The 288,358-nt window shown below is 46.5% G+C and overlaps 1 protein-coding gene and 2 long non-coding RNA genes across 3 annotated transcripts; 2 read left to right on the plus strand and 1 right to left on the minus strand.

The window, feature by feature from the left end:
* The first annotated feature begins 20,863 nt into the window (after nt 1-20,863).
* LOC138102711 (uncharacterized) lies at nt 20,864-35,509 on the plus strand. Its single transcript, XR_011147486.1, has 2 exons — nt 20,864-21,121; nt 34,593-35,509. It is a non-coding gene; the product is annotated as an uncharacterized lncRNA (long non-coding RNA).
* A 10,248-nt stretch (nt 35,510-45,757) lies between these two features.
* On the plus strand, nt 45,758-171,548 carry LOC138102747 (Golgi phosphoprotein 3). The gene is made up of 4 exons (XM_069000498.1): nt 45,758-46,233; nt 99,564-99,695; nt 129,813-129,927; nt 168,532-171,548. Exons 1-4 carry the CDS (start codon nt 46,021-46,023, stop codon nt 168,954-168,956), a joined length of 885 nt encoding a protein of 294 aa, XP_068856599.1. The 5' UTR covers nt 45,758-46,020; the 3' UTR covers nt 168,957-171,548.
* LOC138102755 (uncharacterized) lies at nt 87,684-96,845 on the minus strand. Its single transcript, XR_011147519.1, has 3 exons — nt 96,734-96,845; nt 88,106-88,214; nt 87,684-87,720 (listed from the first exon to the last, which is right to left on the minus strand). It is a non-coding gene; the product is annotated as an uncharacterized lncRNA (long non-coding RNA).
* Nucleotides 171,549-288,358: the final 116,810 nt, after the last annotated feature.

Below are 288,358 nucleotides of genomic sequence, written 5' to 3' on the forward strand. Positions count from 1 at the left end.
GCAGGAACACAGCCAAAGCAGACCTTTTCTAGTTCCCGGATCCCACCTTTGCGCAGGCTTCGACCATGTCTGTTATGTCAGGTTCCTCTGGTAAGGCATCTATGATTTTTCTGCACTCCTCGTTTGAGTTATCTCTCACTAACTGCCTTAACAACAACTGCCTTAACCCGTCATCTTCAACCTGCTTCTCGAGAGAAGCAGCGGCTTTCTCTACAAAGGAGAGGAATGACTCTGATTTCCCTTGAATTATTTCAGTATATCGCTTTCTAGGCGCAGACAACTCTATGGTTTTCAACAGGGCAGTCATGCCGACCTGTTGAGCTTGCTGCAGGACGCTAGAGGACAAAGTACCCTGTAGACTGGGGTCAGAGAAGGGACCAGTCCCCATAAGAGCATCCATTCCCGCTGTCCGTCTAGGATCGGCAGCAGGGAGCTGCATATTCCCTAATGCAGCCTTGTCGGCCAGCTTTCTCCAGGTTTTCTCAAAAACTGTAAATTGTACAGGTTGAAATAGAATTTGACCTAAGTGTCTGATATCAAATGGAGCAAGCAAATCTGTATTTATCACCCTTATCATTTGCATAACCTCAGCAGAACCTAGCCCATGTTGTGCCACCTTGGATTGCAGGTCCTGGGCAACCTTCCAAGCAATCACCTCATATTTGTGATGGTCCCCTGAATTTGGTAGAGCCTTATACACTGGGAAGGCTTGGATCTCCCCTTTTGGGGAGTCACTACCATCCTGAACTTCTGGCACAGCCTGCGGATGGAGTGTAACATCTTCCCAATTACCCCCAGAATTCTCAAATCTATTTGGCATTCCAAATGTTTCCAATAACCTCCAGTCACCCTCCTCCAATGCTCACATTTTAACTGACTCTAAGAAGCGATTGTAGTTGGTCGGACGCATTGTTACCATGCAGTCCTGAAAGGTCCAGGGGCGAGGCCGGCCCAGCCTTTTCCTTCACCGCCCGTCTAGAGCCACCTTATGACCTGGGGCCAGAACCTCATCTGCCTCACTTCCTGACGAGGAATTGTCAGGCAAAGGCAACTCTGAGATGCTGGGAGCGAACAGAGGTGGACGGAAAGGGGCACTTTGGCTAAGTTCGCTAGAGCCAGAACAGACAGCACAGACTGCAGTTAGCTGCGCTGCACTTTGAACAGCAGCCTCTTTACGGGATGCCATCTCGACTGGTCCTGACCGAACTGGTACTGGAGCTGCTGCAACCGTGTCTGGGGCTACAGCCGCTCCCAGTGCTGCGCTCGTCTTTTGTTCCACGGCAGCGTTTGGCGCCGTTGCTGGCCCCCGCGCTGCAGCCGCACCCGGCGCCATGCTCGTTGCTTGCTCCGCTGCAGCGCCTGTCCCCGACCTCTGCTCTGTAGCTGCGGCTGCTTCCAGGTTGTCGCGCGGCAGCGCTGCTTCTGGGTTCGCCGCTGGCTGCACCGCGTCCTGGGCGGTGCTGGCAGCACGGGCCCGGTGCACCCCCCGCTGCAGGGTGCCTCTGGCGTCTGCGGCAGCTGCTTTTGCAGGCTGAGCAATTCTCCCAGCTGCCGGGATATGTTCGGTTACTCTGTCAGCAAAGGCAGATGCTGTATTAAAAGGTCGATGGCTCAGTTCTGCAGCGGTGCAGAACAGTCGAGCGCCAACAAGGGCAGCGGACCACACCCAGGCAGTCTCGGTGCAGTCACGCCTGGCTCTACACTGGCTAAGAAGGGACATCCGGGCCACTTTTGCTCCACTGGTGCATACGCAAATGGGCTAGGAGCCGCTCTGGGGGTCCAATTCGCTAAACCACTAATTTGCATCCCTGGATAAGCCGTGGCCGCCACCGAGCTGAGCCGCAAGGCATACTGCGCGCCCTCCCGCTGCCCCGACACCCCCGCCTCTGCCGGCGCAGGGGCCCTGGGGGCCGCGGAATTCTGCGACTGTGCAGGGTGAGGCGGCGCAGGCTCTGCCTGTGGAGCCGGGGGGGTTTTTCCGGATCCACCATCACTTGCCCCCTCGGACGTTCCTCTGTAGCTCATCACTGAAATAGGCGAGCCAGCTCTGCTGCCACAGTCGAGGTCTGTCAGCAGAATAAATAACGAACGCCAGGTCTGGTATAATTCTAACACTGCTGGGTCCCCAAATGGGAGTTTGTGCTGGACAGCACAGACAAGTTCCTGCCATAAGGCAAAGTCCAGGGCAGTATCTCTGTCCATGGAAATCCCTTTTAACATAGCCCAATCTAATAATTCCTGAACTGAGTTCTCAGGAATGGATGTGTGCATTATACTAAACACACCTTTCCAGACCATTACCACAGCGTCAGTTTGTGAGCTGCTGTTCCCCATTTCTCAGTCTCGTCAGACCTCCCGGGGCGGGGGGGGGGGGGGGGGGGGGGGGGGGTAGGGGAACAGCGTACCGCTAGAGAAATTCGGCTAGGCTCGCAGCAGCAAGACACATCAGAGAGTGCAGATCACGTCGGGCAGCACCAAATATTACCGCAGGCCTAGGCCCTAGGGTATATCACCGTGTCCCACAGCCATAGGAAGGAGGAGGAGGAGAAGATCCAGCAGGCAGGAATTGTGCAGCAAGATTGATCTATTTAATTATTTTACAAACTCTTTTATAGACTTTTTTCTTCATAGTCTAATTGGACAAAGGACCAGCCACCCCTTGGGGGTGATTGGCTAAAATCCTAAAACATCCATTGTCAAAATATTTTTCTACTATACCATAAACAAGACTTTTCAAGGTTGCAGGTGGCTTGGTTGTTTACATACCCTGCTACCTCTTCTGTGAGAGAGAAAAGTCTCTCACGGACTTAGAAAATAGCAAGAAAATCCTTGCTAGCAGCATTTTTGTATCTACAGATGTTCATTTTGGACATTCCTCCGAATTTGTCTCAAACCGGGACACCAAGCAAGAGAAGTGGCCAACACTACCTCTACACTGACTCCTGGATGGTAGCAAGTGCTCTGTGGGGGTAGCTGGAAAGGTGGAAAAAGGCCAATTGGCAGCGGAGGGGAAAACCTGTTGGAAAAGGGTCCATGGACTCTGGCAGGGGGAGAAATTGCTGACCCAGCCAATATGGTTGATAAAAGCAAGCTCCGTTTATTAGCAATCCAGAGGCACTTTTATGGTATACCAGCTTGCTAACTCTTAAGTGGCTTAAAACCTATCAAAGCGCATTTCTGCTTCTACATAATGAGACTACATTGGCAAGCTTCTACTAGTTATGTTATGATTAAAAGAATTCAGAGTTCACCCTCCCTTCTCCGGGTCTTATCTGCACAGCTGCACATCCTCAAACTCCCTTCTTGTTCCCAGGCCTGTTTCTCACACAGGGATTTTTTCCTGCAGACAGTTTCTCACACTAACCTTTGCTTGCAGGCCTATTGCTTGTACAGTTCTTTTATTGATCCCATAATTCTATCAATGACCCATGCCCCTGATCCTCTAACCATTCTTCAATAAAAACCCATTTGGCTGCTGAAGAGTGGCAAGACATCGCTTCCCATGTTCAGAAGTTGACAGTGAACGTCTGTCATGTGGATGTGCATGTGCTTAAGAGTTGGGCTAATGAGGAGCAGCATAACAAGAAACAGGTGGATTGGGCTGCCAAAATTAAAGTGCCACAGGTAGATCTGGACTGGCAACATAAGGGAGAGTTATTTCTGGCTTGGTGGGCCCATGAAGCCTCAGGTCATCAGGGAAGAGATGCGACATACTGATGGGCTACCAGCAAATCAACCTCCTCTTCCTCTGTGGAAGCATACTTTATACAACTCTTCCCAATACTACAAACTGAGCAGCACTGCTTAGGCTTTTTCCTTGATCTTTTTCTAAAGCTAAAATCATAGGATCACTTGGTAACGTTACACTTTTTTTTTCTTTTCCTTTCTGGATGAATTCACAGTGTGAGAAACAAATCTACGTATGACATCTCATTCCATTTCTCTTACTGATGACAAAACAACATAAATTATAACATTGTATTATAACTTAAAGTTCCATTTTTTGGCCATTTTTCACCATCATCCAAAGAGTACAAATGTCACCAATTATTATAATATTCAGTTAACTGTTTTCTGCAGAGATAGCCTCCCATTGCACCTCCCATCTCCCTCCAATGTTTCAAAATACGTTCTAGGGGTGATTTCTTCCCTCTTGATGATTGAGAAGAACCTATCACAGAATATAATAAAACACAATTAAATTTCCCTTTGAGAGGGGTATGCAACACCTACTCCCACTTTTTTACCCTGAGTGGTGTGCAACACCTGCTCACACTTTTAAACCTTCCAAAGGGCTGGCACTTCAGGCGTCCCCAGTGTAATACACAAACTAGACCAAAACCTAGTTTTCAAGTTCCCTTGACTTTAATCCAGGGAGACTTTCCAGCCTTGTTGTACCTCCCCCCCTCCAGTAATGCCTTAATAAATCCCAGGGGCCGTGCCCTGAACTCACTGGATCAGGGGACCAGAGGATCTCCCCAAAAAACCGTATGTGCATGTTGGAGTCCTCTCAATCCTGTGAATCCATCAAGCATCAGATGCAGGGTCCCATCTGGGTCGCCAGAAGTTGTCACTGAAAATGTCAGGAAAATAAAACTCTCTAACAGCAGAAAGCAGGCATTACTTTATTTTGGCACAGGGTGTGGGAGGGAATTGATCCTCACATGCACACCAATTATCAAAACTTTTAACTATTTTATATGTAGATGCTGAGAAGGCTAGCAGAGAAAAATTTTCCACATTTTACTGTCTCATGTGAAAGTCTCTGTTCTCACACAAGCTATCTGTCTGATGGTTTGCTAGTTGGTAAACATTTTCAGGTGCAAGGCTGTTGTGAGAACATAGTGGAATTGTTTTAGTTTACTGGGAATAATATTTTGAAATGGGTGGTTATACCTCTTAGCCTATCACCTTGGTAGGTGGTTGACCGAGGGGCCAATCATGTAATTTCTCTTTTGCGATCCATGCTATAAAAAGATGGGTTTTTGGCATTAAAAGGTCGGCTTCGATCATCTTCTCTGACCTGAGTGCATGTCATTCTTCACCATCCCTGGTGCAACAGCGACATCTGGTGACCCCACGACGTTTACTGCAACTGCAACCTGACCAGGTTAGTCGGACTGCGGCCGACTCCCCCCCCCCCCCCCCCCCCGCCCCCTCCCCGGGCCGTGGGGCACTTTGAACTGGGCAAAATGGAACAGAAATCCTCAAAAGACAGCACTCTTCTTTCTGCATTCGAGTCTGTGATATAGACCGCAGGAGCTAATATAAGCGATGGGGATTTTTCGGCTCAAGGGGGGGTGCAGCAGCGGCCATACTCGCTGTTCTTGGACTCTCTTGGGGAACAGATCTTGGCAGTTTTGCACAAGATATTGCAGCAACTCGATGTACAGCAGGCAGTGCCGCAACAGCTTGCAGTGTCTGGGTCCCTACTAGAGCCGGTGGCGGGGTCCACGGAGCTACGGGCAGCACCAGCCTTTCTGGTCGCGCAGTTAACTGCAGGGCCGGCGGGCGCGCCACCGGTCATTCCGGCCGCATGGCCACTGCCAGAGCCGAGCACGCCCTTGCAGGCAGATCCGGCTGTCCCGGCTGTGAGCCTGGGCGTGGGGCTGGTGGCCCCGCAGACCGCGCCTGGGCCAGAGCTGGGCACGCTGCCAGAGCGCAAGCTGCCAGCCCCCGAGCCTGACCAGGAGCCAGCGCCCGTGCCCAAGCCCGTGCTCGAGAGGAAACTGGCGCTAATTCGACCCGCCAAGTTCCAGGCACCAGGAGCGTCCGCCACTGCTTCAGCCGTAGCGCCTACGGTGGCCGCCGCTATTTCAACCTCCGAAACTACACCCCCTGCCACTCCAGCTGCTGCCAGAGTCCCAGCCTCCTTCAATACCCTGCCCGCTGGCTCAGACACGGTATGTCCATCTCCTGGGAGACTATCCAGCCCACCCTCGGACGAGATAAGCTCTGTTGTTATGGAGATGCCTGTCCCGCATCTAGACTCCGTGAAGGCCCTCGAGAGACACCAGCGTGCAGCGAGGCAAGCCCGCCGTTACCCTTTGACCCTCCTGGATGGTGAAGTGACTGTCTGTCCTATAAATCCAAGACAGTTCTGGGAACAGGTTAAAAGGGGTGTGTGGGATATGCCCAGCCCTTGCCCTGGAGGGATCTCTGCTGAGACAAGAGATTTCGCAATCGCCCAGCAGGACTCCCTGAAAAGGCAACCACTTCTTGGGTCATGGTGAGGAAAGGTGGACCCACAATCCTTTGAGAGACACTATGCAGATCCTTCTGTAACCCATTGGTCTGTCCCAGACCCTCTGTAACCCATTGGTCCCCTACTGATCCCCTGTATCCCTATAAAAGGAAGCCCCCTGGCTCTGTGGGGGAGAGAGCTCGTCCCTGGCTTTCCCCTTCGCTGGAGGGGACCAACAATAAAGCTACCTTCTTGCGGAACCAGCCACACGGGCCTTCTCGTCTCTCTCTGGTCTGGTTTGGCCTGGAGGTGCCCTGCAGAGCTGAGCTGAAATCACGAGCTGATAATCACTAAATAGCTGATAGTCTCTGCAAGGGCCCCTCTGCCAGCAGCTGAGAGGAAGACACCAGACCTCGGGAAGGCGATCCCTTTCAGGACCATCTCTCCGGACCTGTCACCTCTTCCTGGGTCAGAGCTACTGACCCCACCACCAGCTGTAATAACTGGCGCCCGAACAGCCTTGGACCCTGGACCCCGGGCCTGGCCTGAGCTGCGTCTTGATCGCCAAGACAGAACCAGCCGTTCGTGTGCTGGTCCTCTGAAGACAGACCTACATTTTAGCAGGACTTTTGGACGAGGACAGTTCGAGACCCTTACCTCCCACCAAGGACTGAATTCCCTGAGGATCGAACTGCCAGACCATCCCCCCAGCAGACCTTTCCAGGAGCCAGCCCCACCAGAAAATGGGATTTGTAAGTTTAAATTTGGGGTTCTCCTTCTTTTGCGCGCATTTTAATTTTGGTTTGGGTTTTTTTTTTCTCTTTTTCTGCTGAGGGAGGAACTAAGATGGGACAAAGGCAAGCTAAATCCAGCCTTTCCCAAACTGAGAGAGACCTATACCTGTTGCAAAATGAATCGACGACTTAGGTGAGGAGAGACATTGCAGGCAACCAATACGATTGATATATGCAAGCTCCGTTTATTAGCAATACAAAGGCACTTATATAGAGTATTGGATACAAGCTTATCAGTTCTTTAATTAGTTGAAACTTATAAAAGCACATTCTGACCTCTACATAATTGGGTTAGATAAAAAGACTACATTTGGCAAGCTTCTTATTGTTTATGTTTTGTCTTGAGAGATCAAAGATCTTCCTCCCTTCTTAGGGATGGTCCATCTTATCAGCACAGCTGCACCTCTCAAAACTCCCTTCTGGTTCCCAGGTTGGTTTCTCACACAGGGATTTGTCTCATGTAGAATTTTTCTCACACAGGCCTTCTTACTTGTACAGTTGGATTATTGATCCAATAATTCTATCAATGAGCCATGTCCCTGCTCCTCTAACCATTCTCCAATATATCCCCCTTTTTCTTTTTGTACAAGCAATACTTGATTGGCTACAGATGTAGTAACTTTGTATATCATTTTTTGCAAGCATTGGCACAAGCATGGTAAGCACACTATTGCTAATAGTATTACTAGTCCTACTGTAATTAAATGCTGCACGAGTGAAACTAGCCATGGTCCCAAACCTAGTGACTTTAACCATCCTTCTAAACCGAGACCATCTTCTTTCTGCAATTGTGTAGTTAATCGATGTAACTCACTTATCTGCTTGTGAATCGATTGGGAGTGATCGGACAAGTTCATGCAGCACATTCCATCAAAATCTTCGCAACCACGTCCATGAGCTAACAACAAAAAGTTGATTGCAGCTCGATTTTGCAAGGTAGCATGCCTCACTGAATCTACATCTACTAAGAGCTCTGATAGTGCTTTTGAAGTGGCATTAGTTTGTTTAGCAAGCCAGCAGCCTAGTTTGTTTAATATACCAAGGGCTCCAGCAGATGCAACTCCAGGGGCTAAAAAGGATGCACTTATTATGGCTGCAGGGGACCAAAATTTTACATTATCTCGGCATTCAGCTGTAAACCGATGGGCCATATGCTTTACTCGGTGATGTCGAGTCAATTGCAATATCGTTGATGTATTTGGTGTTAGTAATGACAGCCTGCCAATTGTACACGGTCCCCCTCTTAAGCGAGAAGGGATTCCTGGCCATGCTCGATCACCGCAAATTAAAAAGCAACCAGATGGCAAAGCTAAAGGAGAGTTAGTAGATACGGACAGCCTTGTAGCAGTATAATTACACCAAATGGAGCTATTGCGATACACTGGTAAACTGGAGTTTACATTAGTAGGAGGCATCTTGCAGTTTTCTCTTTTGCATGACTCACTTGTCCAATTGAATACAACACAGGCATCTGCTTTTACACATCCTAGTAATTCTAGCTCTTGTGGTTCAGCAGGGGCAATAGGTAAGTAGGGTACCCACCGATCCCAATTGTTGACTGTGACAAACGAATTAGTCGCATTACAGGTCGGGGCACGGGTCGGACATGGCCAAGCATCTGTTGGCAATCCTACTAAACAAGTGGAAAACTGATTGCCAGGAGAAGAAAGAGATAGGCAAATAGCACTCTGGTTAGGTTAGCCAAAGTAACCCAAATATTTGTTTTGGGCTACACTGGGACCCATGCTTGGGAGCTGGGTACCAGGCAAGCATTAGCGACGATGAGTATTAGACCGAGACAACTTAATATTTTTCCACCTGCGGTTTTGTGCATCCCACTCATTTTCTAACACTTCATGTAAAACAGGGATGCTAACTTCCTTTCCACACTGTAAATCTAATATGCAGGTCCTTTTAAACTCTTCTAACCGCCTTATACCTTGCTGACACTGCCACACAATCAACAAGCGTCATCGTGTAGCTATGCTTTCAATTAGAGGCAAAGATTGTTCGACTGAGCAGCCAGTGTAATTTTCCAAGGCTTGGAACCAATTTTCTCGGTCGTGCCAGCAGCTGGTGCAGCAAGGGACTAAGGTTTTTTGGTATACCCAAATTCTTCTATTACAACGTCCACAAAGTATTTTAACCCAAGCTTTACAGTTTATACTACCACAGCTAAAACAATCTCTTTGTTTTTTACTAAACCGGGGATCAGGATTTATACCTGGCTCAAATGGATCATATGCAAGCAACTCTACTAATCTTTCTGGTGATAGAAAGTGAGCTCTTATCCCAAGTAAGGTTTGCAGTCTATACATATAGGGCACAACAGCCCTTTTCAGCCTTTCCTCCTCATGTTGATGCGCTTCGGGATCCAGGGTCGGCGCTGTTCACTGCAGGCTCTGTCTCAGCACGAGTCCAGCGGCTGGGTACCCACAGAGGTCCTGCTAGGGTAAGCACACACATGTAACCTCTGCCTAAATATTGAACCTCAGCGGGCCCCTGCCAGATCCCTGTGGCTGGGTGCCTATACATCACATAAAAAGGCTTTGTTACTTTCCTCCTTGCTTCTGCAATACCACTGTGAAGGTAAGCAGGTGCAGCGTCACTATCTCCAAACAAACACAAGTAATTTAATACATACAAAGCTTTTGTTAATTTTTCCTGCATGTCTGGAATGTCATTGAACTTGGCTATATATAACTTCAGTGTCTGATTAGCACGCTCCACAATAGCTTGCCCTGTGGGTACATGAGGGATTCCAGTGACATGCCGCACACTCCATTGATGGCAGAACTTGCGGAGCCTCTTGCTGGTATAAGCGGGACCATTGTCTGTTTTGATCTGTTCTGGTACGCCCATCACGGCGAAGCAGCTGGTCAGGTGTCGTATCACATGAAGGGCCTTTTCTCCTGTCTGCGCCGATGCCCATATAAATTTGCTGCAAGTGTCTATGGTGACATGCACATACTTCAGTCTGCCAAACTCAGGAACATGGGTCACATCCATTTGCCCTATTTCGTTCGGGCCTAAGCCTCGGGGATTAACCCCAACACTGAGACCCGGACCATGATGGCTGCATGTAGGACATGCCCGTACTATTCCTTTGGCCTCTTCCATGGTGATGTCAAATTGTCTATGAAGACCTCTGGCATTCTGGTGGAATGTTCCATGGGCTTCTCGTGCTTTTGCAAATTCATTTAATGGCACTGTCACAGAAACTAACTGATCTGCATGGGCATTCCCTTCGCCCAGGCCCTCTGACCATTGATGACTCCTAATGTGTATTATAGTGTAGGCACACGATCTCTGACCAATGGCTGATTGGAGCTGGCGCAGTAGTTCAAACAGGCGTCTGTTGCTTATATCTTTGATCCTAGCATCCTCTATTCGTTCTACGATGCCAGCAACATACAATGAGTCTGTTACTACATTGAGCTTAACAGTCAGCCATCGCTTGAACGCCCAGACCACTGCGGCTAATTCAAGGGTCTGCAAAGAGTCTCCAGGTTCAGCCTCTAGTATCTGGTGGCACCATTGTCCTTGAACTTGCCACGTCGCAGCTGCTCCAGCGTCGGTGAACATGGTTACTGCTTCTTGTAGTGGTTGTTTGCTCCTTTTGGGAATCTGAATCCATGTATGCTGTGTCATCCATTTCAGTATTGGGGCCTTGAGTGATTGTACTTCAATTTGCTGGGAATTGCTTAGCAGGCTAATTTGCAAAGCTTGAGAATTCAGTAGATACCACTCAAGCTCAGTTCTTTTCATTGGCAAGTAGATCGTTCCTGGCTCTTGCCCAGTGACTTGTATTATACGGGTGCGGCCTTTCTGTATCAATTCTGCCACATTATCGATTTTCTGTTGCAATGTTGTTTTAGGCTGTAGGCTTGTGAACATCCATTCTAGTACCTTAACTTGCTCCCCCTTTTTCTTTTTGCACTGAGTCAGTGCACCAATAAGTTGACTCTCTCCGTGGAGGACAGTAAAGTCGACTGGAAGATCAGCGTCCATACGATCAACTGCTCTGTCTGCGATAACAGTACTGATATGCTGAATAGTATTAATTTGCTGTGGTGTGGGTTGAACTGGCGAGGAGGGATTAGTCCCTCTCAGCAAGGGTCTCAGTACCTCTAGGTCTTCATTACTGATGCCTACGACTGGTCGCAGCCACTGCAAGTCACCCATGAGCTTTTGTGCATCTTGCAGGGTCTTGAGATTGGTTTGAATTGTCACCTTCTGTGGCTTGATTTGTGTTTCGGTGATGTTCCACCCTAAGTACTTCCAAACAGGAGTACGCTGAACCTTTTCTGGAGCGACAATCAAGCCATACTGTTTTAGCTGATTGGTGAGCAAAAGTTCTTGTTGGGGGGTGATTGGATCTGGCTGAGCTACGAGGATATCATCCATGTAGTGATAAATGATGGTTTTTGGCCACTGCATTCGAACTGGCTTTAGTGCAGCATCAACATATATCTGACACAAGGTGGGGCTGTTTTTCATTCCTTGGGGAAGCACTGTCCACTCATATCGAGACCCAGGTCCTTCCCTGTTTATAGCAGGGAGGGTGAAGGCAAAACAATGCATGTCATTAGGATGCAATGGTATAGTGAAAAACCAGTCTTTTAGGTCCATTATTAGTAAATGCCAGTTCTCAGGTACAACTGCAGGATTGGGAAGGCCAGGTTGCAGAGTCCCCATGGCTTGCATTTGAGCATTAATGGCACGTAAATCATGCAACAGCCGATATTTTCCTGATTTCTTCTGGATCACAAAGATGGGAGTATTCCATGGGCTCGTAGATTGTGGATGGTATCTTTTCAGCTTTATACCGGCTAGCGCTTGTATTTCAATGCCTTAGAAAGCCTCGAGCAGCCCAGAGAGGCAGCACAGGCGATCTAGCACCTTAATAGCTCTAAAATCGGTACCTGTATCAGCTGCAGAGCAAATACCATCAGCAGAAGCAAAGAGGGAGAAATATAGCTCCCTGCCCGCTCAATTTCCTGCAGTTAGAAGCCTTAAGAAAGAGAGAGACAACCACAGATGTTCACAGGAAGATAGCTGAGCTGAGAGAGGGTGGAGCCTCCCCTCGACTATCCTTTATTCGGAGAAGAGGGAAGGGGAGGACCTGGGGTGAGTGGCCAATCAGACACTGCTGAAGAGTTTGAGTTACATTTGGTTTTGCCCGCGCTTCGAACAAAGGAGCTCGGAGCACGTGGCCGGAGCACGTGTCTTTGGGAGGGGGAGGGGAAGTTCAGAACAGGCAGCAACAATTCCCTATTTTTTTTTCTTTAAGGCTGGGTTGTAACTCTTAGTAACTTAAAGTGCATAGAACAGTAACAGAACAACAGTGCAAAACATAATTGGAATCTATCGTCCCTACAACTTCGATAGTACCTAGGATGCCTTTAAACTAGTTCCCCAGCAAAAACTCAGGGGGTTAGTTAGGACATCTATGGTATGGAGTATCAGGACGAAGACTTACAGAGTTCAGTGCAAAACCTGAGTGCAAAACAGTGCAACTTAACTCAAGGGATTAACATCAAAATCTGCAGCAAAGGGTTTACATGAGGGTGCAAAATTAGGATCCTTTTTACGGCATCTCTTCCAGGAGGCAGTTTTAACCTCCTTAATTTTTGAGGAAGTGACATAAGGCTTTACCCATTTCCCTGGGATCCATCTCAGTCCTTGAGGGGTAGATACACTGGCATACCCACGTCCCCAAGTTACAAGTTTGTATGGTCCTTGGATTTTCTGAGTCTCTGGGTCCCGGATCAGGACTTCTGGATTCTCCTTCATTTTCTGTCTCCCGGTGTTCTGGAAATGACGATAGATGGGAGGGTTTGGATCCTCAAAGGTGCCATTCAGGAAGTTTATGGTAAACAGTGCTTTGCTGAGTCTGAGGACAGGTGAATTGAGTTTGGTGGTCCCTGATTGTTGTAGCAGCATTCGCTTGAGGGTTTGATGGGCACGTTCAACAATGCCTTGTCCGGTTGGGGAGTGAGGAATACCTGTAACATGTCGAAATCCCCACTGCTGACGGAAGTTTTTAAACTCCTGAGAGGTGTAGGCAGGTCCATTATCAGTTTTTATCTCCTCAGGTATACCGAGCACAGCAAAAGCTTGGACAAGATGTTTTTCAACGTCCTTAGCTTTTTCACCTGCATGTGCAGAGGCATACATAGCACCAGAGAAGGTATCAATAGAAACATGAACGTATTTTAATCTCCCAAATTCAGGGAAATGTGTGACGTCCATCTGCCACACTTCACCGCTATTAATGCCTCTGGGATTGACTCCCATGCCCAGTGATGGAAGCTGTAGCTTCTGGCAGTTGGGACATGTTGCCACTATTGCTTTTGCCTGTGTCCGCGACAGATGGAACATGCGGATAAGAGCAGGAATATTTTGATGGTACATAGCATGGCTCAGTTTTGCCTGTTCGAAAACTTGGGGGAGCTTTGGTAAGTCGGCTGATAGAACTATGTCTACTGGCATAGCCAGAGCATCAGCTCTACGATTACCTTCCGCAATAAATCCTGGCAGGTTTGTATGTGACCTCACATGCATGACAAAATAGGGATGCTCTCTGTGGGAAACCAGATAAATTAATTTTGAGAGTAAATCATAAATTTTTTTGTTTGAGATTTCTTTTAAGAGAGCATGCTCAGCTCTAACAGTTACTCCAGCTACATATGCTGAGTCTGTGACCAAATTAAAGGGTTCTTTGAACCTCTCAAATGCTCTAATGACAGCTGCTAATTCAGCTACTTGTGGTGATCCTTGGATTACCTTTATGTCAGATTCCCACTTTTGTGTCTGAATTTCTCCACGTGACCACGGACTTTTTACTTTTCCCTGATGCATCAGTAAAAACAGTAATCGCATCGAGGGGTTTTCTGCTTTGAATCTCTCGAGGGATGAAAGAGAATGGCAGATTAAACATTTCATGTTTTGGGTAATGATTTGAGATTTGGCCTGAGTAACTATCTAATGCAAATTGTAAATTTATATTATTTTGGAGTAGGTGATCTAATGCGTCTGTTGTTACTGGTAAGTAGATGCATGCAAAGTCACATCCTGCCAGGGTGCGGAGCCTTGCTCTACCCTTCATGATAATTTTTGCTATTAATTCTTGTGGCTGTGTGATGGTTTTAGGAGGCTGGAGTGGAAGGAAAACCCATTCAATTATGATGAGGTGGTCCTTCTGCTCTTTGTCCCACTGAAATATGAGGCCGTGAAAGCGTGGTGCCTTCCCTAGAATGACAAGCTTAAAGGGTAGGGAGGGCTGATATCTGTGTGCTTGCCTGGTGGAAATGAGCTCTTGTATCTTTCTGAGAGACTGCCTTGCCTCTTCTGTCAGGGATCTGGGGGATGCTGGACCGCCTTCCCCTTTTACTAGGTTTGCAATAGGAGCTACATCCTCTGTGGTGAGTCCTAACCAGGACCTTAAATACTTCAGTGTCCCACAGATCTGTTGCACTTCCTCTAATGTTTTTGGGTTATTATTAATGGTGACGGGTGTTGGGGTGATAGAGGTTTCTGTGATTTTGAGTCCGAGGTATTTCCAAGGGCTTGTTCTCTGCATTTTTTCAGGTTGTAATTCAAAGCCCTTGGCCTCTAGGGCCTCAATCACCATGTTAAGTGTCTGCTCAAGATACTGATTATTGGGAGCACACACCAGCACATCATCCATGTAATGTAGGATGATGGCTTTCTCTGCTTTGGCACGGATGGGAGATAGAATTTTAGCAATGTACTCTTGGCAGAGAGTTGGGGAATTTTTCATACCTTGGGGAAGCACAAGCCAATGGTAACGTTCCATGGGGGTTTCATGATTAAGAGAGGGTACAGAAAATGCGAATCGAGGGGCATCTGCAGGATGGAGTGGAATATGAAAGAAGCAATCTTTAATGTCAAGAACGGCTAAATGCCAATGTTGTGGGAGCATTGAAGGTGATGGCATACCTGGTTGAAGGGGTCCCATGTCTTCAATAACTTTATTAACTTCTCTAAGATCTTGGAGTAGCCTATATTTGTTCTTTCCTGGTTTTTTTATTACAAACACGGGTGTGTTCCATGGGCTGTTAGTTGGAACTATATTTCCTTTAGCCAATTGTTCAGCTACTAATGTTTTGAGTGCCTCTAAGTTTTCTTTTTTTAAAGACCACTGTCTAACTTGCACGGGTTCATCTGTTTTCCAAGTTAATTTTTGTGGATGGCACTCTGCTTCAGTGGCCTGCAGGAGAAAATTTTGATATCTAGGGGTGATATCAATTTTTGTTCCCCACTGAGACATGGCATCCCTTCCCCACAGGGTGAATTTGGTGTCCAGGACATACGGACGAAGAGTTGCTATTTGTCCTTCAGGACCTTCAATTTGGATGGTGTATTTGGATTGCTTTGCAATTTGGGTACCTCCAATCCCATGTATGATGCACTGAGATTGCAATTCCCATTGCTCAGGCCACTTATCAAATGGAATGACAGTCACATCAGCACCTGTGTCTATCATTCCCATTATACTGATTTTATGTGATTTATGACGGAGCTTACATTCTATTATAGGTTTGTCATTTCCCAAAACCTCAGTCCAACAGATGGCTGGGATATGACCATCTGTGGGCAGGTATTTGGGCAGTGGAATGGCCTGTGCAATGACTTGACCCTTTTGCATAAAGTACGGCGGATATATACATTGTACCATTACGTTAGAACACCCGTTCTGATCCACTTTCATGAGTGTGGGTGTAACCTCTATCCCAGCAGGTGTTACCCGAGTGTCCCCAATAACAAAAAGGTATGTAAAGTCTTGCATGTGGTCCACATTCTGGAATGAGATGGGTATTGCAGTCTGTTTATTGTTGCTGAAATGGTGTGTTTTGGCACAGGTTACCTTAAACCTTAGTCCAGAAGTCCAAGTTGCTTTGTCTGCAGCTCTATTTTTGTCTGAACGCGGAGCTGTTAGGACGCGTTGAGTCACTAGTTTCCCTGCTGTTGACCTGGGGAAACAGTCTTTGGAGAGTTTTTATCAGCAGTTATAATGGCTCTGCAATTGCGAGCTACACGTCCCTTTTTCTGACAACGATAGCATATAAGGTTACCACGCGATTGAGTTTCTCCTGTACCCATAGCATTCTCCACAACTTCCCCAACCATCCCCACTTTTTCCAAAAAGGGAGCAGCTGTGTTCAGCTGCACCTTCTTTGTACAGACTTCGAGGATGGATTCAACAGTAGGAGGAGGATGAAGAGGGAGAGTGAGGATGACTTGTTTGCAAGCATCATTCGTATTTACTTGGAGAAGTTCGAGTAGGAGCACTTGTCGGAGGTCAGGATTAGGGACCTGAGAAGAGACAGCTTCGCACAAACGGTTATAAAAGTGAATAATATTTTCATTTGGCAATTGCTTGATGGTGGTATAATGAGAGTTAGGAGTTTGAGATGGTAATAATGTTAAGGCCTTTTCAGCAGCACGTGTGATTTCAGTAAGAACTGGACGAGGGATAAGCATTGCTTGTTTTTGAGGATTTGCCATATTATTGTCACCAGATAAAAGGTCTAATGTGATATAATTATTCTCAAGGTCCAGGTAATTATCTGGAGTTTGCCACAAAATTTTTAGTAAATCAGATAAAATTATTTTCCATTGTTTTTTCCACATCATAAAATCACCAGCTGTTAGAAGAGTTTGCATCAATGTAAGTAGATCATGAGGTACTAGTAAGTGAGTTGCAAAAGTAGCACTTAAAAGGCTCTTAAAATAATTACTATGCATTCCAAACTCCTTAATGTCCTTGCACAAATCCTTAATATTAGAATAAGGTAAGGGTTTCCAGTCAGGGTTTGCTACATTGCTAGTAGGAGAGAGTGTAGTAGAAGCAGTTGGAGTTACTTCCTGGTAGCCATGGGTTCCCGGATTTAAAGAGGTATTTACAGGATTGTGGAAACCAGGGACGGGACAAGAGGAAGCAGGGGCGGGGAGTGGAGGCGCAGGGGCGGGGAGTGGAGGCGCGGACACGGCCGGAGGAGGGGAGGGGTTGGGGGCGGGGTTGTGGGAGGCAGGGGCGGTACTTGAGCCATGGGCGGGCACAGAGGGAGGGGTGAAACACGACGCTGTGGGGGCGGGGTTAGGGGCGGGGTCAGATTGTGACGCATGAGTGGGAGGGGATGGGGACAAGAAGGGGTTTGTGGGGTGGGGGAGAAAGGGATTGTGGGAGGTGTAGTTTGGAGAGGAAGGAACATCGCGGCCGCCATTATTGGAGACAAACAAACTCGAAGAAAAGGGGTTGGGGGGAGGGGTTTTTCCCCGGGCTGCGAGCACATGGCAATGGCTCTCCCTGGGAACAAAGAGATCAGGGGAGAAGGGGTTTTTTCGCGCGCTTGAAACATGAGGGCTAGAAACTGGGGACAAGGGAGTGGAGAAAAGGGGTTGGGAAGGTCCTGGGACGGGCTCTGGATTCCCATCCGAGGCAGGGTGCTGAGGAAACACGGGTGAGCCAGGAGGACGATAGCTCTCCTGTGCTAAAAAGCAGTCTGCTCTAGCTGTGTTTACCAGCGTAGGGGAAGAGGGGTTCGGGACAAAGGGGTTGGAAGAGGGTATAAGGGAATTAACAGGGTTTTTTTGCAGAGGCTTTTCATGTACTGCCTTTTTCTCAGGCAAAGTATAACTTAGTAACAGGAGAGGAAAGAATTTTGAAACTGTTTCATCTCCTGCACGCCTAAGAGAGGAAAGTTTTCTCCCCACCTTATCCCAAAATTCGGGAGATCTTATGTCTTCGGAGGTAAGATTAGGAAAGTACTGAAAAAGCCATCCTACAAAAGATTGAACTAGATTTTTAGGGTATTTATGCCCAGTTAAGGAAAGGTAGCTTTGAACTTGGTGGTATATTTCTCTATGGTGTGCAGAAACTTCAGATCCCATTATGAAAGCAACACCACGAACCTCAACCCAACTCGCCCAAAAGGAGAAAAAAAAAGAGAAAGTTTGAACCGGCACCAGCTTAAGACAGGAGCCCCTAAACCAGCAGGGAAATACTCACCAGAAATCTGGATTTTACCACAGGAAAGCAGGTCCGGAGAAAAAAAACATGCGAGAAGGGTCTTCTGCTTTCAAGCCGTTCCCTCGCCACGTGGTGTGGGGGAGGTACAGGCTGAGCCTCTGGGCTCACTGTTACGCAAAAAGTAACAGCTCGCTACACAGAGCTGGCACAGCACGACGTGCAGAGCTAACTCCAGCAGACACACAGCTGCCGGGACACCCTGAAAGTCTCTCAGAACCGGAGTTCAGAGATAGCACGTTGGGCGCCAAATGTGGATGGTATCTTTTCAGCTTTATACCGGCTAGCGCTTGTATTTCAATGCCTTAGAAAGCCTCGAGCAGCCCAGAGAGGCAGCACAGGCGATCTAGCACCTTAATAGCTCTAAAATCGGTACCTGTATCAGCTGCAGAGCAAATACCATCAGCAGAAGCAAAGAGGGAGAAATATAGCTCCCTGCCTGCTCAATTTCCTGCAGTTAGAAGCCTTAAGAAAGAGAGAGACAACCACAGATGTTCACAGGAAGATAGCTGAGCTGAGAGAGGGTGGAGCCTCCCCTCGACTATCCTTTATTCGGAGAAGAGGGAAGGGGAGGACCTGGGGTGAGTGGCCAATCAGACACTGCTGAAGAGTTTGAGTTACATTTGGTTTTGCCCGCGCTTCGAACAAAGGAGCTCGGAGCACGTGGCCAGAGCACGTGTCTTTGGGAGGGGGAGGGGAAGTTCAGAACAGGCAGCAACAGTAGATGGTTGCAAGTGTCCTTGTTTTAACTGTTCATGCACTAGTGCATGGGCTTGCTGCAGACTTTCCTCCTTGAGCGACCACTGCTCGATCCACACTGAGTCATTAGTAAGCCAGTGCAAGGCTATCGGGAAAGTCAGTGCAGTGGCCGCTATCAAAAAGGCATCTCAGTGGTTAACACAAAACCTAGCTGGGTGAGCATGTCTCTTCCTATTAAAGCATTAACTTTCTCAGGCAGAGGCATCACTGTGACTATAACAGATGCAGTGCGTCCATCTAGTATGATTTTAATTTGATCCCGGCTGCGTTGTACTGATGCAGTGCCTCCGACCCCTCGATTCCTCCTGCTGCATACTGAAGGGGCCAATGCTGAGGCCAGCATGAACTGGCCACTATTGTTAAGTCGGCTCCAGAGTCCAAGAGAGCAGATAACGTTATGGAATCGCTGCCATGAGTGAACACGGCAGTAGCAACTGGCCACCGAGCTAGTGGGAGGGTAAGAAGAGCGAGACTCCCAGTTGAACCAAAATTTCCTGTTCCCCTCTCTGGTGCTTCTTCGGCTATAGCTGCAGTCAGGTGAGACAAAGGTATTAATTGAGCAATTTTGCTATGTGCTGGGATGTGCACAGGTGGAAAGTGAGTTTGAGCCATGATGCAAATTTCTCCTTCATAGTCTTTGTCAATTAGGCCGGGCAATATAAAAAGTCCTTTCATGCTACTAGAAGAGCGACCTAACAGCAGAGCTCCATGGCACTGCCCATTGATGATTAGGGGCCCTTTGATGCCTGTTGGAATCTTCTGGGGTCGATCGTCAATCAAGGTCACATCTATTGCTGTTGCCAGGTCCAGGCCGAGGCTTCCTCGGGTCGCTGGCCGCAGGCACTCGGCCGATTGTGAGGAGCTGCGGGGGCTGGCATTGCTACTTCTGGGGCCGCTGTTGGTGTCGTCACGCCGCGACCCTTCGCGCTCGGTCTCCCGTTTCCCGACCTTTTCCAGCAGGCTTCCATGGAGTGATTATTGACATTGCAATTACGGCACCATACTTGTTGGACCTGACACTGCCATCTCAGGTGTCTTTTGTGACCACATCGGAAGCACTTGACTTCTTTAGGCTTGTTATAGTACCCACCTTTTGGTGCTTCTGCCCCTCTCAAGGGAGAGAGGGCTGCAAAGGCTTGATTTTGGGCTTGCACTAAATCTTTCCCTAATTCTTTAACAGCTTCCACTAGCATTGCCTGTGGCCCTACTGGCACTCGGCTCATTCTGTCTAGCATCAGCTCTACCGGTGCATCTGCAGTCAGTGTAACTAATATGGCTCGAGTAAAAGAATTACAATTCTCCATCACACACTGTCTTAATAATGGTCCTTTCATATATTCTTGTATATCTGAATTGTGTATAGCATTAGTAACTCTGTCTACAAAACTGGAAAAGGACTCATCCCTTCCTTGCTTAATTGACAGGTAGGAGGGCTGAGGGGGTGTTGTTTTTATATAGGACATTGCTTGCCGTGCAAGTCGCATAGCTTCTAATAATTTTTCTGGCCCCACTTGCACTTGCATTTCAACTCTGGCAAACTGCCCAACACCCATAAACTGCTCCACTGTTACCCCATTTAAAGGGTCTTGTAGGTCACGGGGAGCATTAGCAGAGGCATCACAAAGGCGATTCCAGTGTGCCTGCCACAGCATAACTTGTGACAGGGTCATAATCATTCTAACAATAGTTTTAATATCTTCTGGGCAAAGAATCCCACTCCCCCATACATAGTTTAACATTTGCTTAGCTGGTTCACTCTGGAGCCCTGATTCATTAACTGTACCTCGTAGCTGAGTTAACAGCTTCCAGTCTACAGGACTATATTCTCCTACTATTCCCCCATCACCTGCTTGATATATGTCATAGGTTAGCAAGCATAGTCCCGGAAGGGATATCCTTGCTAAGGGGTGCTTACAGCTTCCTCTGGGACCTGATAGAACCTATCAGCTGGCCAGTTTGAATATGGACAATTCTTTAAGCCACTTAAAGTTGTGACCGCCTCTGTGATACACACTTAAGAATAGACAAACTTCCCCCCCAAGCTCTCTCTCGTTTCCGGCGCTGGGACAGGTGGCTGCAGGCCCCGTGCAGGGGCCAGCAGGCCCGGCCAGGCCCTGCTTGGGCCGGGCCGGGCCGGGCCATGGCCAGCCTGGAGCCATGGGCCTCTTCCACCCACGGAACCCCCCCCCACTGCCTTGCCGTGGGCGGCCAGAGAGGCTCGGAACCCCCCCCCCTCCACTGCGGCCGAGATTCAGCAAAGCGGCACCTCTGTCCGGCAGAGGTCAGGTGACCAACTGCGATAAGCCACATTCCAGCTGCAAGGCCGAGGTGAGATTAACCCTTTTATTGCTGTGAAGAGCTGAAAACCTGAGTGTCGCGGGTTGGGTTTGTAACCGGGCAGAAACACCAATTTAGTGTAGTGGTTTGGTCTGAAATACTCATTACTGTTTATCTTCTGTGAGATAAGAATTAGGAGAAATGCAAAGCAGGCACCAACTTGAATGAATATAAAGAAGTTTATTAACAGACCTAAAAGAAGAAAAGAAAAAAATTATACCACCTTTAGAACTCTCCTCCTCCCCCCACCTTCCTCCCGTCTCCCACTGACAATGTAAAGACAACCCTTAAGATGTTCAGTCTGTTTACCACTTCCATAATAACCTGGTTCAGTTCATTTAGAAAGAGAAGTCTCTTTTTGCTCATGCTATGAAAACAGTATCACACCGAGACAGCCACCCACTTCCAAATATTGTTCAGTCCATTTAGGAAGAGGAGTCTCTCTGCTTACGATGTGAGTCCCTTCCCCCGACTTGCAGCTTTTCCCGCAACTGCTTTCGAGGGTCCACTCTTGAAAGTTTTCTGGGGTACAATTTTAAGGTTGAGCTGTTCAGAAACAAAAAAAAACAGAGTCCCTTCTCCTTCCCTGGGAGCAAAGGGTCATCTTCATCTTTAAAACTATCTCTGGAAGCATCTCTAGGAATTGAGGTTTTTCTCCTTTCCTCTTTGGAGCAAAAAGTCCTCATCTGGTTCATCTGGTTCATCTCTCTCTGTCCAAACTTCTCATGAAATTACAGCTGCGGCAGCATCTGCCTATCTCAGCGCAGGTGCTTCTGCTTATGAGTTGAACACTCCACCCCCCATATCTTCATGAAATTACAACAGGATACTCTGATATATCATAGCTTCACAACAGACTTTCAGCTTTAAGCATCTCCTCTCTCTCTTCCCTCAGGTTTTCAGCTCTTCACAGCAATAAAAGGGTTAATCTCACCTCGGCCTTACAGCTGGAATGTGGCTTATCGCAGTTGGTCACCTGACCTCTGCCGGACAGAGGTGCCGCTTTGCTGAATCTCGGCCGCAGTGGGGGGGGGGGGGTTCCGAGCCGCTCCGGCTGCCCACGGCAAGGCAGTGGGGGGGGGCGGTTCCATGGCTGGAACAGGCCCATGGCTCCAGGCTGGCCGTGGCCCGGCCCGGCCTGGCCCAAGCAGGGCCTGGCCGGGCCTGCTGGCCCCTGCACGGGGCCTGCAGCCACCTGTCCCAGCGCCGGAAACGAGAGAGAGCTGAGGTGGGAGTTTGTCTATTCTTAAGTGTGTATCACAGAGGCGGTCACAACTTTAAGTGGCTTAAAGAATTGTCCATATTCAAACTGGCTAGCTGATAGGTTCTATCAGGTCCCAGAGGAAGCTGTAAGCACCCCTTAGCAAGGATATCCCTTCCGGGACTATGCTTGCTAACCTATGACACTGAGGGAAGAGAGAGAGGAGATGCTTAAAGCTGAAAGTCTGTTGTGAAGCTATGATATATCAGAGTATCCCGTTGTAATTTCATGAAGATATGGGGGGTGGAGTGTTCAACTCGTAAGCAATAGGCAGATGCTGCCGCAGCTGTAATTTCATGAGAAGTTGGATAGAGAGAGATGAACCAGATGAACCAGATGAGGACTTTTGCTCCAAAGAGGAAGGGAGAAAAACCTCAATTCCTAGAGATGCTCCCAGAGATAGTCTTGAAGATAAGAAAGACCCTTTGCTCCCAGGGAAGGAGAAGGGCCTCTGTTTCTTTGTTTCTGAACAGCTCAACCTTAAAATTGTACCCCAGAAAACTTTCAAGAGTGGACCCTCGAAAGCAGTTGCGGGAAAAGCTGCAAGTCGGAGGAAGGGACTCACATCGCAAACAGAGAGACTCCTCTTCCTAAATGGACTGAACAATATTTGGAAGTGGGGAGCTGTCTCGGTGTGATACTGTTTTCATAGCATGAGCAAAAAGAGACTTCTCTTTCTAAATGAACTGAACCAGGTTATTATGGAAGTGGTAAACAGACTGAACATCTTAAGGGTTGTCTTTACATTGTCAGTGGGAGAAGGGAGGAAGGTGGGGGGAGGAGGAGAGTTCTGAAGGTGGTATAATTTTTTTTTTTTCTTTCTTTTCTTCTTTTAGGTCTGTTAATAAACTTCTTTATATTCATTCAAGTTGGTGCCTGCTTTGCATTTCTCCTAATTCTTATCTCACAGAAGATAAACAGTAATGAGTATTTTAGACCAAACCACTACAATATATTACTGGGAAGGCAAACGAATCTCCGATCGCTTCTGCCAGTTCATAGTCTTTATTCTCAAGAGCTGTTTTTACTATTCTTTTCCAGTCAATTTGGTTAACTCGCGATTTAAGACTGTTACATGTGTTGAAATTTTCCTTTTCAGTAAGCTCTTGGCGCCATCTAGCGGCTTCTTGTTCTAACTCTTTTTTGTCGCTTTCTGGTAACTCATCTTTCTTTTCTGCCGGGGGTGCCATAGGTAGAACAGACGGTGTCTGATCTGTAAGGGGTTTAACAGCCACGGGGCACCCTATCGGTGGCGTGGGAACATAATCGCTCCCGAGTGTCATTATGCCAGGTGGAGGGTCTTTGCCTTCTAATTGAGCTGTAGCAACTGCTGCTACCTGTTTTTCAACATGATACTGCTTAAGACAATTATTTACTGCTCTCCATAGCTTCATTAATTTTCTAGCTTCTTTATTGTCATCTATAACAAGATTCCATAAACAGGCACCATATTCTTGCCATTGCTGTTCGTGGAATAGTGACCCTGGGTCCTTAAAGAACACTTTCTTTTCCCCGAAAGTTATTAATGCATTTAATTCCTTACCAAGGTTTATCTCCTTAAATCCCCGCTTTTCTAAAAAGCGTAAAAATAAATTAAGGGCCACCTTTGTTTCCATATCTGTGTCTTTACCGCAATCTCAGCGTCTTACCGCTTTCCCCGTCGACAGCAGTTGTGCAGCCTTTTCCCAGGTTTAGCCCTTGTCAGCCGTATCGGCGGACCCCTCTTGTTAAGGTCAGTCCGGGCACGGATCAGGTGCTTGCCTGCAGCCGCTGATCTTTTGCCTTTCGATCGCTGCTATCGAAGCCTCTCGGCCGCTCACCTTGTCAGGAAAATGAAGTCCCAGTCTCTGCTCGGGCGCCAAATGTTGCAAAATGAATCGACGACTTAGGTGAGGAGAGACATTGCAGGCAACCGATACGATTGATATAAGCAAGCTCCGTTTATTAGCAATACAAAGGCACTTATATAGAGTACTGAATACAGGCTTATCAGTTCTTTAATTAGTTGAAACTTATAAAAGCACATTCTGACCTCTACATAATTGGGTTAGATAAAAAGACTACATTTGGCAAGCTTCTTATTGTTTATGTTTTGTCTTGAGAGATCAAAGATCTTCCTCCCTTCTTAGGGATGGTCCATCTTATCAGCACAGCTGCACCTCTCAAAACTCCCTTCTGGTTCCCAGGTTGGTTTCTCACACAGGGATTTGTCTCATGTAGAATTTTTCTCACACAGGCCTTCTTACTTGTACAGTTGGATTATTGATCCAATAATTCTATCAATGAGCCATGTCCCTGCTCCTCTAACCATTCTCCAATATATACCCCTTTCTTCTGACCCTTCTCTTAAAATCTGACTTTAAATTCTCTAAAGGTATTCTTTCTAAGAAAAATCTTAAATCTTTCAGTAATTGGATATCTCTAAATTTCCCTGATGCTACCACAGACTCTGTTCTTTCTGATTTGTTCTGGGACAGTGTGGGAAACAAACTGTATTCCTCTCAAGCCTCGGGAAACCTCTCAGTTTCCAAATTCATTCCTTTATTTCATTTACTGGTTAAAATGTGTCGTGCGAAAACCCCCCCTCAGCCAAACCCCTTCTCTGCCCTTCCCCCCTCCCACCCCCCCTCTCCGCCTCTGGCAACGGCCAGCCAGAGCGCGGACTCCGCCAGCCGCCCCGACCCTGGCCCGGCCGGGGCGCCGGCCCCCCCGCTTCCCTTTCCCAATCCCCTGTTCCCGGCGGTCCTCCAGTGCCCGCCCCCCCGCCGTTCGCCCCCTCGGTTCCGCTGCCACCCCCCAGGCAGCGCGCGCGGGATCCATCCCAGACCCATCCCCCCTCCCCGGGATGGATGCCTCTGAGCCGCCCCCGGCCCCGTCTCCCTGTGCCCCTGGTATCTCGCAGCCCTCCCCGCACGACACCACCCTTCCCCCTCCGGCACCGGCCCGCCGTGCCTCCGACACCCCCCACCCCACCGCGTCACAGCCTCCTGTTGCACCCCTGCTCCACGCGGCCCTGCCCCCCCCCCCCCACCCCAGCGCGGCGGCCCCGTCCCAGAAAGCCGCCCCTCCGCCGCTGCCCCAACCTGCACCCACGGAGCAGCCATGGTACAACACGGGGCCGGTGCCGCAGAGCCCCGCGCACACACTGTGGGGCCCGGAACAGGCGTCAAGCCCCCCGCCAGCATCTGCTCCTCTCGCCGCTGGCGGAACGCAGCTATCCGCGGCACCGCCTCAGGCTATCGCCCATAGACCCTGGCAGGCGCCGGCACATCCGCTCCCCCCCCCAGCTGCATCTTGCGCAATCCCGGCTGATGCTCCCCCTCTCCGTGCACCCCCCCCCCCTCCCCCTACCACGGGTTCTTGCCCAATCCCCATTCCCCCCGCTGCTGCGCTAGAGCCCACCGCCCCCCCCACCCTCCTTTAGCCCCTCCCGACTCCACATGGAGTTGCGAAACCGGCACTACCTGTAACCCGACCTCCTCCCAAACGACCTGCTGCTGTACAACCTCTCCACCCCCATGCTGCCATAACAGGACCCCTTCCCACCCCTCAAACCACCCCCGACCCCCTGATATTCCCGACCTAGGTAAAGGAAAGTCGGCATTTCAAAAACGCCGCTCTACGCCCCCTGTATCCCAGCCCCGCCCTGCCACAGCTTATCCCCCCTGTTCAGATGACAGTAGCAGTGGCTCTGACCCTGAGTCGGAGGACCGGTGGGCACAGACACGCAGGGAAGCGAACCGGGAGGGAGATTGGGAATAGGCTCAGAAAATTTCAGCCTTTCCAGTCATTATAGGGAGAGGGAGGAGGGGTGGTCCAACTACAAAAATATGGGAACCTATCCCATACAAAGACCTCAAAGAGCTTTGCAAGGCAGCAAAAGAACATGGGAGAGTGTCACATTTCTTTAGAAACCTCTTGGAAGCCACTTTCTCTGCCTATACATTAGTACCACATGATATTAAAAACCTTATTAATTGCATCCTTTCCCCTGCTGAATATATGTTATGGGAAAGGCATTGGAAAAGACATTTAAAAACACTATCTGACACTTATGCTAAAGATGCAAATCAGACAGATTGGACAATAGAACAACTGGCTGGAGAAGGTGACCTCCAAAAACCCCTAGATCAAGCTACAACCTTACCTGAAGTAGCACTACAAGACATAGCTATTGCAGCTAAGACATCACTGTTTCTTACTCCTAATGATTCTGTTCCTACACAATATTTCTCTAACATCAAACAGTCAGCAAATGAAAGCTTCATTCAGTTTGTTGATCGTTTACAAGCTAGCTTAGAGAAAGATAGAAAGTCCAGATGGACGAAAAGAGCTTTTGGGTAAACTTGCCATGGTAAATGCTAACGAACAATGTAAGAATATCTTGAGGGCCCTACCCACGGACACAGAACCCACAATAGAACAAATGATAGAGACCTGTACTAGACACACATCCGCAGAGAACACAATGACCCAAGCAGTTGTAAAGGGCATCACAGAGGGAGTTTCTGGTGCATTTGCTGCAGCAGTCTCTAAGGAGAATGCCCGCTGTTTCTATTGTGGCGAACTTGGACACTTTATAAAGGACTGCCCACAAAGGTCACCCACCCAGAACCATCGTGCCGCCTACCAAAGGCACCAGAGACAGCAACAGCACCAGCAGCGTCCAAAAAACTTCTATCGGAGCGCGGTGTCAAGGCCCCTTGCCCAGACAACAAATCAAAGGCCATACTACCCCACCCCGGCTGTGAACTCCACATCGGACCACTGAGAGCAGACAACTGGACCTCACCCGGCACCATCATCCCAGGCGATCCCAGAACACATGAGAAGGATCCAACACACGGAGCGCTACCGATTGGAACCAGATGCCAACTGGTAACATCACTGCCATTTAACTTTGTTGACGAGCGTTTTTATCATATTCCCACAGGAAAGTATGGACCGCATGACGGCCCATGGGACATTCTTATCCTAAGCGATACCATCCATGGTCCAGAACAACTCTTTGTATTACCTGAGATACAAACAGTGCAACCTGGACAAGAGATTCTTGTCCAGCTTTGCTGCACGGACACACCTTTCTTTCTCCCACAGGGAACACCGATTGCTCAAGCCTTTTTACTTCCACAGAACCGCCCAGAACAGCTTCCTCTCAATCCTATGGCAATGTGGATAGAGATTGTGGGCTCAAACAAACCGACCATCGAGTGCAGCTTGTTCTGTAAAGGAGAGAGTGTCTACCGCCCAGGGATGCTGGACACCGGAGCAGACGTGACCATCATCGCCCGCTCCGAGTGGCCAGGGAATTGGGAACTGGAGCCAGTGGCAGGTATGATCTCCGGGATTGGTGGAGTTGCAGTATCCATGACAAGCAAACGAAATGTTGTCATCGAAGGACCTGAGGGCAAGATAGCGACCACCCGACCATTTGTGGTAAGAGCCCCCATCACCCTATGGGGCAGAGACCTTCTATCTCAGTGGGGTGCCACTCTTACCATTCCCAGCCAGGATTTCTGACTGGGGCCACTGAGAAACGCGCACTGCCATCTACTCCCCCGCTCACCTGGAAGACTGACAACCCAAAATGGACAAGGCAGTGGCCCCTTGAAAAAGAAAAACTCAGCGCGCTGGAAGCCCTGGTGGAAGAGCAACTTGCCAAAGGTCATACCACTGAGACCACCAGCCCTTGGAATTCCCCTGTCTTTGTACTGAAAAAGCCCGGCACAAACAAATGGAGACTACTCCATGACCTACGAAAGATCAATGAGGTCATTGAAGACATGGGCCCCCTCCAACCCGGCCTGCCATCACCATCGATGCTGCCCCGAGACTGGCTGCTGGCCATCATAGACATTAAAGACTGTTTCTTTAACATCCCGCTCCATCCTCAGGACGCACCACGGTTCGCCTTCTCCGTCCCCTCTCTTAACGATGAAGCCCCACTCAGAAGATACCATTGGCTCGTCCTCCCACAAGGCATGAAGAACAGCCGACCATCTGCCACATTCTGTCCCCCATCAGGAGCCTGTTCCCAGAGGCAATCATTTACCACTATATGGATGACATACTAATCTGTGCATCAGAAAAAACTTACTTGGACAGAACTCTTAAAAAGACAATTGAGGCCATAGAAGAAGGAGGGCTCGAGATTCGTGAGGACAAAGTGCAGCACTCCAGCCCATGGACTTACCTCGGCCTCCAGATCCGGGAGAGAACCATCGTACCCCAGCAACTCGCCATCAAAAAGGACCCTAAAACCCTAAGGGACTTACACAGCCTGTGCGGATCCATAAATTGGATACGCCCCCTACTTGGAGTCACAACAGAAGACCTTGCTCTCCTCTTCAACCTCCTCCATGGCAGCAAAGACTTGGACTCTCCATGTGCCCTCACACCTGAAGCCCGAGATACCATCACCAAAGTTCAAGAAGCCCTGTCTTCACGCCAAGCCCATCGCGTTGAACCCAGCCTGCCTCTTCAGTTTGCAGTTTTGGGTAAAGCTCCCCGTTTCCATGGACTGATCTTCCAATGGGACCCTAAACTCAGAGACCCTTTGCTGATACTTGAATGGGTCTTCACAAGCCATCAACCTACAAAGACATTAACCACCTTCCAAGAAGTAATGGCACATTTAATAAAAAAGGCCAGAACTCATCTCCGCTCTCTTGCAGGGTGTGAGTTCGCATGCATATACTTGCCATTGACCACTGAAGATCTGAAGCTGTTGCTCCGGACCAATAAGTGCCTCCAGTTAGCCCTAGATAGCTACACAGGCCAAATTTCCATTCACATGCCAAAACACAGGCTTTTCTACCGTGATGCAGCTTTTAATTTGATTCCAAAATTAATCCAAAGTAGAAAACCTCTTAAAGCTCTGACTGTCTTTACTGATGGGTCAGGTTCATCCCATCGGTCTGTCCTGACATGGAGACAACCCAATACCCAAAAATGGGAATCTGATATCCAAATAGTAGAGGGATCTCCACAGATTGATGAATTAGCAGCTGTTGTCAGAGCCTTTGAGAAGTTTAAAGATGAACCTTTTAATTTGGTCACTGATTCGGCTTATGTCGCTGTCATAGCTATGAGGGCTGAACATGCTTTTCTAAAGGAGGTCTCCAACAAAAAATTATACCAATTGGTTTCTACATTAATCTATTTAATCTCGCACAGAAAACAGCCTTACTACATTATGCATGTGAGGTCACACACCGACCTCCCTGGTCCCATTGCCGAAGGGAACAGGAGAGCAGATGCACTGGCCATGCCAGCAGAGACTGCAAACATCCCTGACATCTTTGCCCAGGCGAAGTTGTCACGTGCATTTTTTCACCAAAATATTCCTGCCCTCGTCAGAATGTTCAAGCTTTCAAAAGATCAAGCAAAAGCGATCATTGCAACGTGCCCGAACTGCCAGAACTACCAAATACCATCTATGGGTACCGGAGTCAACCCCCGTGGTCTGAACAGCTGCCAATTGTGGCAAACTGATGTAACACACTTCCCATCCTTTGGGAGATCCAAATACGTGCACGTGTCAGTTGATACATTTTCTGGGGCAGTGTTTGCATCAGCCCATGCAGGGGAAAGTGCCGTCCATGTCATCAAGCATTTCCTCCTTGCCTTCGCCACCCTGGGAGTCCCTGAAGAAATCAAAACAGATAATGGGCCTGCCTACACCTCTCCTAAGCTAAAAGATTTCTTCAACCAATGGGGAATAAAACACAAGACAGGCATACCTAGCAATCCCACAGGACAATCCATCGTAGAAAGGACCCACCAAACCCTCAAAAGAGTCCTCAACCAGCAGCGGAGAGAAACAGAAATCTTGTCTCCTTTTGAAAGACTCTGTAAGGCTCTCTATGTCATTAACTTCCTAAATGGTACATCGTCAGAGCCTGACCCCCCAGTACTCCGCCACTTCTCAAACTCAACCCAAGCTAAGCTCACAGAGAAGCCACCAGTGCTGGTAAAGGACCCTGAATCACACCCGGTCTCTGGGCCTTTCCAACTGATTACCTGGGGGAGAGGTTACGCCTGTGTCCAGCTACCATCCGGCCCGAAGTGGTTCCCAGGAAAAGGTATTAAACCATACTTAGTCCCTACAAACACTGCTACCACAAACACAAAGAACTCTCCTGAGACAAATACAGGACCTCCCCAAAACCAGACCAGCTCGGCATGGAGACGAAAACGTCGCTGGATGCCCACCAACCAGGAAAAAGATCTTCCCACCACACTGCAGCAGACGAAACAGAAAGCTGAACAAGAAGCAACAGCAAAAAGTCAGGCCATAGGCCAGACACAGCCTGAAAAAACTGATCCTTAGTTTATATGTTATCACCCCTTGTTACCCCAAAATATCCCCTTCCCTCAACCCTTGTCAAACCTCCCTAAACCCCAAGACCTCCCCTCCCACCACAGAGCTAACAAATCTTGCTTATATTCCCTCTCAGAAGCCCCATCCCTGCCCAAAGATGAAATGTATCTACGTTGATGCTATCCTCACCACAGCCTCGATGACCTAAAAGTACACAATGACCTTTTTGGACGATGGGGAATAACGGGATGGATTGCATCTTTGATTAAGGGAGCTTTGTGGGTATTCATTGTAATTATTACTGTGTTACTTATGTTCTCTTGTGTCCTACGGTGCTGCAGAACGGCTGCTGGGAATGCCTTTTCAATAAATACAGAAGGGGGAGTTGTGGGATATGCCCAGCCCTTGCCCTGGAGGGATTTCTGCTGAGACAAGAGATTTCGCAATTGCCCAGCAGGACTCCCTGAAAAGGCAACCACTTCTTGGGTCATGGTGAGGAAAGGTGGACCCACAATCCTTTGAGAGACACTATGCAGATCCTTCTGTAACCCATTGGTCTGTCCCAGACCCTCTGTAACCCATTGGTCCCCTACTGATCCCCTGTATCCCTATAAAAGGAAGCCCCCTGGCTCTGTGGGGGAGAGAGCTCGTCCCTGGCTTTCCCCTTCGCTGGAGGGGACCAACAATAAAGCTACCTTCTTGCGGAACCAGCCACACGGGCCTTCTCGTCTCTCTCTGGTCTGGTTTGGCCTGGAGGTGCCCTGCAGAGCTGAGCTGAAATCACGAGCTGATAATCACTAAATAGCTGATAGTCTCTGCAAGGGCCCCTCTGTCAGCAGCTGAGAGGAAGACACCAGACCTCGGGAAGGCGATCCCTTTCAGGACCATCTCTCCGGACCTGTCACCTCTTCCTGGGTCAGAGCTACTGACCCCACCACCAGCTGTAATAGGGGTGCATTGTGGGCCAGGGACTGGAAGTTGCTAGAAAGGATTGGGTTACCAGCTTGGCAAATGGTGCCTGACCAACCTGCTACTTTGCCTCAGAATACAAAAAAGGGGGAACAAAGCGATGTAACAATGCAGCAAAGTAGTGATGATACAGATGGAATTGTCCAGGCTTTTCCAGTGTAGAAAGCTCTGCCTAACTCTGGTCAGCCTGACAAACATGAATGTTTTGCTTGGAAAGTGATTCAGGATTTGCACACTAAGGTTGCCCAGTATGGATTAGGGTCTCCTGAGGTCATGCAGATTATTAGAGTGTTGAATACTGATCTGCTCACTCCATATGATATTAAGCATTTAGGTCAGACGTTATTTCAACCTGTACAATATTCAGTTTTTGAAGCCAATTGGAGAAGGTTGGCTGAGAAGGCTGTAGCTGGGAATATGCAATTGCCTCAAACTGATCCCAGGTGTCTAGTTCCTGTGGATGGTTTTATGGGACTCAATAATTATTAGGACCCTGATGTTCAGGCTACCTGGCATGCTCATATTCTGGAACAGATTCAAAAGGTTGGCATGGCAGCTCTCATAAAGAGCATAGATGCAGCTGCTCCTAAGATGAGATATGTAAAAATATCTCAGGGGCAGAAAGAGAATTTTTTATCTTATGGAAAAGTGTTGGAAAGTAAAAAACGAAAGGGCCCGGCTCCGGTGGGGGGAGAAAGTTCCAGTCCAAAACCAATGTGGTTGATAAGAGCAAAACTCCATTTATTAGCAATCCAGAGGCACTTGTATACCAGCTTGTTAACTCATAAGTGGCTTAAAACTTATCAAAGCACATTTCCACCTCTACATAATTGGACTTACATTGGCAAGCTTCTACAGTTATGTTATGATTAAAAGAATTCAGAGTTCACCCTCCTCCCTCCAGGTCTTATCTCCACAGCTGTACTTTTTCAAACTCCCTTCTTGTTCTCAGCCCTGTTTTTCACACAGGGACTTTCTCATGGAAAGTTTTTCTCACACAGGCCTTTTGCTTGCAGGGTCTTGCTACAGTTCTTTTATTGATCCCATAATTCTATCAATGATCCATGCCTTGCAACAGAAAAGCTTGCTGCTGCCTTGGAAAAACAGGTTGAAGACGAAGCCACAAGACAGCTGTTATGCAGACAGCTAGCAAGAGATAATGCTAATGATGAGTGCAGAAGGATTATTGATGCCTTGCCAGGGGAACCCAGACTTACACAGATGGTTGATGTCTGTGCTAAGGTGGGATCTGGAGAGCAAAAATATGCTTTAGCAGCAGTTCTAAGACCTCTTCAATTAAATTCTGGGGGACAAAAGAGACCTAAGGTTGAGAGCACACAGAAACAGCTTAAACGAAGGAAGAGAAACAAGGAGAACAGGAAAGTTGTTCAATGCAAAAGATGTGGTAGGCCAGGTCATTCTTCAGACTACTGCCAGTCTATCTATCATGCCAATGGTCGACCTCTGATGCGTTAAGGGAAATTGATCAGGAACGCAAAGGGGAATCAAATATTTCCTCAGGGCATAGCTCCTCTGAGACAGGCCTATTCAGCCAGCTTAGAGCCGGCACCCAGGGATCTGCCGGCATGGATGTGCATGCCGTAGCAACAGTCAACTTAGAACATTGAAAAAAAAAAAGGGGAAGAATCTGAGTGGCAGGTGCTGGAAGGCCATGAGTCAGGCTCAGCCCATCTGGTTGAACTAAGGGCTGTTGCCATGGCTTTTCAGCGGGTTTCTCAGGTTCCTTTGAATTTGGCCACTGATTCTGCCTATGTAGCAGATATAACTCAGCGCTTAGATTGTTCGCTTTTGAAGGAAGTGAATAATGTGGCTCTGTTTTCACTATTGCAAACTTTGTGGAGTGCAATTCAGGCTCGAGTGCATCCATATTACATTTTGCACATTCGAAGCCACACTAATTTGCCAGGTTTCATAACAGAAGGTAATGCTAGGGCTGACATGCTGGCTAACCCTGCATGGGTAGCTCCTCAGCCTGATAAAATTGTGTAAGCTAAGGCATTGCAAAAAAGTTTATTCACACTTTCTCCTCAGTTACGTGGGCATCTGCTCATACTGGAGTGTCTTGGGGTGACGTTATGATGTGTATCCCATATCGCTGCCTATGCCCAGAAATTAATTCCTGTGCCTTTCTATGCCTCTAAACTGAGCCTGAGAGGGAGAAGAAAAAAACTGAGCAAAACTTTCTCAAAGCAGTTTGCAGCTTGTTCAAGGTCACATAAAGGTAGGAGGTTTATTTCCCCAGCGCGCGGCAGGGGAGCGAAGAAGCACCCGGCTTGCTGCTTTCCAGTCAGCTTTTGGCCAGTTGTTTTTAGTTTCTGGTTCTCCGGAGAGAGACTGAGAGTTGGACTTTGCTTTTCTTTCTCTAGAATTCCGGATTTTCTCCCTTTGCTACTGGACTGCTTTCAACCTCAGAGCACATCAGGAGGACTTTTCATCCGGCACAGAGGGCCTGGCCCTGGGCCAAGCCCCAGGTCCGAGGAGACCAAAGGGAGGACTCTAACGCTTTCCCAGATTTTTCCTCCCCAGCGAAAGATTTTACCATTTAACCTCATCTTCCTTTCCCGTGTGTTTGTTAAATAAATAGTTTTATCTTCTTCACTTTCCTTCGAGGAAAATTTATTTTTTTCCTGAACCTGGTGGGGGAGGGGTGGTTTTGCCTTCCCTCAGAGTATATATTTCTGAATTTGGCCAAACCGGTACATGGAGAGAAAGGTCGTGATGTCATTGCCCATTGGAAACTCGCTTTTGCGATCTTGGGCGTGCATGCTTCTGTGAAAACTGATACTGGCTTTGCCTATGTCTCTCAGGAGACATGGGCAAATAATCATTTTACAGTGCTACCAAATTCAAATAATCCTGTTATCTTGAATTTTTTTCTCTCATTGCAGTCTGCAGGCGAGATGCACCTGCCTCGAGTGAAGGTCTGGGTACAGGACCGACTCACTGAGAAGTGGGAAGGCCGGTATGAGCTATTGCTTGGGGGTGTGGGTATGCTTGTACTCCCACAGATACCGGGTATGATGGCTACCTGCAAGATGCATTCGCTCTGGCCTGCAGCACCAGCAGCAGAACAGGCAACCTCTAAGGCAACCTTCAAATGATGACCAGAATGCAGATCATCCATCGAATGATCCCTCTGATGATGACCAAGATGTGAACCATCAGCCTGGTCCTTCTACAAGCAGAGACTGAATTTCAGAGACTGAATTTTATGTTATGGAGTCAGAATGTTATGAAGAATGTTAGAGCCCTTAAGGCTATTCAGAATTAATGACTAGACGTATAGCTGGGTTTGCTAAATGTATTTCCCATGGCACTGCCGGAGAATCTCTTTGCCTGCCTTAAATCAGTATCTGATTTAGATTCTGTTTGGTAACTGGCCACTACCAAACAGACCCCTTATGCTGTGTTCTCCTTGCTGCAAGGGATCCCACAGGGGATTACAAATGCTACCTTTTTGGTCTTTAAAACAAAAAGGGGGAATTGTAGATGCTGAGAAGGCTAGCAGAGAAAAATTTTCCATGTTTTACTGTCTCATGTGAAAGTCTCTATTCTCAAGCAAGCTATCTGTCTGACGGTTTGCTAGTTGGTAAACATTTTCAGGTGCAAGGCTGTTGTGAGAACGTAGTGGAATTGTTTTAGTTTACTGGGAATAATATTTTGAAATGGGTGGTTATACCTCTTAGCCTATCACCTTGGTAGGTGGTTGACCGAGGGGCCAATCATGTAATTTCTCTTTTGCGATCCATGCTATAAAAAGATGGGGTTTTGGCATTAAAAGGTCTGCTTCGACCATCTTCTCTGACCTGAGTGCATGTCATTCTTCTCCATCTCTGCGTGCAACAGCGACTGTTGGGGTTTTAGTTTAGTCCTAGTTTTTTTTTCTGTAAAGGAATTTTTTCCCATATGCATGTTGCTAGGGGATAAATGGCTGTACTTAAGAGAAGATGGCCGTACTTAAGAGAAGACAAAAGGGCCTGTCCAGGCTTTTGTTTTCACCTGGGTGTGAGTTCAGTTCGCTCTGGCGCCTGAAGAGAGAGGCTGCAGAGGGGGGAGTTGCTGGTTCCTGTTTTTTTCAGCCATCTTTCTTTCTGCTGGAAACAACGCCGGGATCCCAAAGCTGCTTTCCCTACCCTGCTGGAGGCTGGGCTGTGGCCACCCTGCCCCACTGCTGCTTCGAGCCTTCGCTGCGTTGTAGCCGTGCTCGCCCTGCCTGCCTGGACCTCCGGGGGGGGTTCCCCTTTTGGATACATCTCATCTGCCACCTGGGATTTGTGTTTGTGCCTGCCGCTCCAGCCTGCTGTTCCAGCCTGCTGTTCCGGGAGTCCGGGATCGGCTGCCCAGGGGTTTGTGAAGCTCGCTCCGGAGCGCCCCCTGCAGCCACGGGGGAACCATCGCACCTGCCCTGCTCACCGGGAGCCGCCAGCGATCCCTGCCGGCTGTGAGCGGAACTGCACCTGAGGGGAAATAGCGTGACAGCTGAGAAGGCTGGGACTGGGTTTGTGTTTGCTGTTACTGTCATAGTTGTTGTTGTTTTGTTTGACTGGTTATATATCTATCTATCTATATATATAGTAAAGAACTGTTATTCCTGTTTCCCACATCTTTGCCTAAAGTCCCTTGATTTCAAAATTATAATAGCCCAGAGGGAAAGGGGTTATATCTGCCACTTCAAGGGGGGCTTCTGCCTTCCTTAGCAGACACCTGTCTTTCAAAACCGAGACAGATCTTGGCGCCCAACAGTGGGGCCTGAGGGCATTAAGAGAGAGAGGTGAAAAAGGAATAACAGTTCCTGGATAACTTAATTTTGTGTGTTGGATATAGGAACCTTGTTAGGCAGCACTATGTGGTCTACTTTACCCTGGCTCGGGTGGCATGTGGCCGTGGCTATATTCTTCCCCTTTGCAGCTCCTTACTTGAATATGGGTCCTCTGACTAAGGCTACCATTGCCGTTATCCAGCTTGCGCTCTGGGTCGAGAAGGTGAGGAATTCATGGGCTTTTAACTTCCTCCGGAATGTGGGCACGTGGATAAACGGCTATCACACACTGAGCTCACGTTTTTGGGGTTATGTTAACAATGGTACCTTCTGTGAGGAAATGACACCAGGGGAAGTTTTCCCCCAACCCCTCAACCAGTTCTTTGGGCCCACCCCATCAATTTTCGAAGGGTTTAGATTCCCTCTGAATACTAACCAACTGGTGCTGGTAGGCCTACTCTATTTAGCACTCAAGGATAAGTTGAGATTGGCTTGGATAACTACCCAGACACCAGCCCCAGAGACTAGAGATCCTACCCCAGAGCCTGATCTGGCCCCAGAACCTGACATGGCCCCAGAGGGTAGAGTTCCTACCCCAGAGCCTGATCCTGCCCCAGAACCTGACACGGCCCCAGACACTAGAGATCCTACCCCAGAGCCTGACACAGCCCCAGACACTAGAGACCCTGCCCCACAGCCTGATACCGCCCAACAGCCCACCTCAGAAATGGACTACCTGAACTGGGTGGAGGTACTGGCGAAAGGGATGCAGGAGATATGCCAGGAGATGGGCCAGGTGCGCAAGGAGATGTGCCAGGAGATGGGTCAGGTGTGCCAGGGGATATGCCAACTGCTAAGGGAATACACCTCCTCAGCTAGTGAAAAACCCTCTCCCTGCCCCAAAGAGGGTGAGTCCAATGGTGCAGCAGTGGAACCCACAGATGTTACAACCGTCCAGGTTTCAGCTGAACCACAAGGACAACCACAGCCAGCAGCAGTCGCCCCTGTGCAAAGGAGGAAGTGTAAGACCAAATCAGTACGACCAGTTAATGATGATGGGGAACCAGGGCCCTCACAACCAGCAGGAGAGCCAGAGCCAGAAATCATCATTGAGTCCCTGTCGTACGACAGTCTCCGTGGTATGCGAGACGACATTGTGCGAAGGAGGCGTGAGCCTTATACAACCTGGCTGCTTCGGGTTTGGGACCTTATGGGCGCAAGTGCGCAACTGGATAGTGGTGAGGCAAGGTATCTGGGATCGTTGACCCAAGACCCAGGTGTGAACCAGGTATTTGTGAGGGAGCCAGGGCCCCTTTCTCTCTGGGAGCGGCTCTTAATGAGTGTGAGAGAAAGGTTCATTCATAAAGAAAGAATGCAGGAGTACCATCATAGAATGCAGTGGAAGACACTCGAGGAAGGGATCCAACAGCTAAGAGAGGTGGCAGTATTAGAGGTACTCTTTGGGAGGGATGGACAGCACGGTAATGACCCCGATAAGGTCAGGTGCACAGGACAGATGATGTGGAACCTGGCAAGGCTAGGGCAGTCGCAATACACCACCTTCATTGCAACCATTGATGCTGACAATACCCGAGAAACAGTGGGCTCTGTTGCCAACAAGCTCAGGAATTATGACAGTATGGTTGATGGCCCCCTGAAAGCTCATGTCTCTGCTGTGGTCCAGGACCTCAAAGAGGAGATAAAGGAGATAAGGGAGGAGATGAGGAAGGTCAGTGTGGCACCAGTGCGAGTCACAGGCCCCCAGGTCAGAGCCCGTCGTCCCCCTGCTAGAGAGAGAGGGTATACCCCACGAGCAGAACTGTGGTTTTTCCTGTGTGAGCATGGGGAAGACATGAGAAGGTGGGATGGGAAACCCACCTCTGTCCTGGCAGCGCGGGTGCGTGAACTCAAGGAGGGAGGCACTAACCGAGGGGGTTCCACGAAGGTGAAAGTAGCCTCAGCCTCCCGTGACCGAGCTGCCAGGTATTACAGAAGGGAGGATGATATGTCAGATCCCCTTGAAGGGACCTCGAGCATGTATGCCCAGGGAAAGGATGATAGCCAGGGCTAGAGGGGCCCTGCCTCTAGCCAGGAAGAGGCACGGCAGAACGGCGTTTTCTGGACGGTGTGGATTCGATGGTCTGGCACATCAGAGCCACAAAAATATGATGCATTGGTTGATACTGGGGCACAGTGTACTTTAATGCCATCGGGACATGTGGGGGCAGACCCTGTATCCATCGCTGGGGTGACCGGGGGATCACAGCAGTTGACCCTTTTGGAAGCTGAGGTGAGCCTGACTGGGAAGGAGTGGCAAAAGCATCCAATTGTGACCAACCCAGAGGCCCCGTGTATTCTGGGCATAGACTTCCTCCGGAATGGCTATTACAAAGACCCGAAAGGACTCAGGTGGGCATTTGGGATTGCTGCTGTGGAGGCAGAGGGCATTAGGCAATTGAACACCCTGCCTGGACTATCAGAGAATCCTTCTGCAGTTGGGCTCCTAAAAGTGGAAGAGCAACGAGTGCCAATTGCCACCTCGATAGTGCACCGCCGGCAGTATCGGACAAATCGAGATGCTGTGATCCCCATCCACAAGATGATTCGTGAGCTGGAGAGCCAAGGGGTGGTCAGCAAGACCCACTCACACTTCAATAGTCCCATTGGGCCTGTGCGCAAATCGGACAGGGACTGGAGATTGACGGTGGACTATCGTGCTTTGAATGAAGTGACTCCACCATTGAGGGCTGCTGTGCCGGACATGTTGGAGCTCCAGTATGAGCTGGAGTCCAAAGCAGCGAAGTGGTATGCCACTATTGACATTGCCAATGCATTTTTCTCCATTCCTCTGGCGGCAGAGTGCAGGCCTCAGTTTGCTTTCACCTGGAGGGGTGTGCAGTACACCTGGAACCGACTGCCCCAGGGGTGGAAGCACAGTCCCACCATCTGCCATGGACTGATCCAGGCTGCACTGGAAAAGGGTGAGGCCCCAGAACACCTGCAGTACATTGATGATATCATTGTGTGGGGGAACACGGCAGCAGAAGTGTTTGAGAAAGGAGAGAGAATAATCCAAATTCTCCTGGAAGCTGGTTTCGCCATCAAGAAGAGCAAAGTCAAGAGACCTGCCCGAGAGATCCAGTTCCTGGGAGTAAAGTGGCAAGATGGACGACGTCAGATTCCCACTGAGGTTATCAATAAGATCACTGCGATGTCTCCACCGACCAGTAAGAAGGAAACACAAGCTTTCCTAGGTGCCATAGGTTTCTGGAGGATGCACATTCCTGAGTACAGCCAGATTGTGAGCCCTCTCTACCTGGTTACCCGCAAAAAGAACGATTTCCACTGGGGCCCTGAACAGCAGCAAGCCTTTGCCCAGATCAAGCAGGAAATCGCTCATGCAGTAGCCCTTGGCCCAGTCAGGACAGGACCAGAGGTGAAGAATGTGCTCTACTCTGCAGCCGGGAACAACGGCCTGTCCTGGAGCCTCTGGCAGAAAGTGCCTGGTGAGACTCGGGGCCGACCACTGGGATTATGGAGCCGAAGCTACAGAGGGTCTGAAGCCAACTACACTCCCACAGAGAAAGAAATCTTGGCAGCTTATGAAGACGTCCAAGCTGCCTCAGAAGTTATTGGCACAAAGGCACAACTCCTGGCACCCTGACTACCGGTGCTGGGGTGGATGTTCAAAGCAGAGGTTCCCTCCAGGCATCACGCCACCGATGCTACTTGGAGCAAATGGATCGCCCTCATCACGCAGCGCGCCCGAATTGGAAACCCAAGTTGCCCTGGGATCTTGGAAATAATTACAAACTGGCCGGAAGGTGAGACTTTTGGTTTATCTTCTGAAGATGAAGAGGAGCAGGTGACACGTGCCAAAGAAGCCCCACCATATAACGAGCTACCGGAGAGTGAAAGACAATATGCCCTCTTCACTGATGGTTCCTGCCGAATTGTAGGCGCTAGCCGGAAATGGAAAGCTGCTGTATGGAGCCCCACACGACAAGTTGCACAGGCTACTGAAGGAGAAGGTGGATCGAGCCAATTTGCTGAGCTCAAAGCCGTTCAATTAGCTCTGGACATAGCTGAAAGAGAGAAGTGGCCAAAGCTCTACCTCTACACTGATTCATGGATGGTAGCCAATGCTCTGTGGGGTTGGCTGGAAAGGTAGAATAAGGCAAACTGGCAGCGCAGAGGAAAACCAATCTGGGCTGCTGAGGAGTGGAAAGACATTGCCACTCGAGTAGAGAAGCTCTCTGTGAAGGTCCGTCATGTAGATGCTCACATCCCCAAGAGCCGGGCTAATGAAGAACATAGTAATAACAAGCAGGTAGATCAGGCTGCGAAAATAGAGGTGTCCCAGATAGACTTGGATTGGCAACATAAAGGAGAGCTGTTCCTAGCTCGATGGGCCCATGATGCGTCAGGCCATCAGGGCAGAGATGCCACCTATAAGTGGGCACGAGATCGAGGGGTGGATCTAACCATGGACAGTAACTCCCAGGTCATCCATGATTGTGAGACATGCGCTGCGATCAAGCAGGCCAAGCAGGTGAAGCCCCTGTGGTATGGTGGGCGGTGGTCCAAATACAAGTATGGGGAGGCCTGGCAGATTGATTACATCACACTGCCTCAAACCCGCCAAGGCAAGCGCTATGTGCTCACAATGGTAGAAGCCACCACTGGATGGCTGGAGACCTACCCTGTGCCTCACGCTACAGCCCGGAACACCATCCTGGGCCTTGAAAAGCAAGTCCTTTGGAGGCATGGTACCCCTGAGAGAATTGAATCTGACAATGGGACTCACTTCAAGAACAGCCTTGTAAACACCTGGGCTAGAGAACATGGCATTGAGTGGGTGTACCACATCTCTTACCATGCACCAGCAGCTGGGAAGGTTGAGCAGTGTAATGGACTGCTTAAAACCACCTTGAAGGCACTGGGTGGGGGGACTTTCAAAAGCTGGGAGCAGCATTTAGCAAGAGCCACCTGGTTAGTTAACACCCGAGGCTCCACCAGCCGAGCAGGCCCTGCCCAATCCGAAGCCCTACAAACGACAGCCGGGGATAAGGTTCCAGTGGTGCACATGAGAGGTATGCTTGGAAAAACTGTTTGGGTAAAGTCTGCCTCGAGAAAAGACAGACACATCCGTGGGGTTATCTTCGCTCAGGGACCAGGTTGCACCTGGTGGGTGATGCAAAGGGATGGAGAGACCCGATGCATACTGCAAGGGAACCTTGTTTTAGGGTGAACTACCCATGGCTCTGTACTTGTATCAGTATCAGCATGTATATATGTATATAATGCTTGTATTTATATGGTTTAAAAGGTTAAGTTTCATGTAACATGTTAGTATGGAAAAAATTCGGGGTGGAAAATGTTGGGGTTTTAGTTTAGTCCTAGTTTTTTTTCCTGTTAAAGGAATTTTTTCCCATATGCATGTTGCTAGGGGATAAATGGCTGTACTTAAGAGAAGATGGCCGTACTTAAGAGAAGACAAAAGGGCCTGTCCAGGCTTTTGTTTTCACCTGGGTGTGAGTTCAGTTCGCTCTGGCGCCTGGAGAGAGAGGCTGCAGAGGGGAGAGTTGCTGGTTCCTGTTTTTTTCAGCCATCTTTCTTTCTGCTCGAAACAACGCCGGGATCCCAAAGCTGCTTTCCCTACCCTGCTGGAGGCTGGGCTGTGGCCACCCTGCCCCGCTGCTGCTTAGAGCCTTCGCTGCGTTGTAGCCGTGCTCGCCCTGCCTGCCTGGACCTCCGGGGGGGGGTTCCCCTTTTGGATACATCTCGTCTGCCACCTGGGATTTGTGTTTGTGCCTGCCGCTCCAGCCTGCTGTTCCAGCCTGCTGTTCCGGGAGTCCGGGATCGGCTGCCCAGGGGTTTGTGAAGCTTTTGTTCCATCCTTCCCCGGGACCCCAGGGCACCAGAGCCGCGTGCTCCCCGAGCTCGCTCCGGAGCGCCCCCTGCAGCCACGGGGGAACCATCGCACCTGCCCTGCTCACCGGGAGCCGCCAGCGATCCCTGCCGGCTGTGAGCGGAACTGCACCTGAGGGGAAATAGCGTGACAGCTGAGAAGGCTGGGACTGGGTTTGTGTTTGCTGTTACTGTCATAGTTGTTGTTGTTTTGTTTGACTGGTTATATATCTATCTATCTATATATATAGTAAAGAACTGTTATTCCTGTTTCCCACATCTTTGCCTAAAGTCCCTTGATTTCAAAATTATAATACCCCAGAGGGAAAGGGGTTATATCTGCCACTTCAAGGGGGGCTTCTGCCTTCCTTAGCAGACACCTGTCTTTCAAAACCGAGACAGCGACATTTATATATTTTAGCAAACAAAGAAATTAGTGTTCATTGGCTACAAGTTACATAGTTCTCTTATTAATTAGCATTCTATCTTCTATTGGTTAATGGTTGTCTCGCTTCTCATGCTACTTCGCCCGCATGCTCAGTTTCTCTCTTCTTTTGGGACAGTGGGTTTCTAGGGTTGGTGGCTTGTGGGTCGTTGGTCACAGATCTCCCCCTGCTGGAATTACATTTTACCCAGTTGGAGCTTATTTCAGCAGTTGCTGAGTTTCTTCCTTATCTTGGGAGTTCTGCCAAATGTCCTTCTGGCCCAAAAACTCTGCATTTCTTGTGTCCATTATCAGTGGTACATCCTTCTTCCCAAGCTATGTTAACCTCCCCCCCCAGTCTGAGATCGTTGAAGCATGTCAAGCCCTAAACTTTAATTTGTTTTTCTAACACTTGGACATCACTTAGAGCTTGTTAGCTGCTCTCTGTTTCACGGATTAAATCTTCCTTCTTGTTGATTAGGCTTGAAAGTTACAAAGATCAAACATCAAAGAACATCCTTTCTTAAAAAATGTTTTTATATATTCCACATTTTGCAACAATTAGGCAGGGCCTTATTTTACAACCCCCTTCTCATTCCCTGTAACTCTCTGAACAAATTGTTAATTATTTTTGACTCTTGAGATGTCAGCATCAGCAAAACTAAAAACTATTTGTTACAATTAAAGATTTTCCCAACAGTATCTCTTCTTTGAGCAAATGCTTATTTGATAAAAATAACAGTGATGTTATATCCTTAAGCTTTGTTTTTGCATTTGACCTGGTACAGTAAAACATTTGTGTTGGTTTGGCGTGGCATGGTTTTTTGGTAGCAGGGGGGCCACAGAGGTGGCTTCTGTGAGAAGCTGCTTGAATTTTCCACCATGTCTGGCAGAGCCAATCCCTGATGGCTCTGAAGGATATGCTGCTGGCCAAAGCTGAGCCAATTAGAGAGGTTGGTAATGCCTCTGGGATAACATACTTAGGAAGAAAATCAAAGCAAAGTGGGGGGGCAGTGTTTTCTTCTAGCCAGAGAAGAGGAGGGGGTGACAACATGTGAGGGAAACAACATGGAGACACCAAGGTCAGTGGAGAAGAAGGGGGACGAGGTGCTCCAAGTGCCAGAGCCGAGATTCCCCTGCAGGCCATGGTGAAGACCATGGTGAAGCAGGTTGCCCTTCTGCAATCCACGGGGTCCACAGGGAGACCACCCGCAGAGATCCACCCGCAGCCCGTGGAGGAGGTGCTCATGCCGGAGTGGGTGGATGCCTGGAGGAGGCTGTGATCCAGTGGGAGACCCGGTGGAGAGAGGGGACACCTACTTCAAAGCTGGAGTAACCTGTCCTGGGAGGACTGCACCCCGTAGAAGAGTGACCCAGGCCGCAGCAGTTTTGGGAAGACTGTTTGCCCGTGGGAGGGACTCATGTTGCAGCAGTTTTGGGAGGACTGCTGCTCGTGAGATTGGAGCCCCGCTGGAGAAGTTCGTGGAGAACTGTCTCCTGTGGGAGGGACCCCACTGCGCAGCAGGGGAAGGACTCTTCTCCCTGAGCAGCAGAAGAGGAACTTGGGTGACGAACTGACCAAAACCCCCATGCCCTGTCTCCCTGCACTGTCAGTGGGAAGGAGGGAGGGGTTGGGGGAAGAAAAGATGTTTTAAGGGCTTATTTTACTTCTCATTATCCTCCTCTGATTTTGTTAGTAATAAATTCACTTTGTACTTCTAAGTTGAGCCTGTTTTGCCCTTGGAGTGTTTTTCTCCTGGTCCTTATCTCAACTCATGAACCCTTCGTTTAATTTTTTTTTTCTCTCCTCTGCCCAGCTGTGGCAGGGGAGGGTGACTGAGCGACTTTCATGGGTACCTGGCATTTGGCCAGTGTCAAACCACGACAACATTTTAATTAAAAAAACTAGAAAGATAAAAAAATCAGAATGCCACACGCTAAGTGAACTGTGAATAATTGACAGGCCTTCAAATACAGAAGAGGAACAATCAGCAAACATTTATGTGATTCAGATCCTCTCAGAATCAGTTATGTCTGTCTGCTATTCTCTTTTATCAGTGGTCTTGAAGAAGCTATACTGAATTATAACCATGTCACATTAGCAGATTATGCAAGAATTGAGGGTGTGAGAAATAATGGAGTGACTTACAAAGTGACTTGGAGCTCTTGGTAGACAAGGTGCACCTAAATATATATATATTTATATAAATATTTTATTTATATCTTAGATACATGTCATACATATTATTTTTTAAAATCTACATGCTATCTCAATATGGCCAAATGCAATATCCTAATTGTGGACTAAAAAGTATAGGCAATCCTTGCATCTTAAGCACTTTTAATCTTTAATAAAATATGCTACCTAGGAACATATATAGGATTTAGCCTTGATAAGTAGTTTTGAGTTTTTGGCATGCCACGCTCAAAAGGACTTAAGGTTTGAAAAGATGCCTCATTGACAGCAGAGACAAGGGACTCCATTTATTCGGTTTAAAGTCAAGACTGTTGAGAGCTCTGTGTGCTCACCTGAGTTCAGTTGCTGAGTTTATATATATGTAGATGCATTTATTCCTGGGGGCTGCACTAGCAATCAGACTTGGTCTTGGGGCTAAAAGTGAAATCCAGCAGACTTAAGGTTGTAAATAAAGCACTAAAAAAAAAAAAATTAATTTATGAGAGTGTACTACCCAGCTCCCGGGTTATGCCGTGGCGGGCATCGGCTGTCTAGCCTCCCTTCCCCTCCGCCCTGAGCGTTTGATTAACCGTCCTCCACAGCCCCGGGTAACGGTTAGTAACAGTCAATAACAGCCGGCACCACCCGCATTCCCTGAGGCGGAGGGGGCCGCATCCCTAAGGCACTCGGTCCACAGCTCCAGCCCCGTCAGGGGCTCCTCCCACCCGCGGCACTTTCCGGTCGTACCCCCCCGCCTGCCGCTACTCCCCATCCTCCGCTGACATCAGCCTGCGCCGCCATATTGGAGGAGAAGTCAACTCCGCCAGCTCGGCCGCAGCAGGCGGGGAACGCCGGTTCCCACCGCCACTGCCTCCGCCTCTCCTGCCTCGGCCGAATCCCGCTCCCCATGATTTCCCCCGGCCGGCCGCTGCCCCGGTGCGGATAAGGCGGAGGCAGTAGCGGCTGCCGTCTCTTCTTTCCCCCTCCGGATCTGTCGCCAAGCTCCTCTCTCCGTGGCGGGCTTTTGACCTTCCACCACCTCCAGCTATGACTTCCTTGACCCAGCGTAGCTCCGGGCTGGTGCAGCGCCGGACAGAGGCCTCCCGCAGCGCCGCCGCCGACAAGGAGCGGGAGGCGGGAGGCGGCTCTGAGGATGAAGGCCGCCGGGACGAGCCCGGCGACGATGAGAAGGGCGACTCCAAGGAAACACGCCTCACCCTCATGGAAGAGGTGCTGCTCCTGGGCCTCAAGGACCGTGAGGTGCGACCGGGCGCGCTGAGTAGGGGGTGGCTGACGGGATACCGCTTATTCGGGGGCTTACGGAGGTTGTTGATGGGAAAGGGGAACCTAAGTGGCGCTAGGGCGCGGGTGGGATGGGAGCACGGACGTTGCTGGGTGAGCGTTGCTGTGGGTTTGGGGCAGAGGCGTTGTGGGGGACGGTGGACTGTTATGTAGCTTGGGGGTAGGGGAGCGTGCTGGAACAGGCTCGGGATTTAGGAAGGGGTGGGGAAGGTGATTGGATGTTGAGCGGAAGGAAACCTGTAGGAGATTTCGGATTGCCCTTTGAATGCAGACTTTGAAGAGGGGCTCTAATATTTGTAGCATCTCAAGGAAGGCAGCGTAGGGCTTGGAGGAAGAAGGGGACCTGGAGCTTCTGATAGCGTTGGTAGTTGACTTAGAGGCCCTGGTTAGACCTCTAATATTTATACTCTTGTACTTACGTGTAACTAATGTGGAAGACTTATTTACTCCTATGTATTTTGTCAGACACAATTTTATGGTGCTTATGGGGTTCTCAGGTGCTTTAGTATGCTTAGTGGCCCATTTTAATAAGACTTTCCAGGCTACTGTTGTGTTAAAAATGTCTTAAACTTTGGGGAGAGACATTTGACAAAAATGGGCCTTGAATAATGAAAAGTTTGTCAAAATGAGGAAATGGCATTATTATGTAATTCTGAAGTTCTACTGAATTTATAGCTTAATTAGGTGACATGAAACTGTTAATAACAGTTATTGAGGAAGGTATACTTCTACCAGTGTGCTGGATTTTTTGTTTAATTTGAAAGAGGTAATCAATATAATAAGCATGCACACTACAGAAAATCCTGTCAGTTTAGTTTGATGTAATGTATGGTGAAGTATTATATACCTTTATTATGAGTTTTATTAAGCAACCTACTTTTTTTTTTTATGAAAAGTAAACTAATGAAGCAGTTCATTGATTTGGGTGGAAGTCTCTTAAAACTGTGTTTGTGAGCGCAGAATAGCGGGGGGAAAGCTGCTAAGTTATGTGTTCTTTGACTACACTGCATCTAAAATAGATTTGATGGTTGATAAAGAATTGGTTAAAGAGTAATTTTCCTAGTTAACATTTGTTTTTTAATGCGTGTTTGAATATCTGTATATATACTTGCCACAATAACATATTTTATTTCTCTCTCAGATTGTGTATTTTGGGCCATATTCCTGTAATCACATTTTTTTTTCAGATGTACCTTGCCATGGCATCCTAATAAAGTCAGTAGATATTCAGTGTTGTGTTCTTCCATCTGTTGACTCTGAAGGCTTGTGTATATGCACATTTCTCTTTCTACATACCTGAATAGCTGCATGAAAGTAAGTTAAGCATGACAAGACGGATATCTGTCAGGATTACCTAGGAGGTCTTGCCTTGAGGAAGGTGGGATAGACTGCGTGATCATTCAGCCCTTTCCCTCCCTCCCCCCCCCCATGAGTGTGTGCTAAATCTTCTGAATTTTGCAGGCATTAGGCTGTAAAGATTTCAAGACAAGGAACAATCTGTCTGCCTAGAAAGAATATATGGTGCAAGTATTCCTTGTATATCAAACATTGGGCCTAAAAATCCAGCTTTGCATTGGTGTGCATCAAAATTGTAAATCATCCAACGTTGCTAAGTGCAACAGTGGCAAACACTGCAGGTAATCTAATATTTATTTGTATGCAAAAAGTAACTAAGTGATTACAGTGCTACATATATTTGTGACTCCCTTGAGATTTTGCAGTTATGATGTCAGACAAAAGGGATAATAATGTCTCTAGGGTAGGGATTTTATGTGCACCATTTCTGTGCTTTGTTAGACATGATTCATTAGGGTTTGTATTTTTGTTTTGTGTCTGATTGTACTCTTTTTTTCTAACACTATGTAAACAGCTTTGTCTCCATGAGTTAGTCTCCATTATTTAAAATTGAAAATAAAACTATAGATTCATTTTCAAAGATTTTTTTTGTTCTCTCTATTTCTAATGATAAGTTAGAAAAACTTAGGTACTTTATGCATCTGGAAATGCTTTTTATAGAATTTTTACTTCTGATAAAATTTATTTCCCATGACATTTGTGTGATATTTTGTCATGACAGCAAGCAGAGAAGCAATATAGGGTCTGTAAAGTATAATTGTTAAACTACATGAAGTATAAGGGAAAGGCAAAGGAAAGCCAGTAAATTTAAAGCTGATAATGTCCTTCCTTTTTATTGCAACAGGATAAAATAATTAGTGTTGAGTTTAAAATAAATAAATAGTCTTAATTAGCCTAAGAACATGTTTCCCTAAAAATAGCTTATTTCTCAGAAAAGTCACTGAAAACTGCATTGATAACTTAGTTTTGAGGGGGTTTTTTGGTAATTTCACTTCTAATATTAAACACTGGTGAATATGGCTTAACACTACATAAATTCTATTAAAGAAGCCTTGCATGTAAGGAGCTACCATGAATAATTTTTAAGTGTAGAGTGCAGAACCTTTACTCGTAGGAGAGAGATTTTCAGGCAGACTTAGAGAGTGATGGATTGATTACTTTAGTGTTTCTAGGAGATTGTTATATATTTATGTGAATCCTGCTTTCAGGATGGTGGAATGGTTGTAACAACCAACCACAGACAAAAGTTTTGTGTTGTTGCTGCAGTATGGGTGCAGTTATGCAGTCATGGGAATGTCCAGCTGCCCCAAAACAAACACAGCATGCCTCAATCCCATTCTTAATGCTTGAACAAAATTAACTTTTTTTTTTTTTCATTTGGCCTAATTAAAGGGTAGTTTATGTATGTGGGCTGGTTGCTCTTTTTTCCCACCAATGGTTCTTCCATTTGTATCTTGTGTGTATATATAACTATTTCTGTATTTCAAGGTCAAGATAGGTTTTAAGGGGTATGTGTTAAAATATGCGCATGACAGATCCAGTGTCCTTGGAGGAACAGGAGCACTAGAACAAAAGGAGCATCTATAATTTATTTGGAAACCCTTCAGAAACATGATTGGGAAAGGGAATCGTGTTCCTCTATTTAGAATAGAGCAATTGCCTGTTGCTATAGGAATATTGGCCACAAAAATCCCCAACAACGTTACAAGCTGGGGGACAGTGTGGCTGGACAGTGTCTGGGCGGAAAGGGACCTGGGGGTGCTGGTCGATAGCTGACTGAATATGAGCCAGCAGTGTGCCTTGGTGGCCAAGAAGGCCAATGGCATCCTGGCCTGTATTAGGAATTGTGTGGCCAGCAGGAGCAGGGAGGTCATTCTTCCCCTGTACTCAGCACTGGTAAAGCCACATCTTGAGTACTGTGTCCAGTTCTGGGCCCCTCAGTTTAGGAAGGATGTTGAGATGCTTGAGTGTGTCCAGAGGAGGGCAACAAGGTTGGTGAGGGGCTTGGAACACAAGCCCTATGAGGAACGACTGAAGGAACTGGGATTGTTTAGCCTGGAGAAAAGGAGACTTAGAGGTGACCTTATCGCTCTCTACAACTTCCTGAAAGGAGGTTGTAGACAGGCAGGGGTTGGTCTCTTCCAACAGGCAGCAACTGACAGAAAAAGAGGACACTGTCTCAAGCTGCGTCAAGGAAGGTATAGGTTGGATATTAGGAAAAAGTTTTTCACTGAAAGAATAATAAAGTACTGGAATGGTCTACCCAGGGAGGTGGTAGAGTCACCATCTCTGGATGTGTTTAAAAAAAGACTGGACATGGCACTTGGTGCTATAGTATAGTTGAGGTGTTAGGACATGGGTTGGACTCTAAGATCTTGGAGGTCTCTTCAAACCTCGTTGTTCTGTGAATAAAAAATACTTTCTGAAACAAAATACTTTGCTGTGTTAGGTTAAAAATAGTATTGCAGTAGGACCTCTCAAAGCCATAGCAAAAGGGAGATGATTCTGTAGAACTACTGAAGCTTCTGAGGTCACCTCTCCCAAAAGAAGGAAGTGATAGATATTGTTAGCTGATTTATAAATGACAGCTAAGAGAGGAGTACAGGTCACTTTTTTCATTACAGCTCTTCCAGACATCTTTTAACTCAGTCCCATAGAAAATTGAGAGGTCTCTAGGTTCTCTGTAGCTGTCACTCCATTTAAGTTTTTTATAAATGTAGTGGGTTTTATGGTTGGTTTGTTGTTTGGTTTTTTGTGTGTTTTTGTTTTGGAGTTTTTTTGAGTTCTCGTTCAGTACAAGTTGGGAATCTATTAAAATACAGTAATGCACGCAGCTGATCTTGTCCTCTAAACAATGTGCCACAACTAAGCAAATTGAAGCAGCTATAGAGACACAGCACCTTCTTCTGTAGTTCAGATAATTATATTTAGTAAGATAAAATATGTATTTGATCTGTAACTAATTCCTTATTTGCTGAAAGAAAACTCACATAACATACACTGAAATAATTGTCATGTACTGCAGTCTGCTGCAACGGTAAATACTTCTAGTTTTATTTACACTTTCATTGGTGAAAATTAAAATGTCCTTTGTGAGAGTGAAGTAATGTTAATTCACTTGGGTACAGAAATTCTCTTGGATCTTAGCTACTCATGTTTGGGTTTTAGAAACTTCAATTATTGCTGAAGATTTAGTGTTACAGCATAGTTTTTTGTCATGTGAAGGTCTCTAGTTTATTATACTTTTCATTGTATTGAAATATGTTATTAGGGACCTGATTTGCCTGGTTCAGATGTGCTGTTTTGTATTGATTAATGCTAAAATGTAGTTTCTTTATTCTTACAAAATCAGAGTAGCTGGGTTTCTTACTGAATTTTATATTTTAATCCTAAAGAGAATTTTTGGAAAGGTGAAATAAGAATTTTGAAAACATTCAAAATATGAGAGGTATTTTCCCTCATTTTAAGATTTGCCTTTGTGAAATTCATATTAGGATTTAGAAGTCTGTGATTTTTTTTTTTGCCTGTGTAACAAATGAGTTTTCAGAAGGCATCTTTGTATCTTTTTTTTTTCTCTTCCCCCTCTCTTCCCTCCCTCCCCTTAAAAAAGTTTCAGCAACAGCCTGAATGTCAACTCAAAAGCTCCCAAGTTTTTTTTTAAATTTTTGAGACAGATGAGTGAAACATAAAGAGGCATCTACTGGGAATTTGCATTTCAGTTGAAAAATGATGTATGAATTTATTGAAACTTTGACAAAAGCATGCTTTATCTCAAATCGTAAAATCATTTAGGTTGGAAAAGCCTTCTAAGATCAGAGTCCAACTGTTAAACCAACACTGCCAAGTCCACCACTAAACCATGTCCTGAAGTCCCACATCTACATGTCTTTTAAATACCTTCAGGGATGGTGACTTGACCATTTCCCATGGCAAGATGTTCAGGGCCTAATAACAACAAAGTATGGAATGTCTGTGATGAAAAATTTTTTGGTTTATAGTATAGACCTTTTTGGTCCTTTTTTAATTTCATGTCCATACCTAAATTACAGGCTAGCAGAAGGTAGGAGGTACGTGCTACAAGATGCAGTGAAGTGCCTCTTTACTGTGCTGCTGAGTAAATCCTGCTTTTGGGCTCTTTGGAGAACAATATGCTGATTTGGAAGCAGCACTTTGGATACAAGTTGACTTTGTGTTGAAATGGTGTTTATATTTCATGGTTCTGTATGCCGCTAGTGTGGTTATCTAGCATGGCTAATCTGTAACCTGTATTATTTATTCATGGATAACTGAGTATAGTGTAGTCCCTTCTTTCATGTCAAGCTGTCTAGTGTAGGACAAAGGCAAAAACAATGTTAAAACCTTTCTAGTGATACTTCTCAGTATTTTTAAGTGCTCTTAAAAAAGCAAAGCCATAACCTTTTCCTCTCCTGTAGCAAGCTGTTTTTATTAAACATTTTGCATGAAGTATAGCTGAGAAAGTATTGCTGTTAATTTCTAGAAGTGGAACTAAAAGTTAACATCATTTTATGTTGAAGAAAAAGTGGTGTTATTTTAGGTGTTCTTTGATCCGAAAGTAGTTGAAGTACTGCAGCATTTATCTCAGTTACTTAAGCTTCACAGTAACAGGCCACCTTTGCAATGCTAAATTGACCAGGCTAAGTGTTACAGATAGTATATTCAAGAATGACTTTGCTACTCTCAGAGCAAATAATTACTACAGCACATAATCATTTCTGTTTTGCCTTACTGGGGAAATCATAGAATGGTTTTAGTTGAAAGGGACATCCAAAAGTCATCTCATCCAACCCCCCTGCAATGAGCAGGGACATCTTCTACAAGATCAGGTTGCTCAGAGCCCTGTCCAGACTGACCTTGAATGTTTCCAGGGATGGGGCATCTATCATCTCTCTGGGCAACCTATGCCAGTGTTTCACCACCCTCATCATAAAAAAATCTTATATCTAGTTTCTTATTTCTTCCTTATAGTCTTTCTTATATCTACCCTCTTTTAGTTTAAAACCATTACCCCTTGTCCTATTGCAACAGGCCCTACTAAAAAGTTTGTTCCCATCTTTCTTATAAGCCCCCTGTAAGTACTGAAAGGTCACAATGAGGTCTTCCTAGAGTTTTCTCCAGGCTGAACAACCCCAACTCTCAGCCTGTCTTCACGGGAGAGGTGCTCCAGCCCTCTGTTCATCTTCATGGCCCTCCTGTAGATCTGCTCCAACAGGCCCATTATTACAGCTGGTGGTGGGGTCAGTAGCTCTGACCCAGGAAGAGGTGACCGGTCTGGGGAGATGGTCCCGAAAGGAATCGCCTTCCCGAGGCCCGGTGTCTTCCCTCAGCTGCTGGCAGGAGGGCCCTTGCAGAGGCTGTCAGCTCTTTAGTGATTATCAGCTCATGATTCCAGCTCAGCTCTGCAGGGCAGCCTCCAGGCCAAGCCAGACCAGAGAGAGAGAGAGGCTCGTGTGGCTGGTTCCGCACGGAATGTAGCTTTATTGTTGGTCCCCTCCGGCGAAGGGGAAAGCCAGGGACAAGAGCTCTCTCTGAGTTCCACAGGGCCAGAGGGCTTGCTTTTATAGGGATACAGGGGATGGGTGAAGGCCAATGGGTTACAAAGGATCTGCATAGGGTCTCCTAAAGGATTGTGGGTCTGTCTTTTCTCGCTGTGACCAAAGAAGTGTTTGCCTTTCCAGGGAGTCCTGCTGGGCGATTGTGAAATCTCTTAGCAGAGATCCCTCCAGGCCAGGGGCTGGGCATACCCCACAGCCCATGTCTTTTCTGTGCTGAGGATTCCAGATGGGGTCTCATGAGAGCAGAGTAGAGGGGGAGAATCACCTCCCTCGACCTGCTGGCCATGCTGCTTTTGATGCAGCCCAAGATAAGGTTGGCTTTCTGGGCTGCCAGCACATACTGCCATCTCATGTTCAGTTTTTCATTCACTAAAAGGATGGGAAGGGAAAGCTAGTCTGGAGTAAAGGTGTGGCTCAGTTTCCTCTGCATAGACTGCATTCTCAATCTGTTTTCTCATAACTTTTAGTAAAGAAAGAAAAAAATAGTACTCAATTCATCATGTGCCACTTTTAACTGGGGTTTTTTCCAGTTTGCAAACAGGTCTTGGATCAATTTTAGTAATTTATTTTCTTTCCTTTCAGAAATATTCATAAAATGTTACTGCAGAAGGATTTCACATACACATATCAGACATTAAAAAAATTCTTTTGTTTTCTGTTTGTGGTGGATCATTAAGATAATAAAATAGTCTGTCTTGTAAGCTAGATCTTTGTAATTGGAGAGCTGTTAAATACTCATAGGTCTTTTACTATTTATGGATGTTACAGGATTTATTTATCACAATAGGAAATTAGGCTATCAAGCTTTTTGCATATCTTTCTGTTGCTGATATTCTTTTAAGCACTTGTAAACTACTGCCCTGGTTCTGGCCAGGATGCAGTTAATTTTTGCAGCAGCCAGGATGGACACAGCCAGGACCTTCGGGTTATTTAATACCACCTCATGCCGTGCACAGGGGGGAAGGAGTGGGGTGGGTACCCTTCCGAGTTGGCCAGGGTGTGTGAAGTGTGCAGTCCAGGTTCCCTGGTGAGCAATCGCATGTGAATTATTTGCCTATCTTGTACACTCTGCTCTTAGAATTGTTGCTGTTGCTGTTGGTTTTCTTATCCCATTGCTGTTTCTGGTAAATTGTTCTTATCTCGATCTGTGATCTTTTCCTTTTTATGTCTCCAGTTCTCCTCTGGGGGGGTGGGGTAGGGAGTGAGTGAGCGACCTAGAGCGGGTTGGAAACAAATTTGATCTAAGTATTTGTTGTATTAGGTACGGAGCCACTGGTCACAACGTTGCTTGATCTGTTCATGTGGGTGTGGTACCTAACCCTGTATATATTCCTGTATGTTCTCCTCTTAGTGCTCTTTTTTCAGAGCAGGGAGAGGGATCAGGATTACTTTGTTGCTGTACTGTGGGATATCAGTTTATGACATGATAACATCAAGGGCAATGGGGGTCATTTGGGATGTGCATTCAGTGTTATTCTTCTGCCCTTACTTCGGGTGCTACCTTTGTGAATTCATTAATAATTGTACCCAGTCTGTGGGGGGAACAGGGGAGGATGATTTTCCCCAGATTTTCACCCCATTTTCCTCCTTCAGGCCTGTTACAGAAGCTTTTGAGAATTTTGAATTCCCTCTGGATGTTAAAGAAAGCATGTTCTTGTTGCTAAGTCTGCCAGGTCTCCTCAGTGTGCTCCACACCATGTTTAGAGTCAAGAAAGATTTCTAGGGAGGTTTTTCAGAGATCTGCCCCAAGGGTGGATAATCATGAGTGGCATGGAATGTGAGAGGAAATGGGCCAGCTTTCGAAGGATTATTCTGCTCCAATGGTTTGGAGGTTCACCCCTGAACAACTACAGGACCCTGATAAAGTGACAGAATATTTGAAAGAAAAATGTTGTGGTAGTTCCAGAGAAGTGCAAAGTTATGCAATGTGCTGGGCCCTGGCCACTATTTATTGGACACTGCTCATCACTAGACAGCACCCTCAGGGGGACAAGGAGGAGGAAAGCAGACCAACAGGCACCGTGGCCACTCAAACTGTGTTTGAACCAGAGGAGCAACCTGTGCCGGTAGCAGTTGCCCCTATACAGAAGAAGAAATTCAAGACAAAATCAGTTCGCTTAGTGAGGGATGAAGAGGAAGTAGGGCCCTCACAACTGGAGGAAGAGGCAGGGCCACAGATAATCACCCAATCCCTATTCCCGGGTGATCTGTGAGATATGTTGTAGCAGGTTGGGTTTGTAACCGGGCAGAAACACCAATTTAGTGTAGCGGTTTGGTCCAAAATACTCATTACTGTTTACCTTCTGTGAGATAAGAATTAGGAGAAATGCAAAGCAGGCACCAAACTTGAAAGAATATAAAGAAGTTTATTAACAGACCTAAAAGAGGGAAAAAAAATTATATCATACCTTCAGAACTCTCCTCCTCCCCCACCTTCCTCCCTTCTCCCATTGACAATGTAAAAAGACAACCCTTAAGATGTTCAGTCTGTTTACCACTTCCATAATAACCTTGTTCAGTCCATTTTGAAAGAGAAGTCTCTTCTTGCTCATGCTATGAAAACAGTATCACAACGAGACAGCCGCCAACTTCCAAATATTGTTCAGTCCATTTAGGAAGAGGAGTCTGTCTGCTCGCATGCGAGTCCCTTCCCCCGACTTGCAGTTTTTCCCGCAACTGCTTTCGAGGGTCCACTCTTGAAGTTTTATGGGGTATAATTTTAAGGTTGAGCCGTTCAGAAACAAAAACAGAGGCCCTTCTCCTTCCCTGGGAGCAAAGGGTCTTCCTCATCTTCATCGTTAAGACTATCTCTGGGAGCATCTCTAGGAACTGAGGTTTCTCCTTTCCCATTTGGAGCAAAAGTCCTCATCGCTTCCATCTCTCCCTGTCCAAATTTCTCATGAAATTACAGCTGCGTCAGCATCTGCCTATCTCACCACAGGTGCTTTTGCTTACGAGTTGAACACTCCACCCCCCATATCTTCATGAAATTACAACGGGATACTCTGATATATCATAGCTTCACAGCAGACTTTCAGCTTTAAGCATCTCCTCTTTCTCTTCCCTCAGGTTTTCAGCTCTTCACAGCAATAAAAGGGTTAATCTCACCTTGGCCTTGCAGCTGTGTGGCTTATCGCTGTTGGTCACCTGACCTCTGCCGGACAGAGGTGCCACAGTGGAGGGGGGGGGAGGGGGGGGGGGAGTTCCGAGTTGCTCTGGCTGCCCATGGCCCTGCTCGGGGCGGGGGGGGGTCATCCTGGAGCCATGACCTGGCCCGAGCAGGGGCCAGGCCCACTGGCCCCCGCTCAGGCCCCGCAGCCACCTGTCCCAGCGCCGGAAACGAGAGAGAGCTTGGGGGGGAGTTTGTCTATTCTTAAGTGTGTATCACAGAGGCTGTCACAATTTTAAGTGGCTTAAAGAATTGTCCATATTCAAACTGGCCAGCTGATAGGTTCTATCAGGTCCCAGAGGAAGCTGTAAGCACCCCTTAGCAAGGACATCCCTTCCGAGACTATGCTTGCTAACCTATGACATATGTGAAAAGATTTCAGCCGCCATCTGAGTGAGCCCCTGGTGACCTGGCTGCTCTGATGATGCTGGGATAGTGTAGCCCACAGCTGGAAACTAGAGGGTAATAAAGCCGAGCAACTGGGCTACCTGTCCAGGGATGCAGGCATTGACAAGGTGTTTGGGAAAAAGATAGAAATCTTCAGCCTCTGTTGGCAACTCCTGTCAAGTGTTAGGGGAAAGTATCTTTTCCAGGACAATCTATCAGTGCATCAAGACAAGTAGAACACCATGGAGAAAGGTACCCAGTACCTGAGAGAATTAACTCTTTTGGAGGTACTCTATAAGGATTCAAGTAATGAGCAGTCCCCATAGATCCAGATGAAGTCTAGGGCACACAACTCATGTGGCGGAAGTTCCCGCAGAGTGCGCCATCATTGTATGCCAACTCATAGGCAGTGATGTCATGGAAAGAAGGAGAACAAATAGTGGATAATTTGGTTGTCCAACTCCAGCAATATAAAGAAAATCTCTCCCCCTATGGGCCTGTGTCTCATCCATGGAAAGACTGTCCAAGGGCCTCCAGCAATTTAAAGAGGAAATGTCCCATGCCCCGCCAGTACAGACCAATGTCTCTGCTATTGGGAGTAAGTGCCTCCCTGCTCGAGAGGATCCACACAAGGTAACCTGTTATTTTTACTTGCATGACCATGGAGAGGGTATGAGGAAGTGGGATGGAAAACCCACCCCTGCCCTAGGAGCATGGGTATGTGAGTTGAAAGAAAGAACAACCACTGCAGGAAATTCTTCAAGGATAAATGCTGCTCCAGTTTCCAGTGGGCAAGTCCTCAGACAGAATAGGAGGGCTGATGTTACTTCCAATCCTCTTGAAGGGACCTCCAGGTCATATTTTACAAGAAGTGAGTAACGAGTACTATGACCAGGAATAGAGGGGTCCTGCCTCCATTCAGGTGGAGGAAAGGGACAATCGGATCTACTAGACTGTGTGTATCCGATGGTCTGGCACATCAGACCCACAAGAGTATAAGGCTTTAATTGACACTGTCACGCAATGTACCCTGATGCCATTGAGATATGTAGGGGCAAAATCCATCTCTGTTTCTGGGGTGACAGGGGGATGCCAACAGCTGGCTGTACTGGAAGCCAAAGTGAGCCAGACTGGGAACAAATGGCAAAACCACCACATTGTGACTGGCCCAGAGGCCTCAGGCATCCATAGCATAGATTACCTCAGGAGAGGGTATTTCAAGAACCCAAAAGGGCACCATTTGGCTTTTGGGATAGCTGTTGTGGAGATGATGCCTTTTCCTGGTCTTAAAATCAAGAGTCAAACACAGTTAGAAGGGGAAAAGGGATTTTACCTTGGTATTTATTTTAAGGATCCTTAGGTGCACACGTCCAGGTCAAATGCTCCGAAATGCACCCCGCCAAATTATGCCCCCTCCAAAAGATCTGGTATAACATTATAGGTTTTACTAATGAGCAAATCTATCAAAAATTTCCCAATGAGAGGCTTGAGTGAGCCCCCCTCCCCAAGGAACCCTCTCCTGGATGGTTCTATCTTGGTTTACAGAATGTGTTCTGGAGAGGACCTTGGGGTCTGGGGCACACTGATCCCTAGCTACGAAGCTTCTAAAATGTTTAGTCTCTCAGCTTGACTAACAAGTCCAAGAATGTAGGCAAAAAGCACTAAGAATACAGAAGTTGTAAAAGGGTATAACAGGGGTATAAAAGAAAAGGCAAAATATCTTCATGGCATCATTTCCCCCCTTTTAGAGACTAACAAAACTCTACCTTGTCTAGTCTCTTATCTACTCTATTCTCTACCTGCAGAACCGGTTTACACAACTGGCTGCTCTATAGGCTATTACACAGATAATAGCTACAATTACAGCTATTATGGATATTTCTTTTACCCAGGCCCAGTTTAGTAACTATGAGGTGAGGGTATCAAAAATATGATCAAAATTTAAGGTGTTATTTCTAGAAGCTACTTCATGTAGAATTTGAGTTCCCTTCCAAATTTCATCCAAATCTTTCTTAATTCTTCCACTTTGGTCCATATAAGAACAACAGGTGGTATTGACAATAGCGCATACACCTCATTGTGCAGCAAGTATGAAATTGAGAACTATCTTGTTTTGCATAACTGCACAGGACAGACTGTCAACTTCCTCCTGTAAGCCTGAAATTGCATCTGCTGTATGCTGCTCAATACGTTTAATGACAGCCAAGATGTTTACAATTGCTCTCCAGTTCAACCACTCTGTAACAGGGTACGAGGGCTCTGATTATGCTATGGAAAAGTGTGGGACATTCAATGAGGGGATTAAGAGATCTTTTTCTTCTCTCATTTGTTTTTTAAAGATGGTCAAATATTGTTATATTTGGGACCACAGCCCCAATAGCACAAGCCTGGTCTTTTGTTCACGGGCATAACTTTCCAGGCCTTATCACCACATATCCAATACAACCCCATCCCAAATGGCTGAGCCAGTCTCCACCCTGTCAATTTCATCTTTGCCGCAATTCCTGGATCTATTATTTCTCTGAAATGGGTCTTATGACAATATGAAGGAAGAACGGCTTTTCCTGTGGTGTTTAAAATTGCACAAGGAACTTTATAGTTTGCACACTCTACCAGGCTACTCAGGGTAATGGGGGGCAGAAGGGTGCTATTAATTGGTTCCCATGTTTCAGTGCGGTTTTCTTCCATTAAAATGCCAAACAATGGCCAGTGACCCTTCCCATCTAGGGGTGGTAACTGAGTACAGATCCAGAAATCACTCTTATTAAGAATTTTGGAGACATTTTGGACCACAGTCTTATGCAAATCATGGGGTGAACCCTGAACCATGCTTACTAGTTGGGCAAACAGCAAACATGTAAAAAACAGTTTAAACTGCATCTTTCTGATTTGTATCAATCTCTGTCTTCTTGGTGATTTCGGGAGCAGAAGCTTTCTTCGCCCTGGAGTAATGAATCCACAGTCCCTTGCCAGCAACCTTGACCACAGTAAAAGTGGTCAGCAAAACTTGGAATGGTCCCTTCCACTCGGCTTGCAAGGGGTCGCTGTCCCACCACTTGATGTAGACCCAGTCTCCAGGCTGGAATGGATGAGCAGGTGTGTCCAATCCTATTGGGTTGGATAACTCGACGAACCTCTGGAGCTTCTGCAAAGTGGAACTCAGAGCCATTAAATACTTTTGTAAATCATTTTTACCTCTCATATGAATTTCCCCCGGGATATGTGGAACCTGGTAGGGCCTGCCATATAATATTTCATAGGGACTGATGTTGTCCCTTCACCTTGGCTGTATGCGAACCCTCAGCAAGGCTATAGGCAGGGCTTGAACCCACGTCATGGATGTCTCTTGACAAATCATGCAAATCTGGGTTTTGAGGGTCCCATTCATGCGTTCAACTTTGCCACTTGCCTGGGGCCTGTATGGTGTGTGCAGGTCCCAGGTAAGTCCCAAATTCCTGCTAACTTCCTCAACCACTGTTGCAACAAAATGTGGTCCCCTATCTGATGACATTCCCAAAGGAACCCCAAATCTTGGTATTATATGATTGACCAAAGCTTTCACTACTTCTTTTGCTGTGTTGGTGCAACAGGGGAAAACCTCAGGCCATCCACTGAAGATGTCAACCAGTACCAGTATATACCTGCATCCTTCTTTGTGTGGCATCTCAGCAAAATCTATTTGCCAATAATCTCCCGGGAGATCTCCTGTTTCTGTCACTCCTAACACAACTTCTTGCTTGTGTCAGGGTTGTTTTTACAGCAGGTTTCACACTTGCTTGTTAAAGATTGTACAATATCAGTCATCCCTCTCCTATTACTACTTTCTTCAGATGTTTTAAAAGATTTTCTGTTCCCCGGTGCGTACTTTCATGCTCTTGCAGGACTATTTCTTAAAGGATCAGGGGTGGAACTACGACTTGTCCTACCGGGGTAACAGCCCACCCACCTTCTTTGATTTCAGCCTTAAGGAACTTAATTTGTGATCTCTCTAATCATATTTTGGGGTAAATGATGACAAATCTATCTCTTTCTGTGGTACCACTGCAAAAATGCCTTTTTCTGCAATCCCCCTTGCTGTTTTGTCAGCAAAAAAATTTCCCAGTTCAGGGGCTGTTTTCCCTTTTTGATGACCCTTGCAATGCATGATAGCCACTTCCGTAGGCTTCCAAATACTCTGTAAAAGTGCAAGAATTTGTTTAGCATGCTTAACCTCATTACCTTGAGCAGTCAGCAGGCCACGTTCTTTCCAAATAGCTCCGTGGGCATGAACAATATTGAAGGCATATTTAGAATCAGTCCATATGTTCACCTTCCTCCCCTTGCTCAGTTCTAGAGCTCTTGTTCGTGCAATGAGTTCAGCTTTCTGTGATGATACATCTGGAGGCAAGGCTTTTGCCTCAATGATTTTATCTGAGGTGGTTACAGCGTAACCAGTCATCCTCCTACCATTTTTCATGAAGCTGTTTCCATCAGTGTACAATTCCCAGTGTGGATCTTTCAAAGGTACATCTTTCAGGTCTGGTCTGCTGGAATAAGTTTCTTCTATTGTCTGAAAACAATCGTGCTCAGGCCCACTGTCAGGTAATGTGGATGATAAAAACATCGCAGGGTTTACCACAGAAGTTGTCTTTAGAGTAACATCATCCTGTTCTAACAACACAGATTGATATTTGAGCATCCTGCTAGGGGATAGCTATTGTCTCCCCTTTTGCTCCAGCACATTTATCCCTGCATGGGGTACATACACAACAGTGTGTTGCCCAAGGGTGAATTTACGGGCCTCCTGTATCAGAAGGATGGTTGCTGCCACAGCTTTCAAGCATCCTGGCCAACCCTAGGCTACATTGTCTAGTTGTTTTGAAAAATAGGCCACAGCTCTTCACTGGTCTCCAAGGTGCTGTGCCAGTACCCTCAGAGCAACATTCAGTCGCTCATGTGTAAAGAGTTCAAAAGGTTTAGTCAAGTCCGGCAGCCCCAGAGCTGGGGCTGACATCAGGGAATGTTTCAGCTGTTTAAATGCAGCCCTGGCATTCTCTGTCTACATGATTGTCCCCTTTTTTATCTGCTTTAAGGACTTCATATAAAGGTCTCACCAGTATACAGTAGTTTGATATTCACAGGCGACACCAACCAACCATCCTCAGGAAGGCCTGCATCTCCCTTACGGTATGGGGCTCTGGAAGTCGACAGATGGCTTCCTTCTGCTCTCTGCTGAGTTGTCAATGTCCATGGAAAATTTCCAGGCCCAGGTATACTACTGTTTCCCTGGCAACCTGTGCCTTCTCTTTCAAGACCCGATACCCACTTTGGCCTAAAAAGTTCAACAGACTTACAGTGAGCTTGATGCAGTCATCTCTTGTCGTGGCTGCTATCAAGATGTCATCAACATACTGGAGAACCACTCCTCCTGGTTCTTGTTTCTTCCAGTCCTCAAGCTCCTTTGCCAGCTGGTTTCCGAATATGGTCAGGCTGTTTTTGAATCCTTGTGGTAACGCTGTCTGGGTGAGCTGGGTCTTTCTCCCTGTTTCAGGATTCTCCCACTCAAAAGCAAAGAGTTCTTGGCTATTATGCACAGGAATGCAGAAAAAGGCATCCTTGAGATCTAAAACAGTGAACCACCCTAATTCATTTGTTAGTGTTGTCAAAAGTAAGGATTCGCTACCACTGGGTGTATGTCTTCTGTTATCTTGTTAATTTCCCTCAAATCCTGTACCAACCTGTAGCTTTTACCATCAGCTTTCTTTACTGGCAAGATTGGTGTGTTGTACCTGGATTCACATTCCGCTAACAACCCAAATTTGAGAAACTTTTCAATCACAGGTACTAATCCCTTGAGAGCTTCTAATTTCAGAGGATATTGTCTTTGCCTTACTGGTGTAGCCCCTGCTTTGAGTGTGATACTCACAGGTTCAGCTTTTTTGGATCTCCCAGGAGAATCATTGGCCCACACTATTTGAATGACAGCCTCTTCAACTTCTTCGGGAATTTTTCCAAGGCATTCCTGTACAAGGATAGCAGCTGCTTTGATAATTTTAGATTTTGGGATTATAATTTTCACTCCCCCTTCCTTGGAAAACTTAATTTCTGCTTATAATTTTTCCCGTAAATCTCTGCCCAATAATGGCATTGGGGAATTTGGCATATACAGGAACTGGTGAGTGACCCAGTGTTTTCCCAATTTAAATTTTAAAGGTTGGAAAAAAGGCCTTGTTTCGCTTACCCCTGTAGCTCTAATCACATCCACTGTGTTTTGACTCAGTTTACCTTTTAAAGTATTTAACACAGAATACGTTGCCCCTGTATCAACGAGAAATTCAACATCGTCATTCACCAGCTTAGCTACAACCGAAGGCTCTGCTGGGGTAGTTACCTTTGGTTCCTGTCAGTCCGTATTTACAGTTAGTTCCAGAACTGGGGGCTTCTTTTCTGCTCGTGATGGACACTCATTTTTCCAGTGCCCCTGTTTTTTGCAAATTGTGCACTGGTCCTCAGCTACGGGAAAAGGGGGACCCCTTTTTGATGTGTCAGATGACTTTCCCTTATCATACTTCTTCTTGTGGTGGGGTTTATGATGTTTATTTTTGTCTGCTAAGTCTCTGTTCTGGTATACCTTCTAGGCTATATTCAACAATTTACTTATGTCCGGTGGCCCATCTATCTTTTGCAGCTTTTTCTTTATGTCATTAGCAGATTGACCTATAAACAGTGTTGGGGTTTTAGGAGCTCTCCTGGTTTTTCTTCTGGTAAAGGAATTTTCCCCATACATGTTGCTAGGGGAGCAAATGGCTGGGTACTTAAGAAAAACAAAAGAGCTGGCTACTCTTTTGTTTTCACCTGAGTGTGTGTCGGCAGTCGGTCTCCTGCATTCGGACAGAGAGGGAGGCTGTTTTCTTCCGCTGCTTTTCCTTCTGCTGGAGAAGCCCCGAGATCCCAAAGCCCGCCTTCCCTGCCCCGCTAGGAGCCAGGCTGTGGCCGCCCTGCCCTGCCGTTGCTTCGAGCCTTTGCTACAATGTAGCCGTGCTCGCCCTGCCTGCCCAGACCTCCGGGGGGTTCCCCGTTTGGATACATCCCATCTGCCACCCAGGATTTGTGCTCGTCCCTGCCGTTTCAGCCTGCCGTTCCCGAAGGTCCAGCCGGACACCGGGATCAGCTGCCCAGGGGTTTGTGAAGCTTTTTTGTTCCATCCCTTCCCAGGATCCCAGGGCACCAGTGCCGTGTGCTCCCCGAGCTCGCTCCGGAGCGCCCCCTGCAGCCGCGGGAGAGCCATTGCACCTGCCCTGCTCACCCGGAGCCGCCATTGCCCCTGCCGGCTGTGAGTGGAACTGCACCCGAGGGGAAAGGGCCTGACAGCCGAGAAGGCTGGGACTGGGTTTGTGATTGTTTGCTGTTACTGCCATAGTTATTATTGTTTGTTTGACTGGTTATACACATATAGATATACAATAGTAAAGAACTGTTATTCCTATTTTCCACATCTTTGCCTAAAAGCCCCTTGATTTCAAAATTATAATAACTCGGCGGGAAGGGGGTCGCATCTGCCATTCCAAGGGAGGCTTCTGCCTTCCTTAGCAGACACCTGTCTTTCAAATCAAGACAAACAGGTAGGCCCAGTGGATCTGCTGCTCAGGTGCGTCAGGGTCTAGGGTAGTGTATTTTTGTGCAGCCTCTTTAAGCTTATTTAGAAACTCTGTTGGGGTCTCATTTGGATTTTGTTTGATCTCATATAACCTAGCCCATATCACTGCTTTAGGAACAATACATTTTAACCCAACAACCACCCATTTCTGGTATCACTTCAGCTTTTCCATCTGTTCTGGGACATTCAGATCCCAGCCAGGGTTTGCTAGGTGATAGATGTCATTAACTGACCCTTGGAGACTCCCAGTTGCAATTTGAGTTTCTATAGCAGATATAGCAGCTTTGTTGACCATTTCTCTCTCTGTTTTATCCAATAATTCATCTAGTATAACATTAAGATCATCCCAATCTGGGTTTTGGGATTTTATGGCCCTTTCTACATGCATAGCTATACTTTCTGGTTTGTCTCTGTACTTCCCAATTGAGTTTTTCCACTGCTGTAATTCTCTGAGGGAAAATGGTATCTTTATATTGATGCCATGAAGATTTTTGCCTTTTCTTTTATACCCCTGTTATACCTTTTTACAACTTCTGTATTCCTAGTGCTTTTTGCCTACATTCTTGGACTTTTTTGTTAAGCTAAGAGACGAAACATTTTAGAAGCTTCTTAGCTAGAGATCAGTGTGCCCCAGACCCCAAGGTCCTCTTCAGAACACATTCTGTAAACCAAGATAGAACCATCCAGGGGAAAGTTCCTTGGGGAGGGGGGCTCACTCAAGCCTCTCATTGGGGAATCTTTGATAGATATGCTAATTAGTAAAACCTATAATGTTATACTCAGTGTTGGGGAGGGGGGAAGGGAGAAACAGAGAGAGAGAGACACATGGATAGACTCGGCGGGGTGCATCTCGATGCATATGACCTGGACGTGTACACCTAAGGATCCTTAAAATAAACACCAAGGTAAAATCCCTTTTCCCCTTCTAACCGTGTATGACTCTTGATTTTAAGACCAGGAAAAGGCATCAGTTGCTGGCGACCACAAAGGGACCCTGAAGACCTTGAAACTCGCAGTCTTGGGTTGGAACACATCTTGCTTTGCCCCTCTCTTTGCCGGCAAATTACAGAGGGGCCAGAGCAACAATCTAAGACTGTGACCAGGACTTTAGGACCCAGCACGGAAAGGCATCAATATAAATCACTCTTTGATTTCCCACAGCCTGTCTCAGAGGTGCTTCTAATGCAAGTTCTTCCTCCCCCCCTTTATCTGCTTTGGACTTTGTGTGTTTAGCGATGGGACTGACTGCTTTCATAGCTTCTCGGGCTATCCTGCCCCTTCTTCTACCACCCTCCCCGTGAGAACCATCTGTATCAGAATCATCCCATTCGCTTTTAATTGAAATTGCTTCATTGGTTTTAAAGATTTTTCCAGCCAAATGTTGATCAGGAACTGTCTTGCTTTTTGCGGCAATGGAGGGGTAGGGAGGCAGGGGCTGCAAGCAGCTTCTCCCGTCCCTAGCTCTGCAAGAGCTGCCTGGGTCGGGGCCATCCCATCTGCCATCAGCTTTAACATTGCCTGCGCGCCCAGGGTGGGGAGAGCGAGTGGCTCCTCCTGTCTCTGGCTTGGAAACTTGCAGTTTGCTTCACTGGCGAAGGTACTCGGAACTGCCCGTGCTCATTTCTGCCTTCACTTCTGTGTTCAGGGAACTCGGGGAAAGGTGGCCGGCCCGCCCCTTCCCCTCCTGCTTCCCTGTCTCTGCTTCTGAAAAAGTCAGGGGGCGGTGGCCAGTCCTCACCTTCTCTGCCTCTGGGGCGGTCAGGGGGTGGTGGCATACCCACATCTCTCCCGCCTCTGTTCCCACCCTCCGCCCTTGACGAGGCTGGGGAGGGGGAGGCCCCGCGACGCTCCTCTGGCTTGGAGCTAGCTGCTTGGTCCCTCCCTCGCCCCCCGCTCAGATGGCTGCCGAGGCGGCGGTGGAGGCGGAGCCACTGCCCCTCCACCCCCTGACACCACCCCTACCCGTGCGGGCTGCCCCGGCGGTGGAGGCAGTGGCGGCGGAGCTGCCGCTCCATCACCCCGCGCCCCTATCCCCACCGGCTGCCCCATTCCTCTGTCCCCCACCCCCACCTGTGCGGGCTGCCCCGGTGGTTGAATGGGGGGGGAGACCCCCTCCCATCGCGCAAAGCTGGGGCCACTATAGATCTGTCATATCGATTTCTCTGTCTGTATTAGTATGCAAGCTAGCTTGCTGCGGCTTTTTCTTTCCTTTTCTCCTCCTCAAAGTCATTTCCATATTACTTCTGTCTACTACCTATGCTTCTTCCCTGTTCAGTTACATAGTAAAAAGTTTTGCATATCTTAGTTCATCAAACCTACGTAATGATCTCAGTTCTACCATCAGGTCAGTAATGATGTTATTTTCTAAACTCTCATAATGAGGCTAATTTCCTTAACTTTAAAGTAGGCCAAACTCGTGTGGACAGTCTGATCAATTCTCGGGTGTCCAAATTAGTTTTTCCCCCTGTCAACCATTTCTTGTGTTTTATTATCAACACTAATGGGCTGTTAGGAGGGATTTTTTCATTTTCATCTGAAAAAACACCACCCATGTCTGCTCACAGACAGGAAAACTCTGCCAGAGGGAAGCTTTTAATTCTGGAATTCAGCCTGCAATCCGGCCTCGGAATTTCGACTTCCCGGGCAGTTTATCTAGCTTACTACACAAACTACAGCACTTTAAAAGACAAAAGCAACTAGTTTTAGCAAACAGTAAATGAGTATGTGAAAATCTGGTCTCAGCAGGATTTGAACCCACAGCCTCCTGACATCCCAACCAACCAACCTCTCAAACCTCTGAGCCACTCCTGCAGCTGCATGAGGTGAAGCCTCTGGGCTCTTGTGGACTCCACGGAGGGCATCCCCTCCTTTTCACAGTTTGCAGGGGAAAGGTTTAAGCTTTCCCCTTTTGTGGGCTTCTCTGCCCCCAACCTTTCCAAGTCCCTTGGAGATCTCCTTCCCTAGTGCTAGCACAGTCTTGGTAGTATCGTTCCCCTTTTCACTCACCTCCCTTTCCGTGCTTCTGCCTTTCCGTGCTGGGTCCTGAAGTTCTGGTCACAGTCCTGGATCATTGCTCCGGCCCCTCTGTAATTTGCCGGCAAGGAGAGGGGCAAAGCAAGATGTGTTCCAACCCAAGACTGAGAGTTTCAAGGTCTTCAGGGTCCCTTTGTGGTCACCAGCAAATGATGCCTTTTCCTGGTCTTAAAATCAAGAGTCAAATATGGTTAGAAGGGGAAAAGGGATTTTACCTTGGTATTTATTTTAAGGATCCTTGGGTGCACACATCCACGTCGAATGCACTGAAATGCACACTGCAATGCACGCCCCCAAAAGATCTGGTATAACATTATAGGTTTTACTAATTAGCATATCTATCAAAAATTTCCCAATGAGAGGCTTGAGTGAGCCCCCCTCCCCAAGGAGCCTTCCCCTGGATGGTTCTATCTTGGTTTACAGAATGTGTTCTGGAGAGGACCTTGGGGTCTGGGGCACACTGATCCCTAGCTACGAAGCTTCTAAAATGTTTAGTCTCCTAGCCTGACAAACAAGTCCAAGAATGTAGGCAAAAAGCACTAAGAATACAGAAGTTGTAAAAGGGTATAACGGGTATAAAAGAAAAGGCAAAAAATCTTCATGGCATCAGAGACAGAGGGAATTAGACAGCTGAATACCTCGCTTGGTCTCTCAGAGGACCCTTCTGCTATCGGACTACTGAGGGTTGAAGAACAATGGGTAGTGATTGCTACCACAACTGTGCACTGTCAACAATACTGCACCAACCGGAACTTGACTTGGGGATATGAATTGAATTTATTACCAATAAAATCAGAGCAGGATAATGAGAAGTAAAACAAATCTTAAAAACCCCTTCCCCTTACTCCTCCCTCCTTCCTGGACTTAACTTTATTCCTTATTCTCTACCTCCTCCCACCCCAGCAGTGCAGGGAGGCAGGGAATGGGTTTTACAGTCAATTCATAACCTGTTGTTTCTATCGCTGCTTCTTCTCCAGGGAGAGGAGTCACAGAATCACAGAATCAACTAGGCTGGAAAAGACCTTTGAGATCACTAAGTGCAACCTGTGACCTAACACCACCTTGTCAACTAGACCATGTCACTAAGTGCCACATTCAGTCTTTTAAACACCTTCTAGGGACAGTGACTCCACCACCTCCCTGGGCAGCCCACTGCGATGCCCAACCACTCTTTCTGTGAAGAACTTCTTCCTAATGTCCAACCTAAACCTCCCCGGGCACAGCTTGTGTCCTCTTGTCCTGTTGCTGGTTGCCTGGAAGAAGAGACTGACCCTCACCTGGCTACAACCTCCTTTCAGGGAGTTATAGAGAGTGATAAGGTCCTTCCCCTGCTTCAGCATGGGGTCCCTCCCATGGGAAGTAGTCCTCCATGAACTTCTCCAACATGAGTCCTTCCCATGAACTACAGTTCTTCATGAACTGCTCCAACATGGGTCCCTTTCTGTAGAGTGCCGTCCTTCAGGCACAGCCTACTCCAGCATGGGACCTGCACAGGTTCACAAGTCCTGCCAGCACCCTGCTCCAGCACAGGCTTTCAATGGGGTCACAGTCTCTTTCAGGCATCTACCTGCTCTGGGATGGGTCTCCTCCATGGGCTGCAGGTGGATCTCTGCATCCCCGTGGTCCTCCATGGGCTGCAGGGGCACAGCTGCCTCACCATGGTCTTCACCATAGGCTGCAGGGGAATCTCAGCTCTTGCACCTGTAGCACCTCCTCCCCTTCCTCCTCCACTGACCTTGGTGTCTGCAGAGTTGTTCCTTTCTCATATTCTCACTCTGCTCTTCTCTGGACACAATTCTGTGCAATAATTTTTTCACCTTCTTAAATATGTTATCACAGAGGCGTTGCTACCACCTCTGATGGGCTTGGCCTTGGTCAATGGCAGATCTGTCTTGGAGCCAGCTGGCATTGGCTCTGTCAGACATGAAGGCAGCTTCCAGCAGCTTCTCAGAGAAGCCATCCCTGTAGCCCCTCTGCTCCCAAAACTTGACCACTCAATCCAGATATTCTAATTTATCATTGATGAATGTTGCAATGAAGCTTTTCCTTTTTCTCTTCCATCATTATTTTCTGTTGTTTGCATTTTTCCCCAACTTCTTATGAGTGTGTTGAATTATGCTGGTGAAAAGGCTTTTAATTGGCTCTCACTAGAGTTTAAGGTGCTTCATATGCTTGCAGTCTGTCTAAGGTTATTTAAATAGCCGAATCAGAGCTTTATAGAACTCTGTATAAGAACGTAGTTAACAAGGAACAAATGCTGCTTGGTTGTACAACAGGATCTAAAAGCTTCAAATTATTACAATAAATATGCAATTAGTTCTAGTATTGACCAACTTTTCTATTTGTCATTGAGAACTTGGAAAAATTTGTGGGTTGGGTTTTTTTGTTTGTGGGTTTTTGTTTGTTTTTTTGTTCTTGTGTTTTGGGGGGGGGGGGGTTGTGTTCTTTTTCACAAGACTTGTTTGCTTATTTTTATGTTGAAGCTTCTTGCTGGAAGAATAAAGTTAGTGTTCCGGTTTGGCCAAATTTAGAAATATATCCTCTGAGAGAAGGCACAACCACCCCTCCCCCACCAGGTTCGGGAAAAAAATAAATTTTCCTCGAAGGAAAGTGAAGGAGATAAAACTATTTATTTACCAAACACACAGGAAAAGGAAAATAATGCTAAATAATAAAATCTCTCGCTGTGGAGAAAAACCCTGGGAAAGTGTTAGAGTCCTCCCTTTGGTCTCCTCGGAGCTGGGGCTTGGGCCAGGGCCAGGCCCTCTGTGCCCGGTGGAAAGTCCTCCTGATGTGCTCTGAGGTTGAAAGCAGCCCAGTAGCAAAGGGAGAAAATCCAGAATTCTAGAGAAATAAAAGCAAAGTTCAACTCTCAGTCTCTCTCCGGCGAAAAGGAAACTGAAAAAAACTGGCCAAAAGCTGACTGGAAAGCAGCAAGCTGGGTGCCTCCTCGCTCCCCTGCGGCAGCTGGGAAAAACTGCTATCTCTGTGTGACCTTGAACAAGCTGCAAACTGCTTTGAGAAAGTTTTGCTCAGTTTTTCCTTCCCCCTCTCAGGCTCAGTTTAGAGGCATAGAAAGGCATAAAGTTAATTTCTGGGCATAGAGCGGCGACATGGGATACACATCATAAAGTCACCCCAGGACAGTTAGGTAAATATTTTAAAAGTATACCTTATTTCTAATATAAGAAATTTCTACTCTGAAAAAGGATGTGGTTGAAGTTTTTAGGATTGGCTTGAAAAGTCAGGTATCAGATTTGTTGGACAAAGATTTTATAAAATATTCTCAATATTAAATTAAGCATATATAGCATCAATCTTGATGACTTTCACCCCCTTCAAGAGATTCAGAAATTGTATTAGTTATTCCTTATAGAATAATTATGTTTGTAAATAAAATACTAGCATTAAAAAGTTTTTCTTATTTAAAGAATCCATAAACTTATTACAGTAACAGTTATTGACTGATCTAATTGCTTATAGTTACATTATCACAAAGAAGAGATTTTTTTACCTGCCACAATAGCAGGCAATTTTTCTTTTTTCTAATCAGCAATTTTGCTTTCAGCTAAAAGGGTAGGAGCCAGAGAATTGTGTAAAGGTGTCAGAAGCTGACGTTCACTTATTCTTCTTTGTTCTGTCCTACCCATGTCTGCTAGAACCTCCATTTAATTGTATGACTTGATGTGAATATCCAAGAGGATGCAGTGTTTCTGTTGTAAAGTAATACTGATATATTAATTTGGAATTCATAAAAGGAAGCTTTTGGGTCAACAGAAAGGATTGAAATTCTATACTAAAACATAATTTATAATAAACCAGGTACTTTCATTATCCTTTATATATACATGCTGCTCGTATTTTGTATTTTATCTCTTTGGATTTGAGAACAGTTTTAAGGAGATTTTTTGTAGAAGTTCTTCAGGTGATCTCAGCTACTTTCAAAAAATTTAAAGAATATTAGTAATTGTAGAGAGACTACAAAAAGGAAACAGTATATTAATATGGTTCTCATCTTTTGGCAATATGATAGTACTATGCTCCTCAGTCTGCTAGTACTGTTCATTAAAATCAAAATACTTAAAAGCAGTGCTTATCATCAATAATCATAGCTACGAAGCAGATTAAAGTTGTAAAGTTGCTTGCAGCAGATTCTTATGTTGGAGATAGGATACAAGGGGAAGGAAACAGCCATCTTTGACATGAAAACTGTGGCAGATCAAAATTCCTATTAATTTTTAACCTGTTGCAATGCACTTGGACAGCATATGCTGTTATTCCTTTCCCCTCTACCCTCCCCAGCTGTCTTTCTATAGATCCAAAAATTACTACTTCAAACTGGAACTCCTTGACTAAAAAAGTGAGAGTTCTGTCACAATTATGATCAAGTCCATTATGAAATACAACTTGTCACAGCCCATATTTTGAGATAAATTGTCTCTGCCTGTCTTTTCCAGTAGGTTTCAAATGACTGACAGATGATGATTTTGTGTTATTATGTTCTGCCTGTGCTACTAGTGCTGTCCTGTCAGATTTAAAGAATCAAACCTCAAATTTATGTTGAATAAGGTAATCGTTGCTGAGGGCCAAAATGGGAAGCTCAAGGTAGTGATGAATATAGTGCATATCTTAAGCATTATGTCCTTTGTGTTTTCCGAGCAGACTGTGCTCATGAATGGCTTCAGTATAGGTAGCCCAATAATGTTGTTTTTTTTTTTAATTAATTTTTTGAGCTCTTTTTCCCAAAGACTAACTTAATAGTTCTAGCTGTAACTATTCAGATTATGAAAACTATTCAGTTTTGAAATAAGCTTGTCCATTGAACTGTGGGGTTTCACAGAAGGGGATGTTCTTGCCTTTTGCTATCTGTCCAAATCATGTTCCTTCCCTTTTCCATGCTGCCTCTGCAATTTGCTAATCTTCTCACTGAATCAGGTGAAGAGACTGAACATTAGCTTTCAGACAGGTCATGTTCTCATCTAGTTGACTACACAAATGCTACTGAGGCGTCAAGAAAGATAGCAGCAATGGGGTGAAAAAATAAACTTTGTCTTCAGCAGTATTTCATGCCTTCTTGGACTTCATTGTTGGGTTTAGCCCTCAAATGACAAAAAATTTAGACATGAGGGAGAGTATACCTCCTCAAGTTACATGGTTTTTTACAAGGTAAAAATGAGATGTGTGTCATTGATTTTAAAGGTCAATAAAGCTGAAATTAACCTCTCAAAGAATAGTTGAAGTGTTGTGCACAGAAAGTAATGGTTCAAAAGAGATGCTTATGCCTTGAAAGTAATTAAACACTGGGGTGTCATTTTGTCTTCAATTTGTTTTCCTGTTCCACCTCCCTCCTGGTGTTTCCCTCTGCCACTTTAAGTATCTCTAATAAAAGATATCTGAATTTATGTATATACAAAACATGAGTCTTTTTCTCAGTATTGAGATAACTGCTCAGAGCAATCATTCAGGTATTCTCACTTCATGACACTACTGTGTAAATGTTAGAAGCAATCATACTTTTTGCCAATGGTGCTATGCAACATGAAAATCATTGCACATATAATTTATACCAGCAGACTACTCAATTTGCTTTGCCTAATCTTACAAATGACCTAAACTGACTTTCAAAGTTTTTCCAAGTTCCATATTTGCTTTAGTACGTCCATTTCAGGCTATACATCTGTTGACAATTATTTCTCATTCTCATTTTAAAAGTAGACCTGAACCTTGTATGTTTTACAGGTTTCAAGTTGTATTTTTATTATGCTGACATGTAAATTTTGTGAGGATGATTAATGAGACCTGGAGATAATTGCTCTCAATAACTTCCCATTATGTCAGTAAGCACAAAGTATTTTTCAGTATGTCATCTGTGATTTCTGAGAACTGTGGTGAGTTGACCCTGGCTGGATGTCAGGCACCCACCAAAGCTGCTCTATCACTCCCCTGCTCAGCTGGGCAGGAGACAGAAAGTATAACAAAAGGATCATGGGGAAAGATAAGTAGAGGGAGAGATCACTCACCAACTACCATCATGGGCAAAACAGACTTGACTTGGGGAATAAAAATTAATTTAATTTAATATCAATCAAATTAGAGTAGGATAATGAGAAATAAAAAAATCTTAAAAACAGTTTCCCCCACCCCTCCCTTCTTCCCCGGCTCAATTCCTGAATTCTCTACCTCCTCCTCACTCCAGCAGCATAGGGGAATGAGGAATGAAGGTTGTCATCAGTTCATCACATGTTCTTTCTGCTGTTCCTTCCTCCTCAGGGGGAGGACTCTTCACACTCTTCTGCTCCAGCATGGGGCTCCTCCCACAGGAAACAGTCCTTCACAAACTTCTCCAACATGAGTCCTTCCCACAGGCTCCAGCATGGGTCCCTCTAATGGGGTACAGTCCTTCAGGCACAGGCTGCTCCAGCGTGGGCTCCCCCACAGGGTCACAAGTCCCACCAGCAAATTTGCTCCAGCACAGGCTCCACTTCCCACAGGTCCTGCCACGATCCTGCTCCAGTGCAAGCCTCCCACAGGGTCACAGCCTTCTTCAGGTATCCACCTGTTCTGGTGCAGGGTCCTGCATGGGCTGCAGGTAGATCTCTGCTCCCTTGTGGACCTCCATGGGATGCAGGGGGACAACCTGTGTCTTCATGGTCTTCACCACAGGCTGCAGGGGAATCTGCTCCAGCACCTGGAACACCTCCTCCCTCTCCTTCACTGACCTTGGTGTCTGCAGAGTTGTTCCTCTCACATAGTCTCACTCTGCTCTTCTCTGGCTGCAATTGTTTCTGCACAATAGCTTATTTCCCCTTCTTAAATATGTTATCACAGAGGTGTTGCTACAGCCATCACTGATGGACTTTGCCTTGGCCAGCAGAAGGTCCTTGTTGGAGCTGGCTGGCACTGACTGTCAGACATGGAGGAAGCTTCCAGCAGCTTCTCACAGAAGCCACCTGTCTTGGGGTGACTTGATGATGTTGTATCCCCTATCGCTCCTCTATGCCCAGAAATTAATTTTTTGCCTTTTCTGTGCCTTTAAACTGAGCCTTAGAGGGGGGAGAAAAATCTGAGCAAAACTTTCAAAGCAGTTTTGTTTCAAGGACACACAGACTCCTCTGCGTCCTGCGGCAGGGAGAGCGGAGGGGAGCACTCTGCTTGCTTTCCAGCCAGCTTTCAGCTTTCTTTTTCTCTGGGGGGAGATGGAGAGTTGAACTTTTGTTTTCCTGGGACTTTGTTTTTTCCCTTCTTGTTTTTTGGACTGTTTCAACATCAGAACGCATCGGGACTTTTTCCACCGAGGTGGAGGCCCTGGAGGAGGGGGGCCCACCCCGTCCCAGATCCGAGGAGGAGGAGAGAAGCTACCTACAAGAGGTTTTATTATTTAGCATTATTATCCTCTTCCCGCATATTTGTTAAATAAATAGTTTTTATCTCTTTCACTTTCCTTGGAGGAAAAATTTTTTTTTTTCCCGAACCTGGTGGGGGAGGGCTGGTTGTAACTTGCCTTCTCCAGAGGATATAATTCCAAATTGGTCCAAAGTGGCAGAAATAATTAGTGGTGCCCAACTGCGTGGCTCAAAGGAAAGTGAAAAACCTGTACTAATTACATTTTGGTTTGAATTTACTTACTCTGTGTTGGGGTAAAATAGTCACCATGTTGGTTGAGTTCATAATGTCTCTCTGGCTTGATGTACTCATGTCTTTTTGGTCCTTAGGCTTGTTTGAGGTACTGATGCCTTTCTGGTCCCTAGGCCTATTTGCCTACCCACAACTTGCTCCGATCTTGTCCCTGATATGAAACTTTTGCAGAGCGGGGGGATGAATCAGGATTTCTATTTTGCTGTGCTCAGTGGTAATGATTTATAAGAAGTTAACAGATGTACAGGCAGTTGTTCAAAGTGTGTATATGTGGTTTTTCCGTCCTAATCCCACTCCTAGTTTCAATAGCCTGTTTTGGGGGTTTATTAGTAATTGCACCCAGTTTGTTAGAAGAGGAGGAGTTGGGGTTTCCCAGCCTTTCCTCTCCCTTCCCTTTAAATTTGATACCTTATCTTTTGAGAATGTTCAGTTTCCCCTGGATGTTAAAGAGACCACCTTCCTGGTATTTCTGGTATTTTATCTGGTACACTACCTCTATGTGGTTCGCAGCTTGTCTAGAATGAGAGCTCATATTTCCAGGGTGACTGATAAGACACCTGACCCGGAGGTGGAAAATCCTGAGTGGTGTGGGGAATGGGAGGATATGGGCCAAACCTTGAAGAATTTCTCTGACCCAATCACTTGGAACTTTCCCCGTGAACAAATTCAGAAACCAGCTGAGGTGGGGAAATATCTGAAAGAGAAATACAATGACAAGTCTAATGAGAAAAAGCTCATCGCAATATGTTGGGCCTTGGCATATGCCTATCGCACACTGCTAGGTACTGTAGAGCAGCAGGTAAAGGTAGAGGGGCAGGAAGATAAATCAGCAGACACCCCAGTCGCTCAGGCTGCAGCCAAACCAGACAGCAAGCCCAAACCAGATGGAGAGTCTAAGCCATTGACAGTGGCTCCTGTCATGAGGAAAAAGCACACAACCAAAACTGATCGCCCAGTGAAAGATGATGATGAGGCAGGGGAAGTAACCTCAAAGCCAGCAACTGACTCAGGCACAGAAACCATTACTGAGTCCATGTCCATAAAGGACCTTCACAGCCAAAGAAAGGACTACACATGATGGTCTGATGAATCCATAATAAGTTGCATGGTCCGTATTTGGGATGCGGCAGGTGATGATGTAATGCTGGACGGTGCTGAAGCGAGGCATTTGGGATCCCTGTCACGTGATCCAGCTATTGACCTATCGATAATAAGGAGGGCGAAGTCTGACAGTCTCTGGAGATGGGTCTTGAATGGCGCAAGGGATAGATATATGTGCGGAGATGATCTCTACATGCAGCAAACCCAGTGGAAGACCATAGAACAAGGGATCCAACACCTGAGAGACCTAGGGATGGTAGAGATCGTCTTCACAGATGACCCAGGACTGAGGAGTCCAGACCGGGTAAGAGTTAATCCATTCATGTGGCGAAAACTCATACGACTTGGGCAACGAGAACATGCTTCTGCTTTAGCAATGATGAAACCAGATTATGGTATGAATGAGACTGTACAGGATGTGGCGATGAAGCTCAGAGCATATGCAGATTCCATGCATGACCCAACACATGCAAGAATCGCAGCTGTGGAAACAGGTATGCAGAAAGTGGAAGATAAGATGGAGAAGAATCACCAGGAACTCAAGAAGGAGATCAAAGAGGGCCTTCTCCAAATCTCAGCAGAACAGATCAGAGATTCTGCTACCAAATGTTCCCCAGGGAAAGAGGGAAGGTACAACCCACGAAGAGAGCTGTGGTATTTCCTATATGATAGTGGGGAAAACATGAGGAGGTGGGAGAGACAACCCACTTCTGCTCTGGCAGCACGAGTGCGTGAATTGAAGGAGCGCAGGACTCAGAAAGAAAGTTCCACCAAAAAGGAAGTAACACCAGTTGCCCATAGCCAAACTGCCGGAAATGATGGAAAAGACGATGACATGTCCAATCCCCTTGAAGGAACCTCTAAGATGCATGCCCAGGGAGGGAAAAAAGGATAAACAGGACTAGAGGGGCCCTGCCACTAGCCAGGTAGAGGCCAGGGAAAACTGTGTTTTTTGGACTGTGTGGATTTGTTGGCCTGGTACATCAGAACCACAAAAACATGATGCCTTGCTTGACACTGGTGCACAGTGCACAATAATCCCATTGCAACATGTGGGGGTAGAATCTGTTTATATTTCTGGTGTAACAGGTGGATCACAAAATTTGACCTTGGTGGAAGCTGAGGTGTGCCTGACTGGAAATGAGTGGAAGAAACATCTCATTGAGACTGGTCCAGAGGCCCCATGCATTGTGGGCATAGACTTCCTCCGAAGCGGGTATTTCAGAGACCCGAAGGGACTCAAGTGGGCTTTTGGAATAGTTGCTGTGGAGACAGAGGGCATTAGGCAAATGAACACCTTGCCTGCACTATCAGAGAACCCATCTGCAGTAGGCCTTCTGAAGGTGGAAGAACAAAGAGAACCAATTGCCACCTCGACAGTGCATCGCCGACAGTACTGGACAACTCGGGATGCTGTGATTCCCATCCACAAGATGATCCGTGAGCTAGAGAGCCAAGGGGTGGTCAGCAAGACCCACTCACCCTTCAACAGTCCCATCTGGCCTGTGCGCAAATTGGAAGGCAAATGGAGATTGACTGTGGACTATTGTGGTTTGAATGAAGTGACTCCACCATTGAGTGCTTCCGTGACGGACATGTTGGAGCTCCAGTATGAGCTGAAGTCCAAAGCAGCGAAGTGGTATGCCACCACTGACATTGCTAATGCATTTTTCTCCATTCCTCTGGCAGCAGAGTGCAGGCCTCAGTTTGGCTTCACCTGGAGGGGTGTGCAATACACCTGGACCCAACTGCCCCAGGGGTGGAAGCACAGTCCCACCATCTGCCATGGACTGATCCAGACTGCACTAGAAAAGGGTGAGGCTCCAGAACATCTGCAGTACATTGATGACATCATTGTGTGGGGGAACACTGCAGCAGAGGTGTTTGAGAAAGGAGAGAAAATCATCCAGATTCTCCTGGAAGCCAGTTTTGCCATCAAGAAGAGCAAAGTCAAGGGACCTACCCAAGAGATCCAGTTTCTGGGAGTGAAATGGCAAGATGGATGGAGTCAGATTCCCACCGAGGTCATCAATAAGATCACTGCAATGTCTCCACCAACCAACAAGAAGGAAACACAAGCTTTCCTAGGTGCCATAGGCTTTTGGAGGATGCATATTCCAGAGTACAGCCCAATTGTGAGTCCTCTCTACCTGGTTACCCGCAAGAAGAATGATTTCCATTGGGGCCCTGAACAGCAACAAGCCTTCACCCAGATTAAGCAGGAGATCGCTCATGCCGTAGCCCTTGGTGCAGTCAGGACAGGACCAGAAGTGAAGAATGTGCTCTACTCTGCAGCCGGGAGCCATGGTCTGTCCTGGAGCCTTTGGCAGAAGGTGCCTGGTGAGACTCGGGGCCGACCACTGGGATTATGGAGTCAAAGCTACAGAGGGTCTGAAGCCAACTACACCCCAACAGAGAGGGAAATCTTGGCAGCTTATGAAGGAATCCATGCCATCTTAGAGGTAATCGGCACTGAAGCACAACTCCTCCTGGCATCCCGACTGCTGGTGCTGGGCTGGATGTTCAAAGCAAAGGTTCCCTCTACCCACCATGCCACCAATGCCACATGGAGCAAATGGATTGCTCTCATCACACAGCACGCCCGTATCGGAAAACTGAATTGCCCTGGGATTTTGGAAATAATTACAAATTGGCCTGAAGGTGAAAACCTTGGTCTCAGTGACAAAGAAGAACAAGAACAAGTGACACGTGCTGAAGAAGCTCCACTGTAAAACCAACTGCTATGAGAAGACACGCTATGCTCTTTTCACTGATGGTTCTTCCTCATATCGTAGGGATGAAACAAAAGTGGAAAGCAGCCGTATGGAGTCCCACACAACGGGTTGCAGAAGCTACTGAAGGAGAAGGTGGATTGAGTCAACTCGCTGAACTCAAAGCCGTTCAACTGGCCCTGGACATTGCTGAAAGAGAGAAGTGGCCAAAGCTCTACCTCTACACTGATTCATGGATGGTAGCCAATGCTCTGTGGGGATGGTTAGAAAAGGGGGGAAAAGCTAATTGGCAGCGTAGGGGAAAACCAATCTCGGCTGCTGAGGAGTGGAAAGACATAGCTGCCCGAGTAAGAAAGCTACTTGTGAAAGTCTGCCATGTAGATGCCCATGTCCCCAAGAGTAGGGCTAATGCGGAGCACCGAAACAACAAGCAAGTAGATCAGGCTGCAAAGATGGAAGTGTCACAGATAGTCTTGGAATGGAAACATTAGGGAGAGTTGTTCCTAGCTTGATGGGCCCATGATGCCTCAGGCCATCAAGGCAGAGATGCCACCTATAGATGGGCACGAGACCGAGGGGTGGATCTAACTATGGACAGTATCTCCCAGGTTATCCATGACTGTGAGACATGCACTGCGATCAAACAGGCCAAGCGGGTGAAGCCCCTGTGGTATGGTGGGCGGTGGTCCAAATACAAGTATGGAGAGGCCTGGCAGACTGATTACATCACACTGCCTCAAACACGCCAAGGCAAGCGCTATGTGCTCACAATGGTAGAAGCCACCACTGGATGGCTGGAGACCTACCCTGTGCCTCATGCTACCGCCTGTAACACCATCTTGGGTCTTGAAAAGCAAGTCCTTTGGAGGCATGGTACCCCTGAGAGAATTGAATCTGACAACGGGACTCATTTCAAGAACAGCTTTATCAACACCTGGGCTAGAGAACATGGCATTGAGTGGGTGTACCATATTCCTTACTGACACTGAACCATGCCGTAAATGAAGTCTCTTCTGACGGGAGAGAATTTGCCGAAAGTCCTTGCAAGGAGTTTCAAAGATAAACCAAGACTTTTCCTTGAGTTTCAATGCTTCCAGATAGTTGTTTATTAAGTCTTATCAGAGGAACAGAGCCACTAGCGTGACTCAAGTACAGCATAGAAGACAGTAAAGCAGGAGTGAGAGCCAATTATAAAGATTTACACAGCCTTTTAAAGATATTTTGACCAATAGTTACTAAAAACGTACATTATTTTCACTTTCCTACCAATTATTCAGTAACACGACTAGGAACTGTGGAATTTTCTATCCAATCATTCCTAACTACTTTTACTGCGGAATATGGAGTAGTAGAAGAAGGAGAAGAAGGTTTAGAGAACAACAATCCTCCATTTTGATATTTTTTACTCTTATCTATTTACTACAAAGAGAAGCCTAAAACCTCTAAATTTTTCACCCTATGACAATCTTACATAGTAGTCTATCACCTAATTCACACCACTGTATTTTCTAGTTGTTGTCTGACTGTTGGTAATTTTTTCCAAGGTTTGAAACTAAAACAGTGTTGTTCAGGGGGGTAAGAAACCTTAAAAACTGGCAGAGAAATATTCTCGCCACTCTGGGTTCCTACACCTTACCATGCATCAGCTGCAGGCAAAGTGGAACTGTGCAATGGATTGTTGAAAACCACTTTGAAGGCACTGGGTGGAGGAACTTTCAAAAATTGGGAACAGCATCTAGCAAAGGCCACCTGGTTAGTTAGCACCCAAGGTTCCACCAATAGAGCTGGTCCAGCCCAATCTGAATCCCTGCATACAGTAGATGGAGACAAGGTCCCAGTACTGCATGTCAGAGGACTGTTAGGAAAGACTGTTTGGATTAATTCTGCCTCGAGTACAGACAAACCCACCCGTGGGGTTGTCTTTGCTCAGGGACCTCGTTGCACATGGTGGGTAATGCAGAAAGATTGGACAACATGTTGTGTACCGCAGGGAGATCTGATTGTTGTGTGAGAACCATCTGTAATGTGAAATGTCTGTATACCCCTGCTTGCTGATTGCCACTGTCACTGTTTGTACATAGGTGTATATATATTTGTGTGTGTAGTAATGTGTGTGTTTAGAGTTAGAATATATTAGTTTGGGCACTGAGCCAACGAAATGGGATAAGGGGTGAAACGTCTTGGGGTGACTTGATGATGTTGTATCCCGTATTGCTCCTCTATGCCCAGAAATTAATTTTTTGCCTTTTCTGTGCCTTTAAACTGAGCCTTAGAGGGGGGAGAAAAAACTGAGCAAAACTTTCAAAGCACTTTTGTTTCAAGGACACAGAGATTCCAGCTACAGTGGGGATTCTGTAACATGATGTATCAAACAAGGAGTCCCGTGGAAAAGAAATATATATGGACTGATTCTTGATAGATGTTTCAGAGATGTTTATTTCTGCAGCTGCATGGCCGGAGCTCTGCCGAGGAACTGTGACAGTCACGGGACCAGAGGGTCCTTGCCCGCGCAGGGGTACACAAAACGACCAATGGGGAACGAGGCTGACCAGGGGCCAGGGAAACCCCGTCTCTCCCCCCCAGGGCCCCTCTCCCAGGACCCCACGACAGGGGGGAGGGACCCCGACATTTCACCCGTTTATTTTTAACAAAAGAGATTTAAAACTTAACATTGAAAACAACTGGATAAACATAACAAGAACAGTTTTAAAACAAAACAAGCCACCCTCCAGAGTCTTCAAATGTCCAAACAGATTCTCTGGAACATCTTAAGACTGACAGAAGGGAGACAGGACTCTCTGAGCATGCTTTGTGGGGAAACTGAGGCAGGAGACGGTTTATTTTCTTTCCTCCCCCTTTTCATTCCCCACTTGGCATTGGAAAGGGATTTTTGGGGAAACAATTGGCAAAGGCATGGTTTTGTGAGGGAAACCATGGATGGAAAAATGGATTGGGAATACACTGGGGGTAATAGGACATAGGATAAAAGGGAAAGGTGGGATTAGGAAAGAAAGACTGTAGGGGGGGCTTACAATGGAGATACTGTCTAACATGACTACGATTTTTAGCATATATACTGCCTTTTACAGGAACACCATCAGGCCCAGTGACCTGCGATGCTTGTAACCCTTTTCTACCTTGTACAATTTTGAATTCCACCACCTCTCCATCTCCCAAGCTTGGGATGCATTTTTCAGGGTTATTCTTTTTAATAGCAGTTCTATGCACGAATATGTCTTGCTGGTTGTCACATCTCATTATAAAACCATAATTTTGTTTAACATTATACCATTTTACTATTCCTAAAACCTTAGCTACGGTGATCTTTTCATTTTTCCGAGTGGCTGCTGTTTTCTGTCTCGCTGCGTTCTTGCTTTCTCTTTCACTTGCTCCCGTGTCAGAATTGCTGGAGCTACTAGTGCTGCCCGTGCCTCCAGAGCTGCTCGTGCCTGCGCGCTCTTCCCGGGGTCGCATTCTGAGCCGCGTGGGCCTGGCCGGGCCGCGCCTCTCAGTTCTCCGTGCGTCGCCACCTCTGGTCACAGCTGCGCTGCCGCTGCCAAGCGCTGCACCCACGTCTTGGCTGGGCCCCCAAGCGATGACTCCCCCGCCCCCTGCTCCAGCGCGCATTTCGGCTGGGTGCAGCTCCGCTCCACCGTCAATGCCGCCAGCCACCGCCCGTGTGCCACCCCTCTCGGGCATTCACGGGGCTTGCTCCACCACGCGCTGCGCAGGGCCGGGCGGGCAACGCCCGGTCACACCTCTCCCGCCGCACCTCGCTCTGCTGCCACCATTGCAGCTCGTGTTGCTCTGCCTGCGTGCGGGAATTGCCTCGCTGCTTCTCACAGAGGGCTCGGTCCATGTGGCCTGGGTTGCACAGTCCCTGAGCCAAGCTTCCCTTCGCCAAGACATAGGTGACATTGCTCAACAGTCTCAGTAATTAAATAATATTCATGAAAATATTCTTCCATCGGCATGTATTTTGATTCAAAAGTTAACTCTCCTGCCTCAGTTTCCCCACAAAGCATGCTCAGAGAGTCCTGTCTCCCTTCTGTCAGTCTTAAGATGTTCCAGAGAATCTGTTTGGACATTTGAAGACTCTGGAGGGTGGCTTGTTTTGTTTTAAAACTGTTCTTGTTATGTTTATCCAGTTGTTTTCAATGTTAAGTTTTAAATCTCTTTTGTTAAAAATAAACGGGTGAAATGTCGGGGTCCCTCCCCCCTGTCGTGGGGTCCTGGGAGACGGGCCCTGGGGGGGAGAGACGGGGTTTCCCTGGCCCCTGGTCAGCCTCATTCCCCATTGGTCGTTTTGTGTACCCCTGCGCGGGCAAGGACCCTCTGGTCCCATGACTGTTACAGTTCCTCGGCAGAGCTCCGGCCATGCGGCTGGAGAAATAAACATCTCTGAAACATCTATCAAGAATCGGTCCACATATATTTCTTTTCCTCGGGCCTCCTTGTTTGATACATCATGTTACAGAATCCCCACTGTAACAGACTCCTCTGTGTCCTGCGGCAGGGAGAGCGGAGGGGAGTGCTCTGCCTGCTTTCCAGCCAGCTTTCAGCTTTCTTTTTCTCCGGAGGGAGACGGTGAGTTGAACTTTTGTTTTCCTGGGACTTCATTTTTTCCCTTCTTCTTTTTTGGACTGTTTCAACATCAGAACTCATCGGGACCTTTTCCACCGAGATGGAGGCCCTGGAGGAGGGGGGCCCACCCCACCCCAGCTCTGAGGAGGAGGAGAGAGGCTACCTAGGGAAGGACTCTGAAATTTTCCCAGGTTTCTCTCCACAGTGAGAGATTTTATTATTTAGCATTATTATCCTCTTCCGGTGTATTTGTTAAATAAATAGCTTTTATCTCTTTCACTTTCCTTCGTGGAAAATTTTTTTTTTTTCCCCGAACCGTGCTGGGGGAGGGCTGGTTGTAACCCGCCTTCTCTCAGAGGGTATATTTCCAAATTTGTCCAAACCGTCATACCACCCCTGTACCCCACCACCCTAACCTTGCCATGCAAACCAAATGCACGAACATACCATAAAAATAGTCTGCCACATATCAGAAAGAATAGATGGCAAGGAAGAAACCATTTTTTGAGAAAGCTAGCTATTTTTTTATATATAAACAAAACAATCATTTTATGTCTCACAGCTTTTATTTTACTACCATCGACACAGTATTTGAATGCCATCCATGCAGAATTAATAAAAGTTAAATCAAATTCCAGCACAGTTCAGGAACTCTAGTTTTTCTATCTTTCAGCATCCAAGTAGGGCGGGCTGAAATGTTTCTGCTGAAATATTCTTCTAATGGAAAACAGGCAATCTGTAAATTCAGAATTTACTGTTTGCTAAATTGAAAGCTTTCTCTAGCATACACTGTGCCTCCTAGCTCAGAAACCCTGACATTTCATGTCTTCTTGATAGCCTTTCAGATATATTGCCTTAGAGCTAGGACTTTCAGATTCCTCAGGAGCTGTAATTGTCTACCTTGGCTTTCTGTTTCTTTCCAGATTGGCCATGTCCCTTTCTGATGGGACTATCATGGCTAAAAAGAGTTAAAACATTTTATTTCTGCTGTCTCTAAATGAAGTTTCAGAAATTGCATTCATTACTAAATTTTGAAGTCTTTTTGCGTCTTTCATAAAAGAAGAATTTTCAATTTCCTGAGAACAGGTTTTGGGTAACTCTGGTGATGTTTCTTCTTCAGAAGGTTCCCCTTTGGTTCGTTTCAGTTTGGTTACAGTAGATCTTTTGTTTTGCTTTCAAGTACCGGGTGTGTCTCGGTTTGAAAGACAGGTGTCTGCTAAGGAAGGCAGAAGCCCCCCTTGAAGTGGCAGATATAACCCCTTTCCCCCTGAGTTATTATGATTTTGAAATCAAGGGTCTTTAGGCAAAGATGTGGGAAATAGGAATAACAGTTCTTTACTATATATATATTTATAGATAGATAGATAGATAGATAGATAACCAGTCAAACAAAACAACAACAACTATGACAATAACAGCAAACACAAACCCAGTCCCAGCCTTCTCGGCTGTCAGGCTACTCCCCCTCAGGTGCAGTTCCGCTCGCAGCCAGCAGGGATCGCTGGCGGCTCCCGGTGAGCAGGGCAGGTGCGATGGTTCCCCCGCGGCTGCAGGAGGCGCTCCGGAGCGAGCTCGGGGATCACGCGGCACTGGCAGCCTGGGATCCCGGGGAAGGGTGGAACAAAGGAGCTTCACAAACCCTGGGCAGCCGGTCCTGGACTCCCGGAACAGCAGGCTGGAAATGGCAAGGCCGGAGCGGCAGGCACAAACACAAATCCTGGGTGGCAGACGAGATGTATCCAAAAGGGGAACCCCCCGGGGCTCCAGGCAGGCAGGGTGAGCACGGCTACAGCATAGCGAAGGCTCGAAACAGCAGCGGTGCAGGGCGGCCCCAGCCCTAGCCTCCAGCAGGGCAGGGAAAGCAGCCTTGGGATCCCGGTGTTGTTTCCAGCAGAGAGGAAAAGACGCCGAAAAAAAACGGGAACCAGCAGCTCTTCTCTCCACGGCTTCTCTCTCCAGACGCTGAGAGCGAACTCCCAACACGCCCAGGTGAAACAAAGAGTAGCCAGGCCCACCCCACCCCCAAAAACGGGGTGCTTTTGTCTTTCTTAAGTATGGTCATTTGTCCCCTAGCAACATGCATATGGGAGAAAATTCCTCTAACAGAAAAAAAACTAGGACAAAACTAAAACCCCAACAGGGTACTAGGCAAGGATTTTAGGAGTACTATTAAGTATAAATATAAAATGAAAGGCAGTTAGACAGTGAAGTTTAGACTAGGCAGTGTTACATGCATTATTCCAGAGAATCTCTGTTGTTGTTGTTTTTCATAAATGTAAATTGAGTTTGAGTCAGGGCCAAGACTTTTACCTAACACTGACCTTTAATACTGAATATGAGTCAGATCCACCTGAGGATGGGCCCAAGGGGCCAATCGTTGTAAAAACAAATACTTATTTTATTTTATTTTATTTTATTTTATTTTATTTTATTTTATTTTATTTTAAGCAGGCTATTGTAACCTTCCATTATCTTCACAGACTATTACATCTTTATGATGCTTTTTTAAAAGACTCAAAAGCTGATTTCTATTTGCTGTGACTCTGTGGATCTGCAAAGTAATCTATAATAGCTTGAGACTCACTGGGTTAGATCAGGAAATGCATTGTCAGCTACAGTCTACATTCTACTGTAGAAGGTTCCGTAAATAGGTGTCCTTAACCAACTAAGTTAAACACATCATTTTTTTCTTTTATTAGCATGCGTGTATCTTGAAGCCTCAAGGTTGGAACTCTGGAAGTGCTTCTTTTTCCTTTCTTTTGAATTGGAGATTTTCACTGATTTTTCATTCTTCTTCAGCCTTTTCTGGCCTGTGCCAGGTATAGTAGAGTTGCTGTTCTCTTATTAGGAATTAACTGAAAATTAGAGAGAAAATGTACATTTCTGTATTGGGAAGAGATTTTTAGTAACTCTTACGGGTAAAACAAAGAAAGTATTCTGAAAAACATTACATGGTCTTGTCACCGAAACTGTGGGAAAAACAAAAACCCTCCAACAACATTTTTAGTGTTAGAGAATCAAGGCATTACTTTATTCTGGCCAGGATGCTGTTCTAGCCAGGATGTGCAACAGAAATCATTTCATCCATGTAGCGATATGGAGCAGCGAGGAGTCCCCAGGCAGGTGCAAAGGAGGAACATTACAAAAACCACAGCCTTTTTATGCTGTTAGTCAGTTTTTAGTTTACATAGTTTTAAGGCACAACAAACCAAATTTAACCAACCACCATACACTACGGTGCAGGCACGAAGCATTCACGCAGCATGCCTCACTTCCTCTATTCTAGCTGAGTCATTCTTCCACAGTCCATTTCTACTTAGGCTAAGTAACAGGCTGGAGCCATGATTTTACCAGGCCTTCCCTTTACAAAGCTTTACCTATCAGTCACACTTCCCCCTTCTTTGTTTTTTAAGTGTTGCACAGCTAAAACTGTCTGTGCCGGTATGGCCATTATCTTATTAAGACTATTATTGATCATTTGTTGCACACAAGATAATATACATGGGATACATATCATAATCATTAGGAACACACCAAGGATAACTATGCCATACATTGCTAAGTGTTTAAACCATGCCCCGAAGCCAAAGCCGAGGTTGTCGAGCCATGAAGACACCCCCCACCAATCACCCTCATTATGTTGCTGTAACTGTTTAATGAGCTGCTTCAGATTACTGATCCTCTTATGAATAGACTCTGAATGATCACTTAAGTTCATGCAGCACATGCTGTCAAAATCTTCGCATCCATGGCCTTGAGCCAACAGCAAGAAGTCAATGGCCGCCCTGTTTTGCAGTGTTGCATGTCGCACTGATTTAACGTCCATTAGCATAGCTGAAAGAGCGGCACTAGTGGCGTTAGCTTCCTTTGCAAGCCAGCAGCCAAGCTTGTTTAAAGAAGCCAAAGCGTGAGCAGTACCAATTGCTGGTACTAAACTGGCAGAGATGCTCTCTGCAGTGTTCCAGAAAGTTACCGTCAGATTGCACTTCTTGTTAAGAATCTGTGTGCTGTGCCTAACGCGACGCTGTGCTGCAACAATTAGAGCAGTCCGATCTGGATGAAACAAGGTTAGTTGGCCAATGGTGCAAGGTCTGCCACCAGCTTTGCCTGGTATACCTTTCCAAACGCGCTCCCCGCATAATAAGAACAAGTCCGAGGGGAGAGCAATAGCGCTGATGCCAGATGTCAGTTGACTTTCCAAGGTCTGATTACACCACAGGGAAGCATTGCTGAAAATACCTTTAGGAGAGACATCAAAGTTAACACTGTTTATATAAACACCAAACGTACCATCAATGTAAAAGCATAGCGAAGTGTGCAAAGTCCCTAGCGTGTCTAGTTCTTGTGGCTGCGAGGGCAAAGCTGGAAAGTCATGCATCCTTCTCAGATCTTTATACCATGTCTCATCCTGTCCTGTGGTCTTCCACCAGGGGTCCTGGCACCACCACATAGGCTGCAATATACCTGGGGCTGCGCAGTTTTGCTGCACGCTTTCATTATACAGCTTACCAAAGCGTTTCTTGTCAATGGGTACCCCTACCAAGCACGTGCGAAAAGGATCATTAGGAGTTATAGAGATGCACATAGTATCAGTGCGCGTAGCATTTGCAAGGGTGATCCATACGTTTGCGCCGTCCAGTGTAGGGGGTACGACACTCGCAGTGCCTTCACCGTTCAGGATGATGCAACAAATGGTCGCACACACCATGAAGGAACCCATTTCACATGGTGACCTGTGGAGACACAAGCATAACCCCTCCCCATGTTAATAAGTCTAAAGGTCCTGCCCACTGCCCTGTTACTGGGTCCTTTACCATCACCGGAGGCCTGGGATGAGCCTTTGTATCAAAAGAATATTGCCTTTTGCATGCTGTTTGGCCAGCTTCATCTCGATTCAGGAAATTGAGAACATATAGGGCTTTTGCTAATCTATCATGTGGGCACTCCAACTCCCCCTTCTTTTGTTTGTGAAGCATAGTTTTCAGTGTTCTGTGGGCACGTTCAACAATCGCCTGACCAGTGGGAGAGTGAGGGATACCCGTGCTGTGGGAGACACCCCACTGCTGTAAGAACTGGTGAGTCCGCTCAGAAGCATAAGCAGGGCCATTGTCAGTCTTTGTAGTGTCTGGGAGGCCCAAAGAAGCAAAGCATGTGAGCCAGTGTCGAGTAACATCACGAGTTTTTTCTCCTGTGTGGGCAGTTGCCATCAAAAAACGTGAGAAAGTGTCAACAGTTACATGAACATACTTTAAACGACCAAATTCTGGAACATGAGTAACATCAGTTTGCCAGACAGAATTAGCAGTTAGGCCTCAAGGATTGACACCTTCTGCTAAAGGAGCAGGAGCAATTCCACAGCAAGAGGGGCAGGAAAGCAGAATGTCTTGAGCTTGCGAGGCAGTCAATTGGAATTGCTTTCGTAAAGAGCGTGCATTCTGATGAAAGAAGTCATGAGATAGCTTAGCCTGAGCAAACTTGTTAGGCACAACATTTGGCATGACAGTAAGATCAGCATAATAATAAAGCACATAAATGTCATGCTGCCGGTTGTTAATCAAAAGCCACAGTGTACGCAGCTCTGCAAATAAAACTGGGTTATCAACATAGCGCAAGTATGAAGATTCCAAACAAACAACTACATTAGCAGCATATGCAGAATCAGTTACAATGTTGAGTGGTTCTTGTGAAAACAACTGAAAAGCATAGCGTATAGTGGCTAACTCTAGGATTTGCACTGAAGCATTTTGCACAGTCAGAGCCCTATTATGCCATCGGGCAGAGTCACCCTCACGCCATACTACTGCAGCTTTGCTGGTTCTGCTGCATGCATCTGTAAAAACTGTCATTCCGTTGACGGGAGTCATGCTGCAGCAGCATTTTGCATACAAGGGGGAGGCTACCCACCTCCGTCCACAGGCGATGTGAAGGGTAGTGGATAGATAATTATCCTGAAAAGTCTGCAAGTGCAATCTGAAAGTTAGTGTCCTCTGACAACAACCATGACAAGTTTTCTTTGTTTGCAGATACACAGATTACATGTGGATCATGGCCATTGAGTGTCTGCAGCCGCTCATGGTCTTTCATGATTAACTGCGCAAACGCCCCGGATAGTCCATACAGTTTTTGTTGCCGTGTGAGGTAAAAATAGCCACTCCAGCACATGCAAGGGATCACTGTCATCAGGGAACCACTGAAACAAGACAGCAAAGGGTTGTAACTTGCTAGCCATTTGTTCCAGTTTGGCCAAATTTAGAAATATATCCTCTGAGAGAAGGCACAAGACACCACTATATCAAGAGAAACAGGTTCATCAGGGTCCCATCTCCAGCCCTGACAACTTTCCAGAGCTTGAGCACAATGATCTAGGGCTTTCTTAGCCACAGGAGTCAGCTGTTGGGGATAATTGAGATTAAGATCACCCCTGAGTAAAGCAAACAGGGGGTGCAAAAGCTCTGTGGATAAACCTAGAATGGGACGTAACCAGTTCAAGGAACCTAACAATTTCTGAAAATCATTCAAGGTCAGGTTATCCTTAACAGAAAGCTTTACAGGCTGAGGGCAGATAGTTTGCTGAGTAATTTTTCACCCTAGGTAATGCCATGGGGCTTACTGCTGCACTTGCTCCGGTGCAATGACTAAGCCAACTGCTCAAATTGCCTGAACGACAGCCACCTGTATGGAACACAAAACAGAATGATCTTTAGCTGCAAGGAAAATATCATCCATGTAGTGGTACATGGTCGCTTCAGGAAATTGGCGGCAGACAGGTTGCAGAGTAAGGTCCACCACTCTCTGGCATATAGTTGGGCTGTTGCTCATGCCTTGCGGCAAAAGTGTCCAGTGATACCTTTTCATTGGCTCTGCATGGTTCAGGGTGGGCACTGAAAAAGCAAAACGAGGTGCATCATCAGGGTGCAACGGAATGGTAAAAAAGCAGTCTTTCAAGTCTATGACAATGAGGGGCCAATCGAGAGGTATCATGGCAGGAAAGGGAAGTCCAGTTTGCAAGGCACCCATGGGTTCAATGACCGCATTTACCATGTGTAAGTCATGCAACAGTCCCCATTCACCACTTTTCTTGGGAATGCAGAATACAGGAGTGTTCCAAGGGCTAGAGGATGGCTGTATGTGTCCGAGAGACAGCTGTTCATCTACAAGCTACTGTAGGTTCTGTAGCCATTCCTGACGTAGGGGCCATTGAGAGACTCAGACAGGGTCATCAGTCCTCCACGTGAGCTTACATATGTTCAGTACTTGTGTTTGAAACGGCTGTTCAATGGCCCCTATGAAAAAGGGTTTGACGAGAGTCAGTGTTTATGCTCACACTAGTTCCAAACTGTCTCAGGACATCACGCCCCCACAATGTACATGGCACTGGAGCGATGAATGGTGTGATGTGGACAGTCTGCCCATCGGGGCCATGAACAAGGCAAAGGTGGGCACTTTGATGAGGGTGTTGAAGCCCTCCTACCCCAACTGGGTCGAGGCAGGGTCAACCATGGGCCAATCACTAGGCCAGTCACTGGCTTTGATAATGGAAACATCAGCCCTGGTATCAACAAGTCCTTTGAATTCCTTGCCATCAATCACACAGACCATGGTTGGCTGAGCTGCTGTGATAGCACTTGCCCAAAAAATTTGAGGCTGGCCAGTGCTTCCGAAACCTGCAGTACCACGCTTACCTTTTCCACCCGGGGTCGTGCTGCAGAATGGAACAAGCTGTGCGAGCCGCTGGCCTGCAGGTATAAAGCAAGGTGGCAAGGGTGTCCAGAGCATAATCTGTGTTTCACCTTCATAGTCGAAGTTGATGACACCAGGTAACACAAAGAGTCCTAGCTTCGTGGTAGAAGAACGTCCGATTAGTAAAGCATGCATATTATTGCCAATAGGTCCCCATACCCCTGTAGGGACTAAATGAACCGAGGAGGTCTCCAGAGTTACTGGCTGGCGGCCAGGTCCAGTCTGGCACTTCCGGAGGTTGCTAGGATGAGCTGGCTTGCCAGACGCCGTGCTTCCCATTTGTTTGTTTCTGCCAAGCGCGTAAGTTCGGCCCCCCCACAGGCGGTTTCCCAAGACCACAGGTTTAAGGTCCTCAACACAGCAAGAGCAGCAATCTTTAGCCCAATGGAAGCCCTTTTTGCACAGGGGACACTTAGTGGTAGGGGCATTAGTGGAAGGAAATTGACCTCTTGGTTGCTGCAGAGGGCAATTGTTCTTCAGATGATCAAGGGACCCACAATGATGGCAACGATTGCTACATGCTTTCTGCAACCGAGCTGCGAAAGCCGCAGTGGAGGAGTTAGTGCTACGAGATGGAATAGTCACATTTTGGCAAGCTCTAACCATCTCCACTATACCACAAGTGCAGCGATTACGAATAGATAAGCGGGCTCTTTTACAGTTAGAATTCGCATTCTCATACCCAAGTTGCCGTAACAGGTTTTGTCGTGTGTCCTCATCATACACCTGTTGGGCCAGCGCCGCCTGGACCCTATCCATGAAAATCGTGTAAGGCTCGCTTAGCCCCTGCTCAACTTTGGTATAAGAAATGTTAGCAGCTTTGGCTGTCATTTAACCGGGCGCATCGCTGCAATGGAAAGACAGGGAATTGTTACAGTGGGGATTACTGTAACAAGCATATATCAAACCAGAAGTCCCGTGGAAAGGAAATATATGTGGACGGATTCTTGGTAGATGTTTCAGAGATCTTTATTTGTCCAGCCGCATGGCCGGGGCTCTGCTCAGGAACTCCTTGAGTCACGGGACCCGAGGGTCCTTGCCCACACCGGGGAACACAAACCAACCAACCAATCGGGAATGAGGCTGACCAGGGGCAGGGAAACCCCGTGTCTTCCCCCCAGGGCCCCTCTCCCAGGGCTCCATGGCAGGGGGGAGACCCCAACATCTCACCCGTTTTATTTTAATAAAAGAAGAATGAAAACAACTGGAAAAACATAACAAGAACAGTTTCAAAACAAAACAAGCCACTCTCCTGAGTCTTTAAATGTCCAAACAGATTCTGTGGAACATCTTAGGGCTGATAGAAGGGAGACAGAACTCTCTGGGCATGCTTGTGGGGAAACTGAGGCAGGAGAGGGTTTAATTTCTTCCCTCCCCCTTTTCATCCCCCCATCGGCATCGGAGAGGAATTGTAGGGAAATGGAACTGTATAAGGAAGCCCTGGGGTGAAAAACGGATTAGGAATAAACTGGGGATAGGGTAAACTTAGGAAAGGGTTCATATTGGGTATAGGGTAAAAGGGGAAATTAGGCTGTGGGTAGGGAAATTGCTGCGATGGATATTGTTTATAATTTTGTGCATAATGGCTGCCTTTGACAGTGTCTCGGTTTGAAAGACAGATGTCTGCTAAGGAAGGCAGAAGCCCCCCTTGAAGTGGCAGATATAACCCCTTTCCCCCTGAGTTATTATGATTTTGAAATCAAGGGTCTTTAGGCAAAGATGTGGGAAATAGGAATAACAGTTCTTTACTATATATATATTTATAGATAGATAGATAGATAGATAGATAGATAGATAGATAGATATATAACCAGTCGAACAAAACAACAACTATGACAATAACAGCAAACACAAACCCAGTCCCAGCCTTCTCGGCTGTCAGGCTACTCCCCCTCAGGTGCAGTTCCGCTCGCAGCCAGCAGGGATCGCTGGCGGCTCCCGGTGAGCAGGGCAGGTGCGATGGTTCCCCCGCGGCTGCAGGAGGCGCTCCGGAGCGAGCTCGGGGATCACGCGGCACTGGCAGCCTGGGATCCCGGGGAAGGGTGGAACAAAGGCTTCACAAACCCTGGGCAGCCGGTCCTGGACTCCCGGAACAGCAGGCTGGAAATGGCAAGGCCGGAGCGGCAGGCACAAACACAAATCCCAGGTGGCAGACGAGATGTATCCAAAAGGGGAACCCCCCGGGGCTCCAGGCAGGCAGGGTGAGCACGGCTACAGCGTAGCGAAGGCTCGAAACAGCAGCGGTGCAGGGCGGCCCCAGCCCCAGCCTCCAGCAGGGCAGGGAAAGCAGCCTTGGGATCCCGGTGTTGTTTCCAGCAGAGAGGAAAGACGCCGAAAAAACGGGAACCAGCAGCTCTTCTCTCCGCGGCTTCTCTCTCCAGACGCTGAGAGCGAACTCCCAACATGCCCAGGTGAAACAAAGAGTAGCCAGGCCCACCCCACCCCCAAAAACGGGGTGCTTTTGTCTTTCTTAAGTATGGTCATTTGTCCCCTAGCAACATGCATATGGGAGAAAATTCCTCTAACAGAAAAAAACTAGGACAAAACTAAAACCCCAACAGACAGGAATACCCCCAGGCTCAGTAACATTCGCTGCTTGTAAACCCTTCTTTCCTTGCACTATATCAAATTATACAACTTCCCCATCTCCTACACTTTGCAGGTAATTTTTAGGATTATTCCTTTTAATGGCAGTTCTATGGATGAATAAATCTTCCCCTGTATCATCTCGTGTTATAAATCCATAGTTGTTTTTTACATTGTACCTTTTCACAGTTCCTGTGATTTTTGTTGCTACAACTTCTCCTATCACGTGCTTGCGTGTTCGTCGTGGGTGCCGGTCCCGTGTGGCCTCCGCCTCGCCGACTCCGACGTCTTGGCCAGGGCCTCGCATTGCGGCTGCTCTGTGCCCTCCGAGCAGCGCTGCTCCGGCACGTGTCTGGGCTCTGCGCGGCCCCGCATTGCCATCGCGGCTGGCCCCGCACCCTGTGAGCGGTTCCGCTCTGCCAACTCCACGCTGCTTTGAGAGCGGCCCCGTTTCGGCTCGGCGCTGCGCTGCACAGCTTCTCGTGTCGCTGTGGAAACCGCCGCTTCTCCCTCTACAGGGCTCTCCGAGAAAGTCGCTCAGAGCGGCTTGCCACGCCGAGCCCCGGTTCCTGGGTGCTCGTGGCCCACGACACCGGCGGCGCCTGCGGCATCGCTCCCTCACTCGCGGTCGTGTGGCCGGGGACCCCGAGACAGGGATGGGGTCTGCGATAAGGCACGCGCTCCCGAGGGGGCCGGGCGCATCCAGGGCAGGCACCTCCACCGGCAAGGCTGCAGTCATGTGCTCCCGGGATGGCGGCCACGCAGTCTCGGCCACGGAATAAGTATGATCATCTGCTTTAGGGGTAATGGGACCATACAAATGCTCTTCAAGAGCTTCCCTGATTATAAGGTATGCACGGAAAGCTTCGCTTTGATCCCATACCTTATCCCAGATCTCGTTCCAGAAACACCCCTCACAAGATTCAGGAGGTTCGATATCAAAAAGTAAGTCTCGAGAAATATAGGAGAACCTTTTGAAAAGCCAGACAAAAAAGTGTTCTAGATCTCCCGGTTCCATTACTTTTTTGTTTTGTTGTTCAAGGATTCCTTTTACTTCTAGATACATTTTTTTCTGTGGCTCAGAGAGTCCCATTTCCCATGATTCTTCCATAGTCCAGAGAGAATATCCAAACCAAGATGAGAAGAGAGAGGCCTAGAGTGGTTTTTTACTCACGAATTTCCTCAGGGATCGGTGTCTTGCCCGCATTCTTCCACCAGTTTGTTACAGCGGGGATTACTGTAACAAGCATATATCAAACCAGGAGTCCCGTGGAAAGGAAATATATGTGGACGGATTCTTGGTAGATGTTTCAGAGATCTTTATTTCTCCAGCCGCATGGCCGGGGCTCTGCTCAGGAACTCCTCGAGTCACGGGACCCGAAGGTCCTTGCCCACACCGGGGAACACAAACCAACCAATCGAGAATGAGGCTGACTAGGGGCAGGGAAACCCCGTGTCTCCCCCCCAGGGCCCCTCTCCCAGGGCTCCGTGGCAGGGGGGAGACCCCAACAGCAATGAGGTCATAAACATCACGTGGATAGTCTGTCTGGGCTCTGGCATTCTCAAACCCACCTTCAGCAGTTAACTGAACCACAAGGACAGGGGGATCCCTCCGCTGTAGACGCCCTGCCTGAGACAGGCAAGGTGAAGGGTAGTCCGAGAACCAGACAAGATACTGGGTCATTGTCAGGACCATCCTCATCATATTTTTCCAGTCAGCAGGAGTGAGAATATAGGCAGAACTTAATGTCTGTAGATATGTAATGAGTTGCTCAGAAATTGCACCCGCGTCTTGTGCCAGCCTGCGCAACTCCTTCAGGACAGAGTACTCTACATCTTTATAGGATGGAGGCCTGGCCTGTTCGTAGACAACTGGGTATGCAGTCAGATATGGGCGGACCCTGTCCCGATCACATGTAGGGTACAGTTGCTGTACCACCTGGGCATTACAAGATGCCGTGTCTGAATAGCTATTCAAAGTAACGGTCTCCAGAGGGGCAGCGGAGCTGGCTGGCAGCTCCTGGAGTGGCCTAGGTGGGGGGGTGGCTTGGCCTGGGGGCCCGCATGGGGGCGGGGTAGCTGCAGCATTCTAGAGGCCCTGCGAGGGCGGGGGACTAGTCGGAGAGGCCTTGATATTCACTGCGGCTGTAGGGATATCCGCATCCAAGGCCGGGAGGCCACAGTCGGCCGAAGCGGTTGGCAGAAGTGAAGTAGCCGTGGGGGGTGCTTGTGAAGCAGCCGTAGCGGGGGGCTGGTGACATAGCCATGGGGGGGGCGTGTGCTGAGAGGGCGGGCGGCGAAAGAGGAGGTACCACAGGAGAAGCCGTGGGCGGTGCAGAGGCTCTAGGAGAGGTGGGCGGTGCGGAGGCGGGGCCGGGAGGGCTAGGCAGCACAGGGGCCGTGGGAAGAGTAGGCAGCACAGAGGCGGGGTTGGGCGGGGCAGAGGTGGGCGGGGCGGGCAGTGAGGGAGCTCTAGGACCCAGGGAAGACTGGAATGCGGGGGAGCTGTTATGCAGGAATGCGTCTCCCTTCGAGACAGCTGCTGAAGAGGGCAGCTGTGCAGGGCAGCTGTGCGGAGGGGGAAACAGGTTCCCAGGAGAGTGGGGCAGCCGAACCTGCGTTAGATTCTGTAAGAGCTGACATTATAATTCCCCAAGTAGCGAGATGCCTGGACACACAGACATCACCCGCACTCGCAAGATAGAAAAGTTTTTGCCCAACCGTTTGCCAAGCATCTAGGTGATAAATGCTGGCTGGCGGGAGATCTTTGATATGCGTAGAAAGCCAATCTAGGAAAGAAATTTAGCATCGGAAATGTCTCTGTTCTGCCTTAGTAAAAGCTGCCACACCATCTCTAGGGTCTGTTTCTGCTCGAGGGACAGCTTAGTACGGGACAGCTTAGTACCCATTATCAATCGCAGCTCACCTCAAAGTGTGGAATGTGCGTGCTGAAGTTTGATAAGGTGAAGCTGAGAGGTCGCTCAGGTTGTCTAAGCGTGCTGCCTGGGTTTGCTGCCGGAGCTCGCCACCAGAGTTCACCGTAGGGATGCGCTGCCTGGAGCCGCCGCCGGAGTCCTTTGCGTGGGCTTGGGTGATGCCTGGGGCCACTGCGGGAGGTCCTCAGGAACCAGTGTAGGTCGCGGGCCGGGGCCGCTCCTGGGGCCCGGGGGCTTCGGTCCCGGGCGAGGTCCGCTCTTCGTCGTAGGGTAGTTTTCCACGTTTGGGCGCCAGATGTAGTGATATGTAGCAGCGAGGAGTCCCCAAGCAGGTACAAAGGAGGAACTTTATTTACAAAAACCACAGCCTTTTTATGCCGTTAGTCGGTTGTTAGTTTACATAGTTTTAAGGCACAACAAACCAAATTTAACCAACCACCATATACCACGGTGCGGGCACGAAGCATTCACGCAGCATGCCTCACTTCCTCTATTCTAGCTGAGTCATTCTCCCACTGTCCATTTCTACTTAGGCTAAGTAACAGGCCGGAGCCATGATTTTACCAGTCCTTTCCTTTACAAAGCTTTACCTATCGGTCACACATCCACACATAGCCCGGGTTGTGCAGAGAAAATCATTCCATCACACATGATTTTTACTAGTTTTTTCACATACTTATACAGTCAAAACCCAGAGAAATTCATTGATTCAGTGTTCATTGGTCCCAAGTTACACAGTTCTTAGTATTTGGTTTCATATTGGTTATTGATCTCTTCACCTTCGATGTTAATTAGGTTCTCATTCTTTGTTCTCTTATCTATCTTTACCCAGACCAGGTGTCTCCGACCATGCCAGGGGTGATGTTTGGAGTTGATGTTCCTTAATGGTCATTATCTTTTTTGTATCTTCTGTGCTACTCCCAGTCTTGTTGAGATGTTAAGCTCATCAGACCTCGAGTGGTGAAACAGTCCTTTGAAAATAAACTTCGATTCCTTTCCCTCGTGGCAAAGGCGAACACATCCCCTGACTAAAGTTATATAAAACAATTAAAAACTTTGTACATTTCCAACACTTGGAGTGGTATAGTTAAAGTCACTTAATTGAAAAATACTTTAAAAATAAATTCAGTTTTCATTGCTAAACAAGGGGAAAAATTTCTAGCGCTTGAATTGTTTGCATAATAATGTAACACTTTCTGGAATTAGAAAGAAGTATATATTTATCATGCCACAGCTGTAAGTTTGCTTGTGTGTAGTCTGATTTCAAAAATTATTTTTATGTAAAGAGGCTATTTAATTGAGAATAGTAGAGTGTAGGAGTCTTTGTATATATTGCACACCATCTTGCACGTTTTTTGGCAAAGAAATGTCTGGTGCCAACCAAAATCTTAATTTACAGAATGGCTGACTTCTTTGCGAGTAACAGCTACTCACATATCAGCTCTGAATTGACTGATCCAAATTCTTAAATGCCTTTCCAACCTTCTATTATGGCCTTTAAAAAAATGCCTGTTACATATTTCAGTAATTACTTTCTAGAGATCTAGAGCTTTTAAAGAACTTTTTAAAGTATTGGTTGTCTATATAATCTATATTATCATGTTCCTAGAAATCTATATTTAATGGCATGCCTTAGTGACTGGTTTGTTTTTAGAAGACTTCAGATGTATACATCTGATATGTCTATACATTTGCAGCTTATATTTGCAAAAAGAATAAAATTGTATTACCCTTGATTTGTTAGACTTTGTTACCGGTTAGGATAAATTTTATGAAAGGGAGTGTTCTTTTCTTTTTACTGATTTTTTCTCTGAAGAAGCACAAAGTGGACGTTTTCACAGAGATGCAACAATATGGGAGTTTTGGAAAGTCTTTCGGAATTGTAACAAGTGTTTTCAAAGTAATTTCTCAAAAAACAATTTCTCAGAAATATTTTGTCTTAGATACTGTTCTTGCATGTTTTTTTAATATTTAACTGTTGCTTCTCTTGTGAGAGACTGTAATGTTATGGTTAATGGCTTAAACGTTGTTATGAAGGACTTTTTGCCCATTATGGCAAAACTGTATGTAGAAATATAGTTGAAAAGTGTGGTAGTGTGGTTCATAGAATAAATGTAGCTTGCAGTTTGGCAGTCCATATAAGAACAACTGTATTGGGTTTGTGTGGCCAGGTTTTGGTAGCGGGGGGGGGCTACATGGATGGCTTATGTGAGAAGTGCTGAGAGCTTCTTCCATGTCCAGCAGAGCCAATGCCAGCTGGCTCCAGGACAGACCCGCTGCTGGCCAAGGCTGAGCCAATTAGAAATGGTGGTAATGCTTTTGTGATAACCTATTTAAGAAAGGGGGAGAAAACTGCCCGAGAGCAATTGCAGCCAGAGAGGAGTGAGAATATGTGAGAGAAACAACTCTGCAGACACCAAGGTCAGTGAAGGAAGGGGAGGAGGTGTTCCAGGTGCTGGAGCAGATTCCCCTGCAGCCTGTGGTAAAGACCATGGTGAAGCAGCTGTGCCTCTGCAGACCATGGAGGTCTTTTGACTACATATAAACTACACTTTATATCTCACAGTTCTTGATATCTTGCTGGTTTGTTTTGCATCTCTTTCCTGAAGTTTCCCTTCTTTTCAAATAGCAGAGACCAAGTGTCAAAACTAATAGGGGATGAGTCTGTTTTCTCTTTGATGTTTCAGTACAGGAATGGTAGTTGACTAGTGATGCTAGTGTACGAGGGCCAGAGAACCATTTAGAGAATGCATTAAGCCTCTTTTTCTATTTGCTTTCAGGTAGAAATGGAAATATTTTACTGCCTTTCATTCTTCACAGGGTTACACATCATTTTGGAATGATTGCATCTCCTCGGGATTGCGTGGCTGTATGTTAATTGAATTGGCATTGCGAGGGCGTCTTCAGTTAGAGGCTTGTGGAATGAGGCGCAAAAGTCTATTGACAAGAAAGGTAAGTGGAGGAAAATGGTCGCATTTACTTTTGTGTCATGCTCCAGGCAATACAGTAGCTATAAATTAAGGGTGCTTGTAACAAATATACTTTTTTTTTCTTTATATGGGTGTTGGAGGTTAGGATTTTTCCTTTTTTTCTTTCTCTTAGGGAATTTTCTCCCATCTGTTCCTAAGAGACAATAACAATCAGTACTTAAGAGAGCCAAGGGGGAGGGTGAGGAGTGCAGCTGGCTGCACTGTCATAGCTGGGGGGCTTTATTTTGGGAAGGGCAGAGATACCTCGTGATTTTGGCTGGGGGGTGAGGGGCTGGGCTCAGCTTCTCTCTCGCTCTCGGGATCGGAGGGGAGACAGGCTACGATGGCTGTGGGAAGAATTCACCACCACTGAGGGGTTCCATCTCCTGCTGTCTTCTACCGTGAGTGAAGCTCTGCTTGTAAGAGCGGCCATTGGACTGGGACCTTATTAACACTGTACCTCACTAGAAAGGACCCTCACCATCTATTCGGGTGCCTCAGGGGAAAACCCAGGACCTCGAGCCCCTCCTTCCAGCCCTGCCGTTTCTCTGCCACTGCTCTGGGTTTTTCGCTACACTGTAATCCCTCACCCCCTGCCTGCCAGGACACCCCGTGGCTCCTGCTACAGCTGCGGAGTTTCTGATACATTTTGTTTGCCACTCTGAGGTCTGCTGGCCTCTGCCGTTCCAGCTTGCTGCTTCCAAGGTTCCTGCTACAGCTCATTTCACTATCTGGAGAGGCACCAGGACCAGCCGCCCCTGTGAGGTTGTAAAGGAAGCCCCTTTTTTCCATCTCTTCCACTGGCTGTGCCCTCCATTACCCACATTAAGAAGTGACTGTGCTCGTGCCACAACGCCCCCTGCAGCCGCAGGGGAATCATTGCACCTGCCCTGCCTGGCCGGGAGCCAACAGCACCCCTGCTGGCTGTGACCATAACTACACCAAAGGGGAAAGTGCTTGACAGCCGAGAAAAGGCTGTTATTTGGTTTCTGGTTTTGTTTGTTGTTGCTGCCATTGTTGTTGTTTGTTTACCTTGTTATACATATACATGCTAGTAAAGAACTGTTATTCTTTTTCTCATATCTTTGCCTGAAAGCCCCTTAATTTCAAAGTTATAATAATTTGGAGGGAAGGAGGTCATATTTTCCTATTCCAAGGGAGGTTCCCGCCTTCCTTGGCAGACACCTGTCTTTCAAACCAAGACAATGGGGATAGGGATTCTGAGTAGTGGCCTAAGATAGGTGCAGAGTTATTACCTAATAAGTTTTAACGGTGAGCTGAAGTACTTTGTAAAATCTTCTGTATTTGATCCTGTTTGTTCTCTTGATGCGTTCATGCTGCTGTTGGGATCCTTGCACAATCAGTTGACAGTGGCTCTGGACAGGGTGTGGTGGCAGCATTTGCTGCTGAGAAGCCAGTAGCACTAGTTGTAATCTGCTAAAGGAACTGGATTTTGCAGTGTTCGTAAGATGTTGATTGGGGCTGAGAGGGATGGCTGAGAGACTGTCAGGTGTATCCTGCAAGTTACCAGTTTAATACTGGTGTACACAGTGTTGCAATTAGTGCTTGCAGTGCATGGAAAGGAAACAATCCTTGTTCTTTGGGCCCATGAGAACACAAAACTAACTGTATCTAGTTTAAGCATGTGACCATTGTGTTAACTTTGTTGTACTCACTGACCTTTAAGATGGGCAAATTTTTGAGGTTCTTTACTGAATTATGCTGAATATTTGAGGCACCTTAATTTATTACTTTTTCCACTGGATCTTTTTTCTTTGTACAAAATGTGCAAAGTCACACTGTTTGAAGAATATTTACTTTATCAGCATTAGAAGGTACTTGTAAAATACATTTATTGAAAACATGGTCAAATGTCTATGCATCAGAAATAAATTCTCTTTTATGACACCTTTCCCTGTCAATATTATCCCTTGCTAAATTCCCCAAACTTCTTCCAGCTTCCTCCTCTTCTGAAGAATCGAACCTCTGTTCAGACAAACAGCTCCTAATTTTTTAGCTTCATTTAAGCATATTCAGCATTGATTAGTTTGCACATTAATTTTTTTTGCCTCCAAATCTTTTGGTTCCTTAGGCATTCAGGAATGTTCTTTAGAAGTTATTTTCATATTGCACAAACATTGTCAGGTCTATCTAACTGAAATTTTAACTGTGTCTTTTTAGGAAAATGAAAAAATAACTTGTGCATATCCTCAGTAAGGAATACAAGCAAAATTTTTCTTTTCCTTTTTTTTAGTTTTATCATGTGATCTTTGGGGATGGGCTGGTGTGTTTGTTTCAATTTTTGTTTTTTTCTCTGTTGTTTAAGGAGAACTAAAAGGTACCCAACATTAAATGCTTTGTTCTTTCTGCTGTTGAAAGGCAATTGAGAGATTTCTTTTTTCAGGCAGGAGGGTTTTATGAAAAAGTCTTAATATAAAATTCAAATGAAGATTGATTTCTGCTTAAGGAATTTCATGCAAATAAAATCCATAACTACTGATATATATGATGTTTCTTCTCTCCTTGCCCCATCTCTCTCAATTTAGAAATCCTTCTCATTAATGACTTGTGTTGTTTTATACCTTATATGAAGTCTTGCATGTGCTGGTTTGGACAAATTTGGAGGAAAAAATATCCTCTGATAGAAGGCAGGTTACAACCAGCCCTCCCCCACCAGGTTCGGGAAAAAATACATTTTTTCCTCAGAGGAAAGTGAAAGAGATAAAAACTATTTATTTAACAAACACACAGGAAAAGGATAATAATGCTAAATAATAAAACCTCTCACTGTGGAGAGAAAACCTGGAAAAATTTTTAGAGTCCTTCCGTAGGTCTCTCTCTCTCTCTCTTTCTCCTTGGAGCTGGGTCACAGGCCCACCTCCAGGACCAGGGCCTTGGTGGAAAACTGTCCCGAGGTGTTCTGATGTTGAAACAGTCCAGAAAAAGAAGAAGAGAAAAAAACCAAAGTCCCAGGAAAAAAACAAAGTTCAACTCTCCATCTCTGTTGAGCTTTTGACGGGGTACCCTTCCTTCTCGGACCAGGGTAAAGAGCAGAGGAGGCTGCTGTTCTGCTAAGTTCTTTATTTCATAGTCTTATAGCTTTCTTGAAGGCAGAGTTTGAAGGGGGTTACATGATAAAAGCAAACAGCAGCTGCAACAGCAGGCAAAAACAGCTTCTTCTATATGCTCTATATACTCCATATACTCTATATACTATACACTATACTCTATATTTTTTCCTACAGAAGTGTGGATTATATTTGTTAACTGACCAATAAGATTAACACATGATTCTAGTTTTTCTTTTCTTAACCTATCCTAGTCTAATTCTAACAATCCTAAGTCTTACACAAGTGTTACATAGGTATTACACAGATTTGCATATACAGTTTCTATCAGTTCTTATTGTTTATGTGAACATTCTATCTAAAAAATGTGAACAGTATAATTCTATATATATTTTGTCTAAAGTAAAGAATTCTGTGAAAAGGTAACATTGCTGCAGCAAGAACTGTGTTTAAGGTCTCTGCTACAGCTTTTTAATGTTTAAGGCACTTAGCATATATTTCTACTAAAAGTTAAAAAATCTATATTTCTATTTCACTTTGGTGTGGCTTCATGTATCTCAGCTTATCCAAAGGTTTTAATTCAACCCCTGTGCTTTGGCTTCCCTCTGGGCCTGAGTCCAGAGGAGCTTTCACTCCAACATCTCTCCAGAGAAAAAGTAGCCAAAAGCTGGCTGAAAAGCAAGCAAGCTGCTTCCTCCCTCTCCCTCCACTGCAGAACGCAGAGGAGTCTCTGTATCTCTGTGTCCTTGAACAAACTGCTTTGAAAAGTTTTGCTCAGTTTTTTTCTCTTCCCCCTCTCACGCTCAGTTTAAAGGCACAGAAAGGCACAAAATTAATTTCTGGGCATAGGGCGGCGATAGGGGATACACTTCATAAAGTCACCCTGAGACAGTACTACATTTTAAGTCTCATTTATGTGTTTGCAAGATTTAATTGTCTCAACTCTAACAAGTGTCCCCCTCATCTCCCTTTGCAGGCTTTGCTCCCCTTGCCCTCAGCTTTCTCTGTGAATTAAATACTGTGCTTAGTGAGTGGAATGAGCTGCTTTGTTGCATCCAAGGTTGTAATTCAGTGAGGCAGAGTTTTAGTGCCAATAGCATTTTCATATAACTTTTGTCCCTCAAGCTAGCCCTTCTCCCTCCTCGTCCCTGCTCCATTCTGGGACTTTGTGGAAAGGTAAAATTTCATTAAAATAAAGCTTTGATTTGTGACTTGAAACTCTGTATCTTCAAACTATGGTCTGAAGGGAGGGAGTTTAGGTTTCAGCCACATTAGCCTGTCCTGCAGCTGAGAAGGCTAGTCCTGTCTTTGCAAAGAGGTTTATTATTGGAGTCTCTCTTGGGTTGTTACTAGTTGTAACTAGTTGGGGTGACTTAATGATGTGTATCCCATATCGCTGCCCTATGCCCAGAAATTGATTTTTGTGCCTTTCTTTGCCTTTAAACTGAGCCTGAGAGGGGGGAGGAAAAACGGAGCAAAACTTTTTCAAAGCAGTTTGCAGCTTGTTCAAGGTCACACAGAGATAGTGACTTTTTTTCAGCTGTGGCAGGAGAGCGAGAGGGAAGGGAAGCACCGGGCTTGCTTTTCTTTCCAGCCAGATTTCGGCAGTTTTTATTCTCAGCTCCTTTTCCTCTGGAGAGTTGAACTTTTGTTTTCCTGGAACTTTATTTTTTTCCTTTTTTCTCTGCTGGACTGTGTCATGGGTTTGCAAGCATAGTCCCGGAAGTGATTTTCTTGCAAAGAGGTGCTTACAGCTTCCTCTATGACCTTACAGAACCTATCAATTGGCTAGTTTGAATATTGACAGTTTTTTAAGCCACTTAAAATTTTGACCGCCTCTGTGGTCCACATTTAAGAATGGACAAACCCCGGGAAGTTCTCTCTTTGGCTTCTGGCTTTGGGACAGGTAACTGGGCTCGGCCTGTACGGGGCCTAGCGGGCCCGGGCCAGGACCTGCACGGCCGGGGCTGGGCCGGGCCACAGCCATCGTGGAGCCGTGTGGCCCTGTTCCATCTGCAGCCCCCACATCCCTGTTACGTGCAGACGGCATGGCCTAGATCCACCCCCCCCCCCCCCCCCCCCAGTGTGGCCGAAGATTCAGCTGAAGCTGCCCCGCTGCCCGGCAAAGATCATATGGCCAACAGCGATATGCAAAATTCCAGCTGCAAGGCCTGGGTGAGATTAACCCTTTTAGTGCTGTAAGTGCTGCAGACATTAAGTACAGAAAGAAGAGCTGAAAACCTGAGGGAGGAGAAAGAGGAGATGTTTAAAAGCTGAAATTCTGTTGTAAAGCTATGGTGGTGATAGACTATGATATATCAGAGTACCTGTTGTAATTTCATGAAAGCATGGGGGGTGGAGCCTTCAACTTGTACTTGTGAGCAAAAGCACCTGTGCTGGAATAAGCAAATGCTGAAGCAGCTGTAATTTGATGAGAAATTTGAACAGGGAGAGATGGAAGCAATGAGGACTCTTGCTCCAATCAGAAGGAGAAGACCTCTGTTCCTAGAGATGCTCCCAGAGATAGTCTTAGAAATGAAGATGATAAAGACCCTTTTTCTCCCAGGGAAGGAGGAGGGCCTCTATTCTTAGAGATGAAGATGCTCCCAGAGATGGGTGAAGAGAACCTTTGTTTTTGAACAGCTCAACCTTAAAATGGTACCCCAGTAGCTCATGATTGGACCCTCAAAAGCAGTAGTGGGAAAAGCTGTAAGTCGGGGGAAGGGACTCTCACATGCGAGCAGAGAACCAACATGGGCAGCTGTCTCGTTGTGATACTGAGCCATGACAGAACTTCTTGTGGAGATGTCTCCATAGCATGAGCAAGAGAGTCTCCTCTCCCTAAGTGAACTGAACAAGGTTATTATGGAAGTGGTAAACAGACTGAACATCTCAAGGGTTGTCTTTTTACAGTGGGAGAAGGGGGAAAGGTGGAGGGAGGAGAAGAGTTCTGCAGGTGTGGTATGATTTTTTTTTTCCCTTCCTTTTAGGTCTGTTAATAAACTTCTTTATATTCTTTTAAGTTTGTGCCTGCTTTGCTTTTCTCCTAATTCTTATCTCACAGAAAGTAAATAAGTAAGTGATAATTTGAACAGAACCACTACACTCTAATTGGTGTTTCTGCCCGGTTACAAACTGAACCCGCTACAGACAGTTTCAACATCAGAATACATTGGGAGGATTTTCCACCGAGGCCTTGGCCCTGGAGTTGGGCCCACCACCCCGTCCCAGCTCCAAGGAGGGGGAGAGAGAGATCTATGGAAGGACTCTGAAATTTTCCCAGGTTTCTCTCAGCAGAGTGAGAGGTTTTATTATTTAGCATTATTATCCCTTTTCCTGTGTGTTTGTTAAATAAATAGTTCTTTCACTTTCCTTCGAGGAAAATTTATTTTTTTCTGAACCTGGTAGGGGAGGGGTGGTTATAGCCTGCCTTCTCTCAGAGGATATATTTCTAGATTTGGCCAAACTGGAACACTAGTGTTTGTGCAACACTTTCAGGTAACCACTCTGACTAAAAACTAATTCACTTCTTTGATCAGTTTAGTTTTTATTTAAATCACTTTCTTGATCTTGTCATCAGATGGGGCACAAGTGAGACTGCTGTCATGAATGATAAGGTGAGAACAAGAAGAGGGTAGAACTAGTTCTTTGGGAAGTAGTACAGATTTATAACCAGCTAATTATGGCCTTGATCACACAACTGACTTAAAAGATTGCTAGCTTCAAAGATTTCCACTTAAAACATTAAATCAAGTGGATATTTGCTGATTATTTTTTGCAGTTTCTAAGACAACTTCAGAAGTGATCAAGATGCATTAAAACCATGCTCGAATGCCATAGAGAGATAAATGAGAATGACAAACTGTCAGACAAGGACATGATGAATGTTAGTGAAACGTTTGTAAGTCAGTATGACATATTTTATGTTGCAACATCCTTGTAAATTTGGCTTCAGAGTATGTAATCATTGCATAATTTTGTAGTTCTATCTACTGGTACCACTTTTAGAAACAAATAAATGAATGAGGTTTATGTATAAATAAATTTCTAACACTAGTGGTTATTCAAGATAAAAAATGGTACTTTATGCTACCTTACAGTCTCAGAAAGCAAACCCAGTAATTACAGTTCTTAAAAGAAATCTCAATAAATCCTTGGCAGATTAACTTCAGTATTTTATAGATGACACTTCTGAGTGATTAATGCATGAGTGGATTTTTGTGTTAAAACTAAATAAGAAAGTTTACTTAAAAATCAATGCAAGAGATGCTTTATCTTTATCATGGCTTAATTGCAAAGCTGTATTGTGGAAAATGAAAATTGAATATTCTGTATAATTGAAATGTCAGCGGTTGAATACAAGGCAAATGTAATACATGCTAAATCACTGAAAATTGGAATAAAGAAATATTTTTTGCAGGAAGGCTAAGCACCATCATCTCTGAATAAACAGGATCTTCTTTCTCTACATTAGCACATCTATTAAAGAGAGAAAAGATACCCTCTTGAAGATGCTTAATCCTAGAATAATCATAGAATCATGGAATGGTTTGGGTTAGAAGGGACCTTAAAGATCATCTCATTCCAACCCCCTGCCATAGGCAGGAACACCTTCCAATAGACCAGGTTTCTCAGGACCCCATCCAACTTGGCGTTGAATGCTTCCAAGGATGGGTCATCCACAACGTCTCTGGGCAACCTGTTCCAGTGCCTCACCATTCTTACAGGAAAGAATTCCTTCCTAATATCTAATCTAAACCTACCCTCTTTCAGCCTAAAGCCATGCCCTCTTGTCCTATCACTACATGCCCTTATAAAAAGTCCCTCTCCAGCTCACTTGTAGGTCCCCTTCAGGTATTGAAAGGCTGCAATTAGGTCTCCCCAGAGCTGCCTCTTCTCCAGACCCAATTGTCTCAGCCTTTCCTCATAGAGGTGCTTCATCCCTCTAATCATCTTCATGGCCCTCCTCTGGCCTCACTCCAACAGGTCTATGTGCTTCCTGTGCTGGGGACCCAGTAGCTGGATGAAGTACACCAGGTGTGGTCTCACAATAGTGGAGTAGAGGGGCAGAATCCTCTCCCTTGCCCTTCTGCCCACATTGCTTTTGGTGCAGCTCAGGATACGATTGGCTTTCTGGGCTGCCAGCGCATACTGACAGCTCATGTCCAGGCTCTCATCCACCAGTACCCCTAAGTCCTTGGCAGGGCTGCCCTCAATCCCTTCTTCCCCAACCCTGTATTGATACTGGGGGTTGCCCCAACCCAATTGCAGCATCTTGCACTTGGTCTTGTTAAATCTCATGAGATTCCCATGGGCCCACTTCTTGAGCTTGTCCAGGTCCCTCTGGATGGCATCCCATCCTTCAGGAATGTCAACTGCACCCCTCAGCTTGGTGTCATCTGCAAACTTGCTGAGGGTACACTTGATCCTTTTGTCTATGTCATTAATGAAGACATTGAATAGCACTTGGTCCCAATACAGACCCCTTGAGGGACACCACTTGCCACCAGTGTCCTCTGGGACTCTGAGATGTTGACCACTACCCTCTGGATGCAGTCATCCAAGCAATTCCTTATCCACTGAACAGTCCACCCATCAAATCCTTCTCTCTCCAATTTAGAGAGAAGGATGTTGTGGGGGACCATGTCAAAGGCCTTACAGAAGTCCAGATAAAGGACATCTGTAGCCCTTCCCTTGTCCGCTGATGTAGTTACTCCATTGTAGAAGGCCACTGGGTTGGTCAGACAGAACTTGCCCTTGGTGAAGCCGTGCTGATTGTCCTGAATCAACTTCTTGTCCTCCATGTGCCTTAACAGAGCTTCTAGGAGGATCTGTTCCATGATCTTCCCAGGCACAGAGGTGATGCTAACAGGGCAGTAGTTTCCAGGGTCTTCCTTTCTACCCTTTTTGAAGATGGGTACAATGTTTCCTTTTTTCCAGTCACCTGGGACTTCACTTGACTGCCATGATTTTTAGAATATCATGTAGCTTGGCAACTACATTGGCTAATTCCCTCAGGACTCTGATTCATCTCATCAGGTCCCATAGACTTATGTTCGTCTGGTTCCTCAGGTGGTCATGAACTGGATCTTTACTTACTGCTACTGCGGCTGGAAATGTGGGATAGGGAATTTACATAGGCACTTGTCTTGGGGTGACCTTATGAAGTGTATCCCATATCGCTGCCTATTTATTTTTTCCCGAACCTGGGGGGGAAGGGGTGGTTGTGCCTTCTCTCAGAGGATATATTTCTAAATTTGGCCAAACCAGAACACACTTCATAAAGCATATACAAAAAGGAATAAACATATAATGCTGAGTTAAGTGTCCTGCCCCTCCTAAACCACTCAGCTAGCCAGGCACCACTGATAGGTTGCGTTATTTGATGTATTAAGTCCTGAAGATGTTGAATGTTGCTGTCCATACTAGCTGATTCAGCAGTTATGTTAAAGCAGCACATGCCTTCAAACTTGGAACAGCATTTATGATGTTGAAGAGGGAGGTAGTTTATCAGTAATCAGTGTTGTAAGGTTCCTCAGTGTACAGCAGTTACTTCCAGATTTAAGGCAACAATTGCCTTGGATGTCAAATTTAAACCTTGTACAAGGGCACACACCAGGTGCTCTATATTTGCTTATTGGAAAGAGTAATAAGTTAGTTACAGTAAAAACCAACCACACATGAGTATTTACATATTGATCTTGCAGAAATGTATCCAAGGTGTGTGCTCGTAGTACAAGCCTACAAAGCATGAGGAGCCAATCCGTGAAAAGGAAGGAAAACAGGAGTGTCATCTCCTCCCAGTAATACATATGCTGTTGCTCCAGCTTCTTCAGCCAATATTGCTTCAGGGTTGGTAACTTGACAGGGGGTAATTGCCCACAGATTGAAGAGCTGTGGCTTGCTCTTTTGCAGATCAAACTTCAATTCAATGTTGGGTTTGTAACACCAATAACAGTTCCAATGCTATCCCCCTAGATAAGGCACAGGAAATCATCAAACATACCTGAAATACAAGAAGTCAAGAATATGATTAAAAGAAGATGTAACATAAAGGGAGAAGTTTGAGTATAGGACCATACTGTATTTTCAGGAGTGTTGTGAATGAGTGTTACAGCTGTCTCAATTGTCTGGGGTGTAACTATCATCTATTTCAGGCCATGCTTTTGGGCAGAGCCACTGTAGCTAGGAAAGCAGCCAGGGGTCCCAGCGTTCAGTGCTGGGACATCCTGGAATATGGGGAGTCACCATCACAGCCTCCCCAGTCTCCAACATTTTTTCTAGCCATGATATGGTTATTCCTGGATCCTGCTGACTATGCCACATGTTTGAGTCAACACAGGCAGAATAACCACAAACTCATGGCTGAAACACGAAGAGTAAATTAATTTTTGTTACCTTGCTAACCAGAGTATCCTTGAAGGAACACCTGGGCAGGGGTACACAAGACGGGATGCAGGAAGCATTAAGCTCCATTCCTTCTAACAATCTGTTGGGGTTTTAGGAGCTCTCTTGGTTTTGGTTTTTTTCTCTGTTAAAGGAATTTTCCCCATTTGTGTTGCTAGGGGAGCAAATGGCCGGGTACTTAAGAAAAAACAAAGACCTGGCCACGGAGTGGGGCGCATCTGGCTACTCTTTTGTTTCACCTGAGTGTGTGGCCAGTTGGTCTCCGGTCTCCTGCATTCGGACAGAGAGGGAGGCTGTTTGGCTGCTTTTCCTTCTGCTGGACAAGCCCGGGGATCCCAAAGCCTGCCTTCCCACAGCTCCTGCTGGGGAGCCGGGCTGTGGCTGCCCTGCCCTGCCATTGCTTCGAGCCTTCCCTACATTGTAGCCCTGCTCGCCCTGCCTGCCCAGACCTCCGGGGGGTTCCCCGTTTGGATACATCCCATCTGCCACCCAGGATTTGTGCTCGTCCCTTCCGTTCCAATCTGCCATTCCAGCCTGCTGTTCCCGAGGGTCTGGCCAGACACCGGGATCAGCTGCCCAGGGGTTTGTGAAGCTTTTTTGTTCCATCCCTTCCCAGGATCCCAGGGCACCAGTGCCGTGTGCTCCCCGAGCTCGCTCCGGAGCGCCCCCTGCAGCCGCGGGAGAGCCATTGCACCTGCCCTGCTCACCCGGAGCCTCCAGCGCCCCTGCTGGCTTCGAGTGGAACTGTACCCGAGGGGAAAGGGCCTGACAGCCGAGAAGGCTGGGACTGGGTTTGTGATTGTTTGCTGTTACTGTCATAGTTATTGTTGTTTGTTTGACTTGTTATACACATATAGATATATAATAGTAAAGAACTGTTATTCCTATTTCCCACATCTTTGCCTAAAAGCCCCTTGATTTCAAAATTATAATAACTCGGCGGGAAGGGGGGTTGCATCTGCCATTCCAAGGGAGGCTTCTGCCTTCCTTAGCAGACACCTGTCTTTCAAACCAAGACAGTCACCTTGTCATGGAAGGGCATCAAGTTATTCAAGCAGGATCTGCTTTTCCTAAACCCATGCTTGCTGGGCCTGATGCCTTGGTTGTCCTACACGTGGTGCATGGTGGCACTCAAGATGTTCTGCTCACAACCTTCGCTGGCACTGAGTTCAGGCTGTCAGGCCTGTAGTTCCCCAGATCCTTCTTCCAGCCTTTCTTCTAGATGGGCATCACATTTGCTAACCTTCAGTCAACTGAGACCTCCTGGTTGGCCAGGACTGGTGGTAAATTATTGAAAGTGTCTTGGTGAACCACTGTCAGGTCCGTCAGTACCCTTGGGTGGATCCCCTCTGGCCCCATAGACATGTGTGTGTCTAAGTGGTGTAGCAGGTCGGTGACCATTTCCTCTTGGATTATGGGGTTTTCATTCTGCTCCCCATCCCTGTCTTCCAGCTCAGGGGGCTGAGTACCCACAGACCAAGTGGTCTTACTGTTAAAGACTGAGGCAAAGAAGACATTAAATGCCTCAGCCTTTTCCTTATCCTTTGTTGCTGTGTTTCTCCCACATCCAATAACGCAGATTTTCCTTGGATTTTCTTTGGTTGACAGTGTATTTAAAGAAACATTTCTATTGTCTTTTATGGCAGTAGCCAGATTAAGTTCTAGTTGGACTAGTTTTCTCTCTGTACAACCTCATGACAACCTTGCAGTCCTCCTGAGCTGCCTGCCGCTTCTTCCAAAGGTCATAAACTCTCTTTTTTTTTCTGAGTTCCATCCAAATCTCTCTGTTCAGCCAGGCCATTCTTCTTCCCTGCCAGCTTTTTGGCACATGGGCACAGCCCATTCCTGTGCCTTTGAGATTTTCTTCTTGAAGAATGTCCAGCCTTCCTGGACTCCTTTGCTCCTCAGGACCACCTCTCAAGGGACTCTGTGTCCTAAACAAGATGAAGTCTCCCCTCTGGAATTCCAAGGTGTCAGTTGTCATGATCCAGTTACTAAAGTTCTTAGAAATGCCTCTGCCTGAATTAAGGTGCAAACAAGACCATAAGCCAGTGACAATAGTATGGGTTTTATTTGATAGTAAATATGAGAGAGAGAGAGAGAAATAGAAAATAGGTGGGAGGGACAGAAAGAGAATGACAGGGGCAGAATAAAGAAAATATCACCATCCGTGGATCCCAACAATGTTCCATTGATCCTCTCCACCTTCTTGGTGGTGAAGGTCCCCCCAAAAAGCATAGAATCTGATGGGTTAATATATGCTCAGGCTAGGTAGGAAAACCCAGGCACCTCCCTGGGGGGGGGGGGGGGGGGGGGAGTTTGCCACTGTCTCTTACAACAGACTCCAGGTTTGTTGCATCATGTGCAGTCCTGTGGTGCAAGGCTTCGGGAATGGCTCTGGGGAGGAGGCACTTCAGGGGGTCTTTGATGGATTATGACACCCCCTCAGTTCCTCTCATGTGAATGTCCTGTGGATGTGGCCTGTGGGGTTGGGGGTTCCACAGCTGGGCCAGTTTGTGTAAGGGAGGATGGGTGTTCACTGCCTCTAACCAGAGGTTACAACTGAAACCTCCTCACCCTCTGCCTTGTTTCGGGGGGTGAGTCTGTGTAAACCTGGCTTCTGTGAGCTGTGGTTCCCCACCCCAAACTCAGACGGGGAAGAATCTCTGCTGCATTTCGCTTTCTTGTGAATGCATTCCTCTCCTTCAGCTTTGTTTGTTTTTTCCTAGGCCTGAGATGATTAAAGAATGGGTTTTCCCTTTATCTAATCTCAGTGGTTTAACTTACAGTCCAAAGTCCCAGTCAGGTATCTTCAGGAAAGCTTCTTTGGTTGTAGCTTCTTTATACAGTTTTTGCTATAATGAGCAAAACTTTATATCAATGTTTGAGGCATGAACTATTTCAGTCTCTGACAGCAGTTCTGCTAACAGTTCTTGTGTTGTTAGGACTCTGGAGTTAACCAAGAAGCATCTGTCAGTACATCTTGCTTCAAGAAAGAGCAGATTCTTGAGAGTAGGAGAGAGGTGGATGGGCTCCCCCTGTTTTCTATCTGCATGTGCTGGGAAAAGAAGGGGAAGGGAAATACAGTGAAAGTGTGAACCAAAATACTTTTGTTTGAGAGTAGGGTGTGCTGGTTTTAAAACGCAGTGGGAAAATTAAGCCCACTCAAACCACCCCCTTTCAAGAGTGGAGGAAAAAACTAGGAGACATTATAAGTTGAAGTCACAATTTACTGAAGAAATTGTAATAAACACACTGATTGTACAAAAGATTGGTTTACCCACAAAAAAGGGTATTCACCACTGAAAGATGTCACCTGGCACACTAGGACAAAACCAAGATGGTGGCTGTTCCCAAGCTGTTGGCTCCAGGTAGTTTCCCCAGACAAAGACAAGATGGCAACTCTTCCCACACTCTGCACCATGTGGCCCCCTGGGAACAATGGCCAGATGGTGGGGGGCTCCTGCACTGGATCAGCGGCTCAAGAGAACAAAGTAAACAATGTGGCAAACGAGTTTCCATGGTTTAATGCCCTCCCCCAGCCAGAAAACAATGGAAAACAGGGGCAAAGCAAAACCTGGAAAGCTATTTTGTTCAAAAGGAGTTATGCTGCTGAGCTGCTCACTCTACATCACCCAGCAGGGTTCTCCCTGGTGGTGGTCAGGTGGTGGCTGGGGACTTGCAGGGTAACTCCCTTTCCCGAGTGAGCCCAACAAAAGAAAGAGGACCCCTCCACTTTTGCCCATGTTTTTCAAAGGGGACAAAACCACTACCTTCTACAGCTGGGGCAAGAAAAATTTCTGGATCCTTGCCAAAAACTGCTCCCCCTCCAATGAAGTGGGTGGTAAGGAATAAACAGCACTAAAACTCTGCCCCTTATCCCTGTACCTAGGACATAAGGGTAATTAGAAGAATCTAAGCAGTGAATATGCAATGTAACAGAGATGTGAGAAGAAATAGTGCTATATGCCTGGATGCAGAGAACAGTAAATTTAGAAACAAAATCACTGTGTATTGTGGCTTCCCAAGAGCTTATAGAGCCCTGAGTTGAATGGGAGAGTCTATACTCCTTACAGCTCTTTCCTCTAAATGCCTGTATGCTTAGGCTCATACTGTCATGGTGGATTATATTCAAAAGAGCTTCTTAATCTTCTTTACAGTGGTAGAAAAACATATCTTAACCCCAAATAAGCAAGAAAAGATGTTTTCTAAACTTTTTTTTTTTTTAATCTTACTTTAAAAATTGTTTTTATGTTTGGGATACATCTCTTTAGTGAGGTTTATGTTTGTGTGTTTGCTTGTTTTTATAAAGCAGGTCAAAAAGATGACTCCACATCTTACCTGTTAAAGTGAAATGGTGAGTAGTAGGTTACCAACTGCAGTAAACTTGAGTTATCCAGTATAACTAAGGTTACTGTGAAACAAATCATATGAATCACATGAAAGAAATTAAAATACTGATGGAAGATAGTTTTTAAAAAGAAGATAAATATGTTGGGCACTTTTAGGCTGATTATTGAAGGGTGGCTATTAATAACCATAGTCTAGCAGCTTAAAAACTCAAAGTATGCTCTTGTATAACTAGAGAAACTCCAAAAAATTCAGTCTTGATATAAACCTGGAAGATATGTAATATCATTATATGGGGTTAATAAAGGTTGGTGCAAGCTTGTAAATCAGAAAGATAAATATTCATTGTCATGTGTTTAGTTTCAAATGGGAATTGCCTGGATTAAAATGTTGCTATGTTCTTGAAACTAAATATCTGATATTTATGGCTGATCTCCAGCTTCAAAAAGTGGAGATCAGACCAGTATCTCAAGGAACCATTTAATCTTGATGCAGTAACAGAAAATCATGTTTCTCTGGTTCCTCCCTGGCAGATGTTTAGTCTTAAAATTCTCCACTGAATGCAATTCAACAACCTCCCTGAATGTTTAATTTGCCTGCTGAAGTTTTTGACAATACATCCTACATCTTCTGTATATCCAGAATAAGCTGGTATCTTTTATTTTTCCCAGAGTAGACAACCTAAACTACTGTTTGATACCATCTTTGTAAAAATATCTTTGTGCTGGTTTTGGTTGGGGTAGAGTTCATTTTCTTCCCAGTGGCTGGTATGGGGCTGTGTTTTGGATTTGTGCTGAACACAGGGCTGATAATACAGAGATGTTTTAGCTATTGCTGAGCAGGACTTACACAGAGTCAAGGCCTTTTATGCTTTTTGCACTGCCATGCTGGCAAGGAAGTTGGGGGTGCATGGGAGGTTGGGAGGAGACAGTCGGGACAGGTGACCCAAACTGACCAAAGGGATATTCCAGACCATATGACATCGTGCTCAGTATATAAAGAGATAAGAAGGAGTAAGGGGGGAACATTTGGAATGATGGCATTTGTCTTCCTGAGTAACCATTATGTGTGATGGGGCCCTGCTCTCCTGGAGATGGCTGAATACCTGGCTGCCCATGGGAAGCAGTGACTGGATCCCTTGTTTTGCTTTGCTTGTGTGCATGGCTTTTGCTTTACCTAATAAACTGTCTTTATCTCAAACCCACGAGTTTTCTGGTTTTTACCCTTCCAATTGTCTCCCCAATCCTGCTGGTGGGAGAGTGAGTGAGCAGCTGCAAGGGGTTTGGTTGCCAGCTGGGATGAAACCACGACAATCTTACATGCTTCTTTTTAGATCTAAACATTGTTATTTTTAGCCTGGCATTGTGGACTGATTAATTCTTGCTGATTTTTATTAAAATCTTATTTTCTGTGCTTTATAGATGTCATCTAAATTGAACATAGTATTCCAGCTATGATGTGTTAGGTATTCACAAAGATCTCTCCAGCAATTTCCTGTTAATACAGCTTCGAATGAAATTCTTACTTTGTTGAAAGACTTGGCTTTTGTTGATTGATTTGGGTCGTAGTCTACTGCTAGAATTACTAGATGTTTTTTCTGTCATTCTGAACTACATAGGTATTTATTACATCTTTTATATTTGTCTTCTGTTTTCTCACTGACTATACTATTTGCATTTCTTTTTTAATTTCATTTAACTGACTTTGTACACATCTGTGTTGGTTTTGCACGGCCTGGTTTTTGGTAGCGGGGGGGGCCATGGAGGTGGCTTCTGTGAAAGGCAGCTAGAAGCTTCCACCATGTCCGGCAGAGCCAATCCCTGATGGGTCTGAAGAAGGACATGCCGCTGGCCAAGCCTGAGCCAGTTAGAATGATGGTAACGCCTCTGTGATAACATATTTAAGAAGTGTATTGGTTTAATACAGCCTGGTTTTTAGTGGGGGCCGGAGAAAAGCTGCTCAAAACTTCTATGTCTGGCACAGAGCCAATCACTGAAGGCTCTGATGATGGGCAGGTTACTAGCCCAATTAGACAAGTTGGTAACGCCTCTGTAATGACATATTTAAGAAAGGAAGAACCGCGGGAAGCTCTCTCTTTCTTCCAAGGGGTGGCAAGGCAGCTGCTGGGGCCCATCCCACTGAGGGCTGCGCTGTCGGGGCCTTCCCGAGGCTGGGACTGAGCAGCTGGGGCCCTTATGAGGCTGGAGTCACCCATGCAGTGCTGGCAAGGACCACGTAGCCAGCAGCAAGAGACATGGCAAGCAATTCCCCAACGTGAAGCCCGGATGAGATCAACCTCTCAACTGTAACTTACAGACACCAACTTTCTTCCAAGTCAGAGGAAAAGGAAAAGCGAGGACACATGAAGAAAACCAACATGGTGGCACCGAGGTCAGTGAAAAAAAGAAGAGGGAGGAGATGCTCCAATGCCTTTGTGTCCTCTATGAACGCGGGTCAGGGTGCAGGGGAATTTGGAAAAAGCAGTCTTTAATGTCAATTACTGCCAGATTCCAATTTTGAGGGAGCATCGTTGGGGATGGCATCCCTGGTTAGAGAGAGCCCATGTCTTCGATAACATTGTTAATTTGACGAAGGTCCTGGAGGAGCCGCCATTTGTCTTTGTTCGGCTTTTTGATAACAAAGACAGGGGAATTCCAGGGGCTGTTGGATTCCACGATATTCCCCTTTTCAAGTTGCTCCTTCACGAGCTTCTCGAGCGCCTTCAACTTCTCACCATAGAGCGACCACTGTTCTACCCAACGGGCTGATCAGTTTTCCAATTTAGTTTTTGAGTAGGGTGCTCTTCAGTGGCCGCAACCCAAAAATTTTTCGGGGGGTCAGGTAGGTCAATTGTGACTCCCCACTGCTGCATGAGGTCTCTCCCCAAGAGGGGTTCCTTGTAGTCTAATACGAACAGACGTATGTTTGCCAATTGTCCGCTCGGTCCCTTAATTTGCACGATGCTCTTTGATTGTTTGGCCAATTGAATGCCCCCAACACCTTGCACGTGTCCAGCCACGTTCTGCAATTCCCAATGTGCCGGCCATTCCCGTGTGGGAATGATAGTCACATCTGCCCCTGTGTCTAGAAGCCCTCTGAGGTGTAAGACTTCCTCCCCTCTGTTGACCTTGCAGCCTACCCGAGGCTTCTCTGTCCATATAACATGTGTGGCACACACCGTTGGGGGTGGCCTTTCTACAGGGATAGCCTGGGCGACTGTCTGCCCTCTGGGCAGGAACAGAGGTGGGTGGACACAGTGCAGCCAGAGAACGGGTCCTTCGGGACTAGATGTCATTAGTCCCGGAGCGACTTCGATCTCTTGTGGTGTGCAGGTAACACTTCCGACTATGACATACCTGTCAGGGCCTTGGTTTTCTGCCGACAGCTCACCACCAGTGCTTATGGGTGCGGTATGCCACTCGCTGGTCTTTAGGTGGAGCGGTGTCAACAGCTGCAACCTGAAAGAACCATCAGAAAAGGAAGTCAAGTCCGGTTTTAAAGTCATGTCCTATAGTTTGGTCTCTCTCAGTTTCCCCTCCCCCTCGCGTCCCGTCCCTTTTTTGTCTTCACGCGGGGCGGGCGCGCGCTCCCCATTCAGGTTTTTTGTTGCAGTGTGCCCTCCTGTCCCCCAGGTTCATGTTCCTTTTTAAATTGCTGGAACTGCTGCTTGAGCGGGCAGTCCCTTGTCCAATGTCCAGGCCGGTCGCATAGGAAGCAGGTGTTCCTGGCCTGCGGGGCTCGCTTTTGGCCGTTCGCAGTTGGAGGTGGCTTGGTGTTCGGGCCCGTGGTCCTCCTCTGGTCCGCTGCAGGGCGATGCGTTGCTGTTCCCACTGAGGCCATTCCTCTGGGCCGCTGTCTCTCTGAGCTGGTAGGTTGCAGGTGTGGTGCCTTCGCAGCGCAAACTTCCAACATAGTCTGTATGGTCGGCGGGGGGTCCAGGGGGAGGCTCAGGATGGCTGTCTTGCATTGAGGGTTGGCATTCACCATAGCCATCTCTGCGATGACCTCTTCCCTGGCCGCCGGCTGCTTAACCTGCAACTCTACAGCTTGGGTTAGTCTCTCCACAAACTTTAGGAATGACTCAGTGGGTTGCTGCTGGACCTGCGAGTAGGATTCTACGGGCACATCAGGCCTCAGACCAAGGAATGCCTTACCGGCCGCTTCCTTGATCTGTTGCAGAACCTCCAAAGGCAAGCCTTGAGCCTGCTTCGGCGCCAAAGCCCAATCTCCTTCGCCGCTTAGATGGTCCAATGTGAGTTCCTGATTATCGGCATCAACTGCCGTATCAGAACCTTGCAAGAGCGCTGGAAGGAGCTTGCGGAGCTCCCTTTCCCACGCTGCCTTCCAGAGCAGAAACTCTGCTGAGGAAAGCAGGCATGAGAATAGCTGACGCAGATCGAAAGGTGTCATTACTTCTCCGGAGAGATTTGCCTTTAAGAGGCCACGAAAATCTTTGCTTTCTCTCCCAAACTCCTTCTGCGCCTTGCAAAGTTCCTTTATTGTTTGGTGGGAGAGGGGTTCCCAGCTGACATGGGTTGTTCCTCCTCTCCGGGACCTCTGATAAAAAACCGGAGCGGCCGAGGGAATGGGATCCAGTTCCGGGTTCTGGTCCTCAGGCCCTCCCCCTTCCGGCCAGACACCGTGGGAAACGGAAGGGCAGGCGTGGGAACCGGAAGCAGGAAGTGGGTGGCAGCCGGGCATGGAACCGCGATTTCTGGGGGCGGAGCCTGGGGGCGTGCACTGGTGACAAGTAGGAGGGGTAAGAGGGGTGGACCCAACTTGGGAGTAGGAGGGGTGGAGGCGAAAGGGGTTGGGACTTGGGAGAAAGGGATTTCGGGTGGAAAAGCGCGGGGAAAAGCAAGAGGGGGTCCCTTCCACGTGGCGCCCGCCATCTTGTCCTCCTTGGGCAGGGAGGGCATTTTCTAAACTCTCTGGATAGCCGAACCGAACTTGGGGTCTAACAACCGGGGAAGCTGGGGAACGGGATAAGCCTCGGGCAGTCTGGCCGTGACTGTCCGAGTGGGGGCTCCGGGAACCCCGAGGAGAGCCAGGGAGACGGTGGCAGCCCTGCGCATCGCGGGTTGCTCTCCTCAGGATGCCTGTTTGAGGGGACACGGGTTCGAGAGACGGGTTAGGGGTAACAACTGGGGAATTCGGGGTTGTTCGTCCTTCCCTCTCCCTTTTTTTAGCTAACGCCGATCTAATCTGCAAGTACAGAAAGGAGAAATCTTTCTCTTTGGCAGAACTAGATCGCGCCAGCTTTTCTCCCGCGGCATTCCAAAAAGGAACTGTCAAAACCGTATCCTGAGAGCACTGAGGGAAGTGCAGAAACAGCCACCGAATAAACCGTTTTAAACATCCCTTTGAAAAACTTATCCCCCCACCCTCAAGGAGTCCCGCAACTTGGAGAAATGCCCCCTTCTGTGCTCTGGAGAGTTTAGCGCCCATAGCACCGGCAGCACAGCGTCTGGAGCTAAACTTCAAGCCTGGAACGCCGGTTTTCCCAAAAACCAACCGGAGACAAGCTAACCTCGCTTGTTCCGGGGCTGCGCAGCCTACGTTCGGCTCTTCGAGAGCCGGGGACCATCCTGGTCCCTCCGAAAGCCTTTACCGGCTTTGAGGCAAGTTTCCCCCCCCCCCGGGGAAAAATACTTACCTGACTGGCATCCAGATTAGCTCCAGGCGACCGGTTCCTACACCGAGAACGACTTCGCAGGCGCGGCGAAGCTACCGTCCTCACCCCCAGGAGCGCAGCTCACTAAAATGGAGCGTGCTGCAGCTGGGGTAACTTGACGTCCCGAGGACGCACTTGCCGAAGCAATCAGTCCCTTCCGTGGGGTCCGATGGAACAGGAAGCCCCACGCTTGGGCGCCAAGCTGCCTTTGTGTCCTCTATGAACAGTTCCCACTCAGCCCGGTCAGCTCTGGACACAGCAGGCACACCAGCCTCTGATATCGGAGGGATCAGAGGTCTGGCTCGTGGGTCCTTCCAAGGGACCTCGGCGATAAAGGCAGACGGCGGAGGAAAGGGGGCAGGCTCAGAGTTGGGTTAAATCCAGAAAGTTTATTGGCCCTCCGAACGGGGGGGGACCTCAACCACCAGGGGGTGCCCAACTCTGCGCGCCTGCCGATCTCATGCAGGGGATTTTATGGGGGGGGGGGGGGAGGCCTTGGGGGCGGCGGTACAGAACAACCAACCAGGGAAGGGAAGGGTGCGGCAAACCGAACGAGGGACACATAAGGGAACCAACTGTAACAGGGGAAGGGAGGGACTTCTTTCCCAGGACCAGTCACCTGGCCCCCTGGCTAGAACTTTCCAGAAGCCTGGGAGGGGTGCCAGAGTGACAGACAGGGTCCTGGGAGGAGACAAAAATGACACATAGGGTGATTTTAATAAAACAGGGGGGGCGCCAACTGGGGTACACCAAACTTAAGGAACATAGAGGGGAGACCTGGACTGAACTAAAACAAACACACTCCCACACTCCAAGAACCAGAGATGAGATTCTCCTGCAAGCCATGGCGAGGACTATAATACAACAAACTGTTTCCCTATAATTCATGAGGTTCATGGGGGAATGCAGAGATCCACACGCAGCCCGTGAAAAAGAGTACTCACGCTGGAGCGCGTGGATACTGAAAAGCTGTAATCTAGTGAGGAACTCGAACAGAGAGAGATGACCCTTGCTTTTAGAGATAGAGACCCTTCACTTCCAAACTAGAACAGCTCATCCTTAAAAGACTAAACCCCATGAACTAAAATGACCCACACTAGGCAGTTGTGGGAAGACTGCTTGACCTGTGGGAGGGATTCCCATTGCAGCAGGTTCGGGCAGGACTGTTGCTTGTGAAAGTTAAAACCACGCCAGAAAAGTTTGCAGAGAACTATCTCCTGTTGGAAGGATCCCACAGCACAGCAAAATAAACTCTTTTCCTTAAGTATACTGAAGAAAGACTCTTAAGAAGTGAAATCCTGACCAAAACCCCATGTTTTGTTTCTTTGCATGGTCGGTGCAAAGAGGGAGTCACTGGGAAAGAAAGGTGTTCTGAAGGTTTGCTTTGGTTCTCATTACCCTTTTTACTTTTAGTTCTGTTAATAATAAATCTTCTTTATTACAGCTGGTGGTGGGGTCAGTGGCTCTGACCCAGGAAGAGGTGACTGGGCTGGGGAGATGGTCCGGAAAGGAATCACCTTCCGGAGGCCCGGTGTCTTCCCTCAGCTGCTGGCAGGAGGGCCCTTGCAGAGGCTGTCAGCTCTTTAGTGATTATCAGCTCGTGATTCCAGCTCAGCTCTGCAGGGCAGCCTCCAGGCCAAGCCAGACCAGAGAGAGAGACGAGAAGGCCCGTGTGGCTGGTTCCGCACAGAGGTAGCTTTATTGTTGGTCCCCTCCGGCAAAGGGGAAAGCCAGGGACGAGAACTCCCTCTGAGGCCCACAAGGCCAGAGGGCTTGCTTTTATAGGGATACAGGGGATGGGTGAAGGCCAATGGGTTACAAAGGGTCTGCATAGGGTCTCCTAAAGGATTGTGGGTCTGTCTTTTCTCACCGTGACCAAAGAAGTGTTTGCCTTTTCAGGGAGTCCTGCTGGGCAATTGCGAAATCTCTTATCTCAGCAGAGATCCCTCCAGGACAGGGGCTGGGCATATCCCACACTTCTTTATACTGTTTAAGTTTTGAACCTCTTTTGCCTTAAAGTGGTGGTTTTTTTCAGTAATCCTTAACTCATGAAAATGAAGTTTTCAATTCCCCCTCCTCTGCTCAGCTATAGCAGAGGAAAATAAGTAGATGGTTTTACGTGGGTGCCTGGCGCTTAGCCAGCATCCAACCACAATAAGAAGAAAATCATAGCAAAGTGGGGGGCACAGGTTTTTTTCTAGCCAGAGAAGAGGAGGAGGTGAGAACATGTGAGGGAAACAACACACAGACACCAAGGTCAGTGGAGAAGGAGGGGGAGGAGGTGCTCCAGGCACAGGAGCCGAGATTCCTCTGCTGGCTGTGGTGATGACCATGGTGAAGCAGGCTGTCCCCCTGCAGCCCATGGAGATCCACAGGGGATGCAGAGATCCACTTGCAGCTTCTGGGGGAGGTGCCCATGCTGGAGTGGGTGGATGCCTGGAGGATGCTGTGATCCAGTGGGAAATCCGGTGGAGAGAGGGGGCACCTACTTCAAAGCTGGAGCAGCCTGTCCTTGGAGGACTGCACCCCATGGAAGAGTGACCCATGCCGCAGCAGTTTTGGGAAGACTGCCTGTGGGAGGGACTCACGTTGCAGCAGTTTTGGGAGGACTGCTGCTCGTGAGATTGGAGCCATGTGGATGCTAGCAAGGGCTAGCAGAGGAATTTTCCTGTGAAACTTTCCTTTCTCATAAGAAAGCAGTTAGAGAAATCCAGCTTCTCTGTGAAAGCTTTCATTCTCATGCGAACTGGATGGACAACAGTTTGTAAGAATGTAAACCATTTCTGCACCTGCAAGTTGTTGTGAGAACAGTAGAATTGTTTTCAGTCTTGTGAGAATAGTATTTGGAAATGGGTGTTTTACCGCTCAGCCTATCACCTTGTAATTTCTCTTCTGCGAACCATGCTATAAAAGGTATGGGTGATTAAACAAGGTTGCTTCGGCCATATCTTTTAACCTGGACTTGTGTCGTGATTTTGCTGTTCTCAGGGGATAACAGAGACAGAGACATGCTGGAGAAGTACACAGAGAACTGTCTCCTGTGGGAAGGGACCCCACGGCGTAGCAGGAGAAGGAGTCCTCTCCCCAAGCAGCAGAAGATCTCGGGTGACAAACTGACCAAAATCCCCACACCCTGTCTCCCTGCACTGTCAGTGGAAAGGAGGGAGGGGCTGGGGGAAGAAAAGTTGTTTTTGAGGGCTTATTTTACTTCTCATTATTCTCCTCTGACTTTGTTAGTAATAAATTCACTTTGTACCTCTAAGCTGAGCCTGTTTTGCCCTTGGAGTGTTTTCTTCTGGTCCTTATCTCAACTCATGAAGCCTTCATTAAATTTTTCTCTCCTCTGTCCAGCTGTGGCAGGGGAGGGTGAGTGAGCGACTTTTGTGGGTACCTGGCATTTGGCCAGCATCAAACCACGACAACATCTCCAGTTTGGAATGATCTTGTCAGTATTTAAGCTGTCTTGACATTGCAACTCATTTCAGTGTCATCCTGAAAATGTATTGTACTCCTCTATTGTTTGTAGTAAGGATTATTAGAACTACAAAACAGAAATGAACTTGAGATACATTTCAATAGGACACTTAAAACTTTTCCAGGGCACCTTTCTGACTACTGCGAACCTTTACCAAAACTAAGATCTTTCAATTGCTGCTTCCCTTGTATATGTGGAACAGTTTTGATGTGTTCATTTTTCCGTCAATTGCCTGTTATCTTTTTACCTGATGCTTATGAAGTGCTACCTTGTAAAACTATTTAAATTGTCAGATTATATAATTATTTTCATAAATAGCTTTGAAACAGTAGTAATTCGTTTCCTAAAGAAAGATAAAATTTTGTTGTTTTATTTTTTTTCAAACATATTGACTTGGGCTAGACTAGATTATCTCACGATGATGATCTGCTCAGCCTAGTGGTGGAACTGAGAGATGAAGTAGAAAGGCTAAGAAGTATTTGGGACTGAGGAGGAGATTGACTGGTGGAGCTGCACTCTACCATGCCTTAGACAAATGGACCCACCATCCACTTCACAAGAAAATGCATCCCCTACCTTCTCACTACCAGGCGGAAGGAGGACACCTTAGAGAGGGAGGGGAGTGGAAACAGGTTTCTGATTGGGGTGGCAGGCAAATCCACTCCCAATCTACCTCACCTTCCCAGGTGCCCTTATACAATAGGTATGAGGCCCTGGAATCTGAGGACCAGGGAAATGAGGAAGTGGATGAAGGTTCATCTGGGTTGGAGGGGTCACATAGGGCAGGGCAGGAATGGAGGGCCTGATATGCCTACCAGACCCAACCCATAGGGAAGTGTGCTGCCTCCCTGGGGCCCGAGTAAGGGATGTCACCAAGAAACTTCCCAGCCTGGTATAGCCCACTGACCTGCTACTGGTTTTCCAGGTGGGTACCAACGAAGTCTCAACAAGAAGGCTGTAGAGAATCAAGAGGGACCTCAGGACCTTTGGACGACTGGTCAAGGGATCTGGAGCACAAATTGTGTTCTCTTCTGTCCTGCCAGTTACAGGGAATGATGGGGCAAGAAACAGGAAGATCTTGCAGATGAATACCTGGCTTCAGGACTGGTGTTACCAGCAGAATTTTGGGGTTTTTGATCGTGGGTCAGTTTATACACCATCAAGCCTGCTGGCAATAAACAGGGTCCACCTGTCTCAAAGGGGAAAAAGGATCTTAGCTCAGGAGTTAGAAGGACTCCTTGAGAGACCTTTAAACTAGATTTTAAGGGGATGGGGACAGGGCCAGGCTCAACAGAGATGAGGTGTGGGAAGGGGAGAACTTTAGTGACCACCCAAGTAGCAAAAGGAGGTTTAAGAGGGAATACCCCATTCAAGCACAAGCAGCCAAAGATGTAACCACAAGACTGGACTACGGGGCAACCCTTTTTACCCCCACTGGGATATTAACACACTCAAATACCTCTATAAAGTGCCTGTACACCAATGCACACAGTATGGGGAACAAGCAGGAGGAACTAGAGATCTGTGTGCAGTCACAGGGCTTTGATCTCATTGCAATTACAGAGACATGGTGGGATAGCTCACGACTGGAATGTTGTCATGAAGGGCTACATGCTGTTTAGGAGAGACAGATCAGGAAGGTGTGGTGGTGGAGTTGCCCTCTATGTGAGGCAACACTTGGAATGTATGGAGCTCTGTCTTCGGGTGGATAATGAGTGGATTGAGAGCTTATGGGTTAGGATAAAAGGGCAGACTAGTAAGGGTGACTGTTGTGGGTGTGTGCTACCAGCTGCCTGAGCAGGAAGAAGTGGATGAGGCCTTCTACAGGCAGCTTGAAGCAGCCTCACAGTCACAGGTCCTGGTTCTTGTGGGAGACTTGAACTACCCTGATATCTGCTGGAGAAGCAACGCAGCAAAGCACAAACAGTCCAGGAGGTTCCTGGAAAGCATTGATAACAACTTCCTGTCCCAGGTAGTAGAGAATCCCACAAGGAAAGGTGTGCTGCTTGACCTTAAACTAACAAACAGGGAAGGCCTTGTTGGAGATGTGAAGGTTGGAGGCAGCCTTGGCTCTAGTGACCATGAGATTGTGGAGTTCAGTATCGGGAGAAGAGGAAGCAGAGCAGCAAGTAAGATTACAACCAAGGACTTCAGAAGAGCTAACTTGAACCTCTTCAGGTATCTTGGAAGGATCCCATGGGAACAGGCCCTGCAGGGAAGAGGGGTCTGAGAGAATTAGTTGATATTCAAGAATCACTTCCTCCAGGCTCAGGAACAGTGCATCCCAATGAGCAAGAAATTGGGCAAAGGGGGCAAGAGACCTGCATGGATAAATAAAGAACTCAAGAGTAAGCAGGAAGTACACAGGAGGTGGAAACAGGGTCAGGCCATTTTGAATGAATATGGAAAGGGTGTCAGAGAAGGTACAAATGAGACAAGGAAGGCCTAGGCCCATCTGGAATTAAATCTTACCAAGGATGTCAAGGACAACAAGAAGGGCTTTTTCAATAACAAAAGGAAAACAAAGGATAACGTGGGGCCATTCCTAAATGGAGGGGCACCCTAGTAACAGAGGACAAAGAGAAGGCAGAGTTACTGAATGCCTTCTTTACATTGGTCTTCACTGACAAGATCAACCCTCAAGGATGTCTGACCCAGGAGACCAGGATTAAGGAATGTTGGAAAGAAGACTTTCCCTGGGTCAAGGAGGATTGGGTTAGAGAACACCTAGGTAAACTTGACATCCACAAGTCCATGGGCCCTGATGGGATGTACCCATGAGTACTGAGAGAGCTGTCAGACATCATTGCTAGGCCACTCTCAATCATCTTTGAAAGGCTGTGGAGATCAGGAAAGGTGCCTGAAGACTGGAAGAAAGCAAATGTCACCTCGGTCTTCAAAAAGGTCAAGGAGGACCCACGGAGCTACCAGCCAGTCAGCCTCACCTCAATGTCCAGAAAGCTGATGGAGCATCTCATTCGGAGGCCATCTCTATCCACATATCCACATGGACAACAAGAAGGTGATCAGGAGTAGTCAGCACAGATTCACTAAAGGTAAATCATACTTCAACAGCCTGATTGCCTCCTATGATGAAACAATTACCTGGATGGATGATGGGACAGCAGTGGATATTGTCTACCTGGACTTCAGCAAAGCTTTCAACACTGTATCTCGCAACGTACTCATAGACAAACTCAGGAAGTGTGGACTGGATGAGTGGACAGTGAGGTGGATTGAGAAGTGTCTGAATGACAGATCCCAGAGGGCCATGATCAGTGGCATAGGGTCTAGTTGGAGGCCTGTCACTAGTGGTGTCCGCCAAGGTTCTATACTGGACCCAGTATTGTTTAACTTATCCACTAATGACTTAGACAAAGGAGCAGATACCTCCTCAGCAAGTTTGCTGATGACACAAAGCTGGGAGGAGTGGCTGATACTCCAGAGTGCTGTACTGCCCTTCAGAAGGACCTTGACAGGTTGGAGAGATGAGCAGAGAGGAAGCATCTAAAATTCAACAAAGACAAGTGCAGGGTCCTTCACCTGGAGAAGAATAACCCCATGCACCAGTACAGGCTGGGGATGACCTGCTGGAAAGCAGAGCTGCAGAGAAGGACCTGGAGGTCCTGGTGGACAACAAGCTGTCCATGAGCCAGCAGTGCCCTTGTGGCCAAGAAGGCCAATGGTATCCTGGGGTGCATTAGGAAGAGCATTGCCAGAAGGTTGAGGGAGGTGATCCTGCCCCTCTACTCAGCCCTGGTGAGGAACATCTGGAGTGCTATGTCCAGTTCTGGGCTCCTCAGTGCAACAGAGAGATGGAGTTCCTGGAGCTGGGTGAGAAAAATGATGAGGGGACTGGAGCATCTCTCTTAAGAGGAAGGACTCAGAGAATTGGGCCTGTTCAGCCTCAAGAAGAGACAACTGAGAGGTGACCTTATCAATGGCTATCAGTATCTGAAGGGAGGGTGTCAGAGGATGGAGCCAGGCTCTTCTCAGTGGTGGCAACCAATAGGACAAGTGGGCAGAAACTGATTCACCTGAATATGAGGAAGAACTTCTTTCCTGTGTGAGTGACTGAGGACTGGAACAGAGACCAGAGAGGGTGTGGAGTCTCCATCACTGGAGATATTCAAGAATCATCTGGACAGAATCCTGTGCCATATGTTCTGGGATGACCCTGCTTGAGCAGGGAGGTTGGATGAGATGAACCCACTGGGATCCTTTCCAACCTTACCCATTCTGTGATTCTGTGACTTGGGCTGCTGTTTTGGTTTGAAAGACAGGTGTCTGCCAAGGAAGGCAGGAGCCTCCCTTGAAATGGAAGAAAAAAAAATTGCAACCCCCTTCCCTCCGAATTATTATAATTTTGAAAATTAAGGGGCTTTCAGGCAAAGATATGAGGAACAGGAATAACAGTTTTTTACTATTATATATATATGTGTGTATAACAGGGCAAACAAACAACAATAACTATGGCAGTAACAGCAAACAATCACAAACCCAGTCCCAGCCTTCTCGGCTGTCAGACCCTTTCCCCTTGGATTTAGTTCCGGGCGCAGCCAGCAGGGGCGCTGGCGGCTCCCGGTGAGCAGGGCAGGTGCGATGGTTTCCCCGCGGCTGCAGGGGGCGCTCCGGAGCGAGCTCGGGGAGCACACGGCACTGGTGGCCTGGGATCCCGGGAAGGGATGGAACAAAGGCTTCACAAACCCCCTGGGCAGCCGATCCCGGTGTCCGGCCAGACCCTTGGGAACAGCAGGCTGGAACAGCAGGGAGGAGCACAAATCCCGGGTGGCAGACGAGATGTATCGAACTCTGGAGCTGTGGTGGGAACCCCCTGGAGGTCTGGGCAGGCAGGGTGTGGCGGGGCTACAGAGTAGCAAAGGCTTGAAGCAACTTCGGGGGCAGGGCAGCCGCAGCCCGGCTCCCAGCGGGGCAGGGAAGGCGGGCTTGGGAATCCCGGGGTTTCTCTGGTAGAAGGAAGGAAAGCAGCCGAAAAAGCAGAAGTCTTCAGTGCTGACGAATTGCTTCCAGCCTCCCTCTCTGTCCAAACGAAGGGAACTAACAGCCCACAAGCCCAGGTGAAAAAGAGTAGCCAGATGGACCCCTCCCTCTGTGGCCAGGTCTTTTGTTTTTCTCAAGCACCCAGAAATTTGTCGCCCCGGCAACATATATGGGAAAAATTCCTCAAGGGAAAAACAGAGAACAGAAGGGGAACTCCCAAACCCCAACAGCTGCTAGTTAAATCTGTATGTTTTAGTTTGGTGTTCTTGTTTTGCTAACCAGAAAAAAAAAGGTATTTGTACATGGTTTATACAACTACTTATACTGGTAAACGAGAAGTTACTCACATTCTTAAATTTTATTATGCTACTGTAAATGATCTTTTTTCTCTCTCTCCTGTGCTCTCTTGGGGGAAAAACTCAAATAATTTTAGAAGCTATTTAATAACAAACTTAAATGATGTTTCGTTTATGACTGCATATTAAGGGATTTATTGGTATATATATATTTTGCCTAATGTGTGTATTTTAACTGCTAGTGAATGGAACTTAGTGTTGCTGGTTAAAATGTTCTTCAGAGCTGTAAAACTGATAGATGTTGTCTTGAAACTATTTTATCTATCAACATATGGAAGAAGAAAAGCATTTTTCCTGCCTTTTCACTTTCTAATTGATTTCTCAATTTCACTCGGCCTAATTGTCTATCTGCACTATTCTGAATATATTGACTTGAAGCAGTAAAATGGACTGCTATCAGAGAGCAATTTAGCATGGTAGTATACTCTGTTTTGAGGAGAAAGTGAAGGACCTGGCCAGGTTAGTTGATTATCTTCCTTTAAAAATTAGGTATTAAACATGTTATTAATACTATAGTTCTGGTCAATTAAGGTTAATAGAGGTTATAGATAACTTAAGACATAACAGAGCTTTGTAATTAAAATCCTAAATAGTTTTTTTAACAACTAGGTATTTTTTAAACTTGCATATTCTTAGAGAACATGCCTCACTCCTTAAAATTTTCCTTGGTTCTGATAACAGGTAGATTTTTCAAGTTTTTATTGTTGGATATTTATGGTATGGTATATGAATTAAGTAAAAATACTGACTGCATTTTATTCTACCCTAGGTAATTTGCAAGTCAGATGCTCCTACAGGGGATGTTCTGCTTGATGAAGCTCTGAAACACATAAAAGAGACCCAACCTCCTGAAACAGTACAAAATTGGATTGAACTGCTTAGTGGTAAGTCTTGAACATAATGTATTTGCTTTTTCCCTCCCCAATAAAGCTAATTATCTGGCATCACTAGAGATAATATTGTAAGATTTTCATGGAGATAGCATGCAAAAAAGTTAAATCACTGTCCTGTAGAGTAGTCTCTTGTTAATTTTAGCCTTTAATCAAATATAAGTTACTTGCTTTTGATTTGGTACAGAAAGGATCCAGATGGAAGTGTCAGAGGACATCTCTACTCTGTGGAAGAGGTGTCTTCTGCTGACTCTGAAGTAAATCAGCACTGCACCCTGGAGATATAATGGCCTTTCTCTGTAATTGGAAATGAGGGATAGTGGAAGTTTGGAGTATCGTAGAATATCCTGAGTTGGAAGTGACCTACAAGGATCATTGAGTCCAACTCCTAACCATGCACAGGACAGCCCCAAGAGTCACACCACGTGCCTGAAAATATTGTGCAAGCACTTCTTGAACTCTCTCAGGTTTGTGGCCATGACCACTTCCCTGGGAAGCCTGTTCCAGTGCCCAGCTACCCTCTGGGTAAAGAACCTTTTCCTAATATCCAATCTAAACCTCCCCTGACACTGCTCCAGCTGTTTCCTCAGGGCTTATCACTAGTCCTTCTTATATTGTGGTGCTCATGCTCAAAATTGCACACAGAACTCAAGGTGAGGCAGCACCAGTGCAGAGTAGAGCAGGAAAATCACCTCCCTCAAGCAGTTGGCAATGCTTTGCCCGATGCACCCCAGGATATGACTGACCCTTTTGGCTCCAGGGCACACTGCTCTCATATTCAACTTGCCATCAACCAGGACCCCCAGGTCCCTTTCCTCAGAGCTGCTCTCCAGCCTCTTGTTCCCCAGTCTGTCTGTATATCCAGGGTTGCCTCATTCCAGGTGCAGAATCTGATACTTGCACTTGTTAAACCTCATACAGTTGGTGATTGCCCAGCCCTCTAATTTGTCAAGGTCTCTCTGCAGGGCCTCTGCTTTTGAAGGAGTCAACAGCTACTGCTAATTTAGTGTCATCAGCAAACTTACTTAATATAGCTTCAAGTCCTACATTTAAGTAATTTATGAAGATGTCGAAGACAACTAGGCCTAAAATGGTGCCTTGCAGTGTTGCCTGGAAATAGAACAAAACCCTCCCAAGCAACATTAAAATTATAATATAAAAGCAAACTTTTACTTGAAAGCCTTCAGGTACACAATATGGCGAAAAACTGTACCTGGAATTAGATTAGTACAATTTTATAAGATCAGGCAATTAGTATGTCTAGCAAATATTGTCTAATTAGAAGAGCAGTTGGTTAGGTAATCTCTGCCCCAGGTTCTGCCCCATTGGATCCCTCCCTCCTGATCTTCTAGCTCTACCTTTATTGTGTCTGCGATACATGGTGCAAAACAAAAAGTCCTTGCTAAACTAACAAATAGGACTAAACAGAATTTCAAGAATGTATCAATAAGGGTTTGTTTGCTGTGGGAAAGAGAGCTGGAAAAGTGCTAGAAGTTACAACCATGCATTAACAGTCTACAAAGCTACAAATACATGAAGAATACATAAAAGCTAAGAATCTTTAGGCATCATTCTCCCCTTTAGATACTTGACAAAAATTCCACAGTTTAGTCTCTACCACTTACATTTGACGTTAGACCATAAAGATGACCAGAAATCACAGCACTGAATCATACAGTCAGCTATTATGCAGACACCAACTACAAATATCGCCATTATGAATAGATGTTTTATCCAAGCCCAATTTGGTGATCATGAGGTAAGTGTATGAAAGATCTGTGAGAGTTACCTGATGTAGAATTTGAGTTTGTCTCCAGATTTTAGCCAAATCTTTATTAATCCTTCCTCTCTGATCTACATAAGAACAACACTAGTGTTAATGACTGTACACATGCCCCCTTGTGAGGCTAGTAGGAAATCGAGAGCCATTCTGCTTTGTAAATTTTGGGTCTACACCTGAGTCATGGTTACCAACTGTGTGGATAACAGACACAAAAGAACAGTTTAAACCATATAATCATTTGTATCTGCCTCTGTTTTTCCAGTTATTTCAGGAGCAGAAGCCTTTTTAACTCTGCAGTAGTGAATCCAGGGTCCTTTTCCAGCAACTTTGACTACGGTGAGGGTAGTCAGCAGGACTTGGAATGGTCCTCTCCACTTAGCTTGCAGGGGGCCACTGCCCCACCATTTGACATAGACCCAGTCTCCAGGCTGGAACAGATGAGCAGGTGTGTCCAGTCCTATGGGTCTGGATAACATGGAGAATCTCTGGAGCTTCTGCAAAGTGGAGCTTAAAGCCATTAAATATTTTTGTAAGTCAGTTTTCCCCCTCATATGGATTTCTCCGGGGATATGTGGAATTTGATATGGCCTGCCATACAATATCTCATAGGGACTTATGTTGCCCCTCCACCTTGGTTGTATGTGGATTCTCAGTAAGGCTATAGGCAAGGCCTGAACCCATGTCTTATATGTCTCTTGACAAATTTTGCTAATCTGTGTTTTGAGGGTTCCATTCATATGTTCAACTTTACCACTCGCCTGGGGTCTGTAGGGTGTATGCAGATCCCAAGCAATTCCCAGAATTCGACTAACCTCTCCCACTACTGTTGCAACAAAATGTGGTCCCCTGTCTGAGGACATCCCCAAAGGAACCCCAAGCCTTGGAATTATATGATTGAGCAAGACTTTTACCACTTCTTTTGCTGTGTTAGTACAACAGGGGTAAGCTTCAGGCCATCCACTGAAGGTGTCAACCAACACCAGTACTTACCTATATCCTTCATTACATGGTAACTCAGCAAAATCTACCTGCCAATAGTCTCCAAGAAGGTCTCCAGCCTTTGTCACCCCTAGCACTACTCTTTTGCTCGTATCAGGATTATTTTGACAGCAGATTTCCTATTTGCTCACTATAGACTGCACAATTTTGGTCATTCCCCTTCCTATTACTACCCTTTTCAGATGTTTCAAAAGATTTTTTGCTACCCAATGGGTACCTTCATGTTCCTGCCAAGCTATCTCCCGACCTGTCCTGCTGGTGTAACAGCCCACCCACTCTCTTTGATTTCAGCCATAAGGGACCCAATTAACTGGTGGTCTTTCTGATCATTCTTTGGGGAAAACCTTGACAGACTGATTTCTTTTTGTGGTACTGTTGCTAGAATGCCTTTTTCTGCAGCCCCTTTTGTTGTTCCATCGGCAAAATGATTCCCTAATTCAGGAATTGTTTTCCTTTTTGATGAGCTTTGCAATGCATAATAGCCACCTATTACAGCTGGTGGTGGGGTCCGATGGCTCTGACCCAGGAAGAGGTGACTGGTCCGGAGAGATGGTCCCGAAAGGGATCGCCTTCCCGAGGCCCAGTGTCTTCCCTCAGCTGCTGGCAGGAGGGCCCTTGCAGAGGCTGTCAGCTCTTTAGTGATTCTCAGCTTGTGACTTCAGCTCAGCTCTGCAGGGCAGCCTCCAGGCCAAGCCAGACCAGAGAGAGACGAGAAGGCCCGCGTGGCTAGTTCCGCACAGAGGTAGCTTTATTGTTGGTTCCCTCCGGCGAAGGGGAAAGCCATGGACGAGCTCTCCCCCCACAGAGCCAGGGGGCTTCCTTTTATAGGGATACAGGGGATCAGTAGGGGACCAATGGGTTACAGAAAGATCTGCATAGTGTCTCTCAAAGGATTGTGGGTCCACCTTTCCTCACCATGACCCAAGAAGTGGCTGCCTTTTCAGGGAGTCCTGCTGGGCGATTGCGAAATCTCTTGTCTCAGCAGAGATCCCTCCAGGGCAAGGGCTGGGCATATCCCACAACTCTCCCTTCCGTATTTATTAAAAAGGCATTCCCAGCAGTCTTTCTGCAGCACCGTAGGAGGCAAGAGAACATAAGTAACACAGTAATAATTACAATGAATACCCACAAAACCCCCTTAATCAAAGATGCAATCCATCCCGTTATTCCCCATCGTCCAAAAAGGTCATTATCAAGGCTGTGGTGAGGACAGCATCAACGTAGATACATTTCATCTTTGGGCAGGGATGGGGCTTCTGAGAGGGAATATAAGCAAGATTTGTTAGCTCTGTGGTGGGAGGGGAGGTCTTGGGGTTTAGGGAGGTTTGACAAGGGTTGAGGGAAGGGGATATTTTGGGGTAACAAGGGGTGACAACATATAAACTAAGAATCAGTTTTTTCAGGCTGTGGCTGGCCTACGGCCTGACTTTTTGCTGTAGCTTCTTGTTCAGCTTTCTGTTTCGTCTGCTGCCATGTGGTGGGACGATCTGTTTCCTGGTTGGTGGGCATCCAGCGACGTTTTCGTCTCCATGCCGAGCTGGTCTGGTTTTGGGGAGGTCCTGTATTTGTCTCAGGAGAGTTCTTTGTGTTTGTGGTAGCAGTGTTTGTAGGGACTAAGTATGGTTTAATACCTTTTCCTGGGAACCACTTCGGGCCGGATGGTAGCTGGACACAGGCGTAGCCTCTCCCCCAGGTAATCAATTGGAAAGGCCCAGAGACCTGGTGTGATTCAGGGTCCTTTACCAGCACTGGTGGCTTCTCTGTGAGCTTAGCTTGGGTTGAGTTTGAGAAGTGGCGGAGTACTGGGGGGTCAGGCTCTGACGATGTACCATTTAGGAAGTTAATGACATAGAGAGCCTTACAGAGTCTTTCAACAGGAGACAAGATTTCTGTTTCTCTCCGTTGCTGGTTGAGGACTCTTTTGAGGGTTTGATGGGTCCTTTCTACGATGGATTGTCCTGTGGGATTGCTAGGTATGCCTGTCTTGTGTTTTATTCCCCATTGGTTGAAGAAATCTTTTAGCTTAGGAGAGGTGTAGGCAGGCCCATTATCTGTTTTGATTTCTTCAGGGACTCCCAGGGTGGCGAAGGCAAGGAGGAAATGCTTGGTGACGTGGACGGCACTTTCCCCTGCATGGGCTGACGCAAACACTGCCCCAGAAAATGTGTCAACTGACACGTGCACATATTTGGATCTCCCAAAGGATGGGAAGTGTGTTACATCAGTTTGCCACAATTGGCAGCTGTTCAGACCACGGGGGTTGACTCCGGTACCCATAGATGGTATTTGGTAGTTCTGGCAGTTCGGGCACGTTGCAATGATTGCTTTTGCTTGATCTTTTGAAAGCTTGAACATTCTGACGAGGGCAGGAATATTTTGGTGAAAAAATGCATGTGACAACTTCACCTGGGCAAAGATGTCAGGGACGTTTGCAGTCTCTGCTGGCATGGCCAGTGCATCTGCTCTCCTGTTCCCTTCGGCAATGGGACCAGGGAGGTCGGTGTGTGACCTCACATGCATAATGTAGTAAGGCTGTTTTCTGTGTGAGATTAAATGGATTAATGTAGAAACCAATCGATATAATTTTTTGTTGGAGACCTCCTTTAGAAAAGCATGTTCAGCCCTCATAGCTATACCAGCGACATAAGCCGAATCAGTGACCAAATTAAAAGGTTCATCTTTAAACTTCTCAAAGGCTCTGACAACAGCTGCTAACTCAGCAATCTGTGGAGATCCCTCTATTATTTGGATATCAGATTCCCATTTTTGGGTATTGTGTTGTCTCCATGTCAGGACAGACCGATGTGACGAACCTGACCCATCGGTAAAGACGGTTAGAGCTTTAAGAGGTTTTCTACTTTGGATTAATTTTGGAATCAAATTAAAAGCTGCATCGCGGTAGAAAAGCCTGTGTTTTGGCATGTGAATGGAAATTTGTCCTGTGTAGCTATCTAGGGCTAACTGGAGGCTCTCATTGGTCTGGAGCAACAGCTTCAGATCCTCAGTGGTCAATGGCAAGTATATGCATGTGAACTCACACCCTGCAAGAGAGCGGAGACGAGTTCTGGCCTTTTTTATTAAATGTGCCATTACTTCTTGGAAGGTGGTTAATGTCTTTGTAGGTTGATGGCTTGTGAAGACCCATTCAAGTATCAGCAAAGGGTCTCTGAGTTTAGGGTCCCATTGGAAGATCAGTCCATGGAAACGGGGAGCTTTACCCAAAACTGCAAACTGAAGAGGCAGGCTGGGTTCAACGCGATGGGCTTGGCGTGAAGACAGGGCTTCTTGAACTTGGGTGATGGTATCTCGGGCTTCAGGTGTGAGGGCGCATGGAGAGTCCAAGTCTTTGCTGCCATGGAGGAGGTTGAAGAGGGGAGCAAGGTCTTCTGTTGTGACTCCAAGTAGGGGGGCGTATCCAATTTATGGATCCGCACAGGCTGTGTAAGTCCCTTAGGGTTTTAGGGTCCTTTTTGATGGCGAGTTGCTGGGGTACGATGGTTCTCTCCCGGATCTGGAGGCCGAGGTAAGTCCATGGGCTGGAGTGCTGCACTTTGTCCTCACGAATCTCAAACCCTGCTTCTTCTATGGCCTCAATTGTCTTTTTGAGAGTTCTGTCCAAGTAAGTTTTTTCTGATGCACAGATTAGTATGTCATCCATATAGTGGTAAATGATTGCCTCTGGGAACAGGCTCCTGATGGGGGACAGAATGTGGGCGACGTACCACTGGCAGATGGTCGGGCTGTTCTTCATGCCTTGTGGGAGGACGAGCCAATGGTATCTTCTGAGTGGGGCTTCATCGTTAAGAGAGGGGACGGAGAAGGCGAACCGTGGTGCGTCCTGAGGATGGAGCGGGATGTTAAAGAAACAGTCTTTAATGTCTATGATGGCCAGCAGCCAGTCTCGGGGCAGCATCGATGGTGATGGCAGGCCGGGTTGGAGGGGGCCCATGTCTTCAATGACCTCATTGATCTTTCGTAGGTCATGGAGTAGTCTCCATTTGTTTGTGCCGGGCTTTTTCAGTACAAAGACAGGGGAATTCCAAGGGCTGGTGGTCTCAGTGGTATGACCTTTGGCAAGTTGCTCTTCCACCAGGGCTTCCAGCGCGCTGAGTTTTTCTTTTTCAAGGGGCCACTGCCTTGTCCATTTTGGGTTGTCAGTCTTCCAGGTGAGCGGGGGAGTAGATGGCAGTGCGCGTTTCTCAGTGGCCCCAGTCAGAAATCCTGGCTGGGAATGGTAAGAGTGGCACCCCACTGAGATAGAAGGTCTCTGCCCCATAGGGTGATGGGGGCTCTTACCACAAATGGTCGGGTGGTCGCTATCTTGCCCTCAGGTCCTTCGATGACAACATTTCGTTTGCTTGTCATGGATACTGCAACTCCACCAATCCCGGAGATCATACCTGCCACTGGCTCCAGTTCCCAATTCCCTGGCCACTCGGAGCGGGCGATGATGGTCACATCTGCTCCGGTGTCCAGCATCCCTGGGCGGTAGACACTCTCTCCTTTACAGAACAAGCTGCACTCGATGGTCGGTTTGTTTGAGCCCACAATCTCCATCCACATTGCCATAGGATTGAGAGGAAGCTGTTCTGGGCGGTTCTGTGGAAGTAAAAAGGCTTGGGCAATCGGTGTTCCCTGTGGGAGAAAGAAAGGTGTGTCCGTGCAGCAAAGCTGGACAAGAATCTCTTGTCCAGGTTGCACTGTTTGTATCTCAGGTAATACAAAGAGTTGTTCTGGACCATGGATGGTATCGCTTAGGATAAGAATGTCCCATGGGCCGTCATGTGGTCCATACTTTCCTGTGGGAATACGATAAAAACGCTCGTCAACAAAGTTAAATGGCAGTGATGTTACCAGTTGGCATCTGGTTCCAATCGGTAGCGCTCCGTGTGTTGGATCCTTCTCATGTGTTCTGGGATCGCCTGGGATGATGGTGCCGGGTGAGGTCCAGTTGTCTGCTCTCGGTGGTCCGATGTGGAGTTCACAGCTGGGGCGGGGTAGTATGGCCTTTGATTTGTTGTCTGGGCAAGGGGCCTTGACATTGCGCTCCGATAGAAGTTTTTTGGACGCTGCTGGTGCTGTTGCTGTCTCTGGTGCCTTTGGTAGGCAGCACGACGGTCCTGGGTGGGTGACCTTTGTGTGCAGTCCTTTATAAAGTGTCCAAGTTCACCACAATAGAAACAGCGGGCATTCTCCTTAGAGACTGCTGCAGCAAATGCACCAGAAACTCCCTCTGTGATGCCCTTTACAACTGCTTGGGTCATTGTGTTCTCTGTGGATGTGTGTCTAGTATAGGTCTCTATCATTTGTTCTATTGTGGGTTCTGTGTCCATGGGTAGGGCCCTCAAGATATTCTTACATTGTTCGTTAGCATTTACCATGGCAAGTTTGCCCAAAAGCTCCTTTCGTCCATCTGGACTTTCTATCTGTTTTTCTAAGCTAGCTTTTAAACGATCAACAAACTGAATGAAGCTTTCATTTGCTGACTGTTTGATGTTAGAGAAATATTGTGTAGGAACAGAATCATCAGGGGTAAGAAACAGTGATGTCTTAGCTGCAGTAGCTATGTCTTGTAATGCTACTTCAGGTAAGGTTGTAGCTTGATCTAGGGGTTTTTGGAGGTCACCTTCTCCAGCCAGTTGTTCTATTGTCCAATCTGTCTGATTTGCATCTTTAGCATAAGTGTCAGATAGTGTTTTTAAATGTCTTTTCCAATGCCTTTCCCATAACATATATTCAGCAGGGGAAAGGATGCAATTAATAAGGTTTTTAATATCATGTGGTACTAATGTATAGGCAGAGAAAGTGGCTTCCAAGAGGTTTCTAAAGAAATGTGACACTCTCCCATGTTCTTTTGCTGCCTTGCAAAGCTCTTTGAGGTCTTTGTATGGGATAGGTTCCCATGTTTTTGTAGTTGGACCACCCCTCCTCCCTCTCCCTATAATGACTGGAAAGGCTGAAATTTTCTGAGCCAATTCCCAGTCTCCCTCCCGGTTCGCTTCCCTGCGTGTCTGTGCCCACCGGTCCTCCGACTCAGGGTCAGAGCCACTGCTTCTGTCATCTGAACAGGAGGAATAATCTGTGGCAGGACGGGGCTGGGATACAGGGGGCGTAGCGCGGCGTTTTTGAAATGCCGACTTTCCTTTACCTAGGTCGGGAATATCAGGGGGTCTGGGGTGGTTTGAGGGGTGGGAAGGGGTCCTGTTATGGCAGCATGGGGGTGGAGAGGTTGTATAGCAGCAGGTCGTTTGGGGGGAGGTCGGGTTACAGGTAGTGCCGGTTTCGCAATTCCATGTGGAGTCGGGATGGGCGAAAGGAGGGTGTGGGGGGGCGGTGGGCTCTAGCGCAGCAGCGGGGGGAATGGGGATTGTGCAAGAACCCGTGGTAGGGGGAGGGGGGGGTGCAGGGAGAGGGGGAACATCAGCAGGATTTGCGCAAGATGCAGCTGGGGAGGGGGGGAGCGGGTGTGCCGGCGCCTGCCAGGGTCTATGGGCGATAGCCTGGGGCGGTGCCGCGGATAGCTGGGTCCCGCCAGCGGCGAGAGGGGCAGACCCTGGCGGGGGGCGTGACGCCTGTTCCGGGCCCCACAGTGCGTGCGCGGGGCTCTGCGGGACCGGCCCCGTGTTGTACCATGGCTGCTCCGTGGGTGCAGGTTGGGGCAGCGGCGGCGGGGCGGCTCGCTGGGACGGGGCCGCCGCGCTGGGGTGGGGGGGGGAACAGGGCCGCGTGTGGCAGGGATGCGGCTGGAGGCTGGGACGCGGTGGGGTGGGGGGGGTCGGAGGCACGGCGGGCCGGTGCCGGAGGGGGAAGGGTGGTGTCGTGCGGGGAGGGCTGCGAGATACCAGGGGCACAGGGAGACGGGGCTGGGGGCGGCTCAGAGGCATCCATCCCGGGGAGGGGAGGTGGGTCTGGGATGGATCCCGCGCGCGCTGCCTGGGGGGTGACAGCGGAACCGAGGGGGCGAGCGGGGGGGGCGGGCACGGGAGGACCGCCGGGAACAGGGGGTTGGGGAAGGGAAGCGGGGGGGCCGGCGCCCCGGCCGGGCCAGGGTCGGGGCGGCTGGCGGAGTCCGCGCTCTGGCTGGCCGTTGCCAGAGGCGGAGAGGGGGGGTGGGAGGGGGGAAGGGCAGAGAAGGGGTTTGGCTGAGGGGGGGGGTTTGCACGACACGTTTTAGCCAGTAAATGAAATAAAGGAATGAATTTGGAAACGGAGAGGTTTCCCGAGGCTTGAGAAGAGTACAGTTTGTTTCCCACACTGTCCCAGAATGAATCAGAAAGAACAGAATCTGTAGTAGCATCAGGGAAATTTAGAGATATCCAGTTACTGAAAGACTTAAGATTTTTCTTAGAAAGAATACCTTTAGAGAATTTAAAGTCAGATTTTAAGAGAAGGGTCAGAAGAAAGGGGTATAGGTCTCTCTCAGAATGGGAAAGGCTGGGTTTAGCTTGCCTTTGTCCCATCTTAGGTTCCTCCCTCAGCAGAAAAAGAGAAAAAAAAACAAACCAAAAGTAAAATGCGCGCAAAAGAAGGATAGCCCCAAATTTAAACTTACAAATCCCGTTTTCTGGTGGGGCTGGCTCCTGGAAAGGTCTGCTGGGGGGGTGGTCTGGCAGTTCAATCCTCAGGGACTTCGTCCTTGGTGGGGGGTGAGGGTCTCGAACTGTCCTCGTCCAAAAGTCCTGCTAAAACGTAGGTCTATCTTCAGAGGACCAGCACACGAACAGCTGGTTCTGTCTTGGTGATCAAGACACAGCTCAGGCCAGGAGTCCAAGGTCCGGGATCCAAGGCTGTTTGGGCGCCAGTTATTACAGCTGGTGGTGGGGTCCGATGGCTCTGACCCAGGAAGAGGTGACTGGTCCAGAGAGATGGTCCCGCAAGGGATCGCCTTCCTGAGGCCCAGTGTCTTCCCTCAGCTGCTGGCAGGAGGGCCCTTGCAGAGGCTGTCAGCTCTTTAGTGATTCTCAGCTCGTGACTTCAGCTCAGCTCTGCAGGGCAGCCTCCAGGCCAAACCAGACCAGAGAGAGACGAGAAGGCCCGTGTGGCTGGTTCCGCACAGAGGTAGCTTTATTGTTGGTTCCCTCCGGCGAAGGGGAAAGCCATGGACGAGCTCTCCCCCCACAGAGCCAGGGGGCTTCCTTTTATAGGGATACAGGGGATCAGTAGGGGACCAATGGGTTACAGAGGGTCTGGGACAGACCAATGGGTTACAGAAAGATCTGCATAGTGTCTCTCAAAGGATTGTGGGTCCACCTTTCCTCACCATGACCCAAGAAGTGGCTGCCTTTTCAGGGAGTCCTGCTGGGCGATTGCGAAATCTCTTGTCTCAGCAGAGATCCCTCCAGGGCAAGGGCTGGGCATATCCCACAGCCACCTCTGTAGGCTTCCAAATACTCTGCAGGAGTGCAAGGATCTGTTCAGCAATTTTGATTCCATTACCTTGAGCAGTCAGCAGCCTCTTTCCTTCCAGAGGGCTTCATGGGCGTGCACAACACTAAATGCATATTTCGAATCAGTCCATACATTTACCTTCTTTCCTTCACTCAGTTCTAGAGCTCTTGTCAGTGCAATCAGTTCAGCTTTCTGTGATGATACATCTAGTGGCAAGCCCTTTGCCCAATTACCTTATCTGTAGTTGTCACTGCATAACCTGTCATTCATTTACCATCTCTCATGAAGCTGCTTCCATCTGTATACAGTTCCCAATCTGGATTTTCTAGAGGCACATCCTTCAGGTCTGGTCTGCTAGAATAGGCCTCTTCTATGGTCTGTAAAGAGTCATGCTCAGGCACACTGCCAATCCACTTGGAGGACAGAAACATAGCAGGGGACAACCAATGCCCCCTCTTTTATTCAAGTACAGTTAGTATTGCATGGGGTACACACACTACAATATGTTGCCCAAGGATGAATTTCCGAGCTTCTTGGATCAATATAACAGTAGCTGCCACAGCTTTCAAACACCCAGGCCACCCTTGGCTAACATTGTCTAGCTGTTTTGAAAAGTAGGCCACAGCTCTTCACTGGTTTCCAAGGAACTGTGCTAGTACCCCCAAAGGAACATTCAGTCACCCATAGGTGAATAATTCAAAAGGCATAGTTAAGTCCAGCAGCAGTAATGCTGGAGCTGACATTAAAGAATGTTTCAACTGTTTAAATGCAGATCTAGTACTATCTCTCCATATCACAAATCCTTTATTGGCTGCTTTTAGTGCTCCATACAGAGGCTTTACCAGTTATCCATAATTTGGTATTCATAAGCAACACCAACCTACTATTCCCAGGAAGGCCTGCATTTCTCTCATGGTGTGGGGTTCGGGAAGACAACAGATAGCTTCTTTCCAATCTCTGCTGAGTTGTCGATGTCCATGGAAGATCTCAAGCCCTAAATAAATTACTGCTTCCTTGGCAATCTGTGCTTTCTCTTTTAAGACTCTATACCCACTTAGTCCCAAAAAGTTTAACAAACTTACAGTGAGTTGGATGCAGTCATCTCGATCTTTGGCTGCAATTAGTATATTCCATGTACTGTAAAACAACCACTCCTGGTTCTTGTCTTCTCCAGTTCTCCAATTCTTTTGCCAGCTGGTTTCCAAATATAGTTGGGCTATTCTTGAAACCCTGGGGTTGGACTGTCCAGGTGAGTTGGCTTCTTCTCCCTGTCTCAGGATTTCCCCACTCAAAAGCAAAAAGTTCTTGACTGTTCTTATTTACAGGAGTGCAGAAGAAGGCATCTTTGAGATCTAACTCAGTAAACCACTCTAAATTGTCTGTCAATGTGGTCAAAAGGGTATAGGGGTTGGCTACTACGGGGTGTATATCCTCTGTTATTTTGTTAATTGCCCTTAAATCCTGCACCAATCGGTAGCTTTTACCATCAGCCTTTTTTACTGGCAGGATGGGCATGTTGTATTTGGATTCACATTCTACCAATAACCCAAATTTAAGGAACTTCTCAATTATAGGGGCTAACCCTCTATGACTTTCTAACTTCAAAGGGTATTGTTTTTGTCTTACTGGAGTGGCTCGTGGTTTAATTGCAATGCTTACAGGTTCTGCTCATTTGGACCTCCCAGGAAAATCACTGGGCCACACTATTGGAATGACAGCATTTTCAACTTATGTGGGTATTTCACCACGGTCCTCCTGTATGAAAAGGGCAGCTGCTTTGACAAATTTAGCCTCAGGAATTATGAATTGTATTCCCTTCCCTTTGCAAAACTTAATTTCCACTTCTAACTTATCCAATAGATCCCTACCCATCAAAGGCTTAGGAGACTTTGGCATATAGACCAGTTGGTGAATCACCCAGTGTTTTCCCAATTTGAATTTCAAAGGCTGGAAGAAAAGCCTTGTTCACTTACCCTTGTGACACCAATCACTTTTAGTGTCTTGACTTAGTTTCCCTTCTAAAGTATTTAACACAGAATATGTTGCCCCCGTATCCACCAAAACCTCAATTTCGTCTTTCCCCAGCTTAGCTATAACCAAAGGTTCTGCTGGGGAAGAGACCTTTTGTGCCACTCATTCCCCATTCACAGCTAGTTCGGGAGCTGGGTCTGGAAATTTCTTCTTTGCCAACACTGGACACTCCTTTTTCCAGTATCCTTTCTTATTGCAAAAGCACATTGGCTCTTATCCAGAGGAGTACCCTTCCTAGGTTCCTTAGATGTCTTTTCCTGATCGACCCCTTTACCATGCTGGCCTTTGCATCTATTATATTCGTGGCGATTCTCCCCATCTTTTGGATCTCCAGTTTCTGAACCCCTATTTCGATATACCTTCTAAGCCATATCCAACAATTTACCTAGATCTTCCCTCTACTCTGCCTTTTGCAGTTTTATCCTTATATCATCTGTAGACTGACCTATAAACAGATAGACCAGGGGTGCCTTCCCTTCAGCTGATTTGAGGTCCATAGTTGTGTACTTTTGTGCAGCCTCTTTTAGCCTATTCAAAACATCTGTTGGGGATTCATTTCCATTTTGCTTTATGTTGTATAATCTTGACCAATTTATTGCTTTAGGAATTGCATTTCTCATCCCATAGACCACCCAATTCTGATATCGTTTCAACCTTTCCATTTGTTCTGTTACATTGGCGTCCCACTTTGGATCCTCTGAAGGGAAAAAATCATTAACTGACCCTTGAAGAGTACCAGCCGCTATCTGTGCCTCTATTGCAGGCTGAACTGCCCTCCTTACCATCTCTTTCTTGGTTCTATCAGAGTATCCATTATGGCTTCTAAATTGTTCCAATCTGGATTCTGTGATTAATTGGCTCTTTCTACAAAATTAGTTACTTTTTTTGGATTGTCTCTATACTCCTTAACTAAGGGCTTCCACTGCTACAGCTCAACAAGAGAAAAGGGAACCCTTATTAAGACAGGACCCTGGCTACCCATAGCTTGTCTCAAGGGAGTTTGTATAACAACTTCTTCCTTTTTAGATCTGGCACACCCAGCCACAGGGCTAGAGGCCGCTATAGCCCCTTGTGCCTTTTTTCCCTTCCTCTTCCCAGCTGCAAGAGATGTTTTTTCCTCAGTTTCCTCCTCTTCAGAGGAGATGTTGGAGTCTATGCTGGCAGGTTCTCTTTTAATAGTTTTTGGTTCTGCAGTTTCCCTTCTCAAGGGAGGAGGAGAGTAGGGAGGGTGAGCCTGCCTTTCTTTTTTCTTGGGGGGCCGTATTATTTCCCCACCTTCAGAATCGGAGCTACCCCCACCGGGTGGGAGCTGGGTTCCACCCGGTGCCACCCCGGAAGCACTGGGATATGCATAGGAAGCAGGCCAAACCGTTGGCCCAAAACCGGGTCCCACTCCCCCACCCTGGGCTGCGTAGGTGGGGGAGAGGGGAGGGGCAGATGGGAAAGGCAGGCTTCTGCCCACCGCCTCATCCCCCCTTTGCTGCAGCACGAAAGCTCCACCCCCAACCTCTGCAGCATAGGCGGGAGGGAAGAGGGAAGCAGCTGGGATGGTCCCTCCCACTGCAGGAGCCAGGCTCCTGCCACCCCCGCTCTGGACCGTGGGCAGCGCAGGAGCCCCGCCCCCACCCTTACTGGCAGAGGCTACATCCGCACCGCCCACCGTGACAGCCACAGACGCACCGCCCACGTGAGTTACGTCATGCCCTGGGGTGGGCCGGTCCCCGCCCCCAGCCCCTCCCTGCAGCAGTAGCAAAGGCGGGGCGCCACCGTGGACAACGCAGGTGGGGTTGGGGGTTATTACCGCCGCCGCCAGGATTGCAACAAAGGTAGTGGAGCTGGGGCCGGAGCAACCCCGGCAGCACGGATGATGGCAAGGCCAGGGGAGCCACCCCTGGCAGCACGGGCAGTGGAGGGGCTCGGCCGCAGCTTCGCCTCTACCCACAATGGCGGTGCCCGTGCAATCCACCCTGGTAACGCTCGCGGGACCCACATTCCCAACTCCTACGTGGGCGGCATAGAGGGATCCCAGGGGCAGGAGGTGGGTTGGGCCATGGCCGTGTTTGCGCCGCTGGGCAGATCCACCTGGCAAAGGCTGATCCACCTGAAAGAACAGGTGGCAACTGCAAAGGAGCGGGTTGTGGTGGCAGTGGTGGTGGCTGCAAAGGGATGGGTTGTGGCTGCAATAGCGGTGGCAGCAGTGGTGGTGGCACACCGGAAGCCACTCCCACAGGTCCCTGATCCCCCCAGTCCCCTCAAACCTAAGAGCTATCAATAAACTTAAGTCTAATATATCTGGGTCTCTGACACAGATTTTTCTATCTGGGGGCTCTTTACACTTTCTCCTTCTCTTTCTCTTTCTTTCCTTTCAAAACCATAACAGGCTGCTCCTCCAGTGGAGTTTCATTTGATTCATAACCTTTTTGCAAGCGTGGGCAGTTTATAAGGAGTAAAAGTAATTCTGCATACAAAACTTCCTGCCATCTTTGTTCATGGTGGAGAATAGACAGAAGCTGAGATACCATAATGTTTTCCAGGGTTCCATATCATGGCTAAGCCTTTTCTCCCTCCAAATTATGTAAAGGCCAAAGCTGCATAGACAGCTGTTGGGGTCCCTTCCCCGTGCCATGTAGCCCTGGGAGAGGGGCCCTGGGGGGGAGGCATGGAGTTTCCCTAGCCCCTGGTCAGCCTCATTCCCCATTGGTTGGTTTGTGTTCCCCTGCGCGGGCAAGGACCCTCTGGTCCCATGACTGTAGCAGTTCCTCAGCAGAACCCGGCCATGCGGCTGGAGAAATAAACATCTCTGAAACATCTATCAAGAATCGGTCCATATATATTTCTTTCCCACGGGCCTCCTTGTTTGATACATCGTGTTACAGAATCCCCACTGTAACAGACAGCCTAATTAATTCTTGGCTTTCAAGAAATGTCTTAGAGACAGTCAATGCCCCCCAATGTCATGATGCCAAACCTAAGGCAGAATTATCAGGAATTTCTTCATCTTTTGAAAGCCCACACCCCATATTCTATTTTAGGCAGGGGAAGGAAAAGAAAAATAACACTTTCAAGAGCAGGATTCAAACCCACGGCCTTGAGGTTTCAAGGCAAATTCCCCAGGCAAATTCCTAACTCTGCACCATTCACGTAGATCAGCATGAGCAGGCTACTGCAGTCTAGGAAGCTCTGGGCCGGAGCACCCTCCTTCCCCCCCCACCTTTCCACAAAACCAAGATGGTGACTGCTACATGGCTCACTGTGGCTCAGCTGAGCCACTGCGGGGAGGAATGTCTGCCTACATGGAACAAGGAGACCAAAACTGCGCCACGCGGATTACAAAAAACCAAGCCAAACTGGGTTAAACTCTGACTGGAGAGGGCGAAGGAAAAACAGAGAGGAAAAACCCACTTCCCTGAGTCGGGAGTTGAACTGTGTCTTGGTTTGAGACAAATTAGGAATGAAACGTCCCGAGATGAACGTGTCCTCTAATGGAAGGCAGGTTTTGGCAGCCCCTCCCCCACAGGTTCGAAAGGAATTTCTTGGAGGAAAGTGAAAAAAACCTGTTTATTTAATAAGCAAGAATAATGTTAGATAATAAACCTTCTCATTGTGGGGAAAGAAGGTGGATTTTTAGAGTCTTGCTCGGCTTCTTCCGAGGTCCTCCGGAGTCGGGGTGCAGCACGCCAGGGCCTCCCCTCCAGGCTGCGGCGTAGGGCTCCTGGCGATGTTCTGGTGTTTCAGACCAGAGCAAAGCTGAACAGTTCCAGAAGAAGCCACAGTCCCGGGAAAAATTTCTTGCCTCAGCTAACAGGCTAGCTAAAAATCAGGAAGGTTCTTCCTCGGCTCTGCAGCAATGAGAACGTGGGGGAGTGTGTGAGTCCTTGAATACTAACTGCACTGAAGAATTTGCCTGGCTTCTCTCCCCCCTCTCCTGGACCCAGCTTAAAGCTGTGGGACCCATTTCTGGGCAATAAGCAGATGATAGGGGAATACAGTATTATCATAAAATCACCCCAAGACAAACTGGCATACCTGAGGTTATAGAGCTGGTAGCTAGTGCTGGGCGCTACCACTATACCCAGGTGTTTCTTGCTGCACTATAAAACCCTCATCTCAGAACCAAGCATGGTTCAGTGCTGCAACTCCCTCCCTCCTTTTCCACAAGCTGAGCCGAGCTGGGGTTAACCTGTGGTTCCCTGAGCAAAAACGTAAAGGGGGAAAAAAGCCTCTGGGAGCCTCAAGTGGGACCCCCCCCATGCTGGGGCAAACCTTCAAAGACTGAACAAACAAATGACCTCCTGTAGTGGTTTGGTTCAAAATATCCATTACTTACTTATTTTGTTTCTGTGAGATAAGAATTAGGAGAAAGCAAAGCAGGCACAAAACTTAAAAGAATATAAAGAAGTTTATTAACAGATCTAAAAGAAAAAAAAAGTAAGAGTCAGACTAAACCTTCAGAACACTCCTCTTCCCTCCCCCCTTCTCCCTTCTCCCACTGACAATGTAAAAAGACAACCCTTGAGATTTTCAGTCAGTTTACCACTTCTATAAGAAGAAGAAGAGGAAGAGGAGCTTTGCTTTCTCCTCATTCTTATCTTACAGAAGCAAAATAAGTAAGTAATGGATATTTTGAACCAAACCACTACACTAAATTGGTGTTTCTGCCTGGTTTAGAACTGAACCCACTACACCTCCTAAGACCACAAACAAAAGGATCCCACAAAACGGTCATATTCCAGTCCCAAAAACCTCTCTATTTCTGGAAAAAAACAAAAATTGCTAGAACAATTATAAAAAAATAATTGCTTTTATATTACCTTCTGCTTCTGTGTGGGATTGTGAGACTCACAGAGCCTCTCAGATTGCTGTGGGAAACTCCTAAAAGGTGCCAGCAGAAGAGCTTCCAACAGAATGTAACTCGATTCAGAGAAGTTCAATAGGGTCCCAGAGGTCTCATGTGGTGGTGCTGCCAAATCTGTTGCCTGGAATAAAACACGGATCTTTTCCAGTGTTAAAATGATAACATAAAAGCAAAACTTTAATCAAAAGCCTTCAAGGTGCATAATATGGCAATATGCATGTGTGATACAGTATTTATACAATTTTTATAAGGTTAGTTGATTAGTATACCTATCAAATATTGTCCAATTAGAAGAGCAGTTGGTTAGGTAATCTTCCTTCGGGTACTGCCCCATTGGAATTGGTCCAGGGGCTTCTTTGCCCCATTTCTTGTTGTGTCTTCTCAGATTCTGGTTGGAAAACAAAATGTCCTTGTAGGTTCTCTTCCTGAAAATAAGACTAAGCAGTATTTCAGGATCGTGTTAGAAGGTTAGCTTATTGTTCTAAAATGTAGGGGAAAAGGGTAGGAAAAATGCTAGAAGCTACAACCATGTATTAGCAGTCTACAAAGCTAAAAATATATGAAAAATATATAAAAAGCTAAAAATCTTTAGGCATCAGTTTCTTTCCAGTTCTTCTTCCTACAGAATAAGCATTGTGGGGTTCCATAGGTGTTATGAATGGAAATGGCAGAGCTTAGACAAGTCTTGCCTTTGACTCAGATTTCTGGCAGTAGCTCTGTTTGAGGCAGCCTGCACGCCAAATGTCTCTCATTTGCAACTTCTTAATAACGGACAATTAGGTCTATTACAAAATGGATTATTTATTGAATAGACCCAAGATTAACAAACATAAGACTTAAAACAGACTACTTACTACACAGGATAAAACAAAAGAAACACTACTAGTACGTTCATAAGAGTACACGATAATAAATGTACCTATATTACAGCTAGCGAAGAAATAGTAGAGATTAGGAGCCAAGGTCACTTACCAATGAATGATAGTGGTGTACAGAAGTCTCACTCAACTTCCACAAGAGTAACTCGAGGTCAACATCTCAACTTTGAGGAGAACTCCCCACACACTCAGAGAGTATGTAAGAGATTTCTGATTTTATGAAAATTATAGTGGTCTTTTATAGTTTGTAAAAGTCCTGGATCTGTCAGTCACGAATTTTTGCTTATCCTTTCCCATGCATTCAGGGAAGGATGTTTATTGCTGGCTAAGGATGTTTTTCACCTGAGATAATTCACCACAAGGCAAGCTATTCCAGCTTGACTGAGTGTCCCAGTTTGAGACAAATTCGGAGGAACATCCAGAATGAACATCCTCTGATAGAAGGCAGGTTTCAGCCACCCCTCCCCCACCTGGTTTGGGAAAAATTTTCCTCGGAGGAAAGTGAAAGGAAAAAAACACATATTATTTAACAGACGCAATGCACAATGGGAAAAAAATAATGCTAAATAATAAAACCTCTTGCTGTGGAGAGAAACCTGGGAAGATTTTAGAGTCCTTTCTCTGGGTGTGGTCTCTCTCTGTCCTCTTCGGAGCTGGGTTTTTGGCATAGGCCCCTCCAGTCCGGAGACGTAAGGTCTCCTGGCGTGTTCTGGTATTGTTGCACAGTCCAGAAGAGAAGAAGAAACTGAAGTCCCAGGAAAAAAAAGGAGTTTAACTCTCCATCTCTCTCTTCCAAGAAAAGGAGCCAAGAGCCGGGAAAAGCAGGAATGTGCTTCCTCCGCTCTTGCTGCCTCAGAAGCACACAGAGGAGATAGAGTGACCTTGGAGCACAAACTGCTTTGAAAGTTCATCTGGCTTTTTTCTTTCTCTAGCACCCAGTTTTAAAGACAGACAGGCACAGGAATCATGTCTGGGCATAGAGCGGCGATAGGGGATACACATCATAAAGTCACCCCAAGACACTGAGCCATGGGGGAAAACAGAGAGGATTTTTATGTATCAGGGGTGAAAGATCCTGTCACAATAGGCCAGTAGTTTTTGAAGAATAAGCATGGTATTAGCCCACCAGGTGCAAACGATTTTTCATCTGGCAACATTCCCCCCCTTTGAGGCTTGTGAAGCTTCTCTTCCCTTCAAGCCTTCATAAGCCTCACTTTGCTTTTTTTACTAACATCATATAAGTTCCTTGTGTTGCATTAGTAATCATGGTTTTTATGCAGCTTAAAGCAAGTATCATAATCACAATTATTACTATGATCCCAATTATACTTTGCAAAAGTGAGGCCAACAAACCAGTCAGAGAAAATCCAAATTTTTTAAATATTTTATTCAACCATTTACTTTCTAATCCTGCCCTTAATTCTATGCAAGATGCAGCAACCAATTTTATCCTCTCTATCTGATCATCCAATTTAGCAGTCACATTCAGAATGTACACACAACAAGTATTGTTTAAATTCACATAACCACATACTCCATGTTCATGTAACAGCAATAGGTCTAAAGCCAATCTTGCAGTTGTTCCTTTATTTCAGTAAACCCCTGTTATAGATTGAGTGAGAGCCTTTAGACCAGCCCTGCCTTAGGTTCAACTTTTTGGCAGTAGCTTTACTCAGGTGACCTGCACCTAAATCGCTCTGGCTCACAAGTTCTCAAGAATGGCCAATCAGGTCTATTAAAAAAATGAGTTATTTATTGAATAGACAGAAGATTAACAGACAAAAGGCCTTAAACAGAGTTAAAGAACTACTAGTAGATTACATAAAACAGTGCACAACATAAGGGTACCCATATTAGAGCTAGCAAAGAAATAGTAAAGATTAGGAATCAATGTAACTTACCACCAACTGATGATGGGGTACACATAGAGTCCTTTCACTCAACCTCCAGAACAGTAACCACGAAGTAGGCGTCCCAACTTCGGAAAAAGCCCCACACGTTTCCAGGGAATGTGCAGAAGACGTCTGCTTTGTGAAAGTTTTGTGTAGCTTTTATAGTTTGTAAAGTGAAGTGTCTGTCAGTCAGAAATTCTAGCTTATCTTCCTTCAATCTCACTCTCAAGGCAAAATGTTTATTGGCAACTGGGAATGCCACCTCCATGGCACCAGAAATTACTCACTAGCAGACAGATGTCCGGCCTGGGTTATCTCACCAATTAGCAAATTCATGTGAGGGGGAAGATGCCCTGAGCTATCGAACCAGCTGATTGCAGAACAGATAAGCCCTCCTGTGGTAGGGGAATGTCCTGCTATAACCCCAATTGAGTTGCATTCACTAAAGTTTCCATTTGTAGAGTCAAAATTTGTATGGCTAGTCTGTTCCTAAAGGTAGATATTTGAGGAGTAAAGATGGATTCTAAAATCCATCCCACTATAGTTCCCATACTGGGATGTTTCCAAGTTTCATCACGTTTAACTTTCCCCCATAGTCAGGTTCCCGGGGTGACTTGTGGGAGACAGAAGAGTAGAAACTCCTGTAATTAAAGGAGGTTTTGATTTACAACCCTGGAAAAGACTAGGTCTGGCTTAATTGACAGAGATTTATAGACCATTAAGCAAGAGGATCACAAGCCTGTGTTCCTATAGTTATAAGTAAAAATGTACACTGGGTGTTCTTGTGGAGAGTTTTTAAATATAATAATGTGATTTTATATAGTTTAAGTTAAGAATGTAGATGATAGAAACATCTGTATGTGACATGAGAATTTATTGGTCAAGATGCAGCTGCATTGCAGTGAGAAGTGCCACAGGTGGTAGGTTGAAAGTCAAAACAAAGTGTCGTTTTAAGTGCCTATTGGATTAGAAAGTTATAAATTACGATGGAACTCTAAATCTTGTGACTATCTGCCATTATTTGGAGGTATTGTAAAATCTTCCGCTTCGAGACTGATGCGTTTTGTTATCTTAAACAATAAATCCTGAGTAATTGGATAGTCCCGTCTCTTAATTGAATAATCCGACAGTAGACCTGAAGATACGGGATCCCATAGTGACTCCTTCCACAAGGGACATAACATTAATACTCCCAGTGTCCATTGTACTCTTGATTCTCCCAAGGGCAAATGTATGGTCCAAATTCCATTATTTCCTACCCATACTACAGGTCCTAATGATTTTACTGTGTCCTGCTGACAGTCTATATCTCTCCAAGTCTCGTTGTATTGGTGCCTAATTTGTGTACCGCTGTCGGAGTTCTTATTAAAGAGAGATGAGACTATGCAATTACACAGGATTTATTGCAAATAAGGCATCAGTCTCGAGGCGTGAGATTTGCAATACATCAGAGTAATGGTGAATAGTCACAAGACAAAGGGCTACACAGCAATTTATAACTTTCTAATCCAATAGGCACTTAAAACGAAACTTTGTTTTGACTTTACGACCTATCACCTATGCTATTTTTCACCGCAGTGCAGTTGTGTCTTACCCAATAGCCTGTCATGTCATGTCCACACAGAGACTACTTTTACAACATCTAAATTCTTAACCTATAAAATCACATTATTATACTTAAAACCCTTCACCATAACACCCATTTACTTATAACTATAGAAACACAGGCTTGTGCTTAAGGTCTATAAATCTCTGTCAATTATACCAAACCTATCTTCTTCCATGGTTGTAAATCAAATCTTCCCCTAACTGCAGAAGTTTTTACTCCTCTGTTTCCTACATTGTTGTTTGTTAGGTGAGACCAGGTGTCATTAAGAAAGGAAAAATAATTTCTACAAACACGTCAACCTTAGAGCCTGGGCCACAGTCATGAGCTACTGTACCTCAGGATTCCTACTAGTACAAGTGTATATTTGAGTGCAATTCCACTTTTCCTTTCTCCTTGGATCCTTTTGCCTTGACCTTATTAAATCAGGATATTTTATACCTACCTGTGAGGGGTCCTCTGGGAGGTCTGGACAACCTTCCCAATCTAGACACCACTGAACTGACTGGATATATTCTCATTGTGCTGTTTGAGGTATATTCCATACTTCTGGTATTTGACATCCCAAAGGGGTATTAGTGCAATCTGTCAGCCAATAAATAGTTCCTGAAATTATTTTCAGATCCGGATTTGAGATATTACAATTCTGACCAGTACTGTTCTTATGTGTCCATTGTAAGGAATATTCTCCTTCCATCCCTGTCCAATTGGCATGGGTACTATTTCCTTCCCACATGTGTTCCCAAATTTTTGTCAGATTGCTGACTAAGACACCCCATGGAACTGGATTTTCTGCAGAGGTTGGTGTTGGTAAGCAAGCTGTTATGGAAGTTACATTCTGTAATTAGCCAAAATCTTGCACTAACTTTCCCCTTCTGTCTTGGTTTGAAAGACAGGTGTCTGCTAAGGAAGGGAGGAGCCTCCCTTGGAATGGAGAATATGGCCCCCTTCCCTCTGAATTATTATAACTTTGAAATTAAGGGGCTTTCAGGCAAAGATATGAGAAAAGTAATAACAGTTCTTTACTAGTATGTATAACAAGGCAGACAGTCAACAACAGTGGCATCGACAACAAACAAAACCAGAAACCAAGTAGCAGCCTTCTTGACTGCAGGCACTTTCCCCTTTGGTGTAGTTACAGTCGCAGCCGGCAGGGGCGCTGGCGGTTCCCCAGCTGAGCAGGACGTGTGTGATGATTCCCCTGCGACTGCAGGGGGGACTGTGGTGCGAGTTTCGGCCGTCTCTCTCCACGCGGTAATGGCGGGAGCAACAGCAGAGATGGATGGAGAAAGGGCTTGCTTCCTTTATGAACTCACAGGGGGAGCCAATCCTGGTGCCCCTTATGGATAGCAAAAGGAGCTGTAGCAGGAACCTCGGAGTAGCAAGTTGGGAAGGCAGGAATGAGCAAAGTCCCGGAGTGGTAGATGAGGGTATCAGAAACTTGGCAGCTGTAGCTGGAATGGCGGGGCATCCCGGCAGGGCAGGGGGTGCAGAGCTACAGTGTAGCAAAAACCCAGAAGGGTGGTAAAGAAACCAAAAATGGTGGGGGCGGGGTAGCAGCAACCCAGCTCCCAAGCGATGAGCGGAAAAGACTCCACTACTAAATAAGTAGTAAAGTAGGTATGTTTACTCCAGCGCTGGGACACATGGGGGATAGCTCCTCCAAAGTCATGCGTACTGACAGCTGCATTCAGCTTGGTATACATCAGGTTACAAGTTCTATATTCATTAAGTTTCCCATACACCTATACATATTCATCACCTAGCCCCGCCCAGCCTCGCTTCGTATTATAATGAACCCAAAAGTCATTTACATCCATGTTGCGCATGCGCAGTGTTGTCTGTTGGTCTTGGGCAGGGGTCTCTGAGGGTCTTCCTCAGATGAAGTCAGGAGTCTTCCTCATCCTGAACTTTTCACCTTTCCTCCCTGTGCATGCTCTTTATACCCCTGGCCCGAGTTCAAGCTTCGAGACTGGTTTGAGCTAGTTTTGGGTTGAGCACAGGATGTCTGTCCGAGACTCCCCCTGCCCTTATCAGTGGTCTCTTATCTTTTCTTCCTGCTTTGGTATGCTGACCAAGCTAGATGCATTGCTTCTAACAAACTAATTCTTCTGCTTCCCATCCCCGATTCACAAACAGGGCAGGGAAAAGGCTCCCTGGGAGGGGAAAGGGCTTGGGATCCCGGGGTTTTCCCCTGAGGCACCCGAGCAGATGGTGAAAGTCCTCTTTTTAGTGAGGTAGGGTGTTAATAAGGTCCCAGTTCAGTGGCTGCTCTCACGAGCAGAGGCTCACCCCACGGCAGAAGAAGCAGGACCGGGCTGGGCTCCGGTGGCGACAGCGAATTCCTCCCCGCCAAGCAGCAGCTCCAACCGTCCTCCTCCGAAGCCGAGAGAGCAAGAAGGAGCTAGCAGCTGCCCCAGCCCCTTTTTTTCCCAGCCCAATTCTCCAGGTATCTCTGCCCCTCCGAGAGAAAGCCTTAGATAAGAGAAGTGCAGCCAAGTGCCCTCCTCCCCTGAGCTTGGCAACTTCTTTTGTGTCTCTTAAGGTCGTTATTGTCCCTTAGCAACAAAATGGGGGAAAATTCCTTAAGAGAAAGAAAAACAAAAGGAAAATTACCCTAACCTCCAACACCTTCCAAGAGATTAACATGGTTTCTATTATTATTACAAATATGCAATTATTCATCATCTTAATTTAGATCCAGTAAATAGTATCCCTCTAAAAATCATATTCTATACCTAAAACAGTAGGGTTTATGTCAAAAAACCCCCCACAAACTCCATGGTGTTAGTCGGTCTTGTTTCTGCTGTGTTTAATGTGTGGTTGCTGGTTTTACCTGCATGTGATGAAGCCAGTACTTGATTCCTTCTACCTTGAGTGCAGTGTAGGTTACCAGGAGGACTCGATATGGCCCCTTCCGCTTCTCCTGGCTTGGTCTAAAATTCCAGGTTCTGACGCACACCGTATCTCCTGGTTGGAAAGGATGTACATGCGAGTCTAGTCCCAATGATCTGTTGATAACAATGTGACTTTCAAGACTTAAAAGAGTTAGTCCCAGTGGTATTAATTTCAGCAAAACTTTTGAGACTTCCCTTGCCTTGTTGGTGCAACATGGGAAAGCTTCTGGCCATCTAAAAAAAGTATCTACCAATACCAAAATGTACCAGTCCCCATTCTACCTGGGCAGTTCTGAAAAATCAATTTGCCAATAATCACCTGGTGAATTCCCCTGTTTTACTAGCCCCAGAGGCAACCTTCTTCCCTTCTTGGGATTATTTTGCAAACAAAGACCATATTTTTTAATAATGGAGCTATTAATTTCTGTCATTTTTGTGCTTACTATATTCCCTGGTAAACTAGTTACCATATTCTGTATTTCCTAATGTGTTTCCTGATGTTTTAGTTCTGTTATCTTCTACATTAATTGTGGAGGTACAATTACCTGCCCACGTGAGGTTACCAATCATCTGCTGGGATTTTCTGTAGCTTCTAATGATGGGGCTAACTGCCTGTCCTGACTATGATAATTTGGTTTTTGTTCCAGGACATTTAACTTTTTGCTAGGTATTAGTACAAGGATACCTTGTTCAGTAACCTCTTTAGCTGTTTTGTTAGCTAATTGATTCCCTGTGTTAAATGGGGAGTCTCCAAACTGATGGGCTTTACAAGTGCATCAGAGCCACTTCTTTTGGCTTTTGCACACTCTGTAGTAGTTGACTAATTTCTTCTTTGTACTCAATAGGAGACCTCTGTGCTGATAACAATCCCCTTTCCTTCCATATGGTTTCATGGGTGTGCATTATTCCAAAAACATATTTTAAATCCGTCCATATGTTTACCCTTTTTCCTTTGGTGATTTCTAGCACTCAGTGTAAGGTCATTCATTCTGCTTTTTGTGCAGATGTGTTAAAAGGTAAAGCCTTGGCTTCTATTACCTGGGTCAAGGTTCCCGCTGCATACCCCGCTGCCTATTTCATACCATGCTTCTCCCACCAGTGTACAGGTCCAGTTCTGGGTCCTGGATGGGATTGCTCTTGAGATCTGGTCTGCCAGAACACACTTGTTCAATGGTTACCAGGCAGTCATGGTACAAAGGTCTCTGGGCTTCTTCTGAAGCCTGGAGAACCATGTCTGGGTTCAAAGTAGTGGTTACTTTAAGCTCAACATTGTATTGCTCCAATAGGGCAACTTGGTATTTCAGCATCCTGCTGGCGATATCAAATGTCCTCCTTTTTGTTCCAAACCAGCTATTACCATGTGGGGCACATATCAGCTTTTGTGCTTCCTGGAATCAAAGCTCTGCAGCTACCACTGCTCTCGAGTTATCCAGGACATCCTTTACTCGCATTTTCCAGTTGTTGGGAAAAGTACCTCACAGTCTGCTTCCATAACCCCAAATGCTGTGCCAGTACCCCTAGTGCCAGGTGCATCCTTTCACGAACAAATAACTCAAATGGTTTGGTTGAGTCTGGGAGTCCCAGGGCAGGGTTTTCCATTAAGGCTCTTTTTAGGGCTTCAAAGGCCCTCTGACTATCAGGAGTCCATACCAAGTATTTTTCGGTGGAGGATCATGCAAGGGTTTCACCAGTACCCCACAGTTGGCAATCTATAACTGACACCATCCGGCTATACCTAAGAATCCTTGTAGAACTCTTATAGTACTTGACTCCAGAGTGTGGCAAATGGCTTCTTTTCAGCTGCTTCTCAAGCTTCTTTTTCCCTGCAAGATCTCAAAACCAAGATATATTACTGCTTATTTGCCTATTTTTGCCATTTGCTTTGACACCCTGTATCCAGATTATCCCAAGAAATTTAACAGACTTCCAGTAGTATCAAGCCACTTCCTTTCAGTCTTGGTTACTGGCAGAATATCATCTACACATTGTAGTAAAATTCTGTCCAGTTTTTCCAACTTTCCAAATTTTTTTGCCAACTGATTGTTAAATATATGGGGCTTTTGAAGCCCTGGAGTAGCAGAGTCCATGTTAGTTGTGCCTTCTGCCCAGTGTTTGGATTCTCCCACTCAAAAGACAACAATTTCTAACTATCTGGGTCAAGAGGTATTACAGAAAAAGGCATCCTTTAGATCCAGCACTGTGAACCATTTGTATTCCCCTTTCATTGCTGTCAAGAGTGTGTACGGATTAGCTGCTACTGGATGAATATCATGTACTATTTTATTAACGGCCCTTAAATCTTGTACCAAATTAATATTCCCCATTTTGCTTTTTTGCTTTTTAACTTGTAATATTGATGTATTATATTCTGATTTACACTCTTTCCATAACCCCTATTCTAAAAATTTTTCTGTAAGTTTCTCCAACTTTTTCTTTGCCTCCCACTTAATAGAATATTGTTTTTGTGTTACCAGTCTGGCTTCATGTTTGAGAGTAATCCTCACCAGTTTGGCCACATTTGATCATCCAGGCATCTCAGTTGCTCATGCCAGTTGTGCTAGTTTGAAAACAAACCAGGGGGAGGCACCAAGTCAGAATAACAATTTAATGGAAATTAAAGAAAAGGAAAAGAAAGTAAAAGAAAACACTGACAGAGTCAAGATACAACCTGAGTCCCTGTTAGGCAGGGTGGTGGTAGCAGTCCTCTGAAGTGGTGATCCTGTAGCAGAAGGGGTCTGCTCTTCCTCAGAAAGTCCAGTGGTGGCTGTGGGGCTCCTGTCCTCTGGAAATCCAGTGGGAAGAGTGTCTCTGGTGTTTAGAGTCCCAGATTATATCCACGATGGGATGCTTGGTTCCTCCCTCTGGGTGGAGCATCTCACAATAGGGTAATGAGTCATGAGGCCAAGTGTTGATTAGGCTCATTAACAGAAGATAGTCCGGAGGGAGTTATCTCTGAGTCATGCAGCAGGACAATGATGGGCCATTAACAGCAAGATAGTCTGGGGGGAGGAGGCAAGGAAACACTGCCCCACCTGATTTCCACTGCCCATGAGGATGGTAATAGAATACACCTCAACCCAGGACATTATCCACCCCTTATTCTATTACCATCTACATCATCCCAAACCAATACCTTCTTAAACTCTAAACACACATACATATATATATATATATATACATATATACACATGCATATACATACATACATATATATATACATACACACATGTACAGTGAAACCCTACACACCGTTCTCACCTAAGATTAGGTCTCCTTGTGGTACACAACGGGTTTCCCCATCTTTTTGCATTACCCACCAAGTGCAACCAGGTCCTTGAGCAAAGACAATCCCACGGATGGGTTTGCCTTTGCCTGAGGTGGGATTAATCCAAACAGTCTTTCCTAAAATACCTCTCAGATGTACCACAGGGACTCTATCTCCATCCACTGTGTGCAAGGGTTCAGACTTGGCAGGACCAGCTCGATTGATGGACCCTCGGGTATTGACCATCCAGGTGGCCTTTGCTAAGTTCACTTCCCAATTTTTGAAGGTCCCCCCACCAAGTGCCTTTAGGGTGGTTTTAAGTAGTCCATTGCAGCGTTCAACTTTTCCGGCAGCTGGTGCATGATAAGGAATGTGATATATCCATTCGATACCGTGTTCTCTAGCCCAGGTGTTGATGAGGCTGTTCTTAAAATGAGTCCCATTGTCTGACTCGATCCTGTCAGGGGTGCCATGTCTCCACAGGACTTGCTTTTCCAGGCCCAAGATGGTGTTCCGGGCTGTAGCATAAGGCACAGGGTACGTCTCCAGCCATCCAGTGGTTGCTTCAACCATGGTCAACACGTAGCGCTTGCCTTGGCAGGTTTGGGGAAAGGTGATGTAATCAACTTGCCAGGCTTCCCCATACCTGTACTTTGACCATCGTCCACCGTACCACAGAGGCTTCACCCGCTTGGCCTGTTTGATTGCAGCACAGGTCTCACAATTGTGGATGACCTCTGAAATGCTGTCCATGGTAAGGTCCACCCCTCGGTCACGGGCCCATCGGTATGTTGCATCTCTCCCTTGATGACCAGAGGCATCATGGGCCCAACGAGCTAGGAATAATTCTCCCTTGTGCTGCCAGTCCAGATCCACCTGTGATACTTTCACCTTGGCAGCTCGGTCCACCTGCTCATTGTTGCGATGTTCTTCATTAGCCCGACTCTTGGGTACGTGCACATCCATGTGTTGAACCTTCACGGTCAGCTTCTCTACTTGGGCGGCGATGTCCTGCCAAATCTTGGCAGCCCAGATGGGTTTCCCTCTGCGCTGCCAGTTGGCTTTTCTCCAGTGAACCAGCCATCCCCACAGAGCATTAGCTACCATCCACGAGTCGGTGTAGAGATAGAGCCTCGGCCACTTCTCTCGTTCAGCAATATCCAAAGCCAGCTGGACGGCTTTAAGCTCTGCAACCTGACTCGATCCACCTTGTCCCTCGGTAGCTTGTGCAACTTGCCGTGTGGGGCTCCATACTGCAGCTTTCCACTTCTGGTTCGCACCTACAATTCAACAGGAACCATCAGTGAAGAGGGCATAACGTCTTTCAGTCTCCGGTAGCTCATTATATGGTGGGGCTTCCTCAGCACGAGTCACTTGCTCTCCCTCTTCTTCAGAAGATAATCCAAAAGACTCACCTTCAGGCCAGTTTGTTATAATTTCCAGAATCCCAGGGCGATTCAGGTTTCCAATACGAGCACGCTGTGTGATGAGAGCAATCCATTTGCTCCATGTGGTGTCAGTGGCGTGATGCGTGGAAGGAACCTTTCCCTTGAACATCCAACCCAGCACCGGTAGTCGGGGTGCCAGGAGGAGTTGTGCCTCTGTGACAATTACCTCTGAGGCAGCTTGGACTCCTTCATAGGCGGCCAAGATTTCCTTCTCTGTGGGAGTGTAGTTGGCTTCAGACCCTTTGTAGCTTCGGCTCCATAATCCCAGTGGTCGGCCACGAGTCTCACCAGGCACCTTCTGCCAGAAGCTCCAGGACAGGCCATTGTTCCCGGCAGCAGAGTAGAGCACGTTCTTCACCTCTGGTCCTGTCCTGACTGGGCCAAGGGCTACCGCATGACCGATTTCCTGCTTGATCTGGGCGAAGGCTTGCTGCTGTTCGAGGCCCCAGTGGAAATCGTTCTTCTTGCGGGTAACCAGGTAAAGAGGGCTCACGATCTGGCTGTATTCAGGAATGTGCATTCTCCAAAAACCTATGGCGCCTAGGAAAGCTTGTGTTTCCTTCTTGCTGGTCGATGGAGACATTGCAGTGATCTTGTTGATGACCTCGGTGGGAATCTGATGTCGTCCATCTTGCCACTTAACTCCCAGGAACTGGATCTCTCGGGCAGGTCCCTTGACTTTGCTCCTTTTGATGGCAAAGCCGGCTTCCAGGAGAATCTGGATGATTTTCTCTCCTTTCTCAAATACTTCCTTTGCTGTGTTTCCCCACACGATGATGTCATCGATGTATTGCAAATGTTCTGGAGCCTCACCCTTTTCCAGTGCAGTCTGGATCAGTCCATGGCAAATGGTGGGACTGTGCTTCCACCCCTGGGGCAGTCGGTTCCCGGTGTATTGCACACCCTTCCAGGTGAAAGCAAACTGGGGCCTGCATTCTGCTTCCAAAGGAATGGAGAAGAAGGCATTGGCAATGTCAATAGTGGAATACCACTTCGCTGCTTTGGACTTCAGCTCGTACTGAAGTTCCAACATGTCCGGCACAGCAGCGCTTAATGGTGGCGTGACCTCATTCAGGCCACGGTAGTCCACTGTCAGTCTCCACTCTCCGTTGGACTTACGCACTGGCCATATAGAGCTGTTGAAAGGTGAATGGGCCTTGCTGACCACCCCTTGGCTCTCCAATTTGCGAATCATCTCATGGATGGGAACCACAGAGTCTCTGTCGGTGCGGTATTGCCGACGGTGCACTGTTGCTGTGGTGATTGGTACCTGTTGTTCTTCAACTCTTAGCAGTCCCACGGCAGAGGGGTCATCTGAGAGGCCAGGCAATGTACTCAGTTGTCTGATATCTTCTGTCTCCACAGCAGCTATCCCAAAAGCCCAGCGATGTCCTTTTGGGTCCTTGAAATATCCATTTCTGAGATAGTCTATGCCGAGAATGCATGGGGCCTCCGGGCCAGTCACGATGGGGTGTTTCTGCCACTCGTTCCCAGTTAAACTCACTTCAGCTTCCAGTACAGTCAGCTGCTGGGATCCTCCTGTCACCCCAGAAATAGAAATGGGTTCTGTTCCCACATACCTTGATGGCATCAGAGTACATTGAGCACCAGTGTCAACCAAAGCCGTGTATTTTTGTGGGTCAGATGTGCCAGGCCATCGGACCCACACAGTCCAAAAGACCCGATTATCCCTTTCCTCTACCTGGCTAGAGGCAGGGCCCCTCTATTCCTGGTCATGTTGCATGTTGCTCCCTTCTGGTGAATACGTTCCTGAGGTCCCTTCAAGAGGATCGGTCATATTATCATTCCTATACCGTCTGGAGTTCTGTGTGCGAGAGACCGGAGCAATGTTGACTCTAGATGCGCTTCTTGTGGTAGTTGTCCCTCTTTTTAGTTCACGTACCCTGGCTGCTAAGGAGGAGGTGGGTTTTCCATGCCACTTACTCATGTCTTCTCCATGTTCCTGAAGGAAAAACCAGAGATTACCTCGTGGGGTGTATCCTCTCTCCCTGGTTGGGGGGAGCCGGCTCCTAATGGCAGAGACTCTTGTTGGTTCTGGCGAGCTCTGGTAAATCTCTTCCTTAAGTTCCTTTTCCAATCTCTCATCAGAGATTCTTCAATCTTCTTCAATCTTCTTCTTCAATCAAGCTCTGGACTTGCTCAGCCAGCCTTGTTTCAACCAATGAGACATGGGTGCGAAACGGGGCTGTGACGGTGTCCTTGTAAATCCTCAGCTTGTTCACCAAGACACCCACCCTGTCCTCACCTTCCCTCCATTGCAGCGTTGCCAGGTAACGGGAGTACATCTCTGGTCCCAGACGTGCGAACCTCAACCACATCTGTGATGTGCACTGGACACCATCTGGGCTCTCAGGAAATCTCTCGTCTTCTGAGAAAATGATCTCCAACACAGCCAATTCCCTCAGGCATCGGATACCTTGTTCCATTGTGCTCCATTTCCCTTGGTGCACCTGGAGGTCTTCTTTACAAAGGTACCTGTCCCTTACACTTGTAAGCAGTCGCCGCCAGAGGCTGAGAGTTTCTTGGGTTCTCCCGATCCCCTGGTCAATGACCACATCCCGGGACAGAGATCCCAGCTGCCTGGCCTCACTTCCGTCCAGAATGGTGTCATTGGCTGCAGCGTCCCAAATGCGGAGCAGCCAGGTCAGGATGGACTCATTTGTCTGGCGGGTGAATTCCCTCCGCAGGTCACGCAGCTCACCCAGGGATAGTGACCGAGTGATGATCTCTGGCTCTGCCTCTTCTGCTGGGTGCGAAGGTCCTGCTGCATCCTCGTCAGTCACTATGCGGACTGACTTGCTTTTTGATTTCTTCTTCTGAACAGGGGCAACTGCAATCGGTTTGGGCTGTTCTGGTTCAGTGACAGTTTGTGTGGAGATGCTGACAGCTCCTTTGGTTTTTTCCTCCTCTGTGTCAGTCTGCGTGGACATGGACGCTGTGGTCTTGGGTCTGGGTTCTTTCTCCTCTGTGACAGTCTGCGTGGACATGGACGCTGTGGTCTTGGGTCTGGGTTCTTTCTCCTCTGTGACAGTCTGTGTGGACATGGACGCTGTGGTCTTGGGTCTGGGTTCTTTCTCCTCTGTGACAGTCTGAGTAAAGATGGATGCTGTCACTTTGCTTTTGGTTCCTTTCTTCTTTGCGACAATCTGTGTAGACATTGTGCTTGTTGCTCGGCTCCTTTTTTTCCTCTCATCCTGAGGATGCTGTGCCATAGCTCTGATCCTCCGCATGGTGTACACAGTGCAGGTCATGGAGAAAAAAGAAAAAAGAACTGACAAGAAGATTATGCTATCCTTAACATCCACAGGGAACTCAATATTTTCAAAAACTGCTGTGTCCGGTCTGAAAGGCTGGAAAAAAACCATTCTTTAATCCTCCCCCCAGGGGCTGGGTATGATTGTTGAGGCCCCAGATGTAGCAGCCTAAAGTAGGACAAGCAGACAAAGTTGAGTATATATTCCGAATTATGTTCATTGTCTCGGAGGTTATCATGCAGTAGGCATAATAGACTAATAAAGCAAATTTTATACCATACCCTGGTCTACACAGGAGCATTACAATCGGCAGATAGTTCCCCATGTGCGGAAAAATATAGAGAGCTAGGTACAAGACCCATGTAAGCATGTTGAGCATCATAGTGAGTAGGTGGCTTCTACAATACAAAATTGTAATTCTGACTTTTCTCAGCAGCCTGGCCTCACATTGGGCACCAAATTATGTGCTAGTTTGAAAACAAACCAGGGGAAGGCACCAAGTCAGAATAACAATTTAATGGAAATTAAAGAAAAGGAAAAGAAAGTAAAAGAAAACACTGACAGAATCAAGATACAACCTGAGTCCCTGTTAGGCAGGGTGGTGGTAGCAGTCCTCTGAAGTGGTGATCCTGTAGCAGAAGGGGTCTGCTCTTCCTCAGAAAGTCCAGTGGTGGCTGTGGGGCTCCTGTCCTCTGGAAATCCAGTGGGAAGAGTGTCTCTGGTGTTTAGAGTCCCAGATTATATCCACGATGGGATGCTTGGTTCCTCCCTCTGGGTGGAGCATCTCACAATGGGGTAATGAGTCATGAGGCCAAGTGTTGATTAGGCTCATTAACAGAAGATAGTCCGGAGGGAGTTATCTCTGAGTCATGCAGCAGGACAATGATGGGCCATTAACAGCAAGATAGTCTGGGGGGAGGAGGCAAGGAAACACTGCCCCACCTGATTTCCACTGCCCATGAGGATGGTAATAGAATACACCTCAACCCAGGACACCAGTGGGGTTACAGCATTCTCTACCTCCTCTGGGATGTCTTCCACCTCATTTAATTCCTGTAACATAAAAATCTTTGCCTCAACAGCTTTTGATTTGGGTATTTGAATTTGTATTTCCCCATCCTGGAAAGTTATTTGAGCATTTAATTTTCCCAATAAAACTCTCCCCAACAAGGGGATTGGACATTCAGGAATATACAAGAATTGGTGTCCTCCACCATTTTCTTAATTTAAATAGTAATGGTTGTATAAAAGACCTGTTCTCTTTCCTCCATGTTGCACCCACAACACTTACAGGTTCCAAGCTAAATTTTCCTCTGCACGTATTCAGTACCGAATAAGTTGCTCCTGTATCAATTAAAAAATTTACCTTTTCATTCCCCAGCAATAATGTAACCAGAGGCTCAGCTGAGGATGATTCCCTTGATCCCCTTCAGGGAAATTCTTCATCTTTGCTTAAGGTCATGAGCGTGGTAGTTTGAAGAGCCAGGTTTTGGTTTCCTGTCTGATTTCCCCTGACCTTTTCCAATGTCCTCCTTTGTCTTGGGGTGACTTGATGTTGTATTCCCTATCACTGCACTATGCACAGAAATTAGTATATATACCTTTCTATGCTTTTAAACTGAGCCTGAGCGGAGAGAGGAAAAAAAACCCTCAAGGACAGACAGAGATAACACTCTCGTTCTCGGCATTTTTTTTGGCTTCTGCGTTCTGCTGCGGTGGGAGAGGAGTGGAGAATCACCCTGCTTGCTTGGTTCAGCCAGTTTTTCAGGTTTTTTTTTTTCCTCCAGAGAGTTGAACTTGTTTTTTCTTGGAATTTCGGATTTTTTCCCTTTTTCTGCTGGACTGCTTCAATATCAGAACACATCGGGAGGACTTTTCACTGAGCACAGAGGGCCTGGCCCTGGGCCAAGTCCCAGGTCCAAGGAGGAGGGAGACCAAAGGGAGGACTCTAACATTTTCCCAGGTTTTTTTCTCCACAGTGAGAGATTTTATTATTTAGCATTATTATCCTTTCCTGTGTGTTTGTTAAATAAAGAGTTTTAATCTCTTTCACTTTCCTTCGAGAAAAAAGTTTCTTTTTTTTCCTGAACCTGGTGGGGGAGGGGTGGTTGTTCCTGCCTTCTCTCAGAGGATATATTTCTAAATTTGGCCAAACCGGCCAAATTACAGATTGCCAAAGTGTACTTCAGCCACCAATTATTACAATACAAATTGCCAAAGTATACTTCAGCTACCATTACAATTCTCAACCAATTGTTTCTGAGTGAGTGGTCCTGTCTTGGGGATGGTTTATTATCCCATATCATTGTTGAGGGTTTTGTTCTGTTTTCTTAATTCTGGGGTGGCCACTGCCCCCCCCCCCCCCCATCCTCCCTGACTCCAGGAGGAGTATTGCGATGAGTGGAAGCCAGGCCGGGGGGTCGAGAGAGTGTTGGGGGCAGGGCAAGGGGCAGCTCTTTCCTTCCGGGTGGGCTCTTCGACTGGCCATGCGGCCGGTATCTCTGACCAGGGATGCTGCTGCTTCTGTGGGTTTTCCCTGTTTCTTTTTGTTTCTTTTGCTTCGGCACTGTGACTGGGCTTGCTGGCTTACTTCTCTGCTACTCTGCTGTTGGGAAGCCCAGAGCCAGTGCGTGCCATGCCAGGACCAGGGAACACCCTCGTTTCCCGCTGAGGGTTGCCCCCCTCTGCACAGCCCGGACGCAGGGACCAGCCAGCGCCGGTGAGAAATCCCGGGGAGCCTCTCCCTGCCCTGCTTGGGAGCTGGGCTGCCACTGCCCAGCCTCTGCCGTTTCTTTGCCACTGCTCTGGGTTTTTTGCTACACTGTAGCCTTTCACCTCCTGCCTGCCAGGACGCCCTGCAGTTCCAGCTACAGCTGCGGAGTTTCTGATACATCTCATCCACTACTCCGGGATTTTTCTCGTCCCAGATGTTCCAGCTTGCTGCTTCCGAAGTTCCTGCTACAGCTTTTTTTTGCTGTCCAGAGGGGGCACCAGGATTGGCTGCCCCTGTGAGTTCGTAAAGGAAGCCCGTTTCCCATCCCTTCAGCTGGCGCGCCCGCCATTGTCCACGTGAGAGAGATGATCGAACTCGCGCCACAGCGCCCCCTGCAGCCGCTGGGGAATCTGCACACGCCCTGCCCAGCTGGGGAGCCACCAGCGCCCCTGCCGGCTGTGACCAGAACTATACCAAAGGGGAAAGTGCCTGCAGTCAAGAAGGCTGCTACTTGGTTTCTGGTTTTGTTTGTTGTCGATGCCACTGTTGTTGACTGTCTGCCTTGTTATAGATACTAGTAAAGAACTGTTATTACTTTTCTCATATCTTTGCCTGAAAGCCCCTTAATTTCAAATTTATAATAATTCGGAGGGAAGGGGGTCATATTCTCCATTCCAAGGGAGGCTCCTGCCTTCCTTAGCAGAAACCTGTCTTTCAAACCAAGACAGGTCCTCCCACAATTTTCCCCAAAGTTTTAATATGCATTCCCAGGGGGACTTTACCAGAATGCCCCCTCTTAATTTGATGGTCCATTTCCCATTTAAATCATGTGATATTCCAAACCAATTACTATTTAGGAGCTCCTAGAAGGGACCTTCCCTGTTCCCGCCTTAGGTACCTTTAAACCTAACTCTGTGAAGCTTTTGCTGCACCTTATGGGCAGGTTAACACCTTTAAAGTAAAGAATGCCTTTATCTTAACAGGGGTCTTGCTCTGATTTCCTTTGGTCCAGGGATTGCAGCTTCTCCCCAAGAATCCCTTGGTGCCGGCTGGAGGTCCTGTGATCCCTCTGATCAGTTGAAATTCAGAAGTAGGACCTATCTGGGGTCGCCCAAACTGTTACCAAAAATCAGTAAAAAACCCACCTCCTTAACACCAATGTAGCATTAAGAAGCAGGCATTCTTTATTTGGCTGGATGCACAAGGGGATATCTCCTCTGAAAATTGTGCATGCTGAGTACAGAAAAATTTCCTGTTTATATACTATATTTGACATACATATTCATTGATTTTCCTGGAATAAACACATATGATAACCATTTCCCTAAAATCATTAACATATGCTCCCTCCTCTTTATGCATGCATTATTCTGTCCTGGGGGTCTCTTTGGTGGTCCCTGGTGGTTGGCAACCCCAAAATCATACCTGACCACCTGGTGAACTGGTAAAAGTTGGCACAACTGGGCTGGTTGCTTTCCAGTTTTTCTTCCTACAGAATAAACATTGTGCTCAGTTCCATAGGCCAGTGGGTTTTGAAGAATAAGCATTGTATTAACCCACCAGTTGTGTTACAGTGGGGATACTGTAACACGCCTATATCAAACCAGGAGTCCCGTGGAAAAGAAATATATATGGACGGATTCTTGCTAGATGTTTCAGAGAGATGTTTATTTCCCTAGCCACATGGCCGGAGCTCTGCCAAGGAACTCTCACAGTCTGGGTTGAGGGTCCTTGCCCGTGCAGGGAAACACAAACCAACCAATGGGGGAATGAGGCTGACCAGGGGCAGGGAAACTCCATGTGTCTGTGCCCTCAGGGCCCCTCTCCCAGGGCTACATGGCAGGGGGAGGAGACCCCGACACAGTTGCAAACGATTTTTCATCTGGCAACCTTAGCTTTCTCAGTAGTTGTTGATGCTGATTTTGTGCTTTTAAAATTCCCTCCTCTAAGCACACACATTGAAGTGCCCAGTTCTCCTGACTTTACAAAACAACATTAGAAAAAATTTTTATTGAAACATCAAAGCCTGTGCCCAACATGTGCCTGTGTGCAATGCACACACCTTCACCCACACAGCGCATGTTACTGTTTCATCTGGTAGGGGCAGGAAGGGAGCGAAGAATGTAAACATGAAGAAATAGAGAAGTGAGTAGGACATATAGTGTAGATGTTGCTTATCTCTGTGGTAAAAAGAATGGCAATGACACTTCTTCCAGCTTCTGAATTGATAAAAGCCTGGAAGTAGACAAATGGACAAGATTGGAGGAGATGCTTATTTTTGTTTATAACTTTCTTCATAGCTGTGTGTGGTGTTTTGTTTGGGGAGGTTGTGGGGTTTTTCCTTTCCCTTCAGTACAAGAGTGGTTATTTGTCATATCCCTAATCAAGACATGGCTTAGTAGCATTTTGTCCAAACTTTAAATACTGACATGAGCACAATATGTCAGTGTAATAGTCAGCTATATTAATTTGACAGCTCATTCTGCAGCAGGCAGGGGGGAGAATCACTGTAATAATACAGCTTAAACTTTGCCTGACTCTTGGCTTTTTTCTTTTTTTTTTTTTTAGGTGAAACATGGAACCCATTGAAGTTGCATTACCAATTGCGAAATGTCCGTGAACGGTTAGCGAAAAATCTAGTGGAAAAAGGTGTACTGACCACAGAAAAACAAAACTTCCTTCTTTTTGACATGACTACACACCCTCTCACCAACAGCAATATCAAACAACGCCTCATTAAGAAGGTTCAAGAAGCAGTTCTTGACAAATGGGTGAACGACCCTCATCGCATGGAGAAGCGCTTGCTAGCACTTGTTTATTTAGCCCACGCCTCAGATGTTCTGGAGAATGCTTTTGCCCCCCTTCTGGATGAGCAGTATGATTTAGCCACAAAGAGAGTGCGGCAACTTCTGGATTTAGACCCTGAGGTTGAATGTATGAAAGCCAACATGAATGAGGTTCTATGGGCTGTTGTAGCAGCGTTCACTAAATAACTGCATTCAGACTGAAGTGTTCTCTCTTCTTTCATGTAAACCAGTTGTTTCTCTTTTATTGACTATTCATGTTTTCTGTAATTTGTACCTTCTCACATGATGAATCAACTCTTGTTTAATAGAAATTATGTGGTGAATTCCCTCCTTCTCTATCTGTATACAGGATTCTGCTGGTACAAGAGACCTTCCCATTTAAAAACAAAAGAAAAAGGTTTTACTGCCATATTGGCATTCTAATTCCTATTCAGTTTGGAGTTATCTGAAATACTTTGTTTAGTCTATTTTTCATCTTACTGTTATTGAAGTGGTTTAACATGGAAAATACCTCAAGAAGGAAATGTGCATGCAGTTGGATCACTAGTTTCAGCTGACACAGATGTGTGCATGCATCAATGCTTCTGCAGTACAACTCCTAACAGATTGAAGAAGGGCCTTTTAAAATCACCAAAGCTTCATGTTGAAGTATCTGTCAGGACATTTTATATACAGATGTTGTTTCAATGATATCTAACAAAATTACTTTAACAGCAAAAATGCCATTAAGCAGCTTTTTCAATAGTTCCTGTAAAATGCCCCATAAATTTTACTTTTCATGAAAGTCTCTTGCTTATTTATGTTTACATTAAAATTATATCTGAGTCATAAGGCTAGAGTTGAAAGGTCCAGTTTTTTCATAAACCCATTTTGGGATGGGATGCATTCCATTATATTGTATATATAGTTCAAATTGTAAATTAACAACTGCCCCATCTTAGTATTTTGCTAGTTTTACACCTGGTGCCCCTAATATGTCATCAGCCATTTGATGGAAAAAAAGGCCTCCTATAAAGAGCATGTATGTGAAAGCTGTTTGTTTCCAGCATTTACAGAGTTTGCCATCCAGGTATCCTAAGTCTATGCATTGTCTTTGATAATTACCATATAGAAAGAGACCACTTTCTATCATCATATCATCATTTGTACTTTTTTTTCCTTCTCTTCTTTTCTCCTCCTATATGGAAGAGGCTTGTGACTAGTACAGTTCTTGACTGCAGTTTTTGTTTGTTTGTATACAAATTAATATTTGTCGCAAACCTTTCAATCTATTTTACACTTTAAAAACAAAAAGTCAGTTCTAGTAGGTGTTGCATGTAAATGGTTAGCAAGTAATGACCGCAGTTCAGATGATTAAAATTTCTGTAATGGGATGCTGTGCTATATTTTAATTTTTTATATAAAATTATGCTGATTAGCACACTATTGTAAAATATATATATAAGACTTTGTCTTTTAAAAAAATGTATTGCCTCTTTGCCACTGCTTGTTATCTCCCATTTGTTTCACAGTGCAAATATGCATTGAACAAATTAAGCATTGATCTATGTATTTTTTTCCTCATAACAATGAAGATTTATGGTGGGGCTTACAGGTGTCTAGAAACTTTTTTTGGTTAATATTCAGAGTAAGAATACTAGATGGTATATAACTTTAGAGTTGAAATTTAAGAGATCCCTTAGTCTATATACTAGCTTTTTACCTACAGCAAATAAACTATGATCTTAAAAGTGCCTGAAACAGAGCAAGCATGTAATTTTTTTGTTGTTGTTGCTAATTAGAAAGGTTTTATTGCTTAACTGAAAGCTTTAGTTAATATCCTTCTTAGAAAGAGAGAGTTTATATTGAGTAGATCAAACTGACCTAATCAGCAGTCACTCAGATCTGCAGAATTCATGGCTGGGACAGACTGAGTTAATTTGTGAGTGTTCAGTTGTGTCTGCCAGAGGTAGGCCTCTTCTATCTTGAGCAGAATTCTACAGCCTCATCTGTGACTGGGCGTCCAATTTTGCACTTAATTTTAAATAATTTTAAAGCTTAGGTAGTTGACTTGAAAATACAACTTAAATTCATCATACCTCTAGAACCTTTTTTAAAATAAAGATTTTTAAAATATAGTCCTTAACATTTAGTGGCACACTGTTCTTTCAGTTCTTGAATTATGTTTCTTTATAAAAATTAAAGTATAATGTAAGGTGTTTCAAACTTTGGTTTTCAAATAAAAAAAATAAACAGTGTTCTCCTAGCTGTAAGATGCTGTGTTTAAAACTTTGAGGAGCTTGGGCATGAATTTTGGACATTTTCTTTTAAACATTTTCAAAAGGTGATTACTTTAAGTGGAGGAAAAGTGAAAGTTGCTGTGTTACTCTTATATTTGAAAACTTACAGAATACTTTCTGTACTTGATAGTATATTTTAACTCTTTGCTTTCGTTGGCTCTCTCTCCTGTGATCTGTTTTCTCATTTTCTGTTGCTGTTTAAGAGAAGAGAAAATTAAATAGGCAGAAAAATCAGAAAAAAAATAGTGGAGTATTTGGGACCAAAACTTTTAAAATGGCTTTGAAAATCTAAGCTACTTGAAACATTATTCAGACTGAAAGTATCTTTCATAGTCCCTTTTCTGTCCTCTCATGTTCATTCTGTCATGTTCCTGCTGGTTTCATGTTACATGTTCATTTCATGTTCCTGCTGGTTTCATGCCACATTGTGAAAGATATTGGGGTTTTGTCACCCTTACAGACAACATGGTTTAAAATAAAGTCACTGTTCTTTAATCCCTTCCAGAGAGAGGGTGTTTGTTGTGTTGTTTTGTTTTGGGGGTTTGGTTTGTTTGTTTTTTTTCACACAAAAGACAAATGCCTACAGTATTTATCCGTTATTTTGCTTAAAGACAGAACCTCCGTCTGTGATGAGGAGAGTTTGTATTTGGTGTATCAAAGAATTTTGATGTAAGTAACAAAGGGCTTGTGAAGAGTGACAGTATCTTTTTTTCCCTTATAACACATGGCTTGTTAAGGTGAACAAAACCTGATGTTAATTTACCTTGAAACTTCTCTTTTCTTGCTTCAAAAGCAAGCAGTTGTCCATGCAGCAGAGAGGGCTTACAGCTGAGAATAATGATTTTGCCAGTTCTCTAATATAAGTGGATCTTGTTCTGGAGTCAGTGCTCTGAGGACTTTTTATCTCTTACTTAAGCTTTTCCCACAATGAGAGCATATATACAAGAACAATTTTCCCTTTTGGGCTCTCTGCTTGTTAAAAAAAATGAGCTGAATTTACTTTGCAGCTCCAGAAGCATCTTCACTATTTGGACATTTATTTTTATGGAAGTTGTAAACACTTAAATTGTTTGGAAGGTTTCTTCACTTCTATTTAATTTGATTGAGAGGGTCAAGTGGGAGAAGAAAAAGGCACAGATATACTTACAGTGTGATCATATAAATCCTGTTTACCTGACAAAGTAGACTAAAATGACTTGCCAGCCATTCAGGTGATCGAGAGGCAGTCACCAGGAAATTTGCAGGCAATTTAAAAGGCTCTAGGGAGTGTGAGTGACCCGGAGCACTGCAAACAGGAGCTTGGCACATCAGTGAGGGTGTGGCACGGCAGTTTGCTTGGCAGTTTGTACAGGAAGGGCACAGCCACCCTCCTGGTGGTGGGTTGTGTGTTAGGTGGGTGTGGTGTTTTGGCTGGTTTGGGGTTTTTTGTTGGTTTTCTTTTCCCAACTTGACTAGATCCAGCAATGGTTTACAAATAGTCAAAAGCCATTGCTGCTGCTACTAGCAAGACCAACCTGATCTCCTTTTATGACCAGGTGACCCACCTGGTGGATGAGGGGAAGGTTGTGGATGTTGTCTACCTGGACTTCAGCAAAGCCTTTGACACTGCCTCCCACAGCATTCTCCTGGAAAAGCTGGCAGCCTACAGCTTGGACAGGTGCACCCTTTGCTGGGTTAAGAACTGGCTGGATGACTAGGCCCAGAGAGTCATGGTGAATGGTGCTGCATCCAGCTGATGGCCAGTCACCAGTGATGTCCCCCAGGGACCAGTGTTGGGCCCAGTCCTGTTTAATATATTTATTGATGATCTGGATGAGGGGATTGAGTCTACCATTAGCAAATTTGCAGGTGACACCAAGTTGGGTGCGAGTGTCAATCTTTTGGAGGGTAGGAGGGCTCTGCAGAGGGGTCTGGATAGATGGGACAAATCCAACAATATGAGGTTTAACAAGACCAAGTTCCAGGTCCTGCACTTCAGTCACAACAATCCCCTTCAGCACTACAGGCTGGGTACAGAGTGGCTGGACATCAGCCAGGCAGAAAGGGACCTGGGAGTACTGATTGACAGCAGACTGAACATGAGCCAGAAGTGTGCCTATGTGGCCAAGAAGGTAAATGGCATCTTGGCCGGTATCAGGAATAGTGTGGCCAGCGGGACTAGGGAAGTTCCCCTGTACTCAGCACCGGTGAGGCCACACCTTGAGTACTGTGTCCAGTTCTGGGCCCCACAATTTAAGAAGGATTTTGAGATGCTCAAACATGTCCAGAGAAGGGCAACAAGGCTGGTGAAGGGTCTGGAACACAAGTCCTATGAGGAGCGGCTGAGGGAGCTGGGGTTGTTTAGCCTGGAGAAAGGGAGGCTCAGAGGAGACCTTATCACTCTCTACAACTCTCTGAAAGGAGGGTGTAGCCAGGTGGGGATCAGTCTTTTCTCCCAGTCAACCAGTGACAGGACAAGAGGACACAGCCTTAAGCTCGGCCAGGGGAAGTTTAAGCTGGACATTAGGAAGAAGCTTTTCACAGAAAGAGTGGTTGGGCATTGGAATGGGCTGCCCAGTGAGATGGTGGACTCATCATCCCTGGAGGTGTTTAAATAAAGACTGGATGTGGCACTTAGTGCCATGGTCTAGTTGACAAGGTGGTGTTAGGTCATAGGTTGGACTTGATGACCTCAAAGGTCTTTTCCAACTTAGTTAATTCTGTGATTCTGTGAGACACAGGTAAGAAAATACCAGTTTCAAATTATCAACTACCAAACAAATATTTCCTATTGGACAGCTGTTTTACAGATTGTAAATAATAATTGACTCACTGCAGAGAATAACTTTTCAATATAAGCAAGGTAATAAGTGATGTAGGACACCATTATTATTTTTTTATTATTATTATATATTTTCATCCAAATTGTGCTTTGCAAACTCTGGAGCAATACAAAAATGCAAACCAAAAACTAGTTCCCGTGAGTCCTATTGTAAGGACTAGGAACAAGGAAATTCAAGCATGTCAGATATGAGCAGAACAAAAAAGGAAAGAGAAAAAGAAGCAAGTAAGACACATAAGGTGATTGCCAGAATTATCTCAGAGTGTAGTGGGTTGAACCTGAGTTGATGGACAGTCTTTTAGACTAATGACACTTCTCACAATTTACATATTTAAACCACCCGGAAAGGCGAGCATTTCCTTTCGTTCCAGCTCACCTGCAGGAAGGTGGGGGGGGGGGGGGGGGGGGGGGAGGGGGGGAGCCTCCGGGCCCCGCAGGGCTGGGCTGGGGCCCCTGCCCCCTTTCCCCAATGCCGTGGCACGGACCCTGGGTTGCTGGGGGGGGGAACTGTCCCAGAGCCGCAGGCAGCTAAAACCAGCCATGGACTGCCGCACAGCTAAAACCAGCCATGGACTGCCACACAGCTAAACTCATCCGTCGCGGCTTCTTGGAACCGACGGGTCCCTCTCCTCTCCATGCGGAGCTGGCAGAGCCAACGAGAGCCGGCGTAGCGTCTTGTCTGCAGCCAGCACACTTCGTGCCAAACTGAAGAAGACACCATGCAGCCAGCAGCACAAAGGGAGCGAGGCTTTTTCCACCGTAAATCCTGAACAAGAACAGTCTTCAACATGGCGGCTTCAGAGTCAGAGAGAAAGAGAAAGTGAGTCATGTGAGAAAAAGCTGGAAATGGAGACGGGAGAAAAGAGGGCGGTGCTGCGTTTTCTCACGCATAGCTTAAAAATACTTCTTGCAGGCCGTGGTAAAAAACTGTAATGTCACAAACTCTTTGTCTCTTTAATTCATTTGAAGTACATGGGTGGATGAAAAATTCACGTGTGGCCCATGAAGATTGTGAAGTGGCTATGCCAGGCTATATAGAAGCAGTGAGAGGCTTTTAGAGACTTGTGGCGAGGAAAGCCTTTGTGTTCAGGCCAAAATAACTCATCCTTAAAAAGATTAATAACCCCATGTGATGGCCCATGTTTTGCACTGTGAAGGAACTGTTGAGATTTTTCATGGGAGAGATGTTTTACACCATAGCAGATTGTTTCTTTCCAGGCGGGTCTGCTATTGGTGGCAGTTTGGGAACCACGTGAAGCAGAAGAAAACCCTTTTTTCCTTAAGCATAAGAACGAGACTTTTCAAGAACTGCAACACTGACTAAAATCCCATGTTCTGTTACTCTTTGTGCGAGTTGAGTAAAGAGGGAAGTGCTGGAACGGGGAGGGGGGTTTGCTTTAATTTCTTGTTATTTCTTTTTACCTTTAATTCAATTAGTAATAAAACTCTTTCTTTGTACCACAACCATTTAAGTTTGAACCTGTTTTGCCTCGCAGCTCTCTAGTTTTCCTCAATCTTTTCTTATTTTCCCCTTATGAAAATAACAGATTTTGTGTGCTTGATGCTTAGCTGCATCAAACCACGACACCCATCTACAGCTTCTTCCCGAGGGGCATTGGAGGGGCAGACACTGATCTCTTCTCTCTGGTGAGCAGTGGCAGGTCTCGAGGGAATGGCATGAAGCTGTGACAGTGGAGGTTTAGGTTGGATATTAGGAAAAGATTCTTCACCCAGAGTGTGATTGGGCACTGGAATAGTGAAGTAGACCACAGGGAAGTGGTCACAGCACCAAGCCTGCCACAGTTCAAGAAGCATTTGGACAACACTCTCAGGCACATGATGTGATTCTTGGGGTGTCCTGTGAAGGGCCAGGAGTTGATGATCCTTATGGGTGCCTTCTAACTCAGGATATTCTGTGATTCTGTGATTGTAATAATGCAATATAATAATAATAGTAATGAAAGAATATTAAAAAGCCAAAGAAAGAAAAAAACAAAGAAGATATGCACAATACAATTACTCACCACCTGCATGACTGATGCCCAGCCCATCCCCAAACAGTAACTAGCCTGTCCTGGTTTGAGACAAATTCAAAGGAACGTCCGAAATGAACAGCCTCTGATAGAAGGCAGGTTATAGCCACCCCTCCCCCACCGGGTTTGGAAAGAATTCTTCCTCGGAGGAAAGTGAAAGGAAAAATATTTATTTAGCAAACACAGTGCACGCAGGCACGGGAAAAGAATAATGCTAAAGAATAAAACCTCTCGCTATGGAGAGAACCTGAGCAGATTTCAGAGTCCTTTCTGTGGGTGTAGCTTTCTCTTCTTTGGAGCTGGGTTGGCTTGGGCCCCTCCAGGACAAGGTGTAAGGTCTCCCAGATGATGTTTTGGTGCTGTTGAATAGTCCAGAAGAAAAGAAGAAGAAACCGAAGTTCCAGGAAAACTCCTTGCTTTAGCTAATGAAAAAAACTAGCTAAAAAGCAAAAGGAATGTAACTGTCTTCCCTGCTGCAGAAGCGGAGCAGACGGGCAGAAGAAGCCAGTGAGCTTATATGTTTTGAACACAGCGCAGAAGGAATTCCACCGGCTCTCCCCCCTTTCCCTTAGCTAGCTTTAAAGCTACAGAAAAGGCACAGGATTCATGTCTGAGCACAGAGCAGGCGATACGGGATACACATCATAAAGTCATCCCAAGACACAGCCCCTTCCAGCCAACTGCCCCAGTTTATATACCGAGCATGACATTCTGTCGGGGTCTCCTCCCCCTGCCATGTAGCCCTGGGAGAGGGGCCCTGGGGGGGAGGCATGGGGTTTCCCTAGCCCCTGGTCAGCCTCGTTGCCATTGGTTGTTCTGTGTTTCCCTGCACGGGCAAGGACCCTCGGTCCCGTGACTAGAACAGTTCCTCGGGAGAGCCCCGGCCATGCGGCTGGAGAAATAAACATCTCTCTGAAACATCTATCAAGAATCTGTCCATATATATGTTTCCTTTCCACGGGACTCCTTGTTTGATATGTGTGTTACAGTATCCCCACTGCAACAACATTCTATGGTATGGAGTATCCCTTTAGCCAGTTTGGGTCAGCTGTCCTGGCCATGTTCCCTCCCAGCTTCTTGTGCAGCTCCTCACTGGAAGTGCATGAGACACTGAAAAGTCCCTGACATAAGGTAAGCACTACTTAGTATTACCGCAGGCCTGGTTCCTACGGTATATCACCGTGTCCCGCAGCCATAGGGAGGAGGAGGAGAAGATCCAGCAGGCAGGAGTTGTGCAGCAAGATTGATTTATTTAATTATTTTACAAACTCTTTTATAGACTTTTTTCTTCATAGCCTAATTGGACAAAGGGCCAGCCACCCCTTGGGGGTGATTGGCTAAAATCCTAAAACATCCATTGTCAAAATATTTTTCTACTATACCATAAACAAGACTTTTCAAGGTTGCAGGTGTCTGGGTTGTTTACATTCCCTGCTACCTCTTCTGTGAGAGAGAAAAGTCTCTCACGGACTTAGAAAATAACAAGAAAATCCTCGCTAGCAGCATTTTTGTAACTACAACTTAGCAACAGCCAAAACATCAGTGTGTTATGAACATTATTTTCATACTGAATCCAAAAGACCGCACTGTACCAGCTACTGAGAAGAAAATTAACTCTATCCCAGCTGAAACCAGGACACTGTATTTGAAAAACTTATGTTACATTTAAAACTTTTAGCATAGGGCCTCTTGTCAGGTTAAAAAAACCCATTTTTTCTTCACTTAATAATGGCTCTGATGAATAACATTCAGCGATATATTTAGCAGTTTCATTTCTCAGAAACAAGCAGCAATTTCTGCATGCTTTTCACCATTTGTCATGAAATTTTAATCATCTTCATTACTTGGGTGTTTGCATACTGCAAGAATGTTACTTGTGTGAAGAACAGACACTAAAAATAGATGACCTGGTGCCCCATGACTTGAACAGGTGGCCTAAAAGTTGCCTCCAAACTGTGCACTTTGTTGTCTTGCAAACTTGAAAATGTCCTGGGGTTTCTTGTAATTCTGTTATCCTGATTCTTTCCCTATCTCTGTGTTGTGGTTTGATGCAGCTAAGCATCAAGCACACAAAATCTGTTATTTTCATAAGGGGAAAATAAGAAAAGATTGAGGAAAACTAGAGAGCTGCGAGGCAAAACAGGTTCAAACTTAAATGGTTGTGGTACAAAGAAAGAGTTTTATTACTAATTGAATTAAAGGTAAAAAGAAATAACAAGAAATTAAAGCAAACCCCCCTCCCCGTTCCAGCACTTCCCTCTTTACTCAACTCGCACAAAGAGTAACAGAACATGGGATTTTAGTCAGTGTTGCAGTTCTTGAAAAGTCTCGTTCTTATGCTTAAGGAAAAAAGGGTTTTCTTCTGCTTCACGTGGTTCCCAAACTGCCACCAATAGCAGACCCGCCTGGAAAGAAACAATCTGCTATGGTGTAAAACATCTCTCCCATGAAAAATCTCAACAGTTCCTTCACAGTGCAAAACATGGGCCATCACATGGGGTTATTAATCTTTTTAAGGATGAGTTATTTTGGCCTGAACACAAAGGCTTTCCTCGCCACAAGTCTCTAAAAGCCTCTCACTGCTTCTATATAGCCTGGCATAGGCACTTCACAATCTTCATGGGCCACATGTGAATTTTTCATCCACCCATGTACTTCAAATGAATTAAAGAGACAAAGAGTTTGTGTGTTGGGGTTTTAGGAGCTCTCCTGGTTTTTTTCTTCTGTTAAAGGAATTTCCCCCATACATGTTGCTAGGGGAACAAATGGCTGGATACTTAAGAAAAACAAAAGAGCTGGCTACTTTTTTTGTTTCACCTGGGTGTGTGGGCAGTCAGTCTCCAGCGTTTGGACAGAGAGGGAGGCTGCTTTCTTCGGTGCTTTTTCCTTCTGCTGGAGAAGCCCTGGGATCAAAAACCTGCCCCGCTGGGAGCCGGGTTGTGGCCGCCCTGCCCTGCCATTGCTTCGAGCCTTCGCTATGTTGTAGCCCTGCTCGCCCTGCCTGCCCAGACCTCCGGGGGGTTCCCTGTTTGGATACATCGCGTCTGCCACCAGGGATTTGTGCCCGTCCCTGCCGTTCCAGCCTGCCATTCCAGCCTGCTGTTCCAGCCTGCTTTTCCCAAGGGTCCGGCCGGACACCAGGATCGGCTGCCCAGGGGTTTGTGAAGCTTTTTTGTTCCATCCCTTCCCAGGATCCCAGGCCACCAGTGCCGCGTGCTCCCCGAGCTTGCTCCAGAGCTCCCCCTGCAGGCACGGGGGAACCATCGCACCTGCCCTGCTCACCGGGAGCCGCCATTGCCCCTGCTGGCTGTGAGTGGAACTGCACCCGAGGGGAAAGGGCCTGACAGTCGAGAAGGCTGGGACTGGGTTTCTGATTGTTTGCTGTTACTGCCATAGTTATTGTTGTTTATTTGACTGGTTATACACATATAGATATATAATAGTAAAGAACTGTTATTCCTATTTCCCACATCTTTGCCTAAAAGCCCTTTGATTTCAAAATTATAATAACTCGGCGGGAAGGGGGGTTGCATCTGCCATTCCAAGGGGGGCTCCTGCCTTCCTTAGCAGACACCTGCCTTTCAAACCAAGATAAACTGTTATTCCTATTTTCCACATCTTTGCCTAAAAGCCCCCTGATTTCAAAATTATAATAACTCGGAGGGAAGGGGGGTCGCATCTGCCATTCCAAGGGGGGCTCCTGCCTTCCTTAGCAGACACCTGTCTTTCAAACCAAGACATTGTGATATTACAGTTTCTTACCACAGCATGCAAGTTTTTTTAAGCTACGCATGAGAAACGCGGCACCACCCTCTTTTCTCCCGTCGCCATTTCCAGCTTTTTCTCACATGACTCACTTTTTCTTTCTCTCTGACTCTGAAGCCGCCATGTTGAAGACTGTTCTTGTTCAGGCTTTATGGTGGAGAAAACCTCGCTCCCTTTGTGCTGCTGGCTGCATGGTGTCTTCTTCCATTCAGCACGACGTGTGCTGGCTGCAAGAAGGAGGCTCTGCCGGCTCTGCCAGCTCCGCATGGAGAGGAGAGGGACCCGTCGGTCCCAAGAAGCCGCGACGGATGAGTTTAGCTGTGCGGCAGTCCATGGCTGGTTTTAGCTGCCTGTGGCTCTGGGACAGTTCCCCCCCAGCAAGCCAGGGTCTGTGCCATGGCATTGGGGAAAGATAGGAGGGGGAGGGGATGGCATGGGCCCCGGCCCGGGGGGCCCAGAGGCTCGGAGCCCCGCCAACCTTCCCGCAGGCGAGCTGGAACGAAAGGAAAGTCTCGCCTTTCCGAGCACTTTAAATATGTAAATTGTGAGAAGCGTCATTAATCTAAAAGACTGTCCATCAACTCAGGTTCAACTCACTACATTGGGGGTGAAGTCTGACCTCAGTCTCCTCTTCTCTAGGCTGAACAAGCCAAGTGACTTTAGCCACTTGGTCCTGGGTTGCAGTGTATTCTATTACCATCCTCATGAGCTGTTGAAATCAGGTGGGGCAGTGTTTCCTTGCCTCCTCCCCCCAGACTATCTTGCTGTTAATGACCCATCATTGTCCTGCTGCATGACTCAGAGATAACTCCCTCCGGACTATCTTCTGTTAATGAGCCTAATCAACACTTGGCCTCATGACTCATTACCCCATTGTGAGATGCTCCACCCACAGGGAGGAACCAAGCATCCCATCGTGGATATAATCTGAGACTCTGAACACAAGAGACAACCCTTTCCACTGGATTTCCAGAGGACAGGAGCCCCACAGCCACCACTGGACCTTCTGAGGAAGAGCAGACCCTTTTTCTACAGGATCACCGCTTCAGAGGACTTCAGCCACCATTCTACCAGACTGCTACCACCACCCTGCCTAACAGGGACTCAGATTGCATCTTGTATCTTGACTCTGTCAGTTTGAACCAGTGTTTTCTTTTAGTTTTTTTTTTTCTTTTCTTTAATTTCCCCCATTAAATTGTTATTCTGACTTGGTGCCTCCCACTGGTTTGTTTTTCATACTTGTACACACTCCTTTTATGGCTTCCTCTCTACGCTCTTCACCATCTTTGTAGCCCTCCTCTGGATTCTCTCTAATAGCTTTATATCTTTCTTATATTGAGGCACCCAAAACTGCACACAATACTTGAGGTGAGGCCACACCAGTGCAGAGTAGAGTGGGACAATCCCCTCCCTTGACTGTGTGGCAATGCTGTGCCTGATGCATGCCAGGACACAGTTGGCCCTCCTGGCAGCCAGGGCACACTGCTGACTCATATTCAACTTGCCATTGACCAGGTCCCTCCCCACAGCTGCTCTCCAGCCTTTTGTTCCCCACTCTGTCTGTACATCCAAGGTTGCCCTGTCCCAGATGAAGAATCTGGTACTTGCCCTTGTTAAACTTCATATGATTGGTGATTTCCCAGCCCTCTAATTTGTCAAGGTCTCTGTGCAGGGCCTCTTTGCCTTTGAGAGAGTCAACAGCTCCTCCCAATTTTATATCATCTGCAAATTACTTAGTATTCCTTCAAGTCCTACATTTAAGTCGTTTATAAAGATGTTGAAGAGCACTGAGCCTAAGATGGAGCCCTGCTCCATAATATAATATAATATAATATAATATAATATAATATAATATAATATAATACAATACAATACAATACAATATAATATAGTCTTAGGTTACAATGTAAGATGTAACCAAAAGTATGTATTCTATCACCATCTGTTAAAACCAGGTGGGGCAGTGTTCTTTATCTCTTCTATGACACATCCCTGATTACTCCCTCCAGAAGGATATCTTTCTGTTAATGGGCCATCTAGCCTCACTGCATGACTCATAAAATTACATCATCCCATTGTGAGATGCTCCACCCAGGGGGAGGAAGCAAGCATTCCTACCTGGATATAATCTGAGGTTTGGAACACCACAGTCAGTGTTGCCTTTCCCTGGTCTTAAAATTAAGAACCAATCACGGTTTAAGGGAAAAGGGGTTTTTACCTCAGTATTTATTTAAGGATCCTTAAGGTGCACCACTTTGTCCAGGTGGAATGCACCAGAATGCACACTGAAATGCACACACACCCACGATAGATCGCGTGTACAATTTATAGGCCTTGCAAATTTGCATATCGATCAAAGATTCCCCAATGAGAGGCTCAAATGAACCCCCCCATCCTGAGGAATCCCCCGGTGGATGGGCCTATCTTAGTTTACAGGACGTTCTAGGGAAGACCTTGGTTTCTCAGGATAGCATAGGGCTTTCTGGCTTCCAACTGCAAGGCCTCCAGGATGTTTGGTCTCCTGGTTTAATGGAATATTGGGTCTAAGCTATCAGATTTAAGGAATTACAAGTATGCATGCTAAAAGCACTGGGGATACATAAAAGCTATATAAAAGGGCATATAAAAGGTATATATATATAAAAAGGGCAAAAAAATCATCATGGCATCATCAGCCCTACCAACTGGATTCCTGACATGCTCACAGCTTGCTCAGTCATTCAGCTCACTGTTATAAGCCTTAGAAAGCCCCAAGCTGCCTAGAGAGATGGCACGGGCAATCCAGCGACTTGGTGGCTCCGAAATGCAGCAAGTGATAGCTGTAAAGCCAATGTCAATAGCAGAAGCAAAGAGGTAGAAATACAGCTCAAGCTTGTGCTTCAATCCTGTTTGTTTTATTCCCCCCTGTCCCGAGAAAGGGACAGGAGCCGTTGTTAACAGGCGAGCCAAGGCAAGACAGGGTGGAGCCCGCTCAGCTCATCTTTTATTCGGGGGAAGGGAAAGGGGAGAACTAGGGGTGGACCCGGGGTAATCAGCCAATCGGACTCTGTTTCGGTGGAGTCTGAGTTACTTTCAGTTTTACCCACGCTTAGAACAAAGGGGAATCAGAGCACATGGTTGAAACAAGTCTGGACTTGCCTGGCCAGTCCCAGGCTGGGCTGCACCTCAGGGGCAGACAGCAACAGATTCCCAGAGGACAAGAGCTACCACTGGACCTTCAGGTGAAGACCAGACCCTTCCACAGGATCACCACTTCAACAGAACCACTTCATCTCAACTGCTACCACCACCCTGACTAACAAGGTGTCAGGTTGTATCCTGACTCTGTCAGTGTTCTTGTACTATTGCATTTATTTTAATTTTCCTATTAAATTAGAATTCTGACTTGCAATTTCCCACTGGTTTGTTTTCAAACTAGTACAAATATATAAAATATTATTATAATATTTTACTTTGTTTCAACTATTAAACTGTTCTTATCTGAACTGATGAGTTTTGGTTTTTCTCTTCCCTGATTCCTCTCCCTATCCCACAGGCAGGGGGAGCGAAGGAGTGGCTGCGTGGTTGTTGTCTGGGGTTAAACCATGACATACAGGAACAAAGAAGTCAGTATCTACACCAATATCTCAAGAACAATGTGAAAAATAATAATAGATTAATATTACACAGCCCGCAGACAACAAATATGAGAAACAGGAAAAAAACCTCAGTGTCTTAAGGAGTAACCCAAAAGTTTGAGCCTAAAAACATATACAGCTGTGGGTAATTTGTTAACTTGAAAGTCATGCACGTGGCAATATCCAAACAGGTTTAATTGGTATCCTCAGTGCACTGATAAAAGCTCAGTCTCCTGCTGAATACCAGGACTTGTCAGGACATAGAATACTTTGAGATAAATTGAAGTGGTACAAGAGACATTCTGTTAAATGCAGGGGCAAGAGTCAACTAAATTTATCCTAAAAAGCAGAACAAAGTTATAGCATAAAAATTCTCCATAAAGGTTTTATTGTTATGAAGTGTCTCACACCCACCATGAAAATTATATCACAGAATCACGGAATGGGTAAGGTTAAAAGGGACCACAGTGGGTCATTTGGTCCAACCTCCCTACTCAAGCAGGGTCATACCAGAGCACATGGCACAGGATTGCATCCAGATGGTTCTTGAATATCTCCAGTGAGGGAGACTCCACAATCTCTCTGGACAATCTGTTCCAGTGCTCGGTAACCCACACAGGAAAGAAGTTCTTCCTCATATTCAGGTAGAACTTCCTGTGCATCAGTTTCTGCCTGTTGCCTCTTGTCCCATTGGTTGCCACTGATGCCATGATGATTTTTTGCCTTTTCTTTTATACCTCTTTAATACCTTTTTACAACTTCTGTATTCTTAGTGCATTTTGTGCAGATGGCCCTTGTCTGCTCCTGCCGTGAGCCAAAGGACAGCTGAGCTCCTCCTGAAAATGCAGGGTTGCGACTAGAAGGTCTGCTTACCCCTGGATCTGGCAGCCGGGCAGAGAGGGTCCCATCTGGGGTGCCAGATGAATCGTGCCGCAACCGGGCCAGGAGACACTTCAGAGACAGAGTCAGAGAAGCGGGTATTTGCTTTATTAGGCACACCGGGTGTGTGGGGATCGCTCCTCCAAACACACACACCTGGTGCTCTCTACAACAGAGTATTAAGGGTTAAATTATGAATATTCATCACATTCCTTGGGACAGGCGTGGTTATACAAATTATTTCTCGGAAGTCATTAGTATCATTAGCATACGGGTCACGCACGTGCTGTGTGTCCTGGTTGTCGCGCTGAGGAAGGTTCCTCTTCTTCCTCGGGGGTCTTTCTGATGAAGATCAGTAGTCTTCTTCACAGTGCACTTTTCACCTTTCCCCCTGGGCATGCGTAGTCCTTTGAGGAATGATTCAGCAGTCTCTGGGATAATCCTTGTCCCCTCTATCTTGACAAGATTAGAGTGAATTCGGCTTCTTAGGTTTTGTAATTAACATCTGCTGTCTGAACTAACATTTGCTGTCTCCCAATAGTTAACTTGCGCTTACATGAGTTAGTAATTGACTGCCCTTTCCTCAATCCCCCCTTTTCTTTGGTTATTTGTAATTCTTTACAAATCTTGCATGTCTTTAAAGCAAGAACCCTTCTCTATCTTATTTCTAAGTTTGTGCTTGTGCCACTGGGCATAAGCATCGCGATTCCAAGTACATAGTATCATACAACAGTAACTACTAATACAAACACTAAGTAACAATGCAATAACACAAATAGCTATTACAAACAATTGTTTAAGCCAGGATAAGTTGGGTAACCATGCTGTAAGTTTGTCCCATACCACTTTAAACCTTCAAGAAGTGTCATCTAAAGTGATCTGATGCAATGTTCGCTTTGGATAAATAATTTTAACAGTTTTCTGGGTATGACTATGAGACCCTTTATCCTAGCCCACCCATCTGTGCTTATTTGTTTCTTGTCTTCTTGTATGCAATTTAAATCATCAGTGTCGTATGGTGGGGTTTTTTTCATCCATAAGGATGCTAGAAGGAATTAAAGCTAGGGCTTGGATCTGAACCCCACTGGCTACTGCTTTTGCTGTTTTGTCTGCCATAGCATTTCCCAGTTCAGGGATAGTGTTACCCTGGGAGTGTCCCTTACAATGCATTATAGCCACTTTTGAAGGTTTTACCACTGCTTCCAGTAACTGTACGATTTCAGTAGCATGCTTGATTTCTTTCTTCTGTGAGGTTAATAAACCCCTTTCTTTCCAGATAGCCCCGTGAGTGTGTACCACCCCAAAAGCATACCTTGAATCAGTCTAAATGTGGATAGGTTTTCCTTTGGCCAATGCCAAGGCTCGAGTTAGGGCTATTATTTCAGCCTTTTGAGCTGATGTCCCCACAGGTAACGGTTTTGCCTCAATGACAGCGTCTGTGGTTTTAACTGCATACCCAGCGAGCTGCTTACCATTCTTGACATAACTGTTCCCATCAGTGAACCAGTTTTCCGCATTTTCTAGAGGAGAGTCCTTTAGGTCTGGGTGGCTGGAGTAAACTGCCTCCATGGTTTCGATGCAGTCGTGCTGTATGGGCTCCTCAGTAGCCTTGCCCTGGAGGTAAGCTGCTGGATTGAAGATGTTAGTTGCTTGGATACTCACATTTTCTGATTCTGCTAGGACAGCCTGGTATTTGAGAAAGCGAGATGGGGTTAACCAGTGATTTCCTTTCTGTGTGAGCACTGCTGACACTGTGTGAGAGTCAAAAACAGTTCTCTGCTGTCCCAGTGTGAGCTTGCGAGCTTCTTCTATGTTCAGGATCACAGCTGCCACTGCACTCAGGCAGGTGGGCCATCCTTGGCTGACCACATCCAGCTGCTTGGAGAAATAAGCCACTGGCCTTCTGTATGGTCCCAGCTTCTGTGCCAAAAGTCCCAGCGCCAGTCCTTATCTCTCATGTAAAAACAACAGAAAAGGTTTAGTGACATCTGGTATGCCCAATGCTGGAGCTTGCATCAACTCACGTTTCAGAGTTACAAATGCATTATTAGTTTCTGGTGTCCAGCATAGGTGAGTTCCCCCAGTCTCTTTTAGGAGTTGGTATAAAGGTTTCACAATGAGTCCATAGTTGTAGATCCATAATCTACACCATCCTGTCATTCCCAGAAAAGTTCTCCGTTCTTTGGTTGTAGTTGGCTGGGGCATTTGACAAATTGCCTCTTTCCTGTTGTCTCCTAAGGCTCTCTCCCCTCCTGCCAGTTCATACCCCAGATATGTAACTTTCTGGAGGACTAGCTGAGCCTTTTCAGGAGAGACCCTATATCTACTTAGTCCCAAAAAATTTAAAAGACTTACAGTCCAGTTCTTGCAGTCTTCACGGGTCCTTGTTATTAGTAGGTCATCAGTGTACTGCAGAAATGTACCTTCTCCAAGTGGCGGCGTCCAGGCTTCCAGTTCTTGGGATAATTGACCTCTAAATATCGTGGGGGTATTTTTGAATTCTTGTGGCAATACAGTCCATGTAAGTCTGCTTTTTCTCCCTGTTCTGGGGTTTTCCCATTCAAAGGCAAGAATTTCCTGACTGCTTTCAGCTAATGGCAGACAAAAGAAAGCATCTTTTAAATCTAAAACTGAAAACCACATCCAGTCACTTTGTAATTTTGTGAGTAAAGTGTAAGGATTGGCTACTATGGGATGTAGTGTTTTTGATATTGTATTTATCGCTCTTAAGTCTTGAACTAATTGATCCATTTGGCTTTTGTACTGGTAGAATTGGGGTATTGTAAGGAGATCTACACTCTCTCAACAACTTCTGATCAATAAATTTAGTAATTATTAGTTCTATTCCTACTTGTGCTTCATGCCTTAGTGGATATTGTTTAACTGACACTGGTTGTGCCCCTTCCAGTAGTTCAATAATCACTGGGGGAGCCCGTTTTGATCTCCCTGGAATTTCAATATCTCATACTAATGGGATCACTTGATTTGTTATTTTACTATCTATGGGTATTTTTCTTTTTTCAGTCTTGTTTGTTTGGTCGGTTGATTTTTTTTTCCTAGGCCTGAGTTGATCAAAGAATGGGTTTTCCCTTTATCTAATCTCAGTGGTTTAACTTACAGTTTAAAGTCCTGGTCAGGTATCTTCAGGAGGCTTCTTTGGTTGTAGCTTCTTTATACAGTTTTTGTTATAATAATATTCTTACTCTGTTGTATAATTCTATACATTATGAAGGATTAGTTTTTATGATACAAAACTAACACACAAAACATTTCCATACAAAATGTTCTCATGCAAACATATCTTTATGTCAGGGCTATGCTCTGTTTTCTAGGAGACAGATTATAGCACTCTTATCATTTAATCTTGACACAAACTACAAACTGTGGCTTTATTTTTGGTGGGATTAAAAATGAAATGGATTCTCTTTCAAACTTAGTTTTGGTTTTGGTTTTTTTTAATTTTAGTGAATAAATTGCCTTCATCACATTCTGCACCTACAACTGAGATTGCAGAATGTGCTATAAATAGGAGGGGTGAGGAATAGTTAAAATAAATCCTCTTAAGACATATGGCATGAGATTGAACAGCACTTTAGTTTGAGAGCTGCTAGAAGGCTTTTCTGTATCCCTCCTTGTTTTAGGAAGGGGGATTCAATCATTTCTCACGTAGCATTTGCTTGTGTTTTGTCAAGATTCTTTAATTCACTAATTAGAAAATTCAAAAAAATTATCCAGATTATAATAATTTGGAAGTCTTCTGAGGCAGAACTGGGAAGGTTAGAACATATTTGTAGGATGTCAAATATGTATAAATTCTTATACCAACTCTCAGGATAATATTGGTTGAGACAAATTATACATCTATAAGACCTTAGCCACACCATTTTTCAGTAAAAAGACAAAAGAAGTTAGACAAAAATCAAACTCAAGAATATGTAGAATGCTTTAACTTCTATTTGATCTCTCACTAAGTCACTTGCAATGAAAACACAAACAAATTACAAACATTAACCAACTGACAATGCAAGCAATTATGGTGACACTTTATATTTCATTGGTTTTCACACAGCTCCATCTCATGTGTTGGTAGATTCCTATAAAAGAAAAGTGAAAATTTGGCCCACTAGACTGATTATTAAAAAAGAAGTAAAACTTTTTGGGGCTAACACAAAGTGACCGTGAAGCAAGGGTTATCACATTTAGGTGTGATTTTGCTGCTAGCAGTTTCCTTGCTCTCACACTGCTTTCTTTATCTTTGATGTCGGGACATTTGACATTGCTAGAAAAGAGAAAAGAAACAAACTTCCCCCCCAGAAAATATGAAAAATATGTCTGAGTGAAACAAGAGTTTAATTGCATTAACTTATTCAAGTGGAGTTTTAGTTTTTATTCTATGAAGTGCTTGTTTCACCACTTTTGTTGTCTTCCACAGGTTTTCAGTGGGTTTCTTCCAATTGATTCTTCGGTGGAGGGAGTGAGACTGCTTTTAAAAGTTTTGCAAGAGTTGCAGTCTATGAATCAGGCATTTGAGTTGCTTTTTTTTTTTTCAGGGTTTTAGTAGGCTTCTGCTTTTCACTCTGGAGCAGTTCGCCTTATCAGTTTGTTCCTTTTGTTCTAGTGGTTTTCCTTTTGGACAAGATCAAGTTCAGCAGCAAGCAATGCTACTGCCTTCTCTTTTTTTTTTTTTTTTTTTTTAATAACCAATCACATTTTTAGTAATCAATTATCTTTTAGTAACCAATTGTTTCTTATCTCAATTTTTTTTAAGGAAGGACAGCAAAACATTTTCCCCATAGGTTTGTCTACAGCCCCCGCAGACAAGGCTGCATGACAAATACCTGGGTCTGCACAGGGACAACACCATCTCCACAAGGCTGCAGCTGCAGAATTGGCTGCAGGATTAGAATCTGCCAATTCTAGTTCTCCACAATAAACCACAGACTGGTGGCGGGGGAGGGGGGTCCCCACAAGATAGGAGCTCCGGATTCGCCTCAGGACTGAATCCTGCCAATTTTGGCTTTTCACAACAAAACACAAAAGGCACAGGGGCACGGGTCCCCTCCAAACAGGAGCCTTTCAGCTCTGCACAAGCATTACATAACAGGAGCCTTACAGCTCCACACAAAACACCAAGCAGAAAAGGGAACTAAAAACCCGAATCTATTAATCACAATGTCCACAATTCTTAGAACGACTGCCATCACCTTTGCCATTGCTTTTGCCTTTTCCTCATCTCTTCTTACATACACTTGCTGTACTTTTCTAACCAGTTCTTCTCAAATTTCTCACTATTCTCTGCCACTCTCCCCTTACTCTAACATTATCTGCACCTTCATTTTCTGCCAAGTTCTTTATTCCTGCTCTTTCTAGTCTGATACCAAGCTCTTTCCTCTGGCAGCTTGGACACCACCCACTCCATCTAGTAGAAGTACAATGCCACTTTCTCTTACAATTAATACATGCACACAAGTACAAGCTTCACAACTGTTTTCATACACTAAACACGGGATTTCAAAAGGGAAATCAGATGGAGCTATATCAGAAAGGCATTGGGGGTCTGGATGTTTTCAATTCAATAGCTAAAATCTTTCTCCTCTAAAATCCCCCCCCCCCCCCCCCCCCCCCCCCTTTGGATAGTAAGGTTGAATTCTAAACCAACGGTTTATATGATTTATACTCATTCACTCTTTGCCAAACGCTTCTCTTTTCTCTGGCCAAGCCCGTCGCTGGGGTACGGAACCGCAGATAGAGCTCCTCACTTGCTTTGTACTTTGACAGCACGTCTCATCCACTCTCACTCACACAGCAGCAGAATAGCAACAGACAAAACAAAAATAGCAGTACAATAGCGCATGACAGTGGGGTCCAACCCCTTAAAGGTACCTTTCACAGTGGGGTCCAACCCCTGGGGGTCCAACCCCTTTAAAAGTCGGGGTCCAACCCCTTAAAAGTACTTTTCCTCTTGCCCAGGACTAATTTTGGGAGACCCAGTCTTCCTCGGGACTTTCAACCCACCCTCAGGGACTCGAACCCTGGACCTGCAGGTATTTCTGTGTTTAAAAGGAATAGCAAATACCTTAATTTGGTGCAGATGGCCCTTGTCTGCTCCTGCCGTGAGCCAAAGGACAGCTGAGCTCCTCCTGAAAATGCAGGGTTGCGACTAGAAGGTCTGCTTACCCCTGGATCTGGCAGCCGGGCAGAGAGGGTCCCATCTGGGGTGCCAGATGAATCGTGCCGCAACCGGGCCAGGAGACACTTCAGAGACAGAGTCAGAGAAGCGGGTATTTGCTTTATTAGGCACACCGGGTGTGTGGGGATCGCTCCTCCAAACACACACACCTGGTGCTCTCTACAACAGAGTATTAAGGGTTAAATTATGAATATTCATCACATTCCTTGGGACAGGCGTGGTTATACAAATTATTTCTCGGAAGTCATTAGTATCATTAGCATACGGGTCACGCACGTGCTGTGTGTCCTGGTTGTCGCGCTGAGGAAGGTTCCTCTTCTTCCTCGGGGGTCTTTCTGATGAAGATCAGTAGTCTTCTTCACAGTGCACTTTTCACCTTTCCCCCTGGGCATGCGTAGTCCTTTGAGGAATGATTCAGCAGTCTCTGGGATAATCCTTGTCCCCTCTATCTTGACAAGATTAGAGTGAATTCGGCTTCTTAGGTTTTGTAATTAACATCTGCTGTCTGAACTAACATTTGCTGTCTCCCAATAGTTAACTTGCGCTTACATGAGTTAGTAATTGACTGCCCTTTCCTCAATCCCCCCTTTTCTTTGGTTATTTGTAATTCTTTACAAATCTTGCATGTCTTTAAAGCAAGAACCCTTCTCTATCTTATTTCTAAGTTTGTGCTTGTGCCACTGGGCATAAGCATCGCGATTCCAAGTACATAGTATCATACAACAGTAACTACTAATACAAACACTAAGTAACAATGCAATAACACAAATAGCTATTACAAACAATTGTTTAAGCCAGGATAAGTTGGGTAACCATGCTGTAAGTTTGTCCCATACCACTTTAAACCTTCAAGAAGTGTCATCTAAAGTGATCTGATGCAATGTTCGCTTTGGATAAATAATTTTAACAGTTTTCTGGGTATGACTATGAGACCCTTTATCCTAGCCCACCCATCTGTGCTTGTTTCTTGTCTTCTTGTATGCAATTTAAATCATCAGTGTCGTATGGTGGGGTTTTTTTCATCCATAAGGATGCTAGAAGGAATTAAAGCTAGGGCTTGGATCTGAACCCCACTGGCTACTGCTTTTGCTGTTTTGTCTGCCATAGCATTTCCCAGTTCAGGGATAGTGTTACCCTGGGAGTGTCCCTTACAATGCATTATAGCCACTTTTGAAGGTTTTACCACTGCTTCCAGTAACTGTACGATTTCAGTAGCATGCTTGATTTCTTTCTTCTGTGAGGTTAATAAACCCCTTTCTTTCCAGATAGCCCCGTGAGTGTGTACCACCCCAAAAGCATACCTTGAATCAGTCTAAATGTGGATAGGTTTTCCTTTGGCCAATGCCAAGGCTCGAGTTAGGGCTATTATTTCAGCCTTTTGAGCTGATGTCCCCACAGGTAACGGTTTTGCCTCAATGACAGCGTCTGTGGTTTTAACTGCATACCCAGCGAGCTGCTTACCATTCTTGACATAACTGTTCCCATCAGTGAACCAGTTTTCCGCATTTTCTAGAGGAGAGTCCTTTAGGTCTGGGTGGCTGGAGTAAACTGCCTCCATGGTTTCGATGCAGTCGTGCTGTATGGGCTCCTCAGTAGCCTTGCCCTGGAGGTAAGCTGCTGGATTGAAGATGTTAGTTGCTTGGATACTCACATTTTCTGATTCTGCTAGGACAGCCTGGTATTTGAGAAAGCGAGATGGGGTTAACCAGTGATTTCCTTTCTGTGTGAGCACTGCTGACACTGTGTGAGAGTCAAAAACAGTTCTCTGCTGTCCCAGTGTGAGCTTGCGAGCTTCTTCTATGTTCAGGATCACAGCTGCCACTGCACTCAGGCAGGTGGGCCATCCTTGGCTGACCACATCCAGCTGCTTGGAGAAATAAGCCACTGGCCTTCTGTATGGTCCCAGCTTCTGTGCCAAAAGTCCCAGCGCCAGTCCTTATCTCTCATGTAAAAACAACAGAAAAGGTTTAGTGACATCTGGTATGCCCAATGCTGGAGCTTGCATCAACTCACGTTTCAGAGTTACAAATGCATTATTAGTTTCTGGTGTCCAGCATAGGTGAGTTCCCCCAGTCTCTTTTAGGAGTTGGTATAAAGGTTTCACAATGAGTCCATAGTTGTAGATCCATAATCTACACCATCCTGTCATTCCCAGAAAAGTTCTCCGTTCTTTGGTTGTAGTTGGCTGGGGCATTTGACAAATTGCCTCTTTCCTGTTGTCTCCTAAGGCTCTCTCCCCTCCTGCCAGTTCATACCCCAGATATGTAACTTTCTGGAGGACTAGCTGAGCCTTTTCAGGAGAGACCCTATATCTACTTAGTCCCAAAAAATTTAAAAGACTTACAGTCCAGTTCTTGCAGTCTTCACGGGTCCTTGTTATTAGTAGGTCATCAGTGTACTGCAGAAATGTACCTTCTCCAAGTGGCGGCGTCCAGGCTTCCAGTTCTTGGGATAATTGACCTCTAAATATCGTGGGGGTATTTTTGAATTCTTGTGGCAATACAGTCCATGTAAGTCTGCTTTTTCTCCCTGTTCTGGGGTTTTCCCATTCAAAGGCAAGAATTTCCTGACTGCTTTCAGCTAATGGCAGACAAAAGAAAGCATCTTTTAAATCTAAAACTGAAAACCACATCCAGTCACTTTGTAATTTTGTGAGTAAAGTGTAAGGATTGGCTACTATGGGATGTAGTGTTTTTGATATTGTATTTATCGCTCTTAAGTCTTGAACTAATTGATCCATTTGGCTTTTGTACTGGTAGAATTGGGGTATTGTAAGGAGATCTACACTCTCTCAACAACTTCTGATCAATAAATTTAGTAATTATTAGTTCTATTCCTACTTGTGCTTCATGCCTTAGTGGATATTGTTTAACTGACACTGGTTGTGCCCCTTCCAGTAGTTCAATAATCACTGGGGGAGCCCGTTTTGATCTCCCTGGAATTTCAATATCTCATACTAATGGGATCACTTGATTTGTTATTTTACTATCTATGGGTATTTTTCTTTTTTCAGTCTTGTTTGTTTGGTCGGTTGATTTTTTTTTCCTAGGCCTGAGTTGATCAAAGAATGGGTTTTCCCTTTATCTAATCTCAGTGGTTTAACTTACAGTTTAAAGTCCTGGTCAGGTATCTTCAGGAGGCTTCTTTGGTTGTAGCTTCTTTATACAGTTTTTGTTATAATAATATTCTTACTCTGTTGTATAATTCTATACATTATGAAGGATTAGTTTTTATGATACAAAACTAACACACAAAACATTTCCATACAAAATGTTCTCATGCAAACATATCTTTATGTCAGGGCTATGCTCTGTTTTCTAGGAGACAGATTATAGCACTCTTATCATTTAATCTTGACACAAACTACAAACTGTGGCTTTATTTTTGGTGGGATTAAAAATGAAATGGATTCTCTTTCAAACTTAGTTTTGGTTTTGGTTTTTTTTAATTTTAGTGAATAAATTGCCTTCATCACATTCTGCACCTACAACTGAGATTGCAGAATGTGCTATAAATAGGAGGGGTGAGGAATAGTTAAAATAAATCCTCTTAAGACATATGGCATGAGATTGAACAGCACTTTAGTTTGAGAGCTGCTAGAAGGCTTTTCTGTATCCCTCCTTGTTTTAGGAAGGGGGATTCAATCATTTCTCACGTAGCATTTGCTTGTGTTTTGTCAAGATTCTTTAATTCACTAATTAGAAAATTCAAAAAAATTATCCAGATTATAATAATTTGGAAGTCTTCTGAGGCAGAACTGGGAAGGTTAGAACATATTTGTAGGATGTCAAATATGTATAAATTCTTATACCAACTCTCAGGATAATATTGGTTGAGACAAATTATACATCTATAAGACCTTAGCCACACCATTTTTCAGTAAAAAGACAAAAGAAGTTAGACAAAAATCAAACTCAAGAATATGTAGAATGCTTTAACTTCTATTTGATCTCTCACTAAGTCACTTGCAATGAAAACACAAACAAATTACAAACATTAACCAACTGACAATGCAAGCAATTATGGTGACACTTTATATTTCATTGGTTTTCACACAGCTCCATCTCATGTGTTGGTAGATTCCTATAAAAGAAAAGTGAAAATTTGGCCCACTAGACTGATTATTAAAAAAGAAGTAAAACTTTTTGGGGCTAACACAAAGTGACCGTGAAGCAAGGGTTATCACATTTAGGTGTGATTTTGCTGCTAGCAGTTTCCTTGCTCTCACACTGCTTTCTTTATCTTTGATGTCGGGACATTTGACATTGCTAGAAAAGAGAAAAGAAACAAACTTCCCCCCCAGAAAATATGAAAAATATGTCTGAGTGAAACAAGAGTTTAATTGCATTAACTTATTCAAGTGGAGTTTTAGTTTTTATTCTATGAAGTGCTTGTTTCACCACTTTTGTTGTCTTCCACAGGTTTTCAGTGGGTTTCTTCCAATTGATTCTTCGGTGGAGGGAGTGAGACTGCTTTTAAAAGTTTTGCAAGAGTTGCAGTCTATGAATCAGGCATTTGAGTTGCTTTTTTTTTTTTCAGGGTTTTAGTAGGCTTCTGCTTTTCACTCTGGAGCAGTTCGCCTTATCAGTTTGTTCCTTTTGTTCTAGTGGTTTTCCTTTTGGACAAGATCAAGTTCAGCAGCAAGCAATGCTACTGCCTTCTCTTTTTTTTTTTTTTTTTTTTTTAATAACCAATCACATTTTTAGTAATCAATTATCTTTTAGTAACCAATTGTTTCTTATCTCAATTTTTTTTAAGGAAGGACAGCAAAACATTTTCCCCATAGGTTTGTCTACAGCCCCCGCAGACAAGGCTGCATGACAAATACCTGGGTCTGCACAGGGACAACACCATCTCCACAAGGCTGCAGCTGCAGAATTGGCTGCAGGATTAGAATCTGCCAATTCTAGTTCTCCACAATAAACCACAGACTGGTGGCGGGGGAGGGGGGTCCCCACAAGATAGGAGCTCCGGATTCGCCTCAGGACTGAATCCTGCCAATTTTGGCTTTTCACAACAAAACACAAAAGGCACAGGGGCACGGGTCCCCTCCAAACAGGAGCCTTTCAGCTCTGCACAAGCATTACATAACAGGAGCCTTACAGCTCCACACAAAACACCAAGCAGAAAAGGGAACTAAAAACCCGAATCTATTAATCACAATGTCCACAATTCTTAGAACGACTGCCATCACCTTTGCCATTGCTTTTGCCTTTTCCTCATCTCTTCTTACATACACTTGCTGTACTTTTCTAACCAGTTCTTCTCAAATTTCTCACTATTCTCTGCCACTCTCCCCTTACTCTAACATTATCTGCACCTTCATTTTCTGCCAAGTTCTTTATTCCTGCTCTTTCTAGTCTGATACCAAGCTCTTTCCTCTGGCAGCTTGGACACCACCCACTCCATCTAGTAGAAGTACAATGCCACTTTCTCTTACAATTAATACATGCACACAAGTACAAGCTTCACAACTGTTTTCATACACTAAACACGGGATTTCAAAAGGGAAATCAGATGGAGCTATATCAGAAAGGCATTGGGGGTCTGGATGTTTTCAATTCAATAGCTAAAATCTTTCTCCTCTAAAATCCCCCCCCCCCCCCCCCCCCCCCCCCCTTTGGATAGTAAGGTTGAATTCTAAACCAACGGTTTATATGATTTATACTCATTCACTCTTTGCCAAACGCTTCTCTTTTCTCTGGCCAAGCCCGTCGCTGGGGTACGGAACCGCAGATAGAGCTCCTCACTTGCTTTGTACTTTGACAGCACGTCTCATCCACTCTCACTCACACAGCAGCAGAATAGCAACAGACAAAACAAAAATAGCAGTACAATAGCGCATGACAGTGGGGTCCAACCCCTTAAAGGTACCTTTCACAGTGGGGTCCAACCCCTGGGGGTCCAACCCCTTTAAAAGTCGGGGTCCAACCCCTTAAAAGTACTTTTCCTCTTGCCCAGGACTAATTTTGGGAGACCCAGTCTTCCTCGGGACTTTCAACCCACCCTCAGGGACTCGAACCCTGGACCTGCAGGTATTTCTGTGTTTAAAAGGAATAGCAAATACCTTAATTTGGTGCAGATGGCCCTTGTCTGCTCCTGCCGTGAGCCAAAGGACAGCTGAGCTCCTCCTGAAAATGCAGGGTTGCGACTAGAAGGTCTGCTTACCCCTGGATCTGGCAGCCAGGCAGAGAGGGTCCCATCTGGGGTGCCAGATGAATCGTGCCGCAACCGGGCCAGGAGACACTTCAGAGACAGAGTCAGAGAAGCGGGTATTTGCTTTATTAGGCACACCGGGTGTGTGGGGATCGCTCCTCCAAACACACACACCTGGTGCTCTCTACAACAGAGTATTAAGGGTTAAATTATGAATATTCATCACATTCCTTGGGACAGGCGTGGTTATACAAATTATTTCTCGGAAGTCATTAGTATCATTAGCATACGGGTCACGCACGTGCTGTGTGTCCTGGTTGTCGCGCTGAGGAAGGTTCCTCTTCTTCCTCGGGGGTCTTTCTGATGAAGATCAGTAGTCTTCTTCACAGTGCACTTTTCACCTTTCCCCCTGGGCATGCGTAGTCCTTTGAGGAATGATTCAGCAGTCTCTGGGATAATCCTTGTCCCCTCTATCTTGACAAGATTAGAGTGAATTCGGCTTCTTAGGTTTTGTAATTAACATCTGCTGTCTGAACTAACATTTGCTGTCTCCCAATAGTTAACTTGCACTTACATGAGTTAGTTATTGACTGCCTTTTCCTCAAAGGTTCCTTGGGGAGGAGGGCTCATTCGAGCCTCTCATTGGGAAATTTTTGATAGATATGCTAATTAGTAAGACCTATAATGTTATACCAGAACTTTTAGGGGTGTTCTTAGTGTGGTGTGCATTTCGATGCATTCGACCTGGATGTAGTGCACCTAAAGATCCTTAAAATAAATACAAAGGTAAAATCCCCTTTTTCCCTTCTAACCCTGTTTGACTCTTGATTTTAAGACCAGGAAAAGGCATCACCACCACTGGAAAGAGCCTGGTTCTGTCTTCTGACACCCTCCCTTCAGATACTGATAGACATTGATGAGGTCCCCTCTCAGTCATCTCTTGAGGCTGAACAGCCCAACTCTCTGAGTCTTTCCTCTTAAAAGATGCTCCAGTCCCCTCATCATCTTTCTCACCCTCTTCTGGACCTGCTCCAGGAGCTCCATGTTTCTCTTGCACTGAGGAACCCAGAACTGGACACAGCATTCCAGGTAAGGCCTCACCATGGCTGAGTAGAGGGGCAGGATCACCTCCCTCGACCTGCTGGCAATGCTCTTCCTAATGCACCCCAGGATACCATTGCCCTTCTGTGAGAGACTGAAAGGTTACGGTTAATGGCTTAAACATCCCCATTATGGCAAAATAAAGAACCTGCAACCACCAAAGCCCACCCCTACCTTAATGTGACTCCTGACTGGAACTTTGAACTGTGAGTTAAATCCTGCCTAAGGGAACTTGAGATAAGATAAAGGTGACATTATTGTTCAATTATCTCAGGTCTAGGGAGAAGTAAACAAGACTGAAGGAGAAGAATGTATCCACAAGAAAGCTAAACCCAGCAGCTGTCCTGAAAATCATCCCTGGATGGGTTTGGGGTGGGGGAGACCATAGCTCACAGACCCATCTGCTGAGGCCAGGTTTGCACACACTCTCCCCCAACCAAGGGGGGCTGGAAGAGAGTTTTTGGATGTGTGGTGTAACCTCTGGTCAGAGGGAGTTAACACCCATCCTCCCTTACACAAACTGGCTCAGTTGTAAACCTCCCCCACAGGGAGGCCACACACATGGGACATTCAAGCGAGGAGCAACTGAGATGTCATAAACCATCAAAGACCCCTGAAGAGCCCCCTTGACTCATTCCTGAGGCCTTGCACCATAGGACTGCATGTGATGCAAAGTGATGCAATGATGCAATGATGAAATAGATCCAGTCTGTTGCAAGAGACAGTGTCAAACTTGCCCCCCCGGGGAGGTACCTGGGCTTTTCCACCTGGCCTGAATGTATATTAATCCATTGGATTCTATGTTTTGTGGGACTCTCACCGCCAAGAAGACCAGAAGAAGACAATCAATGGGATGCCATAGGGATCCATGGAGTGGTGATATTTTCTAGTTCATCTGTCTTTGTCACTCTATTTCTCCCACCACCACCTCTTTTTCTCTTTCTCTCTCTCTCTCTCCCTCACATTTACTGTTAAATAAAATCCCTACTATTAACTTTGGCATATGGTCTTGTTTGCACCTTAATTCGGGCAGAGGTATCTCTCTAATAATTTTAATAACCAGATCTTAACACCTTCTTGGCCACAAGGGACAGCTTATTGTCCACCAGGACCCCCAGGTCCTTCTCTTCAGAGCTGCCTTCCAGCAGGTCACCCCCAGCCTGTACAGGTGCCTGGGGTTATTTCTCCCCAGGTGCAGGACCCTGCACTTGCCTTTGTTGAATTTTAGGCAGTTCTTCTCTGTCCATCTCTGCAACCTGTCGAGGTCCTTCCGACGGCCTGCACAGCACTCTGGTGTATCAGCCACTCCTCCCAGCTTTGTGTCAGCAGCGAACTTGCTGATACACATACATCTAAGATACATCACTTCAAGATTCTAAAAGCTAAGTATTAAAAAGCAGATTGCTAGGCTTTGCTTGTAGCCCTTGAAGAAAGGTGGTGTTTAGACGGATCACCTTCCCCACAAAGTAGCTATCTCTTTTGCACAGAGCAGCATAGGATACTTCACAGCCAGCTAGGAAATGCTCCTGCTTTGAATGTGCATTTTATGTGACTTCATCAGAGGAAAACCTTAATAGTAAAGCTCTATGCCAATTTGTAAATGCATTTAAATTTTACTTAAAACCAGTTTTCTTGAGTTATTGGAGATTTCCATGTTCAACAACACGAAGCCTAAATGCTTAAAAAAAAAAAAGAAAAAAGTATTCATGCATTTTATGTGTTTAATGCAGAAATTTTTAAAAGGACCATCTGTTATAATCCAAATCAACACAGAAGTGCAAGGAAAAGTAAGGCTCTGTGAATAAAATGGATCAAACCCGGAAAGGTTCAAAATATACCCCAAAACTTGATTAAAACCAAATGAGGTTAGATGGTGCCAAAAAAAGTTAATATATTTTATTTAATAATAAAGGAGGCAAAGAGAAAGAAAGAGAAAAGAAAGAAATAAACAGAAAAAGAGGTGTGCATGGGGGGGTGGGGGACAGGGAGAGAGTGACAGGGGTTAGGTAGAAACATATCACCCTTCCAAGGGTCCCAACGACATCTCATTGCTCCCCTCCATCTGGTCTTCTTGGTGGTGAGGGTCCCCCACTGCCCACCGCTGAAAAGTATAGAATCCAATGGATTAATATATGTTTGGGCCAGGTGGGAACACCCACATGCCTCCCCTGGGGAGGGCAAGTTTGACACTGTCCCTTGCAACACTGTGAATTTGTTGCATCATGTAGTGCTCTGGTGCAGGGGCTAGGGACCCCTTTGGGGGGGGGGGGGTCTTTGATGGGCCATGACACCCCCTCTGCTATCCTTCATGTGGATATGGCTTTTCCTGGCGTGAAGGGGCTCCTGCAGCTGGGCTGCTTTGCACAGCGGAGGATGGGTGTTCACTGCCTCTCACCAGAGGCTTTTCACCACACACCCAAAACCTCTTCTCCCCCCCACCCTTTGGTGTGAGGGTCTGTTCAAGCCTGGCAGCTGATAGCCCTGGGGTTGTGGTCTCTACCCCGAAGGTGCTAAGATTGATCCCTCTGTGAATGTATTCTTCTTCCCTGAGTCACTTTATCTCCATCAACGAGTAGTCCAGGGACCCATTGATGGTTTTGGTGGTTTTCTCTGCAGCTTTTGTACAGTTTTGCTAGAATAGGCAAAAGTCCTTCATGAAGATGTTTAAGCCATAAATTTTAACATTTCAGTCTCCGACACCATCTTTTCAAATTTTCCTTCATAAACAAAGTGACTACAAGCTCACTTATTCTTTAAATGAAAGGTAAGATTCTGGTGCTCCAGAGACTTACAATATCCAAGGGAAACTCAAAATGTAGTTAGATTTGGCAGTTTCTGATGCCACTGTCCTTGGAGCCTGCATAATCCCTGTCTAGAGGAGGATGAGTTTGACTGCTGACGCATCTCCTTTGACCGGCTGCACAATTCTGGTTGCTGCTTGATCACTGCCAGTTTCATATTCCTATTAACATCTGAACTTTTCCATCAGCTCAGAATAACTCTCATAGCTTCATTTATAAATGACTCAGAATAATGTCCCCAGCTTTGTTCACAAATAACACAAAGAAACTGCACATGCACACCCGCAACTGCCAGTGCAAAAGCATTTCATGCCTAAAGCACAGAGAGATGCTGATGCTGGTCCAATGAATCCCCCCAAACCGGGCCTGTCTCTCTTCAGAGACAGTCAGAGAAGCGGGTATTTGCTTTATTCGGCACCAGGTGCATGGGGGATCACTCCTCCGAACACACACACACAGCACTCCATACAGTCCAGTATTATGGGTAAAATTCATGAATATTCATCACATTCCTTGGGATAGGAGTGGTTATACAAATTACTTCTTGGAAGTCATTAATATCATTATCATATGTGCCACGCATGCGCTGTGTACCCTGGGGGTCGCACTGAGGAAGGCTCCTCTTCTTCTTCAGGGGTCTTTCTGATGAAGATTAGTAGTCTTCGTCACAATGCACTTCTCACCTTTCTTTCTGGAGTATGAGCAGTCCTTCGTTGGATGATTCAGCGGTCTGTGCTGATTTTCAAAAGATCCTGTTCCTCTTATCTTGACAAGATTAAGGCAAATCTTGCTTCTTAGGTTTTGTGATTAACATTTGCTGTCTCTTAATAGTTAACTTGTGTTTACATGAGTTAACTATTGATCAATCCCCTTCTCACCAGCCAGGTATCTCAAACTCCAGATGTCCTCAGCAAGGACAGAGAGAGAGGCACTACCAGCTCCCATTGCAGATAGGGACTAGCCAAAACCCTGCTCTGGCCACTCTTAAGGATAAGGAGACTAATGAATAAGGAGACCAAAATACACCCCTTAATTGCCCTTAACCAAAGTCAGGTGTTGGAGGTTAGGATTTTTCATTTTTTTTTTTTCTTTCTCTTAGGGAATTTTCTCCCCTTTGTTGCCTAAAAATCGACATTTAAGAGACAAAAACAATGGCCAATGTGAGGGGAAGGGTGCAGCTGCCTACTCTCCTGCCTCAGGAGTTTTCTCTTGGGAAGGGCAAAGATACCGTGAGATTTTGGCTGGAGGGTGGGGGCCTGGGCTCAGCCTCTAACTCTCTCGCTCTCAAGATCAAAGGGAACAGTCAAGCTGCTGCTATCTCTGCCACTGTGGAGTCCAGCCCGTTACTGTTTTCTCCTACGGTAAGTGAGGCTTTTGCTCATACGAGCAGCTGTTACACTGGGACCTTATTAACACGCTACCTCACTGGAAAGGACCCTCACCATCTACTCCAGTGCCTCAGGGGAAAACCCAGGACCCTGAGCCCCTCCCCGCTCCAAGGGAGTCTCTCCGGGCAGCATTCAAGAGCCTGGCTGCCACTGCCCAGCCCCACCGTTTTTCTGCCACTGCTCCAGATTTCTCATTACACTGTAATCCAGCACCCCTGCCTGCTGGGACACCCTGTGACTCCTGCTACAGCTGCAGAGTTTCTTTTACATTTTGTTTGCCACTCTGGGGGGTCTGCTTGCCTCTGCCATTCCAGCTTGCTGCTTGCAAAGTTCCTGCTACAGCTCATTTCACTATTCAGAAGGGTACTGGGTCTGACTGCCCCTGTGAGGTTGTAAAGGAAGCCCCTTTTCCATCTCTTCTGCTGGCTGTGCCCGTCATTAACCATGTGAGAAAAGTGGCTGGGCTTGCGCCACAGTGCCCCCTGCAGCTGCAGGGGAATCATTGCACCTGTACTGCCTGGCCAGGAGCCAACAGCCCCCCTACAGGCTGTGACCGTAACTACACCAAAGGGGAAAGTGCCTGACAGCTGAGAGAAGGTTCTTACTGGGTGTCTTGGTTTGAAAGACAGGTGTCTGCTAAGGAAAGCAAGAGCCTCCCTTGGAATGGAAAATATGCCCCCCTTCCCTCCGAATTATTATAACTTTGAAATTAAGGGGCTTTCAGGCAAAGATATGAGAAAAGGAATAACAGTTCTTTACTAGTATGTATAACAAGGCAAACAAACAACTATGGCAGCAACAACAAACAGAACCAGAAAGTAACAGCCTTCTCAGCTGCAGGCACTTTCCCCTTTGGTGTAATTCTGGTCACAGCCGGCAGGGATGCTGGCAGGCTACTGGTGGGCAGCGCAGATGTGATGATTCCCTGGCAGCTGTAGGGAGCGCTCTGGTCCGGTTGAGCTTTTGACGGGGTACCCTTCCTTCTCGGACCAGGGTAAAAGAGCAGAGGAGGCTGCTGCTCTGCTAAATTCTTTATTTCATAGTCTCATAGCTTTCTTGAAGGCAGAGTTCGAAGGGTGTTATATGATAAAGCCAAGCAGCAGCAGCAACAGCAGGCAAAACCAGCTTCTTCTATATGCTTTATATGCTCCATATATTTTTTCTTACAGAAGTGTGGATTATATTTGCTAACTGACCAATAAGATTGACACACAATTCTAGTTTTTCTTTTCTTAACCTATCCTGGTCTAATTCTAACAATCCTAAGTCTTACACAAGTGTTACATAGGTATTACACAGATTTGCGTATACAGTTTCTATCAGTTCTTATTGTTTATGTGAACACTCTATCTAAAAAATGTGAACAGTATAATTCTATCTATATTTTGTCTAAAGTAAAAAATTCTGTGAAAAGGTAACTGTCTTGGGGTGACTTTGTGATGTGTATCCCATATTGCTGCCCTATGCCCAGAAATTAATTCTTGTGCCTTTCTATGCCTTTAAACTGAGCCTGAGAGAGGGAAGGAAAACTGAGCAAAACTTTCTCAAAGCAGTTTGCAGCTTGTTCAAGGTCACATAGAGATAGGGATTTTTTTTTTTTTTTCAGCTGCGGCAGGGAAGTGAGGAAGCACCTGGCTTGCTGCTTCCCAGTCAGCTTTTGGCCAGTTGTTCAGGTTTTTTTTTCCTCCGGAGAGAGACTGAGAGTTGAACTTTGCTTTTCCTTCCCTGGAATTTCAGATTTTCTCCCTTTTCTGCTGGACTGCTTCAACCTCAGAGCACATCAGGAGGACTTTCCACCAGGCACAGAGGGCCTGGCCCTGGGCCAAGCCCCAGCTCCGAGGAGACCAAAGGGAGGACTCTAACACTTTTTCCCAGGTTTTTTCTCCACAGCAAGAGATTTTATTATTTAGCATTATTTTCCTTTTCCCATGTGTTTGGTAAATAAATAGTTTTGTCTCCTTCACTTTCCTTCAAGGAAAATTTATTTTTCCCAAACCTGGTGGGGGGAGGGGTGGTTGTGCCTTCTCTCAGAGGATATATTTCTAAATTTGGCCAAACCGGTACAGTAACACTGCTGCAGCAAGAACTGTGTTTAAGGTCTCTGCTACAGCTTTTTAATGTTTATGGCACTTAGCATATATTTCTACTAAAAGTTAAAAAATCTATATTTCTATTTCACTTTGGTGTGGCTTCATGTATCTCAGCTTGTCCAAAGGTTTTAATTCAACCCCTGTGCTTTGGCTTCCCTCTGGGCCTGAGTCCAGAGGAGCCTTCACTCCAACATGGTGCAGTAATGGCAGACAGGCTGAATGGTGAAAATGGGCTGCAGCAGGAACCCCAGAGCAGCAGCTGGAACAGCAGGGCAGGCTCACCCAGGGTAGCAAGCAAGAGGTGGCAGAAACTTCTCAGCTGTAGCTGGAACTGCGGGACTTCCCAGCAGGGCTGGAACCGTGGGGCGTCCTGGCAGGGCAGGGGTTGCAGAGCTACAGTGTAGCGAAAAACCTGGAACAGTGGCAGAGAAACAGTGGGGACTGGGCAGCAGTAGACAGCTCCTGAACATGGCAGAGAGAGACTCCCTGGGAGGGGAAAGGAGCTCAAGGATCCTGGGGTTTCTCCTGAGGCACCTGAGCAGATGGTGAACGGTCCTTTGTTTGGTGAGGTAGGGAGTAAATAAAATCCTAGTGCAACGGTTGCTCTTATGAGCAGAGCTCCACTCACAGTAGAAGGCAGCAGAAGACAGAACCCTGCAGTGGTGGTGAATTCTTCCCACAGTGATTGCAGCCTCCTTCTCCTCCAAATCCCAAAAGAGCAAGAAGGAGCTAGCAGCTGCCCCAGTCCCTTTTTTCCCAGCCCAATTCTCGAGGTATCTCTGCCCCTCCAAGAGAAACCCTCAGATAAGAGAAGTGCAGCCAAGTGCCCTCCTCCCCTGAGCTTAGCAACTTCTTTTGTCTTAAGTACCCAGTCCTTATTGTCTCCTAGCACCACATATGGGAGAAAATTCTCTGAGAGGAAAAAAACAAAAGGAAGAATCCTAAACCGAAACACTGGGTTTCTGGTTTTTGTTTGTTGTTGTTGTTCGCCTTGTTATACTGATATGTGGAAAAGACTCCACTACTGAAATAAGTAGTAAAGTAGGTATGTTTATTCCAGCGCTGGGGGCATGTGGATTGTTCCACCAAATGCATGCATGCCAGCAATACCATTTGGCTTGGTATATATCGAGTTACAAGCTACATATTCATTAAGTTTCCCAATGCACCTATACATATTCATTTCCTAGCCCTGCCTAGCCCCGTGTCATATGAGCCCAAAGTCATTTCCATATGGCTTGCGCTTGCACAGTGCCTCGTGCAGGGGTCTCTGGGATGAAGTAAGGACTCTTCCTCAGATGAAGTAAGAAGTCTTCCTTGATTTGAACTTTTCACTTTGCTTCCTTGCACATGCTCCCTGAGTCCCTGGTCCAAGTCCAAACCCCAAGGCTGGTTTGAACTGGTTCCTGGGTCCAAAGCAGGATCTTTTGGTCACGGCTGCTTCTCCTTATCAGTAGTCCTGTATCTTCCCTTTTCCTACTTGACAAATGTAATAAATGTTAGGCAAGCTATATGCATTGTTTTAGCAAGCAGCCCCTTTAGTAATTCACCTAACCCTTGTTTCCCCTAATCAGTCCTATTACCGCAGGCCTGGGCCCTAGGGTATATCACCGTGTCCCGCTGCCATATAGAGGAGGAGGAGAGAAGATCCAAAAGGCAGGAATTGTGCAGCAAGATTGATCTATTTAATTATTTTACAAACTCTTTTATAGACTTTTTTCTTCATAGTATAATTGGATAAAGGATCAGCCACCCCTTGGGGGTGATTGGCTAAAATCCTTAACATCCATTGTCAAAATATTTTCTACTATACCATAAACAAGACTTTTCAAGGTTGCAGGTGTCTGGGTTGTTTACATTCCCTGCTACCTCTTCTGTGAGAGAGAAAAGTCTCTCACGGACTTAGAAAATAGCAAGAAAATCCTTGTTAGCAGCATTTTTGTATCTCCAATTCCCCCTTTTTGATTTATAAGAGAACAACTCCTATTAATCCTAAATAGAAATCTACATCAGTTATTAATTCTAAATATGTCCTTAAGGCTTTAACTATCTGACTCCATGACAAGAAATTTAAAGTTCAGTCTCTGCTTGTAGAAGGACCATCCCAGTCTCTGCTTGTAGGACCATCTGCCTGATGGTTGACATCCTGGTCATCATCAGAAGAGTCATTAGGCTGATGATCTACATTCTGGTCGCCATTTGGATGGTTGGCGTCCTGGTCATCATTTGGAGGTTGCCTGTTCTGCCTCTGGTGCCGTAGGTTAGGGTGAATGCATTTTGAAGGTAGCCACCGTACCCCAGTATCTGTGGAAACACAAGCATACCCACGACCCCAAACGATAAGCTCATGAGGGCCTTCCCAGTGGTTAGTGAGTAAATTCCGCACCCAGACTTTTGCCCGGGGCAGTTGTTGCTAGCCTGCAGACTGCAATGAGAGAAAATGATTCAGAATAACAGGATTATATGAATTTTGTGGTACTGTAAGGTGATTAACTGTATACAAAGCTTTTGCTAGTCAGCTTCAGTAACCAAATTCAAAGGTTCCCGTGAGAATCATTGAAAAGTCATGGCAACAGCTCTTAATTCAACTAACTGCGCAGAGTCTGACTCGGATGGGTATGTTAATGAACCACCTCAAAGGCAGTGTAGAATACTGTGCACCCTTGCGCGCAGTGACCCCTGCTAAAAATTTGTCCCAATCTGTATGCCCCAAGCTGCCAACACGTCCCGTCCCCAAAGGTTAAGGGAAGTGGTAGTGACATAAGCCCTAATTGTAGCTGTGTGCCCCTCTGAATCCTTCACCACCACAAGCCGTTTGCTTAAATAGCTCTGTGTGGTTCCTCCTACTCCTGCGATGGCCGATCCCACCGGGGCTAAAGGCCATGAGGGAGGCCATGCAGAGAAGGAGACACAGTTACATCAGCACCCGTATCAATCAAACCTCGAAGCTGAATCCGGGGTGGACGGGCATTCGTCAGGATCAGGCTACATGTCATCTGAGGCCTTTGGTCAGAGATGCCTGCAGTCCAGAAGGCCTGTGGAAGTCCCATAGATCCACTGCCGTTATCTTTGTGAGTTTGTTGTTCTATCCTGGGGACACAAGACTTAAAAGGCACTAATTTAGCAAGGCAGGTCTTTTCAGGAATAGTTACAGGGGGTTTTTGCGTGGAGACCTTAGCATGAATCTGACCTTTAAAGTCAGCGTCAATAACTCCTGAGTGCACTAAGATTCCTTGATGGGCAACATCAGTTTTTCCCACCAGCATTGCACTGGATCCCTGGGCTAAGGGTCCATATGCGTCCAAGGGAACCTTATAAATACCGCTAGAATCTAAGACGACTGCGGCTGCGGTGTGGACGTCAAAACCGTCTGATCCCTGGGTGCCGTCTCTAGGGTGGCTGGGTAGGCCTGTGCCTGTACCTGTGCCACTCTCTGGGGGAGCGACTGCATCGGAGAGCAATTCCCCCTCCTTGCACCCCAGCGGAAGTTTCCTGACAAAGGCTGACCATTGGTGTGAGTCAGGGATCTACAATAGTCCGAGCAATGCCCTGGCCTGCCACACCTCTTGCACTGGGGGATCGGTGTGTTCTCTTTTTGGCTCGGCTTAGGCCGCTTCCGTTTTTCCGCCTGTTTTGGTTGCTTTGGTTCACAACCAGAAGATGTGTGAACAGGCTGCAGGAACGAAGCCAAAGCAGACCTTTTCTGGTTCCCTGATCCCACCTTAGCGCAGGCTTCGACCATGTCTTTTACCTCAGGATCCCCTGGTAAGGCATCTATGATTTTTCTGCACTCTTCATTTGCATTATCTCTCACAAACTTCCTTAACAACAACTGTCTTAACCCGTCATCCTCAACTTGCTTCTCGAGAGAAGCAGCGACTTTCTCTACAAAAGAGAGGAATGACTCATTTGCCTTGAACTATTTCAGTTTATCGCTTTCTGGGCGCAGATATCTCTATGGTTTTCAACAGGGCGGCCATGCCAACCTGTTGAGCTTGCTGCAGGATGCTAGAGGACAAAGCACCCTGTAGACTGGGATCAGCGAAGGGACCAGTCCCCATCAAAGCATCCATTCCCGCTGTCCGTTTAGGATCGGCAGCAGGGAGCTGCATATTCCCTAATGCAGCCTTGCCGGCCAGCTTTCTCCAGGTTTTCTCAAAAACTGTAAATTGTACAGGTTGAAATAGAATTTGACCTAAGTTTCTGATATCAAATGGTGAAAGCAAATCTGTATTTATCATCCTTATTATCTGCATAACCTCAGCAGAACCTAGTCCATATTGTGCCACCTTGGATTGGAGGTACTGGGCAACTTTCCAGGCAATTACCTCATGCTTGTCATGCTCCCCTGAATCTGGGAGAGCCTTATACACTGGGAAAGCTTGGATCTCCCCTTTAGGGGAAGCACTGCCATCCTGAACTTCTGGCACTGCCTGTGGGTGAAGTGTAACAGCTCCCCAGTTATCCCCAGAATCCTCAGATCTATTTGGCATTCCATGTGTTTCCAATAACTTCCAGTCACCCTCCTCCAAAGCTTGCATCTTAACTGGCTCTAAGAAGCGATTGTAGTGGGTCGGATGCACTGTTACCGTGCAGTCCTGAATGGCCCAGGGGCGAGGCCGACGCAGCCTTTTCCTTCTCCGCGTGGCTACAGCCGCCTGACAACCTGGGACCCGAGCCTCATCTGCCTCACTTCCTGACGATGAATCATCAGGCAAAGGCAACTCTGAGGTGCTGGGATGTGGGAGTGTGTTTGCTTTGGTTCAGTCGGGGTCTCCCCCCTAACTTCTTTAAGTTTGGTGTACCCCAGTTGGCGCCCCCCCTGTTTTATTAAAATCACTCTATATGACAGTTTTGTCTCCTCCCAGGACCCTGTCTGTCACTCTGGCACCCCTCCCAGGCTTCTTGAAAGATCTAGCCAGGGGGCCAGGTGACTGGTCCTGGGAAAGAAGTCCCTCCCTTCCCCTGTGACAGTTGGTTCCCTTATGTGTCCCTCGTTCTGTTTGCCACACCCTTCCCTTCCCTGGTTGGTTGATCTGTACTCCCCCCCCTTGTCTCCCCCCCCCCATAAAATCCCTTGCACGAGATCTGCAGGTGCGCAGAATTGGGCACCCCCTGGTGGTTGAGGTCCCCCCATTCGGAGGGCCAATAAACTTTCTGGATTTAACCCAACTCTGAGCCTGCCCCCTTTCCTCCGCCGTCTGCCTTCATTGCCGCAGTCCCTTGGAAGAACCCATGAGCCAGACCTCTGTTCACTCCGATATCAGAGGCTGGCCCCCGCAGCCTGCTGTGTCCCGGGCTGACCGGGCTGAGTGGTGTCATAGGTTAGCAAGCATAGTCCCGGAAGGGATATCCTTGCTAAGGGGTGCTTACAGCTTCCTCTGGGACCTGATAGAACCTATCAGTGGCCAGTTTGAATATGGACAATTCTTTAAGCCACTTAAAGTTGTGACCACCTCTGTGATACACACTTAAGAATAGACAAACTCCCACCCCAGCTCTCTCTCGTTTCCGGCGCTGGGACAGGTGGCTGCAGGCCCCGTGCAGGGGCCAGCAGGCCCGGCCAGGCCCTGCTTGGGCCAGGCTGGGCCGGGCCACGGCCAACCTGGAGCCATGGGCCTGTTCCAGTCATGGAACCCCCCCCCACTGCGTTGTCGTGGGCAGCTGGAGCGGCTCGGAACCCCCCCCTCCACTGCGGCCGAGATTCAGCAAAGCGGCACCTCTGTCCGGCAGAGGTCAGGTGACCAACTGCGATAAGCCACATTCCAGCTGCAAGGCCGAGGTGAGATTAACCCTTTTATTGCTGTGAAGAGCTGAAAACCTGAGGGAAGAGAGAGAGGAGATGCTTAAAGCTGAAAGTCTGTTGTGAAGCTATGATATATCAGAGTATCCTGTTGTAATTTCATGAAGATATGGGGGGTAGAGTATTCAAGTCATAAGCAATAGGCAGATGCTGCCGCAGCTGTAATTTCATGAGAAGTTTGGACAGAGAAAGATGAACCAGATGAACCAGATGAGGACTTTTGCTCCAAAGAGGAAGGGAGAAAAACCTCAATTCCTAGAGATGCTTCCAGAGATAGTCTTAAAGATGAAGATGACCCTTTGCTCCCAGGGAAGGAGAAGGGCCTCTGTTTTTTTTCTGAACAGCTCAACCTTAAAATTGTACCCCGAAAAACTTCAAGAGTGGACCCTCGAAAGCAGTTGCGGGAAAAGCTGCAAGTTGGGGGAAGGGACTCACATCGCAAGCAGAGAGACTCCTCTTCCTAAATGGACTGAACAATATTTGGAAGTGGGTGGCTGTCTCGGTGTGATACTGTTTTCATAGCACGAGCAAAAAGAGACTTCTCTTTCTAAATGGACTGAACAAGGTTATTATGGAAGTGGTAAACAGACTGAACATCTTAAGGGTTGTCTTTACATTGTCAGTGGGAGAAGGGAGGAAGGTGGGGGGAGGAGGAGAGTTCTAAAGGTGATATAATTTTTTTTTTTCTTTTCTTCTTTTAGGTCTGTTAATAAACTTCTTTATATTCATTCAAGTTGGTGCCTGCTTTGCATTTCCCCTAATTCTTATCTCCCAGAAAATAAACAGTAATGAGTATTTTAGACCAAACCACTACACTAAATTGGTGTTTCTGCCCGGTTACAAACCCAACCCGCGACAGTGGGAACTGTTCATAGAGGACACAAAGGCAGCTTGGCGCTCAAGCGTGGGTCTTCCCGTTCCATCGGACCCCACGGAAGGGGTGTCCTCGGGAAAGGCAGCTTGGCGCCGGAGCGTGGGGCCCCCCATTCCATGGGACCCCAAGGAAGGGACTGATTGCTTCCGCAAGTGCGTCCTCGGGACGTCAAGCTACCCCAGTTGAAGCACGTTTTAGTGAGCTGCGCGCCTGGGGTTGAGGACGGTAGCTTCGCCGCGCCTGCAAAGTAGTTCTTGGTGGAGGAATCGGTCGCCCGGAGCGTGCCTGGACGCCAGTCAGGTAAGTATTTTTCCCCAGGGGGGGAAAAACTTGCCTCAAAGCCCGGTAAAGGCTTTCGGAGGGACCGGTACGGTCCCTGGCTCTCGAAGAGCCGAACATAGGCTGCGCAGCCCCGGGACAAGTGCGGTTAGCTTGTCTCCGGTTGGTTTCTGGGAAACCGGCGTTCTAGGCTTGAAGTTTTTAGCTCCAGACGCTGTGCTGTCGGCTATGGGCGCTAAACTCTCCACAGCACAGAAGGGGGTATTTCTCCAAGTTGCGGGACTCCTTGAGGGTGGGGGAATAAGTTTTTCAAAGGGATGTTTAAAACGGTTTATTCGGTGGCTGTTTCTGCACTTCCCTCAGTGCTCTCAGGATTCGGTTTTGAGCGTTACCTTTTGGAGCGCCGTGGGAAAAAAACTGGCGCAATCTAATTCTGCCAAAGAGAAAGATTTCTCCTTTCTATACTTGCAGATTAGATCGGCGTTAGCTAAAAAAAGGGAGAGGGAAGGACAAACAACCCCGAATTCCCCAGTTGTTACTCCCAAACCCGTGTCCCCCAAACCCGTGTCCCCTCAAACGGGCATCCTGAAGAGAGAAAACCGCAATGCGCAGGGCTGCTACCATCTCCCTGGCTCTCCTCGGGATTCCCGAAGCCCCCGCTCGGACAGTCCCGGTCAGACTGCCCGAGGCTTATCCCGTTCCCCAGCTTCCCCGGTTGTTAGACCCCAAGTTCGGTTTAGCTATCCAGAGAGTTTAGAAAATGCCCTCCCTGCCCAAGGAGGACAAGATGGTGGGCGCCACATGGCAGAAACCCCCTCTTGCCTTCCCCCTTGCTCCTCACCCCGAAATCCCTTTCTCCTGAGTCCCAACCCCTTTCGCCTCGACCCCTCCTACTCCCAAGTTGGGTCCTCCCCTCTTGCCCCTCCCACGTGTCACCAGTGCACGCCCCCGTGCCCTGCCCCCAGAAATCGCAGTTCCATGCCAGGCTGCCACCCACTTCCTGCTTCCAGTTCCCACGCCTGCCCTTCCGGTTCCCACGGTTTCTGGCCTGAACGGGGGGGGCCCAAGGACCAGAACCTGGAACTGGATCCCATTCCCTCAGCCGCTCCGGTTTTTCATCAGAGGTCCCAGAGAGGAGGAACAACCCATGTCGATTGGGAACCCCTCTCCCACCAAACAACAAAGGAACTCTGCAGGGCGCAGAAGGAGTTTGGGAGAGAAAGTGAATATTTTTGTGGCCTCTTAAAGGCAAGTCTCTCCGGAGCAGTAATGACACCTTTTGATCTGCGTCAGCTATTCTCATGCCTGCTTTCCTTAGCAGAGTTTCTGCTCTGGAAGGCAGCGTGGGAAAGGGAGCTCCGCAGACTCCTTCCAGCGCTCTTGCAAAGTCCTGATACGGCAGTTGATGCCGACAATAAGGAACTTACATTGGACCATCTAAGCGGCGAAGGAGATTGGGCTCTGGCGCCAAAGCAGGCTCAAGGCCTGCCTTTGGAGGTTCTGCAACAGATCAAGGAAGCGGCCAGTAAGGCATTCCTTGGTCTGAGACCTGATGTACCCGTAGAATCCTACTCGCAGGTCCAGCAGCAACCCACTGAGTCATTCCTAAAGTTTGTGGAGAGACTAACCCGAGCTGTAGAGTTGCAGGTTAAGCAGCCGGCGGCCAGGGAAGAGGTCATTGCAGAGATGGCTATGGTGAATGCCAACCCTCAATGCAAGACAGCCATCCTGAGCCTCCCCCTGGACCCCCCGCCGACCATACAGACTATGTTGGAAGTTTGCGCTGCAAAGGCACCACACCTGCAACCTACCAGCTCAGAGAGACAGCGGCCCAGAGGAATGGCCTCAGTGGGAACAGCAACGCATCACCCTGCAGCGGACCAGAGGAGGACCACGGGCCTGAACACCAAACCACCTCCAACTGCAAATGGCCAAAAGTGAGCCCCGCAGGCCAGGAACACCTGCTTCCTATGCCTGGACATTGGACAAGGGACTGCCCTCTCAAGCGGCAGTTCCAGCAATTTAAAAAGGAACATGAACCTGGGGGACAAGAGGGCCAACAGCAACAAAAAAACTTAATGGGGAGCGCGCGCCCGCCCCGAGTGAAGACAAAAAAGGGACGGGACGCGAGGGGGAGGGGAAACTGAGAGAGACCAAACTATCGGACACGACTTTAAAACTGGACTTGACTTCCTTTTCTGATGGTTCTTTCAGGTTGCAGCTGTTGACACCGCTCCACCTAAAGACCAAAGAGTGGCATACCGCACCCGTAAGCACTGGTGGTGAGCTGTGGGCAGAAGACCAAGGCCCTGACAGGTATGTCATAGTCGGAAGTGTTACCTGCACACCACAAGAGATCGAAGTCGCTCCGGGACTAATGACATCTAGTCCCGAAGGACCCGTTCTCTGGCTGCGCTGTGTCCACCCACCTCTGTTCCTGCCCAGAGGGCAAACAGTCGCCCAGGCTATCCCTGTAGAAAGGCCACCCCCAACGGTGTGTGCCACACATGTTATATGGACAGAGAAGCCTCGGGTAGGCTGCAAGGTCAACAGAGGGGAGGAAGTCTTACACCTCAGAGGGCTTCTAGACACAGGGGCAGATGTGACGATCATTCCCACATGGGAATGGCTGGCACATTGGGAATTGCAGAACGTGGCTGGACACGTGCAAGGTGTTGGGGGCATTCAATTGGCCAAACAATCAAAGAGCATCGTGCAAATTAAGGGACCGAGCGGACAATTGGCAAACATACGTCCGTTCGTATTAGACTACAAGGAACCCCTCTTGGGGAGAGACCTCATGCAGCAGTGGGGAGTCACAATTGACCTACCTGACCCCCCGAAAAATTTTTGGGTTGCCGCCATTGAAGAGGGCCCTACTCAAAAACTAAATTGGAAAACTGATCAGCCCGTTTGGGTAGAACAGTGGTCGCTCTATGGTGAGAAGTTGAAGGCGCTCGAGAAGCTCGTGGAGGAGCAACTTGAAAAGGGGAATATCGTGGAATCCAACAGCCCCTGGAATTCCCCTGTCTTTGTTATCAAAAAGCCTAACAAAGACAAATGGCGGCTCCTCCAGGACCTTCGTCAAATTAACAATGTTATCGAAGACATGGGCTCTCTCCAACCAGGGATGCCATCCCCAACTATGCTCCCTCAAAATTGGAATCTGGCAGTAATTGACATTAAAGACTGCTTTTTCCAAATTCCCCTGCACCCTGACGATGCCCCGCGTTTTGCCTTCTCGATTCCTGTTATCAATCGAGAAGCCCCAAGGAAAAGATACCATTGGAAGGTGTTGCCACAGGGTATGAAGAACAGCCCGACCACCTGCCAATGGTATGTCTCTTCCTTGCTTGCCCCAGTTCACGCAGCAGCAAAAGAGGCCATCATCTTCCATTATATGGATGATGTCCTCGTGTGTGCCCCCGACAATGACATGCTTGCCAGTGTGCTCGACCTGACAATCAATGCATTGGTTGCTGCAGGGTTCGAGCTCCAAGAGGGAAAGATTCAACGGATGCCACCTTGGAAGTACCTGGGCCTGGAAATAACAAAGCAGACCATTGTGCCGCAAAAATTGGCTATTAATACTAACATCAAGACTCTGGCAGATGTCCACCAGCTGTGTGTGGGTCTTTAAATTGGGTGAGGCTGTGGCTGGGTCTGTCCACCGAAGACCTAGCCCCCCTTTTTGATTTACTAAAAGGGGGAGAGGAGCTTAGTTCTCCCCGGACACTCACCCCAGAGGCGCAAACAGCTCTGGAGAAGGTGCAACATCTAATGTCCACCAGGCAGGCAAGCAGGTGTAGGCCTGACTTGCCATTCAAGTTCATCATCCTGGGTAACCTGCCACACTTGCACGGGGTTGTCTTCCAATGGGAAGACAACAAAAAGAAGAGCAAAAAGGACCAGGACCGGAGGGATCCCCTCTTAATCATAGAGTGGGTATTTCTCAGCCATCATCGGTCCAAGAGGATGACACAGCCACAAGAGCTGATGGCTGAACTGATCCGGAAGGCTAGGATCCGGATCAGAGAGTTATCAGGATGTGACTTTGACTGCATCCACGTGCCAATTAGGACAAAAACGGGCCAAATTACTAAGGCGATGTTGGAGAGTCTGCTTCAAGATTGTGAAGCATTGCAGTTTGCTCTGGAGGGCTACACAGGCCAAATTTCCTTGCATAGGCCAGCCCACAAAATATTCAATTCGGAAATTCAATTCGAGTTAAATACAATAAGTGTTCGGAGCAAGGAACCTCTAAAGGCCTTGACAGTTTTTACTGACGCGTCCGGGGCGACTTGGAAAAACGCCCAAACTCAGCGGTGGGAGACTGACATCAAAGAGGTGGAAGGATCACCTCAGGTTGCTGAGTTGGACGCAGTCGTCAGGGCTTTTGAAAGGTTCCCCGAACCCCTAAATTTGGTAACAGACTCTGCATATGTTGCAGGGGTAGTCTCCAGAGCCGAGCACGCCATTTTGCGTGAAGTCTCCAACATGGCCTTGTATGAGTTGCTCTCAAAGTTAATAAATCTAGTCTCCCACCGAGAGCAACCATTTTACGTGATGCACGTCAGGTCACACCTGCCCGGGTTCATCGCAGAAGGCAACAGGAGGGCAGATGCCCTCGCTGCGCCAGCTGCGATGGCCCCGACTCCAAACGTGTTTGAGCAGGCCAAAATCAGCCATCAGCTGTTCCATCAGAACGCTCCTGCCCTGGTTCATCAATTCAATCTAAAGCACGACCAGGCCAGGGCGATTGTGGCTGCATGTCCAGAATGCCACCAGCTAGCTCTTCCTGCCATTAGTACTGGCGCAAACCCCCATGGACTTAACAGCTGTGAAGTCTGGCAGATGGACGTGACACATGTTGCTTCATTCGGCAGAATGAAGTACGTACATGTGTCGGTTGATACCTTCTCGGGAGCAGTTTTTGCCTCTGCCCACACAGGGGAAAAGGCTAGCGATGTCCAAAAGGACTTAGTGCAGGCATTCGCTACCCTGGGCATCCCCAAAGTCATCAAAACGGACAATGGCCCAGCGTGTTGGGGTCTCCCCCCCCCGCCCTGTAGCCCCGGGAGTCCTGAGGGAGGCACTGGGTTTCCCTGCCCCTGCTCAGCCTCGTTCCCCATTGGTTGGTTTGTGTTCCCTGCGTGGGCAAAGGAGCTCGGGTCCGGACTGTAACAGTCCTTCGGCAGAGCCCGGCCATGCGGCTGGGGAAATAAACATCTCTGAAACATCTAGCAAGAATCCGTCCGTATATATTTCTTTTCCACGGGACTCCTGGTTTGATATAGGCGTGGTGCAGTATCCCCACTGCAACACAGCGTATACGTCCAAGGAGTTCGGGAGCTTCCTGCAGCAATGGGGAATAGAACACAAGACTGGCATCCCCTATTCCCCGACAGGTCAAGCCATTGTAGAGAGGGCCCACCAAAACATCAAAAGAATGCTCCAGCGCCAGTGCTCCTTCAAAAAGCTGGAGTCACCTGCTGTCAGGCTCTCAAAGGCATTGTTCACCCTAAATTTCCTCAACTGTGCCTTTGAGAACCTGAACCCACCAATTGTGCGGCACTTTGGGCGGTCTCAGCAGTTGCAAATGAAAGAAAGGCCTCCGGTGTTGGTTAAGGACCCGGAGACTAGGGAGATACAAGGGCCTTATGAACTAGTTACCTGGGGGAAAGGGTACGCATGTGTATCCACCCCCGAGGGCCCTAGGTGGATCCCATCAAAGTGGGTAAAACCGTGTATCTCCCAGACTATCAGGAAGGGAGATCAAATACCTCCCAAGACCGGGGTAGGTTAGTCGTGTGCCTCTCTGAACCCCGAGCCCCACGTTTATCCCAGTTGTTATCCCCCGTTTCAACCTCATTTTTCTAAGTTTTGTTTTAGTTTAGAGACATCGGAGATGGGTCCTGTGCCGTCGATCCGAGCCGTCGCCAAGGTTCTGCAGATCGTCATCACCCTGCAGATGCTCCCATGGCTTGTGTCTTCATGGATAGTTCCTCAACCGGCAGCCAATGTATGGTCAGTTCTAGCACGTACCATGGGTCAGGACCACATATGCCTATCCACCCCTGCAGCCCAAAACCCCATGGCTACGTGTCTAGTGGGGATCCCTCTCGAGCAAGAAGAATTTACTTCTCTTCCCGAAAAGCTTGAGCCCATGCAAGCTTCATCAAATACAGGTAAGCCTTCTGTTGCCAAGCCGCCTGTCAACTTGCACCGTCCCCGGGTACCTTATCGGAGACGGCCCCCATTCAGCTGGCACCGCAGGGGAAAGCGTGACACTGACAACCCCCTTGAAAAATGGCTGCCCCGGCTCCCAAGGGCCAGTAGTGAGCCCCAGGAATTAGACCTCCTGGGGTCATACCTGGCTCGCTACTGCGTCCAGTTTCAGTTTGGGCTGTCCCCAGATCTGGAGGCTTTTAAGATCATTGCCCCAAGTCACCGGGAGTACAAAACAGACAAATGGTGCCTGGCTGCCAGTAAAGTGACCACTGAAAATCCTCACCGGTCACGCCCGAAAAGGTTACCCCGGGGACTGTTCCTCATTTGCGGCGACAGGGCGTGGGCAGGCATCCCCTCTTGCCTATTAGGAGGCCCATGCACAATAGGCCGTTTATAGCTGACACCCAACCAAACAGTAGTCAGTAATTGGGAGAAGAAAACATACCAAACCTCCGAATTGGCAATCAAAAAACGTGAATTGGCCGAACTGGACCAGAATTGTGATTCAGAAGTAATCCATTGGTCCAGACCAAAAGGGGTTGCAATCACCGTGCTCTTGCCATGGGTGGCTGCAGCCAAAGCTTTAGGGGAATTAGGCCACTTAGAATGTTGGGTTGCCAAGCAAGCAAACCTTACTTCAAGCGCCCTAAGTGACCTCTTAAAAGACAAGGAACTGACCAGACAAGCCACCCTACAAAATAGGCTTCCTACTCCTCCTCCATGATCACCGGTGTGAGGAGTTCGAAGGACTATGCTGCCTCAACCTATCATCGAGGGCTGAGAACGTCCACAAGACCATCGATAAGATGCAGGCCATGGTGAAGCAGATTCAAAGAGAGACTGGCGACTGGCTCGGCAACATCATCAGCGGATGGGGACTGTCCGGATGGGCTGGATCCATTCTCTGGATGGGACTGATCGTGTTTTTTATTCTCTTGGTTGTCATAATTATGTTCGGACTGCTGAAAAAACTGCTAACCAACATGATTATGAGCTCATCCTCCCCTGCAGACATCAACCAAGCAGAGCTCCCCAAAGACTTTGAACTCGAGTCTATGGCCCAGGAGATGACGTGGTTCGGGGACCTGTACCCGGACTCAGAGTACTGTCCCCAACCCGAATTCATGTCATCTTAAAAAACAAAAAAGGAGGAGATGTGGGAGTGTGTTTGCTTTGGTTCAGTCGGGGTCTCCCCCCTAACTTCTTTAAGTTTGGTGTACCCCAGTTGGCGCCCCCCCTGTTTTATTAAAATCACTCTATATGACAGTTTTGTCTCCTCCCAGGACCCTGTCTGTCACTCTGGCACCCCTCCCAGGCTTCTTGAAAGATCTAGCCAGGGGGCCAGGTGACTGGTCCTGGGAAAGAAGTCCCTCCCTTCCCCTGTTACAGTTGGTTCCCTTATGTGTCCCTCGTTCTGTTTGCCACACCCTTCCCTTCCCTGGTTGGTTGATCTGTACTCCCCCCCCTTGTCTCCCCCCCCCCATAAAATCCCTTGCACGAGATCTGCAGGTGCGCAGAATTGGGCACCCCCTGGTGGTTGAGGTCCCCCCATTCGGAGGGCCAATAAACTTTCTGGATTTAACCCAACTCTGAGCCTGCCCCCTTTCCTCCGCCGTCTGCCTTCATTGCCGCAGTCCCTTGGAAGAACCCACGAGCCAGATCTCTGTTCATTCGGATATCAGAGGCTGACCCCCGCAGCCTGCTGTGTCCCGAGCTGACCGGGCTGAGTGGGAACTGTTCATAGAGGACACAAAGGCACTGGGAGCGAATTGAAATGGATGGAGAGGGGCACTTTGGCTAAGTTCGCTAGAGGCAGAACAGACAGCACAGACTGCAGCTGGCTGCGCCACAGTTTGGACAGCAGCCTCTTTACGGGATGCTGTCTTGGCAGGTGCAGATCGAGCCGGTACTGGAGCTGCTGCCGCTGTCTCTGGGGCTACAGCCGCGCTCAGCGCCGTGCCTGTCTCTTGCACCGCAGTCACGTTGGGCCCGGTTGCCGCTTCCTCTGCTGTTTCTCGCTCCCCGGCCACGTTCGGCCCCGCTGCTGGCCCGTGCTCCCCGGCTGCATCTCCGCAGCCGCCACCGCTTCCGGGTTTTCCCGCCGCAGCACTGCTTCTGGGTTCGTCGCTGGCCGCACCGTTTCCTGGTTTGGAGCAGCGGCTCCCGCGGGTGGCGCAGGTGGCGCGAGTGGCGCGGGCGGTGCGTGCGCCCCACACAGCCGGGTTGCTCTGGCATCCACTGCTCTAGCAAGCTGAGCAGGTCCTCCATCCTTCAGGATCGGTTCGGTAACTCTGTCAGCAAAGGCAGATGCTGTATTAAAAGGTTGATGGCTCAGTTCTGCAGTGATGCAGAACAGTCCAGCGCCAACGAGGGCAGCGGACCACACCCAGGCAGTCTAGGGGCAGGCACGCCTGGCGCTACGCCCACTAAGAAGTTAGATACAGGTGCATAGGCAACCGAGCTGGGAGCTGCTCTGGGGGGCCAATTCGCTAAACCGCTAACCTGTGGCCCTGGATAAGCCATGGCCGCTGCCTAGCTGAACGGCAAGGCAGGCTGTGCGCCATCCCGCTGCCCCGACACCCCCGCCTCTGCCGGCGCGGGATCCCTGGGGGCCACGGTGTCCTGCGAGTGTGCAGGGTGAGCCGGCGCAGGCTCTGCCTGTGGAGCCGGGGGGGATTTTCCGAATCCACCATCATTTGCCCTGGAAGCCCAGTGTAGTGGTTTGGTCTAAAATACTCATTACTGTTTATCTTCTGTGAGATAAGAATTAGGAGAAATGCAAAGCAGGCACCACCTTGAATGAATATAAAGAAGTTTATTAACAGACCTAAAAGAAGAAAAGGAAAAAAAATATTATACCACCTTTAGAACTCTCCTCCTCCCCCCACCTTCCTCCCTTCTCCCACTGACAATGTAAAGACAACCCTTAAGATGTTCAGTCTGTTTACCACTTTCATAATAACCTTGTTCAGTCCATTTAGAAAGAGAAGTCTCTTTTTGCTCATGCTATGAAAACAGTATCACACCGAGACAGCCACCCACTTCCAAATATTGTTCAGTCCATTTAGGAAGAGGAGTCTCTCTGCTTGCGATGTGAGTCCCTTCCCCCAACTTGCAGCTTTTCCCGCAACTGCTTTCGAGGGTCCACTCTTGAAGTTTTTCGGGGTACAATTTTAAGGTTGAGCTGTTCAGAAAAAAAACAGAGGCCCTTCTCCTTCCCTGGGAGCAAAGGGTCATCTTCATCTTTAAGACTATCACTGGAAGCATCTCTAGGAATTGAGGTTTTTCTCCTTTCCTCTTTGGAGCAAAAGTCCTCATCTGGTTCATCTGGTTCATCTCTCTCTGTCCAAACTTCTCATGAAATTACAGCTGCGGCAGCATCTGCCTATTGCTTATGACTTGAACACTCTACCCCCCATATCTTCATGAAATTACAACAGGATACTCTGATATATCATAGCTTCACAACAGACTTTCAGCTTTAAGCATCTCCTCTCTCTCTTCCCTCAGGTTTTCAGCTCTTCACAGCAATAAAAGGGTTAATCTCACCTCGGCCTTACAGCTGGAATGTGGCTTATCGCAGTTGGTCACCTGACCTCTGCCGGACAGCGGTGCCGCTTTGCTGAATCTCGGCCGCAGTGGAGGGGGGGGTTCCGAGCCGCTCCAGCTGCCCACGACAACGCAGTGGGGGGGGTTCCATGGCTGGAACAGGCCCATGGCTCCAGGCTGGCCGTGGCCCGGCCCGGCCTGGCCCAAGTAGGGCCTGGCCGGGCCTGCTGGCCCCTGCACGGGGCCTGCAGCCACCTGTCCCAGCGCCGGAAACGAGAGAGAGCTGGGGTGGGAGTTTGTCTATTCTTAAGTGTGTATCACAGAGGCGGTCACAACTTTAAGTGGCTTAAAGAATTGTCCATATTCAAACTGGCCACTGATAGGTTCTATCAGGTCCCAGAGGAAGCTGTAAGCACCCCTTAGCAAGGATATCCCTTCCGGGACTATGCTTGCTAACCTATGACACCCAGTCAACGGGGTCCCCCCCGGACATTCCTCCGTCACTCATCACTGAAATAGGTGAGCCAGACCTGCTGTCACAGTCAAGGACTGTCAGCAGAATAAATAACAAACGCCAGGTTTTGTATAATTCTAACGCTGCCGGCTCCCCAGTCGGGAGCTCGTGTCGGACAGCCCAGCCGATTTCCTGCCATAAGGCAAAGTCCAGAGCAGTATCTGTGTCCATGGAAATCCCTTTTAAAGTAGCCCAGTCTAATAATTCCTGAACTGAGTTTTCAGGAATGGAGGTGCGCAATATGCTAAACACACCTTTCCAGACCAGCACAACAGCGTCTTTTTGTGAACCACTGTTCGCCATTTCTCAGTCCTGTTGGACCTCCCACTCCCGGGGGGGAAGGGGAACAGTGTACCTCTAGAGGAATTCAGCTTGGCTCACAGCGTGCAGGACATGTCAGAGAGTGCAGATCACGTTGGGCAGCACCAAATATTACCACAGGCCTGGGCCCTAGGGTATATCACAGTGTTCCGCAGCCATAGGGAACAGGAGGAGAGAAGATCCAGCAGGCAGGAATTGTGTAGCAAGATTGATTTTTTTAATTATTTTACAAACTCTTTTATAGACTTTTTTCTTCTTAGTCTAATTGGACAAAGGACCAGCCACCCCTTGGGGGTGATTGGATAAAATCCTAAACATCCATTGTCAAAATATTTTTCTACTGTACCATAAACAAGACTTTTCAAGGTTGCAGGTGGCTTGGTTGTTTACATACCCTGCTACCTCTTCTGTGAGAGAGAAAAGTCTTTCACGGACTTAGAAAATAGCAAGAAAATCCTTGCTAGCAGCATTTTTGTATCTACACAGTCCCCCCTTTTCTATAAAGTTAGTAAATTCTTTTACTAATACACAGATTCTTCTTCTAACAGGCTTCTACGATGGGCATCTCTTAGTGCTTTTCCATTTGCATTTGATAAAGTAGCTAAAACTGATAACTTCCTTAACAGCTTACAGTTCCAAATAAGCAACAAAACAGATAACGCAAGGCTAGCACTCACCAAAATTAATAAAACAATTATGGGGTGACATAACGTTTTCAGAATACCAGTTGCAGTAGGTGACCATCCAAAAAGCGCATCCCACCAGTTTTGACTTGCATCTTTTTTTACACTTTGCAAGACTTTGCTTATTTCCTGTGTGTCATGATGGATGGTAACTAAGGTCTTCTTCCCGCTTTTTCAGATTTCTTCCAGAATTTCAATTAGATCTTGATGCTTTATTATTTGCCTTACTAATGTAAGGTCCATCCCGATAGGTGTGGGTAGTAATTTGTGGTCTAGGGAGTAGTTAGACCTTATCAATTGATGAGACACAACTGGTGCTGAGTATGAAAAGTCACACCCGTCAATCTTAGTAAAATTTCAAATACAAAAATTAGAGTGATTCCTGGCGGCTACATTTACATTGTTATTATCTACTATCATAAAAGCACAAGTAGTCCTTAAACATACACAACCCTGACTAATATATACAAGTATAGTCTTAGGTGTAGTGTCTGGGTGAACTTCAAAATGACAAATGCCTCGCTCCATGTCAAGACATATATCTTTGGCATCAAGTGTATTACCTTCGCAAATAAATCCTTGTTGTTCCCGTGTGATACAGGATTCTAAATTTACCATTTGCCATTTTTCTTCTACCATCTGAGCCCATACTCTATGTTCAGAGGGATAAAAATCTGTTCCTTCATGGTTTAGTCCTAATGCGACAATAGGATGGATTACGTAAAATGTGGCATTACGTATAGTAAGAACAAAGGCTATGGCTACATTAGTAATTGGATCATAAGTAAAATTTATTAAGGTCCACCAGGAGGAGTTTCTTTTCTAACTTAGTGGCGTTATTCCAAACAGCTTCTCAGATCTCAATAGGGGAAAACACCCTCGTTTCCTTCTCTTATAATTAAGGAGGCCATTGACTGCATCCATAATTGTGCTTGTATACAGCTAAGGGCTAGTGATACATTGTCCTGGACCACACCAAGTGTACTTAGTATGTTTTTGGTCCTGGTTGTTTGCCTTAGCGAAATCTGGGAGTATTTTTGAAACTTGCCACTGACCATTTCCTAATGCTAATAAGGAAGACTGCAGGAGTTGCTTTAACTTGGTCAGGTCACTGGTTGGTGAGGCAAATTTGTTCATCAGTATCTCTGAATCAATTCTATTTATGACTCCCAGTCCCATTCCTAGCATGCCAGTCAGATCTCTTCGTATTCTACTTTTGAGGGGTGTTTGTTTTTGTAGCCATGTTGTCCACCCTTCAAAGGATGTTTGTATTAAAAGGGAGCAAGCTGGTTGTATCTCAGAAATATTAATCTGCATTAGTAGTTCTCCACATTTAAGAGACCATTCTGGATTGAACAGCAATAATTGCTGGCCTGTGTTTCTCACTACATAAGGCAAATTTCATAAATTCTTGGTTCAGGTTTGAATGGTGTAACTTGGGTTTGGGTTTGAGTGCTAGTGTAAGTTTTAACAGGCCTAGCAATGGCATTTATCTTGAATCTAAATGAGAGCTCATTAGGATCCTGGGCCCAGAGAAAAACTACTTCAACGGTCTGTACTGTGGCGGTTCTCGACCCCCACATGTCCTCCCCGGATGGGGGAGAAAATCTTTGCCAGGAGTAAGAGACGAACGGGACTTTTGGATCTTCTCGGTCTTCAGATTGTTTATTATACCTTATCAGTAATTTACATGCCTCCGACATAGCATGAAGCAGAGCAAGTACCAAAAGACAAAATGCAGGAAACTCAAGGCCCTTTTAAAGATAAACTACCCAATTGTCACTAAGGACGGACATTATTTTTACTTTTCTGCCAATGCCTAATGAACTATCTATTCATGTAGCCTGTACTGCAGCATTTCCTAACCAATCATTCTGTGCTACTGTCATGGGTTAGCAAGCATAGTCCCGGAAGTGATGTTCTTACAAAGGGGTGCTGTCTTGGGGTGACCTTATGATGTGTATCCCATATCGCTGCCTATGCCCAGAAATTAAGTTTTGTGCCTTTCTATGCCTCTAAACTGAGCCTGAGAGGGGGAAGAAAAAACTGAGCAAAACTTTTTCAGGGCAGTTTGCAGCTTGTTCAAGGTCACCCAGAGATAGCAGGTTTTTTTTCCCCCGCTGTGGCAGGGGAGCGAGGAAGCACCCGGCTTGCTGTGTTCCAGTCAGCTTTTGGCCAGTGGTTTTCAGTTTCTGGTCCTCTGGAGAGAGACTGAGAGCTGGACTTTACTTTTCCTTCTCTAGAATTCCGGATTTTCTCCCTTTGCTACTGGACTGCTTTCAAGCTCAGAGCACATCGGGAGGACTTTCCACCGGGCACAGAGGGCCTGGCCCTGGGCCAAGCCCCAGCTCCGAGGAGACCAAAGGGAGGACTCTAACGCTTTCCCAGGTTTTTCCTCCACAGCGAAAGATTTTACCATTTAACCTCATTTTCCTTTCCCGTGTGTTTGTTAAATAAATAGTTTTATCTCCTTCACTTTCCTTCGAGGAAAATTTATTTTTTTCCCGAACCTGGTGGGGGAGGGGTGGTTGTGCCTTCTCTCAGAGGATATATTTCTAAATTTGGCCAAACTGGTATAGGTGCTTACAGCTTCCTCTGTGACCTGACAGAGCCTATCAGCTGGCCAGTTTGAATATGGACAATTCTTTAAGCCACTTAAAGTTGTGACAGCCTCTGTGATCCACACTTAAGAATAGAAACTCCAAGGCAGAGCCTCTGTCTCATTTCCGGTGCTGGGACAGGTGGCTGCGGGCCCCATGCGGGGGACCAGCCGAGGCCCGGCCCAGGCCCTGCTTGGGCCAGGCTGGGCCACGGCCATCCTGGAGCCGATGGGCCCTGTCCACCCACAGCCCCCCCCATAGCCCTGCTGTGGGCAGACGGAGCGGCTCGGCTTCCCCCCCCACTCCACTGTGGCCAAGGCCAAGATTTCAGCTAAAGCTGCACAGCTGTTCAGCAGAGGTCATGTGACCCACAGCCATAAGCAACATTCCAGCTGCACGGCCTAGGTGAGATTAACCCTTTTAGTGCTATGAAGAGCTGAAAACCTGAGGGAAGAGGAAGAGGAGATGCTTAAAGCTTAAATTTTGTTGTAAATCTATGATGTATCAGAGTACCCCTTGTAATTTCAAGAAGATATGGGGGGTGGAGGGTTCAACTCGTAAGCAAAAGCACCTGTGCTGAGATAGGCAGATGCTGACGCAGCTGTAATTTCATGAGAAGTTTGAACAGGGAGAGATGGAAGTGATGAGAGCTTTTGCTCCAAATGGGAAAGGAGAAAACCTCAGTTCCTAGAGATGCTCCCAGAGATAGTCTTAGAAATGAAGATGAGGAAGACCCTTTGCTCCCAGGGAAGGAGAAGGGCCTCTGTTCTTAGAGATGAAATGCTCCCAGAGATGGGTGAAGAGAACTTTTGTTTCTGAACAGCTCAACCTTAAAATTGTACCCCAAAAACCTTCAAGAGTGGACCCTCCAAAGCAGTTGTGGGAAAAGCTGCAAGTCGGGGGAAGGGACTCGCATGCGAGCAGAGAGACTCCTCTTCCTAAATGGACTGAACAAAGTTATTTGGAAGTGGGTGGCCATCTTGTGATAATGTGTTCATAGCATGGGCAAGAGAGACTCGTCTTCCTAAATGGACTGAACAAGGTTATTATGGAAGTGGTAAACAGACTGAACATCTGAAGGGTTGTCTTTTTACATTGTCAGTGGGAGAAGAGAGGAAGGTGGGGGGAGGAGGAGAGTTCTGAAGGTGTGGTATAATTTTTTTTTCTTCCTTCTTTTAGGTCTGTTAATAAACTTCTTTATATTCTTTCAAGTTTGGTGACTGCTTTGCATTTCTCCTAATTCTTATCTCACAGAAGATAAACTGTAATGAGTATTTTAGACCAAACCACTACACTAAATTGGTGTTTCTGCCCTGTTACAAACCCAACTCGCTACAGCTACCAACACTGCAGAAAATGGAGTAGGTGAAGAAGAAGGAAGAGACCTGAAAAACCACAGGGATCCTCCATCTTGCCTTCATCTACTTACCATACTAATAAACCTAAAACTTTAAATTTTTCACCTTGTGACAAACTATATATTATACTATCACCTAACTCACACCCTTGTAGATTCTAATTCATCCCAAAGCCTTGGCAGCCCTCTCCATGGACGAAGGTTAAAAACAGTGTTTCCCTGGGCGGATGGGTCCCTCAGGACATGCAGAGAAACATTCCCTGCACTTTGGGTTCCAACATGTACTAATGTGAAATTATACCAACAATCTAGTTCACTTGAATGACTACAAATTTCATCATGTCTGTTTGTAGGAGTGGTTGAGACACTAATTTGGGTTACCTTTTTATGAGCAGTTCCATTAATCATTCGGCATCCTATTTTGATTTCTTCTCCTACAGTCCCCTGAAGTTGCCAAGTTTTCTGTCTTTCCCATTCTTGCCTTGTATACACTTGGTTTCTGTGCATGACCACAGTTAATAGATTTAAGTCCTTTAGATCAGAATATTTCCCCGTGAGTCCAGTAAACCAAATAAAGGCTTGGGACCATATGTCTTCTTTCCCATAAGCAACTTCCCAACTTAAGGCTACAATTATGACTGTAAAAAGAACAATTTTCTGGGTTATACTTGCATGCCACACTAACATTTTCATTTTGTTCGGGTAAACTTCAATTTCAGTTCATCATCACCAGGAGTCACTTTCCAAGGGGCTTCTGGAGTCTTCTTTACTCGAGTATGGTGAATCCAGGCACTCTGCTCTCTGATCTTAATCGCAGTGTAAGTGGTGAGAAGCACCTGGAATGGTCCTTCCCACTGCGGTTCCGAAGTCTTTTCTGTAAAAGACTTAACATATACATAAACTCCAGGTTGGATATTATGTACAGGACCATCCAAGCCTCAACTTTGGGTTCCAGACACATGTTTTTCAATTTCTCTAAGTTGTTTACTCAAGGTGACCATATAGGTAGTCAGCGTTTCTTCTCCAATTTGGGTAGATATTCCCTTTTGTACTCCATATGGTCTCCCATAAAGCATTTCAAAGGGGCTTAACTTCTCTTTTGTTCTGGGTTTGGTCCGTATTTGCAGCAATGCAAGTGGGAGAGATTGGGGCCAGGATAAATTGGCTTCTTGCCCTAGCCTCACAATTTGCTGTTTAATCAAATGATTCATTTTCTCTACTTGACCACTTGACTGTGGGTGGTACAGAGTGTGGAGTTCCCAATCTATGCCTAAATGACAGCTAATTTGTTGTACCACCCTCGAGATAAAATGTGGTCCCCTATCTGAGGATATTGTGGCTGGAACCCCAAAGTGCAGTATTATTTCTTGAAGCAACACTTCGGTTACTTCCCGGGCTTTAGCGGTTCTAGTGGGGAAAGCTTCTGGCTATTCTGAAAAGGTATCTGTCAGTACTAGCAAATACTGATACCCCCCTTTTCTTGGGAGTTCCATAAAATCAATTTGCCACTGCTGCCCAGGCCCATGGCCTTTTCCAATTTGGCCCATTTTTGGTTTGGGGATATTTTTGGGACTGGTCTGGAAGCAAAGGTCACACTGCTGGGTTACTTGTGTGATGGTTTCATATAAGTTTCTGGCAATGATTTTTCCAATCAAATAATTATATAGGGGATCTATTCCCCAATGTGTTTTTTGGTGTTACTCTCTTACCAGTGACCATAATAAATGAGAGGGAACAACCAATTTTTCTTCTGCAGTAATAGCCCACCCTTCTTGGTTAAATGTCCCTTCCTGATCTTTAATCAACTTCTTGTCTTTCTTATTATATGTTGGCCTACCTTCTAGAGAAATTTGTCCATCTGGGATTAAGGCTCCAGTTGTTGTTACCTCACCTTTTGTTGCTCCTTTTGCCTCTTTATCCGCCAGCTCGTTTCCTTCTTCTAATTCTGAGCTCACCTTCTGGTGTTCCTTAATGTGCATAATTGCTACTTTTTCAGGTAACTGCACTGCTTCCAGTAGTCGCATTATTTCTTGTGCATGTTTTATGTTTTTCCCTCATGAGTTCAATAGTCCTCTCTCTTTCCAAATGGCTCTGTGTGCATGCACAACTCCAAATGCATACCACGAGTATGTATAAATGTTTATTTTCTTTCCTTTTGCTATCTCTAAGGCAAGGATTAAGGTGATTATTTCAGCCTTTTGTGCAGAGGTGTTTGTTGGCAGAGGTCCAGATTCTATTACCTTTTTACAGGTGGTAACTGCATACCCATCATGTCGTTTTCCACTGATGACATAACTGCTCCCATCAGTAAACCAGGTTTCTGCATCATCTAAATGGGTATCCTTCAGATCCGGACGACTGGAGTAGGCGGCTTCCATAGTCTCCAGGCAATCGTGGTGTACCGGTTCCCCTTGGTTTCCACTGAGAAAAGAAGCTCAGTTGACAATGTTAGTTACCACTATTTCTACATCATCTTGTTCCACCATGATGGCTTGATATTTCAGGAACCTTTGTGGGGAGAGCCAGTGCCCGCCTTTCACTTCCAGCACCACAGACACCGTGTGGGACGCCAACACAATAATTTTCTGACCCAAGGTGAATTTGCGTTCTTCTTGCATGTTTATCACGAGTGCTGCAACGGCTCTGAGGCACCCAGGCCATCCTTTGGCTGCTGCATCTAGCTGCTTAGAGAAATAAGCAACTCCCGGTCGGTATGGGCCCAGGTCCTGTGCTAGTATTCCCAAGGTAATCCCTTGTTTCTCATGGGAGAATAGAAAGAATGGTTTACTCATGTCTGGAAGTCCTAGAGCTGGAGCTGACATGAGAGCATTCTTTAGCTGATTGAAGGCCCGTGTGGCCTCTTTTGTCCACTGGAGATCTCTGCTTTCTTTTGTAATGAGCTAGTATAAAGGTTTCACGAGCAACCCGTAATTGTGGATCCATAATCTGCACCATCCTGTCATCCCCAGAAAAGTCCGTAACTCTTTCACTGTCTGGGGTTTCGGGGTTTGGCATATCGCTTCTTTGTGATCTTGCCCCAAAGTTCATTGTCCGGCGCTGACTTCATAGCCCAGTGTTCTGGCTTGGCCAAATTTAGAAATATATCCTCTGAGAGGAGGCAGATCACAACCACTCCTCCCCCACAAGGTTTGGGAAAACCCAGGTAGATCACTTTCTGTTTCACCACCTGAGCATTTTTCTTAGATACTCTGTACCCTTGGAGCCCCAGAAAGTTTAAGATGCTTACCGTCCAAGCTACGTAGGCTTCCTCTATCTGGGTAGCTACTAGAAGGTCATCTACATACTCTAATAGCTTTCCTTCTCCTGGTGGGGCTTCCCAGGACTCTAGGTCTTTTGCAAGTAGTTCTCCAAACAGGGTGGGACTGTTCTTAAATCCTTGAGGCAGCACCGTCCATGCGAGCTGAGTTTTGTGCCCACTCTTAGGGCTTTTCCATTCGAATGCAAAAATTTTCTGGCTGACTTCATGGAGAGGGAGGCAAAAGAAAGCATGTTTTAAATCTAAAATGGTAAACCAAGTTAGCTCTGGTGTTAAGCATGTTAACAAAATTTAAGGTTTCACTACCACAGGATAGATATCTTCAGTTATCTTGTTAACAGCCCGTAAATCCTGTACCATGCGGTACAACCCATCAGGTTTACGGACAGGCAGGATAGGAGTGTTAAAATCAGACTGGCACTCTTTTAACAGTCCTAACTGTAAGAATTTTTCAATTATTGGGCTAATTCCTTCTCTGTCTTCCTTTCTGAGGGGGCATTGTTTAATTCTAACTGGTTGTTTTCCCTCTTTGAGTTTGATCTGTTTTGGGGTTGCATTTTTGACTCTCCTAGGTACATCTGTGGCCCAGACTCCTGGGAACACTTGACTTACTATTTCTTCTCTTAATTTCTTCTACAGGGTCTGTGGTTGTTAATATTAGGCTCAGTATCTCTGTTGCAAAATTATTAAAGGATCAGGGGCATGGATCATTTATAGAATTATGGGATCAATAAAAGAACTGTACAAGCAAGAGCCTGCAAGCAAAAGGCCTGTGTGAGAAAAACCCTCCATGAGAAAGTCCCTGTGTGAAAAACAGGCCTGGGAACAAGAAGGGAGTTTGAGAAGGTGCAGCTGTGGAGATAAGACCCGGAGAGAGGAGGGTGAACTCTGAATTCTTTTAATCATAACATAACTGTAGAAGCTTGCCAATGTAAGTCCAATTATGTAGAAGTAGAAATGCGCTTTGATAAGTTTTAAGCCACTAAAGAGTTAACAAGCTGGTATATGTACTACTTTGAAAACAAACCAGTGAGAGGCACCAAGTCAGAATAACAATTTAATGGAAATTAAAGAAAAGGAAAAGAAAGTAAAAGAAAACACTGACAGAGTCAAGATACAACCTGAGTCCCTATTAGGCAGGGTAGTGGTAGCAGTCTGGTGGAATGGTGGCTGCAATCCTCTGAAGTGGTGATCCTGTAGTAGAAGGGGTCTGCTCTTCCTCAGAAAGTCCAGCGGTGGCTATGTAGCTCCTGTCCTCTGGAAATCCAGTGGAGCCAGTATCTTTGGTGCTCAGAGTCCCAGATTATATCCACGATGGGATGCTTGGTTCCTCCCTCTGGGTGGAGCATCTCACAATAGGGTAATGAGTCATGAGGCCAAGTGTTGATTAGGCTCATTAACAGAAGATAGTCCGGAGGGAGTTATCTCTGAGTCATGCAGCAGGACAATGATGGGCCATTAACAACAAGATAGTCTGGGGGGAGGAGGCAAGGAAACACTGCCCCACCTGATTTCAACGGCTCATGAGGATGGTAATAGAATACACCTCAACCCACGACAGTATACTATATAAGTGCCTCTGGATTGCTAATAAACGGAGTTTGCTTTTATCAACCACATTGGCTTGGACTGCAATTTCTCCCCCCACCGGAGTCCACGGACCCTTTTTTCCAACATATCTCTATATACTGTTGATCATTTACCTCCAGAATAATTTTCCCCTCTTTAAACGTTATGGTTGCTTGTAATTTTTCTAATAAATCTCTTCCTAAAAGTGCTTTTGGAGAATTGGGTAAATATAAAAACTTGTGAATACCCCATCGTTTCCCAAATTTATATTTCAATGGCTTAAAAAAATATGCTTTTTCAGATTGACCAGTTGCCCCTTTCACCACAATGTATTCATCCCCCACAGGCATTAGAGCTTTATTTAAAACCGAATATGCTCCTCCCGTGTCAACTAAGAATTCTACCTCTTTTTCTCCTGGCTTCATTATAACCAGTGGATCTGTTAGGGTAGAGTCCCCCAGTCCTCTTCAATCTTCTTTCATGTGTGTGACCACCCTCCCTTTTTCTCAGTCTCCTCTTTTCCGGCAGTCGTCTTGTCATCGATCTGGGCACGGATTTTTCCAATGACTGAACTTTCTGCATATTGCACACTGAACTTTGCCCAACTGGGGAGGGCCTTTATTACTGCAGGCGTGGGCCCTAGGGTACATCACCGTGTCCCGCAGCCATAGGGAACAGGAGGAGAGAAGATACAGAAGGCAGGAATTGTGCAGCAAGATTGATTTTTTTAATTATTTTACAAACTCTTTTATAGACTTTTTTCTTCATAATCTAATTGGACAAAGGATGTGCCACCACCTGGTGTGATTGGCTAAACTCCTTAACATCCATTGTCAAAATATTTTCTACTATACCATAAACAAGACTTTTCAAGGTTGCAGGTGGCTTGGTTGTTTACATTCCCTGCTACCTCTTCTGTGAGAGAGAAGAGTCTCTCATGGACTTAGAAAATAGCAAGAAAATCCTCGCTAGCACATTTTTGTAACTACAGTTCCCCCTTTTTGTTTGATAAGAGAACAACTCTACTATTAATCCTAAATAGAAATCTACATCAGTTATTAATTCTGACACTTTAACATGCCATAAATCGAGTCTCTCCTGATGGGAGAGAATTTGCTGAAAGTCCTTGCAAGGCGTTTAAAAGATAAAACGTCTTCTGTAGTTTCAGTGCTTCTAGATAGTTGTTTATTAAGTCTTATCAGAGGAACTGAGCCACTAGCGTGACCCAGGTACAGCATGGAAGGAGGAAAAGTGGGAGTGAGAGCAATTATCAAGATTTACACAGCCTTTTAAAGACATTTTAACCAATAGTTACTAAAAACGTACACTATTTTTACTTTCTTACCAATTATTCAGTAACACGACTAGGAACTGCGGAATTTTCTATCCAATCAATCCAAACTACTTTTACTGCAAAATATGGAGTGGTAGAAGAAGGAGAAGAAGGTTTAGAGAACAACAACAATCCTCCATTTTGATATTTTTTACTCTTATCTATATACTATAAAGAGAAGGCTAAAACCTCTAAATTTTTCACCCTGTGACAATCTTACATAGTAGTCTATAACCTAATTCACACCACTGTATTTTCTAGCTGTTGTCTGACGGTTGGTAATTTTTTCCAAGGTTTGAAGCTATACCAGTGGTGTCCAGCGGGGTAAAAACCCTTAAAAACAGGCAGAGAAATATTCTCGGCACTCTGGGTTCCTACAAATTCTAAATATGTCCTTAAGGCTTTAACTATCTGACTCCAGAACAAGAAATTTAAAGTTCAGTCTCTGCTTGTCGAAGGACCATCCCAGTCTCTGCTTGTAGAAGGACCATCTGCCTGATGGTCGACATCTTGGTCATCATCAGAAGAGTCATTAGGCTGATGATCTACATTCTGGTCGCCATTTGGATGGTTGGCATCCTGGTCATCATTTGGAGGTTGCCTGTTCTGCCTCTGGTGCCGTAGGTTAGGGCGAATGCATTTTGAAGGTAGCCACCGCACCCCAGTATCTGTGGAAACACACGCATACCCATGACCCCAAACTATAAGCTCATGAGGGCCTTCCCACTGGTTAGTGAGTAAATTCTGTACCCAGACTTTTGCCTGGGGCAGTTGTGTCTTGCCTGCAGACTGCAATGAAAGAAAATGATTCAGAATAACAGGATTATATGAATTTTGTGGTACTGTAAGGTGATTAATTGTACACAAAGCTTTTGCCAGTCGGCTTCAGTAACCAAATTCAAAGGTTCCTGTGAGAATCATTGAAAAGTCATGGTAACAGCCCTTAATTCAACTAACTGCGCAGAGTCTGACTCGGATTGGTGTGTTAATCAACCACTGCAAAGGCAGTGTAGGATACTGTGCACCCTTGCGCGCAGTGACCCCTGCTAAAAATTTGTCCCAATCTGTACCCCCCAAGCTGCCAACACGTTCCGTACCCAAAGGTTAAGGGAAGTGGTAGTGACATAAGGCCTAATTGTAGCTGTGTGCCCCTCTGAGTCTGACACCATCACAAGCCGTTCGCTTAAATAGCTCTGTGTGGTTCCTCCTACTCCTGCGATGGCCGAACCCACTGGGGCTAAAGGCCATGAGGGAGGCCATGCAGAGAAGGAGATGACAGTTACATCAGCACCCGTATCAATCAAACCTCGAAGCCGAGTCGGGGGCAGACGGGCGTTCGGCAGGATCAGGCTACATGTCATCTGTGGCCTTTGGTCAGAGATGTCTGCAGTCCAGAAGGCCTGTGGAAGTCCCATAGATCCACTGCCGTTATCTTTGTGAGTTTGTTGTTCTATCCTGGGGACACAAGACTTAAAAAGCACTAATTTAGCAAGGCAGGTCTTTTCAGGAATAGTTGCAGGGGGTTTTTGCGTGGAGACCATAGGGCAAATCTGACCTTTAAAGTCAGCATCAATAACTCCTGAGTGCACTAAGATTCCTTGATGGGCTGCATTAGGTTTCCCCACCAGCATTGCACTGGATCCCTGGGCTAAGGGTCCCTATGCGTCCAAGGGAACCTTATAAATACCACTAGAGTCTAGGACGGCTGTGGCTGAGTTGTGGATGTCAAAATTGTCTGATCCCTGGGTGCCGTCTGATCCCTGGGTACAGTCTCTAGGGTGGCTGAGAAGGCCTGTGCCTGTACCTGTGCCACTCTCTGGGGGAGCGACGGCATCGGAGAGCAATTCCCCCTCCTTGCACCCTGGCAGAAGTTTCCCGACAACGACCGACCATCAGCATGAGTCAGGGATCTACAATAGTCCGAGCAATGCCCTGGCCTGCCACACCTCTTGCACTGGGGAATCGGTTTGTTTTCTTCTTGGCTCGGCTTAGGCCGCTTCTGTTTTTCCGCCTGTTTTGGTTTCTTTGGTTCACAACCAGAAGAAGCGTGAACAGGCTGCAGGAACGCAGCCAAAGCGGACCTTTTCTGGTTCCCAGATCCCACCTTAGCGCAGGCTTCGACCATGTCTTTTCCCTCAGGATCCCCTGGCAATGCATCTATGATTTTTCTGCACTCTTCATTTGCAATATCTCTCACTAACTGCCTTAACAACAACTGCCTTAACCTGTCATCTTCAACGGGCTTCTCGAGAGAAGCAGCGACTTTCTCTACAAAAGAGAGGAATGACTCTGATTTCCCTTGAACTATTTCAGTGTATCGCTTTCTGGGTGCAGATATCTCTATGGTTTTCAACAGGGCAGCCATGCCGACCTGTTGAGCTTGCTGCAGGACGCTAGAGGACAAGGTACCCTGTAGACTGGGATCAGCGAAGGGACCAGTCCCCATCAAAGCATCCATTCCCGCTGTCCGTCTAGGATCGGCAGCAGGGAGCTGCATATTCCCTAATGCAGCCTTGCCGGCCAGCTTTCTCCAGGTTTTCTCAAAAACTGTAAATTGTACAGGTTGAAATAGAATTTGACCTAAGTGTCTGATATCAAATGGTGAAAGCAAATCTGTATTTATCATCCTTATTATCTGCATAACCTCAGCAGAACCTACCCCATATTGTGCCACCTTGGATTGGAGGTCTTGGGCAACTTTCCAAGCAATTACCTCATGCTTATCACGCTCACCAGAATTTGGGAGAGCCTTATACACTGGGAAAGCTTGGATCTCCCCTTTTGGGGAGTCACTACCATCCTGAACTTCTGGCACTGCCTGTGGATGGAGTGTAACAGCTCCCCGGTTACCCCCAGAATCCTCAGACCTATTTGGCATTCCATGTGTTTCCAATAACTTCCAGTCACCCTCCTCCAAAGCTCGCATCTTAACTGACTCTAAGAAGCGATTGTAGTGGGTCGGACGCACTGTTACTGTGCAGTCCTGAATGGTCCAGGGGCGAGGACGATGCAGCCTTTTCCTTCGCCGTGCGGCTACAGCCGCCTTACGACCTGGGGCCAGAACCTCATCTGCCTCATTGCCTGACGATGAGTTATCAGGCAAAGGCAACTCTGAGGTGCTGGGAGAGAACAGACGTGGACGGAGAGGGGCACTTTGGCTGAGTTCGCTAGAGCCAGAACAGGCAGCACAGACTACAGCTGGCTGCACTGCAGTTTGAACAGCAGCTTCTTTACGGGAGGCCGTCTCGGCCAGTCCCGACCGAGCCGGTACTGGAGCTGCTGCCGTCGTCTCTGGGGCTGCAGCCCCGCCCGGCGCCACACTCATGTCTTGCTCCGCGGCAGCATTCGGCGCCGTCGCTGGCCCTTGCACTGCAGCCGCACCCAGCACCACTGCTGGGCCTTGCTTGGCGCCGCTGCTCGGCACCGCTGCCCCTGCGGCTGTTTCTCGCTCCCCGGCCGCGTTCGGTGCTGCTGCCCCCGGCCGCCGCTCCTCAGCCGCAGCCACTTCTGGGTTTTCCCGCCGCAGTGCCGCTTCCAGGTTCGCCGCTAGACGTGCCGCTTCCTGGTTTGGAGCCACGGCTCCTGCGGGCGGCGTGGGTGGTGCTGGTGGCGCGGGCCCGGTGCACCCCGCACGGCAGGGTGCCTCTGTTATCTGCAGCAGCTGTTTTTGCAGGCTGAGCAATTCTCCCAGCTGCCGGGATATGTTCAGTTACTCTGTCAGCAAAGGCAGATGCTGTATTAAAAGGTCGATGGCTCGGTTCTGCAGCGGTGCAGAACAGTCCAGCGCCAAGGAGGGCAGTGGACCGCACCCAGGCAGTCTCAGTGTGGTCACGCCCGGTGCTACACCAGCTAAGAAGTTAAATCCAGGCGATTTTGGCTCTGTTGGTGCATACGCAAACGGGCTCGGAGCCGCTCTGGGGGTGCAATTCGCTAAGCCGCTAATTCGCGGTCCTGGATAAGCCGTGGCTGTCGCCAAGCTGAGCGGCAAGGCTTACTGCACGCCCTCCCGCTGCCCTGACACCCCCGCCTCTTCTGGCGAGGGATCCCTGGGGGTGGCTGAGTCCTGCAATTGTGCAGGGTGAGCCAGCACAGGCTCTGCCTGTGGAGCCGGGGGGGGGTTTTCTGAATCCACCATCATATGCCCCGGAAGCCCGGTCCGCGGGGTCCTCCTTGGACATTTCTCCATCACTCATCACCGAAATAGGCAAGCCAGCTCTGCTGCCACAGTCGAGGTCTGTCAGCAGAATAAAAAACAAACACCAGGTTTTGTATAATTCTAACACTGCTGGGTCCCCAGACGGGAGTTTGTGCCGGACAGCACAGCCAAGTTCTTGCCATAAGGCAAAGTCCAGAGCAGTATCTCTGTCCATGGAAATCCCTTTTAAGGTAGCCCAATCTAATAATTCCTGAACTGAGTTTTCAGGAATGCAGGTTTGCAATATGCTAAACACACCTTTCCAGACCATTACCACAGCATCGGTTTGTGAGCCGCTGTTCGCCATTTCTCAGTCACGTTGGACCTCCCGGTCCTGGGGGGGGAAGGGGAACAGCATACCTCTAGAGGAATTCGGCTTGGCTCACGACAGCAGGACACGTCAGAGAGTGCAGATCACGTCGGGCAGCACCAAATATTACCGCAGGCCTGGTTCCCACGGTATATCACCGTGTCCCGCAGCCATAGGGAACAGGAGGAGAGAAGATACAGAAGGCAGGAATTGTGCAGCAAGATTGATTGATTTAATTATTTTACAAACTCTTTTATAGACTTTTTTCTTCATAGTCTAATTGGACAAAGGACCAACCACCCTTGGGGGTGATTGGCTAAACTCCTTAACATCCATTGTCAAAATATTTTTATACTGTACCATAAACAAGACTTTTCAAGGTTGCAGGTGGCTTGGTTGTTTACATACCCTGCTACCTCTTCTGTGAGAGAGAAAAGTCTCTCATGGACTTAGAAAATAGCAAGAAAATCCTTGCTAGCAGCATTTTTGTATCTACAAGCCTTGTCTGGGAGGTCCCTGTCTAGGTTTTCTCTTACTTTCTTCTCCCACTATTTCTACCAATTTCCTCATCCCTTGCTTATTGCCCTTTTCTCGATTACTAAATACCCTCCGAGCTTCATCTAACAATTTTCTAAATTTCTCCCATCTAACCCCTGAAGCTTTTGTAGTTTACGTCTGATATCTCCTGTGGATTTCCCCAAAACAAACATACTAGCTGTTGCACCCCTACCTTGGTCTCAGGATCCAGTGATGTTTTGCAGCACATTGCATCCCTCAGACGATCCAGGAATTCAGATGGTGACTCAGAAGGACCCTGTTTCACTGCATACAAAGCTGACCAATTTAGAGTTTTGAGAATGGCCCTTTCCACCCCTTTTGCTATCCATTCTTGATATCTTTTCAACTTCTCTATTTCAGCTGCTCTATTTGGACTCCAGTGTGGTTCCTGGAGTGGGAAGTAATCTTTTATATCTAATTGTTGTGTATTGTAATAGTCCTCAGCCAAATCTTTTGCTGTGTTCAAAACCAACTGCTTCTCTGTGTCTGTTATTCCACCCAATAATAATTGTATATCGCTCCAATCTGGATTATGCTGTTTTATTATAAACCGTAAGCGTTCAGCAGTACCCATCAGATCGCTTCGATAGTTTTTGGCAACTTTATACCATGCCTCTAGGTCAGCGGTAGAAAAAGGCACTCTAACCAGCATTGTCCCCCCATCCATTGCTACTGCCTCCCGCAGGGGTGCTATCAGTACCTGCTTCCTGGTTCGAGATGAAACAGGACTGCCTGGAAGAAAGGGAGTTGGCGTTGGTGTTCCTTCTGAGCCTGCATCCTCTTCCCGTCTCCTAAGGGGAGGCTTAAGCAAATCGGTTAGTTCATCATAATCTTGTGCCACTGCCTGATAAACTTTGTCTGATCTTGTACACCTCTGACCTATACTGCACGATGAACAACACCACTTAATTTTCTCTCGGCTTTTCTTTTCTTTTTCAAGGGCTTATACCATAGGATCACTGGGGGTTATAATTCCACAATCTTTTTGCCACTTGAGGTGATTTTGGAGGGAGAAAAATGTGTCAGTATAGGAAACTTCTTCCCATTTACCTTCCCGTCTCAAAAATAACATTAGCTGCAGCAAGGTATTGTAGTCTAAAGTTCCATTAGGTGGCCATTTTGCTCCATCTTCTAATTTATACAGTGGCCACCATTGGGTGAAATATTTTACAAGAGTTCTTTTATTTTCTTTACCTCCAGTTCCTACTATTTCTTTCCAATGTGCTAAAACACAACCGAGCGGACTTGCCCTAGAAATCTCTTTACTTTGCCCTGTTCCCATCCTGTTCAGAGTTTGAGTTCACTCAAATACTGTGCCACCCACTCTGGGTCACCCATATAGTGTATAAGCCACTCTATCAATTGTCTTATGCCTCTTGCCAGGCCTGCTTTGCTGCCACTTAAAATCTTCTTCAAAAGCCTTTACTACTTCCTCCCAATCCTTTTCTAGCACACTACTATTTTCGGGAACGCGATGCTCTTTGCTACACAAAAGTTTTAAAACAAAGTGGTCCTTGCTTTCCCGGCACTCTGGGCATGGCTCTCTGTCTGCTAAATAAGTTAAATCGTAATATCTCTGACTTGCAGAAAATCTGCTCTGTGCTAAAACCCACAGCCGGTGTGGGGCTAGGATCTTTTTATGCCTACACACAAAGCAAGAAACCCCTTTTATCATGCAAGCAGGTAGGACAAAAAAATGGAAAGAATTGGGGGCTATGCTCCTGCTATATAACTGTTGGGGATAGGAGGGGGTAGCAACCTCCCTCCCTGCTTAGCCACTGTTAAGTCCAGTATCCAACTTCTACCTCCTTCTCCTAGTCTTGTCTCGCTTCCACTCAAACCTTTCCTCACACTCCCTCACAGTTCTCTCCCAGTTTTCTTCCTGAATGAGCCAAGCATCCGGTACCAAATGTGATTTCCTGCACATGAACTTTAAAATCTCAGTCTCAAAATCAACTTCACCCCAGTGCTTCTGATAACACTGGTAGCTTAGGCTCTGACACCTGGCAGAGGAACAATACCACCTTTTACAAATTTTACACTGTATTAATACCCAAGCCTCATGCCACCCTCTTGTTGCATGAAAAGTCTGAGTACATCCACAAAAAGAGGTTATGCCAAGTGATATATCAAAGGCTAAATCTTTAACTGCTGGTTGTTCCCAATCTAAAGGTACTAATCCTCCTGCAGAGGTTCTATAAATTCCTTCTAAAAGGACCCATTCACCTCCCCTGTCTATCCAATGTCCTCCTGGGTTCACAAATTCCCAAGAATAGAGACCAAATCATTGAGGAAGAGGGGTTCCTTTAACCTCTCGCCTAGCCGCAATTCTAGCTAAAATAACACAAAAGCCAATAACCACACTCACAATCCCAAACAATCCAAAAACCAATCGTACTCACGAAACACACAACATACACATTTCAAATCTGCCAACAAACCGACAAACTAATATACAGCCGCATACACATAAAAGCAATCCAACAACAACCAATATCCACACAGACATATAAGCAATCCATCAACAGTCAAACCAGCTACTAGTAGCCAAAATATTCATAACACTCCCTTCTAGTAACTTCAGGGTCCTACCTATTTCATTCTCCCCAATACAATCATCGACATGTTCTGGTGGAAACCCCCCGGAATCACCCAATTCACTTTCAGAATCGCTAGTGGCCACTCTATCGGTCAGTGACCCCCCCTTGTCGGCTCCCGTAGCCGACTGTCCTTGCCGACTACCGTAGCCGGCTGCTTGCAAGCTCCAACTTTACCCACACAGGGACTATGCTGTGCATGAGACGTCTCTACGCGGCTTACCAGCTGCCCTGGCCACGCGTACGACTTACAGGCACCCTAAATCCAAAACATACCATTTATCTACAGTTTCAGCAGGCTGTTGTCTGCCCCCGCAATGAACAAACCGAGAAGCGGAGTTCCTCCAGGGAAAATGCCGAGGCACACCTAGGACATCCGCCCTATTACCGCAGGCCTGGTTCGTACAGTATATCACCGTCTCCCGCAGCCATAGGGAGGAGGAGGAGAGAAGATACAGAAGGCAGGAATTGTGCAGCAATGTGGGAGACAGAGGGGTAGAAACTCCTGCAATTAAAGGAGGCTTTGATTTACAACCCTGGAAGAGACTAGGTCTGGCTTAATTGACAAAGATTTGTGGACTTTAAGCAACAGGATTACAAACTTGTGTTCCTATCATTATAAGTAAAATTGTACACTGGGTGTTTTGGTGAAGGGTTTTAAAATATAATAGTGTGATTTTATATAGTTTAAGTTAAGAAAGCAGATGATATAAGAGAGACATCTGTGTGTACGTGACATGAGAAGTTATTGGTCAAGACATAGCTGCATTGCAGTGAGAAGTGCCACAGGTGATAGGTCATTAATCTAAAACAAAGTGTCGTTTTAAGTATCTATTGGATTAGAAAGTTATAAATTACGATGTAACCCTAAATCTTGTGACTAGTCGCCATTACTCGGATGTGTTGTAAAATCTCATGCCTCAACTGATGCGTTTGTTATTTTAAACAATAAATTCGTGTAGTTGCATAGTCCCATCCCTTAAAATTATTTTCCTCCGACACGTGAAAGCACGAGAAACGGACAAGTGGTGCCCAGTGTGCGGCGGATTTACGGCGCAGAGGTCGGAGTAGGATGAAGAGGATTCCCCCTGTCGACGTGAGTTAGCCATACCCTGAAAGGAAGGGTGATCCGGCGGGAGCTTAAGCTGAAAGGAAGCTTAACAGAGGGTCACGGGCCGATTTCTCCCAAGCACGCCGGTAGGAAAACTGTCTTCAATGTTGAGTGAAGGCAGGGGCCGGGGAGGTAAAGAGATGGGTGAGAATATTTCAAAAGAACAGAGGGATGTTTATAATAAGTTAGATGCCTTGCTGAAGTTACATTCGGAGCCTCTTCCCAGCAAAGAAGTGAAAGATTTATTGCTTTGAGTTTTCCGTAATTGCCCTGATGTTGACTTTGAACTTCTTCTTACTAAATCAGTTTGGGATGATATTGCAACTAGACTTTACGATCTCACTTCAAAACGCGATAAGGCGGCGGCTCTGTTAATCCCTGCTTGCTGGGTGGTGATAGAATTGCTGAACAGCTCAGTGGTTAATGGCGGCTCCAAAATTTTAACTGCGCCACGGGCTCCCTCACAGTCGCCCCCTCTGGCCGCTTGTGATATTGCACCCAAAGGGGGGGGGGGGGTGGTGAGGTAAAGAGGGGGGAGCCCTCGGAAGTGATGTATGGTGCCAGAGGGCGGGAGGCCCCGGAAATTGCATCTCAGGAAATGACATCTTCGGAAGTGATGAAAGCAAAGATGGATGCCCCCATGACAACTCGGAGGGTTGCCGGTAGCACAGCAGATGTGCAAACTCAGGATGAGTGTTTACCATCAGTGGATGAATCTAGTTTAAGCCTTCAAGATATGAATAGGCTCTCCTCTGCCGATAAGCAGAGAGAAATAAATCTAAGGGAAAAGCCTGTTTTAACAAATTGGAATGTTATACATCGGGAGGTATCTAAAGAGGATGATCTTGTCCCAGCTCGTAAATCGTTGTTAGCAGTGCCGGTGAGATGTGAGAGAAGAGGAGCAAACCCGAGATGGAGGAAGCTCGTGACAGTGTTGTAACAGAGATTAAAAGGGCTGGACTTGAGATTTCTACGTCAAAAATACAAGAAACTCCACCGTGGAAATATTTGGGATGGAAAATGACAGAACAGTCAATAAGGCCACAGAAAATACACCTTCGAATTAAAGTTCATACTTTACAAGATTTGCAGCAGCTTTTGGGAGAGATAAATTGGATTAGAGTTACTTTAGGGATTACTCATGATGAACTTGCTCCAGTTTTTGATTTGTTAAAGGGAGATTGTGACATTACATCCCCAAGAACCCTCACACCTGAAGCTCTAAAGGCACTTGACAGAGTAACAGAGGCTTTTCAGAAAAGACAAGCACATCGTTGTGTAGATTCACAAGCATTCTTCCTTGCAGTACTGGGGGAAAAAATGCAATTGTATGGTCTTATATTTCAATGGGATGCTTCTGCCAAAGATCCCTTATTGATAATATAATGGGTTTTTTTACCTTACAGATCTCCAAAAACAATCTTCACAACGATGGAAATGTTAGCTCAGATTGTAATCAGAGGCAGGTCAAGGTTGTTAACTATGGCAGGCAAGGAGTTTGTGATAATTTATTTGCCTCTGAAGAAGCAATATTTTGATTGGGCATTACTAAACTCAGAAGAACTTCAGATTGCATTATTGAATTATCCAGGTACTTGTTCTATTCATTTCCCTAGTCATAAACTATTTCAGGCAAAATTAAGCTTTAGAGAAAGACCACTGTTAAGTGAAGTGCCTTTGGATGCTGTGACAATTTTTAGTGATGGATCAGGAAAGACACGTCACTTGGTGGTAATGTGGCAAGACCCAGAAACTAAAATATGGAAACAGAATATTCAAATAGTAGAGGGTTCAACCCAGGTAGTAGAACTTGCAGCAGTAGTTAGGGCATTTCAGCTTTTCCCGGAGCCTTTTAATTTGATTACAGATTCTGCTTATGTTGCTAATATAGTTAAGAGAATAGAAGGATCAGTTCTGAAGGATGTTAGCAATAATGCTCTGTATCGTCATCTTAAATGTCTTTATACCCTTGTGCAAAATAGAACTAATCAATATTTTGTCTCCCATATTAGAGCTCATTCTTCACTCCCAGGATTCCTGGCGGAGGGCAACTCCAGGGCTGATAAGTTAACAGTTGCCATAGTGAACACCTTGCCAAATATTTTTGAACAAGCAAAGTTGAGTCATGCCTTTTTTCATCAGAATGCACAAGCTCTTATGAGAATGTTTCGTCTTTCCAGAGATCAGGCTAGAGCAATTGTAAATACCTGCCCAGATTGCCAACTGGTGCAGCCTCCTGTCTCCATGGGAGCAGTAAATCCTCGAGGGCTACAGAGTTTGCAATTGTGGCAAACGGATATCACTAAATATCTGTCCTTTGGAAAATATAAAAATATCCATCTATCAGTGGATACATTTTCCAATGCATTTTTTGCTTCTGTACACACAGGAGAGACAGCAAATCATGTGTGTCAGCATTTTTTGCAAGCTTTCGCTTCCTTGGGGGTGCCTCAAGAAATAAAAACAGGTAATGGTCCTGCTTATACAGCCCAGAAAGTAGCCACATTTTTGATGAATTGGGGTGTTCGCCATACTTTTGGCATTCCTTATTCGCCCACGAGTCAGGCAATTGTAGAAGGGACACATCATTCCTTGAAACGTATTTTAGATCAGCAAAAGGGAGATCTAGCACAAGCAACACCACAGATGCGATTAAGTAAAGCTTTGTATGTTTATAACTTTTTGAATAGTTCTTCTGCAGATCCTGATCCTCCAATATTTAGGCATTTCTCTAATAGCACACATGCAAAGTTAAGAGAAAATCCTTTGGTTCTGATTAAAAATCCAGAAACAGGACAAATAGAAGGTCCATTCCCATTAATAACCTGGGGCAAAGGGTTTGCTTGTGTTTCTACAGGTATGGGACCTAGGTGGCTTCCTGCGAAGAATGTGAAACCATATCACGCACAGAAAGAAGCTGACAACTCTACGAGTAGAGAAGAGAGCACGCAGACGTGAACTTCGCAGAGACTACAGCCTATACCTGCCATCTTTTGTTTTATTGTTAAAGCTGTAAATTTTAGGTTTTAGATCGATGTAAGAGTGTATAAGCAAATGTGTTGTAAAGATCTTTTGGCAAACAATCCTCATCATTAGATAAAGTGAAAGTAAAATTGGGAAATACAAAAATATTCTTACAAATTAGTTTAGAGATTGAGATTTGAGAAGGAGTCTTTTGCCAAGAGAACTTTCAAGAAACATGAAATCTAATCAAATGTTAAGTTTGTTTTTTGCTCTGTTTGTTTTGTTTACTTTTGGTGGAGTAGCTTTGCCGGTCGATCAACCTAAGACCAATGTTTGGGTGACTTTAGCTAATGCTTCAGGGCTGGATACTCTATGTCTGTCTACCACAACTCCAGAAAATCCATTTTCAACTTGTCTAGTCAATGTTCCAATAGAGAATTGGCCTATCCCAGAGAAAATTGACAGGGCCTTACGAGGTACCTTTGCAGGATCAGAAGTTTGGGAACACTATACTCCAGTAAATACATGGGAATGGTGGACTCCCTATCTTCCTAAAACCTCTGATGAACCTGAAGAATTGGAAATCCTTGGTTCTGTAAAAGTGAAATTCTGTGTTGAGTTCCATTCTACAAACATTAATCAATCACTGATGAGAGATGTTTCTCCATATCACCCTGTCTATAAGAACCACTTTTTTTGGGGCAATAATACTTTTGTAGTTTCATCTGCACCTAGCTCTATTCCTCTGCAATTACCAAGAGGAATGTTTTTTGTATGTGGAGACAGAGCATGGCCAGCTATCCCTTCAAACATTAAGGGTGGTCCGTGTACTTTGGGAGAGCTTACGTTATTTACTCCTAATATGAAGACAATTGCCAATGTGCAACACAGACAAAAAAGATCTACTCCGCATCAATATGGACCAGAGTGCAAAGATGATTTTACCCCATGGGGCTATGGAAAAAGGCTTGTAACATCTCTTCTTATGCCACCAGTTGCCTCAGTAGTTGCGTTAAAGCAGTTGGATCGGTTGGGATGTTGGCTGAGTAAACAATCTAACGCTACATCCCTTGCATTAAGTGGCCTTTTAGCAGATGTCAAAAATGTGAGGCATGCCACTTTGCAAAATAGAGCAGCCATTGATTTTCTTTTACTAGCCCATGGACATGGATGCAAAGACTTTGAGGGGATGTGCTGTATGAATCTATCTGACCACTCAGAGTCTATTTACAAGAGCATACAACAACTTAAAGAGGGTGTGTTGAAAATAAGAATCGATGATGGAACTTGGCTGGATAATTTGTTTAGTGGATGGGGTTTAGCATTGTGGGTAAAGAAGTGTCTTACAACAGGCCTATACATTTTGGCAGTCATAGTAATAGTTCTCATAATGGTGCCTTGTCTGTTTCAATGTGTACAGCGAATGATTGATAAATCCATCAAAGGAGTTTTTTTGGTGCAGAAAGGAGGGGGAGATGTGGGAGACAGAGGAGTAGAAACTCCTGCAATTAAAGGAGGCTTTGATTTACAACCCTGGAAGAGACTAGGTCTGGCTTAATTGACAAAGATTTGTGGACTTTAAGCAACAGGATTACAAACTTGTGTTCCTATCATTATAAGTAAAATTGTACACTGGGTGTTTTGGTGAAGGGTTTTAAAATATAATAGTGTGATTTTATATAGTTTAAGTTAAGAAAGCAGATGATATAAGAGAGACATCTGTGTGTACGTGACATGAGAAGTTATTGGTCAAGACATAGCTGCATTGCAGTGAGAAGTGCCACAGGTGATAGGTCATTAATCTAAAACAAAGTGTCGTTTTAAGTATCTATTGGATTAGAAAGTTATAAATTACGATGTAACCCTAAATCTTGTGACTAGTCGCCATTACTCGGATGTGTTGTAAAATCTCATGCCTCAACTGATGCGTTTGTTATTTTAAACAATAAATTCGTGTAGTTGCATAGTCCCATCCCTTAAAATTATTTTCCTCCGACACGTGAAAGCGCGAGAAACGGACACAGCAAGATTGATTTATTTAATTATTTTACAAACTCTTTTATAGACTTTTTTCTTCATAGTCTAATTGGACAAAGGATCAGCCACCCCTTGGGGGTGATTGGCTAAAATCCTAAAACATCCATTGTCAAAATATTTTTCTACTGTACCATAAACAAGACTTTCCAAAGTTGCAGGTGGCTTGGTTGTTTACATTCCCTGCTACCTCTTTTGTGAGAGAGAAAAGTCTCTCATGGACTTAGAAAATAGCAAGAAAATCCTTGCTAGCAACATTTTTGTATCTACACCCCCCCCCAGCCGATCCTGCAGCCGGACAGAGTTTCTCCTACTGGCTCACCAAAATGATATGTGGAAAAGACTCCACTACTGAAATAAGTAGTAAAGTAGGTATGTTTATTCCAGCGCTGGGGCACATGTGGATTGTTCCACCAAAAGCATGTGCTCCAGCAATACCATTTGGCTTGGTATATATCGAGTTACAAGCTGCATATTCATTAAGTTTCCCAATGCACCTATACATATTCATTTCCTAGCCCTGCCTAGCCCCGCTTCATAGTATAATGAGCCCAAAGTCATTTCCATATGGCTTGCACTTGCACAGTGCCTCGTGCAGGGGTCTCTGGGATGAAGTAAGGTGTCTTCCTCGATTTGAAGTTTTCACTGTTGGGGAGGATAAAAGTTTGGTAAGGTATGCAGGCTTGGCAGAAAGGTCTGTGAATGTAGAAGCTGGGGATGAGGTAGCAATGAAAGCAAGTTTTGATATAGAATAAAAGATGTTTTGCTGAAACAGTGATCGCTGAGTAACTGAGAAGGCAAAGGTTGGAGATGAGTTGGAAGGAGATTTTTATTATTAGGACAAAGGTATGTGACTACAAACAAAGACATGTTTTTCACCAATAAGTCTCAAGAAGAGCATAAGTAAATAGAAAACATGTCTTTACCAAAAAGAAAGATATGGCAGGCAAACAAGAAATGTTGATGTAGCAAGAAGAAGAAAGGTCTAAGAATTTTCCACTGTAAGCTTAAATTGTAACTTACTTACTCTTGTGATTGGATAATAATAACTATAATATGGTGATGGTAGTAGCTATGATAGGCTATAGGCAAATGTAAAGGTATTGTGCATGGTGCTTATTGGTTGTTATGTGTTAAGATACTCAGCAAAGAAAAGTATATAATGCTTAGTAACTTGAACAGAAAGTGGCTTCAGGTATGCCTACAGCTGGAGCTGGCAGCTGTAGGGCAGGCTCTGGATACCCACTGCCTGAAATGCTGTAACTTCGCCTATGCAATAAACAGCTTTCAAGAGAGCCGCCTGAAGTCCAGACATCCTTCGTGAAACTTTCTCCTATATTTCACTTTGGCTCCTTGCACATGCTCCCTGAGTCCCTGGCCCAAGTTCAAACCCCAAGGCTGGTTTGAACTGGTTCCTGGGTCCAAAGCAGGATCTTTTGGTCACGGCTGCTTCTCCTTATCAATAGTCCTGTATCTTCCCTTTTCCTACTTGACAAATGTAATAAATGTTAGGCAAGCTATATGCATTGTTTTAGCAAGCAGTCCCTTTAGTAATTCACTTAACCGTTGTTTCCCCTACCCAATACATATATATATTCTAGTAAAGAACTGTTATTCCTTTTCCCATATCTTTGCCTGAAAGCCTTGTAACGTCAAAGTTATAATAATTTGGAGAGAAAGGGATCACATTTTCCATTCCAAGAGAAGTTCCTACCTTCCTTGGCTGACACCTGTCTTTCAAACCAAGACACAGGTCACAATAACAAAGGTCAACTCTCAAGCATATGAACACTCCCACCCAACTTGGTGTCTGTCGGGGTCCCTCCCCCGCCATGTAGCCCTGGGAAGAGGGGCCCTGAGGGCACAGGCACACGGGGTTTCCCTGCCCCTGGTCAGCCCCGTTCCCCATTGGTTGGTTTGTGTTCCCCTGCGCGGGCAAAAAAGGACCTCGGGTCCTGACTGTAACAGTTCCTCGGCAGAGCCCGGCCATGCGGCTGGGGAAATAAACATCTCTGAAACATCTAGCAAGAATCCATCTATATATATTTCTTTTCCACAGGACTCCTGGTTTGATATAGGTGTTACAGTATCCCCACTGTAACATAATGGTGGGTAATGCGGGCAGAACGATCCCTGATCCCTGAGCGACTGATTTGTGTGAGTGAACCCTGGAAACTTTGGATGCCTCTTCTTCGTTTTGTTTTGCTATTCCATATCTAAACTATGGAGGAACCGTGGGAAGACTCTTGGCTTTCAGAGCCACATATGGACATTTATCTTAAACTTAAAATGATTCTTGAACAACGATTTGTAAATTTTAGCTTGATTCAAGCTCAGAAAGAACTGAAACACTTCCTGGCATGGTTGTTTAAGAACTTTTTCTATGTTTCTTGGGATTTAATTCTTACCAAGAGCTTTTGGAAGACCGTTTGGACCCAGTTAATATTTGAGTCAAAATATATGCCGATGGAAGAATATTTTCGTGAATATTATTTAATAACCGAGACTGTTGAGCAATGTCAGCTGTGTCCTGGTGAAGGGAAGCCTGGCTCAGGGACCGTGCGACCCAGTCCACGTGCACCGAGCGCTCTGCGAGCAGCAGCGAGACGGTTCCTGTGTGCGGGCGGAGCCATGCGAGCTGCAGTGTCAGTGGCGGAGCGAGGAGCCGCAGGAGTGGCCGGCGGCGGTGCCCGCCTGGCCCCGCGCAGCGCATGGTGGAGTGAGCCCCGTGAGTGCCCAAACGAGAGGGGCGGCGTGCGGGCGGCGGCTGGTGGCGGCGGTGGCAGAGTGGAGCTGTGCCCAGCTGAAATGCGGGCTGGAGCAGGGCGCGGGGGGGTCATTGCTCGTGGGGCCCGCCGAGATGCAGCGCCTGGCAGTGGCAACGCAGCTGAGAGCAGAGGAGGCGACGCATGGAGAATGGAGGGGCTCGGCCCGGCCCGCGCGGCCCCGAACGCGACCCTGGGAAAAGCGCGCCAGATCCAGCAGCCCCGACAATTCCAACACGGAAGCGACCGAAAGAGACAGCAAAGACACAGCGAGACAGAAAACAGCAGCCACTCAGAAAAAGGAAAAGACCATAGTAGCTAAGATCTTAGGGATAGTAAAATGGTATAATGTTAAACAAAATTATGGTTTTATAACAAGATGTGATAACCAGCAAGACATATTCGTGCATAGAACTGCTATTAAAAGGAATAACCCTGAAAAATGCATCCCAAGCTTGGGAGATGGAGAGGTGGTGGAATTCAAAGTCATACAAGGTAGAAAAGGGTTACAAGCATCGCAGGTCACTGGGCCTGATGGTGTTCCTGTAAAAGGCAGTATATATGCAGGAACTCGTAGTCATGTTAGACAATATCTCCACTGTAAGCCCCCCCTAGAGTCTCCCTTTCCTAATCCCACCTTTCCCTTTTACCCTATGTCCTATAACCCCCAGTGTATTCTAAATCTGTTTTTTCATCCATGGTTTCCCTCACAAAACCATGCCTTTGCTAATTGTTTCCCCAAAAATCCCTTTCCAATGCCGATGGGGGGATGAAAAGGGGGAGGAAATAAATTAAACCCTCTCCTGCCTCAGTTTCCCCACAGGCATGTCCAGAGAGTTCTGTCTCCCTTCTGTCAGCCCTAAGATGTTCCACAGAATCTGTTTGGACATTTAAAGACTCAGGAGGGTGGCTTGTTTTGTTTTGAAACTGTTCTTGTTATGTTTATCCAGTTGTCCTCATTCTCCTTTTATTAAAATAAAACGGGTGAAATGTCGGGGTCCCTCCCCCGCCATGTAGCCCTGGGAAGAGGGGCCCTGAGGGCACAGGCACACGGGGTTTCCCTGCCCCTGGTCAGCCCCGTTCCCCATTGGTTGGTTTGTGTTCCCCTGCGCGGGCAAAAAAGGACCTCGGGTCCTGACTGTAACAGTTCCTCGGCAGAGCCCGGCCATGCGGCTGGGGAAATAAACATCTCTGAAACATCTAGCAAGAATCCATCTATATATATTTCTTTTCCACAGGACTCCTGGTTTGATATAGGTGTTACAGTATCCCCACTGTAACAGGTGTCGTCTGCAAAATTACTAGGAGTGTATTTGATTCTCTCAGACAGATTATTGATAAAGATATTAAACAGGACTGAGCCAGTACTGAGCCCTGGAGAATACTACTTGTGACTGGCTGCCAGCTGGATGTTACTCCATTTCCCACCACTCTCCTGGTCCGCTGTCCAGCCACGTTTTTACCCAGCAAAGAGTATACCCATCCAAACCATGACTAGCTAGTTTCTCCAGGGGAATGCTGTGGGAAATGGTGTCAAAAGCTTTACTGAAGTCCAGGTAAATGACACCCACAGCCTTTTCCTCATCCACTAAGTGGGTCACCTTGTTGTAGTAGGAGATCAGGTTGGTCAAGCAGGACCTGCCTTGGGCTAGGAAGCCCATGCTGGCTGGGCCTGATCCCTTGGTTGTCCTGTACATGTTGCATGATGGCACTCAAGATGATATGCTCCATGACCTTCCCTGGAACTGAGGTCAGGCTGACAGGCCTGTAGTTCTCTGGATCCTCCTTCTGACCCTTCTCTGTAGATGGGTGTCACATTTTCCAACTTCCAGTCACCTGGGACCTCCCTGGTTGAGCAGGACTGCTGGTAAATGATTGAAAGTGGTTTGGTGAACACTTCTACCAGGTCTCTCAGTACCATCGGGTGGATCCCATCAGGCCACATGGACTTGTGCAGGTTTAAGTGGAATAGCTGGCAGGGCTCAACTGAACAAGTGGAGTAAGCTGGCCCAGTGGTGGAAATGCCCTCCCCTGGAGGACAGAGAAAGGCTAGACACACTTTATAACTTCATGCCTCTTTTAATGCAGCTGCAACACAGGTGTGAAGGAGAACAGTGCACTGGATCTGTGGTCTTCTCCAGGAACGTCCTGGTGCTGGCATGAAGATCCAGAGATCCCTCAGATCCTCCGGAGATCAGGCAGAGGGTCCCATCTGGGTTGCCAGAAAATGATACCGAAATCAGATAGACATTTTCTAACACAGTTTTGAGTATTAGAAAGAAGGAATTCTTTATTACAGTGCCCTGGACACTCACAGGATCATTCCTCTAATCAAGTGCCCTGAGTGTCAGGTAAACAGAGTTTTTATCATGCACACTGATTACATATTCATTAGCTATCCCTGCTTACTTGATGTATATGTATCACATTTTTTTACATAGTCGCACCCCTTATCAGAAGTCCTTATATGGTCCTTTGGGGTCTTTTTTGGTGGTCTTCAGGATTTGGTGCCCCAATAATTTAGGTGGTAGTTCCTTGACCCCAGCTCTTGAGCAGGTGCAATATAGTTGTTTTGCATGACTTCTGCTTTCTTAGCCTTATCCAGGTACACAGAGCTGAGCTAGCATCCTGTTTTCCCAAGTTACATCCTTAATCTACTTCTCCAAGGCTACATTGTTCCCTTAATTTGGTAAGAGTAAAAATGCTGTTTTGTTCTACTGTCCTTATCAATCTTTGCAGAGTCACGGACACCATTTGTTCACAGTGCAGTAACACAGAAAAAGTCCGAGCTGGTGTCTCTGGAGAAGGACCCCAAAGAAAGGACTACCTGGGCTTTTATACAATCACAATCTAAGTGTGCAATAGTCTGGTTTCTTCCTGCTGAGTCCTCAGTTCCTGCTGTTTCTCACAGCAGTCGGCTGATGTTGCAGTTCCCCCTTTTTTGTGCAAAGGGTCAGCACCAGTTCATGACCTCTTGCCTGGAGCTCCCACCATGTCTCACCACCCAGAGCACAACCCACATCTTGCACTGAAGCTGCACCCCGAGCTACCTGCACTGAATGCATTCCTCAACACTGGCATCCAGCCAAGGTCAACCCACCTCACCACTGAGGTGACTCAAGTTAAGGACCACTCCTGACAGAGTGGCTGAGTTTTTGGGGTCACAAGGGACTCGATTCCACAGTTGTTTTACAGCACTGGACCTGAATTAGTTTCAACAGAAATCCTGTAGGCAAAGCAGCTGTAGGACTACATACAGCATTGCCCTTCCTGTAACCAAAAGTTGCATCTCTCCCTGGATTCACTTGGTAATACATGCCATTGAAAAAGAATTCAATCTATTCATTCTTAGACAAACATCACACAGATCTTCTCGCCTGGTCTTGGGTTTCCTCACAGAACAAAATTTTCCTCTGCACATTACAAGTTGCAGTCTAATGAAGCTCTAACAGAAATGAACCAAACCAAGTGCTCTGCTAACCTGGAAGCATTTGCTCCAAGAACAGTTGAATAAGTGTAAATAAATTGAACTCTAGCATGATCTTAGAGTCAGGCCAATCAACAAGCTCAGACATTTTTGTAACAGCTACGCAGTGTCTTGACTCACTGGAAATGTAGGCAGCACTTTAGATTTGCACTGGCTTCAGGCTGAGACCTTTCCACTCTGGGCATGCTGGTCTCCAGCCTAATGCAACAAACAATCTGAGCACTCTGGAACAAAGAACTTGTTCTCATCTGATAAGGACACTGGCCCATTTCCTCTTGTATCTCTTTTATATTGTTTAACTATCCTGGATGAAGAAAGAGAAACGAGAGTCTAATATCTTGCATCCATGCATTCCTCCTGACACAGTAGACTATAAATAACACTCAGCAGCATGGCCCACTACCGATACCTCTACTGTGAGTAGAGGTGAGAAAATCCAAACTAAGCACCTGCAGCATCACATGGAATCATGGAATGATAAAATGGCTTGAGTTGGAAGGGACCTTAAAGATCATCTAATTCCACCCCCCTGCCATGGGCAGGGAACCTTCCACTAGGCCAGGTTGCTCAGACCCCCATCCAGCCTGGCCTTGAACACCTCCAGGGATGGAGAGTCCACAGCCTCTCTGGGCAACTTGTTCCAGTGCCTCACCACAATCACAGTAAAGAATTTCTTCCTCATATCTAATCTAAACCTACCCTCCTTCAGTTTAAGGCCATTCCCCTTTGTTCTATTCTTGCCTAGAATTGAAAGAAAGACTTTCCACACAATATTAAAAGTGGTAATATAAAGAGCAGCTCTTTAATGAAAGCTTTCAGGTGCACAAAATATAGCTGTGCGCGCACGCAATATCAGATTATCACAATTTTTATAAGTCTAATTAATTAGTATATCTAGCGAGTACATCCAATAGGAGACCAGTTGCCCTGGTAACCCACCCTTGGGCCTGCCCCTTGGAGAGTCTCTCCAGGAGGTTCTTTGCCCTATTTCTTGTTATATCTCCCAAGTGCTGGTGCAAAACGGGGTGTCCTTGTTAGAAATTCTTTTCTTGAAAATAAAACTAAACAGAATTTCAAGAATGTGACAATGTGTGAGAAAGGGCAACTACTGTTCTAAAGTGTGTGAAAGTATTAAAAACTATACAGCTATATATTAAAATTCTACAAAGCTACAAATATATAAAAAATATATAAAAAGCAAAAAATCTTTAGGCATCACTATCACTAGATGCCCTTGTGAAAAGTCCCTCTTCAGCCTTATTGTAAGCCCCCTTTAGGTACTGGAAGGTGCTATAAGGTATTCTTGAAGCCTTCTTTTCTTCTGTCTGAACAGCCCAAACTCTCTCAGCCTGTTTTCGTAGTAGAGATGTTCCAGCCCTGTAAGGAGCATAGTGACTTCCTCTGGACTTGTTCCAACAGGTCAGCATCTTTCTTGTGGTGGAGGTCCCAGAGTTGGACACACTACTCCAGGCAGGGTCTCACAAGAGCAGAGGGGGACAATCATCTCCCTCGGTCTGCTGGTCACGGTGATTTTGATGCAGCCCATGATGCAATTGGCTTTCTGGGCAGCAAGCACACGTTGCCTAGTCATGTTGAGCTTTTCTTCCACAAACACCCCCAAGTCTTTCTTCCCAGGGCTAGTCTTGATCCATTTGCCTAGCCTGTAGTTCTGCTTGGGATTGCCCTAACCCAGGTGCAGGACCTTGCACTTGGCCTTGTTGAACTTAATGAGGTTTACAACCCTTACAATTACAACTCTTTCAGTTTTGCTGCATCTAACACCCTGGTTTCTCCTATTTACACAAATAGTTTTTGATTTCACCATCAAGAACCCTCAGCATCAGCCCATTCCTGACACAATTGGGTGCACTTATATCTTATACACACATACTCACCCACTCTCACACAAGCAAAAATAAATACTGGACAGGAGAAGATAAAAAAGAGTAATAAAAAGCCATCCCAAATATGGCCAGTTCAGATTTAATCTGTTAAAACCCACATCCTTAGACTACCATTTTCCAGTTTTAGTGTTTCATGTTGAGCAGCCTTAAACCTCTTGCAGCCAAATAAAAGCAGCTGGACTTTCAGACTTACTTGGAGATTGATGAAATCTGTGGGATTTGCAAGTTCTTAACACCTGAAATCATCCCTCTTTTAAAAATATATATATTTTAAAGATGCCTGATATTAGCAGTCCAAATGTGAAAATTTAGACCAGTAGTGAGTTGATGCTGGCCAGATGCCAGGCACCCACCAAAGCCGCTCTCTCACTCCCCTCCTCAGCTGGACAGGGGAGAGAAAATATAACAAAAGGTTCATAAGTTGAGATAAGGACCGAGAGAGATCACTCATCAAATACCCTCACTGGCAAAATAGGCTTGAATTAGAGATATTAACTGAATTTATTGCTAACAAAATCAGAGCAGGATAATGCAAAGTAAAACAAAACCTTAAAAATACCTTCCCCCCACCTCTCCCTTCTTCCCAGCCCTACTTCATCCCCCAGTGGTGCAGGGAGACAGGGAATGAGGGTTATGGTCAGTTCATCACCCATTGTTTTTCTCGCTGCTCAGGAAGAGGAGTCCTTCCCCTGCTCCACCATGGGGTCCCTCCCATGGAAGACTGTTGGGTATGCCCAGCCCCTGTCCTGAAGGGATCTCTGCTGAGATAAGAGATTTTGCAATTGCCCAGCAGGACTCCCTGGAAAGGCAAACACTTCTTTGGTCATGGAGAGAAAAGACAGACCCACAATCCTTTAGGAGAAGCTATGCAGATCCTTCGTAACCCATTGGCCTGTACCCATCCCAGATCCTCTGTAACCCATTGGTCCTTTACTGATCCCCTGTACCCCTATAAAAGCAAGCCCTCTGGCCCCTGTGGCTCAGATAGGGTTCTCGTCCCTGGCTTTCCCCTTCGCCGGAGGGGACCAACAATAAAGCTACCTCTGTGCGGAACCAGCCACACGAGTCTCTCATCTCTCTCTCTGGTCTGGCTTGGCCTGGAGGCTGCCCTGCAGAGCTGAGCTGGAATCACGAGCTGATAATCACTAAAGAGCTGACAGTCGCTGCAAGGGCCCTCCTGCCAGCAGCTGAGGGAAGACACCGGGCCTCGGGAAGGCGATTCCTTTCGGGACCATCTCCCCAGCCCAGTCACCTCTTCCTGGGTCAGAGCCACTGACCCCATCACCAGCTGTAATAGAAGACAGTTCTTTGTGAACTTCTCCAATGTGAGTCCATCTCACAAACAACCGTTCTCTGTGAAGTGCTGTAACACTGGTCCATTCCATGGGCAACAGGCCCTTCCAAACTGCTGCAGTGTGGGTCACTCTTCCATGGGGTGCAGTCCTCCAAGGACAGGCTGCTCCACCATGGGCTCCTCTCTCAACAGGCCTCCCACAGAGTCACAGCCTCAAGCATCCATCTACTTTGCCAGACATGAAGGAAGCTTCTGGCAGCTTCTCACAGAGGCCACCCTTATATCCCCCCTGCTACCAAAGCTTGGCCATGGAAAAACAATACAAGACCCCAATTTTTATCACTCCTATTTTAATCACAACTGACAACTCAGTCTACACCTTGGTGGACAATCACTTATTATGTGATACTATTTTTTTGCTCACAGATTTATATTGCATTAATGCTGAGTGCTTTCAGATACAAGTTGCCAGTAAGAGTAGATTCAGTTGTGGTTGAGACTGAGTCAGTTCATCAATTTTAAGAGGATTTTTCATCTTTGCAATAAAATGCTCATCTTTTAGGCAGAAAACCTGTGCAAAATTGTCCCCTTTTGCCATACTTTTCTAGCAATACTGTACTCAGAAGAATAAAGTGAGATTGTTCCAGACATTCTCTAATTATAACAAAAAAGGACCAGGCCCAAAGTGTTCTGAAGTCATATTAGATTTAAGGGATATAGTACAGTCAAAATAGCCATCTTTGTCAATGGATAATGTATTGGTTTTGCATGGCCCGGTTTTTGGTAGTGGGGGGGCCACAGAGGTGGCTTCTGTGAGAACCTGCCTAGAAGCTTCCACAACATCCAGCAGAGCCAAAGACAGACATGCTGCTGCCCAAGGCTGGGCCAGTTATAAATGATGATATAATGCCTCTGTGATAACAGATTTAAGAAGAAATTAAAACAAAAGTTGTTGCACAGTTTTAATTCCAGCCAGATAAGAGTGGAGTGAGAACATGTGAGATAAACAACTATGAAGATACCAAGGTCAATGAAGAAGGAGGGGGAGGAGGTGCTCCAGGCGCCGGAGCCAAGATTCCTCTGCAGGCCATGGTGAGGACCATGGAGAACCAGGCTGTCCCCCTGCAGCCCATGGAGGTCCACAGGGAAGCAGAGAACCAGCCACGTCCCTTGGAGGAGACCCATGCCAGAGTGAGTGGATGCCTGGGAGGAGTCTGTGATCCTGTGGCAGATCCATGGAGAGAGGGGCCCTGCTCCCAGGCTGGAGCAGCCTGTCCTTGGAGGACTGCAGCCCATGGAAGAGTGACCCACACTGCAGCAGTTTGAGGGATACTGTTGCCTGTAGGATGGACTCACGTTGCAGCAGTTCACAGACAACTGTTGCTCGTGAGATGGAGCTATGTTGGAGAAGATTATGGAGAACTATCTCCCGTAGGAGGGGCCCCATAGTGCCACAGGGGAATGACTCCTCTCCCTGAGCAGCAGGAGAAGCCTCGGGTGATGAACTGATCATAACCCCCATTGCCTGCCTCCTTGGACCACTGGGGTAGGAGGTAGAGCTAGGAAGGAGGGACGGGTGGAGGGGAGGTGTTTTTAAGGGCTTATTTTACTTCTCATTATCCTGCTCTGACTTTGTTAGCAATAAATTTACTTTATATCTCTAATTCAAGCCTGTTTTGCCCTTGATGGTAATTGATGAGTGTTTTCTCCTAGTCCTTATCTCAACCCATGGCCCCTTTGTTACATTTTCTCTCCTCTGTCCAGCTGCAGAGGGGAGTGAGTAAGCAGTTTTTCGTGGGTGCCTGGCATCTGGTCAGCATCAACCCACAACAGATAGCAATCAAAAATTTATTCTCCTAATGCTCTGCAGATGCTAAAAATTTCAGGGACAGGCGCAGTGTTTTTTATGCCAGTCAAAATACTTTAAATCAAACCCAGTTAAAATCTTGGAGTTCCATTAAAACTCCCACATAATACATCTCTAGCATTTGTCTTCCTTCATCCTTGATAATTAGGTAAGATTTTATGATGATCATCACATGCTTGCTCAGTGGTTGTCAAAGGCTCTTAGCACCTCCATGTAGAGCTTTAAGACTCTTCTGTGTGGTTTTAGAAACAAAGAAAGCTCTGTGTACCTAGATAAGGCTGACAAAGCAGAAGCCATGCAAAACAACTATATTGCACCTGCTCAAGAGCTGGGGGCAAGGAACTACCACCTAAATTATTGGGGCACCAAATGCTGAAGACCACCAAAAAAGACCCCAAAGGACCATATAAGGACTTCTGATAAGGGGTGCGAATATGTAAAACAAAGTAATACATATACATCAAGTAAGGGGGATAGCTAATGAATATGTAATTAATGTGTATAATAAAAACTCTGTTTACCTGACACTAGGTGTGCTCAATTAGAAGAGGTATCCTCTTGTTTTACCAAAATATGAATATCGATCTAATATTGATATCCAACTGAGATGGACAAAAACTCTCTAACAGTTTAAAGTTAGAAAGTGTATGTTTTATTTGGTGCCAGGCACTGCGTGGGATAGCTCCCTAAGATGCAGGGCCCTGATACAAGCAAACACAAAGCTTTTTATTTACCAAAAATTATGAATATCCAAAATACAAATGAATATTCATAACATTAGCACCTCTCATTCTCCGCTTCATATGGAAATGAGCTTAAATGTCATTAAGTCTGCGTTGTGTGTGTTCTGAATTGAGTCGGTGGTCTTGAATTGGGTCAGTGGTCCTAGATAGATGAAGTAAGCTCATCTCCCTCACTTTGACCTTTTTCGCCTTTCTGAACTTTAAAAATCCTAATTACTTTAGTGACCTCCAAATTTCCTCTTGCGTGACTTTTGAATAGGTTCTCACAGAGGGAGGAAATTGGTAATTGTCCTTGTTCCCTAGACCAACTTATCAATGTTTCTGTTCCTCATTTTAAGCACAGCTAAGCAAACATACAAATGACAGATCATCAATTATTTAGTAATCAATTACTAACATCTTGAAAACTGTTTCAGGTCCAGCTCTCTTAACTATTTTAATTAACTCTACCTGGGCCCGAATTCCTTCCTATTCTAACGAATTTCAACACAGCTCACCTATAACTAAAATCTTTATGTTTCTTCTAAATCTATGTTTCACTCTGAGTGCCTAGCACGTTACAATAAAGAATGCCTTCTTTCTAATACTCAAAACTGTGTTAGAAAGTTTTTATCTGACTGATTTCAGTATCAGGGAAATCTGGGGTCGAGCAGGTAAGGAAACCTAGTCTGACTGTGTGTGTGGGGTGTCAAGCGGGGCACCTGTCATCACATTGGAGGTGCCTGCTGAGAAGGGGCTTCATTCTCAGCAGTGAAAGCCTCTGGTGGTGGGAGTGTGACTGCCAGACGGGCTCCTGGATGGTCAGACAGGAAAATTTCCTTAAGGCCAGTTGCCCACCAAGCTGCTTTACCACTCCTCTCTCAGCAGGACGGGGGTTGAGAACATAAGATGAAAACAGCCTCATGGGTCAACATAGAGGCAGTTTGCTAAAGAAAAAGCAAAGGTTGCATGTGTGAAAAGAAAAACCCCAAGATTTTAACATCAGCAAGCGATATCCATCCACATACTGGAAAGCAGGGCTTTAGCATATATAGCAATTGCTCCAGAAGGCAAAGTGAAATAAATAACAAAGGCTCCCCTCTTCCTCCTCCTTTTCTTAGCTTTTATATCTGAGTTGACATCAAATGGTATGGAATATCCCTTTGGTTCATTTGGGTCAGCTGTCCTGATTGTATCCCCCCCCAGGATCTTGCCCAACCCCAGCACCTTGACTGGGGATGGAATGTTGGAGAGAGTGCTGATGTTGTCCCAGTGCTGCTCACCAGCAGCCAAAACCACTGGTCTGTTCTCAACACCTTTCCAGTTCCCAATGCAAAGCACAGGGCTCTGAGGGATGCTGTGGGAAAATGAATCCCATCTCAGAGAAAAGATCTGTAGTGGTTTAGTTTGAAATCCATTGCTTACTTATTTTCCTTCTGTGAGATAAGAATTAGGAGAAAGCAAAGCAGGCACAAAACTTTAAAGAATATAAAGAAGTTTATTAACAGAACTAAAAGGAAAAAAAGTAAGAGTCAGACTAAACCTTCAGAACACTTCTCTTCCCCCCACCTCTCTTCTCTTGCCCCACTGACAACGTAAAGAGACAAAATTTGGGATTTTTCCAGTCAGTTTACCACCTCTATACTAGTCTTCTGTTCACTTAGGGAGAGAAGTCTCTTTTGTTCATGCTATGGAGACATCTCCACAAGAAACAGTTCTCTCGTGGTTTCAATGTCACAGTGTCATAGGTTAGCAAGCATAGTCCCGGAAGGGATATCCTTGCTAAGGGGTGCTTACAGCTTCCTCTGGGACCTGATAGAACCTATCAGCTGGCCAGTTTGAATATGGACAATTCTTTAAGCCACTTAAAGTTGTGACCGCCTCTGTGATACACACTTAAGAATAGACAAACTTCCCCCCCAAGCTCTCTCTCGTTTCCGGCGCTGGGACAGGTGGCTGCAGGCCCCATGCGGGGGCCAGCAGGCCTGGCCAGGCCCTGCTTGGGCCAGGCCGGGCCGGGCCACAGCCAGCCTGGAGCCATGGGCCTGTTCCAGCCATGGAACCCCCCCCCACTGCCTTGCCGTGGGCGGCCAGAGCGGCTCGGAACCCCCCCTCTCCACTGCGGCCAAGATTTCAGCAAAGCGGCACCTCTGTCCAGCAGAGGTCAGGTGACCAACTGCGATAAGCCACACAGCTGCAAGGCCGAGGTGAGATTAACCCTTTTATTGCTGTGAAGAGCTGAAAACCTGAGGGAAGAGAGAAAGGAGATGCTTAAAGCTGAAAGTGTTGTGAAGCTATGATATATCAGAGTATCCCATTGTAATTTCATGAAGATATGGGGGGTGGAGTGTTCAACTCATAAGCAATAGGCAGATGCTGCCGCAGCTGGAATTACATGAGAAGTTTGGACAGAGAGAGATGAACCAGATGAGGACTGTTGCTCCAAAGAGGAAAGGAGTAAAACCTCAATTCCTAGAGATGCTCCCAGAGATAGTTCTAATGATGAAGATGAGGAAGACCCTTTGTTCCCAGGGAAGGAGAAGGGCCTCTGTTTTTTTTGTTTCTGAACAGCTCAACCTTAAAATTGTACCCCAGAAAACTTTCAAGAGTGGACCCTCGAAAGCAGTTGCGGGAAAAGCTGCAAGTCGGGGGAAGGGACTCACATTGCAAGCAGAGAGACTCCTCTTCCTAAATGGACTGAACAATATTTGGAAGTGGGTGGCTGTCTCATTGTGATACTGTTTTCATAGCATGAGCAAAAAGAGACTTCTCTTTCTAAATGGACTGAACAAGGTTATTATGGAAGTGGTAAACAGACTGAACATCTTAAGGGTTGTCTTTACATTGTCAGTGGGAGAAGGGAGGAAGGTGGGGGGAGGAGGAGAGTTCTGAAGGTGGTATAATTTTTTTCTTTTTTTTTTTCTTTCCTTTTCTTCTTTTAGGTCTGTTAATAAACTTCTTTATATTCATTCAAGTTGGTGCCTGCCTTGCATTTCTCCTAATTCTTATCTCACAGAAGATAAACAGTAATGAGTATTTTAGACCAAACCACTACACACAGCAAGACAGCCGCCCGGGATGGCTCTCTGCTGGCATGTGAAAGTCCCTTCCCTCGTCTTACAGCTTTCCCCACAACTGTTTTCGAGGATTCAGTCTTGAGCTAATGGGGTACCATTTTAAGGATGAACTGTTCAGAAGCAAAGGTTCTCTTCATCTATGTCTGGAATCATCTTCATCTCTAGGAACAGAGATCTTCTTCCCTGGGAGCAAGGGTCTTCATAACTAATCTATTTCTCTGTTCAAGCTTCTCATTAGATTACAGCTACTCCAACATTTGCTTATTTCAGCACAGGTACCTTTGCTCATGGTTGCGGTTTGAAAGAACGCTCCACCCCCCATGCTTTTCAACTAAATTATAAAGGGTATTCTGATGTATCATAGTTCATCACTATAGCTTTTCAAAAGAATTTCAGCTTCTAGGTTTGAAGCATCTCCTCTTTCTCCTCTCTCGGGGTTTCAGCTCTTCCTTCTTCACTGACTTTGGTGTCTTTATGGTGTTTTCTTCATGTGCCTTCACCTTTCCTTTTCTTTTGACTTGGGAGAGGATTGATGTCTGCAGGCTTCATCTACTCTGGAGGAATCTTACAGCACTAAAAGAGTTAATCTCACCTGGGCTTTACAGCTGGAATTCGCCTCTCTCGCTGTTGGTCACATGTAAATTTCGGCCTCACTACGGAGGGGGGGCTGGCCGAGCCTCGCCGCTGGGCCGCCTGCATGGAGCAGGGCCGTGTGTGGAACAGGGCCGGGCGGCTCCAGGGTGGCTCTCTCCCGGCCGGCCTGGCCCGCACTGAGGGGGCCTGCGCTGGGTGTCCAGCAAAGCAGAAGCAGCTGAGATCTTCAGCCAAGCTGCGCTGAGGCTGACGCAGCCGGCCCGCACCGAGCAGGGCCTGGCCCGGCCCTGCTGGCCTGCGCTGCGGGCCCCCCAGTTACCTGTCCAAAAGCTGGAAGCAAGAGAGCTTTCCTGGGATTTGTTAGTTCTTAAATGTGGATCACAGAGGCATGTCAAGCTTCTTAAGTGGCTTAACAAAGTTGCCAATATTCAAACTAGCCAGTTGATTGGTTTTGTCGGGTCTGGAGGAAGTTGTCTGCACCTCCTTGCAAAAGAATCACTTCCAGGGCTGATGGAGTTCTCTTTAACTAAAACCCAAGCTGTGCTAAACCACGACAAGATCCCAGGACAGACAGGCCCTGCTACCTTTCACATCCCCTGGGAAGCCTTTCATCTGCATCTGAAGGACTGCAGCTATGTGCTTTCCTTCCTATGGATAAGAACTGTCATTCTCTTCCAGAAGCCCATGGCTGAAATTTTGATTCAACTTCCAAAATTTGATACATCCAAGGATTTCTTCCAGACAAAAGCTGCCAGGGCAGACAGATCTGGCTGGACTTAACATCGTCTGGGCATCCTCTCATCTGCATCTGAAACACGGGGGCTACATGCTTTCCTTCCTATGGAAAAGGGATGTCATTCTCTTCCATGAGGCAATGGCTGAAATTTCAATTACACATCTGTCTTGGGGTGACTTGATGTTGTATTCCCTATGGCTGCACTATGCCCAGAAGTTAGTATATATACTTTTCTATGCTTTTAAACTGAGCCTGAGCGGACAGAGAAAAAAAACCTCAAGGACACAGACGGAGATAACACACTCTCGTTCTCTGCATTTTTTTTTTTTTTTGGCTTCTGCATTCTCCTGCTGGGGGAGAGGAGCAGAGAAGCACCCTGCATTCTTGTTCAGCCAGCTTTCGGGTTTTTTTCTCCTCCGGAAAGTTGAACTTTGTTTTTTTCCTGGAATTTCGGATTTTCCCCTTTCTCTGCTGGATTGTTTTCAACATCAGAACACACATCAGGACTGTTCTCCACCGAGGGCCCTGGCCCCTGGAGGATGGGGCCCACCCCATCCCAGCTCGAAGGAGCAGGACCAAAGGGAGGACTTTAACATTTTCCCAGGCTTTCTCTCCACAGCAAGAGATTGTATTATTTAGCATTATTATCCTTTTCCCATGTGTTTGTTAAATAAATAGTTTTTATCTCTTTCACTTTCCTTCGAGGAAAAAGTTTTTTTCCCGAACCTGGTGGGGGAGGGGTGGTTTGTAACCTGCCCTCTCTTAGAGGATATATTTCTAAATTTGGCCAAACTGGAACAAATTTAGTGGCTCCCAACTGCATGGCTCAAAGGAAAGTGAAAAACCTGTGCTAATTACATTTTGGTTCGAATTTACTTATTCTGTGTTGGGGCAAAATGGTCACCATGTTGGTTGAGTACATAATGTCTCTCTGGCTTGATATATTCATGTATTTCTGGTCTGTAGGCTTGTTTGAGGTACTACTGCCTTTCTGGTCCCTAGGCCTATTTGCCTATCCACAACTTGGTCAGATCTTATCCTTGATAAGGAATTTTTGCAGAGCAGGGGCATGAATTCGGATTTCTATTTTGCTGTGCTCGGTGATAATGATTTGTAAGAAGTTGACAGAGATACAGGCAGCTGTTCGAGGTGTGTATAATATGTAGTTTCTCTGTCCTAACCCCAGTCCTAGCTTCAGTAGCCTGTTTTGGGAATTTATTAGTAATTGCACCCAGATTGTCAGAAGAGGAGGAGATGGGGTTTCCCTTCCCTTTAAATGTGATAGGTTATCTTTTGAGAATGTTCAGTTTCCCCTGGATGTTAAAGAGACCATCCTCCTGGTATTTAATCTGGTAAGCTTCCTCTATATGATTTGCAGCTTGTCTAGAATGAGAGCTCAGATTTCCAGGGTGACTGCTGAGCCACCTCACCCAGAGGTGGAAAATCCTGAGTGGTGTGGGGAATGGGAGGATATGGGCCAAATCTTGAAGAAATTCTCTGACCTAATAGTTTGGACTTTCCCGTCTGAACAAATTCAGAAACCAGCTGAGATGGGAAAAAATCTGAAAGAGAAATACAATGAAAATTCTGAGAAAAAGGTCTTTGCAATATGTTTGGCCTTGGCATATGCCTATCGCACACTGCTAGGTACTGTAAAGCAGCAGGTAAAGGTAGAGGGGCAGGAAGATAAATCAGCAAAGCCTGCAAACACCCCAGTCACTCAGGCTGCAGCCAAACCAGACAGCAAGCCCAAACCAGATGGAGAGTCTAAGCCATTGACAGTAGCTCCTGTCACGAGGAAAAAACACACAACCAAAACTGATCGCCCAGTGAAAGATGAGCATAATGCAGGGGAAGGAACCTCAAAACCACCACCTGACTCAGGCACAGAAACCATTACTGAGTCCATGTCCATAAAGAACCTTCACAGCTTAAGAAAGGACTACACCTGACAGTCTGATGAATCCATAATAAGTTGGATGGTCCATATTTGGGATGCTGCAGGTGATGATGTGATGCTGGCCGGTGCTGAAGCGAGACATTTGGGATCCCTGTCACGTGATCCAGTGATTGACCAAGTGATGATAAGGGGGGCTGACTCTGCCAGTCTCTAGAGACGAGTTTTGACAGGCATGGGCGAAAGATATATGTGGGGAGATGATCTCTACATGCAGCAAACCCAGTGGAAGACCATAGAACAAGGGATCCAACGCCTGAGAGAACTAGGGGTGGTAGAGATTGTCTTCACAGATGACCCGGGACTGAGGAGTCCAGACCAGGTCAGAGTTAATCCATTCATGTGGCGAAAACTCATACAGCTTGGGCCACAAGAATATGCTTCTGCTTTAGCAATAATGAAACCAAACTACAGTGCGAATGAGACCGTGCAGGATATGGCAGTGAAGCTCTGAGCAAATGCAGATTCCGTGCATGGCCCAACACATGCAAGAATTGCAGCTGTGGAAACATGTATGCAGAAAATGGAAGATAAGATGGAGAAGAATCACCAGGAACTCAAGAAGGAGATCAAAGAGGGCCTTCTCCAAATCTCAGCAGTACAGATCAGAGATTCTGATACCAAATGCGGACATTCCCAAGAGAGAAAGTACACCCCACGAAGAGAGCGGTGGGATTTCCTGTGTTAACGCTGCCCCGATGGGGGAGACATGTAGATTTGTTTCCAGGAGAAAAAAGGAGGTGAATGGGACTTCATGCTTCTCAGTCTCCAGATAGGTGTTTATTAATGCACACATTACTGCATGCTTCTATCATGACTTGATGATTCAAAGGATGCCATGCAGGATTTTGATTTTTTCTGGCGTATGTAACTGGCAGTACAATGCTACCTGTTTCTGCCATAGTAAAGTCTCTCTCTTTGAGTCCTTGTTTCCTGATACTGGCCCAGTCTGATGAACTGGATGAATATCTTGAATGGAACCAAATCCATAACAGTATCCTGTGGATTTGTAACTTGCCTGGATGCAGTTTCTTCTTGACCGAAGGATCCAAGCATTCCATCTTCTCCTCCCCCTCCTTGATGAGGAATAGGGAAGGGTTTCCGTGGTTGTGCACTGTGAGGGAACAAGGGAGGATTGGCTGAACCTGCCATCGCAGGTGGCAATGATGTAGACATGGGAGGAGTATGTACAGTGGATGTGGGTGGGGACCTGCCACCATGAGGGAAATTTGAGGGATGGGGACCTGTAGATTCCAAAATACTGCTAGCAAGGATTTTCTTGCTATTTTCTAAGTCCATGAGAGACTTTTCTCTCACACAGAAGAGGTAGCAGAGTATGTAAACAACCAAGCCACCTGCAACCTTGGAAAGTCTTGTTTATGGTACAGTAGAAAAATATTTTGACAATGGATGTTTTAGGATTTTAGCCAATCACCCCCAAGGGGTGGCTGATCCTTTGTCCAATTAAATTATGAAGAAAAAAGTCTATAAAAGAGTTTGTGAAATAATTAAATCAATCAATCTTGCTGCACAATTCCTGCCTGCTGGATCTCCTCCTCCTCCTCCTCCCTATGGCTGCGGGACATGGTGATATACCCTAGGGCCCAGGCCTGCGGTAATATTTGGTGCTGCCCGACGTGATCTGCACTATCTGATGTGTCCTGCTGCTGCGAGCCAAGCTGAATTTCTCTAGAGGTACGCTGTTCCCCTTCCCCCCCGGGACCGGGAGGTCCAACGTGACTGAGAAATGGCGAACAGCGGCTCACAAACCGACGCTGTGGCAATGGTCTGGAAAGGTGTGTTTAGTATAATGCACACCTCCATTCCTGAAAACTCAGTTCGGGAATTATTAGATTGGGCTACCTTAAAAGGGATTTCCATGGACACAGATACTGCCCTGGACTTTGCCTTATGGCAAGAACTTGGCTGTGCTGTCCGGCACAAACTCCCGTCTGGGGACCCAGCAGTGTTAGAATTATACAAAACCTGGTGTTCGTTTTTTATTCTGCTGACAGACCTTGAGTGTAGCAGCAGAGCTGGCTCGCCTATTTCGGTGATGAGTGATGGAGAAATGTCCAAGGAGGACCCCACTGACCGGGCTTCCGGGGAAAATGATGGTGGATCCAGAAAACCCCCCCCGGCTCCATAGGCAGAGCCTGTGCTGGCTCACCCTGCACAATTGCAGGACTCAGCCACCCCCAGGGCCCCCACGCTGGCAGAGGCAGGGGGGTCAGGGCAGCGGGAGGGCGCGCAGCCTGCCTTGCTGCTCAGCTCGGCGGCGGCCACGGCTTATCCAGGGCCTCGAATTAGCGGTTTAGCGAATTGCACCCCCAGAGCGGCTCCGAGCCCATTTGCGTATGCACCAACAGACCCAAAATCGCCTGGATTTAACTTCTTAGCTGGTGTAGCGCCAGGCGTGACTGCACCGAGACTGCCTGGGTGTGGTCCTCCTTGGCGCTGGACTGTTCTGCATTGCTGCAGAACTGAGCCATCGATCTTTTAATACAGCATCTGCCTTTGCTGACAGAGTAACCGAACATATCCCGAAAGCTGGAGGACCTGCTCAGTTTGCAAGAGCAGCTGCTGTGGATGCCAGAGGCACTGCCCGCCCCACCCGAGGAAGACGCGGCTCCAAACCAGGAAGTGGCGCGGCCAGCAGCAAACCCGGAAGCGGTAGCACTGCCGCAGGAAAACCGGGAAGTGGTGGCGGTGCCAAACGAGGCCGGGGAGTGAGAAACAGCAGCCGTTTCGGCAGCAGTGCCGAGCACCAGCGCGGAGCAAGTGATGAGCGCAGCGCCGGGCACGGCTGCAGCGCAAGGGCTAGAGACGGTGCCGAACGATGCTGTGATGCAAGAGACAAGCGGGGCCCCAGAGACGGCGGCAGCAGCTCCAGTACCGGTTCGGACAGGACTGGCCGAGACGGCCTCCCGTAAAGAAGCTGCTGTTCAAACTGCAGCGCAGACAGCTGTAGTCTGTGCTGTCTGTTCTGCCCCTAGTGAACTCAGCCAAAGTGCACCACTCCGTCCACCTCTGTTTGCTCCCAGCGTCTCTGAGTTGCCTTTGCCTGATGACTCCTCGTCAGGCAGTGAGGCAGATGAGGTTCTGGCCCCAGGTCGTCAGGCGGCTGTAGCCGTGCGACGAAGGAAAAGGCTGCGTCGTCCTCGCCCCTGGACCATTCAGGACTGCACAGTAACAGTGCGTCCGACCCACTACAATCGCTTCTTAGAGCCAGTTAAGATGCAAGCTTTGGAGGAGGGTGACTGGAAGTTATTGGAAACACTTGGAATGCCAAATAGATTTGAGGATTCTGGGGTAACCGAGAAGCTGTTACACTCCATCCACAGGCAGTGCCAGAAGTTCAGGATGGTAGTGACTCCCCAAAAGGAGAGATCCAAGCTTTCCCAGTGTATAAGGCTCTCCCAAATTCTGGCGAGCGTGATAAGCATGAGGTAATTGCTTGGAAGATGGCCCAGGACCTCCGATCCAAGGTGGCACAATATGGGCCAGGTTCTGCTGAGGTTATGCAGATAATAAGGGTGATAAATACAGATTTACTTGCTCCATTTGATATCAGACACTTAGGTTAAATTCAATTTCAACCTGTACAATTTACAGTTGTTGAGAAAACCTGGAGAAAGCTGGCCAACAAGGCTGCATTAGGGAATATGCAGCTCCCTGCTGCCGATCCTGGATGGACAGCGGGAATGGATGCTTTGATGGGGCCTGGTCCCTTCTCTGATCCTAATCTACAGGGTACTGTGTCCTCTAGCGTCCTGCAGCAAGCTCAACAGGTTGGCATGGCTGCCCTGTTGAAAACCATAGAGATATCTGTGCCTAGAAAGCGATATACTGAAATAGTTCAAGGGAAATCAGAGTCATTCCTCTCCTTTGTAGGGAAAGTCGCTGCTTCTCTCGAGAAGCAGGTTGAGGATGACGGGTTAAGGCAGTTGTTGTTAAGGCGGTTAGTGCGAGATAATGCAAACGAGGAATGCAGAAAAATCATAGATGGGTTGCCAGGGGATCCTGAGGTAACAGACATGGTCGAAGCCTGCGCTAAGGTGGGATCTGGGAACCAGAAAAGGTCTGCTTTGGCTGCGTTCCTGCAGCCTGTTCAGGCATCTTCTGGTCGTGAACCAAAGGAGCCAAAACAGGCGAAAAAGCGGAAGCGGCCTAAGCCAAACCAAAAGGCGAGCACACCGTTCCCCCAGTGCAAGTGATGTGGCAGGCCAGGGCATTGCTCGGGCTACTGTAGATCACTGACTCATGCCGATGATCGGCCGTTGTCGGGAAACTTCTGCCAGGGTGCAAGGAGGGGGAATTGCTATCCGATGCCGTCGCTCCCCCAGAGAGTGGCACAGGTAGAGGCATAAGCCTACCCAGCTGTTACAGCGGGGATACTGTAACACGCCTATATCAAACCAGGAGACCCGTGGAAAGAAATATATATGGACAGATTCTTGCTAGATGTTTCAGAGAGATGCTTATTTCTCCAGCCACATGGCCGGAGCTCTGCCGAGGAACTCTCACCGTCTGGACTGAGGGACCTTGCCCCCGCAGGGAAACACAAACCAACCAATGGGGAACGAGGCTGACCAGGGGCAGGGAAACCCCGTGTGTCTGTGCCCTCAGGGTCCCTCTCCCAGGGTTACATGGCAGGGGGAGGAGACCCCGACACCCAGCTACCCTAGAGACGGCACCCAGGGATCAGATGGTTTTGACATCCATACCTCAGCCACAGTTGTCTTAGATTCTTGCGGTATTTATAAGGTTCCCTTGGATGCATATGGACCCTTAGCCCAGGGATCCAGTGCAATGCTGGTGGGAAAATCTGACGTTGCCCATCAAGGAATCTTAGTGCACTCAGGAGTTATTGATGCTGACTTTAAAGGTCAGATTTGCGCTATGGTCTCCACACAAAAACCCCCTGTAACTATTCCTGAAAAGACCTGCCTTGCTAAATTAGTGCCTTTTAAGTCTTGTGTCCCCAGGATAGAACAACAAACTCACAAAGATAACAGCAGTGGATCTACGGGACTTCCACAGGCCTTCTGGACTGCAGACATCTCTGACCAAAGGCCACAGATGACATGTACCCTGATCCTGCTGAACGCCCGTCCACCCCGGACTCAGCTTCGAGGTTTGATTGATACGGGTGCTGATGTAACTGTCATCTCCTTCTCTGCATGGCCTCCCTCATGGCCTTTAGTCCCGGTGGGATCGGCCATCGCAGGAGTAGGAGGAACCACACAGAGCTATTTAAGCGAATGGCCTCTGGTGGTGAAGGACTCAGAGGGGCACCCAGCTGTGATTAGGCCTTATGTTGCTACCACTTCCCTTAACCTTTGGGTACGGAACGTGTTGGCAGCTTGGGGGGGACAGATTGGGACAAATTTTTAGCAGGGGTCACTGTGCATAAGGGCTCACAGTAGCCTACACTGCCTTTGAGGTGGTTCATTAACATACCCATCCGAGTCAGACTCTGCGCAGTTAGATGAATTAAGAGCTGTTACCATGGCTTTTCAATGATTCTCACAGGAACCTTTGAATTTGGTTGCTGAAGCCGACTAGCAAAAGCTTTGTATACAATTAATCACCTTACAGTACCACAAAATTCAAATAATCCTGTTATTCTGAATCATTTTCTCTCATTGCAGTCTGCAGGTGAGATACAACTGCCCCGGGCAAAAGTCTGGGTACGGAATTTACTCACTAACCAGTGGGAAGGCCCTCATGAGCTTATAGTTTGGGGTCATGGGTATGCTTGTGTTTCCACAGATACTGGGGTGCGGTGGCTACCTTCAAAATGTATTCGCCCTAACCTACGGCACCAGAGGCAGAACAGGCAACCTCCAAATGATGACCAGGACGCCAACCATCCAAATGGCGACCAGAATGTAGATCATCAGCCTAATGACTCTTCTGATGATGACCAGGATGTCAACCATCAGGCAGATGGTCCTTCTACAAGCAGAGACTGGGATGGTCCTTCCACAAGCAGAGACTGAACTTTAAATTTCTTGTTCTGGAGTCAGATAGTTAAAGCCTTAAGGACATACTTAGAATTAATAACTGATGTAGATTTCTATTTGGCATTAACAGTAGAGTTGTTATCTTATAAAACAAAAAGGGGGAATTGTAGATACAAAAATGCTGCTAGCGAGGATTTTCTTGTTATTTTCTAAGTCCGTGAGAGACTTTTCTCTCTCACAGAAGAGGTGGCAGGGAATGTAAACAACCAAGCCACCTGCAACCTTGAAAAGCCTTGTTTGTGGTATCGTAGAAAAATATTTTGACAATGGATGTTTTAGGATTTTGGCCAATCACCCTCAAGGGGTGGCTGGTCCTTTGTCCAATTAGACTATGAAGAAAAAGTCTATAAAAGAGTTTCTAAAATAATTAAATAAATCAATCTTGCTGCACAATTCCTGCCTGCTGGATCTTCTCCTCCTCCTCCTCCCTATGTCTGCGGGACACGGTGATATACCGTAGGAACCCGGTCAGCGGTAATACATTTGTAACTCTGAAACGTGAGTTGATGCAAGCTCCAGCACTGGGCGTACCAGATGTCACTAAACCTTTTCCGTTGTTCTCACATGAGAGACCAGGACTGGGGCTGGGACTTTTTGGCACAGAAGCTGGGACCATACAAAAGGCCAGTGGCTTATTTCTCCAAGCAGCTGGATGTAGTCAGCCAAGTATGGCCCCCCTGCCTGCGTGCAGTGGCAGCTATGATCCTGAACATAGAAGAAGCTCACAAGTTCACACTGGGCCAGCAGATAACTGTTTTTGTCTCTCACACAGTGTCAGCAGTGCTCACACAGAAAGGAAATCACTGGTTAACCCCATCTCGCTTTCTCAAATACCAGGCTGTCCTAGCAGAATCAGAGGATATGAGTATCCAAGTAACTAACATTTTAAACCCAGCAGTTTACCTCTAGGGCAAGGCTGCTGAGGAGCCTGTACAGCATGACTGCATCGAAACCATGGAGGCAGTTTACTCCAGCTGCCCAGATCTAAAGGACTATCCGCTAGAAAATGGAGACAACTGGTTCACTGATGGGAGCAGTTATATCAAGAATGGTAAGCAGCTCGCTGGGTATGCAGTTACAACCACAGACGCTGTCATTGAGGCAAAACCATTACCTGTGGGGACATCAGCTCAAAAGGCTGAAATAATAGCCCTAACTCGAACCTTGGCATTGGCCAAAGGAAAACCTATCCACATTTGGACTGATTCAAGGTATGCTTTTGGGGTGGTACACGCTCACGGGGCTATCTGGAAAGAAAGACGTTTATTAACCTCACAGAAGAAAGAAATCAAGCATGCTACTGAAATCATGCAGTTACTGGAAGCAGTGGTAAAACCTTCAAAAGTGGCTATAATGCATTGTAGGGGACACTCCCAGGGTAACACTATCCCTGAACTGGGAAATGCTATGGCAGACAAAACAGCAAAGGCAGTGGCTGGCGGGGATCAAATTCAAGCCCTTGCTCTAATCCCTTCTAACATCCTTATGGGTGAAAAACCCCCACCATATGACACTGATGATTTAAATTGGGTACAAGAAGGGAAGGGACAAATAGGATCTGATGGGTGGGCTAAAATAAAAGATCTCATTGTGACACCCAGAAAACTGCTAAAATTATTCATCCAAAGTGAACATTCTAAGACACATTGGGGAGTTGATGCTTTATATAACCATTTGAAGGACAAAGTGACAGCATCAAAACTGAAGGAAACAATATAGGACATAACTTCCACTTGTGAAATCTGTCTTAAAAACAATCCTAATACCACTGTTAGGCTAAGCACAGGAACTATCACTAAAGGAGTTTTACCCGGGGATGTGTGGCAAATTGACTTCTCTGAATTACCTAGGAAGGAGGGATACAAGTACCTTCTAGTCCTCACAGACACTTTCTCAGGCTGGCCAGAAGCTTTCCCTTGTAGAACAAATAAAGCTAGAGAAGTTGTTAAAGCTTTAATACAAGAAATTATTCCACGATTTGGGGTACCCCGAGAAATTAATTCTGACAGAGGATCACACTTTGTAGCCCAGGTGGTGCAGAAAGTCAGTCATTTACTAGGCATACACTGGCAGTTACATACACCATACAGGCCTCAGGCAAGTGGACAAGTGGAAAAGATGAATCACTTAATAAAGCAACAATTAGCCAAAATTTGTCAAGAAACTAATTTATATTGGTATCAGGCTCTGCCCATGGCTTTGCTAAGAATTAGGGTAAAACCACAGCTCAAAGAAAAATTAAGCCCCTTTGAGATTCTGTATGGAAGGCCCTATGGAACAAACGTGATTCACAATGACAGTGTGGCTCTGGTAGGGCAAAGCTACCTAATAGATTATGTAAAGCATTTAGGTCAAAAATTACAGTCAATACACACTACAGTTGTTAATTGTCAACCACCACCACCTGATAAACCCTTTCATAATGTGAAACCAGGGGATTGGGTTTATGTTAAGTCTCTTTCAGGGGATCCACTCCAGGAGAAATGTGAAGGACCTTATCAGACACTGCTGACCACTCATACAGCAATTAAAGTACAAGGAAAACCGACCTGGATCCATTATACCAGGACCAAACCTGCACCAAAGCCAGAGTGGGAGGCAAGAAGAACAGGACCTCTGCGCCTTCAGCTACGAAAAATCAACACAACATGATTTGGACCATACTGGTAACACTGATAATTGGGGTAGGTGCATGGGACCAGAACACATACCTTCGATTGCTCAAAGGTGTTGTTGGAAATTTTAATCTAACTGATTGTTGGATATGTTCTCAGCTGCCTGAGAATTCTGCTAGAGGCTTTCCTTTGGTTGGGGCAACATTCCCTAATACAACAGAAATCTATGCTGCACTTAGTACTAACAGGCTTTCACATTATGTCAGCATATCCCTAGATCAACTTCAGTGGAAGTTGGAGTTTGAAGAGCCAATACTTGGGTCCTCACCAGTATCCTGTGTGCAGAGGTGCTGGGAAGAATCTGTACCTAAAAACTCAGGGGGGAATAAGACAGACTCCAAATGCGGGAACTTAACATTTATAGGCAGCTACCCCAACTGCTCAGAATTCTGGACGTATGGGGCAGGCCAACATGTGGAATAAGAATCAAACAAGACAAGGACCAAAGCCCAAGGGTTGGCCGGTGCCCACAGGGCGGGGTTGGTACTAGATATGTGGTCACAGCGCCTATAAAGTTTTACCCTTAGGATGGCGAGGCCGCTGTGCCATAGGACCGGTATTTCCCCACATTACTGTTGTTTCTCAACTAAAAGGCTTGCTCCGAACTTTTATATGGAGGACCAAAAGGACATCAAACCCCTTAATAGATAGGCCCACTAGATTTCACAGCTTTGCCAGATGGTTTATACCGGGACTCGGAGTAAGTGAACTAGAGAAAGCAATAGTGAACCTTTCTGCTACTGTAGAAACTATAATGAATGCCAGTGCAGATGCCATAAGAGCACAGCAAATCGAGATTAAGAGCATCTCACAATTAGCCATACAGAATAGACTTGCATTAGATTTGCTGTATGTCAAAGAAGGAGGAGTATGTACAGTAATAAATACAAGCTGTTGTAGTTATGTTGATTTAGACAAACGAATAGAAACAGATTTGCAGACAATTCTGGAAAAAACACAGACACTACATCAGATCACTTTAGATGACACTTCTTGGGGGTTTAAAGAGGTATGGGACAAACTTACATCATGGTTACCCAACTTATCCTGGCTTAAACAATTGTTTGTAATAGCTATTTGTGTTATTGCATTCCTATTTATTGTTTGTATTAGTAGTTACTGTTGTATGATACTATGTACTTGGAATCGCGATGCTTATGCTCAATGGCACAAGCATAAACTTAGAAATAAGATAGAGAAGGGTTCTTACTTTAAAGACATGCAAGATTTGTAAAGAATTAAAAATAACCAAAGAAAAGGGTGGATTGAAGAAGGGGCAGTCAATAACTAACTCATGTAAGCACAAGTTAACTATTGGGAGACAGCAAATGTTAGTTCAGACAGCAGATGTTAATTACAAAGCCTGAGAAGCCAAATTCACCCTAATCTTGCCAAGATAGAGGGGACAAGGATCATCTCAGAGATTGCTGAATCATTCCTCAAAGGACTACGCATGCCCAGGGAGAAAGGTGAAAAGTTCACTGAGAGGATGACTACTGGCCTTCATCAGAAAAGACCCCCGAGGAAGAGGAGAGGCCTTCCTCAGTACGACCACCAGGACACACAGCGTATGCGTGGCCCATATGCTAATGACTTCCAAGAAATAATTTGTATAACCACACCTGTCCCAAGGAATCTGATGAATATTCATAATCTAACCCTTAATACTGTGTTGTAGAGACCACCAGGTGTGTGTGTTTGGAGGAGCGATCCCCACACACCCCGCGCGCCGAATAAAGCAAATACCCACTTCTCTGACTCTGTCTCTAAAGTGTCTCCTGGCCCGGTTGCGGCGCGATTCAATGGACCTTCAGGCTGACCACCTTCCCAGCAGATTTTATTTTGACGCTACGGGCTGTCCCAATGCCTGGAGAAAGAATTGTAAGTTGAAATTGGGGTTTTTCTGCTTGCTTCTATACTTTTGGGCCCTTTCTGCTTTTTTTTCTCTTTTTTCTGCTGGGTTAGGGAGTGGGACTGCCAAGATGGGACAGAGGCTGGGAAAACCTAGCCTTACCCAACCTGAGAGAGACCTTTATTCCCAAGTTCTAAAAATCCTTCTTGTTAGTAATTTTAAGTTTTCTAAGGGGAATCTTTCTAAGAGGAAACTCAAGTTCTTTATTATTTGGATTTCTAAGCATTTCTCTGATATTAACGGGGACTCTATCCTTTCTAACTCCTTTTGGGATCTGGTTGGAAAAAAAATCTAGTCTCTTCAAGCTTCTGGTGATTTTTCTGTTTCTCAGTTTATACCCCTTATTTCATATTATTGTTAAGTTAGTAGAAAAAATCTCCCCCTCCCCTTCTTCCCCCGCCTGTGCTCCCAAGCCCACCTCTCCGCCTGAGAGGGAGTCGGAAGATGGAGGTTCCAATATGGAACAGGGTTGCCATGGACACCCTGACGCCTTCTGATCCTCTCTCCCCCCCGCCAAGGCAACTCTGGCCAAGCAGTCTTGGAATCTCCCCCCACCCCCAAATCCGAACTCCTATTCCCTGCTATGTATCCATCTCTCCCCCCAAAAAATGACGCAGGCGACGCAGCCCTCTCTGCTATCTTGCCTCCTCCAGTTCTAAGCCATTCCGCCCCTCCGCAGTACCACCTCTCCCCGCCGCCGTCTGCAGCTGTTCCCCTGCTTGTAAACGCGCCCCTGCAAGCCCCTCACCCCCATTCCCCTGCCGCTCCCCCCCCCCCCCACCCCTTTTCGCGCATTCCAATCCCCCTTCTGTGTTTTGTGATGCTATCGCTTCTACCAAGTTCATACACCCCCCCACCCACACCTCAGCAGCGGGCGGACAAACTCGATCCACCAGCCTCTATGCCCGCAGGCTATTCCCTTGCTATCACCCACCCTCTCTCCCTTTCAATTGCTAATGAGATAACTCCTGCTTCTCCATAAAAACCTGTTTTACCGGTTTCGCTGCCTTAAACCTCGCTACCCCCCTCAAGGGAGGCGAGCCCGGGTCCCGTTTCCCCCCCCTGCCTTTTCGGTTTCTCCCGCAAACTCCGCTCCCGTAGTTTCTGCTTTAAACCCCACCGCCTCGACCCCTTCCTCGCAACCGTTTCAAGCCGCCGCCTCTGACTTCAAAAAGCCTTGCAGCAGCAGCAGCGACACTAACCCCTGCTTCTCCCGAGATCTGTAGTTGCCGCATGGCTGCAGCCTCCCCGCCGTCTTCCCGCGTCCGGGACGCGCCCCCCGCTGCGGCACGGCATTCCCGGTCCCCCGCGACTCCTGCCCCCAGCCTGGCACGGGCGGCGCCTGCATCCAAAAGCTGCCACGACTCATCAGGTCCAGATAACCAGAGAAGTTCAGCCTGGAGACGGAGGAAGCGTCGACTGCCAAGAAGAATCCACGGTCCCGTCACCAGGTCACAGACAAAACGCAGCTCCAGGAAGGACTCTACTTAACAAAACGCAAAACATACGTCTGGCCAACACTGTTATAAATAAGTTATTCCCCAGTTATCCCTATAACCCCACTTACCTATATACCTACTGTGGCAGGTTGGGTTTGTAACTGGGCAGAAACACCAATTTAGTGTAGTGGTTTGGTCCAAAATACTCATTACTGTTTATCTCCTGTGAGATAAGAACTAGGAGAAATGCAAAGCAGGCACCAAACTTGAAAGAATATAAATGTTATAAATAAAGTATGTAATTCGTGCTATTATATATAAAACTAGAATGTAATCAGACCATGTAGAGACAAAGTTTCAACCCCCCCCCCCCCCCCCCCCGGCTTGGCTGAGAGAAAAATTTCACACCACCAAAAGAAGTTCTCTCACAATAAGTGAGGATTCAACCTAGGTGGGGTTGGATCTTATCACCGGGACATTTGCACTATGACGATTTGATCACCACCTTCTGATATCTACATCTCATCTGAGAAGGAATCGGACATTCCGGGAACTAAACATAACTGTTCCAGGAACCCAAGATGGCCCATCCATCAGCAGAAATGACCCACTCATCACCCAGGATGGACGATTCATCAGACCCAGGAAAGGCTTTGTGCAGCCCAACTCCAGGACAGGAAAACTTCATGAATACGAGAATAGAATTAATTCGGACTTCACCCAAAAACTGTATAAGAAGGGACCAGCCAAAGCAGCAGTCGTGAACTTGGGAGGTCTGGTGCGATAGAGATCAGATCTATGCGTGTTCACCCAGCTCCGACCCCGGGCTCGGAGCTGCTTTTCTCTATCGTGGCTTTTGAAACCGATATTTTGGTCACATAATAAATGTCATTTCTTTATAAATTTTGATTAGCCATTTCATTCCTATCAATTTTTGGTGACCCCGACGTGATACGATTTGGGGTATCCCGGACCCCTTTTTCGGTCAGGAGGCGCCCCGCTAATTTTTCCTAGCGGCCTGGCCTGACAGGGGATCCTGCGGACCAATCGTATCAACAAACCTAATTTAAAGTGATACCTCAATCGAGAAAAGGGAATAAAACGAGCTCTCAGGATCTCGGGGGGGACCCAGGGTGGGATCCCCGGAGCCACGGCAGGGTAATTCACTCATAAAAATCTACGTGCACGAAGAATCCACGCAGGAAAACGGACCGTATGTATTGCGTGGTTGAGTGAGGGCGACCGAGCGTGTGTGAGACATGATATTATCACGAAGCGAGTGTGGACCCCAAGATCGCAGTTCCTCTCTCCCGCGAGGGAAGAGGTCGGTCGCGGGGGAAGCGAAAGAAAAACCTAAATTCTTTTCCACACGTCAAGCCCAAATAAATAGAAATTCGGGGGATCGGTCGCAGACGACTAGGGGGAAGGGTACGTCCTTTATCGAGGTCAAAGGACTGGTAAGCCCCCTTGTCTCGGACATATTATAGTCCAGGTAAAAGTCAGAAGTTTGAGAGCTGTTACCGGAGGAAAACCCCCAGGGCGGTCCCCTGCGAGGGCTACTATACCGGTAAGAAATTAAATACAAATTCGAAACAGTACCGAATTCGGAAATTTAGAGGACTCCGCGCAAAGTCCAGGTAAGAAGTAATTTTTTTTCTTTAAGATGGAACAGAAAAAGAGTAAAATCCGGAGAAAACCCCAGGAAAAATCAGGGGGTGGGAAGGAACAAGGGATACCTGAAATCCCGAGAGATAGTCCCTAAGCTGGATACTAGAACACTGGGGGGACTGTCCCGGAAGGAGAAATAAACCCAAGAAAAGGAGAAAAAGGCAAACAAGAAAGAGGGGTTGAGCCCCCTTGGAAGCATTGCCCCCCCAAACACCCAGGCTCCTGTTGCGCCGCCGCTCCTGGAGCCCGAGGACCCGCCTGTCCCGGCTCTCACGGCACCGCCCAGGCTCCACCGCTTGTCCCAGGGGGGCGGCTCCGCCGGTAGCCCCTGTGTTCCCGCCGCCCCCTCCAGCCCCTGCGGGTCCGGCTGCAGACCAGCATCCCCTTACGGCCTCCCGCCCGTGCCCCTGCCCCGGTGGTGGTCCCAGTCTCCGCGCCGGCCCCGGTCCCGATGTCCGCGGCCGTTCCGCCGGCCCCTGCCCCCGCTCCGTTGTTTGACACAGCTCCATTGAACCCGGCTGCTGCCCCACGGGCTGCGCCGAGCCAGCCAGCCAGCAGCAGAGTTCTGCCGCCGTGGCTGCTGTGGACCCATGCAGAGGGTCCACCCCAGGCTCTGGTGTCCGTCAGAGGAGCTTGTCCCCTTGCCAGTTCCAGCGGCACTTTCCGCTTATCCCCCCCTCTTCTGGAGGAATCAGCCTCAGAGAGGATTCCCACCTCCTACCCCCCCCCGCTCCCTCACCTGCACCGTTCCCTTGACAACGACCGCTTCTGCCGTTTCTCTTAAAGGAGAAGCAAACACCAAAGTTTGAGCAGATCTCAAATATTTAGCACACAAGAAGAAAAAGGGGTTGATTCATGGGAGAAGGATGAAAGATGAGAAAATCTTTCAGGACGTCTAGTACTGTCAGAGGCTTCTCAAACTAAGGTCCAGAAAGCCCTTGATAAAACTAAAAAATCGGACCCTTAAAGCAAGAACTTAATTTTTTTGTAGACTCGGGTGCTGAACAAACCACCGTTCAGTAACTGCCGAGTGGATGTACAACAAGCAAAGATACCCCGACGGTGGTCGGAGCAAAAAGGGGAATCCTTTAAGGTCCCGGTTATTAAAGATGTAGAGTTCAAATGTAAAAAGAGGACATGCCTAGGGAATGTTTTGTTAATTGAAGAGGCAGACTACAATTTGTTAAGAAGAGATTGTGGCTTTGGAGGTAAGCTTGATCTTTCAGGAGTCACAGCTTGTAGTTTATACAAACTAACCATAGAAGATAAAGACAAGGTGAATTCAAAAGTCTAGTATACCAAAGGAGAGGCAGGCAGAACAGAAGTGACACTCATTCGTATAGAGATTAAAAGACCAGAAGATCTGATTAAGGGTTAAACAATATCCTCTCCCCATAGAAGGGAGAAAGGGACTGAAGCAAGTAATAGCTGGGGCGCTGTTCCCCACGGTTCCCTAATCCGTGCACTTTGCTGGGTGGCATCTCCCCCTCAGATACCTGGTGTAGCGTGGTAGATTTGAGAGGTGCCTTTTGGACTTGTACTCTGGCAGAGGAAAGCTGGGATTGTTTCACTTTTCGGTGGGGGGATCCAGGAACCCGCTGGGGGCGACGGCTCCGGTGAGCCTCCTTGCCTCAGGGCTTTATGGACTCACCGAGCTCGTTTGGCCGAGCTCTTGAGCAATTGCTCAGCCGGTTTTGTTCAGAGAGCCAGGCTGCCTCAGTGCGTGAATAGCTTGCTGGTAGCTGGACCAGCAGAAAGAGATATGAGAAAAGCAACTATAAGGTTGTTAAATTTCTTAAGAGACAAGGGGTTAAAAGTCTCCAAATCAAAACCCCAGTTCACTGAACCCGAGGTAGAATGCCTGGGACATTGACTAACGAAAAGAAAAAAAAAGGGGGGGAAACTATTTTTACAGACTCCCAAGTATGCATTTGGTGTGGTACACACTTTTGGGAAAATTTGGGAAGAGAGAGGGTTACTTAACACCAGGAGAGGATTAATCCATAGGGAAATAATGAAACATCCTGGAAGCTGTCAGGGAGCCAGAGGCAATTTCAGTAGTGCATACAGGAATGCATTTCCAGACCCGAGGAGCTGATAAAGAAGCAAAAAAACCCGCAGCATTATTAAAGGTAAGTACCCTGGAGATCGAGCAAGGAGAACCCAAAGAATACCCCCCACAACCCCCCAAAAAGGAGATTGAAAACTTCCTAAAAATAAGAGCAAAACAAGAAGAAGGTAAGTGGAGGTTACCAGATGGGAGGGAGCTACTGTTAAAGGAATATAGTAAAAAAAAAAAAATTTTTTTAGATTTAAAAATTTATGAGTTAACCAAGCAGGAGGTACAAGGATGCATGACATGCCAAAAAAAGTAAACCGGGCTAAATCTCAACGAGCAGTGTTGGGAAGTTGCCCTGCAGCCCACCGGCCTTTTAAGAATTTAAATTTAAATTGGAAACAAAAATGTCATGGGTAAAATGTCTCCCCTTAGCCTTGTTAAATATCCAAACTATGCCGCATTCAGAGACAGGGCTGTCACCTTTCGAAATGTTATACAGGATGCCGGTAGGACACCCTGAGACAGAGGATGGGCAAATACAACCACACCTATTAGAAATTAACAGGAATCTACAGAGATTGAGAAGGCATGGACTGACGCAGCAATTCAGACAGCAGAGAGAGGCTGGACGCACGCTTCTCGAGTGAAGAAAACAGGACTTCAAGAAGAGACACCTGAGTGGGGGATCACTTCTGCCCCAGGGGACTTAAAGATAAAACTGCGCCGGCCCAGCAAATGACTGGGAGGGACCAGATAAGTTGTATCGTAATTGCTTGTCCATGTTGCCCGTTTGTCTCTTTTGAGTGTGAATGTTGTCATGAGGTTCGGGTTACTCATTGCCAAAGGGGCTATAGACCCAGAGACTTGTGTACAAAGTGTTTAGAAGAAAAACTAAACTTGACTAGCCGTGTTTTACAGCTTGCTACAAATTTGAGTATAATATGATTCTTTAAAGTAGTATCACCTATACAAAAATGAAGTAAGGAGAAAATTGGACTCTTTAGCACAAATTCAGACTGTCGAGTGTCACAGGTTTTAAATAAAGTACCCTGCGGGACTAACACAGCTAAACTCTCCAGGTGGGGCGTGTACAAAAGGCAGTATGCAGCTCGATCTGGCCACAGGATCCCAGGACAATATTCCTGCTGCCGAGAAGATCATTTACCTCACCGCTGGTAGCAACCCAGTCGGCGTAGGCACAGGCAGAGGAATGCATCTGTGGGGATTCCTGATGGTTCTGAGCCTAGCCATATGCCAGACAGCTAACCTGCAGCCGGATAGCTGGTCCCTCACTGAGAGGGAAAACCTCACCGAGAGGTGTAAGCTGTGTCTGCCAAGCCTCTTAAAGGAACAGGGTACATATCAAGTCCCAGAGGTCTGTGAAATCAGAAAGAAAGGCAAGACCTGTCATATAAACGGCACTCGATTCCAAATATGTAAAACAAATGGGGTAATTTTGTGCTACCCCCAAGTTGCAAGCTCTAAGCACGGGCAGTCAAGGGCACCTCCGATTAAAAGTAGACACCGCCTTAATAAATCTAAAAGGGAAACCACACAAAAACCTATTCCAGCTTGCAACCAATGTAATCAAACTGTTGGGATAAGAAGAAAAATGAAACCCATTTTTGTGGCCTACTTTCACTTTAACAATCTGTGCTATGATACCTCTACATTAAACATGTGTATTATAAATGGAAAAAAACCTACTAGGTGGGGCAAAATTTAAAATATCAAGGTAAACTGACCCTGAGCAATGAACCTGTTTTACTAGACCACCTTGAAGAAAATGATGACAGGGCATGCTTGCAATATGCTAACACCTTTTGCTTTTCTAAGAACAAAGATGGCATAGACCCAGAAAGCACTATCAAACAGGTAGTGTTAAAGCTCAAGAGACAAGAATCAGAAATAAGAAAAAAAAGAATAAAACAAGAGAGACTATTGGCATTAAGCAAACAATACAACCTACTAGAAAAGCAGTATAATGATTGGGAATGGCCAGCCCCTAACACTTAATGCAAGAAGTCACTACTGAGTTAGGTTTATCCAACTGTTGGATATGTGGGGGGGCTGAAATCAGCAGAAAAATAGCCTTGGAAGGGTGAAGGCTTAGCTCCAGAACAACTTCTAAAAAGAGATAAAAATCAGTTCTCAAGGACTACACAGAGACCTGAAGGTTGGATTCTAAACCAACTAGTAATAGGAATAATTTGCATCAGCAAGGAAGGAAGTGAATATACTGAGGTTGTAGGATACATCCCGTGTATATCCACCCTAGCAATATATATATATATTCAAATAATAAAAGTAAAATCTGGCAACCAAAACCCCTGCAGAATATTGGAGTCAAGAAAGAAAAGCAAATTGTGATTAGAATAGTCAAGTCAACCTTTTGCTGGTACAAGCAATCTGGAGCTAACCCTTACCAATCCTTAGAAGACTTAAAAGAATATTGGAGAGACCATCAGGGACCTGGCAGCTGTAATCAAAAAGGTGGCACATGTTCCAGTCCAAAAATGGAATTCCATCTTACAAGCATCTTGGTGAGAACAATTATTTGATGGTACATGGTGGAAGAAAGCAGCAATTTTCATACTTTGGTCAGCAGGCAGGGTGATATTCATACCCTGCATGAGACCATGTTTTATTAGATTAATACACTCAGTAGTACAAGGTATGCAAATAGCTGCAATGCCCATAGACCAGGGACTAGCTACTAGAGGATTAGGCAAAAACAATAAAATCTCTAAAATCATGGAATTAAAAGAAGAAGCAACTAGTAAAACTGCCGAGGTTCTGATAAAGTTTGAAAAGCAGATAAAAGAGGAAAAGCTAGAGTTACAAGAGAAACTAAATAGCTATGACCACTAAAAGAAATTCTTTTGTTTGAATATTCATACCTTTATATTTGTAGTAAGTATTTGATGATAGTGTTTCTATTTTTTTTGTAACAAAAGGTAGCACGAATTAATGTTTCCATATAAAAAGGGGGGGGAATTGTTATAAATAAAGTATGTAATTTGTGCTATTATATATAAAACTAGAATGTAATCAGACCATGTAGAGACAAAGTTTCAAACCTCCCTCCCCCCCCGGCTTGGCTGAGAGAAAAATTTCACACCACCAAAAGAAGTTCTCTCACAATAAGTGAGGATTCAACCTAGGTGGGGTTGGATCTTATCACCGGGACATTTGCACTATGACGATTTGATCACCACCTTCTGATATCTACATCTCATCTGAGAAGGAATCGGACATTCCGGGAACTAAACATAACTGTTCCAGGAACCCAAGATGGCCCATCCATCAGCAGAAATGACCCACTCATCACCCAGGATGGACGATTCATCAGACCCAGGAAAGGCTTTGTGCAGCCCAACTCCAGGACAGGAAAACTTCATGAATACGAGAATAGAATTAATTCGGACTTCACCCAAAAACTGTATAAGAAGGGACCAGCCAAAGCAGCAGTCGTGAACTTGGGAGGTCTGGTGCGATAGAGATCAGATCTATGCGTGTTCACCCAGCTCCGACCCCGGGCTCAGAGCTGCTTTTCTCGATCGTGGCTTTTGAAACCGATATTTCGGTCGCATAATAAATGTCATTTCTTTATAAATTTTGATTAGCCATTTCATTCCTATCATAAAGAAGTTTATTAACAGACCTAAAAGAAGAAAAAAAATTAAACCACACCTTCAGAACTCTCCTCCTCCCCCCACCTTCCTCCCTTCTCCCACTGGCAATGTAAAAAGACAACCCTTAAGATGTTCAGCCTGTTTACCACTTCCATAATAACCTTGTTCAGTCCATTTAGGAAGAGGAGTCTCTTCTTGCTCCTGCTATGAAAACAGTATCACAACGAGACAGCCGCCCACTTCCAAATATTGTTCAGTCCATTTAGGAAGAGGAGTCTCTCTGCTCGCATGTGAGTCCCTTCCCCCGACTTGCAGCTTTTCCCACAGCTGCTTTCGAGGGTCCACTCTTGAAGTTTTTGGGGTATAATTTTAAGGTTCAGCCGTTCAGAAACAAAAAACAGAGGCCCTTCTCCTTCCCTGGGAGCAAAGGGTCTTCCTCATCGTCATCTTTAGGACTATCTCTGGGAGCATCTCTAGGGACTGAGGTTTTCTCCTTTCCCGTTTGGAGCAAAAGTCCTCATCTGGTCCATCTCTCCCTGTCCAAACTTCTCATGAAATTACAGCTGCGTCAGCATCTGCCTATCTCAGCACAGGTGCTTTTGCTTACAAGTGGAACACTCCACTCCCCATATCTTCATGAAATTACAACGGGATACTCTGATATATCATAGCTTCACAGCAGAATTTCAGCTTTAAGCATCTCCTCTTTCTCTTCCCTCAGGTTTTCAGCTCTTCACAGCAATAAAAGGGTTAATCTCACCTCGGCCTTGCAGCTGGAATGTGGCTTATCACAGTGGAGAGGGGGGAGCGCCAAGCCGCTCCGGCTGCCCACAGCCCTGCAGTGGGGGGGGCCTTCCACGGCTGGAACAGGCCCATGGCTCCAGGCTGGCCGTGGCCCGGCCCGGCCTGGCCCAAGCAGGGCCTGGCAGGGCCCACTGGCCCCCGCATGGGGCCCGGCAGCCACCTGTCCCAGCACCGGAAAAGAGAGAGAGCTTGGCGGGGAGTTTCCTATTCTTCAGTGTGGATCACAGAGGCAGTCCCAACTTTAAGTGGCTTAAAGAATTGTCCATATTCAAACTGGCCAGCTGATAGGTTCTATCAGGTCCCAGAGGAAGCTGTAAGCACCCCTTAGCAAGGACATCCCTTCCGGGACTATGATTGCCAACCTATGACACCTACCTTCCTGTTCCCTCCTCTCCCTCTCCCTCTCTTCCCCAGCCCTCACTTACCTCCAACCAGAATATCCCAAACCCTCTACCCCTCCCAACAGTATTCATTTTAAAAAACAAAGAAAGGGCAAATTGAAAGGGAGGAGGGAGGAAAAGTGAAGACAAACCCGTCCCCTTCACCTCAAAGCTAACAAATTTTCGTTTATATTCCCTATCAGAAGCCCCATCTCTGTCTAAAGATGAGACCCATCTGCCTTGATGCTGCCCTCACTGCTGCCTGGACACTCCTCAGAGTGCCACAGGCCCTCAGCTGGGTTGTCCCACAGCCCAGCCATAATATCTGGGTGACCCTAGCAAGGACATTAAAACAAGATATCTTGTGCCTGTCCATGGGCAACCTAGACAACCCATTGTCGACGTGCCTGGTAGGGATTCCTCTAGCAGCACATGAATACCCATATACAGGTAAGAAACCAAATCCGGTAGACATTTGGGACAAGTGGACCAAGATTCTTCTGCAAGCACCAGAGGAACCCCAGGAATTGGACTTATTGGGGTCCTCCAAAGCTCATTACTGTGTGCAATTTTATTATAAACTATCTGGCCAACATTTGAGCCACCTTGACCTTATTAGGTCTACCCATAAATAAAATGTATCACCAAATAAAGTTTATAATCCTCCAAATTGGTGCAATTACACCAGTCATATGCTTTCTTCATCCTCACTCCGTCCCAAAGTGTTGCCCTGGGGAGTGTTTCTTATTTGTGGAGACAGGGCATGGGCTGGGATCCCCTCACGCCTTCAAGGGGGTCCTTGTAGCCTTGGCCAGCTTACTACCCTCACCCCAAACATTAGGATACTCCAAGGTTTGAAGAATAATTCGGCACACAAATTGGCAGGCCAAAAATGATCGTATATGGAATATGACGAAAATTGTGATTCTCAAGTTATTAATTGGAGTAAAGGAAAAAGGGTAGCAGTCTCCCTACTTCTATCTTGGGTAGCCGCTGCTAAAGCCCTTGGTGAGCTAAATCAGCCGGGGTGCTGGCTTAGCAAGCAGGCCAATGCAACATCTGCCGCCCTAAGCAATCTCCTCCAAGATGAAAAGACCACCAGACACGCAACACTGCAAAACCGGGCAGCCATTGACTTCCTGCTCCTAGCCCATGGACATGGCTGTCAAGATTCTGAAGGCATGTGCTGTTTTGATTTAACATCATGTAGTGACTCCATCTCAAAGAACATCCAGCTGCTAAAAGATCAAGTCCACCAAATCAAGACCAAAGAAAAAATCACAGATGGTCTCAACAACGTTCTCGGACAATGGGGACTCCAAGGGTGGGCACTTTCTTTAGTTAGGGGTGCTTTGTGGATTTTCATTGTAATTCTTATTGTATTGCTTATGTTCTCAAGTTTTTTACACTGCTTTAAAAAGGCCATTGGGGAGGCGTTCTTGGTAAAAAAAAGAAGGGGGAGGTGTGGAGGGCTTTGAGCCCTTGGCACAAGAGCCCTCTGCACTCCCTTGGAGGAGAGAAGCCTGAGGGCAAAAAGACTCTCCCAGAGATAAGCAACCTTCCTCTGGGTCATGGTGACAAAGTGAACCACCCCCAGCATGCCTTGTTTCTATATGGTAATAGCCTGTACCCAGTTGGCTAATTGGTTTCTACCCCACCCCCTGCCTTTCCCATAAAAAGCCCTTGTTTCTGCCCCTGACCAGGAAGTCTTTGTCCCTGGCCTTCCCTTCACAGGGGCTGTTGGACAATAAAAGCTGCCTCTGTGGAATAGCCAAACGAGGCTCCTGTCTCTCTGTCCCCGAGTTCGCCTTGGGTGATTTCACAAAGAGCTGAATCACAAGAGCTGATATCGCTTGTAGCAGAGAAGTTGTTACATTTGCTGAAATCACCTACTGCCCAGGGAGACCTGAAATCGCCCCTGGAATAGTTGTTCTTTGCAGGACACTCTCTCTAGGAAGGTCACGGCATACTGGTGCTGACCAGTATCAGACCCCCTGCGATACTTCAGGACCTTGCCTATATCCTCCCACATCCTATGCCACTCAGAATTTTCCACCACTGGGGCAGATCTCTGGGCACCCTCCCTGGAAATCCCATCCCTGATTCTAAATGTTCTGTAGGCCATATAGAGGAGAGTTAACAGAATTAACAACAAAAATATGGTGTCTTTAACATTCAGAGGGAAATTAATATTCTCAAAAGGTGATGTGTCAAACCTGAAGGGCGAGAAGGAGGTAAAAGGCTGGGAAAAATCCCCTACTTTCCCCCCACCTGGCTGGGTGCAATTATTACTAAACCCCCAGAAGTAGCAGACAAGACCAGGACAGGCAAACAGCAGCAAATACACATCCCAAATAATCCTCACTACCTCTGATTCTATCTTTACATAAGCTGTTAAGGCAGAGTATATCAACCAAGCAATGAGTAAATGCAAGTAAAAAAAATAACAGTTTACTAACAAGTGGAACAGCAACAGTCAAGAAATAACAGCAAATAATCACCAAGTACAAAACTGCTAAATCTCGCAGACTCCCCAGAACTAACAGAGACCCAAAAATGCCTGGGACACCCTCCATGCAGACAGGCATGTGGTTCGAAGGACAAAGGGAAAGATGGTGTCAGTCTCTCCCCACCGCCCCCACTTATCTCTCCAGCAGCAGAGTTCCACTGAGAAATGCAGCTGGCATGCTCCGACGGCGACTGGAAACTCGGTTAGGGCCAGAACCCGCAGCGAGACTTCTTTCTTTCAGCAGGAGATAGCAGGAGTAGTCAAGGCAAGGCAGCTGGGGCAACGCCATAGTCTTCTCTCCCGGAGCTGGGGCTGCCCTGCTTGGTGCGGCAGCAACAGGCAGCCACATGGGGAATTAGTCTCCAGGAAGGTCAAAACTGCTAACTGCAGTCTCTCTGGGACGGGAAAGAAAGAAAAGTAACCAAAAGAGAACCCAAAAAGGAAAAGCCTCTGCCAGCGCTGCCTCAGCTCTATAGCAAGAAACCAAGAGCCAAACCAAGCGACCAGAGAGAGCTCTGCCTAAAGCAAAAAACCAAGAAACCAGCAAGGCAAAAATCATGCAGCTCAAGAGAGCGAGCTGCCTGCAAGAGCAAACTTTAAAAGTGCCTGTGGTAACACCCCCCGACCGCTCGATTTTGTTTCCCAATTCAACACTGGTGCTTAAAGACACAGTAACAATTTTGAGGGACAGACGGATATGAAATACAACAACATTTTGTGTCAGGGCCTCCTCCCCCCCTGCCATGTAGCCCTGGGAAAGGGGCCCTGAGGGGACAGACACGGGGTTTCCCCTGCC

Source organism: Aphelocoma coerulescens, assembly GCF_041296385.1.
Source record: "Aphelocoma coerulescens isolate FSJ_1873_10779 chromosome W unlocalized genomic scaffold, UR_Acoe_1.0 ChrW_unloc_scaf_1, whole genome shotgun sequence".
NCBI classification, from domain to species: Eukaryota; Metazoa; Chordata; class Aves; order Passeriformes; family Corvidae; genus Aphelocoma; species Aphelocoma coerulescens.

Excerpts from the sequence above, each read along its gene's own strand:
- LOC138102747 (XM_069000498.1), top strand. The coding sequence starts at position 46,021 with ATGACTTCCTTGACCCAGCGTAGCTCCGGGCTGGTGCAGCGCCGGACA. Across the intron at positions 46,234-99,563 it reads TGGGCCTCAAGGACCGTGAG|GGTTACACATCATTTTGGAA; the intron begins GTGCGACCGGGC and ends CATTCTTCACAG. Across the intron at positions 129,928-168,531 it reads TTGGATTGAACTGCTTAGTG|GTGAAACATGGAACCCATTG; the intron begins GTAAGTCTTGAA and ends TTTTTTTTTTAG.